This window comes from Anastrepha ludens, chromosome 2, assembly GCF_028408465.1.
Source record: "Anastrepha ludens isolate Willacy chromosome 2, idAnaLude1.1, whole genome shotgun sequence".
Classification (NCBI taxonomy): Eukaryota; Metazoa; Arthropoda; class Insecta; order Diptera; family Tephritidae; genus Anastrepha; species Anastrepha ludens.
In genome coordinates this window covers 51511801-51752274 of record NC_071498.1, presented here as the reverse complement: position 1 = coordinate 51752274, position 240474 = coordinate 51511801, and the positions used below count along the sequence as shown (strand labels likewise).

Below are 240474 nucleotides of genomic sequence, written 5' to 3'. Positions count from 1 at the left end.
ATCAACCGAATGTCTTTCCTTCTAAGTTTTAGTAGAAAGTTTGACAGTTTTCTGTTCGGACTCGTCACAAAACACTTTGCAGTTCTGCAGCGTTCTATACCGGACCATCGCTCTTTATGTAGATTGCCTACATAATCGTTGATCCAGTTCTTGATTCCTGCAGGACTGATTCCGATTATTGGCTCTGGCCCCTGTGAAGGCACCGCTGATCCACGGTTGGCCAATTCGTCGGCAATTTCGTTTCCTTGAACACCGGAGTGTCCTGGAACCCATATAAGTACAAGCCTGTTCTGTTTTGCGACAGAATTAAGCTTCTTCTTACATTCTTGAACAATCTTTGAGGTTTGCTTCACGTTCTCCAGGGCCTTCAATGCAGTCTGACTGTCACTGAAGACTCCAATCTGTTTCCCGCTCCATCTCCTCTCGATTATCCATTCGGCTACTTTTAGGATGGCAAAAACTTCTGTTTGGAAGACAGTTGCCATTCCCCCCATAGCGTAGTGATACTTATTACTATCGTTTATTACTATCCGGCTCCAGACCCTATTTCAGTCTTGGACCCATCGGTAAAGAAAATATCCGTCAAACCTCCCTGCATGCCTCCTGGATTGCTCCATTGCTCACGCAATGGAAATCTGACATCAAATTTCCTTCCGAATGAAACTGTGGGTATCAGGTCATCTTTAGGTGCCAAAAACAGTGGATACTGCTCCGGCAGCAACTTAAAGATTTCTCTGTGTCCCGAAGCTCCATCTTCGTGCACATACTTGCAAATATATTTGATTGATTTTACAGAATTGCAATATTCTACATTTATGTGAGCGTTGAACATTTTTGACAGTATCGGTGAGAACGGAACTATCCACCGGTTATCGATTTCAACGTCTTGATTTTGAAGTTTAATTACAGTTGATTTACCGTTGTCTTCAGTTGATCGTCGACGATACTGTGGATATCCATCATCTCCTGTAATTGTTTCAGCAATCATTTGTTTTGGAAAACGTTTCGAACATTTGCCATCAATCATACAGGGAGAATTTCGATTAATATCACCACAGGGACCGTGAATCAAATTTTTCGTGACAACTTCGAATAATCCTGGGTCGATGGTTTGATCTGGAATTTCGGCCGATATGACAGTATCAATCATATCAGGTGTTATTTTGTGTACCAACCAAATCAAGATATGTGCGTGAGGTAAGCCCCTTTTTTGCCACTCTATGGTATACATAAAGCACCGCACTTCTCCAAATACACGGAATTTGACAATCAGATCCATTAATTTTTTCAATTTTTGTTGAAATACACGGGCCGTTATGTCATGCCGATCTTTTGGCACCTGACCATCAAATAAACAATCAGACACATCGACCCACTTCGGATTGCATGTAAATGTGATGAATAGATCCGGTCGCCCATAATTTCGTACATATGTCATCGCATCTTGCGTATATTCATGCATATGACGTGGGCTACCAACATATGATGATGGTAAAATTGTTAAACGGCCGATATCATTCACATTTGTATCATTGATTATTGCGTCACGCAAATGTATGTATTCCTCTGATCTCAATCGGGCTTGATTGTGACGGATGAAATTGAATCTCTCACTTTCAATTTTTGCGTACATATCGACGATATATTGATGCGAAAGTTGATTGCATCGCAAAATAAAATTGTTTTCTTGAGGGCGAATCATCAATCGATACGAATAAAAATTCATCGCACTGACGGCTTTCGTTGATTTTTGACCTGTAATGCAAAAATTAATTAGCGTATGAAAATTATTTAAAAATCATATTTAAACAAAAATAAAATGTGTATGTACCAGTTGTTGGATTTATCATTGGTACGTTGATATGATAGCCATCGTCCCCTCTCCAAAACAAAATGGGGTATTGCAATGCATCATAACAGCGATGGAGTTCTGAAATACGTTGTAATTGCTCATTTCTACGATACAAAACAATATCTCGTGGCCGAAACTGTTCACCAACCACAACAATGGCTACTTCATCAATCGTTGGTACATTAAATCGTTTGGCGTGCTCCCCAATTGGTGTTTTATCGGCTTTTATTATGATTTTGTGGCCATCGGTGGGCATCAGATCGAGTGCCACTTTGAACAATTTCACCAATTCATTGTGTTGACGGAACATTGTTTGCAATTCATTCACGATTGATCTTTTCGTATTCGTCGAAATTGCACAGCGCTGATCTAATTCACGATTCTCATCACCAATAAAATATATTTGCAAAAATTGATGGTCACCATCTGGGAATGGTAGTAAAGAGCCAGCTCTGTGGTATATTTGACCTTGAATCTGTAAAGTTCGAGAAAAATATGTAGATAACGGATCTGAATATTTAAAAACATCGAACACATCAAACGAAGTAATAACCTTAAACGTCGGCATAAATCCATCTCTTATAATATTTGTAGCTCCAAAAGATGTCATTTGAAAGCATGAATTGTATTTTTTAATGTTTAAGAGGAAATGCTTCGACGTTGGTGAATTGCCAAAAACCAATGAATGCAAAGGTTCTGGCGGAAGTTCAAGCACCGGCAATTTGACTTTCCCACCAGCACAGCACATACCAGGCGTTTCGTTTCTGAATTTAATTGCTTTGCAATGTATACATTCTACATTCATTTGGCCAATGTATGCATGCATGCTGTAATCAATGGTGGCATCGTAATTGAAAGCCGCACGTTCCATTTGATGTATATCAAAAACGGACGTACGCCCACGACGGTTTCTTGGTGCTTCACTATTAACCGACTGATTTCTCCGTTTGTGTCGTTGTGTTTCCACTTCATTTCGTCGAACACGATCTTCTTCACTTTGTGATCTTCGATTTAATGCTGTAGCATTTGATTGAAGTGAGCGTCTGCCAATGTTTGCTCGTCTTGTACGTGGCATTCTTTCAGTACAATATATTACTAATTGAATGTAAAAGCAAAATATTGAAAATTATTTCAAGAAACAGTATATTACAGGCATTTCGTATGAGAGGAAACCATTACTCACATAAAATGTCAGGAACGGCTGCACCGATTTCAATCAAACTTCACACAAACCACCTCCTCAAAGGCAGAAAGGAACTCTGAAATTTTTGTGTTAATCGGTTCGGCGGTTCTTGAGTTATAAGATTACCAAGGAAATGTAACTTCTTTTTATATATATAGATTAATATGTTTTCACAGTCTGTAAGAAAAACTGTATTTCTTAGATTAATAATTGAGTAAATAAATTCCAAGGGAATTATTTAATTTATCGTGGTGTTGAAAGGTATTCCAAACGTGCGCGAGTTTGTCTGCTAAGTAATTTGACGCATTCAATGTAGATATTTTGGAGTGAGGGAGTTAAACGGGTGATTTTATATTCGGTGATATGAAAACCCAACATAGTGCGAGACTTCTATTCCCTCAAAAGAGGCTGAACGGATTTGGATGAAAATCGGCACGCGAATCGCTTGTACTTATATCATGCTTTTGCCTCTTTCCGATTTGACATATAAAATTGTACTACTATATAATTATCCAATACAATGAAGAACGGAATATTTTGCGCTTATTACCTAAAAAGGAAAATTAAACAATAATAAGAGCTAAGGCGTGAGCTGAAAGTATATTTAGATTTCAAAATATTGTAAATGGAAATCTTTTGATTCTTGGAATTAGAACAAAAAAAAAAAAAAAAATACAAACGTAGACCACAACCGCATTAGTGGTAATGGCGCTTACGTGTAATCATTCAGGAACAAATATTATTCTAAAAAAGTTTTAAATTAAGCATAAATTTTACAATCATTGTGCTGACTGCATACATACACACTTCTTACACAGCACATTCCAGTTCATTACGTAAATAACACATTTCATGCTAATTTTGTGTATCCGCCTTCCAAATAAACGCCCAACAAACAAATCCAGTAATTTTTTCACCTAAGCTTTATATAATAATCCACCCTCGATTTAAGTGCCACGCTAAATGCGCAACATTGGATAAACGGTTAATGAAGGGTGATTTGTTTTTGAGATGGAGAACCTTTGATTGACAACAATGTTTTTTTTTTCGAAGCCTCATTTGACAGCTATGGGTTGCTTTAAGATTTGTTTGGCTTGAAAATTCATCAATGCGTGAATATACTCACGCTGGAGCAACATTTGCAAATTGTTGAAGTTTATTTTGAAAAATGATCAACTCACGAGAGTAATTCACTTTCAGCCATTGCATTTCACCATTTCATTTAGAATATGTCACCCTTTGGTATCCTTTATAGGCTATTGGTATTACTGGCAGATTTGCTTGTGCAATTAATTAGTCAGCTTTCGATTACTTTCTTTGCTGATATGTAAAGTTGCACGCCTACGCCGCTGAACTAGGAACAATTGAGCACTTGGAAGCCTTATTATCAAAATATAGCCTAATTTAATCCTAAATTACGCCAAGAATGCCCTAGTCGCGTCTTCTTGGTTGGCGCGTTAACCGTTTACGCGATTTTGCCCGAGTTTAACAAAGTGTGCCAGCCGTTTCTTTCTCGTGCTTACCTGGGTCAGTTGGATACACCAAGTGAAGCCAAATCCTTCTCCACCTGATTTTTCCAACGTAGGGTAGGTCTTCCTCTTTCTCCGCTACCAACAGCTGGTACTGCACCGAATACTTTCAGAAACGGAGCGTTTGTGTTCACTTGGACGACATGACCCAGCCAACGAAGCCGCTGGATCTTCATTCGCAGCATTATGTCTATGTCACCGTAAAGCTCATGCAGCCAATGTTCTCACCATCACCAACGAGCAAAGGTCCAAAAATCTTCCGCAGAATCTTTCTCTCGAACACTACAAGCAACGCTTCATTGGATATTGCCGTCGCCCATTCTTCTACGCCATACGTAGGGACGGGCATAATAAGAGTCTTCTGGAGTGTTAGTTTTGTTCGTCGAGAGAAGATTTTACTACGCAATTGCCAACTAAGTCCAAAGCAGCACATGTTGGCAAAAGAGATTCTTCGTTCGATTTCAAGGCTGACATTGTTATCGGTGTCAATGCTGGTTTCTAAATAAACGAAGTATTTTGCAGTCTCGAAATCATGACATGGGTGCCGGTACGCGAGTGCGCCGACTGTTTGTTCGATGGTAGGAGGTACTTCGTTTTGTCCTGCAATTCAATTTTTGACTGCAATTCAGGCACTGGATTCGGCTAACTGGTGAAACGAAGTAGAAATAACCTTGCCACCTTGAGCGTAAACCATAAAATTACCTTAATCTGGATCCCGGGACATCGGAACATTGCAGAAAGCGAAGAAGCGGACGAGCTGACAAGAGGGAGATCTGCCATAAATAACATCCTTGCAGAATCGATATTCACACCACTGGATGTAATCAAGAATGCAATCTCCTCAAAATATCTACGAATCGTGGATTGTAAATGCAGGCATCAGGCAACCTGTAAAGTCAGCAAGACTTTGCGGTCCATCTACAACCACAAACAAGCATCCACATTGACAAATATGAAGCGAAGGATGCTTGCAGACTCACGGCAGTGATGACTCCTAATTCATAGGAGAGCAGGCAGCCCAAATGGGCATCCCTTACGATATATACTGTCACAGTTGTAATCAATCGGAGGAAAACTGAACTCTATTCCATTTCCTCTCTAAATACCCTATCTTATGGAAGGCGAGAATGTTAACCCTTGGTAAACCGCTTCGTGAAAACCTCGAAGAGCTGGCCGGCATAGAGGTAAATAACTTCGTAAATTTCTAAATCGCACAGACTGGATATAGTCGTGACGGAATAACCGTACAACCTGCTGATAGCGAGGATGGTGCAAAAGCACTTATTGAATTTTTGGTGAATCACAACCACAACCAACCAACCAATGTCCCCGAGATTTTCAGTAAACTCATAACTCAATAGTCACTTCAATAAGTGTTTAGCTCTATACAATTGTTGTACCCGGAATTCGACATTTGAAAAACGCCCGTAATAAATAAATCCAAAACTTTTTCTTTATTTTCATAAGTGCTACCGTTACAAGTTATTATTTATAATTTGACCTACCATTCAGTGTGTTGACATAGCTCTTAGTGGCTATATTCTGAGTGCTCTGCGATTTTTACAATGGAAAATTTGTTGTTAAAAGAATTTCTCTTAAATTTTGTGTTTCAAAAGAAATTTCGTGCACCAAATCATTGGATATGTTGAGCAAGGCCTACGGTAAATAGTGCATGTCAAAAACAAAGGCATGACATAGAATAAACCTAGCAAAGCCGAGAGATTACCTCAATCCTACCAATCATACCCTCAAAGTCTACCAAGACATCGATAAAATCAAAGAGATAATTCACGAAAATCTTGGTATGAGGCTTAGAGAAGAAGCTCAAGAGATCAGCATATCTGTTAAATCCATTCATAACATGATGACTAATATTTCGGTCTTGAAACGTACAATCTTGAAAACGCACAAAGCCATCATTGATTACAAAGAGCTCGACTAAGCACCGTACCTCCTGACACAACCCGGGAGTCTTTTTCGTGTTACCGAAGTTAAGCTTATCACTTTGGAGAAGTTCGGAGAAGGTATTTTAAACCAATTGAGGTCATAAACGAAAACTGTCAGAAGAAATTGAAGGCCATTGCTAAATTCCCCAACGAGCAATATATGAAGCATTAGGAGAAGTTCTGGCTCATTCGCATTGCATTAGATGGAGCTTACTTTAAAGGCGGATAAATAAATTTTGATTAATAAATTAATGTTTCGTGATTTGTTTAAAAATGTTGGGTCATTTTTACATAGAATGTATATATTTGACACCATTGCTCGCCAGTAAGAATTTTGTATTCCTTGTCTTATTATTAAATAAATCAATAAGAAACAAAAATTATTTGTCAAATAAAACCAATTTATGGATAAAAAAACACTTGACTGCCTTTTACGTTTATTGATTTTTCTGCGATTCTAAAAAAAATACCCTTTATATGCACCCTGCTTGTGTATACGCATGCAGAACTACTTTAGTGTGCTCCATCCACCTTTACAAACGAAATCTGCAAAGTCATGAAAATATTTGTGAATCCGTGCCTGTTGGTGGAGGATTGTCTCTCGCACAGCGCACTTGACCACAGACACAATTGAATGTTTGGAAGTATTAATGATAATTTCACTTTATCATTTTCATGGAGAAGAAATGTGTGAACCGCAAGTTTTTCGTACTCATAAATTTAATGGCTTTATTTGTTATTTGATTTATTACTTACCATTATTTTTGATGGCTTTGTAGAGGATTTTTTTTTTTCGTAGTTCTAAGTTTTTTTAATATAACAGTAGTTTTACTAGAATCATAAAATATTCATTACATGAAATTCATTTTAGGGAGGAACTTGATGTCAGTTTCTGTTTATGTGACAACGAGTGCCTTTCGCAAATACGATTATTGACCCCTTTCACAACCAAAAAATATCTTTTATGCCTCTGTAACTTACTTGTACATACTTGTACGCTTACATCTAAAGCATTATTCCACTTCTGAGGAGGATGTCTGTGAATTGAGTTGTCTACATAAACTGGTGTTCTTGATGCTTTTATTCAGTATAGCCTAACAAACGTTTATGCCAAGACTGACAACCGAACTAATTTTATAAAACTTTGGAATTTACAGATCACTTCGACCAGACCCCCTATTCACTTTTGTCCGCCATCGCCTATTTTGAAATTTTACGCTGATTTATTAAAGAGTTTTTCAACAAGAACTTGTTTTTACAATAGCTCAAAGTGTAATTTCACGAAAATTTTGATATTTGATGTTTGAATAATCTTTGGCAATTACTATTTTCGCGAATTGAATTTCACTAGAAATTTGCTTTAAAATAATAAAAATCTACTATGAAAATAGAAATATTACTCTCACTTATAGCATCTGTGTTGGACAGTGAAAAAATCCTCAAGAGTGGAAAGAAGGAATTATTGTGAAGCTGGCCAAGAAAGGTGGCTTGAAAGACTGTAACAACTGGAGGGGCATTTTTGTTCTCCTTGTTGTTGCAAAAATATTTGCGCCCATTATACTTGACCGGTTAAAAATCCTTCTTGAAGCATCGATAAGTTCTACCAAGCTGGATTTCGTAGTGGTTTCTAGAGTGCAGACCATATCAGCGCACTCCGACTGTAAGTTCACCTCCCACTCATGAATTTTCAATAAGCGTTGGATAGCATAAATAGAGAGTATATCTGGGCTGATTTGCGGAAGAGAGGAGTACCAGTTAAACTTGTAGACCATGCAAAGAAAACTACATCCACGCTTGTTGGAATACTTTCTAACATGTAAGGAATACTTTCACGTGCTGACTGGGGTTCGGCAGAGTTACATTTTGTCCCCAATCCTCTTATTGCTGATAATTGAAGATGTTCTTAATGCTTCTCTTGCTAACGAAAGCCATCGAGGAGGTATTCAGTGGCAGTTCGACCACATATACTTAGGCTCTTTACCATATGCCGACGATATTTGTCTGCTGTCGTATTGGATGTGCGATCCCAAATCAATGACTCAGCCAGTGTAGGAAAAAATGCAAACAACGGGACTTAAAATCAAAGTAGGAAATGCAAAAGCATTTAACCTGAACTGTCCTTAATCAGATGCTTTAACGGTGGGTACAGTACACAGGTTTTTGAAAATGTGGATAATTTTTTTCACTGAGGATGTGGATGGGGAAGTGGGATGTGTAATGATGGAGATGGAGGAAGTGAGACTGACATTGAAAGCAGAATTACCAAATTTAAAGCGTCGCTCGGCATTATTGTACCGTTTTGGCAAAATAATAACGTAACTACTCACACCAAACTGCGAATTTTCAAACTACGCCACAACTGCGTCCTGCTATACAGCTGTACAATGTGAAAGGTCACCACAATAATTACAAGGCGTCTCTATACGTTCATTAATCACCGCTTGTGCTGCATAATGCGAATTTTCAGTCCTCCAACTAAATCCAACTCCGAATTATTAAGGAAGTCTAATCAGTCTGATGTGGCGACTAAAACCGCAGAAGGAAATGGCAATATATTGGCCACACTCAAGCAAGTGCCGTTCCAAAATACACGACGAAATGTAGACAGACCACGAATCACCTGGCGCCGTTCAGCGGAGGCAAAAATGAGGTCGTTTAATAAGACTTGGAATGAACTTAAAGCCTTTGAGCAAAACCGCGTTCGATGGCGTAGAAGAGTTGTTGACGTGGATAGTAAGTAAGAGAAAGTTCTCACTGAAATGTAGTCTAGCGCTTCCGGTACACATAAGCGCTTTATAGTCTTAGTTAACTGCAATAAGAGCGGCGGATATCTAGCTGGAAAATGTCCCTTTATTAACAATCTAATTCAATTCACTTTAATAGGCAGGCCGCAATTAACTCATTACATTATAATTGTGAAAAGGAGCTTCTTGAATCCCCGCATACAGGATTATATCAGGGAAACGTAACCTAGGCAAAGTGATAAGAAACTCAGTAAATTCTGCCCATAACTCGGGCGTTCCTCTGTTTACACTCTGGATCTCATGGCCCACTTTAAAGCCGCATTGGAAAATTTTCTTTATTCCTCCTCTTTTTAGAAGATCTTTAAGTTCACTCACAGTGCTGAGACCTTTCAACTCAAATTGAAGAAATATCTGCCTAGAGTGGCAAGCCTTCGTCTAGATATAATAAATAAAGCAGGATAGTGTCACAGAAGGTGAAAAATCGTGTCTTCCCCTTCTTCGCCTATACAGCTTTTTCAGAAGTGATATGTATGCCTGCCTAGCTTCTGATCGAGATCACCTATTGGATAGTGCCCCATTATAACCGAAATCAGCCTTCTTATTTTGGCTAAGCAGAGATTCAGTGCGTTTTGCCTTGTGGCCAAAATTGAAGGTGATTTTGCGGATGGGTTCGCTACGGCATCTTTCGTTCGCTACTCTTAAAAATTTCTCAAAAATAAGTAGCTTATATGTTTGTAAGGGTATACTTCTATCTTTGCCTATGTATCCAAGTATTTGTATCGCAATGGCAAGGCACGCAATGACTCAGCTATCTTGTTAAACAGATATCAAAAATTCCATGGCTGCCTTGGCGGTTGTCAACTGTTTTATCTCTGTCTTCCTGTGAGTGAAAATGTGGATACCATCTCTAGGTATCGCATCACGCTTAACTAGTGCTTCAGCCTTAATTATTGACATCAGTTCAATCTGAAAGATCTGAAGAAACTGAAAGCTAAAGTAGATTCCAATTATTCATACACCGTCACCCATCTTATCTTCGAACTTTGAGTCATTTGAATAGATGTTATTATACATGGATGGGCTCGCCTTGCCTTACCACGTTTCGTTCTCATTCTTTCCTTGAGGGTATAGGATTGTGATAACTGGTAATTGGAAGAGGAACTGCACCTGTTCGGGAAGTTCCAAAATAACGAGTGGAATCTTACCGTGACTTTCCTAAAATACTAAGTCTTATGGCCTCAAATACCTTAGTGCCACATATATTTCTTTTGATGGTTCACACTTTTCTCAAAGTCATAGTAGAATTGGCCACACTTGAAAGTCATTGTAGAGAATCGGGCTAACTGCCGCGGTGTAAAGTCAGTGCCGAGCTCCTCTTCCTATTTGTGGCGTGCGTCTTGATGTTGTTCCACAAATAGAGGGAACTACAGTTTCAAGCCGACTTCGAACGGCAGATATTTTTATGAGGAGCTTTTTCATGGCAGAAATACATTCAGAGGTTTGCCATTGCCTGCCGGTGTATTATTTAGTTGGAAAAAATATTTTGTTGATGTTGTGTATATGACGAACTCATACGTACGGCTTGCGTCGACAACCCGAAAGTTAACACTCATTACGCATGCTGTTAGGGTATGCAAATTGCTAATTTATTATTAAGAGATTATTTTCAATATATGTAACAACAAATTTTCAGTTGTTTCTATTTCCAAAAGCGCCCGTTTTCCTTGGAACACATTTAGCATTTACAGCGGGTGTATGCACTGACCTTATCCTCCATGCACGTTAATGTATGTACATTACGAGCTTATCGTTGAACTCTTAATACATATTGCAACCCACACAGTTTCTTATAGAGCTATTGGCTTCGTCCTCCTGCTGTCGGCTGGGGAATTAAATGTTCCAGCATCTCCATTATCTTCACCACCGCCATCAATTATCACATTCGTACCCTATAGAGTCTGGCATTCGTATACCACCTTGATCAAAAAGTTCGCAGAATATATTCAGAAAATTCAAACTAAAAGTTTATTCATATAAAGTTATATTATCGCCTCAAAACTACTCTCCACCATGCCCTTGTGCCAGCGTTTGATCCAGCTCTGGAAACATTTCCGGTACTCTATTTTCCTTATAGCCATCAGAACCGTCTTCGTCTTCAAATTTTCCATTACTTCCTTTCGGCTGTTAAAACGCATTCCCGTAATGGCTTTCTGACTCAATCAAACAGAAAAAAATATCAGGGTGACAAATCAGCCGAGTTCGGTGGCTGCTGGGTGGTATTCGTTTCATTTTGGTCAAAAATTCATGGACAATGATGGCACTGTGCGACGGTACGTTATTAAGGTGCAAAATCCACGACTTGTTTTCACATAAATCCTTTCTTTTTTGGCGAATCGCTTGACGTTCACTGTTCGAACCTTTGGCAAAAATTTGTTGCGCAGAGTACCTTTGTAAGCCATAAAAATCGTGAGCATTGCTTTCTATTTTGACCAAAAACGGCGTGCTTTTTCTGGTCTTGGCCTATTTGGAGCTCTCCACTCACTCGCCTAATGTCTGGTTTGCATCTGGTACTCATAAACCGAAGTCTCGTTTCCAGTAATGATGCCTTTGATGATGATGCGCTGGAGTCAGAGTCAGCCTTGGAAATCATGTATTTGGCTATATCATGCGGTCTCTTTTCTGCATGAAATTCAGGTACTTTGACACTAACTTTGCAACAGCATGGCGCAAGCCCAAATCATTAACTACAATGTCCTGAACGGATCCATTAGCAGTGTTCAAATCCTCTGCCAGTTCTCTGATGGTTAATGGGCGGTTATTAATCAACTTTTATTTTTTATTGATTTTTTTAATAGTTTTCTATGTTGACGGCCTGCCACTACGTGAGTCATCCTCGATGGACGCACAATGTCTTCTGAAAAGTTCATACCACATTTAAACGCCTCTATTCTTTAGAATATCATTTGACATACAATTTCCAAACATTTCTAAGTTTTTTACACCATTGAATTCATTTTTAACGCAAAATCTAATAAAAATTCGTTGTTGTAAATTCAAATTCGTTTTGAAAACTTTAAAAAATCGAAAACACGTGCCAAAACAAAAAGAGATGTGAACAAAAAGAAAAGAAAAGAAAAGAAAAGAAAAGAAAAGAAAAGAAAAGAAAAGAAAAGAAAAGAAAAGAAAAGAAAAGAAAAGAAAAGAAAAGAAAAGAAAAGAAAAGAAAAGAAAAGAAAAGAAAAGAAAAGAAAAGAAAAGAAAAGAAAAGAAAAGAAAAGAAAAGAAAAGAAAAGAAAAGAAAAGAAAAGAAAAGAAAAGAAAAGAAAAGAAAAGAAAAGAAAAGAAAAGAAAAGAAAAGAAAAGAAAAGAAAAGAAAAGAAAAGAAAAGAAAAGAAAAGAAAAGAAAAGAAAAGAAAAGAAAAGAAAAGAAAAGAAAAACAGAATTCAAATCAGTTGACTTAGAGAGTCACCAGGTGGTTGATCCGGTAACTTTTTAATCAAGGTGATATTTGCCCATTATTGCACTTGCTAAATGTAGCTTCTTCTTTCTGGTATAATTTTCACGCCATTCATGAACACATTTGCGCATCTTCTTCGGCTCTGCTTTCAATTTTCACTTAAAATACTATCATTCATATTGAGTTCATGCTATTTTTGATTTTACTTTACCCCAAAAAGGGTCGTATAAGAAGCATTTACATATTCTTCTGGGCTTCTTTGCGTAATTTCCATTTAATGTGCTTTTGCATCGTCATCGCAGTTACAATACATTCACACGTCAATAGTTACGCATGCATATTTGATGATTCACTGTTTGGTTCAACCTTCAAGAAAATACATATGACTACCCGGGATGTCAATCTTGGGATGCCGGAACTATAATCTATTTAAGTCCCGAAAATTTTGGCATTAGTTGCAATTATCCCGGGATTTTCGGGGCTTGCAATTTCTTACGAAGCATATGAAATGGAGGTAGAAAAATCCTTTCGCATAGCCAAAAAAAGAAACAATGGCTTTTTACCAAATATGTGCAAGGTGAAGTCCAAAATAAACAAGACTGGCGTCATAGAAGTGTTTTTGATGGCGTCATCTTTTTAATGAGTTCATGCGTTAGAAGTTACATCTCTAGCTGACTTTCGATGAAAGCTTGGAGACATTCGGTTCAGTGGCAGCGAAGTTATTGCGTCTAAAGTGTCAGTATGTTTGTGTCATCGGTACAAAACTGAATTTCGCATAAAGAGCTAATATCAAATTTTGCTTTGTGATCGGTAAAACGTTTACCGAAACATTTGAATTGATGAACAAAGTTTACAGCGATGATTGTCTATCTCGTACCAGAGTTCATGAGTGGTTTACACGTTTCAGAGCTGGTTGTGAGGGCATAAATGACAATGAACAAAATCAGTAATTACCGAAAACTCCATCGAAATTGTTTTTAAATTTATCAAACATCAACCGAAATCATCATTGAAATTCATGGAATCGCAGCTGAATATCTTCAAAACATCGGTTTATCATTTGGGCTTACAAAAGGTCTGTGCACATTTCATTCCGCACAAGTTAACGGAGGAATAAAAATTGCTAAGAATTCAACATTTGAAAAACCTCATTAAAAAGGCGAGAAAAGACAAGAATTTCCTTTACAATATTGTAACTGGTGATGAAACGTGATTTTTCCAACAATAACCTGAGACCAAGCGTCAAAGTGCCGAATGGAAGGCCCCAGACGAGCCACCATCCAAAAAATCGCGTTTGGAGAAGTCAAAAGTCAAGTCGATGCTCATATGTTTTGACGATTCCAAGAGAAGTGTTCACAAGGAGTTCGTGCCAACGGGTCAAACCGTCAATGCAATTTCCTATCTTGGCATTTTGAAGCGGTTTTTGCATGGCATTCGTCGAATTTGCACTGAATAATGCGAAGGAGGCGCTTATTGCATGATAATGCACCATCTCATCGATCCACTCTTGTGACTGATTGTTGGACTAGAAATCGTATTTTAACTATCAATCACTCACCGTATTCGCCTGTTATGGCTCCCTGTGACTTCTACCTGTTCGAAAAATTGCATTTGTCCATGAAAGAAAATCGTTTTGCGACCGTAGAGGCCATCCAAAGGGCTTGTACCGGCATCCTAAAAGATATTACGGTCAATGACCTGAAACACTCTTTCGAAAAGCTTTTTCATCGCGCAAAACAGCGTATCGAACCAGAGGGGACTATTTGAATAAATAAACTCGTAGTTATCAGAACAAAGCTCCAGCCGTTTCTATTTAACCTCAGTCTTGTTTATTCTGGACTTCCCTTGTATATGTTTCAACGTTTTTATTTTTGTATTCTTTTCAATATAAAACGCAGTACATGCATACGTAGGTATGCGTATGTTGTAAAAAGTTGCACTGACTGGACTATTTATTTTAACAAAAATTAATATCTATATATTGAAGCCTATTACTTTTCGCTTATTCAGCCTAAATTTAGTAATTAAATTAATTTTTATTAATTATTATTTATTATGGTAGGAGGCTTTTTAAACAATATTGATGAAATTTGTTCGAGTTAAGTTGTTGAAAAATGTTGAATATTTAAATCTCAGAAGGAATTGTAACGGCGGGATCCCGAAATTCCCCGAATCATACAAATAGAAAAAATAGCATTCCTAATATCTACCTTTTGATTTTCCGCACTTATTTTGTTAAACCTAAAGAACATACCCAAAGGCTACTCAGTGTGCGTGTGTGTAGGCAAGAAAATGCCTTACTTACGGTTGCGTGTACCATATCGACAGCAAATCGAATTTACGCCAGGCACTTAACATTTTTACTACTACTCCCATTATTTAAGGCATTTCACTTTCACACATACATAGTACATAGGCATGTATGTATTGTAGGTATGTGTTAGTGTGTGGAAGTACTTACTTCTTCTCATTCTTTTGGTGGGCATTTAACCACTTTGGCACTCCAATTTGTAAACTTTGCTGTTAATGTGAATATTCATGCATATTAAATAGCAAAAGCACAGGAAATTGTGCCTTTTTAAGGTAAATACATTTTTTAAGTAGCTGTGAAATTTAGCGGCAATTTAACACCTCAACAATCAGCTCATAAGATGAATAAGAAATAATTGGCGATAACAAACAGACATTTTCAAAGAAGTATATCCGTTTAATTCGGAAGTTTAGTATTGGAAATTTAGATTGGCTTATGGCACATGTAGCCATGCTTGTAACATACATATATATATACATACACATATACATATGCATATAAATATATAAATATATATATATTATTGGCGCCTACACCCTTTGTTGAGTGTTGGGCTGTGCTCCTCCTTCCATTTGTGGCATGAGTCTTGATGCTTTTCTGCAAAGGGAAACACCAACAGTGTTATGCTGCCTCGGAACGGCAGATGGTTTTTTTAAGATGTAAATACATGGGTGTATAAGAGTAACACGTAAGTTGTAGTAAGAAAAAAACCCCCTTTATTTATTCACTTGATGCCTTCATGTAATTCGCCTTGTATTTATAAACGTACTGGGGTTACCCTAGATGGTGTGCGAAAGATAGAGTTTCATACTAAACTTTTCTCTCCTTATGATTGCTTGGCTGAGTAATTGACGCGTACCTACATCCTTTGTTGGATGCTTGATATAGTTTCCTTCCAATTTCTGGCATACATTTTAATGTATGATGGGTGTACTAAAAGATTTATCTGGCCTCAGAAGACCAAATTCATTTTTTTGAGTAGCTCTTTTAGGGCTTAAATCTAGTCGGAAGTTTGACAAGGGCGGCTTCTATGAGAAACAACTTTTTCTAGCATTTCATTTTTCATTCCCACTATACAAACCTCAAAAGATTGAATGCAATCAATTTTTAAAGAAAGTATTTCAAGCGTTATGTATTCAGAACTGAACAGAACTGTTTTCTTAGAATCTAGAATTCATCAATTATTGGGACAAATTAGAAAAGATGTATAATATTTTTCAGGAATCAAAAGCCAAGATCTTTCTTAGGAGTGCAAGATTTATTTATTATATTGGGAATGGGAATAAGTTTCCGTACATTTTTAGCCAAATTTACGAATTTTTTAAACAATGAAATGCGAAGTATGTGCCAATGGAAGCTAAGACCTTACTCCATCTTTCAAGCAGCATATTCCACTGACGAAGAATTCGAGTTCTTTTGACTTGATCCCTTCATTGACCCAGTTTGCGTTGCTCTCGTAAGAAGTGAACCGCTTTCCACTAAAGGCTCACTGCTTTCATCGGAACAGATAGTAATCCGAAGGCGCAATGTCTCGGAAATACGACGGATGGGGCAAGTTTTCCAATTCAGTTCCTCTAAATATTTCAACGAGTAGCCTGGCGTTGTCATGCAGCAAAATCAGTTTCTCATGTCCACCTTCCCATTCCGGCTGCTTTTCTTTGGGAGTGCGATTCAAACGCATTAACGGTCAGTAACGCTCGCCAGTGTTGCTTTCAGATGGTTTAGGGAGTTCATAATAGATGACACCCTTCCGATCCCACCAGATGCACAACATAACGTTTGAAACACCAATATATTTTTCGCTGCCGAGGGACCTGGTACACCTGATAGGCTCCAACATTTTCGACGCTTTGGGTTATCGTAATAGATCAACTTTTCATCGCGAGTGACAATGCGATGTAGAAAACCTCTTCTTTTCTGCCGTTCAAAAAGCATCTCACATGTCACCAAACGTCTTTCGATATCCCTCTCGTTCAATTGATGTGGTACCCAGTTACCTGCTTTCTGGACCATTCCCACCGCGTGCAAATATTTACCGACGGTTGATCTGTCAATATCCAACTCTTTAGATACATCATCGAGAGTTCGACATGCTTCTTAGCCCCTTTAACTGTTGTAGTTGACTATCTTCGAATTATTCGGTGTGCCATCGCGATCTTTATCACTCACGTCGAAGTTGATACTTTGGAAGTGTCGAAACCACTCTTTATAAGTTGTATTTGATAGATTACGTTAAATTTTGATCAATATCCGACATAGTTCAGCTGCACTTTTCTTTTAAAAGTAATAATGAAGCATGACTTCCCGCAGATGCTGGTTTTTCGGGAACGAACTAGAGCGAACACAAAAATAGTATCAGCAGCGACACCTCTTTTACGAGGGCGGAAACTTATTCCCATACCAAATATGTAAACTGTTTTGGGAGCCAACAAACTTTCTGTCTTGCTAATATAAATAAAATTTTCATTATATCCAAAAGCCACATGAGTTCAATCTGGTATGGCTTTTACAGTCTTTTTATTGTTTTTTAATTTATATACACATATAATATTTTAAGCAATCATTACTGCGGCCGCTGTACTGGATTGGATTTGATGCGTGACTACTATTTAGGAGTGCGTAGGTTCGAATCTCCTTGCATGAAAGAACAATATGATAGCAAACGTTTTTTTTTTTAATAGTAGCTGTCCCTCAGCAGACATTGGCAAACCGACGAGTGCATTTCTGCCATGAAAAATCTTCTCAAAAAAAATATCTGTAGGTCCTTCCATTTGTGAAACGACATTGAGACGCACACGACAAATAGGAAGAGGAACTAGCCAAACACCAAACAGAAATTTATATATACAATTGGTACGTATATATATATATATATATTGGTACGGAAAATAATAAAATAATAGAATAATAAAGTGTATCTTAAGGACAACCTAACCTAAGGATTTCTTAATGATATGTTAAAGAGATTTGTATTACAATGGAAAAATTCTTAAAACTAAATTACTATGATTCTTTGTAGATGGGCGGGTTCACACCTCGCCAAAGTTAAATGTAATAATACCTCGAATATTTTGTAACATAATAGCATATTTTTGAGGATAGAAACACTTGAAAGGAATTTTTTCGATTCACAAAAATTAAAAAATAATAAGAATTATAATTATAATAACCACCTATAAGTATATCCTGTTATTGTTGTAGCAGCATAAATATTTTTCATAAATATTTGGGTATAAGTCGAGGTCGGGCCGGTAACGTAGAACTGTCGTGGGAACGACTTTTAAGTCTCTCGCCATACCGGCAAGTGTGCTATGATTTTGCAAACACCAAAGAAAGAAAAAAAACGATTCTGCTTTTACAATAGTTTGCTGAATTCCGTACAAGCTAATTCCCATAGTTGATCTGCTCTTTATTGAAAACCCGAAATAGATGAGGACTAGAACTCTCCCGTTAAAGCGGCGTTTGAAATTTTATATACAATTTTCTGCCAATAACCACTTTTCTCAAAAGAAATACCTGAACTTTGCGGCACTACTAAATATCTACAGATTAGGAAATAAAAGAAATGCGTGTCTATTCTTATCGCAGATTAATGAATGCTCTCCATCTCCAAAAATTAGTTTTTTTTTAGTTTAGTTCCCTTTCCTTAACAAGTTGCTTAACATTGCTCTTAATTTCCCACGTCTCTGAAGCTAATTCGTAGGAAAGCAAGTACAAGTTTCTAAGTACAAGTTCGAAAGAACGTTTCCTATGTAGTCCAGTATGAAATAAATGAAAATGGAAATGAAATGAACAAAGATGAGCATTTTATTTTTCTTCAAAAGCATTTCTAAGTCGATTTCGGTAACATATCGTCATGTCCAATTGACAGCAGTTCAACCTAAGCCACTTCAATTGCTAAGCGTTTCTACTTTTCAAGACTTTTGATTTACTTTCATCCCATTTACAAGTTTAAGTACAATAGCTCAAAAAATTTATCATGCAGCAGAGAGCCAATGCAATATAAATGAATATGGAAGCGAACGAAGTAAAAGTATTACTGCTTTACAGTTGCTTAAGTTTTATTTTAATTAAAATTTTCTGCACAAAATTACAATTCCAATAGATAAAAATAGTTCGCTATAATAAGCAAAAAATAGGCAGTGCATTAAACAAAAAGAAAGCTATTTTTTGAACAATTTTTTCACATTTCGCCAATTTTTGGAAAGGTGAATCGATGTATAAAATCTTTTCGTAGGGGTAGTCAGAAATTTCAAAAAAAAAAAATTGGATTTCTTTTGCATTTCCTTAAAGTATAATATCTTAGAAATATTGTGTGAAAATTTTAAGAGAATCCGACAAATACTTTTCGAGTTATCCAACAATTAACAAGAGGCGCTCGGGCGCTCTGGAGCGTTCGAGAGCAAATACCTAGCAGCAGATAAGCGCACTAACGATAACACTCGAGAAGGTAGAATGCTACGTAGGCAACAGCAAATCGATATTTTGCAAGCTGCTAAGACGGCTGAAGAACTATTATATGGACCAGGAATAGATGACACAGTGAAGTAATTAAATAATTCGTATAACTCTACATAAACCGATAGCAAAACTTTAAATGCGTTTTTCTCAAAACTATGTTTTTAAACTGGTGATCAGTGTAACTTAAAAACCGCTTGGAAGATATCAATAAAATTTACACTGCTTTAAAAAAACATAAACAAAATCGTGGCTGATCGAAAGATTTTTTTTAAAAATTTCAATTTTTTTAGGCAATTAATTGTCGGTTGTTTTCTCGCAAATTTAAATAATATTTCCTGAGGCCGCGATATTGTTAATTTTGAGAAAAAAAATCTTCGATCAGGCACAGGATTAAGTATTAATAAAACTAATTTCTCTTGTCCGATTGATTTTAAATGAATCTGCAAAGACTTGTGATGATCACCGCAAGGGAATTCTAGATTAACGGGCTCCACACAATCAGCGACAACTTTGACAATTATTAATTTTTTCTTTGAAATTTTGCTATAGCCAAATCGAAATATGCTGTATTAATGATATGCTTTTATTTTTGTAAAATAAAGCAATTGACTAGCAAAAAAAAAAAATATTGAAAATCATCATTTTTTCGGGCCTCTGACTACTCCTAACCCCTTAAAGCCGCATTCGTCAGCACGAATAGGAGTCGCCTATATGTCGCGTTGTACGAATTTGTGCAAATAAACGTTGAGCAATAGCAGCAACTCTAAAAGGCCTCTCTGAGCCATTTAATATAAATTGGGGTTCCAAACAGGGTGATTACTGGAAAAGATCAGCGAACAGCAGAACTTAATCTCTCAGACACCATTTATTATAAGAGTGTACAATTGCTGGATAAAGAAGCAAAGCGAATAGGTCTGAACGAGTACCAGATGAAGTACCTCCTGTCATCAAACAAACGATGTCACTGCTTACAAATTAGATTTTGAAATATAAGATGGCTCAAAATTAATCATCTAATTTTGATTTTGAATTGCTTTTTTACCACATAAAAATATTAATTCGAGTGACTCACATCTTTATTTTGACCTTAAGGTGCTCCATTACTCTTCTGTTGACTAGTTCACAAGGATCAAATACGATTAACATCCGATGCCATATATACAAATTTTAAATATTTCGATAGAGTAATTAATTTTGCGCCACATTGTGGTAAGAGACTTTATTTATTTAGGAACCAGCATTAACACCGATTATAATGTCAGTCTTGAAATCCAACAGAGAAGCTTTCTTGCCAACAAATGCTTCTTTAGATTAAGAAGACAATTGAATAGTAAAGTCCGATTAAATTGAATATGTGAAGATAACAGAGCAACGTTACCAAAGCTTCTGATGAATGATGAGCTTTTATTGAAAAAGTAAATTATATATTGTAATATTTGTATATGTTTGATTTAAAAGATTAGAAATTTTTACACAAACTGGAAATTTTTTTTAGATTCATGCATGTATTTGTGAAGTTTTTGATTGTTTTGTTTTTTTTGCAGGCTTGAGTAGAATATGAAGTAAAGTGAAAAAATTATAAAAATAAATAAATAATAAATGAAAATAAGAGAGATTTGAGACTTATTCAATGCTGAAAATCTTAGTATGGAATAAAATTTGATGTTCAAAATAAAATATTTTCTGTACTTATTATGATTTTTATAAAAAAAAATGTGTCCATATAATATACTTTTTAGAAAAACAAAGTCGGTGTAGCGTAGTACATATAACAGAAGTGAAACTTTCAAGGCAGACAAAGAAAGAGGGAGACACTCGAGAGAGAATGAGAGAGAGAGAGAGAGAGAGAGAGAATATATATCAAAATAAATTCACAACATTTGTAAAGAATACAAAATTTACAAAAAACGGAAGGGTGTAGGTAAACGCCCAACACAAACCATGGCAACAACGCGCACTACTCTCAGCTTTTATCACCCGCACAAACGCAGCGATTCCAGGGCCGCAGCAAAGGGCACAAATTACCAATTACGCAAGGCAATACCAATAAATCCGACGCCGGAATGGATAGCACTTTATAGTACGCACAAGCACTAGCCAGGAAACGGAAATAAGCGCCAAAAAGTAGGCACCAAAACAAAACGCCAAAAAAATTAGGACCAAAAACCGCCCCAAACAGTAGGCACCAAGGAAATATAACGCCAAAAAGGAGGCACCAAAAATATATTTCCTACATTTTTGCTCCAACAAACAAGCGCCAAAAAGAAGGCTGTGTTATTTCTCATTAGAAATTGGCAACCACAAGGAAAAACTCAGGAAAGATAGCCTAAAGTGTATCTAAGATATTTATAAAGTATAGCTCTCTCTCTCCTTTTCCTCTACGTTATATCTTTTTTCTCTCTCGCGGAGCGAAAATGTCCAAAACGTTGCATGGCCTTGAAATTTTACTCTCCATTCTCGCTCGTCCATCGACGCCTAAGAAGTTTCACTTCAAAAATTATTTGAGAAAAATATCTAGTCTTTGCGAACATGCAAAATGATTTTGCATGCTATTAGTCCACAAAATTTAAATGACAAAAAAAAAATTGAAATTGTTTTATTTTAATTTATTTTAAAACTTGAAAGGCGTTTCATTAGAAGTTTAAATTTTTTGGATGGTTGAACACTCTCAGATGTCAGATACTCATATATAATACTCATATATAATATTTATATAAGGTCTTTGCCTTTCCGCGGAACGTAGCCTAAGAATCTAGAGATAAATCCAAAGAAATGCCATTTTCTCTTATTTTGAAGCCAGTAAACTTTATACGCTCAGCACGTGAACATAAGTTGGTTGTGCAATTTTTTCCATTTACTTTCAATCAATTCTTTGGTTTGGACATGGTTGACATGGTGGGACTTGAGTTGTAAAAAATTTTGTACGGAATACAGTTGGTTTTGTATGACCAGAAAGATTAAATTTTATCCCCTTCAAAATGAACCGTCTGAAGCAACAATTTGGGCTCGGTGCGATGGCGCGTTATCATCATGCAAAATCCAAGAATTTGTTGCCCACATTTTCGGACGTTTGCGACGTACACCATCTATCAAACGCTTCAAAAGGGATAAATAGTGACAGATGTGTGTCTTACAGTCCTACCAAAATGAGAAAAAAATATGGACCGGTTCCAACGTGCGTGGTTCGTTCAAATTAAACATTCCTGGTACTTTTTGATCAAAGGATATAATAAATACTCGGGGCTGTGATGTGTTTAGTACACAGTTTTCTAAAATAATCTTAACTTTATCCATTTGAATATTTTGCGATGCTATGTTTTTCTTGTATTAATTGGCTTTGTAGACAATTCGCGCAAGTCATCGATAAAACCTTCGTATGTTACCATAAACAATACCAACTCAGCAATTCCCGCGTGCCAATTACAGTAAATTGAACAGTTGCCAACAAAATGGAGACCCGATGTTTGCCCTCTTTTTTGTAGAATTTTTTTTTGCGGCAAAGTCTTTCGAACTACTCACTCAAATACCGAATATGCTTCCAATGTATGCAAATTTATTTGGTTTTCTTTTTGTATTTAATTCTACTGAATAAAATTGAATCTCTTGATTAATTCTTGTTAAATTTTCTGCTTTTATAACCTTGTTCAAAATCCACTTTATCAGTAACCCAAGTCTTGGATGATTTTTTTCACATCTGTCAAAAAACCATTTACAATATCAAAATCCAAATATTCGGATTTGTTACTGCTATTATCTTCGCTGAAATATCGTGAAGCTGTAGAAAATAATATGAGGATGTGTAGTCATTAAAAAATATTGCGCACATTTATCTTTCAATGGCACAGTTGATATACAGTAAGAACGCAATGGCTAAGAGAGACATCAGTTCAAAATTTTTGGGCTTCGTTTTTGCTCATTGAGAAGAAAGATCTCCTTCAAGTAATTTGTTATTATAATAATCCAAAAACCGAATCACAGTTGGCCACTTGTATTTTATTGTCTTGTGAATAACTTCTGTAACTATTGTACATTGTTTTTTCGTTTACATGTATCTTCAATTTTTTCTATGCTAATTTTTTATATGCTAGGAATATGAAATGAATGAAAACAAATTTTCCGCAAATCTGTTTCTTAATCCTAAGATAGAGTGATTCATTTCGCGCCACCTTGTACATTTCTTACATGTCTGGAAAATTTTCATACATGTGAAAACATTTAATTTCCATCGAAAATGAACCAAAAAAGTAGAAATAAAACTTTCTAACGCTTGTTGAACTCTGGACGAGAGAAATTATGATCGACCATTGTTTTTTAATCGAAAACAGTTATTTTGCGATATCTCCAAAGCTACAAGACACAAAGAAAAAACAAATTATGTGTAATATAGGCACTGGCTGATCTGATTTTAGGCAGAAAATTCAATAAATGTTTGAAAATCTGTACTATTTGCAACGGGTCCTATATAATTTCATATAAAGGATTTTCCTTAAAATAAAATTTCAAAAAGTTTAAAATGTTCAGATTTCATAATTTGATACCGAATTTGCTATGTTCCCGCTTTCCATTTGTGGATATTTTATTTTGTTGTTCATATGCACGAGCAAATATTTGAGTGACTGTGTAAACGAGTAAATTGCACCCTTTTGCGTTGCTTTCAACTAAACTCAACATCCTTTATGCTGTTGAACGATGAACTGTTGAACTTTGAACTATTTGTCTGTGTGAGAGGAAGCACACAGGGTTCAATTTAATGAGCTAAATAAAATGCTATCATACAATTGACGCTGCCGCACAAAGTGGAGTAGGAAAAATGTCAAGAACTAACACTACTAATGGAATTGCTGAATATCTCAAGCTGGCAGTTCAAAAGAAATACGAATAATAAGGAATTGTAAAATGATTTACAGATAGGTGGGTTGCCTTAAAGTACTGAAGTTTGTAGATATGTACATTTGTTGGTATGTATGTGAGTATGCAGTTATATGAAAAAGAGAAATCATGTTTGATGTGGGAGCATATTACGGGCAATTTTTGTAAATTTTATAATGGAAAGATTATATTACAGGGAAATAGAAAAACACAAAAAAACAACAAAAAAAAAACACCAGTCTAACGGTTAGACGCGATAGAAGTGAAACCTTCCGTAAAACAAACTGAGAGAGAATAAGACGAAAGCAGCATTAGGAGCAAGATAATTATAGGTTCATTATAATAGTGCTATAAAGTTCATATTTTATTTTCTTCATTTTATTATTATTCATCCGCAATGTTTTCAATTTCAACAAATGATACGAGTGGCTTATGATAGCTAAAATATGACACAAATGCTTTGGTTTCGATGTTGTCAACATGTCTTTGAAATACCGCGTCAATGGTTGTTTTTGATCGTGTTGTCGATTCAGTTCGATTGTTACACATTTTTAAATTGAATGTTGTATTGAGAACGTCAATTAAAGGAACCGCTGTGTCCAATGCAAAATTTACGTTAAAATCGCCACTTAAAATCATTGGAACTTTATTGTAATCTTTCTAAGTATCCGCGATACTTCTGGTGTATACTTTATTAAATTTTCGTGAATGAATTCCGTGATGCTATATTATTTATTGATTTTTTTTTCTGTCGATATTCACGACACTTTTCTGCATTATTTTTCGGCATAATTGCGGTAAATATTTAAAAATGAAAATATTTACGAATATAAAAATACACACGCGGTTGCTATTATGAGCGTCCCCAGCAAAACCTGCGTGACCGAAACTCTGACACAATTACATTTTTTTGAATGTTACAAACACATATGCACGCAGGTTTTGCTGAGGTGTGACCGAAACTCTAACACAATTACACATATGCACTCGTATTTGTTTGAAAATCGACTTTTTTTTTGGTTCTCCGTCACCTTTGCAAAATGTGTAAACAGTAAGCAAACTTTATTCATATATTTTTCCTCATTTTCGCATCAGTAAAATTAAACAAACGCCGTAGCCGAATGGGTTGGTGCGTGACTACTATTCAGAATTCACAGAGAGAACGTCAGTTCGAATCTCGGTGAAAACACCAAAATTAAGGAAAACTATTTTTCTAATAGCGCTCACCCCTCAGCAGGCAATGGCAAAACACCGAGTGTATTTCTGCCATGAAAAAAAGCTCCTCATAAACATATCATAAAATAAAAAAATAAAATAACTGTATAAAAAAATTTGTTTCTTGTGATTCGAACCAAGGATTTTGGAACGGAAGCTCACATTGCTAGCCGCTCGGCTATCGCGCCATGCTGTCGGCGCTGGCCTAAAAGTTATTTAGTTCGTCGCTACGTGTATATGTAATATTCGTAGCCAAGAGTGTCGCTTTTTTCGTTTCACTTTTTCTCAAATCACTCCCAACGATTCTAAAGAAGTTTTCACTTCAAAAAAAAAAAACAAAACATAAAAAAAAATGTTCCAATCAAAAACTGTTCATTCAATTTGTGTGTAGAAAGTACTTAAGAAAATTATTAAGATATTAAGGCATTTATTTGTGAGAGGTTTAAGGAGAAGTAAAGAATCCTTAAAGTTTCTTCGCTGAAAATGAAATTTATATATACAATCAACCTTCGAAACAAATGGGATTTTTTTTATAAAGTGTGTTATATATCACAATATTTTGCGAAAATGGAAAGGCAGAGTATGCAGCCATCTTATTTATTTTGCTTTATTTTATCTCGCAACATAAAATACAAAAAAGTACCCACTCATTTCATTGCAATGCAAAAAAAACAAAAACATAAAGAGAATTCACGCAGCTGAAATGATGCAGTGCAAAGTACCGCTATTCCCAGCGCAAGTTTCAATAAGCGAGTGGTGCATCAAGTGGTTAGTGCGCCAGGTGAAGAAAAATCCAGCAACAAGCGCTGCAAAGTTAACTGAAACGTCCAAAAAGCATTTAACTCAACTTCCTGTACAAAAACTTAGGAAAGCAAATTTAAATTTTAGAATAGTCCGGAAAAAAACCTTTAGTAAGTGTAAATCATAGAAGAAGGAGATTGCAGCTTGCGCGTGACCATCTAAATAGAGTCCCAGCATTTTGGAGGACGGTACTTTTTGAAGATGAGACAAAAAAAAACTTATTTGGACCAGATGGCCGACTTTTTGAATGGCTCGAGGCCAATACGTGACAATGTTTTGGTTTCCGCATCTTCATTATCATAAATTCCTGGAGTGCCAGTGTGGAATATAGGGTCACAACGTATTTCTTCCATTCGGGTCTGTTTTGCGCCAATCTCTTAACTTCCTGTCAGCCACGCTGCATGGCGCGGGGTTTTGAATCCAGCAGTCGTCTCCAGGTATTCGTTGGTCTTCCACGACTGCGGCTTTCTTGGGATGTGCTTGTGTCCGCTAACGTCGCATTCCACGTTTCACAACCACAAAGTAAATTTGACTTTACATTGGTGTTAAAAATTTACAGTTTTATACCTCGTGAAATGTGTGATGTGGTCCAAACTGTTTGCAGAGAGCCAAATGCCGCACAGCTTTCTTCATTCGGGTTTTGTTATAATCGCTCGAACCTACAGAAACCGATATAACGCTGCCTAAATAGCAGAGAGAGTGTAGATTTTCGAGGTCGATATCATCAATTGAGAAATTTCGCGTATTTTCTGTGTTTATGCGCAGGATTTTGGATTTCTGGACATTGATCTTCAGGTCGGCTTTCTCAGTTGCTTCTCGCACGGCTTGAAAATTCGCTGCCATGTCAAGATAGTTGTGGAACAGAAGGCAGATATCATCTGCCTAGTCAAGATCTGTTAGGCGCTTTTGCAGTCCCCAGGTAATACCACCTCCAGATGACGATACGTTTTTGATGACAATGTCTAAAACGGTGTTGAAGAGAAGTGGTGAGAGAAACATTCTTGTCGAACAACTACTAATTTTTTGATTTTGTTGCCCAGAACTTTCGCATGCATTATCCGACGGCTTGCGTTCGTGTAAAGTGTTTAGATGAATTGAATCAATTTCTATGGGAACCATTTGCACTCGAGGGCGTTACGAATAGGGCCATTATGTAAAGTATCGAACACTTTTTGGAAGTCTATAAAGACGAGACTGACTGTTTAACGATAACTCGGAAACTGTTGATGTGGTCGGTACATGATCGTTTCGCTCTGAAGCCCGCCAGTTCTTGCCTGAGTTCTGGTTGCAGCACCGCAAAAATCTTTTGTTTATGATTTGTGCAATTATTTTGTTAATTATACTGAGCAGGGTAATACCCTTCCAGTTCTTATATTCCGTCATTTTGCCTTTCTTAGGGATTTTCACGATCACGCGTTTCTTCAGTTCATCAGGCAAGTCGATGATGCCCAGTATTTCAAAATCAATGGATGTATTAAACTAGCACTGAACACGAGATCTGCTTTCAGCTACTCAGGCGAGATGTTGCCCAGGAGCAATGTTGTTTTAAAGCGACTTTACCGCTGTAAAAGCTTCGCAAATGCTTGGGATATCCATTGGAATGTCAGCTCTTTCCTCACGCGCTGTGCGCTGGCATGGTTTGGGGATGCATGTCAGCAAATGGAGTTGGAAATTTGACCTTTATCAGAGAAACAATGAACAAATATGTTTATTTGAAATTTCTGCCAGAAAATTTAGTTCAAAGCGCCAAAAAGTTGCAAATTGATGGTGACTTTCGCTGTTATCAAGACATGACCCTAAGCATAAGTCAAAAATAATACAAAGATGGTTAATATATAAATGTCGCCACTTTCTTGAAACTCCTGCACAATTACAGGATTTGAACGCCAGCGAAAATTTGTGGTCGAAAAAAAACCACATCCATATCAAATCAGATCTTAAAAAGTCGATATTTTTTAAAAGTGTAACCAAATTAGTCCAGAATACACATAAAAATTGGTTGCCTCAATGCCACGTAGACTCCAAGCTGTAGTTGATAATAAGGGATATCTAACAGAGTACAATATATCGTACAATTTTAAAAATTAGAAATTAATAATTGCTCTTTTTTAACTTTTTTCCCATTTTCGTGAATGAAATATGGAACACTTTACAAAAAATCGTATCTGCATCAAATAAGTTGCGAGTGACTGTAACTACAGCTTATCTAAATAGTTCCAACTGGTTTTGGGGTTAAACTTCATTTTATAAACAAGGCATCAAGAAGAATTTTTCAACGAATCCACACAATTTTTTATGAAAATAAGTTGCAAAATAACATAGCCTTTCTTTTCTTAAGAATTCGATTGCCCTAATTCCACATAAAATTGTGCGATAAATATGAGAATGCACATCATTTTACATTCTGTTGTATAGTTTTCGAAATATCACTAAACAATGGAAGTCCCATATGATGAAATTTGGGAATAACGAATTTTCTGTTTAGCGAATCATCAAAATTTTCCCACTGACGCTCACTGAACGCTAATGAGTTTTATTATTCGATATAACGAACGTAACGCAGACGTAAGCTGTGAATGTTCTATTACTATGGCATGGGACTGGTGAAGAAAAAAATGCTGACCACTTTCCGCTAGATATCTTTGGTGAGAAATATGTCACGCTCCGTGCATCGACGATGTGGTGGGGGATTCATAGAAGATGCTTTTTTAAGAGCTTAGGTACTTAAAATGATAAATGATAGAAAACAGAAATATTATTGGATTGGTTTTTTTTTTTTGTTTTATTGTGATCTGGTAGATAATTTCATGGTATTCATTTTTTGAATATGTTATCCGGCATATGTCTGCCGCTGCTATGAGTTACATGGTTCATTCGATCAGACTAATTTTTGACTGCTTCTTCCTATTATTCTGGCCATTTGGTGTCAATGGTGGCTTGAATATTGCAATAAATCGATTGTTAAACGCGGGTCATGGCAAGTTGCGCCGTCTTGTTGAAACCAAAAATTGTCGATGTTTAGCTAATTAATATTTGAAAATAGAAATTCAGTCAGCATGGCTTGATAGCGCTCGCTATACACTGTGACGGTAGCTCCTTCTCATTTCAAAAGAAGTAAGGACCAATCATGCGGCCTGTAAACTATGAACTTCAAAGTAAATTTCCACAATTTGAAAGCGTTGTTCTGGGGTTAAACGAGTAATGATGACTTGCCAAAACTATACTGAACAGAAAAACCATTCTCAGCGTTAGCAACCACAGTTGTCGATATCGATATTTTTGAAGCAGCTAAAAAACGCCCGATATATGAGGAATTAAAAGTGAGATTACGTTTAAAAAAACTTATTTGGCGGTTTTGTTTTTGGTCAAGCAAATTATGTATTACAGCATTCCAAAATGAAGGTAAGAAAAACGAAAACTCAATACATTCCTCAGTACCACCAAGACCAAAATGGACAGTCAGCACAGTTCAAGAAAAAAATGTTGCTCTTAAGACCCAATACAGTATCGAATTTTGTAGCAAAGTGAAGGTAACAATGCCTGGGCAGGTGGATCAATCGCGCAAAATATTACTTATTTGCAGCAAGACAGTCATAATCCAATTTTTTTTTTTGTTTGTTTTTGTTAAATCTGCAAGAATGACCACCAGATTTTCATTGAAGTCGCGCAAAACGTGCGCCCTATTAATAGTAACTCATTAAGGGGTTATACGCAGTTATGAAGCAAATAAAAGACGGGTTGTCAAGGATTTAACCTGAAGAAACTTCAGAATATTTTAATTTGAAAATTTTTGGCGGTTATAAAAGCATCCTTCAAGAACGTAACAAAATTTTTTATTTATGAAAATGTTGATTATAGAGCGCGCTGCAGGCGATTTCTGGAACCTCCTTTAAAAAAAGACGATTTACGGTGTACATCGTAACTCAGGATTGGATTATCTGAAATCAAAAAACCAAACAAATTTTATTAATATAATATATTAGATTATCTAGTAATTAATCGTTCGGCTAATCAAAATAGTGAATTTTCACAAAATGGCAGCTTTTAAAAGAAATGATTTCGATTTTTACGTTAAAATTTGGCCGTAAATTGATTATAAAATGGAAAATAAGTATCAGATTTACAAAAGGAACGATTAATTACTAGAAAATGTATCTTTAAAGATTGAGTTAAAACGGTTGACCGATCAAACAAGCCGTTTTCGAGATATCGTGTACACCGACTTGAAAAATGCCGTTTTGAAAAAAACACGTTTAACGTTTCAATACCGGTTGAACGTGCTTTAAAACGTGCCGAGGCATCTCTACATATTTAGGTATAACTCCGAAAGTATTGCTTAGATCTACTTCAAATTTCGTGCGTATACTTTTGAATATATGTACATTACAAAAATGCAATAAAAAAATCGATTGTTTTGAAAGTCATAACTGCGTATAACCCCTTAATGAAGTATTAGAAATAGAAATAAATATTTCTTTACATTCAGTTAGGGAGGTATAGCAAACTGAAAACATTCACGCCACTCTTACAAATGGGCGATGTAAATATGATAATCTTCGAGTCTGACCATCATTTGAGCTCTTATTCCATTACTTAGGATTTGAGGATTAGTCAGAAAACATTTCGGCACCATTTGCATAACTCCATTAGACAGCTCATTTAAATTTGGTTATACAAGTGAGAGGTGGCGAATATCGAAGGAGTGCCTCCTTTGAGGTGGAAAACCAAATTGAGACAAGCACAAAAGTAAAATAAACACTACCGCTCTCTAAAAAGCTCAAGCAAAACGTTAGGCGATTATCGAAACGATTTTGCACACAGCATTTGAAAGGCAAAGCCAATGAAATTCAAATATACTCCCAGCCATTACCACATGAAATTTAGCAAAATGGTACGCGTACAACCCACGTTCAAAGCAAGTATGTATGTATGTATGCATGCCATTGAAGTTAAGCGATTTCTTTGCGGCTTGAGTATAAATGAAAGTACGCACACACACATTGGTACGAGCATGTGTACAAGCGTTAAAACATCAGTAAGCGCATTAACTCCCCACCACAGATACCAATCACGTTAAAGTGACACGTGCATGAATATGCATTCAGAAAGGAAATAAGCAATCAAAGCAAAATAGAAAATCTTACACAGCTTTATCTTGATTACACTAGCTTACAAGCAAGAAAGTCCAATAACCAGATCATCAAATTCCGGTGTAAAATCGAACACTTAATTCAAAAATCCATTTAATTTTCTTTGGTCAGGCAGTTTTGGAAATAAAATAAAATATACTTTTTTATTTTTTTGATATTTGATAAAAGCTTAAAGAACAATAAATTTATTATATAAGCATTACCGCATAAACTTTTTTTGCACAGACGCTATTCAAGCCGCAAATAAACGTAGTTGTGGAGAGTTCGAATGGCCCTATCACAATCTCAGCGGTGTATAGCCCACCCAAGAATGCAATCAAAACAGAGGAGTATAGAAAATTCTTTAGAAAGCTTGGAAACAGGGTTCTAGCAGGAGGAAACTATAATGCTAAACACACTCATTGGGGATCCCGTCTCCTTACCTCAAAAGGTCGCCAACTATTGATAGTTATCACAAAATTGAACCTCATCACATCCTCATCAGGCTCTCCAACGTATTGGTCCACTGGCACAAATAAAATACCAGATCCCATCGACTTTTGTGCACCGAAATGTGTTCCAGCTAGTGGAATAACCCACAGCTTATGCTACGAACTATCCTCTGGTCACTCTCAAGAGCAATGAAGGCATTTTAAATGCTGCCGAGCATTTCAATAATTGTGTCCAACATGCAGCATGGAACTCAACACCTTGTTTCACCAAGCAACACCACACACAAATATCTCTTTTGAGATAAAAGGAAAACTGAAAGAAAAACGACAAGCAAGAAACACATGGCAAAGAAGCAGACACCCTGAGAGCAAAAAGAAACGCAACTCACTTACTCGAGAACTCAAAGAACACAACTCCCAGCTGCAGACTTATCTCAGCAAACTTGTTGCAACTTCTATCACTAAATACTCTCTATGGAAAGCAATAAAAAACTTAAAAAGGCCAACCCTAGCACAACCATCTAATAAAATGGAAACTAACTAATGGGCTAAAACAGATCTCGAGAAGGCAAACATATTTGCTCATCACTTAACGCAAGTGTTTGCCCCCACGAACGCGCTCCAAGTGCTGCTTAAAAGTACATGGTGCTCTAAAACACACACACCAGATGAAACGCACCCATAAAAAAATTCACGAAAAGTAAGGTTAAAGAAGTGATAAAAAAACTTAAAAAACGAAGGCTCCTGGATATGATCTCATAACAGGAGAAGTACTGAGACAACTCAACCACAAGAACGACTCACTTTCCTTACGTAAATATATACTTCTATTATATTATCTGGGTTTGTTCCACCTCAAAGGAAAGTAGCTCAAGTGAAAATTATTTTCAAACCATGAAAAAGCGCTGAACTAGTCAAATTATATCGGCCCATCAGCCTATTGCCTCTAAAGCAATGGAATCCATTTTCCTCAAAAGAATGATGCCTATAATTGAAGAACGAAATATACATAATTACAAATGACCAATTCAGTTTCATGAAAAAACACAGTACCATCGAACAGGTACACAGACTCGTACATAGTATTCACAAAGCATTTGAACAAATATAATTTTACACAGCGGCTTTTGACTGCATTTGGTATGATGGCTTACTCTATAATATAAAATACACTTTACCAATAAACTATTGCATATTTATTAAGTCCTACTACGAAAATCGATATTCCATTGTCAAATAAGGCATAGAACAGTCCAAACTATGTGAAAGTTCAGCTGATGTATCCCAAGGCAGTATTATGTACACCATCCTACACTAGCTATACACATACAATCTACTCACAAATGACTCCACCCCATGTGGCCTCCCATAAACTCCAGAAAGGACTTGATAAAATAACTCATGAGTTGAAAGAGTGTCTCATTAAACCAAACGAGACAAAATCTTTCCAAATCACTTTTACACTAAATCGAAAAGCTCAGTAATACAATAATAATCCAAACTAACGTGACAAAATATCTCGGCATGCATCTTGATAGCAAACTCACATGCGAAACCCATATTTTCACTAAACGGAAGGCTCTAGCAATAAGACTCAGAAGCCTATATTGGCTACTATATCAAAATTCTCATGTTTCTCTCGAAAGTAAGCTCTCACTTTACTCAGCTATCTGGAAACCGATATGGACATATGACATTCAACTTTGGGGCGCTGCAGCTACCTCCTACATCGAAATTTTTTAAAGATTCCAGACGAAAGCCCTGAGAATGATAAAATTTCCTTTATTAAATCACAAATGCTCAAATTTATCTTGATCTCAAAGTATCCACTATGACTGAAAAAATACGAAAATATGTCACATCACGCAACACTCGACTCCGATCGCACTCAAACCATCTTGTCAGAGAAATGATTTCAAATCCCATACCTTCACCAGACTCAAGAGAAAATCTACCAAAGGCCTCATATGATAATAAATAGGCTGATAAACTAGTCGCGCTGGCACGCTCTGTCGGCATTCGGGCGAATGCATACGGTATGGGGTGTTCTCAAATCTCCAATCGCACTAAACTATGAATAATCGGCGCATGTGTAAAGGCAATATTGTTGTACGGTCATGGCTGGTCTCTAACACCGTCACACAGAGGCTACAATCCTTCATCATCTGCAGAATATTCTGGCCAAACACCATCAGTAACGCTGTACTGTGGATATTAACGAACAAGGAACCCATTCTTAGGCAAATCAAATGCAGCAAGTGGTGATGGATAGGTCACAGACTGACAAAACCACCAGATAGCATAACGAGGATGGCTCTTGACTGGAACCCGCAAAGGAGCAGAGGTCGCGGTTGACCAAAACACACTTGGAGAAGGTCAATGCTGTGCGAACTAGCAGATGCCGACATCTCATGGGACGGTGCAAACAGAACAGCACAAAACCGTGTACGATGGAAGAGTCTTGTCGAGGCCCTATGCTCCCGAAAGGAGTGAACGAGGAAAAAAAATTGTAAATTGGGCAAATAAATTGGCCATCTCAAGAGGAGAGTTCGCTACTTTATTGTCCAGACGAACAGCACAGGTCTGGTTAGATTTTATGAAGTGCTAAAATACTTTCGGACATGACCCAATATTATTCTCAATACAAATAATATAGTTACGATAGAGAAGTTTATGTAGGCAAATACATTTTGTTTAAGTACTGATATATAATAGAGAAATTACAGATATTGGGTTTTATGAGTTTTTGGTAAAATTGATTTTGTAGATTTTTAATTTTTTTAAGCCAGATGTATAACATGGAAACTTAAAGCGCCCTTTTTCAACAAATGGAGTAAATGATTATTGTGCGATATCGAGGAAGGTTAGGTTAGGTTGAACTAGTTGACTTGCAGTCACGCATAGACTGGTTCGATCCATAGCGTTACCAGATGTAGTTCCTTAGGCATGTGTTTCGAAGTAGTCCACCCGCATGGTGAGACTTTAAGCAGAAATTTCCAACCCACTGCGGAGATATCTTCCAATCCCCCAGATATTTTAAGCGTGTTTCGAATAACGCAAGACGTTCGCAAAGGAGATGCTCTCCACTTTCCCTTGAGCCGTGTTTCCTCGCACAATCTCTTCGTGTTAGTGATAGTATACATCGAGTACGACTGTGATCGTCATGTTTGCACCTGATCTTAGCATTACTGCAAGTAGATAAGTTCTCCCATCTTGTCCGGAATTTTCTGATCATGTTTTCGATAATAAGATTCGATAATGAACTCCGAAGATAGAGAGACCCCATTTCTCGCTATATCGTCCACTATCCGTAGCTTATATATTAATTCGTTGCCAATCTTTCTACTGCTTCCCTGCTCTGCTTTAGTGGCTGCCTATCGATCTATGTAAAAGTGAACCCACCAGCTAGTCACAGTAGTATCACAAGTTAGGTTTTCCAACTTCAGTTTCCTTTCAGTAGCCTTTCCACCTTCAGTTTCCAGAAAACTTCAAGAAAAAAATAGATACATATTCTAGTCAGCGACCGCTTTAGCAAAATCATTAATCATTTGTAAGCCACTGTTATTAGTATTCATTGAGTGAAACTGTAGACAGCACAGTGTAATCCTAATATCTTTGGAATACTTAATCCAACTCACGCCCATCAAATCAGCAGCGGGCTTAGTCCCCTATAAATAACTTCTCCTTCGCCCCCTCTAAATACTTCCATCTTATTTCATTGCAACTCTTCTGCTTGTTGCGTTTGCTTGCGAGTTTACATTTCATCAGAAAACCTTCACGCACATATCTGTTTCAAGCAGATTACTTCACTTACCTCTCACATATTCTGAAAGAAAAGGATAAGTTTTCCTATTTCTCTTTCCTTATTAGTGTAATTTGTATTTTTTTTTTTTTTTGTGCACAGTTTGACCCGCACGAAAGTTAACTTTCGTGAATTATATGCGCGCAAAGCCACTACTAATGGAAATACCGAGAAAACTGAATACCACAGTCGGAAAAGTGAGTAAACACAAAATAAGTAGGAAATGATGTTCAAAAAAAGACAGTTTATGCGGAAGTAATCCATGTGCATGCATAAAAATTCTTACGTATAATATTTAAGTGTTGGCCGTTTCAGCTGTGTACTCATATGTGGTAATGATGGCAAAACCATATTATGAATTGAGCAAAAAATTCAAAAACTTAGCTTCCCGTGAAATTTGAATTTGCCCATATTTTCTATGCAAAGCAGTTAGAAAAGTGAAAAAAAATCTTTAATAGTTTTTCAAGTGTATAATAGTCTGCTGGGCACCTAAAATGATGTGGTGCTGAAGGAGGAACCACCGTGAGCTCTTAGAAGCGAGGTAATGGTAATATAGAGTTTGTGAGCGCATTTATTTGCATCGTCATAATGGCGCAGCTGTGGCAGAAACCGTTTACCAAATTCAAACAAATTCTAATAGAAGTTCTGATTACGCGGTCGAAAAGGGAAGATGAGAGTGGCACAAGTAAGCGAGTTGACTAGATCTTCGTTTACCAAAACTTACAAAAATTGTATGTGCTATCTATTTAAGTGTCCGGTTTATAAAAAAACAAAAATAAAGAAAAAATGATAAACAAATAGTTATCGTAAATAAAATTTAGTTTTGCAAAAAAAAAATAAAAAATTTCGTCTCCGCGAACCTTTGCTGCATGGATTGGTGCATGACTCCCATTTGTTAGTGTCCGGATTCGAAATTATGGGAATGAAGCACCAAATGATGAAATAATTTTTTTCTAAAAACAGTCGGTTGTACCAAAAAACAGCTCCTCATACAAAACCATCTGCCTTCAGATGCGGCATAAAACTGTACGTCCCTCAATGTATGGAGAAACTCCATAAAGGCGCACGCCACGAATAAAGCGTGGGGCTAAGCCAAATACTCGACAAATGGTGTATGTCATCGTACAGGTATATATTTCGTATGTATAATTTTATGTATAAGTATACGTATCGTATCCCTATAGCAATCCCTGCGGTTCGGCGTGCTCAAATAATTTTGGACTTCCAAAGAATTCCTTATCATAAACGTCAAAGTCCCCGCTTTTGAACCATTTAAGCCAATCTTCTTCAGTATTCAATCTTTGTTTTCAGTGTTGCGTGTACGCCATAAACAAATAAATGACGTGCCTTAGGTGTATTTCTTTTAAATAAAAAAGTAATAATATGTGGTACAAAATTAATCATCTAATTTTATTTTTGAACAACTTTTTTATTAAATAAGAAAACAGATTTTTAGTGATGGAAATTTATATATTGACCTTTAAACCCTTCTTTGCTTGTCTGTTTGCCGTTGTCTAGTTCCCCAGTGTTAAATGTCATCCATATATATCTTTCTTAATACGTAGTTGTGCAATAATATGTAAGTTCTACACTCCATCTTCTGATTGCCTGTACCAGAAGCTCTGCTTTAAGCTAGATTTTGCAATATGACGGCTTAGAGCTATCTTTATTACCCGACCCGCACACAACAAATAGGGGGGGGAGCTGAGCCAAACACCTAAACACCTAATATATTTGCATGATTACCATTCGGAATTCACAGAGAGAACGTTGGTTCGAATCTCGGTGAAACACCAAAATTAAGAAAAACATTTTTCTAATAGCGGTCGCCCCTCGGCAGGCAATGGCAGACCTCCTAGAGTATTTCCGTCTGGAAAAAGCTCCTCATAAAAGTATCTGCCGTTCGGAGTCAGCTTGAAACTGTAGTTCCCTCCATTTGTGGAACAACATCAAGACGCACACCACAAATAGGTGGAGGAGCTCGGCCAAATACCCAAAAAGGGTGTACGCGTCAATTATATTCATAAATATACTCATTCAGGGCTTACCTACATTAAGTTACTATATCCGGTGAGGTTTTGCAAAAACCAACTAACTTTATGGTTTTCTAAATTTCTCGTAAACTATATCAGATTATTGATGTTTTTTTTTTAATTTGCACAAAGTTTGAAACTTTGATTTATATTTTTTTATAGAGTGGAGGAAGCAAAGCTCCCGTTGCAAAACACCTCGAAGGGAAGAGTGGAGCACTACTTTTTGGGCTTTTGGCGTTACGTCAGAAAGCTTTCGGGTTAGTCTTAAAATCAGTATCAAATCCACGAATACAGTTTCGTTTTAAATGAAAAAATGATGATTTTAATAATTTTTCTTTCTAGTCAATTGCTTTATTTTACAAATTTTCCTTATTTTTTTTTACCTTATGTTCCGACTTGACTTGGCAAAATTTGAAAAAAAAAATTAATAGTTGTAAAAGTTATCGCTGTTTGTGTGGAGCCCGTTTCTCACCTTGCGGTGATTATCATAAGTCCTTGAAGATTCATCTAAAATCAATCGGACAAGAGAAATTAGTTTTATTAATAGATAATCTTGTGCCTGATTGAAGATTTTTTTTAAATTAACAATATGGCGGCTTCAGGAAATATTTTTCAGATTTTCGAAAAAAAAACCGAGAATTAATTGTTAAAAAAAAACGAAATTTTTGAAAAAAAAATCCTTCAATCAGGCACGAGTTTTTTATGTTTTTCAAAAGCAGTATACATTTTATTGAAATCTACCAAGCGGTTTTTAAGTTACAGTGATCACCAGTTCAAAAAACATAGTTTTGAGAAAAACGCATTTAAAGTTTTTGTCTTTGTTTGTTTCTGCCCGAGCACTTTTTGTTGAATAACTCGAAAAGTATTTGGCGGATAAGATAAACTTTAAGAAAATGCAAAAAAAAATAATTTACTTGAAAATTCTGACTACCCCTTACCCCTTAAGTGTTTACATTTCTTCTCTCTATAAGCTTGGGCTTGAGCTAGTTTAAATTAAAAAAAAAAAAAAATGTTATTTTTCAAACTCTTTAACTTTTTTAAATATTTTAGTATTACATGGAATTTAGTATACCATGGAATCTAACACAAAAGTAAAAGCAGGTACTAAAAACCAAAAACAAATACTTTAAATTGCTGTAAGTTTTTTTAAAGTGATATTCATAATTTTATGTACAAAGAAGCGCTGTTTTCCAGTACCTGCATTATTTGAAATATAGGTATAACAACTTATTATGCAGCTGCTGTATAATTATTCAGAATTGCTATTTAATTTGACAGCAAAAATGCTCAAAGCTATTTGAATTTGAAGTAAAAGATAAAATATGGGAATATGAGAAATAAATTGCTTAAGTTTTCGAGGAGCAATCTCATAGGTAAGCACAAATATTGTCGTAGGTAAGTATGCAGTACTAAGAAAAAATGTTCGCTTTACCTGCTATGCATAGCATACATACTGAAACTTTTCTAAGTGAAAATATGTGTGAGTAGGAGCTTAAGTAAATTTATGAAATTTGCAGTAAAACTTATAAGCAGTTATTTTGCGCGATTGTGTCGCTTAATCCACGGTTGGACAAATTTCATTACTTTTAGCTTCGTAAGACATTTGTTAATGTCATTCATTATATGTATTTTAGGTAAAGATACTCGTCAGCCGGCAGCCGGAGTCATATCAAATGAGTACGGTTGTTATACGATGATATTTGTTGAGTTTGTTTCCAGGAATTTGTTTACAGTGATAATCTTCTTTCATCACATAGCGTTGCAGCATGATGCAAAATCCACTAGCTTTTTTCACAAAAATTTGCTATCTTTCAAAGAATTTGCTCTCTCAAGCACCGCATAACGTCGAAATAATATTTTTCGCTTACCTTCTGACACTTTTCTTTCCCAATCCCTTTAAACGTGCTTTTTAAATTATCAATAATCGGAATTTTTTTGTTTTCTATCAAAGCAAGTTATTGAACCTGAATCTGTTCACGAATGGGTCAGAGTTTTGATTTAGTAGCCATTAAAGCAAGCAAAGTCTTAATATTTTGTACGAATTTGGTTTGATTGTCTTTTATATGCCACTTATTCAACCAGGTACCAACTTTGTCGGGGTTGTGCTGCAGGAAAGATGATGCGCTAGAGGCAAACACATTTTTGGCCAAGACTACTGTATCATCCGCATATGTAGCTTTGTGTGTGCCTTTTATCAAGGGTAGATCGGCAGTAAATAAAATGTAGAGGACCGGTGCCAGAACATTACCTTGAGGCACATCTGATTCAATACAAAGCTATTTGCGAAACATGTGATTTACCTTTTTATCTTCTTTGAATTGCCCCGTTAATCGTGTTCAGAATATGTAAGAAACTGGATTTCGCCAACCGTGCAATCATCACAATAGTACACTCATCTCCGAAAAGTGCCTTTGGTTTGATGGTGGCCTTTAAAAAATTCAACAAGCTTCTGAATATGAAAAACATCGATTTGAAACACTAAATATTTTCTATCGTAATTTATTATGAGTATAACAGCAGGCCATCAACGAAAATAATACTATGCGACAATTTTATGGCAACTCAACCTCCGTGAACTTTTTTAAGGGGGAAGTCTACTGTGACAAGGGAAAAAACAGGCTTATTTTCCGGATTTTATTTCTAACAAAATATTGTTCGTACATAAAATCTATTTAAACTCTTATCTTTATTATATATTTAAGTTTTTGAAAAAAAAATTTTAAGTCAAAATATTCAAAATGGCCGCTGTGGCACTTCTGCAAGCGCAGGTCCGCTTTTCTTAGGTGCCTAAACGGTGTACATGAAATCTTACGTTTCGGTTATCTAAAACAAAAAAACAAAATATTGTTATCATATACATAGTATTGACTCTCGTCTGACGTAGGATTATGTCGATAAAAAATTTTGGCGTTGAAAAAAAAATTCTTGAAATTTTTTTCTTTTTTTTTGCCTAAAATTGATGTTACTATTGTTTATAACAATTTAACAAATAACGATATCAAAAAAATCCTATGTCAGACGAGAGACACTATTACAGAGAATATATAATTAAATTTTTAAGCTGATTCATTTATCAGAACTCGAGATGTCGTGTACACCGTATACAAAAACTTAGTTTCGAGAAAAATGCGTTTAAAGTTTCAGTATAGCAGGTACGCGCTTTGGAGCGCTTCGGGAAAAGGTCGAAATTTCAACGAAGAAAAATTTAGCCAGCTGTAACACATATTGTACCTTATTTAAGAGGGTTCAAAGTATTTTTTAAGCTAATAAAAAAAAATCGATTTTTTGAAAAATTCACAGTAGACTTCCCCCTTAATATTTCCTGAAAGTCTACACATCCACTACTGAAACGTCTGAAGAATTTGGAAAAGTGAGCTCCAAACGTTTTTACGGCCTACTAATGCTTTCATGACCCGGCCTACATTTTTGTTCGCAATATTAACAGGGTAACATATATCGATTTGAAAGAAAAATTCACTATACGATTAGAAGAAAGTGCATACCGTATACGGTATAACCACAAGCTCAATGTTTTTTTCGCGGGAGGAAATGTAAAGCGGTTTACAAAGTCCCAAAGATTACGGTGTTATGGACACGTTTTATGAATGAGCAGCAAATAATGACCAAAAAAGTATTTGAAGATAAACGTTGCGTTTTCATTTTGAGTAACTTTCATGATCCCACAGATCTGGTTCATGTATGAAGAACAGAAAAAACTGCCCTCTGGCCTTGACTTGAATTTGACCAATTGAAGGGAAGCTATGCAATTGACCGCAAATCAAAAAAATGGTGGCACCGAATATTCTTTCATTTTCTAGATTGCACGGTGGTAGATGCTTTTATAATCTATAAAGAGTTACAAAAAGACCCTATCTCAGGATTAGAGGAGTTGTGCTTCAAGGAATTTAGGCGACATGTTTACCAAGATATTCTAGCATTTGCTTACATAAGTAATAAGAGAAAAATGTCGCGTTCTTTCAGCAACTCTGCTTCGCCTACCTGTGCTTCTATAAAGAAGCACAAACCTCTTTGCTATCGCGAAGGAAAAGAGTTTTAATTATCACCATGAACGTTTATAATACTAGTTTTGAATAAATAAAAAAAACTTCTAAGTTGTGTATACTTATTTCGCAGTGGTTACCTCAGCTAACCACCATAAAACTCACCCCCCCCCCCTGCTGATCTATTTAAAAAAAATTGTATCCAGGGCTTAACATGGGCCTGTAGGAAAGAGTTAAAAAAAAGAGGTGTGTGTGTCAGCTCCGACACGCGACTGGAGTTTACTCCTTAAGAACGATTACCGTGATATTTAAAAATATATATATTTAATATGCAAAAGGAGTAAATGAAGACCTTTCCTATATTACTGGAAAAATATAAATTTATTTATTCTATTCGCTCCGTACTTAAATCTTTTTCACTGGATATATCTGGTAGTGTGAATATAATTGGTTTATAATTGACGAAAGAAAGCTTCTCACAATCCTTCAATTTCTTCTCTATTTCACCGTTAAAGCTTTCAGACGTAGAGCCATCAATGTATTCAAACAAATGTCTAAGCGGTAGTTCATTGGCGTGTAATTGGCAGATGAACCGTTGTAAGGGTTTTTGAAGACAATCTCCTCCAAAGGTTCAGACGATATCACTGGTATTGTAGGTTCTCAACGAACGCACAAGCGCTAGATAGGAAACGGAAATAAGCACCAAAATGTGGGCAGTGCTATTTCTCACTGGAAATTAGGAACCACAAGGAAATATATATTTCCCACAAGTTTGCACCAACAAACCAGCGCCACAAGGTATGCAGTGCTTTTTCTCACTAGAATATAGAAAAAGGGCAACGCGTCACTTCCGTCAGCGTACACTTCCGGTGATTCACACGATTTTACTACCCATATTTTTCATAACATGGGCCTTATATATCATTTCTTAAGGAGTAAACTCCAAAAAATAGTAAAATTTATTAAAATATATGGATGAGCGAAATGAAAGGTTAATATATACAATATATAAATATACGGAAAATATTTTCTTAGTACATCTTAGATAATTAGATCTCACCTAAAAGGGTCGTTTTGTACTTTACTCTAAGAAACTTCTTGAATAAAAAAAAATAAGTTTGGAAAGCCGTTAGAGGACTAAAAGGTTCTGGAAAATTATTCTTCCGCAATTTTTATAAGCGACTTTCTCACACAAAACGATTATGTCACTGACAAAATACGGTTTTCAGTAGTTTCAGTTTTTGTAGTTCATTGTAAATTTATCTATTTGCTCTTAGAAGACTTCATATTTATTGCTTAACGGTAAAAACTCATTGGAATATAATTTCATATTGAGAAATAACTTCATAAAACTTAACGTAGTTTCAGCTTTATTGTATACATTTTTGTTTTTGTTCTTGTGTTGGTTTCTTTTTTTTTTTGTTTGTGAGGGCTTAAGTTCAATGTAGACTTTTGGATAGTATTCTTCGTATTCTGCCCAAAGTCTAACCAACGGTTAATCAAACAGGTAGCTCAAGTTATTCAAAATATACTTCATTACACGTGAGTGAAGAAAAAAGATTAAGAAACTACCTACTTCCCACTAAAAGGGTTATAAATATATCTATAAACAACCTTAGTACTGCAATTTTTATAGCCCAAACTTAATATCCAATAAGACTGTAAATTGAATAGTATTTTTATTTCATTTAATGGTTAGCAAACTTAAGACGGAAGGAAGTTTTTTGAAAACGGAAAGCAATATCATTAATAATCCTTTCAAAGGCCAGCAAGTGAGGCAAACTTCAAGCAACTTTTAGGACTTGACATGATAACAGCGCAACTCTGTAACTCGTTTCAAAGTTTGAACGCAAATACTTTACAGATAACTAAAATTTTGCGAAAAGGACACAAATAGCTAGAAGATATCGTTGTAAAATGTATTCAAATATTTATGTAATGGAAAAGCATAAAGAATAACTTCAACAAAGGATTTCGGAAATGAAATAGGGCAAACGAGAAGCACAAAACTTCAAAGGTCAGCAATCTTTTTACAGCTAACAGCAAGAAAATACATGTAACACATTAATAAATATATATTATTACAATATTTAGTTCTTCTCTTAAGCGAAATAATATGTGCATATGTGTATATGTATACATACATTTGTCTAAGTAATATTTGTGGTATTTCTTGCTTTGCTCAGCTTCACAAAATCGTCTTCTGCCAAAAGCACTCAAATAATCGAAAAAGCAATTTGACCACAAAATGTCTGCTGAAAAACGAATACAAATGACAGATAAAAGGAATTTGCCAACTATCCACAAGGGCTTAGCGGCAAAAGCTCTGATTTAAAATCTTCAGAATTTTCAGACTAGTATCCATAAAATATCGTAAAAATATTTGCCCCTACTAAATTGTGTTATGAGTAATTTAGGTTGCTTCTCTTATAACGCATCTTGCCAAAACTTCTATTATTCAACATACGCACTTCAAAGACAATAAATGACCAAAGCAGATACAATTTACTACGTGGGCGGCTAACCTTTACTTTAGTCAAGATGTCTGCCCCAAAGTTTTGATTTTGAAAGAGGTAAAGGGGCTGAACAAGTGCTTAAACACATTTTGCTATTTTAATATTTACTTTGTTTATTTCTGAGTTGTTAAAAACTTCTTCATAAATTCAAATGTGAAGAATAAAATTTTGTAAGCTCTTTTGTATTCATCCCTAACCAGTATTATTTCGAACACTTACGATTTCTTCTTATATGTGTACACCTCCTTGAAAAACATTAAATACATATACGTACTACAACAAAACCATATAAAGTTTCAAACTTTGCACAGAATTTTTAAAAATTTCAACTGTTAACGAGAATTTTCGTAACTTTTTTTTTGATGAATTTTAAAATATCAAGTGCAAGTTTCAAGTTAGTTTTTTGGAAATTTTTGTTGTTGATGCTATGTGCATGATATGATAGAAAATTCTCGGGATCCCTACAAAATGCTGTATATCAAAATTCTTTTCGTACGAAATACTGTAAATTAACGTAACAAAATCCTGCAGTGACAAAATTCTGTGTTGAAGTTCTAAGCAAAAATACGGTGGATTGCGTAGCCGGAGTTGGACTGATGAGGGTTATTTTTTTGAAGCGCAAACTGCAGAAAAAAAGTGCCCACTTTTTTTATAAAATTTGTTGAATTTCTTTTCATTTACTTACAGCATTTCGTCAATACAGAATTTTGTCAATACAAAATTTCGTCAATACAGCATTTCGGCAATACAGAATATTTTTTACATCATTTTGAAATACAGAATTTTGTACACAGCATTTTGTAAACAGAATATTATATCATACAGCATAACGTACCCAATCCAAAATAATCGTTAGCAAAAAAACAAAAAATTGTGAAGAATCAGTGCGATGTTTGAGCGACTTCAAAGCTACGTTACATTTCTTTATACTAAAATTAAATGAACTGGGAAACCCCTTACCAAAAAGTCTCCAAGGATTCTGAATAAAAAGTTGAAAATTGTGATGCTGATTTTCTTTTTTGGAAATTGTTAAATTTTTGTGAATTTCGTACAAAGTCTAGAGTCTCATTTACAAAGTTTTTGTTAAAGAACGAAATATGTTTTTATGTTTTTACTAAAAGTTAACGGAAAAATGTAGTAAGAAAAATATTGCAAATAAACAAATAAAGTGACCTAATTATGTGAGCACAAGTGCATGTTTTCTCGGATTTTTAATGTCTTGAATAACGCAAATTTATTATGAGTGATGGTAAAAGGACCAATATGGCATTACTTTTTAGTGAACTTTATTGAATATACAAGGTGAAGTCCAAAATAAACCAGAGTGGCGTAATACAAATGTTTTTGATGACCGAAAATCAGTAATCGCCCAAAGCTTCATCGAAATTGTTCGTAAATTAATGAAAAAATGAACCAAAATCATTGTTGAAATTCATGAAATAGGAGTGGAATATCTACAAAACATCGATTTATCGCAATTTAACTGATCATTTGGGCTTACAAAAGGTCTGTGCACGTTTCATTCCGCAAAATTAACTGAGGACCGAAAAGTGTTCAGAGTTCAGCATTCGAAAGACTTCATTAAAGAGGCGAGAAAAGGCGAAAACTTCCCCTACAACATTGTAACTGGTTATGAAACGTGGTGTTTCCAGCATGAAGCTGAAACTAAGCGTCAAAGTGCCAAATGGAAGCCCCCGATGAGCCACTACCCAAAAATTCGCGTTTGGAGAAGTCAAAAGTCAAGTCGATACTCATTTGTTTTTACGATCCCAGGGAATTGCCCACAAGGATTTCATGCAAATGGGCCAAACCTTTAGTGCAATTTTCTACCTAGACGTTTTGAAGCGTTTGTTGCATGGCATTCGTCGAACTCGCCCTGAATACCGCGAAGGAGGAAGCTGGCACTTATTGCATGATAATGCGCCAACTCACCGGTCCACTCTTGGGACTGATTTTTTGACTAGAAATCGTATTTTAGCCATCAATTACTCAACGTATTCACCTGATATGGCTTCCTGTGACTTCTACCTATTCAGAAAATTGCATTTGGGCATGAAAGGAAATCGTTTTGCGTCCATAGAGGCCATCCAGAAGGCTTGTACCGACATCCTGAAGGACATTCCGGCCAATGATCTGAAACAGTCTTTCAAAAAGCTTTTAGATCGCGCAAAATAGTGACGATTTTAAATAAATAAAATTGAATATATCGTTTCTGTTTTAGCTCAGTCTTGTTTAGTTTAGACTTCACCTTGTACAAATGAAGGATTATATGCAAAAAGATAAAAATATTTTGGATACGAACTTATATTTTTCGGAAAATGTGCTTATTTGTATGCTAGAATTAAAAGAGATAAACTGAGAAAACTATAATTTTGAGATTTATTGGAAAGTTCAAAATTTTGGTGTAAAATTTTTAAAAGATTTTAGTTTTTTTATTTTTGAAGAAAAAAAAAACATAATTATTAAACTGTTTTTTTTCTAATTGTTTGTTCAAAAATGTTGGAAAAAAATTTATTATTTTTTATTTAAAAGCATCAACCCTCAGTTTATTTTCTTATTTGGGTTTTCATAATAGCTGAACTAAGCTCAGTGATCCTTGAAAGTTTTCTAGTGGGATTCCACTATATATTGGAGTTATATTCAAATCGTACAGCGAATCAAGTGAAAATCAATGCAAAGTACTGCTATAGTGACGACATGCAAAATTAGCATACAGTTATGGCCCACCTACAACCTCAAACAAACTTCAATATTGATCAACATGAAACGACGGGACGCTTGGAGACTCACGGCAGACATAACTAGCTTTTGGTCTGCCGGGGAATAAGCTGCCAAAATGGGCACCGTTTACAACACATAGTGTCACAGAATGTTCACTCTGCACAAACCACAACTTTAGAGTCTCGAACAACAATTTGGCTTAGATATCAACAACCTAATATGGTTCTTGAACCTGACAGACTAGATATATTCATGCTGCACAAACAGTTAAACAAGTTGGTAGTCACCCGACTGCTTGAGTGAAGTGCTAGCATACGTTTATTATGTTAAACCCATTTACAAATTCGTATAAGCGTCGCTATGCACATTAGTTAGCAGGTACACGGTTTTTTTTTAATTTCAGTTTTTTTATTATTTTAAAAGTATCTACTAAATGTATGTAGTATAAAGTGCAATGCCGTGGCTATAAGAAAATATATTAAAAATAAATAAATATCTTCTCTAACCTCGTTCTGTTACTATGATATGAACGTCGAAGATGAGGCACACTCTGGTAGGCCAATGTTGAAAAATATTGTTAAAATCATGAAAATCGTCGAATTTGACAAGCTTATTCAGTTGCTTAAAAAGGCAGAATTAACCAGAAAACTATTCAAAGCTATTATTATACCGATGAGTATAAATATTTCCATATTAGCTTCATCGTCGAGAAAAGCGAGAAGTTTTTCCTTCAAATTATATTTATGTGAGAAAACGCGTAAATAATAGAAAAAAAAAATGAACAAAAGAAAAGTAATAAGTAATAAAAATAAATTTAATTAACGAACAATTTCTCTTTTACTAATTTAACATAATTGCGGCTTATTACATTTCTTTGTGATTGCCAGATGTAGTCGTAAACCTGCAGATGCAGACTTTTGCAAAAACACAGGAAGAAAAAGCACAAAAGTATAATAGGTATGTAATTTTAATGGGAAATAATAAATAGCTTTTCTTATTATTGATTCATAAATTTACCAGAAACCCAACAAAAAGAAAGAAAAAAATGATTGGCTTTTATGCTTTGAAAAAACGTGAGATTTCGCTACAATAATGAATAAGTCCATTTGTATACACATATGCATGCACATACATACGTATGTATATATAGCTAGCCTCACCTTCGTTTCACAGCACACAACTTTTCGGCCTTAGCAAATACACATGAGAAGAAAAAGTTAAATCGAAACTTTTATTCAATGCCACTTTAGCGAATAAAGTAATTTATTCACTATGTACAACGTGGCGTATGAGTGTTTTTTTACCACTTTCACCATTGCCATATGGCACATATGTAACTTACACAAGAATATATATAAATAAACAAATGTTTAGCGAACAATTGCCTGGCGTGTGAATGGAAAAATGGTTAAGAATAATGGGACGTAGAGAAGGAAAATTCCTAGTGGAAGTAAAGGCGTTGCGCGAGTGAAAGTAAAGCCGACAAGGAGATGTGTAGCAAGCAAATTTAAATGCTTAACCATGTGAAACCATGTAGAAAAAAACGTTTGATTCTTTCAGTTTTTCTTTTAACTCATGTTTAATGCACTCATATATAATGTACAGGGTGGCCCAGTTATGTATTTTGTTAGTTTATTTTACAATTTACAGCTCTTTTCCGCTTGAAATTTTGACTCTCAAACAGCATCATAAAAGTAAGTAAGTCTTCGAAATGAAATTAGTCGCTGTTCTGAACTTTTCTTCAATATTAGTTCTGCTCTTAAATCTAATATTGCACTCAATTGAAGTATCCACTGCTGTAAGAAAGTCAGTTGCTAGTGAACAGTTAATATTACACCAGTAGTTGCACGGCGCTTACCGAAGGTAATGTGGCATCAAGTGATCCAAGTAGATATTTGGGACATTGATGTCAACTGTTATGAAAATTGTTTTATTAGTAAACCTGGGTATCCATTAAGTAAAGTGCCAGTTTGAAGTTGCTGGAAAATACGGCTGATTTTTAATTTTTTTAATTCATTTTTATTTACATATTTTACATTTAAATTAATTTTTTATTTCATTTCCATATATGGCTGCTTACAAAGTAATGAAAAAGGTACGCAGAAAAGAGGCTGAAGAAAAATTTTGCTTATGAAGGTAAATAAAAACAATGTTACAAAAACAAATTGCATAGCTAAAAAACTCGTATCGTTATCGATATCGAGCAGAGATCGGTAAAAATAAAGGTGAGCATATATGTTTTTCACTGCGGAATATATTTTGTTATACTTCTAAAAAGCAAAGTGTTATTGGACCGCCCTTTCATATCACCACTTCACACATTTGCTTAGACTCTTTTGGTTTAAATATGCTTATGTATATATGTATGCTTAGCACAAATAATACTCATATATAGCTACATATATGGGACATCCATATTCAGAGCATGACACAATCTCCATTCAAACCATACTTTCCTGCATTCACCAAGTGCTGCAAGCATTTCGCTTCCTCCGCACGTAACACATTTTACCTTCAAACAAAAATTTTAATCCTTAAGTGCTATGGCTTATTCTAAATGCTTTAGAATGGGAATTGTGCTTGGCATTTATTTATGATTTAAGCTTTTTCCACATTTTTACATATTTCATATTAGTTGTGTGCCATAACATATACATATAAGCATTGCCATTATTATGCCAACTGTGGTGCATGCATACATTCAGATTATACTCGTATATTTCATATTCATTTCATTATTCAGAAACATTCATTTAAGTGTTTTTTTTTAATTAAGGCATTGTAATAGTTGCTTCGGACTTTACTATTCTGCATAGTATTGTGTTGATAGCTTTAACAATTTTGTAATAAATTTCCGCTACAAAAATTATAGGTATATTGGGCATACATATAAGGTGGCGCAAAATTAATCAGCCTGAATCCTCCGATAAGGAGGAGGATTTATAATCACATTTGACACTAGCAAATTTGACTCAATATACAATATGTACGTATATATATAAAATATTTTTTTTTATTTATTAAAAAAGTTATTTAAGAAACAAATTGGGTGATTAATTTTGCGCTACCTTATATTAATTTTGAATATTTTTTCCCCTCTAACATGCTGCTTTTATTAAGACATCACCTAGTGACCACAGACACCCATTTATAAACCCTGGACATATTTCCACAATTTTATCACTACAAGGCCTTAAACCCATTCGATAGTTTAGCGCTTCAAATCCGCTCTTCTAGCGAAACTGCGCCTGAACTGTTCAGCTTGTAGAAATGAAGGAATTTCCATCAAAATTTTAAACTTTTTAATCCGACTTTTTATAAAAAATGCATGTATAAAATTTATAATATATTGAATTTCGGCTTAATGCAGTGTCAGTTCGAAGTGGTTCAAAAAATGCGTTGATTTTTGAAAATTTTTTTGGCGCCGGGTTTTTTGCATTTTCTCAATATAAATTGATGAAAATTTATTTAATAACGCAATCCCACTTTTTACACGGTATTGGAATTAAATTATACTATTATATTTAATTGGGGATGCGAAATGAAGATTTTACTTAACAATCAAATTTTATTGTATGCGTATGTGTGCGCATCCAAGTGTTAATTTGCTCCTGTCTTCATGTGGTAGCCGTCAAAATCGCGCAAATACCTTGAGTAAACTTTTTGAAATTAAATTTTCCCCACATAAGTGCAAACACGCATACAGGCATGTGTATATGTTGGCATAATTTGTAGTGCACATGTAAAATCTAACCGCTTGAGTAGGAAAAATATCCGAAGCGGAAGCCACATTGATTAATCCGTTTACATTATGGGAAGTGTTTGCGTCGCATTCGATACATACATATGAGTACATATGTTCCTATAAATATGCGAGTGATGTATCCCAGCAGGAAAGGCATGAATTAGTGAAATATATTACTTGCGAACCACTTCGAAATCAGGTTCGCGTTGAGTTGGAAAGAAATTGACTCCCCAAGCATGATAAATTTAAATTATTGTGTCATATTTAATTTTCATAAAAATGGATCTACAAAAATCACGTTAATTGAATAATTTTTTTTAATAAACAACAGGCTTCCGATCCACAAGTGCTTATTATGTCGTGGAGTTGAACATTACAGTAAAACCCCTTAAAATAATGTATTTTGGTGTTTTCACGCCCACTTTTCCAAACAACCTGACGTGCAAGAGACTTTGGCCCACATTCCAATTAAATCCTGAATCCCACCCTATAATAGTCATGTAGCCAAATAAAAATAAAACAAACTAACAAAAGTAAAACGGAATGAACCCTTTGAGATCCAGTGATTACGAGTGAATTGCTAAGCTAAGCTTAGATGAGCTAAGCCCAGAAAAGTAACAACTTGTTACCCTTGGAGCAACATCCAATTAGTGGTTTTATATCAAAATCGGATCAGCCGTTTCTCAGGCTATCTCTGAAAGTTTTGGATCGGTGATTATTAACTTTATCATTTTTTTTTTTTCAAAATTCAAAATCTGTGACTCTAAAATTTTCAGAGTGTCAACTTGATAATCTGAGCTCCACTTTCCCATATCACAAAAACGAATAAGAAAACCTATAGACCTTAAAGTTAAAAATATATATAAATATTTGCCTCTACTAGTCTAATAGAAATTACGTTTATCTGAGTGATATATTTATGCTATACTACTTATGCTATAAGTATAGTGACAAATCCTAAAATTGAGGCATAATTCTTCTTCTTCTTTTTGATTGACACGATAATCGGTTAAGTGGTTTAGGCCGAGCTTCCTTCTCGTGCTAGCCGGCGCCAGTTGGAGCCAAATGTCTCTCCACCTGATCTTTTCAACGCAGAAGATTTTTATTCGCTGCGCTATGTTTATATCACCGTAAAGCTTATACAGCTCATTTTTCAATCTCCTAAAGGTCCAAAAATTTTGTAAATAATCTTTTTCTCAAACACTTCAAGGAATCCTACGTCAGATATTGTCAACGTTTTGGCTATTGCGCCATGCGATAGGATGGACATGGTGAGAGCCTTATAAAGTCTTAGCTTTGTTCGTCAAGAGAGGTTTTGAATACTCAATTGCGTGCTTAGTTCAAAGTAGCACTTGTTAGAAAGAGAGATTTTCCGTTGGATTTGAAGGCTGACATTGTTATCGGTGTTAATTTTAGTTTCTAGACAAATCAAGTCTCTCACAACCTCAAAAGGCACAATTCTGTTCTATTGAAAAGGAGCACAGACTGTACAGTTCTCTTTTGTCCAATTAAGTACTAGTTTCGAATTAACCAAAAAACGCTGCAACGTTTTACATTTCACATTTCGTGGAACAATGCAATGCAAAATTCAACGAATAGGGCAAGCGCGCTAGTAAGAGTCTTAAATTCACCAGAAATGGTCCAGTATTAGTGGAATTAGCGGCAGTGAATTGTGTGTATATATATGCTCATATTTACTACTATATATAAATGTATGCATACTTTTCCTTCCTCGAATTCAAATGTGTCCTCTGGTTACTACCACTACTGATATATCTCGCAATAGTTTTCTAACCAACTAATTAAGCATATGTATGTATGTGTGGGTGCATGTGAAAGTATTTGTATACATAGAGAGTGATATGTTGTAACAGGCTTCATAGATTTCACAGTTCAATGACAAAATGTGAAGTATACATAAACACACATGCGGTTTTGCGGCTCAGGTTCAGAAAGGGTAGCAAGAATTTTAATTAAATAATGTACAGCTAAGTTTCTTAGTTGTAAAAATATTGATTATATATTTAGTTAGATACTTAGATGGCTGCCTCTCTGCCAAACCACTTATGCAAAACCACCCATTATGATGGCATGTGAGCGAGCTCTAATTTTATTCCATTAACTTCCCATGTGGTGTAACTTTTAAGAAACGCCTGCATTTTCAAATATCTGCTGATGGCAAGTGTGCTAGGCATTCAAATGAATACTAACTAAGATAAAAGCGACGCGCTCTTGTCAGAGCTGGGTAGTAGCAGAGACTGATTTCAACCTTTTACGTCTCCTCTTCTCCTCTGAGATAAAAGTCGTTATAGGGAAGCTGCTACCTGCCTATTAAAAGTCGCCTGGGCATGTCTAGTAATGTCACTAACTAAGCATGAATTTAGGAACTGTGACGAGAGTATTTTATATCTTCTTTCATTGGACCTAGCTCAGTTCTGTTTAGTCTCTCAATACTTGAGTTCCCTGGCTGAATATCTTATTTTTCTATTCAATGAAAGCCGCTATAAGCTGGAACTTAAATTAAGGTATCGGAACTACTACGTTATGATGGAGCGCAGCATAGTTTCCTTCCGTACCAAGTCATTTGGAATGCAGTTCCCAGGGCCAATCCTGTGCACACTTATGAATACTATAAAGCGTTGCAAACTCAGTTTAGGTTAAGTTAGGTTAGTCCGGTTGCTTGTTTAACATAAGACAGTCGGTGGCCCTAAGGCCATAGTGATACTTGCATTTGTTTTCCTTCCCCTAACTTGCTTAAACCATTAGAGTTTTTTAAGATCTAATTATATTACCCAAATCCTCAAAGAAATAATCGCCAAGATATTTGGCACAGCTTCTTTGAAGTGCAGGGCATTCACAGAGGAGGTGTTGTACCCACTCAATTTCTTCGCAACTGCTGCAGAAATCATCGTGAGGTACACCCATTTTACTGGCTAGGGTGCCAATAGTACAGTAACCCGTTGTAACTCCTGTGAGGACGCTGGTAGTTGATCTGTTGAATCAAGCAGGCATTTTGTCCTTTTTTTATTTTTTTTTTATTTGCGTTATAAATTACAATCTGCTAATATTAACAATAAGTAATTGGTGTTAGGGTTTGGAATTAAAATGTCCCTTTCCTTTAGAAGAGAATATTATTGACTTTGGTAGCATTTAGTTACAATTTTACTAGCACAATATAGTTTTCTATAATTTTATTTATATTACAGTACGAGCAAGGTCTGTGGGTGTTTTGCGTTTAGTCTTCTTGGTTGAAGTTCCATTTCCGGTATCAGTCTCATTTCATAGTTTTTGTGCTCTAATAGTCACAAGATATGATTATTGCTGCTTCTTTTTACTGTTTCAGTGACAGTGTCTATGCCGAGGTCGCGGTAAATATCGTCATTCTTAGATTGACTTCTCTGTATGATTTGTTAGTTTGATTTACTGGCAGTCCCCCAAATTTCTAAACCATAGGTCTATGTCGGTCTGATTATTGATTTGTATATCATTTGTTTATTAGATAAAGTTAGGGTTGATTTTTTTCCTTGTAGTCGGAATTTGTTTTTCATCTCGTTTCTCTTGTTCGGTATGTGTTTTTCCATGTGAGTTTTGAGTCAATCGTTATGCCTAAAAATGTTTCTCTTCGCGTATATTACATGTTGCGTTTTGTCTTTATTGACCTCAATGCCCCATTTTTCCAACCATTGTGTTGTTGCTGATGACGTATTTTGCAATGTTTTTGTTGCTGCTTCTTCATTGTTGTTAACTGGCATTAAAACTGTGTCGTCTGCAAATATTGCTATCATTGATCCTCGAGTAGTTGGCGTTGGTATATCTGCTGTATATACTAAGTATCGGGCCCAGTACGCTTCCTTCAGGTACTCCAGCTGTCGCCGTCAATATTTCAGAGCACTCATCGTCGTATTTTATGAAGAAGTATCTATCATTCATGAAGCTTTCAAGGATATTAAATACAAAAGTTAAGTGGTAAATTGTTTTTTAGCTTACATAGAGGTCCTTTGTGCCATACTCTATCAAAAGATTTGCCCTTTTAAGATTCAGTTTTGGCCAGAGCGCTTTAGAGTCAGATACCACCTTCTACTGGTTTCCGTGATTATGCTCAGGTTAATCGCAGTATATAACTCGTTTAGAGGAATGCTTATGTCCTCTATCACTCTCTGAAGATCCAGCTCAGTGCTTTTTTTTGCAGACTCATTCGCTCTTTCATTTTCCTCCACCCCAAAGTGACCGGGAGCCCAAGCAAATTGAGCCAGAGCCACCTTTTGTATTCTTTGATAGAACTTAGCCTAGAAAGCACTACTTTAGTCCTGAATTTGTAGACTGAGATTCAGTGTAATCATTTTTGAGTAGACCACACTGCCAACCTTATCGTCTTGCTTTAAGTCATCATCACGGAGACCTTGAATTCAAGTCTTAGGGTTTTATCATACTTTCTTAGAAGACATTCCAGTTGGGGACCTATTTTAGTAGGCTCTAAAACTACGGATTTTTAATTCTGATTAAATTTGAAAGTTTGAAAAGCAGAAATGCGCTCGGAGGTTTGCCATTGCTTGCTTAGGAGAAACACCCATTAGAAAAAACTTCTTCTTTTATATGATATTTCCTGCCTATTGTTTCAAATCTACGCACTTATGAATGGTAGTCACGCACCAACTCATCTGGCTACTAGAACCTATGCTGTTTTACTTCCGGAACTTCACTAATCACCAACCTTGCTCAACGCAAAGCTCGAATGGCTGAACTGATGGCAACAACCTTGAAGAACATTTCTTTCAATAAAACTGGAACAAGTTTTAAACGAATGGGGGAAAAGTTTAAAGTTTTTATCAAAAGTCATCAAAAACACACTGAGTGTTATTAAGTAAATGGACTCCTTTTTTGTGTACTTCACGAAACGTTGTGTTTACACCTATATTGAGTAAATCAATGTTTTTTAGCTTGAATAAATTCAGGGGGAAATATTGTGAGAAAGCTTTATAGATATTTGTGTATTATAAACAGTTAAATTCATGCATTAAATTTTTTTTATTCAAATAATTTAAAGTATGAGCTTTAGCTGAAAACTTTTATTAATGGTGAAATGGTGAAATTACTTGAAAAAAGCAAAATCTAAGAGTAAAGGCGGGTGCAAAATGAAAAACCGTACTTAAAATGTGTTGCAGGAAATTTACTAAAATATGAAAATTGATTAATCTTTTGGTTACAAATTCCTTATAATTAATAGGTTAACAATATAAACCTTGTACTTGTGTTTAACTTAACACCCGATCACTAGTCAGAATCCTACCGAACTTGCTTCCATTTGTTCACATTTGACAATTGGATTAGTTGAACAGGTGCAGAAATGAATTACGTGAAGCGCAACAGTTGAAAGCAAAGGGGAATATAGATAGAACGCACGATGGAAAGAATACTGAGATGGCGCCTATCGTGATACCATTACTTTGCTTTCAGAAAATAATTTGACAATAAGTGACGTCGTATTAGCACCAGTATGGCCAGATTACCATTTTCGCTATTTGATTTAGGATTTTTTTTTTATTATTTAGTCTTGGAGTTTTAGTTTTTCTTCATGGCATTTTCCTAGCCTGTTCTAATTAAAACTGTTACATGTTTATAATTTTGTAAAATATACATTTTTTAAAAATTAGTTCATTAATTCACTCAGTTTTCTTTAGCTTTACTTTTTTTTAACATCTGGTCGTATTGCCCGCGATTGCAGTTGTTGTTGGTGCTCTTCTGCTTTCAGCAGTCAAATCTCTCTCTCGCTAATGCAGTGTTGCCTATCTTTGGATATAAAAACGCACTATAATGCCCATTTAAAGAAAATAAAACACATTGAATTACTTAAAGAACTGTATATGCATGACTAATTGTCTTTAAAATGTGCGTTTTTTTTAAATAAATTTGGTATATTGTAGTTATGTATAATTTAATTTATGAGTTTTTTGTTAAGAGAAGGATTTTTTGCTATATATGAAATAACTCTTTGAGGTTATGTAACAAGATAAGGTACGCTTTTTTTAACAATGTCGTTATGGTTTCTTCAGTATTTTCTGGTATTTTGTTGCTTATTTGTATTATGAATACGCCTCTTGATGTCCTTTGTCCCACTTAGGATTTATGACCGGAAGAAACGATTACACCTCTATGGTTTTAATTCCCATTCAGTAAATTCAAATGCTTTTTAAAATGTGTGAAAAGGTTTTAAACGTTAAGGTGAGTTGAGAGAAAAAAATTTAGTATTCTAGCAGAACCTAAAAAGGAGGAAAAAAAGTAAACTTTCACTTTCAAAATATCAAATTTTATAAGGACCAACAAATTTTCATTAACACTAAAATCTTCTCAGAGTGGCCTTTTTTAACATTCCTTTGTTTAATAATAAAGTTTTTTTTTTTTTAACTTGCAGTTTCGGTAGCTTTAAATTAATAAAAAGAAACAAACACCGAACTTAAAAAATTTCGCATATGGGGTATAAAAAAGCACTACATTTATCGCGAAGAGCAAATAGTTGGCAACACTACGCAGCTCAGCTAATGCGCAATCTTGTTTCTATCATTCTGGGATAGAACGAAATGGGATATATGTAAATAGAACGAAGGCGAACATAGGTAGAGCAAAGAACGACAGTGCTCTGCCGAAGCGGATAAAAGGCAGCGCAGCTCTAAGCCTTATAACTACCGCAGTTGAAAAAGCCAAACCATTTGAAATATGTAAATTACTCAGCTCTCGAGCCTAAAGAATACATTTTTCAGAGTTGAAACCCTACAAATTTTAATCTTATACACCTACAGATGACAATTAGCGAAAATAAATAAAACTCGGTCCACGCGGGAACTTAACCCTGATGATTTTAGAAAATTTTCATCACAAATCTCATTACAAGCACACAGTTTGCTAGCATTTTTACAACCACCGTAAGCAACTACATGAGTGATATAATGGATATAATTGTTATCTAACACGTACGCATACAAAAAAAGAGAAAATTGCAAAGATTATTTGTGTAAACTACTTCTCATTATTCGCACGAGGAATTTAGCAAGTGCTTAATGACATTGCTGGTATAGCAACTACCCCAAACGTGGTTTTTTCATGGTGTGTTTACATATACACACTTATGTATAGGTATATGTACTAGCACCTTGGGCTAATTGCTCACATAAATGCTTACCTTGCACTTCACATACATTTCAACGCTCAATTAGGACAACAGTTGCCACTTTTTCGTTACAAGTTTATGGCTTAAAACAAAAGTTCTGTTCGCTCATACAACTAAACTTCAAGTTCTCGAATAGATGTTGGTGTAGTATTAAGTGAATGTTGGAAAATAAGTAAAAAGAGCCTCTAAAATGTTAAAAAACTTACTTTTAAGGGCATCGAATGTCAAAGTGTCGATAAACAGTTACCAGCAAGGTGTAATTACGAAACTTTGTGCATCTTTGCAAACACACACACACACATACATTCAGTTGCAGAGCCCTGCTGGAAATTGAGTAGTGGACTAAAAGAACTGCTTCCTTTAGCGCACTTATGACAGCTTACTTTGAGTTTGTTTCAAATTAGAGTAAAAATCATGTAGAGCTCAGCCTAAGACAATAATTAGGCGTCAGACTCGTTAGAAAAGTAAGCAGAATGCAAGTATGTTTCGATTTTCGACGCGTCCAGAGCGAGCGTTGTCATTCACATCTTCTCGACCTTCTGCAAAAAGCTTGTAGCACTTGTACACATTTTTTTGACTCAGAGTACGTTCAGCGTAGTCACTGTTAACAGTTCAAGTGCTTTTGAGCACTTAATTCCATTTCTTACACCAAATTTGAGGCAACTTGTTTGATTTCTTTTTTCATTTTCATTTTTTTTTTTTCAATAGCGGAAATCGCCTAACACTCAAAACACTTGTCTTATTTATTCTTCTCACAAACAAACTAAACATTCTGTATTGCTAAACCGGTAACATATCTTCGAAACGAGTGAACCAACATAAAGAAAATAATAATCGACAGTCGAATGTACGTAGCCAGCGTACAGACTTCGTATAAATATGTAATATTCAAGAGCATCAATGTGTAATGGAAATATTGTCTCTTAGGCTGAGCGATGTCGATTTTTTTGTTTTGTTTGCTGTAGCATAGTGTTTTGTTTCGGTTTGTAATCTGCAATTCAACAGCTTGAATCAAATAATTCGTACGGTCACGTATACGCAGTGTCGCCATTTATGTATGTAAATACTTGTAGGTACAAGAGTACGTGACTGTACGAGCAAACGTGTTAGCGACAAACGTTTCAGAAAACTTTTGCCGCAAAGTTTGGGATGCTCATTAAGTTGTTGCATCCGTGTGTGTAAGTGTACTGCTATAGTTTTTGCTACATCCAAGTTGCCTGATTGCTTGTAAGTCATTTTAAAGGAAATTTCTTAGACGGAGTTAATATAAAACTTTTGCCATTCGCAGCATCTTCAGCTAGTTAGTACAGAGGTATGTTCAACAAATATGTAGAGAAAGGCGTAGACATTTTATTCCGTTATGGTGGGTAGAGAAAATTTAAATACTATTTTATGGAAAAATAGCTAAAGGTTAAATTGGAATACTTCAAAGATTATAGTAATAGTAGCAATGGTGCGTAGAAGACCCTGCTTATCTCTACCGCAGACGCCTTAAGCAAGTTCCCAGTTTGTGAGCTAATTGCCTTGGGAGCATTATTAGTTCATGTCATTAAGAATGCCAGACGGACCGGCAACAGCAAATGCTTGAACTCATAAGGATAATCGATATATCATTAAAAATGTTACCTCAAACATGCTCGAGTAGCCAAATGATTCCAAAGAAGGTGATGGTTGTTCATCACGTAATACAATTTTTCAAGTAATAAAAAACTTTCATTCAAGAGGAGAAAAACAAGAGAAAAGCGCTGTTATCTCTACTCTTTTTAAGTTGGATAAAGATGAGAAGTGAGTGGATTTTCGGTCAAGTGAGGATACGAGAGACTACCTCCTGTCATCAAATTAAGAATAACAAAAATTTTAACTATTTTGTGGCACTATTCAAACTTTTTTTGCACACCTTTTCTTAAGTTTTACCTAAATAAAATAATGCTGAATTTAAGCGTTTGTTTCTTTAACCGTCAACAGGCATTAGGCGAAGCAAACGAATATCTGATAAAGCGAAAAACAAAATATGAAGAGAAAATTTCAATAAAAGTGAATGTGTTGCAAAATTATGCAAAGCACCTAAAGCTTAAGCTGCAAAGTAGGGGTAGCCTAAAAAGTTCAGTAGCTATTTGCCGTATTTACTTTTATAAAGGGTTTAAGATGCAACTACCTCTCGTTTAATGAATGCAACGCAGTACATTTTGCTGATTCAACGAAAAAAATATATATATTATATATTGAAAACTGTATTCTTATTGTTGTTGTATTAGCAGCATAAGTATTCAACATGCGTGCACGGGGAATGCTGTTGGAGTGACAGTCCTTGGCCAGATATCAAACCGGGTCGCTCCGGTATCGCTCCGTGGGATTGTATTGATTTTTTCTTGGTCGGTGTATCTATGATATGAGAGATGTTTGCGATTACATGTGAGCGTTATTTTGATCCTTGCATATGATTGTCAAGTCATTTTATTAATGATTTCATCAAAATTGTGTCTATTTCTTGCTACCTCTGTTAGTTCGCCGATTGTTTTACGACCTGCCCATTTTTTGATGTTGTCCCTAAAGTAATTTTTTTCGTGTCAATTCTTCTTCGTCCTTGCATTTTTTCTTTTATCAGCAGTTGAAAAATATCTTATTTGTTGCCTTTTGTAATACGTCCGAGATAAGCAACTTTTCTTTCTTTTATCTCCATTAGCACATTCCTTGGTTTGCATACTATTTAGCAGTGTTCGTAAATTTCTATAGCATCATATTTTAAAAGCTTCTAACCGGTGTAAGCTTGCAGTCTTCAATGGCTATATAAAAATATCGACTACACGTAACATTTTAAAAATCGAGTCCTTAGTTTACCTGGTATGTCCTGGCGTGTCATTACTAATCATCCTGAAAGCTGCTCTAGTAGTTTCTATTCTATCGCTTACTTCATGATCATGGTCCCACACTTGGTCGTTCAGCCAAACTCCTAGGAATTGTAATTCTTTACTATTTTTATTCTTTTATTTCCTATAGGCAGCCTCGCCATTGAGTTTTTTCTACCGTTTTTATTTACAATAATAAATTAAAATAATGTACAATATAAATGAATTCTACTTTTGGTATCACTGAACTAAAGTTTGTAGTTTGTATAATAGAAGGGAAGAATTTTCGCTCTTGTGTTGATCGTTCGGATCTTAAATTTGATGGAAAATGTTTTTGATCTAAATAGCCAAAGGTTAGGTTGGCTGATATGTAAAAATATCTCACTTAGTCCTCTAGGGTCCATTGTGTTGTCTGGAGCCGAAGATATTATTTTGCATAATTCTTTATTATTGTTTATATTTAATCTTAAATTATTTACAAGTTTTCTTTCAAAAAATGTAAACAATTATTTAATTATATACAGTGAAACCTCGATATATTGAACTTCGTTTTAACAAAAAAATCAACTTCGCTTTCACGAAGTTTTTCATACAAAAATGCTCTATAGTTATAACGAAGAATTTCTGAGTCTGAAAGCCTCTATATAGCGAAGCAATTTTTCGAACACCTCTATACAACGAAAATAAAATAAGGCAAAACCAAATTTGTGGCAAGCCGTTAAAGTTCCGTTATCCCAAACCTCAGCATAACAAAGTGAAAACAAAGCAAAATAAGCAAAAGTCTCGTAATTATGTTACGTGTACACAAAAACTGGTGAAATTGTAGTCACTCGTGCCTTGACTTTTGCCAAAATGCGTTCATTAAAATGTAATTCAATTTCTATTCTCGAGAAAAAATTAATAATTGATGCCGTTGATCAAGCTGATATATCGAGGCAATTGCTAAAAAATTTAATACTCCACCGAGTACTCTAATTAGGGAGATTATTTGCAACACCAACGCATTAAAGATGAAAAGAATATGGGCTGCTAAATATGGAGACATTGAGCACTGTTTATTTAAACGGTTTTCCCAATGTCAGACTCCAAACATTCCTTTAGGAGGTTCATTAATTAAAGCCAACGCTGAAGAATTTGCTGTACGTATGGGGCACAAGGCATTTGAGGCTAGCAGTGGATGGCTTGAAAATTTTAAAAAGCGGTATGATATCGGATTTCGAAAAGTGAGTGGGTAAAGTGCCAGTGTAAGTGACCAAGTATGTTCTGACTGGAAAACGTTTATACCATGTCTGTCGGCAGAATATCAGCCCGACAATATTTTTAATGCACCAGATCGAACAATGGCACTTAAAACTGAGAAATGCGACGGCGGAAAACATAGCAAGGAAAGACTCTCAATTTTATTTACGGTAAATAAAGCGTGATTTTTTAAGAGCTATAGGTTCGGTTTGATGTCCAGTAATGTAAATTTGGTTCTAAATTTAATCACAATAGCTCGAATAGCCGCTTGAGTGGGTCGATTAAACTGACCATAAAATGGAAGAAGCGCGCGATAAACTTTCTTAACAGAACACGCATTTTTATAATAAAATTCAATGATTTACAAGCGTGGATGTGATTACAAGCAAATGAACGTACACAACTGGAGAGATACAGCCATGGATAGAAATAAAGTGTTGATGAAGCTATGGTCTACCACGGATTGTGAAGCTAAAAAGAAGAAAACAAGCGTTGTTCGTTTGTAAGACGATTCGTGGTTAAATTTTAGACCAAACTGAAGTTGTTTGACAGTGAAACAAAACACGAAACGTGCGTCAGCTGTTTAAACCAACTGCTTAAAAAGATAATAGCTAAAAAATCAATCGGTAGTTCTGGCACTGGGAATAGAAAATTGCTGGTAAACGGAAAATCGGCTAATCCAAAATGCTTTAAGAATATTAAAAGCTTACGAGTGGACTACTTTACGAAGAAAAAAGCTTGTATGACTACTGAAATATGGTTGGATTACTTAGAAAAATTTGACAACGAAATGACTAAGGCTTATCGCAAAGTGTTATTGCTCGTTGATAACTGCATGGCGCACAAAAACCCTACATCACTGAAATCTATTAAATTACATTTTCTGCCGCCAAACGCAACATCGAAAATACAACCTCTAGATCTGGGAATATTAAAAATTTCAAGCGATTCTATCGGAAAGAGGTGGTCAACATTTTAATCAGTGATATGGGAGAGGGCCGCAAGAGTAATATTAACGTTCTACAGACATCAGAATGGCCTATAAGGCATTGGAAAACGTTAAACAACCAATGATTGTCAACTGTTTTACGACATGTGGCTTTGTCGACAATCCAAATATTTTGACTACAAATGATTGTGTTCAAGACAGCGAAGAATGGCTTGTCGTTAAAAATTTTGCAATTTTTTGTCTGCCTAAAGAGTTTTTTGTTGCCGCTGTAGGGATATCAGCTGTATAAAGAAGGTAAAGAAGTGGCCCAAGGGCACTATCTTGCGTTTTTACATAAAATGGTCTTCCAGTTATATAGCTTTTAATTAATTTAAAATGCACGTCTTCGAGAGTTCTAACAAGCCGTTCAGCCTTTTGTCAGCAATATCCTTCAGGTATGAAAAGTATGTTGTTTCTAGGCACATCTATGGAGTCTTACAAAGTGCAGCGCAGTTCCAAAGTACCTCTAGCATTTCCTCCGCTGCATGTGTTACACGCATCGCTCTGGACGAATCCCATTTTGGCTGTCCCGTCAGTATTCCGACCAAGTTTTTGCTGTCTTTCATGTACAGTGATAAAATAAAGTTTGCAGTTTCCAAGTCCTTAGTATAATTTTAGCAGTTTTGTACGAGGTTTAGTGTTCCCATATCGACTGCGTTTCCAAAGTAAGTTCCTCATTTAGTTCCGTTTTGTGAAAGAAGAGTGATGGGTATACGTCTGAGGTGCTCAATATCGGCAAGCGAATACCTGTCTTAGTGAGCTCATGGACTCTTTCATTTCTTTCTATTCCTTTGTGTTCTGGTACCCATATGGGCATCAGCTTTTACTCCTTCTGCCATTTTGGACCCATCTGTAGAGAAATTGTATGAATGGTATATATATTCTAAGCCTTTCTGCCATCGATTTTGCTCTATAATGACGCTGGGATTTTGCCAAATTTAACTTGTGGAATTACATAGTCTGACCTGTCGTTTTAATCTAGAACGTTGCTCGTTGCCTCGTTTAGAATTGTCCTGACATTTTCAGTTTTAGAGCAGATATTTTGGAGTTTCTGACTATTTGTTTGATTGGGTGCCAGTTGCGAATTCTTTCTATTACCGCTGTTGGAGTTGTGCTCTTACACATACTCGTGTTATCTTTTGCACCCCCTCCACTATATTAGCGAATCATGGAGCCTTATTGGTATAATGGTCATATATATACACTGTGTGAGTCGAGGAGATAAGCCTCAAGTCTTACCGAGCATCTGCATGCGTATAAGGCATTAGGGACTTTCTTAGCTCTTTCTTCCACATTTAATTAATTTCCACGGCAGTTTGAGTATCCACAACAATGCCTAGGCATTTAGTCGATGGTTTTGGAAGTAAATCCAGAAAAGATGAACTCAGTACACTTTACAAGGAAGTACAAGATTCCTAACTGGTCACCTCCGAGGCTGGGAGGAGTTGAGTTGACACCAAATAGCCAAAAAGTGAAGTTTCATTTGGTGCTATAACCTCAGCTTCGGAACTACATTTGAGATAAGAGTCATTTTGAACGTTTGAAAATAAACTACAGACTCGTGACCAGCGACCCCAAATATCCTGGTGTAACAAATTTCAAGACTTTCCGATAAGATTTCGCATTATTTTGTTGATGAAATTGTAAAACTATGTTTACTTTTCTCAAATTTTCTACCAAACCTTTTAGACTACCCAATAAAGGAAGGTAAAAAAAATCGTGATTTCCAAATCGAATTACCAAAAATTTCTCGCGACGATAATTCGCAATTGTAAAGTTTTGTGGTCGATAAAAAAAAGTTCAAGCAAAGTCTGAAATTAAAATGAATCACATCCAAAGACAAAATGCGACAGCAAAAAGCAAAAAAAAACCCACTAAGTTGTGAACGAAAGTGTTTGGAATCTCTGCATCCTCAAACTTTTGCACAAGCCAATTTGAATGCAAAATTGAACAAAACCAAAAGTCTTTGCCAACTTGTTGTTGGCAACAATATGACACAAACACATACATACGTCGACTTCAACAAAGAAAATTGTGGAAAATTTGTTAAGTTGACTTTTTGTTGCGGCATATTTATTTAGCATTTATTGTGTTTGCTTGGGTTTTTTACTTGTTGATGTTGATGCTCTGGTTTTGTGTGATTTGCTGCTGTTGCAAGCAAATTATTATGCAAATACAATAGCGATTTGCTAGCTGTTTTTTTTTTCTTTTTCTTCGAAATTTGCATTTAAATAGCAAATAAAATATAAAATTTCACATGCGTTCAATATGTGTTTGCCATATTGTGTGCGTGTGTGCGTGTCTTCGCGAAATGTTTTGCTTACAATTTGTTTACTATTGCGAAATCTGACGCCAGTGGACTCACGTGATTGCCTCATGCTACTTAAAAACCATCGTTAACCAAAATAGCTTACGGCTCCTTTGTTTACCAAGAAGTACATTTTGGTGGTTTCTATTTTTTTTTTTTTTCAAAATAATAATGTGATTAAAAAGCAATCAGCAAAGTGTTCAGAAATATTGTGGTAAATATGAAAAGTGAGCGATTTTTATTAGGTTTTATGGGTATGTGGGACACGGTTGCTAGTCGCTGCCGCTAGAGTGAATATATGTACAGGTTGGTTGAAAAGTATTACTTTAACTTCAAATGCATGTATTTATTAACATATGTAAAGATTTAGGTTTTCAGAAAGCTACTACTTTTAAAGTTTTGGTTCCATCTAAAAACTATTTCTGGCCAGTGGCCACAATTTTATATTTTTCCCCGAAACTAGCAAAATATTGAACTCTTCCATTTTCTCTTTTTTATTTTTTTATCATCTAGTGATATTTACATTAGTAAACATTGCAGTATTTTAGGAAAATAATTTTTTGCTATAGAGAAATAAGTAATAATAAAAAAAAGTATATGAGTAAGAAGTTTACACCTGAATTTTATTTTCGAGACTGTCAAAGCTCCTTTTGCACATTCTTATGGTAAATCGTCATAGAATACTACGTTATACTTACCTTTTAGATACATGTGGTGTTCAGTAGATTTATGTGAAATACAGCGGGGAACATTTTTGTGGAAATTTTGATCCTCTAACTCCACAATAGGTAGGTTTTTCTGTATCTTTTGTGGAAAGGGCCCAAAAATACTCCTAACAAGTGGATTTAGCAGATTAAAATATAGGATAAAAATGTCTCTCGTCAAATTCTGCTATAAATCGCTTAATACCCCAAAGCGCAAAGCTCAATTGAAATGCCGGAAATAAGTCAAAACGGAAGATATGTTTGAGGTGTCATTTTGCGTTTGACGGAAGTAATCATCTGAAAGAGTCAACATTTCAAAAACTTTACAGATACTGGTTTTGCCGAGGATAGAAAAAGGCAGATGGCAGTCCAAAAACTCAACGCTCTGTTGAGAATATTGCTGCTGTAGCGCAAAGTGTTGCTGAACAACTTTCAGTTAGATATCTGGACGTTCTCAGCAATATGGCATTCATGAACCCATTTATTGACTCCATTTAATTCAAGCCATCATTTTTCATATATAATTGTTAAAATGCTCATTTTGATTATAAATAGCTAATCCTTAAAGAATCTAAATACATATAATATATATTATACATGTCTCGTTTTAAAACAACATCTAGGTGAGTCTTTTTATACGAGATCGCTTACATACGCAAGCCACCGTAAACACTTTCTGTTCTAATCTCCATTCACTACATCGTTTGACAACTCAGAAATATTATGTCTTATAGCTCGCCGTAGCCCAATGGCTTGCTACCATTCGGAATTCAGAGAGAACGTACGTTCAAATCTCAGTGAAATACCAAAATGAAGAAAACGTTTTTTCTAATAGCGGTCGCCCCTCGACAGGCAATGGCAAACCTCCGAGTGTATTTCTGCCATGAATATCCTCCTCATAAAAATATCTGTCGTTCGGAGTAGGCTTGAAACTGTAGGTCCCTCCATTTGTGGAAGAACATTAATACGCACACCACAAATTGGAGGAGGAGCTCGGTCTAATACCCAAAAGGGGTGGCCAATTATATATATGAAAGCGAAGGAAATCATGAAACTATTTTTCATATTCTAATAGCACTCGAGGAGCTGCTCTGCAAGTGACGTTGGCGAAAATAAGAAAATAAATCCTAATCAGATAAAGCTCAACAGACTGGTGAATGAACCACAGGAGGTACTGTTTTACAGTTTAATGCTTCGACCATTTCTGCAGCTCCTTATAACTAGGGTTCCTTAGCTGTTTCACAGTGTTTTACTTTCACGAACAAATATGACAACTCACAGCATGTGGACGTTATTTATTTGTTATTATTTAGTAGACAATGACTTCCAAAGGTGTCAAAGATGATGCAGAATAGTGCTGTCAAAGGTGTTTGGTCCGCTACGACTGCAAGATGGAATCTCCCGGATAGACCGCAGCTATGTAATGGCGAGGGCTGTAGAGAGCAAATGCATCCACAACGAATCACTGTTTGGTGCGATTTTTGGTCTGGCCCATTTGTTGTTTTCGAAAATGAGCGAGGAGCCGCGAATACAGTACATGGCGAGCGTTACCGTTACATGCTCAACGAGTTTTTGTTTCCAAAAATTGAAGAGGATGACTTGGATGACATTTGGTTTCAACTGCACGATGGAACTTGTCACACTGCCAAAGTTACTCTCGAGCTTTTGGCTACCGCTTTTGAAAACCGAATAAACGGCGGAAATTCCGATATCAATTGGCCGCCTCGAAGCTGTGATTTATGCCCGTTGGACTATTTTTTGTAGGGAGCCGTTAAGGACAAATGCTATGCGAACCATCCAGAGACGATTGATGCTTTAAAACACGAAATCGAAGTTGCCATTCATGAAATTGGAGCCCAAACAATCGAAAATGTGCTTAAAAATTGGGTTGATCGGATGGCCTACTGTAAAGCCAGTTGTGGCAGTCATTTGAACGATATTATTTTTCATTCATAAATGACAATGTTCAGTCTTCAAAATAAAAAAAAAAAGTTTGAAAAAATATTGATTAGTTTTTTTTTTTATAGCCGATTCAAAAAGCAAATTTTACATGGGCCCCCCTATATATGACATTATTGCAAAAAAAGAAAATTCCATAATTAAATAAGGGGAAACCAAAGCAAATTTTATCTGATTTTTGTATTTTAATACGGCCATGATATTTTTGGATCTGTTGCGTGACCTGTATATTTAATAATAATAATAATAATATTTGGCGCTTATATCCTTTCGGTCCTTGCGGACTCGGTAGTCTAGCATAAGCGCACTAGCCTACCATCCCTGAGGTTGTGGGTTTGAGTCCCACGTAAAGCACGGCCCTCGCACTTTCCAAATTTACCTAGCTTCCCTGTTTCTAAAAATAAAATAAATAAAAAACTTTCATTCCTCTACCCCAAAAACTTATCCATTCCTGGCTGCTAAAACAAGCGAAAACAAAGAAAAAAAGGCAGAGTTACACATTGCATCAGTGGCCCCAGGACGCAGGCAGCCGCGGTGATAGCGTAAACACACCACTTCAGCGAAGTCCTCAACCATCTGTGTGATCGTTCTGGTAGAAAAATGTGGCACACAGATGGCGCCCCAAAGGGTAAGAAGGCGTTGTTCCTAAGCAACGACAGGGACACTACTTAAGACTGGTAGCGGCAGGCTATTCACCTACACCGTCATAAATCAAATTAATTAACAAAACCAACGCAAGACAAGCTTTGTAGAGGCCCTATGCTTCCGAGAGGAGTGAACAAAAAAAAAAAAAATAAACAACAAAATGCTTTCTTTGGCATTTGGTCGAGAAAGAGCCTTTTCTATGTGGTGAGCGTCTGGAAATTAAAAAAACAACGAAGGGATCTACAATTTCAAGCCGCCTTCAAACGGTAAATGGTTTTTTATGGGGAGATTTTTCAAAGCAGAAATATCTTCAGAGGAATGTCATTGCCAGCCGAGGGAAGACCGCTATTAGGAAACTCCTTTTCTATCATTTGCTGTTTTCTTTTTATTTAAGGGGTATTAATGGGCTATTTTCTAAGGAGATATTAACTTTTTTTAATGCTGCATAATTTACATTTTGGTCTATATATTAAATTGTTACAATTAAAAATATAAATAAATATTGTTATGTTCGGTGTCAGCAATTTTATAAAATTTAAATTTTATTCATAGTGAAAAAACATTCATCTTAAGAGAAGCCCCTGTACAAACAGATACGTTTATACTAACATTTTTGTTTTTTAATTTCTTATTCCTATCTTGACTTTAGCTGTTGCTTCTGTCCACAGGGAATGCATTTTGTTTTAAAATCCTCTCTTAAGTTAGGTTGCTTAAGTGGACTTGGGATTTACAACTATTACCCTGCACTATTAGACTAAATGAGATGTTGGCTATTACTCAAAAAATAAAAAAATAGCTGAAAACGGACTAACTCGTGCTTGGTTATTATGCCCAATCGGAAAAGATATCAATCTATCAAATGGAATAATAACTAAACTCAAATTAGACAGAATACACTTATAATACTAGTTCAGAAACTTTATTCCAACAATTTTGAAGCGGCTTCAAATAAGCCATCCATGAAGATGAAATACCAATTTCATCTGTTTATATTTATAGGCCTAAAATATTAATTTTTTTGAGCTTCATTGATGCAATTCAGAGTGTTGGTGCATTTGAATGCAAGGAATGCAATGGCAGTCATAGCAAAACTTTTTCCTAACTCGATTTTAGCTGTTATTCTTTGTGGGCAGGGACATAAGTATGTACTACCATATATTTGAACACGTGTATCACAACGGCTTTATGATTATTAATAACTTTTAACTTTTCGAATTAAACACAAGCAATTGAATACAACTGACTGTAGTTGAAGCCAAACACCGACTATTCTAATTTTAAATTTTGTTATTTGTTTTAAATTTTGTGGTAGCATTCCGATTTGTATTAAGTTGGTTTAATTAAAACGTTAGTTTATAACAAAAATTGTGCAAGATAACTTTTTGAATAAATTTCCAAAAGAAAACATTTGTCATTTAAATACTCGTTTGCATGTAAGCTAATGAAAATAGTTTGGTTGAAGTTTTTTGCTGCCAATTTTGAGTAAAGCTTTGACCACACAGAAGCTGAAGGATGTTTTTAGCTTTTTGTTTTTGTCAAAAAAAGGATAAATTTACACAGATATTGTGTTATTTGGTTATCACATTTTGGGATTTCAAAAATTCCGATATTTTTGGAATCTTCTTATTATGTTTTTATAAAAAATTTACGAAAAAATGGGGCATGAAAAATACTGTAAAAGGATAAGGATAAGGAGTTGCTATCTGTGAACGCCATAAACTCAAAAATATGATGGAATAAAAAATATTATTTCCTCAAGTTTTGATGCGTTTTATTTATAAAAACGGTCTTATTGAATCAACCTGTGTTAGCAAATTTCGAAATAAGCAAATAGCAAAATCAAAATTTCCAAGCAAACAAAAAAATGCTACAGTAAATGTATCTTGCAACTCTAGACTATATTTCTCTGAGTGTAAGCGAACTGTTATTTTTCATATATTTTTCAATTACTGCATATTATATAATCATAAATCATAATATATTATCATATATTTTTCAATTACTGCATAACAATAAACTCACTTTTTGAGGATTATCTAATGGATAGGTTCAATATTAACCATTTCCTTTATGCCACTTTAAGTAAAGTTTGCGTGACTCCTTTTAAACTTTACCACGCAATAATAATGAAGTCTAACTCTCGTAAGTTTTCAGCAACAGCATTCTGTATTTTCAAGTATCTTCTTTCGAAATGTGGCAGCTAACTACTGTGAGAAAGTTCAATAGAGGCTGTGGGGCCTTTGTGGGAGTAGAAACCAAACTACCTGCAACAAGTTTAGAGGATGCATCTTAAACTGACTTGTTATACATTCCTAAATTGGGCTTATCTATTGTAATATCGGCCAATATACCGTAACTTCTCAGATTTGGATAGGTTCAACAAACGCTGTGGTAATTTTCTCACTATAATCGCTTTAGGCGCGCATGAGACAATGGTAGATTTTTGATGTCGATTCTGTACGTTTCAGAGCTAGTCAAGCCACCCTGCCGCCCAAAGAAACTTAGAATAGAAAAAAAAATAAAAGAAAATGGTGATTTATACTTCGATCTAAGGCTCTTTTGTGACCACTACTTATCATAATAACTCTGGCAAGCCCAGACCCAAAGTTATAACGAAGCTGGGTTGTGCTGCGCGTATGCACTTTTTTCTTATGGTGCCAGGCCGAGATCTTTACTACTTCTTCTCGCTATGGCATTTCATTCAAGCATCAAATGCTATGGTGTTTCTGGAAATAACTCACAGAATCAATGGCATCGTTGAACCATATAACGAGTCTGCAAATGGCTGTGGAGCCCGCAGTGACCAGTGTACTTAGCGTTGGTGGAAAGTGTAAGTTGCACTAAACCTACAGTAAAAAATTATTTTAAAAATTCTTAAATTTACGCAATTTTCCTAATACAATTTTACACCTAAATAGCAGTGAGCTACTGCGTATGACAATCGTTAAAAATGTAGCAGACGCACAATGACTTAATTTGGTATTTAGAATGGTTTCCGACAATCAAACTGAACAAAGTTGGGGAATATTTCTTCATTTTAACGAATGGGGCTAACATTTTTTAAACTTTTATATTTATTACCTGAGGTCAAAGGAAGCTAGTTCAAAAGAGTAATCAAAAACGAAAAGTGTAATAAGTACTGAAAAATCAAAATTACCGATACAACCCCTTACATTAACTCTAGAGTCTTTACTCTCTTCATTTGTGTTCACGCAAAATGCGAAATACCAAAGTGATACTCTCCATTTGCGTGACACAATTTATCTCAATTTTCACCTCTGTTTGTATGTGTTGAATTAATTTATTATATAATGTATTAATTTATTTATATTTCGATTTGTTTCACTGATGCACATTAAACGAATTTTCGTAGTTCGCTTTCCTCACCTCATCCATTTTCAGGGTTATTTGTAAATTCGCCTTCACATTTAGATGCTCCGTTTGCACCCAGTGGTCAATTTTATTTCAACGGCAGCAAAAAACAAATCGTGAAACGAAATAAAATAAGGAAAATTGCTTGGATGCTTGTCATGTCATGCATTACTCGAATATTTGACTTTGTTATTGTGCTTGTTTTTGTTTTGCCCAAATTTATTTATGCTATATCCAGAGAACAAGCAAAGCAAGGAAAATAAATATTTCAATTTCCGAGTTGAAATTGAAGCGATGCACAAATCCCTTTGTGGAAGGACGCAACCAATTGAGATACTCGCCAAAAAAAAAAATAACAAAAGGAAACCAGCAAAGGCCGGCCTGAGGGCAAACTGGCATATAGGTACATACCTATATACTTTATGGTACGCATTCGTAGATGTGATATATTTGTTGGCTGCCGAATCTGTTTTACACGAGCCAAGAAATGAAAATAATCAATTTGAATTTTCAGTTCTCTTATTTGTTTGTGTCTCACTTCTCTTAACCGAATTTGATTATCCATTTGATAAATGAGAAATTCCGACTCAGAAATTGGTGTGGCATGGCTTAAACGTATTGAAACTCAAGATATTATTATACTTATTGTAATTACTCAATATTGAAATTCTTTTCATTACTTTGATATTAATTACCGCTGAGTCTGAGGTGCGTGCACAGTATATTTCACTTTTATACCACCAAGTCATAAGTGAGCGAGTCAGTTCAAATATATTTTGAAGGTTAATTAGGCGTGACATTAAATGAGCCACGATAATGTGAATAAACATTTACAAATATGGAAGTGGTACATTAAAAAATGTTTGATGCCGGTGGAGCGTAAATTCAGAGATCAGTGAATCTCAAAAACTAAAAAAAAATGTATTAATTATATAACTGGATTAAATTGGATTGGAGTTAAGCAGGGCAAGAGATCATGGGTGCCCATTATATAAGTACACTGCGTTAAACGACTTTAGCACAGGAACTATTTGACAAATTTTGGGAATCTCTTACATAATATCTATAGTTTTCTATGAAAAATATTGTTCATTCTCATACAAAAATCGTATAAATCCAAATTTCATACTTTGTGTAAATTAAAAAAAAAATTACAAATTTCCATAAAAATTTCACAGGTTTTATTCGGAGTTTTTAGAAAAGCTTCAAGTATGCAGTTTTATGCCTCTTTGAGTTTTGATGTAACACAGTAGGGGAGGGGCCCAGTTGTGACGCGGGTTTTGAAAAAAATTAAAATTAAGAAGTTTAACATTTAAATATTAACCAAACGCAACTTTTTTCCAAAGAAAGTATGTTTATTTGAGTTCCTCAAAAAATTTTGGAACAAATTTATTCAGGATAACTTTTTTTTAGGCCGAAAAAAAAGTGGCCCAGTTGTGACGCACCTCAAGAAATTCACTGAAGATGAGAAAATATGAATGGAATGTCACCCCAATTGTTGTGATTTAATGATTTATTTATTATGAAGGCCTTCAATGGCAAAAATAATGAAAAATACAAAAGAAAATGGCCTTCAATGGCCATAAATGACAACGATTTTTATTCATCATCGTCATCGAAATATTCCTCGTCGTCGTCCACGTCACTTTCGCAGTATTTTCAAGTGAAATAACTTGCCTGCATGTTGGCGCACTTCAAATGAACTGGATGCTTGCATACATTGCAATTGATCGAGTTGGCAGCGGTCAATCTCTGCGGCAACAGCTTTAGGCAAATGATGCAAAAATCTGTTTCTTCATCAGATGGTGGTGATGTTGGTTTGACGCGCTTGGCCGCTCGTGATGGTGTTGCTCGCTTGGTGTTGCCCGGTGTTGCTCGCTTCGTTGTTGCCTTCTTCGGTGTTGGCTTCTGCGGTGTTGGCTTCTTCGCCCCTTTGGCTGCTTTTGCTGCTGCCTTTTCCTTCAAAACAGCGATCTTCAGGAGAGGTCAGTTCAGCACTTTGCATCGGCTTTCACGATGGCTTTCGTCCACGATTCGAAGGCTTTTTTGGAGCAGAGGCCTGAAGAGGACCAATCTCATCCAAAGCCGATGAACTGCTGGTCACCAATGACATTAGAGATAGGGATTGTGAGGTAGAGGTTTCGGATGTTAGCACCTCTTTTCCACGTCCTATATCCATGGTACTCGTATTGTTCAAAACGATACGCCGCTGGTCATCTTCGGTGATTCCAGCATCAAAAGCAACTTGTTCCTCATTTTGTGTCTGTGAAGATGTCGGGATTGAATGGAGCAATGCCCGTTGCAGCGAAGCCCGCCTTAATTATTTTTGGCGTTAGCGCCAAATCCAATGTAGCGCACCCAAGCTCAGCAATGTGTCGAATTTCCAAAACCTATTGAAAACAAACACGAACACTAGAACAACAATCATAACACAAATCATATTTTGTTTTCTTACCTTATTTGCAATGTTCTTTTGCCAAGCGGAACATTGTGACTTATAATAAGTCTTCACTTGGCCAAATACGGGCACATCCAGAGGCTGTAGACGGTGGCTGCAGTGCGGCGGGAAAGAGAAGATATGGACACCTTTTGCAGCTGCAATGTCGAGAGCTCGCACGGACATATGCGAAACGTGGTTGCCCATTAACAGCAGCACCGGATGATCCTTTGATGGTTTCACGAACATGATTGGCGGAGCTCAAACTGTCATTCTCATACCGCATGTCAAAAATATTTAGCTGCGTCACAACTGGGCCTGCGTCACAGCTGGGCCCCTCCCCTACAAGTTCCAAGTAGCTTAGAAATCGCTTTGGTTTTTGAAATTTTGCCTCGATAACATTGTTCATCATTTTCTTGACTGAGAGTCTGGTTTCGGTGCAAAGTCGTGGTGTATTTATCTTTCGAAGAAGAATGATGGGTACGCTAATTTTCATTGTAAGAACGTGCAGCGCCATGCCTGGCAACTCAAGCGAATTCAAGAATTCAGTTGGATAGTTGACAATCTCGTCTTGATTCTTCGCTGGACTTATATGTTGTCATTTTACTGGGTATTCCATGCTGAATGGCGAAGTTGATGGTATTGACGTCGATGTTTTTGGCTGCTAATATAGCACGCGTACTGAGACACTGATGGTTTTTGTAGTTGTGTGCAATGTTTGGGAAAATGTTTGCACCAATTCGTCGATGCTTTCTTTGATCTTACAGAAGTTTGCTGTCAGGGTGATACATTGTGCAGATTCATTAATTTTATTTTAATACGACTATCATATTCATCTTACCCATTAAAAATACATGGTCACACTGATTTTCATGAAAATCGGTTGAACGGGGCAGAAGTTCCTATTCTGCAGCGCCACCTGGTGGCGAATTACATCTATGAGTATATTCTACAAACCTTCTATGTAGAAATATATATATATATATATCAATTTTTATAGCTTTTTTTTATAATAATCGGTCTAGTAGTTTTTGAGCTCATCGATGACACACAGACAAACATTCATTTTTATACATAAAAAAAAAATAATTGGCGCGAACACTTCTGTTAGGTGTTTGGCCGAGCTCCTCCTCCTATTTGTGGTGTGCGTCTTGATGTTGTTCCACAAATGGAGGGACCTACAGTTTCAAGCCGACTCCGAACGGCAGATATTTTTATGAGGAGCTTTTTCATGGCAGAAATACACTCGGAGGTTTGCCATTGCCTGCCGAGGGGCGACCGCTATCAGAAAAATGTTTTTATTAATTTTTGCCTTCACCGAGATTCGAACCAACGACCTCTCTGTGAATTCCGAATGGTAATCACGCACCAACCCATTCGACTACGGCGGCCGCTGTCGTCTTTTATATATTATATAAGAAGATGCAATTTTTGTTTATACATATAACGAGTGCTCAAAAAAAAATTTTTTTTGTGTAATGCTAAAAACACTTCAAAAACTTCAGACATCAGATACCAGATCAATTACGCCCCCGGATTTGGTTTTAGCTCATTGGAAACCTTTAAGGGGTTATTGGTAGTCGCCCGAAAAAATGATGATTTTCAATAATTTTTTTGCTAGTAAATAAAGCAACTATTTTACAAAAGCAAAAACACAGCATTAATACATCATGTTTCAGTTTGACTTTTGCAAAATTTCAAAAAAAAAAATTAGCAATTGTAAAAGTAGTCGCTTTTTGTGTGGAGCCCGTCAGGAAGTCTCTTGCGGCGATCATCACAAGTCCTTGGAGATTCATATCAAATCAATCGGACAAGAGAAATTAGTTTTATTAATAGATAATCTTGTGTATTTTGTGCTTTTTTTCAAAATTAACAATATGGCGGCTTCAGAATATATTTTTCCGATTTTTGAGAAAAAAACCGACAATTAATTGTTAAAAAAAAATCGAAATTAAAAAAAATAAAATCTTCGATCAGTCACGACTTTTTTACGTTTTCCAAACCAGTATAAATTTTATTGATATCTACCAAGCGGTTTTTAAGATACAGTGATCATCACTGCAAAAAACACAGTTTTGAGAAAAACGCATTTACAGAGCGCCCAGCCGCCCTTTACTAATTATTAAATAAAGTATATAAAAAAGTATACTTTGACTTCTGGTAAATAATTTTCGAACTATTGAAATGGCTGATAATCTTAACCTTGCAAAACGAGAAGCAATTATGCAACTTACTGGTTCTCAGCCTTACTGTGGACTCACAAAAAGCTATATTAATGAATTTCTTAGGAAATGGGAGAAAAGGAAATTTGCTGCACACTTGCTAAATTGTGTCAGTCAGCGTCAAGCCATACAATCTCTAAGTCCCAACAAAGGAATATCTGACAAGCTACTCTCACTAAGACGAGTAGATCTGCGTCTTTCACAAGATATCTTACAGACCACTGTAGCCTGGGCAATCGCTTAAATAATATTGGCCTATCTGAGACCTATGTCTGCCGTTTTTGCGATATGTCCATTTCCAAGGCTCAAAACGTGTGCTTTGTGAATGTCCTGCAATAGGCAGTCAGAGACTTCACCACCTTGGTACTACCGAAGTATCTCCATGCAATCTTTGGAACAAACTGTGCTAAAATTTTTAAAAAGCCTAAAACTCTACGGTTACAAAAATAGGCCTTGCACAATAGATCAACTCTGGTCGCAGTGCATAATAGCCTCTAATAATAATAATACATATGTAGTCCATTCGATTAGTCCAATAAATCGATTGTTAAACACGCTGTATAGCAAATTTCGTCGCCTTGTTGGAACGAAGTATCGTCGATGTTTAACTGATTAACTTTTGGAAATAGGAATTCAATCAGCATGATTTGGCAGCGATCGCCACTCACCGTAACAACAGCTCTTTCCCATAACAACAGCTCTTTCCCCCTTCCTTTCCAAAAGTATAAGGGATGATGATGCCGTCAGTACACCAGGAATTTCGCACATACATAGATTTGATTTTTGTTTTTTCAAAGTAAATTTTAACACTTTGGTAGCGTTATTCCGGCATTAAATTCATGATGACTTGTCTTATTGGGCATAAACGTCAACACAGTTCACCATTCTAAGCTGTTATCAATGTCGATAGTTCTCATACAGCTAAGAAAATACCCAATAGAACTCTACCAGAACTTTTTTCGAAGTACTTAGGCACTTTTACCCATCGCCGTCGAATTTTTTGTTTAGTTTACATTTATTCTGCTTGTTTTAATGGACTATGAATAAGTTCGTGCGGTTTTACAACAGATGGCGTAACTTTATTATTATTCCATTGATCCACATTTCCAAACATTCATTGGAGAGCTACTGTCGTAAGGCACAAACGTCAGTATAAGTTTTTTATTTGAAGCGTAAACAACAATATTTTTACCACACTTGAAAATGTCGAATTTCGTGCCAAATAATGTGTTTTTGCGGGGAATTCTTCTTCATTATTTTAATATGAAGAAAAAAGCAGCCGAAAGTCATCGTATCTTGGTGGAAGTTTATGGTGAGCATGCTCTATCTGAGCGAACGTGCCAGAAGTGGTTTGCACGCTTTAAAAGTGGTGATTTTGGCTTGGAAGACGAAGAACGCGAGGGTGCGCCGCCAAAGTTCATGGATACCGAATTGGAGGAATTGCTCGATCAAGATCCGGCTCAAACGCAAGAAGAGGTTGCAAAAACTTTGGGAGTTGATCAATCAACCATTTCCAAACGTTTAAAAGCCATGGGAATGATCCGAAAGGTAGGCCATTGGGTGCCGTATGAATTGAAGCCAAGAGACGTTGAACGCCGTTTTATGGCATGCGAACAACTGCTTCAACGGCACAAAAGAAAGGGTTTTTTGCATCGAATTGTGACTGGCGATGAAAAGTGGGTCCATTACGACAATCCAAAACGTCGGGCAACGTATGGATACCCTGGCCATGCTTCAACATCGACGTCGGCGCAGAATATTCATGGCCTGAAGGTTATGCTGTGTATCTGGTGGGACCAGCTGGGTGTTGTGTATTATGAGCTACTGAAACCGAATGAAACGATTACGGGGGATGTCTACCGACGACAATTGATGCGTTTGAGCCGAGCACTGCGAGAAAAACGGCCGCAATACGTCGATAGACACGACAAAGTTATTTTGCAACATGACAATGCTCGGCCACATGTTGCACAAGTGGTCAAAACATACTTAGAAACGCTCAAATGGGATGTCCTACCCCACCCGCCGTATAGTCCAGACCTTGCGCCATCCGATTACTATCTCTTCCGATCGATGCAACATGGCCTGGCTGACCAGCACTTCCGTAATTACGATGAAGTCAAAAAATGGATCGATTCGTGGATTGCGGCAAAACCGACCGAATTTTTCACAAAGGGAATCCGTGAATTGCCAGAAAGATGGGAAAAAGTAGTAGTAAGCGATGGACAATATTTTGAATATTAAATTTGTAACCATTTTACGTCAATAAAGTTTCAAATTTCGAAAAAAACCGCACGAACTTATTCATATTTTATTTTCCATCTGCTTATAAAATATGTACGTCATAAAGGGTATATAAAATTGGAGTGCAAATAACCAAAAATAGCAGATACAACAATACAAGTGTAGGTACTCACTCAGTGAGATAACAAAGCCACTTCAGCCATACTCAGTCCAATACTCTTCACAGCTGTCAGCATTGCTGCAACTGATGTTTTACGATTGTTGTCACTGCTGCTCAACAGTACTATTGTTGACCGTTGTTAGATTGTTGCTCCCCCTCTTCTGTTATTATAGCTGTTGGAACTGCTGTTGTTGATTTTCTGTGACAAGCAGCCTGTATCATGTGAAAGTTGTTGACAGAACCGTAACATTTTTCAGAATAATTAAAAATAAACATTTTCCCTTTTCAAGTGTGAAATTGGCTGTTTCAGCATCAGAGAGCATATATCGGCAATAATAGCAGACAGCAGTCATGTTGTCAAAATGATGTTGTTTGAAATTTCACATCCCATACGCTCGGCACTCAATGACACTTTGAAAAGGAAATAGCCATTATATATGTATGCGTGTGGGTAAAAGTGTATTTTCGTGCATATTCTCTGTCTTCTATTTTTATCCTTGTGATGCAATTCTATGTTTTACTTGTATTATATATTTAAATCCTGTTATTTGTACAAATTTCTTAATATATTGACTGACGGCTTGGCAAATTGATTTTTTGTTTAACAAGAAAAGTTTACAATAAATTGTTGGTAAATCTTTCAATTTATTTTTCATTTTCTATTTATCTATTTGCAGAGTGAAGTCTTTGATGAAATTGATTTGTCCGATTTGTGTACTGCTGAATGTAGCATCAAAAACGTAAATCACAGTTTTCAGGTAAGTTTACTTAGCAATTTGCATATTTACATAATTTATTTAAGTTTACTTGCTCCTCGAATGCTATAAAGGTTAAAGGTGTGTTAACGTCTAAAAAGGTTAATTATACTGGTTGCGCATAACGCACTAAATCATTTATGCAATAAGCGGATAGTTAAAACTCTGAAAAACTGAACATTTAGTGATAATGAAACCCTTACTTTAACTACAACTAAAAAATTATTGGGATTTAGTGGTGCAAAATGCCCAATTCTGGTTCGGATTTTCAAATAGAGATATACAAATATTCTTCTTCTTCTTAGCGTCACAGTCGTTGGTGAACCAATGCTTCCTTCACCGCTTCTAGTCATCAATTTCGATTTACAGCTACTTCCCTCCAACATTGGACGCGCATTTTCCTAAGATCAGCTTCCACATCTTCTAGCCACCTTTTCCTCGGGCGTCCCATTTTTCTTTCTCCAATTGGGCGAATATCTCTTCTCGCTCCCTTGACATTCTAGCCACATGTCCCAGCCACCTAAGTTGTTGAGACTTAATAAATCTTATTATTGTTTCTTTCTTAACTATGTCTTCCAGTTCGGCATTGCGCCTGCACAGGTCGTATAAGTGCTTTACTTATTCTTAATTTTTGCTCATGCGATAATATTTTATGTAGATTGGAGCAATTTTAGATTAGGATTATATGTTTTGTTAGCTGTCCGTATTCTGTTATTGATTGCTACCGAAATGTCTTGGTTGGCTGATAAAGTAAAGCCCAAGTAGGTGAACTTATTTCCACATTGAAATGTGTATGCTCCACACTCCAAACAATTGGATACAATGTTTGATCTTGAGCGTATACATTTAGTTTTTTCTGCATTGAATATACAGGCCGACAGCATCTCAGACCCAGAAACCGGACAATATATTTCCGAAGGTTTATGATGGCTGAATCCAAATCTGGCCTCAGAATTGCTCTATCAGCTCTGGTTTCTAACCTAAAAGTGCAAAAATCACCTTTTTTGCCCATATTTGAGGTTATGTAGCCTTGCAGATGTTTTCTTTCACCAAAATTAAAGGATGGCATCTTTAAATACAAGCCTTCTTTTTCTCAAATGGCGTTGAGTTTGCTCAAATATCGTTTTTTTTCGCAGAGATATCGCATTTGAAATCTTCATGTTTATAAATTTACCTACACCATGTATCATGTCTATGTTATCTCAATCGATTTTCAGGTGTAGGAAATATATAATCTGGTTTCTGGGTCTGAATGTTGGTTAAATTTTGTCGGTCTGTGTTATCAGTCCAACTAGATGTATTCTTTCTTCCAGCTTTTTGCCATTATTTGTTTATCATCTGCATAGGCACACATTTGGAATGGCTTTCATTTGGGTTTATTTAGTACTGCATGTAGCACCAGGTTAAATATCAGCGTTGAGAGGGCATCTTCTTGTTTAACTCATGAGGCAATAGGGAGCAGTTCCGTACATTCTCCTTGCACTATAACTTTTGCTGTCGTATTTGAAAGGGTCATAATAACAAGTTCAATAAGCTTTGTTGGTATGCCAATAGACTGCAACAAGTATTTTATTTTACTTCGGTCTATGCTCTTAAATGCCTGCTATAAATCGATAGATAGACAATGAATATCAATATCGTATTCATATAGTTCTTCAAAGGTTTGCATGACTATGAATCCGTCGATCGGCGACCAGTTGGCTCTAAGGCGTGCTTGGTAAACTTCTAGTATTTCTTTTGCATATTGGCTTAGCCTTAAATATGTATAATATATTTGTGCAGTCCTTGTACTCTAAGTTGAGTAGCGATATACCTCTGTAGTTTCGACGATTTGCTTTATCGCCTTTTAATTTATCGAAATATAATGCTTGTCAACCATTTTGTAGATAAGGTGTGGGTTTCCCAATTTTTTGTTATTAGGTTGTGCAAATGTTTGGCCAACTCTATTCCACCATATTTTAGTAATTCAGCCGGTAACCCATCAGCGCCACTGCTTTTATAATTTTTTAATTTGTTTATGGCGGTTTTTATTTCTCAAAACTGGGCTTTTTTTAGATACATACAAATACTAATATTCAAATACAAATGCATCCTAAATCTCATAACAATAACACAAAGTTAAGCGATATTTACGTTATCAACGCTGAAGAGCAATTTTTAGAAATTACTGTTAAAAAGGTATAGAAAATCCACGGAATATTTAGCAATTTCAAACTTTCATTTGTGTTTAGCGCGTTAGGGAAAGTGAAGCAACCAAAGATTGAGTGAGTAGTACTGCAGCTTTTTTGGTTTATTTAACCTTCTAACCGGCAAAGTCTTAAAACAACTCCCGTGCGCCGGCTTAAAATACTTCGCTCAACTCTTTAACGCCATTCAGCGGACCAGTCATGTTCCAAAGCAATTTATAATTGCTGAAATTTTCCTAATCTCCAAGCTTATTAAGCCACTAGAAGCTATTACTTCTTACAGATCGATTAGTCTTTTCCCAGTTTTATGAAAAGTTTTTGAAAAAATTCTATTAACGCGACTTAAGCAAATAAGAAAAGCGAACATCAGTTTGGCTTTCGCTCAGAGCACGCAAAAAACAAAAAAAAAAAACAAGTTCACCGAGTCTATAACACCATACCAAAGCTTTAGAAGGAAACAAATTGTATTGCGGCTTTCCTCGCTGCTTCACAGGCATTCGATAAAGTTTGGCGTCCGGTTTACTGTATAAATTGAGAAAAAAAACACAATTGCCACACAGTTACTATGAGAGGTTACTCTCCTATCTCAATGGCAGGTAAATGAGGATCAAACTGGGAGACGAAGTCACGGACTTAACCCCGATCTCTGCAGGTGTTTCCCAAGGAAGTGTTCTTGGCCCCATATTATACACGATATTTACTGCTGATCTAACACTCTCAAGCATGGTTCAGACTACAATTTACGCTAATGATACCATCATTATGTCTACTAGTCACAACAGTATTTTGGCGAAACGTTTTCTACAACAAAACATAGATATAGAAAAATGGCGTATACTGGTAAACCCAATAAAGTCCACGCAAGTTCACACTGAAACGAAAAACATGTACTGCCGCCATCTTTTTCGATCAGCAGCTTCCACAAGCGGATAACGTGAAATATTTGGCTGTGCACCTGGGCAGGCGCTTAATATGGCAAAAATATGTTGGGTATGGCCTTTCCTAGCCAAAGTTACGAATTACTTACACAATAAAATGTGAAGTGTATGACATTGGAAGCTTCAACTTTATTCCATTTTTCAGGCATCAGCGGATTCCTCTGACGAAAAATTCGAGCTCTTCTGACTTGATCCGTTCATTAAGCCAGTTTGCGGTGCTCTTGTAAGAAGTGAACCGCTCTCCAATAAGGGCTGACTGCATTGATCGGAAAAGATGGTAATCCGAAAGTGCAATGGCTGGGGAATACGGCGGTGGGCAGCAAAATCAGCTAGAGCTCGATTCAAATGCATTAGCTGTAGTCGGTCACGATCATCAGTGATGGTTTCAGATGCTTTACGGAGTTCATAATAGATAATTCCCTTCTGATCCCATCAGATGCAGAACATAACCTTTAAAGCACGAAATTTGTATTCGCTGTCGATGGACCTGGTTCACCTGGTAGGCTCCAACATTTTCGACGCTTAATCATAAAAGATCCAGTTTTCATCGCCAGTGAAGATGCGATGTAGAAAACCTTTCCCTTTCTGCCGCTCAAGAAGCATCTCACACATCACCAAACGTCTCTCAATATCCCACTACAACAATTGATGTGGTACCTAGTTACCCAGTTACCTGCTTTCTGGAACATTACCATTGCGTGCAAACGTTTACCGACGGTTGATCTGTCAACATCCAACAATTTAGGCATATGATCATCCAATAATTGTTGCAGTTGAGTATTTTCGATTGTTTTCGGTGCCCCTTCGCGATTTTTATCAGTCACACTGAAATTACCACTATGGAAGTGTCGAAACCACTCTTTACTAGTTGTATTTGATGGAGCTTGATTACCCTGATTTGATCAATATAGGACACTTTTCAGCTGCACTTTTCTTTAAAAGGTAATACTGAAGCATGACTTCCCGCAAATGCTGTTTTTTCGAGACGAAGTTAAACATTTTTGACGTCAGATAAAAAAGGATCTTTACGCTTAAAACGAGTGTTAACTACTGCGATCAAAACCTCACATATACACCTTAAAATCACCGCTATATGACAAAAATAGTATCAGCAGCGACACCTCTTTTACGAGGGTGGAAACTTATTCCCATACCCATATAATGGCCAAATGCAAACAGTTTGGTCTTAAACTCACTTCTCTACAAGAGCTTATGAGCAAAAGCTCTGTGCTGTCTCTAGTTCTGTTCGAAGTCGTAATTAAACGCATTAGGACTTACGGCATCCAGCTATGGAGAGCGGCGGCGAAAACGAACATTGACATCATACAGATGTTCCAAGCAGAGACAGTGCAAATAATCACAGGAGACTCGATTTACTCTAGCAATGAGGTAATACGCAAAAAAACGATGATACCTTCAATACAGGATGAGATAAAAAGATTCACTGACAAATACAGCAGCCGTTTGTCGAGCCACCCCAAAACGTTTGCCAGAGCCATAATTCAGCATATCGCGCCTCAAACGTGGTACACCTCTTCAAACTATATGAAACTTATTGTATATATAGGGTTGTTCAATAGGTGCGCTTCAACTTTTTTCCAATAGGGAGGGCGAACGGCCCAATATTTTTTATTTTTCGCTTATCATTTGTAAACTTCATTAGTATACATTTCATCATGGAACGCTACACACTTGAGCAACGATTGCAAATCGTGCAAATTTTTTATGAAAATAATCGTTCTGTTGCTGCTACTTTAAGATCATTACGGCCATTTTACGGTCCATTTAACAAGCCGTCCCGTTTTGGGGTTATGTGAAGTCATTGGTCTACAGTAACAAGCCGGCGACGATTTGTGAGCTCAGAGCCAATATTGAACGCGAAATTGCTGGAATTTCGGCCGATTTATGCAAAATAGTGGTCGAAAATTGGGTTCAACGATTGGACTTCGTAAAATGTGCACGCGGTGGTCATGCAAAAGAAATCGAATTTCATACTTAAATGTATATGTTAAAACTCGATAATAAAAAAAAATTTGTTAAAAAAATCAAACCGTTTGTGTTTTATTCAAAAAAGTTAAAAAGTTGAAGCGCTTGTACTGAAAAACCCATAGCTTCTGCTCAAATATGAACGAGACTTTATTAATAAAACGGTCCGCGGATGACATATGGCATAAATACATTTTTTGTTTTTTGGTAGGACTGTTATAAGCTTACATGGCAAATTTTAGCTTGATATGTCACATAGTTTGTTTTCTGTGCTACTGTACATATGGAAGTAAAGAAGTTATAAAATGAAACTCAAAATGTAACGCTCTCACCTCTTGTTCATTAAGTTATTTCTATCAGGTCGTGGCAAATTCATTAGGGTTCGCCTTTTTCGCACTCTTCAAGCTCACTCCATTAGTCTAACTTTTGTAAATTGCTTAATGTTTAAATTTAAAATAGATTGCAATAAAAGAGAATATTTACGAGCTTATTGCCCAAAAGGATTGTTAGCGTACATCTGTGCCATCGATAGGCCTGTGGCAAGCGCAGTGTACGCTTTAAGGCTATCTTTTCATAATCTGTTAGAAAAATGCAACTAACCGCTCGCCAAATGAAATGATAAACAAAAACGCAACTTGCTTCATACATGATTGACTGGGCATGATTGAATTTTATCGGAGGTTGCTTATATTCATTGCCTCCATTAGGGATGGCTTTACACGACGTGCCTCAAATCTATCGCGTTTGCTGAGGAATTTTAGTAGTCCCATCAATGTTTGACGGCCCACTTTGCGTACGCGATTAAATAAGATAATATCTATTTCAGCTTTTGTTGTTGTATTGACACTCTCAGGCGTTAGATATGGCAGCTGTAACGAAGTGTTGGACGGCAGATGTAACGAAGAGGAGAGAATGATAATACAAAACTTAGAATGCATTTAAAGGGTGGTTAAATTTTAAGGTTAGGTGGTTATAATAATTATTTGTACTTCACGCGAGTGTAAGAGAAAATATAAAGAAGGTCGATTTCAAAGCATTTTATAGAATTCAATGTACGCAAAGAGAGACGACAGACCAACCTATGCAGCAAGCTTTGCAATAAACTATTTAGCAAATTTAGCTTAGCTAATAAAAAAAAGGCGGCCTCCGTAGTCGAATGGGTTGGTGCGTGACTACCATTCGGAGTTCACAGAGAGAACGTTGATTCGAATCTCGGTGAAACTCCAAAATTAAGAAAAACATTTTTCTAATAGCGGTCGCCCCTCGGCAGTCAATGGCAAACCTCCGAATGTATTTCTGCCATGAAAAAGCTCCTTATAAAAATATCTGCCGTTCGGAGACAGCTTGAAACTGTAGGTCCCTCCATTTGTGGAATAACATCAAGACGCACACCATAAATAGGCGGAGGAGCTCCGCCAAATACCCAAAAAGGGTGTCAGAAGTATTAGAGAGATATTCGCGAGAAACGACAAAGGCATTAATCCCGAAATTTCCTCGGCTTCCTCTTATGACTTGGGCTGCTTTGAGCTACCGTGGCGAGACCCCAATTCGTTTTTTTCGCATAAGACGAACGCTGGAAATTACGTAGTGGCCTTGGATAATGTTTTGTTAAATTTTCCTGAAGAATTTCATGATTAGTCTGGCTAATCGTGCAATGGAGTTTTTCGCGTCGAAAATATTCCAGCGGTAAAATAGCCCGCAATTAGTTTAGACCTAAATCCAATGTAGAACCTCTGGAGCATAATTAGAAAGCTAGTTTATAAAGGTGGATGGATGCCAGTTTAAAAGCCTTTTGCATCTTAGAAAAGGTATTCAATAGGAATGGGTAAAAATCTTCCGTAGTGTCCTTCAGTCACTCGTTAATTCGATGCCACGATGAGTATTATTAGCGGGGGCCATGCAGGCTTCTAACTATTATTTTATATTGTTTTCTGATTATTTAATTTAATATAAGGTTTGCCCCATATATCTATTTTCTTTTACTCGTAAGCCCATAAAAATTATTAAACTTTTGCGTATAGAACAACTTAACGGCTAACCTACTAGCTGAAGTAGGATTCACCACTATTAAAGGCCAGATATTTTACACCCGATGTCATCAAATAACAAAACTGTGCTGCAAAACGAGCTTGATCCTCTCCAAAGAGGCCAAACAGTTGAAATCCAGAAAACGCCCATTGCAAACAAAGTCTGGTATTAGCACAATACTGGAGCTAATAAACAAAATACAACTGGATATTATTACATTGCCTGCTTCAGCTATAAAAGAGCCCATTGGTTGTTTAACACTAATTCATTATTACGGATCTTACAAAGCACGCCTAAAATGACACAAATGTTTAAGAGTACGCATAGTTGTTTGCTGGAAGCAATTCAGCCGAAATTCGAAAGGGCTCAAGACGGCTCAAAATTTCATGCCAACGGAACCTTCGCTACCATTCAAAGACATGGCTTACTTCTACCTATGGCAAGCGCGTTTGATACGGAAGTGTAAACGATTTTAGCAGCCTTCCTATTTACAAAACTACAAAAACAAAAAAAAAACGGCACATTAGTGTATGTAATAGCATGTAATAGCAGAAACTTTACTAACACCAGTGAACTCATAGTGGCCATACAGCAAATGCTAATCGAGCTAGGCAGCAATGGGAAACTAATGTGACTACCAGGCCATGTGGACACAACTGGTAATGTATGTTCGTTGAAGCCACGAAATGAGACGCGAAATTTCCTCTTCACACTTTTATGCCTTTCTCCAGTAGAAAAGTACCAAAAGTCGCCTTCGGCTTCGCTATCAATAGAACAATGTCATATTGGCTAAACTGCAGTCATGCGTACAAAAACATCAACACTAACTGCTCGGGCGTAAAACTTCGTTCTTCGACCTCTGCTGTAATGAACGAATGATTCGTTAGACTCCGCTTAGGACAGTCTACCATCACACATGCACATCTGCTAAGCAATTCGCCCCAGCCATCATGTCGATTCTGCTGCTCAACCACACTTGTCCTTATAGAATGTCGCCACCTTACTCAATCTAGAAATAATTTTTTCCATAGCCAAAGTCCTAAAAAGCTGAAATACTAATTATAAGTCCTATTACATGTTTTACTTTTACGTTTGTTAACTGTCCTAATGCCGTAAGGTGAAAAGCTTATTTTATTAAAGAAAAACAAAATTCTGTTGTTCAGTGTCCCATACAGCTATTTCGCTTAGTGTACTCATATATACAATTCCACCGAAAAATTGTGCCTGGATAATTGAGAACAGTATTATATAGGCCATTTTTGATTAATTTTATTATATATGACGCTTTCGAGATATTCGATTTTAACGATTATGTAAAAAAAAAAATTGTTGTTGCTTGTACGCCCACTTTTTTTAAATGTTAGTTCGAGGGCTCGATTATTTGTTCTCTTTTCAATTAAGGGTTATGTTAATTAAGAAAAGTCGTCAATAAAATTTTAACTAAGCCCTGACAGCTAAAAATGACCAACATACTTGATAAATCCTTGAGTTTACGATTTTCCACTAAGTGTTTCTTGCTTCACTGTTCTGTTCACTTGCTCTTCAAAATATTTAAAAATGCATGCGTATTTCATATTATCTAGGTTGACCTTCCCGCTAGAACTACATAGTACACATCCATACACACACTTAAATATTAATGTAAAGCAATGGAAGCTTAGCAATGAATTCTCGCTCTCAAAGGACAACTTTCATTACAAGCGCAGATATATTGCGCTCTGTATAAATTGTGTTAGTTCCAGTTTATATGAAAATACTCGGAAACATGGAACTAAAAGCAATTTTTAATACTCTAAATTACAACTTTGAGTAATTTATTTATCATCTCTGTGATTTTGAGTTCCACGTATTACGTTGTTTCTGTCAATTAAAAACGCATTTTTCACGGAAAGATGTACAAAAACAAAACCACTCCTCTTGAAAAAAATGCCTCAAAAGCTACCGTTATTGTATTATAGTACAGCTGCGGTCATTGAAATTCATAGAAAATGTAACTATCATCCAAATGGTTAAAGGATGCAGTGATTCAAAAACTCAGCGCACTGGTTAACTGCTGTTACGAGCTCTGCTAAGTTTTAAGCATTTCACCCACAATAGAACAACTCGATCAGCTGATTAGTTTTTACATTACAGGTTAAGTTTGGGTCAGCTCTGTGCCTGTGTTTTGATGTTAAAAAGGTCATAAGAAAAATGTAATGCATTTGGTGCGCTCTTCTAGTAGTTTTAATCATTTTCAAATAACAGAGGAATTCGCTACGTTTATAACAAAATAAATGAGAAATAAAATTTATGAAAAATAAATGAAAAAGAAATTTTTTGTAATGCTACCATACAAAACTATATTAATTATACCTTTTCTGTTTGCATGATTCCGATACTAGCTGCGCCTTAGGTTAGATTAGATTAAATGACTGCCCTAATTTAAGGCACACTTAGGCAAATATTGAAAATTCGTCCATTGTGATGCCATACAGGGGAAAGAAGAAAGGAGAAGGGAAGGAAGAAGAAGCCTTGGGATTAGAGACGATGATGACCATGAGTTTTACGACGACGCCGACGGGAGCTGATTTGCGTTCGTAATTAGCCGCAACAAGCTACTGATGAACTTCACCAAATTTCTGATAAATATATCCTATCCGTTATATCCGCAGGCGTAGCGAAAAAATGATGTCGGATGTCTAAATCTTTGCCAGACGAGAGCAGGGCAGCTGAGAAGAAGGTGTTGAGATGATTCCACCTCGTCCTCAAGACAGCTTCTGCAGAACGGACTTGAGGCAATCCCAAATCTCACAGCATGAACACCTAACAGACAATGTCCGGTAAGGATACCCATCAAATTCGAGTGCTGGGACTTTGTTAGCCTTAGGAGTTCCCTCGAGCGTCCCCGATCTACCCGTGGCCAGAAGGATCTCGCGACCTTGCACGTTTGCGTTCGGTGAGTTGACTCGAGGCCCATCTTTCCAGGAGCAGACCACAGGCTGTTAACGGACCCCCAATCCTCTCATTTCGCGACGAAACCGTCTCCATAGTTCCCTGTCTAGCCAGCTCATCAGCCCAGCAGTTACCCTCTATGCCGCTGTGAACGGGAACTCAAATGAGCCTGATGTCGAAGTATTCGGATGCAGTCGAGAGATAAGCCCGACATTCCCCGACCAATCTCGAACGCTCAAACAACGATCCCAATGCTCTAATTGTCGCTTGGCTGCCGGTGTAAATATTTACTTCCTTAACGGTAATTACCGAGGTAAGCAACCAATCCACTGATTCCTTAATTCCGGATACCTCCGCTTGGAAAACACTATAGAGGCCCGGAAGCCTGAACTTAAATTTGATGGGAAGTTCCTTACAGAATACTCCCCCTCTGATTGCGGCGCATGCAATGTCTACGAGAGCCACATTCAGCACAGCTTTAAGCGCTAGAGTAGGAGTGGTACGGAGCGCCCCAAGTGATAGCTGCGCCTTAATTTATGCTACTAACGCTGTTAACATAACATTTTTTCTTAGGTTAATAAAGCTGACATAACTTCGTTATGAAAATTAGCTTAATAGGTTTGATATATCCACAATTGGGTTGCAGATTGGAATTAATTCCTAATTTTAAGCCCAAGGCCTCCATCCAAAGTTTTAAGAGTAGTTACGTACTTGTAGGATATTTACCTACCTCTTTCGTAGTTTCAAAATTAAAAAAATCCAATGTTTAAATAGGCCACAAGGGCTTGTCGAGGCCTTTGTGGCAGAGCATGGGGTTTAACCTCTACAATGATTCATTGGATATATACCATGAAGAGTAGACCGATCATCGCCTATGCCTCCCTTGTCTGGTGGCCGAAAGCCAAACAAGCCACTAAACAACTAAGTGTCAGTTTTCAAACACAAGCCTGCTTAGCAATAACTGGTGCCATGAACAGCTGTTCTACTGTTGCTATAGGTAGAAGCGTTAGCAGGGCTATCCCCATTGCATATTTTCCTTAAAAATGTGCACCCAGAATTGCATTAAAAATGCAAATCTTACGTGAGAAAGACCTCCCTGACTTTGGTCATAGAAGTATCATAACTGAGATACCGGATCAGATAATAATTCTTTCATTAACAGACAATATTGTTCCAAAACGTCCTTTTAACCAAAGGTTTGGACTCGTAATCTCTGACCGCAATGAATCGTAACTGGGAGAACCTTGGGTCGATCTCAGAAGTTTCTTAATGATTCACAGACTGTTCGAAAACAAATACTGTAGCCGGTGCAGGAATCTATGGTTCAAACACAAAAAACTCCGAACTAACGGGCAACTTCAATTTGTACGAGAATAAATCATATGAGACGCTGTAAGGGTGCGCACACAGCTATAGTATATAACTATACTCGGACAGTGAAGCTGCAATACAAGCACTAGCTTCAGCGGGGTCGGCAGCAGATTGTCATGGTCCAGAACCATATTCTGGTATCAACTGAGCTGAAGCTAAATGCAGAATAAATGGTTGCGGGAATACTTAAAGAATTACCCATTAGGAAGGCACACAAGAACTCCCTCAAGCCAAAAAGGAACTGCATAAAATGCGAAAATTAGACATAAGGAAAATAGTTGGTTTTCTGACTGGTCACTTTTACTTAAATAACAATTTTTCCAAAATTCACATAGATATGGGAGGAGAGAATCAAGGCTTGACTGGAGTGGGACTGGACACTCGAAGCTATTTAGTATAAGGTAATCGAAGAGGAAAAACATAAAAATTTAGTTCACTTATTAAATCTACATCCAAGCAAAAGTGTGATAGAATACAAGGTTGTGTCAAATCATGATCGTGGCGTTAATACAAAAACAAAAAAAATGAAAAGAAGAGTAAGAATAAGTGAAAGCAAAAAAAAAAAATTACTTTGGAGACTTTATTCTTTCCTCTTTTTTGCAGATACATCTGCATTGCGATAGAAGCCGTGTTTAGAACTAAAATAAAAATAAAAAAGATGTAAGTTAAAATAAATTCATGATATTTTAATGTCATCACCAACTAAAATAGTGTAATAGTAATAAGATACACAATGTTATGTAAATACCAAAAAATTTCCTTCGAAAACTCGAAATATATGAATATATAGAGGTGTATTCTTAAAAATGCTGATTATTTACCTCTGGGCTCCCAGACTGGTGTAGCGTCATCCAAGCTGAGATCTACCCTATAGATAAAACAGCAAAGATGATAAGACTAATGGACTTATCCCCGGCAAACCTTACGGTTTTTGTTCATAGTCCAGAAGCTGGCCTCAGCGCACATCACTTCAAGATGTGTTAAAGTACATATGCAAGAAATCACTCTTGCTCATCCAACAACACAACATTATACTTTCTTGGGACCTGGCCACTCTGAAGTTAAGGGAAATCAAAGAGCGAATGAGTGTGCAAAAAGGCTGCGAATTGGACCTTCAGCGAGTGGTCAAGTACTTCGATTGACTTGAGCGTAATCGTGGACACCAATGGAAAGTGGTATCCGACTACTAACTGCAGGTTCTCCAAAGCTCTATGACCAAAACTTATCTTTAAAGGCCAAAATGTCTGCTTGGATTAAACAGTTCAATTACCAGCGTCCTCACAGGTGTTATAACAGGTCACCGTACTATTGGCAACCTTGCCAGTAGAATGGGTGTACCTGACAATGATTTCTGCTGGAGCTGCGGAGATGAAGAAGAAATTGAGTGGGTACAACACCTCCTCTGTGAATGCCCTGCACTTCAAAAAAGCCGTGCCAAATATTTTGGCGATTATTTCTTTGAGGACTTGGGAAATTTGCATAATGTCTTACTGGAGGGACTAGTTACCTTCTTAAAAAGATCTAAGTCGTTTAAGAAACTTATTTGGGGGATGGAAATCCAATTCAGGTATCACAGTGGGTCTTAGGGTCATCGAGTGTCTTGTCTTATACAAGTAACCTGGCTGACCCAACCTAACCTTACCTCAAACTAACTATTTGATTAAATCATTTCACTAACAAAAAATATTATCAACCCATTCGTATTAGAAAAAAAAAAGTAATATAGCAAAAAATGTAATTTTCTCACTGTTCCTATTCATATGCCCACAACTGTATATTTTTTATTACAATTCCATTGCATAAAACTTAATTGGTTTTAGTCGTACACTCGTGAATATTTAACATCAGCACTCAACCAATCCATTGGCCAAGTAGTCAGCAAGCCAAGCGTACAAATAGCGTATAAAATACAGAAAAAAAAAACAAAATCAGTAAATAAAATGGTAAAAAATAAAGCAATGGTGTGCATATTAGCGGTGCCGAGGTGGGCGTCAGCCAGCGCTAATTCCTGGCAATCGACTTCAATCAAACAACAAAGAACGCCCACTACAAAAGAGGCAGGCACCCAGGCTACTATGTAGTAGTTTATTCTCAATAGTAGTTTACTAACTTACTCACGTACAGAAGTTAGTACAGCTGTAGATAAAATAAATATTATGGACGAGGAAAGGACGGCACGTAAAGTGAAAGTGGTAAAGTGAAAGCAAAAAAAAAAAAAAGTGAACAAAAAACGTACTACAGATGGGCGCATCGGGTTAAAAGTTGAATAATTGGTTGATTCAATTAGCGATTGATTGTGATGATGCACAGCGAGCTCTATTGAATTTTGAATTTTGTGAAAAATTGTGTAAAAAAACCGAACTGCATGCAACACTCAATTCGCTGCCAGCTAAAAGGGCTGCAACGTTTTCTCGCAAATGGCATAAGTCAACAATTACGGTCATTATTTGCGCATACATAATTGATGCGCTCGTGTGTCACGAAATGCACGAGTCAACTTAAACATACTTACTATGCATAGGTAATAGGACTATGAATAAGTTCGTGCGGTTTTTTTTCGAAATTTGAAACTTTATTGACGTAAAATGGTTACAAATTTAATATTCAAAATATTGTCCATCGCTTACTACTACTTTTTCCCATCTTTCTGGCAATTCACGGATTCCCTTTGTGAAAAATTCGGTCGGTTTTGCCGCAATCCACGAATCGATCCATTTTTTGACTTCATCGTAATTACGGAAGTGCTGGTCAGCCAGGCCATGTTGCATCGATCGGAAGAGATAGTAATCGGATGGCGCAAGGTCTGGACTATACGGCGGGTGGGGTAGGACATCCCATTTGAGCGTTTCTAAGTATGTTTTGACCACTTGTGCAACATGTGGCCGAGCATTGTCATGTTGCAAAATAACTTTGTCGTGTCTATCGGCGTATTGCGGCCGTTTTTCTCGCAGTGCTCGGCTCAAACGCATCAATTGTCGTCGGTAGACATCCCCCGTAATCGTTTCATTCGGTTTCAGTAGCTCATAATACACAACACCCAGCTGGTCCCACCAGATACACAGCATAACCTTCAGGCCATGAATATTCTGCGCCGACGTCGATGTTGAAGCATGGCCAGGGTATCCATACGTTGCCCGACGTTTTGGATTGTCGTAATGGACCCACTTTTCATCGCCAGTCACAATTCGATGCAAAAAACCCTTTCTTTTGTGCCGTTGAAGCAGTTGTTCGCATGCCATAAAACGGCGTTCAACGTCTCTTGGCTTCAATTCATACGGCACCCAATGGCCTACCTTTCGGATCATTCCCATGGCTTTTAAACGTTTGGAAATGGTTGATTGATCAACTCCCAAAGTTTTTGCAACCTCTTCTTGCGTTTGAGCCGGATCTTGATCGAGCAATTCCTCCAATTCGGTATCCATGAACTTTGGCGGCGCACCCTCGCGTTCTTCGTCTTCCAAGCCAAAATCACCACTTTTAAAGCGTGCAAACCACTTCTGGCACGTTCGCTCAGATAGAGCATGCTCACCATAAACTTCCACCAAGATACGATGACTTTCGGCTGCTTTTTTCTTCATATTAAAATAATGAAGAAGAATTCCCCGCAAAAACACATTATTTGGCACGAAATTCGACATTTTCAAGTGTGGTAAAAATATTGTTGTTTACGCTTCAAATAAAAAACTTATACTGACGTTTGTGCCTTACGACAGTAGCTCTCCAATGAATGTTTGGAAATGTGGATCGATGGAATAATAATCAAGTTACGCCATCTGTTGTAAAACCGCACGAACTTATAAATAGACCTATTATATGTGCAGGGATGTAAATTCATAAGTACATAAGTTATCCACTAACAAAATCCACCAGTGCCGAACTGATGTGTTGCTAGTACCTATATTTAAGACAGGAGAAAAAATTGGAGAATTTTATATGGCGAAATCTTTGGTAGTGTCCATTGTCCTCCGTTGTATACATTTTCGATAATTCAGAGCTAAATATGACAGATGCTGTTTGGGACCTCGAGTATCTATGCAAAAATGAACTATTTCCATCGTGGCTTAAATGTAATTTACACTTAATTAACAATAACAAATAAATAAATAATTATTAAATATTTTTTTAGTAACAAAAATTATTTATTTACTCTACCTGCTTACATGTAAATCCTAAGAAAAACTAATAAAATCTTAAATTCTGTTTAATGCGATGTTAACTCAAACTCTGCGATTAAGCACTATTGGGTAAGCGTCGCTTTTCGAAAGGCTGATAAATCCTTTCATCGCTAGGACATTTCTAATAGACTGGGATGATTTCGCATCTTTGCCATATATTTTGCTCCACTGCGCCTTTTTTAGCTATTCCAAAGCCTCTGTGCATAGAGTTTCTTTGCGCTTCCGTCAGTCCATGCTCTTAACATTTTGCATTGAGTTCTCCGTATTATGTCGTTACTATACACTCAAATTGGCTTTATAACTGTATTTTATAATCTAATCCCAACTCTTTGGATGATGAAAATAAATAAATTCGCCGTGCGTCTTGATGTTGTTCCACAAATGGAGGGGCCTAATCACCTGTTTTGCAAATAAGCAGGCAAACTTGGCCAGAATGAAACCATGAGCGCACAAAATCGCTACTGAATTAATTAGGAGACAGGTTATGAGAAACACGCTATAGTTAATTGTCTAATTAAAAGTGAAACAAACTGGGGATACCACATAATAACTTGTGTAAAGCTGTCAAGATGGTGAAGAAGAAGAAACCGTTGAAAAACTCCTGTATCCATGATTGGTTCAATACAGAAAGTGGCTTTCTATGCTCGGATTCACTTTTCTTGACATCACTGAAAAGATCTCACAAATAGAGTTGCCAAAATTAACAAAGTTCATTAAGTTTACACAGATTACTTCAGAGAAGACTCAGGAGTGACAAGTATGAGCTCCACTAGTATCACAATGCCCCTATTCAGGCCTCAGAGTGTCGTATGACAGCCACTCAACCTAACCTAAGCAAACCTAACTTGTGCAGTTTATAATTTAATCTCAACACCAATTTTTGGCTTAAAAGACAATATAAGCCAGCTGTCTTTAGTTTCAGTTAAACATCGAATTTAAATATTCACATTTCCATAAAACTTGTGTTGTATCAAAGCGCGGTAGCTCAAACTCAGATTGTAGTAAACATGTAAACATGATGTAAACATTTTTATAAGCCACCTTTGCCACTTTGCAATTCGGTTATGGAAAATTTCATGAAAAGGATATTGTCCGGTAAGCGTGGTCGTGGTGGTCATTTGTTTGATGTTATTTTCCACTATTAACGACATACCTTTCTCTTTATAATGAAATACAAATCCCATCATTTATATTGAAAAATAGCATTTTTCTTTAATATCAAAATAGCTTCTCTTATTGGAAAACCTTTTACGGTATATACCTATGAAATGAGACTTGCTGAGATGTCGCTAGGAGTATTTTTAAACCTTCCCAAATGTCTTGTTTTTTTCGTTTGCCATCTGTCAACACTACTCAGTTCATTGTTTGTTTCGTTTCATACAACAATGCATTTTTGTCGCTCTTAAAATTTCGAATTTCGTGCCTTCAAACTATGATTTGCGGACATCGTTGAGAACCGAAAAACCACTTGTGAAATGCTGCTCTCCCGGTTCTTTTTTGCGTCGAGCCGTTACGGGTGATGAAAAATGGGATACGATTGGGAACCGCTGGTGCATGCGGCTTACTCACCAGACTTTGCGCCTTCCGATTATCGTTTGTTTGCATTGATGAGCCAGGCTCGGAAAGCAGCGCTTCAATTCTCACGAAGAAGCTAAAAAATGGCTCGATGATTGGTTTGCGGTCAAAGACGGCAATTTTTTTTTGCGTGGCATACACAAATTGCCTGAGAGATGAGAAAAATGTGCCGCTAGCGATTGCTATTATTTTGAAGATTAAATTTGTAACCATTTTTTGTTAATAAACGTTTGAAGTTGAAAAAAGTCTCGTTTCATAGATATACCTTCTGCTCAAATATGAACGAGACGTTATCAATAAAACGGTCCGCGGATGACATATGGCAAAAATAAATTTTTTGTTTTTTGGTAGGACTGTTATAAGCTTACATGGCAAATTTCAGCGTGATAGTTTGTTTTCTGTGCTACTGTAAACAAGTCAAGCCCGAGTGTGTTCTTCGAATTCTCTTTTATGACTTCAATTGTCTCAAAATGATTTCCACGGAGCGGCAACTTGAGCTTGGGAAACAGGAAAAAGTCACATGGAGCCATATTAGGCGAATACGGTGCTTGCGGAACGATATTAACATTATTTTTGTTCAAATAATCGCGAACAAAACGTGATGTGTGAGCTGGTGCATTATCGTGATGCAAGAACCATGACTTGTTGTCCCACAATACCTTCCTTTTAAGACGAATGTTCTCGCGCAAACGCTTTAAAACGTCTAAATAATATTCAGCGTTAACCGATTTGCGATTTGTGCGATTTTCAAGCTTTTCACTTTTCCGATGTTTTCGTCGTTAACTGATGTTGCTGGACGATGTTCATGAGGCAAGTTTTCAACCGATGTACGGCCCTCTTTGAACGATTTGGAAAACACGTGCACGCGATAGAGCAGAGTCCCCATAGGTTGTCTGCAACATTTTTAAGGCGTCTGAAGCCGAAATTTTATTGGAATAACAAAATTTCAAACAAATTCTTTGTTCAACTTGAATTTCCATCGTTAAATTCGAAAAACACACTCGAGCTTGACTTGTTTACAGTAGCACAGAAAACAAACTATGTGACATATCACGCTGAAATTTGCCATATAAGCTTATAACAGTCCTACCATTCAACAGAAAATTTATTTTTGCCATACGTCATCCGCGGACCGTTTTATTGATAACGTCTCGTTCATATTTGAGCAGAAGGTATACACGTATATCGGTACCCACAATATAAGAAGCGAAATGCGATGATGTCCTTGCAGAAATCGTTCTTATTCGCTTCATTAGTTCTTATTTTCCCTGCTGGGTGTACACAGTTGTATGATATGTACATACGTAGATATATTGCATATGTACATATGTATGCAGATATATTGTACAATATATATATGTATGTATATTTGAATATGGTCTTATGCTCACATATACATTCATACTCGTATGTGTGCAAGTATTAAGTGCTAAGCACATCAATTGCGATCAATCAATCTTATTGTACAGCTCGATGCATTACGCTAATTCTAATAACACAGTGCAACAAATTTTAAATTGTTTTTCCTCACATATGAGAAAACTGATATATCTATGACACTATAGTTGAATATTATTTAGTAAATAAAGTAGTGTAATAAGAAGAAGCGGAAGTGTAGCAACATATCAACAACTCACCAACATATCAAGATATCTCCGATCTTTAAACTTTTCTGAACCCTGACCATCATTCCGCGCTCTATGTTTATTGATTGACAGATTGAAAAACACTTGATAGCAGACGATTTATTCTATCGTGCTCATGTATTATTCGTATCATTATTGGAACTATTGATTGTCCTTGCCTTTTGCGTAAAGTTCAATTAAATGTTCCTTATAAGAAACTTCGACTATATGAAACCTTGAAAATTGACAAGGTGAATGCTTCGATTTCTAGGGCATATGCAGATTTAAATATGTTTTTCAATTCTTCCGGTGCTGAATTTAAATGTCCGTATGTCATCTTAGTCAACCATCTTAGATGGTTGTTTTCTTAGTAATTACTAAACTAGTGTACATTAGCTTAACATAGTCTGCAGGAATGCATCCATTCGAAGATAAATAAAAATAAATATTTTTAATAGGGCTTCAAAATTTCAGCTTGGACCTTTGATGCGAAAAGTTATTAAAAGTGTTACGAGGGGTGCCTTTTATATTTCGGGATTAGAGAACAAAAACAAATTTTAATCATCGAAAATCACTTTATTGTTTTTTTAAATATTCTCCACACTTTTGCATGCGTTTGAACCAATTGTCGAAGCACTTTTGCCACTCTGAATGAGCTACCTCCAAAACATGCATTCTGAATGCCGCAACCGCTTCTTCAGGTGTCGAAAAACGTTGACCTCTCAGTTTGTTTTTTACGTACGGGAATAACAAGAAGTCATTCGGTGCCAAGTCAGGACTATACGGCGGATGACCCATTAATTCGATGTTTTGGGTGCTCAAAAATGCAGTTGTTTGAGCCGATGTTTGAGAGCTCGCATTGTCCTGGTGAAGAGTGATCCGTCTTTGGCGATTGGTTTTCCTAATTTCTTGGAAGACAACTGGCAAACAAATGGTTGTGTACTACTCAGAATTTACTGTTCTGCGTTGTTCTAGTGGTACGGTTGTGACATGTCCTGTTTTTCCGAAAAAACAGGCGACCATTTGCTTGGAAGTGCTTCGTGCGCGAACAACTTTTGTTGGATTTGGCTCATCTTGAAACACCCATACCGTCGACTGCTGTTTACTTTCGGGCTCATACGCGTAAATCCATGATTCATCACCAGTCACGATGCCATAGACGTGTTTCGAAGCCCCGCGATCGTATTTTTTGAGCATTTCCTTCGACCAATCGACACGAGCCTTTTTTGAGCGATTGACAAATCGTGTGGGATCCACCGCGAACAAATTTTTTTGACAGTCAAATGTTTATGCAATATTGAATGTATGCTGGTCCCACTAATGCCTAAGATTGTCTCAATCTCACGATAGGTCACATGATGATCTTGCAATATCAGTTCGCGCACAGCATCAATGGTTTTCGGAACAACAACTGATTTTGGAGGACCTTCACGAAATTCGTCTTGGAGTGAACTACGACCACGATTGAATTCACCATACTATCGATAAACACTGGTCCTTGATGGAGCTTCATCGCCAAAAAATGAATTAAGTTCATCCATGCAATGTTGCTGAGTTAATCCACGTCGAAAGTTGTTAAAAATAATCGCACGAAAATGTTCACGATTTAAGTCCATTTTTGGACAGAGATGAATCTTTTAAGTTACTGTAAACAACACAAATAGCGCTGGTATTTCAAAACGTTCTTAGTACGTAAAAGCCAAAAAATGTCAAACTTTGCGATGCAACTGTCAGTTGCCAGATTGCAACACCAGGGTTGCCAAATCCCGAAATATAAAAGGCACCCCTCGTATAAATGAAAGTGGATGAGTATAAAATCCAAGACGAATATGAGGAAAATTAAAAAAGAAAAAAAAAAACAACAATCGCTGCAGTAATTATACTTTCGAAAACATGTAGAAAATGTCATTTGAAATCGGTGTTCTTTAAAACCAATACATACTGTAATCTCATTTATTCAAAAAAAAAATTATGACTTTTAACTTTTAACTAAAACTTGGCAATTTTCTATGCTTCCAGATTTAATGCATATAATATAATAGTGATTCTATATGAAGTAATTCAAGTAAATTAATCGAACATTGTTCAGAAAGTTGATTTATTTTCAGGTTTGAATATAGGAGAAAAAATCGTTTGGAAAAAATTTACTTATTTCGAGATGTATTCGATTTTGAAAATTTTTGCCTAGAGCTTAGTATAGTTATAGTTGGTATCAAAACGGCACGTAAGTGCTACTTGAAGTGTACCTGGGGTACTCTTGGCATCTAACCTACTTACCTTAGTATAGTTATCATCGTTGGTTTTTTTTTTTAATTTATAAATATTTTTTTTGTTTTAACTATTTAGAGTGGAATATATGTAGTAGCTAAAAAATCTAATTTTTGATTTTTTGTTCAACATTTTGGGAGAAAAAATTTGCTTGCCGTATTTGAAATAAATGAAATCAAAATCCGCTTTCGAAACCTCTACTATCTGTTTGGAACTCAGTACAAATTATCAGTAAAAATTAAAGCCCTTAATTATTGTATAAACCGACAATTGCACCAATTTCAAAATAGGGATACAGATTTATTATTCTGCTTCTAAAAATAAAATTTAAAAATAATGCAACGAGTCCAATCTAAAATACTGAAGCTGCAATTAGTGGTGCCGTAAGCCCATAGCAGCAATCTTAACCATAGCCACTGCATTACAGCATGTGTCGATTAGTCATGTCGGAACCATGAAGAGCTGATATTAAAGTATAATTAATGACAACATTTTCATTTTGTCATAAAAGCACCGATTATTTTCCACTAAGTCATTTAATTTTTCTTCATTCATTTCTAATATTCAAATTTTTATTGCAAATAGCAAAACAAATGTAATGTATTTCACAGCTGCTGACGGTTACGGGGAAAAATCAAAATTTAAAAAAACAGCAAAAGATTTTTCTTAGTGTAAAATTTAACCTTGACAACGAGAATAAACTTTAAATTATTTGATTGATACATTACAAGATATCGATCACAACGGCCATCTACCGAGAAAATAATGGATATCTTATAATCGATATATAGCGGCAAACAAAATAGTTGATTAAAACGATACTCAAAATTAAAAACTTTCAACAAATTTAAAATATTTCTTATATTTTAGCTCCTTGCTACGCCATTCCCTTTGCATTTGAGCAGCGCCGAAAGAGCGCCAGGCCGATTTGGAGTGTGAACTGAAGCAGCGCCGAAACAGCGCCAGTGCTTTGAAGTCTTAAATCAAGCGAAGCTGCTACAGCAGTGTGGTCATAGCTCAATTCAGTTAGTCTCAGTTAGTCATGTAGTTTATAAATGTTTTTAAAGTGCCTGTAAAATGTGAACCTAATTTGGCTAAAATCACAAGAGACGGTAGCATTCTAAATAAATTACAAATTAAGCAGCTAAATGTCCTCTTTGAAATGCATATGAAATCAAATGGATAAATATAAAACCGAGTATATGCTTATACTTGTCAAAAATGGATTTCTAGAGTCATTTCAAATTTGGGAGTTTCCATTCATTTTTTACACGATAAAGCGCAAAATTTTTATCAAACTGGGAAAAAATATTTAAAAAAAAATTTTTTATTTTGCCACACAGTGGAATTTTTTCTTAATTATTGCTACTAACTTTAATGGATTAAAAAAAATTCTGAAAAATACTGGCGAAAAACGAAAAGCGCAGACTTCATCCAACTGAGCTCAAATACCGGATACAAATCGATTTCATTTATCCGAGGGGCTGTTGCACGGTGTAATAGTTTGCTATGATTTCGCAGGGGCAAATAGCTTCCCGCCCTATTCACTATACAGCAAATCAATCGCACTATTGGTGCTTGCTGCAAATTGCAGAGAATGCGAATTAAGATAGCTTGAAATCGCGTAAAATGAAGTAAATTGCATATGTCCCTGTGTTCCTGTGGTAATGAATGAGTAAATGCCATCAAGTGTGTCCGCATGGTCATAGGTGAGTCTAGGGGGACGCAACTTGGTTTTGTATTGAAAAGATTAATTGGGATAATTAAGGCAGTACATCAAGCATATCTCGCCTTTATCAGGCTACAAATAGGTAAAACTATATATTTACTTATATATTTTTTTTGGGCATAAACGACACTGATAAATTTTACTCCCATTTGTATAATTACTGTAGCAAGTTTATTTCTGTTTATAGGTATTTAGATGAAAAAAATTCAAATTTATATTTACTTACATATTTATATATTTAAAATATAGAATTTAATTTTTTTTTTTTACATTTCACTCTGACGCAACTCCAAAGGCTATTTTCAGCTCTGTACTTGCCGTTGTTTGACGAAGGGTGTGAACATTCGCGGTACTCAACGCGGAATAAATTTTTTATGTTCAAATATTCTTGTAAAATCTCTTTTATTTAATACTTTCCAATATGTAGATAATCTCCTATCTGCCACAATTCAATTCTTCTATGAGTGGGTACTAATTTTTGGGCCTCTTTAACAATTTCCTTGGATACTACCACCACTAGGCGATCCTCAGCTCAGCTCATCTGGCATGCCCCTCTTACTAGTGGAAATATTTATGTGGAAAAAAACATGTGTGGACATTTTTTTTTTGTGAAAGTGAAACTTCTCAAGAACTGATGACATTTCTGTCAATAGTTTTTTGACGTATTTCCTTTTTTAATAAGAAATTTATTCGCGGCGCGGTGCTCCAAAAGTTCCGAGAACTCGTAGGTTCCATCAAAACGTTTTTGTGGTTTGTTCGAGGAATAGCTGCTAATGAACTAACAATAAGTCCCACGAGTTAGTGTTATCAGTAATGAGATGATGAGTCATCGCTAATAACCTTTGGCGGTACTACATATTATCAACCGGCCCTCATCATACTCATTAATTAGAGTTGAGCTTTTCACGCATAATACTGTGGCTGCTGCTTTATTATTCATATAATTGGAAACTCACACACATGAATTCCACCTTGGTTCTATGAGAATTGTTCTAAATGCCGTTTAATATATTATCTGTTTCGGAGTAATAACTTTGACGTCACGCACAAACACACCCGGCTACAGCAGCCATTTGGCCGCTTGTTTCTAATAGTTGGTTTTTCTTTGGAATGTGCACACGCATGTGGGGATACACGTGTAAACATATACCGGGTGTTTTTTTAAAGTCCTTGAGAACTTAAATTGATAATAAGGCACAGAAATATTTGCGGCAACGAATTTTTTGTATTAAATCTGGTAGATAGATTCATATCATTAATTTTAGTGAATACGATATCTGGCATATGCCCGTAGCGCGACTACGAGCGGCAATCCAATATTTGACTACTTTTTCCAATAAATCTGAATAATAAATGAGTTCAATCAGCACAAACGGCGACGCAAACAATCATCATTTGACATCTGGCATTCTGGCACGAGCTGTATTTTATGGGTACATAAGCCAAGATCCTTACTTAAAATTGCCCACGTAGTCAAAAGGACAAAAACAAATGAGTTGAGAACGACGATGAAACGACATTCCGGCATCTTCTTCAACACTTCGCTCTATGAGCTTCGTGAATAGATACATTTTTTTCAAAGTAAATTTCCACAATATGGGAAACGTTGTTCTGGCGTTATACGATGCATGATGACTTGCCAAACTTTACTGCACAGAAATGCGAACAGAGTTTGCCATCATCAGCTGTTAAATCATATTTGTCGATATCGATAGTTCTTATGCAGCTAAAAAACAACACCTGATATATACGCAGAGTATGCACATACTGATTGTGAACTTGCCATTGAATCCCTGTGTTGTTTTATCAATCCAATTCTTGCTTTCATATCATCATATATTAATACATACAAATATTGACTTACGTGCGTTTCCACATGCGCACGCACTTGCAAATTGTCTTAAATAATTACGCTTAATAGAATTTGCGCTACGAAAGTTGAATACAATTCCAGCATTCATTCACAGCCGAATTACTTCATTCGATAATCAGTGGCATGCGTAGGAACAAAGTGACTGGTTTTCGTTTGAGATGTTAATTTAAACTTATAGAATTTTGTAACTATGAATGTGATAAGAATGCGGTGATGAACTCGAAAGATGATTTTTGGATTAATTTATTGGAAAATTTTATATTAAAAATTGTATATGAAGATAAGGCGCTCAACTAGGTTTTTTTATCTATTTGTAAATACTTATAGATGGCCTTACAATACTTGCATGCACTGAAAAAATGCACTAAAAATAAATGCAATGGGCGTTTGACTCACAATACTTCTACAGATGTAGCTAAAACATGAATTTCATCATCACTGAATATTTCGTAATATTTAATTTTTTTTTTCAATATCACTTTTCATGTTCCTTTTGATAATGGGTTTATCATTGTAACTAATACTAAATGGACAGTGGTACTGCAATTTAGTGGCCGTACAAAAATGCCGAACACTGATTGAGCAACTTTTATCACGACATAAAGTTCTACTTGGCCAATGGTAAATTTTCACAATAAAACAAACTTAGTTAAAATTTCTTCATTCAAGGAAAAACTAACCGCTGACATTACGCTTTGTTCTGTCATGCCAATGACAATAGTTAAAGCAAGCATTTTATGGGTCGAAGTGAATTATTTCGGGAATGCAAATAAAAAGTACAAGCGGCGACTCTTTTTGGAAGAACTAGGATTGTAGTTCGTAAATCTAGAGGTAGGTGGGTGAAATGGTTGAAGCGTCAGTCTGGCACTCCTCAAGTAGCACAAAAGCGCCGTTTTGATACCATTATGAGACCTCCAACAGGCAGATATCTACAGCCAACCAGAGCTGTTGATAGAATGGAGAAGATTAATGGAATTTAAGTTGGCGCACTGCCCCAGGCTATTGCAGAAAGGTGATCTTAATCATCTAGCTGCCAAACCGAGACATTTACAGAGAAAGTGCTCAATAGCTTCCTTCTCTGAAAGGTTCCCACAGCTTCTGCAATTTGGGTTAAATGGTATCCCTAGATTTTCCGCGTGTGTCCCGATCGTCCAGTGACCGATAAACACAGTTACGAGTTTAGAAATTGAATGGCGAGGAGTTCAAAAGACTTTCTGAGTCCTCCATATATTGTACTGGGGCCAAAGGGTTTTCAAAATAGCACAAGAAGAAATGGAACTCCATCTTTTCTGCGCTTTTCCGAGAAATAATTCGTGCAGTGTTCCTTTAACAGCTGCCAGAGGGCTGCCGATGTCTGGGTAGGAGGCCTCTGAGACCCATTCAGTCCCGTTCCTGGCAACCCCATCAGCAACTTCATTTCCCTCTATGTTCCTATGTCCTGGATCCCAGATTAGAGAAATGCTACCTGCACACCCAAGAGGTCATTCAAATGTTTCGGTAAACGTTTTACCGATTTTAACACAAAATTATTAGATATTAGCTCTTTGTTCGAAACTCATTGTTGTACCGATGACACAAACATACTGACACTTTAGATGCAATAACTTCGCTTCCACTGAATCGAATGTCTCCAAGCTTTCATCGGAAGTCAGCTAGGGATGTAACTTCCAATGCACTAATTCATTAAAAAAATGGCGCCATCGAAAACATTGCACATTTGTCTATGCCGATAAACGTTAATTTTAATTTCGAATCAAATAAAATTAGGTTCCTTTGATTTTACCGGACTACATTTTTCAATTCTGCTTTTGTAACGTCTAATCATTCTTTGTTTAAAGTATCTTGCGGCATCGCTAGTGGGTTACCACATTTTTTTTTCAATATTTGTTTTCACCCTGAGTATATTAGGCCATAAAGAAATGAATATATTTTTGCACTAAGCAAACAAAGGTATTTTTAGGTAGCTCTATTGCAGTGCTGTCTAGATATGTTTACTAGTTAATTCGTCTATTCGCCACTTGGTAATGCTTAGCCAAAGAAGAGGCCTGTTATTTGTTATTTGGAAACTATTTTAGGTAAGGTAAAAAAGATGTTGACAAACCGTTAGTGTACAGCTTTTTACATATTGTATCTCATATTATTGAACTCGCATATAACGTAGGTTGGTAGGTTGGATGGCAAGAGTACCCAGGTACACTACAAGTAGCACTTACGTGCCGTTTTGATACCATAATGTGGCCCACTATCCGCGAAAAACCATCTACAGCCATCCAGTGCTCTTGATATAGTGGAGCCATCCCCAAAGGGCACGCTAAGGAATCTCAAGCACCTAGCCGCTCGAGCCGGACATTTGCAGAGAAAGTGCTCAACAGTCTCTTTCTCTGCAGGATCCCTACAGCTTCTGCAATAGGGATTGTACACATATAAAGTGAAAAGTTATAAAAACTTGCAAGAATTTGAATTTTTGAATTTCACATCCCAGAACTCCCGGCAGAAGAGAAATCGGGAGTTAAACGAAGCATTTGTTGGAAAGCCCAGGATATTTGCTATTATTAGAGATAAATATGAACTTCATAAAGTCTACACCAATAAAATTATAGGGTGTTAGGAAGAAAGTACCTAAAAATACAAAAGCATTTCACCCTTCCGCTCCCATCCGATATTTTGTTCCTATTGCCACCCCTCATCATCCCACGTACACGGTCCAACGAAAAGATTTATGTTTGTAATTCTTCGGAATTTCTACTGGGGTCTGAGAAAGTTTTTTTACAAGTATTAGCGGTGGGTAATGTGTCTATTATCTGACAGCAGTTTTTACATGTACTGCGGATAACGGCATATAGGAAGTTTTTTACTAGAAGACAAACTCTGACCTACAGATGCAAATTGCTGTGAATTAACTCTGGTGCTCTGGTGCTTTGCTGTAATCTTAAGCCGAATTCGACGAAGAACCTATAACATGGCTAACCCTCTCACGTGCGTAAAAATGTGTATGTGTGTGAGTGTGTGTGGTTGCTAACAAGACTATGTTTTACATGTGTTGAAAGTGAAAAGCTGCTTGAACCATATGAAAAGAGCTTAACCCTGGTTGCAAACAAAAACTTTTCCATTCTGCAGGCGGATTTATTCTTTACACACGTGAATAAAGATTAATACTTTTAGAGACTTATTGCATTCATTTGTATACAGAATTATATAAATTAGGGTGGGTCAGGTATATTTCGTTTTATATTTTACAAATGATGATAATTTTAGTGAGAAGTTTTAAAGAAACTAGTGGTCGGAAACTAACTTTTCACGATTATGCCAAGTAATAAAATCAAAAGAGATATGCATTTTTTTGCTATGCTATTCGATTCGCCGTATTGCGAAAACTAATAAAATAACAATAATTTAATGGGAAAATTTTTGCTCCAGAGTTGAATTTTTTTTGTTTCATTTCTTCTTTAATTTAAACAATTTTTATTTTATTTTTATTTTAATAAAGTAAGTATTTATGTGCACATATCTTAGGATGCTTGACTGATTATTATAACTACTATTTTAATTGTTGGAAAAAATGATGATATATTCCTGCCTTATTTAATACATACTTTATTTTTTACATTAAGCTTTGGCGAATTAAACAAAAATTTTATTTTGGTGAACTAATTTTTTTTAATCACTAGTTCTCAAAAAAAAAACTACGTTAAACAACTTAACACCTTAAAACTGCAAATTTTCCTTTTTTCTTTCATAAACTATGTTTTTACAATGTAGATCTTAAGACGTCTCTTAAGAAATTCAATTCAATTCGAGGTGGCGCAAAATTAATCATCTTAGGAAAGTTCATAATTTTTACAAATGGCCCCATACGTCTATCATAATCGACACTTGTGAACTAGAGAACTGCAGTATACATACGAATATAGCGTGTAAAGGTCAGCATAAAGATTTCCATCATCAGATGCTTTCCATTCCAATTCAAGCGGGCTATTCGGGTCATGTTCTTCGATTTCGATGTAACTCAAATATGTTGCTCTCTGGTCAAAATAATGAGACACGTATTTTTTTGTTCGCCCGAAATTTTTTTTTTTTCAAGATTTATCGGCAATTTTGTTCTTCGGTTCAAAATCGATTTTTTGTCATTATATAATATAGGGTTTTTCAGTAAGAGCGCTTCAATTTTCGAACTTTTTTGAATAAAACACAAACGGTTTGACTTTTTTAACTAACATTTTTTTATTATTATCGAGTTTGAACATATACATTTAAGTATAAAATTCGATTTCTTTTGCATGACCACCGCGTGCACGTTCTACGAAGTCCAATCGTTGAACCCAATTTTCGACCACTATTTTGCATAAATCGGCCGAAGTTCCAGCAATTCGCGTTCAATATTGGCTCTGAACTCACAAATCGTCGCCGGCTTGTTACTGTAGACCAATGACTTCACATAACCCCAAAACGGGACGGCTTGTTAAATGGGCCGTAAAATGGCCGTAATGCTCTTAAAGTAGCAGCAACAGAACGATTATTTTCATAAAAAATTTGCACGATTTGCAATCGTTGCTCAAGTGTGTAGCGTTCCATGATGAAATGAATACTAATGAAGTTTACAAATGACAAGCGATAAATAAAAAATATTGCGTCGTTCGCCCTCCCTATCGGAAAAAAGTTGAATCGCACCTATTGAGTAACCCTATATAAGAATTTTTTTTTTAAATGCTCACAACTTAGTCAAAAATGAACCGATTTTAATGATTCTGGGTTCAAGATAATCGTCATTACTTACACGAACGATTTCATGTAATTAGAAACAATTGCAAACAAGTGGTTGAAAGTTTTTTATTTTGCAAAATACGTTTTTTACGTTTACGTTTCCTTGTAGTAGGTTTCTTGTAATAAGTCTGCGTCTTTTGCGAATCTAAGTAAAGAAAAAGATTTAAAAAGCCTGAAAAAATGGAAACGAAAAAAAATGTATAAAAAAAGTTTTTATAAAACTTATTAGTTATTCAAAATTTTTATTATAAAACAAATGTTTTTTGTAATTAAAGTAAAAGTTGAAAAAAATTAAAAACCAAAAATTGTTTTATTACAATGAAAGTTTAACCACAAAAACAGTTTACGGCTTAAAATTTATATCTATAAAAAAAATTTATAAAAAAAAGTTATGAAAAATGTTTATTATAAAAAAATTTTAAATTTAAATTTTATTATAAAACAGATTTTTATTGTAATTAAAATAACAGCTTAAAAATTAAAAAAATGTTTACTGTTTAAATTTTTTTTATTGATTTTCATAGCTTCAGATTAATCTACGTATTTAGCTAAAAGCTAAAACAAAAAATGTTATATAAAAAAGGTTTTGCTGTTCAAATTCTGTTTTACTGGTTAACATTTTTTTATAACTTTTAACCAAACTAATAGCTTAAACTCAAGATTGAAAAAGTTTAAAAAATTTAAAAAAAATACTTTAGATGTTTATTTTAATTAAAAAACAAAACAAAAACGATTTTTAAACAGCAAAACAAAATTTAAGCACTAAATTTTTTTTAATGATTTTCATAGCTTGAGATTAAATTATTTATTTAGTTAAAAGTTAGTTACATTTGTAACCATTCTTTGTAAATAAACGTTTGAAAAAAGTCTCATTTCATAGGTATATCAAGGTAATAATAATTATACTATAATAAGAATAGTATTAAACATTTAATTTAATAATAATAAAATTTTATTTAATTTTTTTGAAGTACAAGTAGTTTACCTTTCTTGTCGTTATTTCTCACTTTTCTAAAAATTAGTTTCAGGTTTCTTCAAGCTATTGCAAAAAACCGCTGCGAAACAATTTGACCCACCCTAATATACATGTATGTATATACACATATACAAATATCTGGTTATGAATAAAGGTGCCCTGTGACACTTTGCCACAATCAAAAGTTACAAGCACTTACAAAGGGTTTGAAAGGGCAAGTATTTCTTTTGTTTGCCTCAAATTTATGTGTAAGAAACTTTAAGAAATTGTGATTTATGTATGCGCAAACTTTTTGCTTTGGAAAGCTTATAAAAAGTTATTATTATATTAAGCATTTTTTTATATTTTATTTACTTGGCAATAGTATGGGGTGTTTTGGTAAAGGGATTTCCTTTAGAGTTGCTTTTTACTTTCGTTTTGTTAAAGTTGGCGTTGGAATAGAAAGTTTAACAGTAAAAGCTAATTCGTATGTTCTGAAGGGTGTGGTCTTTCCGAAGAAGTTAAATATCTAGGAGTGATCTTGGATAAGAAGCTGACTTTGGAGACACACGTTTCACTGAAGGTGAATCGCGCATTGAGGATTTGGTAAACCCTGCAGCAGAGCCTTTGGTAAAACCTGGGGTCTGAAACCTGCTGTGGTCCTATAGATATACACAGCACTTATCACTTCTGTGGTCTGGTGGCGACAGGGCATGGTTAAGTCCACAATCCGGGAACTATACAGGCTGCAAAGAAGTGTATGTTTATGCATCACGGGTGCCATGAGTACAATCTCTGGTGATGCCCTAAATGCTATGCTTGATTTGCTCCCCCTGGATCTTAAGATACAACAGAAAGCAATAAAAGCAATGTGTAGAGTCCATAAATATGGTTTCTGGGACGGAGACGGAACTTCGGGACACAAAGAAATCTTTAAGTTGCTATCTGAGCAGTATCCATTGTTTTTGGCACCTAAAGACGACCTGATACCCACAGTTTCATTTGGAAGGAAATTTGATGTCAGATTTCAATTGCGTGAGAAATGGAGCAATCCAGAATGCATGAAGCGAAGTTTGACGGATATTTTCTTTACCGATGGGTTCAAGAAAGAAATAGGGTCTGGAGCCGGATGGTACATAAACGATAGTAATAAGTATCACTATGCTATGGGGGAAATGGCAACTGTTTTCCAAACAGAAGTTTTTGCCATCCTGAAAGTAGCCGAATGGATAATCGAGAGGAGATGGAGCGGGAAACAGATTGGAGTCTTCAGTGACAGTCAGGCTGCACTGAAAGCCCGCGAAGCAAACCTCAGAGATTATTGAAGAATGTAAGAAGAAACTTACTTCTGTCGCAAAACAAAACAGGCTTGTACTTATCTGGGTTCCAGGACACTCCGGTGTTCAAGGAAACGAAATTACCGCTGAATTGGCCATCCGTGGATCAGCAGTTCCCCACAAGGGACAGAGCCAATAATCGGAATCAGTTCCGCAGAAATCATGAATTGGATCAGCGCTTATGTAGGCAATCTACATAAAGAGCGATGGTGCGGTCTAGAACACTGCAGAACTACAAAGTGTTTTATGACAAGTCCGAGCAGAAAACTGTCAAACTTTCTACTAAAACTTGGAAGGAAAGACGTTTGGTTGATGGTCGGTATCATTACAGGACACAACCCATCGGGTTTCAATTTTTATGTATGTATTAATCACATTGAAATAGAGAATAATGAAATTAGTTAAAATTGAAATTTTTTTTTTAGGCTAAAATTATTAAGTTATACAAAAATGTTAATATATTATTACGCGATAAAAATCAAGAATTTTTTTGTCCATCAAAAATTGCAAATGCATATGAGTAATACTGCATACTTATTAGTTTTTCATTGACCCATAAATTTAATATTTTAAATGTATAAACAGAGACATCCATTGCGTATACTTTTCTTCGTGGGAGGATAATTCAAGGGCACAAAAGAATTTGTGTACTTGTTGGTGGTCTCCGCTTAAGAGAATAGTGTAAAATATGTTAATAATATGTTATGGGAGGAGTTAACGTACTATAGGAGAGTTGTTTGTTCAAGAGAAAACAGTTTTTTTTATTTATTAAGGACTTGTTGTATATACTGAAAAAGTGTCCGCTTATGCGGCGTCCGTTAGGAGAGAGTACACTGTATATTACATTGTATAAGTCCCCATTAGACTTACTTGGGTTCTTGGTTCCAGTGGCATAGCGGAAAATTACTTGGCGAGTGGAATCATCCCAGCACCTTCTCTTCAGCTGTCCTCCCTCTCTCAGTTATAAACTATTTATTGGAGATGGAACGAGTCTGCACTGATTTCTGATGCTTTGAAGTTATAGGATATGTGACCAAAACAGTTTGCAAAGAAGTTGGTGATGTCTGAGGTACAAGGGGCAAAAGCTTCATTATATGCCATGGATTTGAAGATGCGATTCAACTTGCTCTTGGAGTTAAAAAATTTCCAAGCAGACTTTGAGTTACACTTTACGTTGGTCTTCATTAAGTTATGATATTTTGTATGTAGAAAATGAGAAAGTCCTTCAAACCACCTCGCGAAAATTTAGTTCTTTGAAACTTTAAGAACTTGTAAATTTGATGCAAGAAATATTTTGAAGCCAATATATGTATTTATATGTACTATATTATGCATAAGTATGTATATTACATATCATGTAGATAGGCAATCTGAACGACCACTCTGGCGCCTTTTTGATACCATTATGGCACCTCCAACTGACAAATATCTACAGCCAAGCAGAGTTTTGGTTGTAATGAAGAAGATTAATAGAATTGAGGTTGGAGCACTGCGTCAAGCTGCCCAAGAAAAAAGCACCCAGTGACTTTAATCGTCTAGCTGCCAGACCCGAACACTTCTGTCTAATGGGGATTAAATGATAAACCTAGCCTTTCTCGGTGTACGCCGATTGTTCAATAACCGATAAACACAGCTACGAATTTGAAAATTGAATGACGTGGAGTACCCAGAACTATTTGCGTCCTCCCTCTTTTTTACTGTGGCCAAGAGATTTTCGAAATAGCACAGTCGCAATGGAGCTCTATCTTTTCTGCGTTTGCATGAAAAAAAAGTTGTACGGGAAATTACTTCAACAACAAACCCCCTTTGACTATCCTATGACCGGCTAGAAGAGCTCTCAAACCAATTCAATCGACCCCTTCCACGCAAGCACTTCAGCAATTTAATTTCCTTCTATGTTCCTATGTCCTGGAACCCAGATCAAAGAAATGCTACCTACATACCCAAGAGATTTCATCTCCTCCTTACAGGAGTTAAACAATTTTTATCTATACCCTGGCGTCATAAGAGCCTTGATCGCGGCTTGAATATAGGAAAAAATCCTAATATTTCCCTCCCTTCCATGTTCCGCAAGCTTTTTGCATGCTTGCAGGATCGCAAAAGCTTCTGCCTCAAAAACAAAAGCAGTATTTGGGAATTTTAAGAAAATAGATAAATTGGCCAAATTAGAACAAGCTCCTGCTTCGGCTCCCGATTCCATCTTGGAACTGTCAGTGAAGACAGAGGTATCAGCGAGGTATGAAGTTCAGAGAAATGCGGTGTTATCTGCTAAAATTTCTACCATGTTCCTTTAGAGATTGCCTCCAGAGGCCAACCTTCTTTAGCCTGTTTGCACTTAGGGCAGTTATGGAAATAACGAGAAAGTCGAGAGGAAGTAAGTGCAAAGCGGCATTAAGGACAACACTATGGCCATGCCAATACAACCAGTCTTTTGCACCCTCCCCAGTTAACAAATAAATACATAAATAAATATTTATCTTTGTTATTACGATAATTAAAAGTAAGCCTAGCAATATTATTTTCAATCGCTTCTTTATGTATGTCTCGCTGCTTAATTGTTTATGAAAATATTTAACCTTCTAAACTAATCGCTGCCATTTTTGATGATAGCATATCCAACATATTTCAGATTTTGTAAAAATTTTGAATAAAATGGTTTAATGCTTTTCATTGCGACCCATTTGTTTTTTTTAGTTGAGAACAGTGGACTAGGCTAGGGCATCCACGTGAAACGATATATATATATAAGGGCGGGTCGATTTAAAAATCGCTCATTGCTCTGTGAAAATCGTATTCTAGGGATCAAAATAAGAAACTTTGCCGAAGAAACCATACCTCTAAAAGAAATTCTGATGTCCCCAATTTGGGTCGAATAAAAAATCACACTTTGACCCATTTAGAGTGCTCCAATCGAGTCCAAAAGTATGACCGATCCCCACTAACTTTGGACAGCCGATCCACCCATGCCAGTGGCACACCCTCTGGAGCTTTCCTGGGGGGTTCCCCATACAATCATTTCAAAATATCACCATTTTGGGCCTTTACATGAGAAAAGAAACTAAAAAGTTCAACCCAAATTGGGGGATATCAGAATTCATTTTAGAGGTATGGTTCCTTCGGCTAAGTTTCTTATTTTAATCCCTAGAATAAATAATTGGCGCGAACACCCTTTTTGGGTGTTTGGCCGAGCTCCTCTTCCTATGTGTGGTGTGCGCCTTGATATTGTTCCACAAATAGAGGGACCTACAGTTTCAAGCCGACTCCGAACGGCAATAGTTTTATGAGGAGCTTTTTAATGGCAGAAATACACTCGGAGGTTTGCCATTACCTGTCGAGGGGCGACCGCTATTAGAAAAATGTTTTTCTTAATTTTGGTGTTTCACCGAGATTCGAACCTACGTTCTCTCTGTGAATTCCGAATGGTTCGGCTACGGCGTGAAACTATGTGAAAAATTAAAGCGCGTCGAGTATGTCTGGAAAAATGATTTGTTTTGTTTTAATAATAAAAATATCAATTGAGAATCAGTTGCTCGTGTGCCAACTGTGTTTCGTAGAAATGATTCTACAGCCTGCTGGGCCATGATAAATGTATATTTTTGTAGAAGTTTTAATTATTTCTTCGGAATAGAAAAAGTAACGACAAAAATATATTTTTTGAAATTTTTTATAAGAATTAAGTTTAGCTATTTGTGAATAATATTTTATTAAACTCTAATGCATTCACTACAATTCGCTTTACCAAAATTTTCCTCTAGAATCAATAAGTTTCGAGATAAGAGTTTCTTAAACAAAGATGACTCAAAAGTTTGCTAGGCAATAACCTGAAAATAAAAAAAATTTAAATTTTCCCAAACCATTTGGCACGCTTCAAACACACCCCAAATAAAACAAAATTACTAAGTAGCAACACAATCAGAAATTCAACCGTTCACGGAAAAGTAGAACGCACTTATTACGAGTTTTATTATTATTGCTATTATTTTTTATTTTTCGCATTGTAATTGAATAAGCCCCATTACGTTTAAATATTAGCTACATAAGTGCTAAAAATTTACTAATGCTTCAATTTTAGCCAATACGGTATGCCGGTGCCTTTTCTTTGCTTTTAAAAATTCATGCTTCAAGTAGAAACAAATATCATTAAAATGAAAACAAAAGATCATTATTTTTAAAATTGCATTTGCAAGTCATTATTTGATTCCATTGTTTATGCTCACAATGGGGTCCTTTCAATTCCCAATGTGAAGCTCTTATGATCCTTTCTGTTGCGTTACATTCGCCTAACATTTGTTTTTATTTATTTTTTGTTTTTCTGAATGGAATATTCAGTGGGAATTGTTCGTATTATGACAAATGCCTAATTTAATAACTCATACCCAATTTTGTAGCTTTATTTTTGCTTCATCTTTTATGCATACAGTACAGTATACAGGGTGTTAAAAAGAATGTCAAGGATAGGCTGGTATTTTTTATTAACTAATAGCAGCAGTTGTTCAACCCTATTCACAGGACTTCCATAGACTCATGTTGTCAAATACTCCTAAAAAAAGAAAGAAAAAGTCGAGAGGGCTTAAATAAGGCAATTTCGCAGGCCACAATACAAGGTGGCGGAAAATTAATCATCGTATTGGAAGTTTTATAATTTTTACATTTGACATCGTATGTGAATCATATTTAACACAGCTGTCTAGTCCAGCTGTAGTATACAAACAAACAAGCATGGGAGCCCGTAATAGTCAAAATAAAGATTTCCATCACTCAAAGTAATATTTTTTTTATTAAGTAAAAAATGTATTCAAAAACAAAATTGGATGATTAATTTTGCGCCACCTTGTACAGGTCCGGCCGTTCTTACACATCATCTGGGAAATGTTTGATGTAAATACTCTTAAACAGCAATTGAAAAATGAGCTGCAGTACGGTCATGCTGGAACAACGTTCATGGCCGATGGGCTAAAGGTAGCAGTCTAAAAGATCAACCATTAGATTGTTTCATTTTCATTTGGTTGAATTTCAAATTATATTTCGCTTGGCGAATAAAAGACTCGAATAGCGCTACATTTTGGTTTTTTGGTTGGTATAACTGCTACCCTCTATGGTTCTTGAGAGTCTCCCTGTACAAAGTTTGGCACGATTAATTTTCTTCGAATGCTACATTTACAAAACATCAGCACACTATGGCAAGAAAATACAGTTAAAAAAGAAGCAATAAAAGTAGGCAAGCAACAAAGCAGCTAAACAAATTATAGTTAATTATTTTTTTATTTATTTATTAAGACTTTTCCGCTTCTTTTGGTTCAAACTCTTACCTGCTCAAATATTTAGCATTTTCGTAACACCCTGTGTATGTACACAAAGTTACCTACATACACAAACACACACACATAAAGTTGAACGGCATAAAATCGGCTTTGTTCATATTGGTAATACAAAAACTTTAATTCCCCCGGAGCACTATTATATTTATCATCCAAAATGGCTTCAAATGTGCCTGCTTTACATTGAGGCATTATTAAATTCATAAAAAATTTCATTGCTTACTACATCCATACTATGTGAGTACAATAAATTTTGAGGACCCTTATGTAGGTATATGGATAATATTAGTGTATGCTAGTCTCCGAAACGGTTGGAACGAATTTGACAAAGCTTTCCCTCATAGGTAAAAAAATCATATGAGCAGATTATAGGCTATCTTTTTTTTTGTTCTGAAAATATTACTCTACAGGTGGCCTTGGCATCGACATACTTCTATATCTCGAAATCCAGTTCATTATCCAATTCGGCTTATAATCATAAATTCTTCTTCGATCATGCACAACCTCGCACCATCTGTTTCTATCTAAGGTTACCTCCTTTCATCGCCTCAAGGTCAACAGCCACCTCTTCGAGCCATCTCTTTCTGTGGCGTCCTCTTTTTCGCCCGCCAACAGGGCGTAATTAAACTGCCTTTCGAGTTGTTCTCTCCTTGGACATTTTAAAAATGTGTCCAAGCCATCCTATCCTTTCAGCTTTTATAAATCTTATCACGTTTCGTTTTTGCCTATGATTTTGCCTCATGATTATATCTAATTCGATAGGTACCGTCTCACAGTCTTACATCCCATATATTGCGCGCTATATTTTTCTTTCAAACACCATTAGCTGATTAATGTCAGTAGTTTTAGCGCCCATAGTTTGCCACCATAGGTAGGCACGAAGCGGATCAAGGTTTTGTATACCCTTAACATTTGATCGGGAGACAATAATTTAGACTTAAGGAGCATGAAATTAGAAAAGTAAGACTTATTTGCTGCTAAAACTCTATCATTTATTGTTGATAACGTATCCTTATTGACTTTTATTTGCTTGTTGTGAACAAGTAAAGAGGTACTTTTCTAGAAAAAGCTTCGCTATATGGCGCTCAAATCAAACATTTTTCAAATCCTTATCTGTGATTCATTTTATTTTAAATTCAGAATAAACGTTACCTACATGAAAAGTACATATCAGTTTTAAAAATTGAGACACCAAGAGACGCTGAGGCCTAGTTTGGAGTTAATCGCAACTGGAGCTTAAAAATGTGGGATGAGTTCGGCATAGCGAAAAAAAAGTAGAGGCGATTAATAAATCGTTCGAAAGTGTTCCATAAAATCATCACACCTAGGGTCGTGTTACCTCACATCTACATGTTCAAGTAAATGTGCCCTAATATCTGTAAAATTTCTGTTTAGACTTTGTCATGTTTTTTTCACGTGGACACTTTGTTGTTTTGACATTTCATTTTCAAAGTGGCATCAAGCAAATCGGATCGCTGTTTTTGTGCTTGGAAATTTGACGGTAAAATGAAAAGTAGGTAGTCAAACTAGGAAATGACAGCTGATGTTAAGACCGAGATGGCAAAAATTCGGAAATACGGGTATCTTTCAGCAGCGAAGATCGCAGTCTCCACTTAAGGTCTTTTTTTCACAGAGCTTTTTTTTAACATAATGAAAATGTGGAAGTGTGGTTACGATTCTTTTTCGCTGGCCCGATATTATCAGTTGTAGCAGGCGAAACAAGAGCGGTTGAGGAAAGTGCCCGTTCGAAGAGCTCACAATTATGATGAAACTGCTCGTGCTGCAAAATAGCAGACTCGAGTAAGTATGTTTTGAGTATGGAAATGTTATGAGCATATTGCGAAATGCTTAAATGAGAGAGCGCACTTGACTTCGAAAGGAAAAAAATCCGTGGTTATAGGCGCGGTAGAGGTCCAAATTTGACAAATGTGCATCCAAAGGACCCTACGAGAAGGTGCAAGTTGCTTGCAAGTGAACTTGGAGTTTGCCAAAAAAAATTTATTTGAAAACGTTAATCCCCAAGAGTACTTAACGATTTTTCATGGAGTTCTTATAGGTTTTATAAGTGTATGAGTTCGGGTGCATCACTCTTTATGAAAAACAAAAAAACAAGACAAATCAGTTGACTTAGGGCGTCACACGGCGGTTGTTTAGGGAACTTATTGATCAAGTTGGTATGTGTATGAGGTCGGGTGCATGTTCTATACAAAAAAGTGTTTTTCCGCTGGAATTATAAAGTTAAGATTAAGTTCTAAGGTTTTCCCCCAAATATTTCGCAAAAATATTAAGATTTACTTGAGCAGGACCAATTTGAAAGTACCTCTAAATATCCCATTATTTTTACCCTGTTGATAAAAATATACAAACATACTTAACGAAAATTGGAGCGTATGTACAGAGAAAATTCAGATGACTACCAGTGGGGTTTTCACCAGGGTAGATCCACAACAGACTCATGTTTGACACTAATGCAAATACTAGAGAAAAACAGAGAATTCGATCTGAATTTGCATTGCCTTTTCATTGATTTCAAGCAAGCTTTCGACAGCATTAATAGAAACCGTCTGAACGATATAATATTTAAACAAGTATACCGCTAAAAATTATAAAACTAATTCAGATAACGCTATCAAACACCAACGCGTGGGTTATGGTAAATGTAGATGTTACCAACGAATTCAGCATTTCATCAGGTGTAAAACAAGGCGACTCACTATCAACGGCAACTTTTAATCTATTACTATGAGTTAGTATGCAAACTAAAATATGGCAATTCGGTTTTTCACTACAGCTCGCAAGCTTTAGCTTATGCCAATGCCGTTGGTTGCGCAAAATGAACAAGAACTTAAGAAAATATATATGAGCGATTAAAAAATTTAGTTTTAGAAGTGGGTCTATGTCATGGCAATATCACAGAGGAATCGAAATATATGCACTTCACAAAGAAACCGAGCGATGATCCACACATTGAAATCGATGGTGAATGCATCCATAGGGTTGACAAATTTAAATACTTAGGTCTGTTCATCAGCAGTAATTCCGACACTTCCCTGGCAATAAAAGTATTCAAGTCTCGATTGCTATCAAAAGCTCAAAAGATATATATATGTCGACGCTAAATTCCTAGCTCCATTTGTAGATGCATCATTTTCGATACCCTTCGCCATTCTTTTTAAATTGTATTTCAACATGAGAGTAACAGCTTAGTGAACAACTGTGCGACCAGTCAATCTCAAGTTTTTTCAATCAATGATACAAAACATATGAAGCCACCAAAGCTTCTCGTGAATCTTTTTCTAGAATATTCGCAAGACAAAGCTTCGTTTTCATCCTTGTCTCTTTCTTACCTTTTCAAAACTTATTGCTGACATCATAACGCACAGTAGCACACTCAGTAAAAGAAAATGCTTTTATCTCGCTCTTACACTATAAGGGGTATAAAAGAATGTGATGATAGATTACTTCGTTCGTAGAAAAATTTATTTAACCCAGTATTTTGTGTATACAGTAGTTCGTCATATAACATAAGATGCATATACTTTACTATTCACAGTAGTTTCACAAAAATGCATATACAGGATTATTATAACAACTTTTACAAAATTATTTGCTTTCACCGACATATACATATATTATATGATATGTATATATATATGTATATATATATGGTCCATACACCCTTTTTTGGGTATTTGGCCGAGCTCCTCCTCCTATTTGTGGTGTGCGTCTTGATGTTGTTCCAGTAATAGAGGGACCTACAGTTTCAAGCCGACTCCGAACGGCAATAGTTTTATGAGGAGCTTTTTAATGGCAGAAATACACTCGGAGGTTTGCCATTACCTGTCGAGGGGCGACCGCTATTAGAAAAAACGTTTTCTTTATTTTCGTCTTTCACCTAGATTCGAACCTAAGTTCTCTCTGTGAATTCCGAATGGTAGTCACGCTGTCAAAAGATAATGGGCTTGTACGATCATACTAACAAACAGCAGCAAGGTATAGCTACGTAAAACATCAGACATCGACCAAATAGTGAGAATTGAAAGAAAGATACTGCGAAAAGTTAATAGACCCTCTCGCCGAGATGACGGAACCTATCGGATAAGATCGAAACTTGATGCATTTATTCAAAATGGACACGAAATACGGTTTATAAAAATTCAATGAATCAGTTGGATGGGGCACACGTACAGAATGCCTAATTGGAGAGCTGCTAGTGTAGCGTTCCATAGGCAAGTGGTTGAACGGAGGGGTCGAGGGAAACCAAAAAACGCTGCATTGATGGTGTCACAGCCGATCGCAGTGGAGAACCGTCGTGGAAGCAGTGGTTTAAACAAGACTGTAGTGCTATTGATGATGATAAAAATGATAAATATTGTATGCCGAACCTTTATGCTTAAACTCTTTCATCATCTGAGATATTTTTAAAAACATTTTTTTTTCGATTCTACGAGGCATTTTCGAAAGGATACACCTCAGGAAAATCTTAAAATTTACGCGTGATGGAAGTTTTCAAATAATATATAATACGTTTTATAAATAATTCCCCTGAAGAACCTTAACTCTTCTTTTTGTCGGCAATTATCCTTTATTTTTAAACTATACTTCCATTGGTTCATATCAACACACAAACTATCTTAATTTTACTTCCTGCTCAGCCTTAGCTTGTGTCTGGTATCTACTATGTGAACAAAATATTCTAAAATTAAAACTTCGTTTCCTGAAATGGTTTCAATTATAAAAAATGTTGTACAGAATGAATTTTTTATTTATTCCATGAGTCTGCAAAAATTGAAGAAATGTTCGCATTTACAATGTGAGAGATAAACTTTTTGCGTTGCTTCCATTTTCGTTAGAAGCAGGGCAAACTTTTTGTATAAAAAGCAATTTCGAGCAATTCAACAACAAATAATTTTAATCGTGGAAGCGCACGCAGAATATGACTTGTATCTTTCATACAATACCAAGTTAATATATTCTAATATTTCTAGTTTGAAATTGATACGACTTGCTGAAAATATGTGCATGTGTGCATATTCATATTAATTTATATGATTAGGTTTTATGCAAAGCGAAATATTTTACTTCCGCTGGGATTTGGATCAGTTGTTTAACACAGCAAAAAAAAAAATTAAGTATAAAGTCGAAAGTGGAGCAATCGCACAACCAAACGATTAAGCTAAGAAAATCGGTTTGCCAAACTTTGCTCCTAAGTTTTTCATTCAATCTAAAAATTACGTTTTGATTTATGCCAACTTCAAATGAATTGCGAGCTGAATTTTAGGAATAACATTTTTCCAAGCAGACATCCACTCGTAGGTTTGCTATTACTTGCAACGGGATGGGGTGGCCTTTAGAATGTTAGCTAACCCAACACTCCACGCGTGAAGCCAAAAAGTTGTTGTAGAAATTCCAGAGCAGCGAGGCGTTCCCATGGGAAACGCTTAATCAGCAAAAAACAGGTTACGTTGGAAGCACACGAGCTTAGCCTTTCGACTTAGTTGTAGAATTAAGATAATTTCTAAAGTCAGTTGTAAAAGTTTCAGCAACGAATAAAGACCCGCCTTATTAGGAACCATTTTTTTTTTTTTTGTTACGGGGGTTAACTTTTGTATGTGAAATGTATAGTAAGCGTCAAAATAAAGCGTACAATACATATTGGCAAGATTTGACTAACTGTTTATTAATTCAAATTTTTCTTTTTTTAATTATCTTTTTTATAAAAACATAGTTAATACTAGAGGAACCATATAGCTTTCTAGTCAGAATTTAGAAAAAATGCTGCATATGCAATTTTACAGCCCATAAATAAAAAAAAAAATAAAAAAAATCATTCATTCGTTATTTGGAGAAAAAACTGCGAAAGACTGAGCGAAAAAAATGTAAAAAATCAACGCGAATTTCGAATAACTTTAAACTTGCACTTTCTTGTACTTAATTGGGTCTTCTGGTCTCGAGGCCCTGAAATGAAGGGTTTTTTTGGGGATTGATTGTGACAAATCCTGTGAATATTTAAAAAAAAATTTTTTTTTATTTTAAAGGTACATGTCTTGGCTTTTAAAAAATGGTTTTGACTTTGAAAAAAATTAACACCCGCGACCTTGAAATGGCGCTGAAGACGTCCACCTCCAAACGAAACAGGTCTCCATTTTGGTCACGGTTTTTCCACCTGGGTAATCAGAAAGCAAAAATTAGATATGCGTTGTCTTCAGAGTTGCCCTGGTTAAGTTTTCCCGTGACAGAAACCCCTTAAGGGGTTACATGGGTTTCGTCGGGTAAAAACAGGCCCATTTTCAATATTTTTTTTTCTATGTAAAAAATTATTTATTTAATTCAAACTTTTTTCTGTCTTATAGATACATATAATATTTGAAGAATAATTTTTGAAATGAAAAAAAAAAACATTAAAACTATTCCATTGTCACGTCATTTCCGGGGACCCCTCGAAAAAAAGGTGCGTCCGCGTTGTCAGCATAAGTCCTGGCAGGATCATCTAAAATGAAATGGACCATAAAACTGCGTACTCCGAATTTCTCTAAATACTCCAACTAAAAAATTGTGCAGAAAGTTTGCCGAAGTGTCATGAATTTTGTACAAAGTTTGAAACTTCGCATTTAATGGTTTCAATTGTAGCATCAACTGTGATCTTATTAAATATTAAAAAAAATTAATTAATACATTAAACTTGTCAATATGTGGGGTACACATTATTTTGATGCTGGCTGTTTTTATGTATACAGCGATGGTCAGTATTTAGCACTCGAAGCACGACACGGTTCTCTCTATAGTTTTTCTGTTTAGCAAAATAATTCATTTCTAACATTTTTTTTCTGGAAAAGTTATGTATTATATACAGAACAAGTACCGCTATAATCGGTGTTTCATATATTGCTCTATAACTCATTATAAAACTCATTTACAAAGAAGTAGCACCAATTAGAGTTGGACTCGAATTTGGCACAGATAAGAAAATTTATTTTCACATTACGCAAAAGAATTCTTCATTACCGGATTCCAATTCCTTTGAGAACCCTTCATGTAAAACTTAGCAGCGCGTTAAAGGAATTAAATTTAGTAAAATAAAGAAAATACCTTTAACGCAATACTCCAGGAGAGATGTGCAGCCCTTGAGAAGTGCTTGTCATGGCGATGTAATGGTGCCACAAACATATTGCCAAAATAAATTTCTATATAAGGAATGTAGGAATATATCAGATACGGGTCAAAGTAGTGCATGTTCCCTTCTTAGTAAACCCCCTTTCAAGGAAAATGCTAGTAATCAATTAGTGCGCTAAGGAAAAGAATTATAAAGACAGTGTTGTCATGGCCTAGAGTGCACTATTTGATTGTTCAGTTATCTTTACTTAATTTTCTTTATGTTTTTGATAAAAGTATGGTTGATACTACAACAATAACTGTACAGCGCAAAGTTTCAAACTCATAAAAATGTTAACATTTTATTCAGAGTTTTTAGAAAAATTTGGAGTACGCAATTCTATAGAACATTAAATTTGGTGCTGCCAAATAAACCGAGGACATAATGTTGTTTTTATTTTGAAAAACTCATGTCTGCCACCACCGATGAAATGTGACATCGTTTAAATGTTCCGACTTTGTACGCAGACACGAATTCCTAAGGCATAATTTTCCATGACTTCGCTAAATTTAAGCATTGCTCTGACCTATGTTGACTTTGAGAGCATCGGGCAATTTCGGCTGATTAGGTATCTATACTATTAATTTAATATACGCCAAATAACAATAAAGTATTATTTTACAAAAGAGGAGCGCTAGCCGCCAGGGCTTTCTGCTTACTGCTTCAATAAGATTAGTTTTTGACTAGAAAAGTTAAGCTATGAGACAATTAAGTTTCTGGTAAAAGATTAGTAAGCACTATCGCCACATGAATTAATAAAGAAATTAAGTAATGTGTAAAGAGATAGGTTTAAATCAATTTTCTTAGATCCGCTTTGATTAAGTAATCAGTTATTTTTACAATGTTTTCCTGGGAAGGAGTCTTAAGTAATACCGAAGATGTGTGACTGTTAATGTTGACAGGGCGCAGTATGGGCAGGGAGGTGGCCTCTCACCATTTAAAATGAGCGAGTGTGTACTGATTGTGTGTACAATGCAAAGCCGGAGCAAGGCAGTGATGTTCATGGTATGGTATATGGCTGGATAGTTAGGTTGCACTGTTTGCAGGTGTTGCCGTAGTTTTTTCTGCTTGAAAATCATATATGCCCTTCCTCACCATACAATCAAAGTTATGCAACGGTTCCATTGCTGCAGCCTTAGCTTTTTGGTCGGCAAGCCCTTGACTGTATTTTGATACTCGATTGTCCATATACTTGAAATAAGGGATTATATGTTTGTTATGCTCATGATAGCAGACATTGTGAATTCGCTATCCGAACGAATGAGTGGTTTTTCATTAGTTTTTGAAGCAACTGTTGTGGCATTGTATAATACTACAGCTTTTGCTGTGTACACGGAACAGTAGTAAGGTAGTTGACCCTTCGTTATTGTTTCGCTATCAGCATGCAGTACTACAAACGTGGTGTGGCTCTGAGTTTTTGAACCATCAGTGTAGAAATGGGAAATGCCATTCAGGTCTAAAAGGTGCGGAGTACGTTTCAAACTTACGCTGGTATAATGAAGTGGTGTTGGATTTAGGAAATGATGCTATACCAAAAAGCACTAAGTACTTCCCAAAATGTTAAAGCGGTTAGCTAATTGGGGGCCTTAATTGGGGCCGTGAGGATATTTCCAGTTTATTAGCATATTCCAGTGCTCTCAGTATAGTGGACCTGAGATTGGGAACTTTACTTGCAGCAAAAAGTGATAAGGTGGCGTCTTGTAGAATTTTATTGTTGCAATAGAAATGTTGTGGGATGAGCCTCATTCCGGCTTATTCTGTCCTCTCCGGAATGTTGGGTAGCCCTGCTTAGGCCAATATGTAAGTTATCGGAGATGTTGGAAACACTCAAATGCTTGTTGGAAAAATTAGCTTTAGATTACTTTTGGCGTAGTGCAGTAGCATATTGGCAAACCATAGTCGAGTTTCGGCAAGATGAGAGCCCTAGTAATATTTATCAAACTTGTGGTATTTATATCTATACAACTTACCAATCTATACTAAATCGTGCGATATGGCTGGAATATTTACGTTATCTATGCGAAAGATAATCATTCCTACAATGCGTGCGTGCTAAATATCCCTAGCGGCGCTGGTTATGTAGCTCGTAACTGAAAAAAATTAGTTACCATCAATCGCTGATGGTGCTGCTCTTACCAACCTCGTTTTCGAAGAAAAGCGAGCCAAAGACTTTGCCAATTCTAAAACCAATCAATAACTTTTTGTGTATGCAATTCCAGCAGTTGAGCTTCGTTTGGGTTAGAGTAATCCCAGTTAGGACTGTATTGCTTGTTCTCGCTTAAGGTTATTTTTCGGCCAAAATTTGGGTCCTCTTCAAGTATTACGAAGAGAAGACTGTTAGTAAACGGTGTTACCTGTGAACATCAACTCAGAACTCTTGGCTACAGTTTCAACTTCTGAAGCCAATTCAATTTTCCAAGAATCTTTTAATATTTCTTCAAAAATTTAGGTGCGAAAACGTTTTTAAGAACCTGAAAATTCTAGTATGTGCCGTCTCTTAGGAAAAAATCGAAGTGCTTTAATAATACGCATGAATGTACATACATTTATGACCTCAAAATGACTTCTTTGTATTACTACTATCCAACTCAACTCAACTTTAGCTACGCGTAACGTGTTGGCTTCTATTAGGCTGGTAGAAAAAAAATATTCTTTATTTGCTATATCACGCAAAATGTTATAAGTATATAAGCTTAACATTTCTACCTTTAACTGTAAGTATGTCAGGAAAACACATTCCTCCTATCATTTCAAATGTAAGTGGATTCTGTCGATTTTGCAAACAAGCAACAACAAAATGTTAAAAAAAACCACTCACCCTTTTCTGTTTGAGTTGCCCATGAGCTGACTTGCGTGATTTATTTGCTATGCAGACACTTCCCAAAACAAATATCAACTTTCTTTTTCCAAAATTGCTTATAAAATATAAAATGAAATATTAAAACTGGGGAAAATATGCTTTTTAGCGAAAATGAAAACATTAACATTAAATTAAGTCACTCATACGCCCCGTGGCCCAGTGCACAGGGTGTATACAAAAATACGCAAGAACATGAATTGCCTCTTTTATGCGCTTAAAGCGTGAAATTATAATATGAATACAAATAAAGGCGAGTTTTTTCCATAACGTAGGAAGCAGTAAAAAAATTAACAATAATAAAAAGCAAGATGTTAAAAAAAACTCCCCTCAATATGAATGTGCACACATTTAATTGCAAGCATTCGTTAAATGGAAACAAATTTAAACATCGCAAAAAAACAAAAAAAAAAAAATATAAGCACAAAATCTGGTTCATACTTCAAAATTGTACCTTTTCATACCAAATTTAATGGGCTATAAGGCTTAACACGAAAATTGTTTTTAGAAATTGTATTTAAAACCCCTGGAATTGTTGTAAAGAGCTTGTGGAATTTTTCTTATATTTATTTAAAGTTTGAAGCTTAGGTGTATATATTTTTTCTTAAGCAATGATTTATATTTTTCTGAAAAGGGTGCGCCATCTTTTATGTCGGTATGAAAACGCTCAATAACTTTGTCATTTAATAACCGATCGACTTCAACATATATGTTTTCGATACATCAATTCAATTCAGTACAATTTCAACCATGGATCGCTTTACATCGAAACAACGCGAAATCGACGCTATAAAACCCGAAATGCTTGACAAGGAGATGACAAACGCAGAAAAAGGATCGCAGTTTGTGATTGCTAATAAATGTGGCTCTTGATTGATATTGTATTAAAAAAAATAGTTTTGAGAAATTGTAAATAACCAAACCAAATAAAAATACCTCACTTATACAAATCAGTTGCTTTTTTCAAAGCTATTCAATGTTTTCATACCGACACACAAGATGGCGCACGCTGTATGCTTCTAATGTTCATACAAATTGACCGATTTTAAGAAATTTATATCACAGAATGAGTCCTTAAATGGAGGCCGAAATTTCGGGATACCGAATAATAATAAAAAAGACAAAGACAAAGTCGGTTTACTGACGATAGTTTAACGTGACAACGTCATAAGAAAAAAATGATGGAATGGTTGCATTTTTCAAAAGAAAATTTTAATTTTATTTGTTTGATATTATTAGATATTTTGTATGGATATAGAGAAGGAGGTAAATGGAATCTCAATGGAATAGGTCAAGTTACATTTACGCAAACGTGGAAAATGACGAAACATTTATCAAATTCATGAAAAATATGTTCAATTTCGATTGTGCATCAGACGTTAATAAGTCAACAACACGAAGATGCAACATCATCGATTTGCCTTTTTCAAGACACATTACACTCGAAACACTCCCTTTCATTTCCTACTTTTCCTATCATCTCCTATTCTCAACAGAGAAATGGTTCATCACCATGCACACAGGAAGAAGGCATACGCGAATACAAATATGTGAATTTATATACAAATGCGCATATGCATACATATACATACATATATATGCTCACTCAAGTAGGAGAGAGCCAGATGTCGAGCGTTGTCGAGCTGCTTGTAGAATTTCTAAAATTTATTAAATTTGGTGGAAGCTCAATTAGCTGAGACTAAATATTTATTCACTGATGGAAGTGAGCTTATATTCGACAAAAACGAATAGCAACTACAGTACTACTACTTCTATTAAAGGGGTTTTCAATAAAAGGTGTTATTTTGAATAGCCCGCTATTTCGGTAGATGTCACCGAAGCTGTAATTTTTTGATATTTGACAAGTAGAAACTACGCCATTAATAAAAATGGAACGATAACTTGACTGAAGAGGCCCATTTTCACATCGTTGGCTTCGGCAACAATCAAAATTGTCGGATCTGGCGCTCAGAAAATCCTAGAGTTATTGTTGAAAAGCCTCTCCATCCTCAACGTGTGACTGTTTGGTGCGGTTTATGGTACGGCAGAGTCATTGGACCTTACTTTTTTAAAAATGAAGCTGGAGCAACAGTTACGGTAAATGGATTGCGCTATCGAGAGATGATTAACGATTTTTTATGGCCGGAGTTGGATGGTATTGATCTGGGCAACGTTTATTTGCAACAAGGCGGCTCCGCGTGCCACACAAGCAACGAAACCAGTGATGTTTTACGGGAAAAGTTTCCAGGCCGTGTTATCTCTCGAAGAGGTTATCGCAATTGGCCACCGAGATCTTTTGATTTACACCTTGTGACTTTTTTCTTTGGGGCCACGTGAAAGAGAAGGTCTACGCAAATAGCCCAGGGTCGAGGCCTCAAAGATGGAATTCGTGAGGCTATTGAGTACATAGGGCAGCCACTTTGCAATTCGGTTATGGAAAATTTCATGAAAAGGATATTCTCCTATAAGCGTGGTCGTGGTGGTCATTTGCCCGATGTTATTTTCCACTATTAACGGCATATCTTCCTCTTTATAATGAAATAAACATCCGATCATTTATTTCAAAAAATATCATTTTTCATTGAATATCAAAATAACACCTCTTATTGGAAAATCTTTTACTATACACTCTATTAAATAGTAATATTAAACAAATGCAGTTCTAAATAATTATTTTTCAATTGCAATTGTAGCTAAGATATAACAAAAACAAATGGAATGGTCTTTTTGAAGGCAGAGCGCGAATGATATTAAATGTCTGTTGTGCAAACAAGTCCAATAATTTGAAATAGCGGCATAATTAAAGGAAACCTTTATATTCCTATCTTACTAGAAAATATCGATGTTAAACGAAAATATTGCTATCCGCAACATAATATTTTTTGGTTTTTATTTATGCCCATTTATTATGTAATGCATACCGAAAAAAACACTAGCCACAATCGGCCAATTTGTTTTTTGTATCGTTTACCTTAAATATACACAAAAAAAGGCAATCTCTGATCATATTTACCACCTGACTAAGCCCAAGTTTAGTTACCATGCAAAAATGATACTTTGTAAAGCTTAAAAAATAATGAGGAAAGGACAGCTGCTGCTACCTTTAGCATCGGTGCAGTGAATTGTGAAAATAATTTAGCGCCGCTAAAAATGGCAACGCCACATTAACTTTAGCGCTTTTCCATTGATGGTAGCAGTCAGCCGTTAACTGCTGCCAACATCATCTATTAAGAGACCTTTGTTGTTTCATTTTGCAAAAACAAAACAAAAGAAAAAAAATCAAATTAAGTAACCTATGTCAGAAAAAATCCTGCACTAAATGGAGGGCTACTGCAAGTTTGCCCATTAATTAAGGCAACGGTCGGATTCGACGGCAGGAAAATTTTATGCTCATTAAACCATTTTCTGAAGTAAAGAAGAAGGTAACGAAAAGACAGTAAAATAATACAATAGGTTTCCCCATCAAAGCGTGCATAAATGTTGATCTCAATGGATAACCAACAAATGGAAGGCCTTTAAGTGGAAAATAGAAAATATTGTATTTAAATCTTAAAATTCTCAGAAAACATTTTGTATGTAGTTAAGGGCCAAATGGTTCATTTAAACAATAACTTTCAGAGATTTTATTTGTGTATATGCAAAGGAAGAATAGTTAGTTTATACAGAGTGTTCCTTGTCCGACTACAAAGACATAAATATTGCATTCTGCAGACGCCCTAGAAATGGCAGCCATTAATTTTATCTTATCACACGATGAACCTGTGTTCAAAATGTTTTTGTTTTTTATCAGACTCTCGAGCAAACAAAGCGAGAAAAAAATTATAAATATAAAAATGCTCTAATATTTATATAGAGAACTTTAGCATTAACCAACAACTATTTTAGAACTTATTAACAGTCAGTTATATATTTTTGAGTACAGCACCGAATTTAAATTTTAAGCTCACTATTTTAGGAGCAAAAGTGGTACTCTGCAAAGTACCTGAATGCTTGCAGTTTTCATCCATAAATAAATTATTTATCATTGTGGTTTCGTCGATTTCGTTCAGGTATTATTGGTCTTACATACGTCCGCAGCACCAAAAATGCGTTAAAAGGAAAACTGTTTTTAGAAAGGTATTGAAGGGAAGAAGAAAAATTGTATGCCTTGTTTATTGGTACTTAAACTTTGTAAAAAAATTTATTTTAATTTTTCTTTATAAAATTTAGTATATAAAAAAAATTACGTAACCCAAAGTACAATGAAAAAAGCGTTGCTCCACGGTCTGCATCATTTCTCCTTGAAATGTTGGTGGATCAGTAAAATTAAAAAAAAATCTTTTAAAACAAAGTTGTAGTTAAAGTCTGTCGAGCCGGATTTTTTAATGTCGAAAAATTTTGCAATTTACGTAATTTTAAAGGAAAGTATGCGTTTTACGTCATAAATGTCACACTTTAATTAGGTTTATAAATTTTTATTCACAAAAAAAATTGCATAAAAAATATTAAAAACTGTGTGAGATATTATTCAGACTGTGCCGGAAAAAGTATATTAGTTTCTAAAAAAACGAGTTTAAACTTTCAAGTGCATTTCGCTCGAGGTCAAACTCGCGCATAAAACTCTCGTCGGGCAGTTAGATTTTCTACTATAACTTTGTATCAATGGGGAATTTTTCCAATCAACTTGCATAGAAATACGGCTAAAACTATAAAGAATTCTTATTATAAAAAAATCGTTTTTTTGAAAATTCGGGACGCGTATGTAACTCCTTAAAGATGCACCTCGCACAGGCAGGTCCGTCGTCGATAATGTCGATTAAATCACAGAAATATGGTAAGGTTAGGTTGACCTGGCTGGCTGAAAACCATCCCACAGACCTACTGTTTTTTAGGGGTACCAGATGGAGCTTGACCCTTACGTTTTCGTGTAGTAGGTTTCTTGTATAAGCCTGCCTCTTTTGCGAATCTGAGTAAGCTCTGAAGCTCTAACCACGAGAGACATTCTAGCCTCTCATATTGTAGAGCTCCTAAACTTTTCATTAGAGTTTCCCTCTCTTATAGTTCATTGCAAAATCTGCAGCTATCATTGTCTGCAATTCCCATCTTGTAAGCGTGTGTCGCTAACAAATTGTGGCCTGTCAGTATACCTACGATAATTCTGCTTTCTTTCCTAGACAGGGCTAGTACGAATCTGGCGTATTTATCCGAATTTTCATGTCCTCACCGATGGCATTGCATACCGTATTTAAAGGTTTCAGTATGTTGTTTTCTTGTTCGATTTGGTATGAAAACAGCGCTTTTGGCAATCTCATCTAGAATTTCGTTTCCTTTAGTGCCTTTATGTCCGGGTACTTCATAGATGTGTTACCGTCTGTCTGCGGCTAGTTTCTGTATGGCTTTCCTGACCCTAAGAACGGTTTTCGATGAAATTTCATATGAGTTTATTGCCTTTATTGTCGCTTGACTATCAACGTATATATGTATTTATGTTGGAGTTGCTTGACGTCTTTGCTAGTGCTATTTTTGCAGCCTTTCCAACCGCAAAGACTTCTACTTGAAAAATACTGCAATGGTAAGGGAGCTTAATTGGCCGCCTGATATCCAGCTCAGCGCAATAAACCCCTGCACCTGCTTCGTCCATCATTTTCGAGTCGTCAGTAAATATATTAAGCGTATTGGGACTAGGTTTCATACCTCTATTCTACCCCTCTTTTTCTATTCTTGCATTTCGGTGTTATATAGTCCGTATTGGTCCGATAACTAATATCTATTGAGCTATGTCCGAATATTTTACAGGTAAATTTCCCCATTGCGTTAATTCTTGCGGCAGATCTAGCTGCTGGACCTTCTGCCGCAATGTCAATCGGTGGTTGGTTGAGTATTCTTTCAAGTGCTCGCGTAGGAGTAGTTTTAGTTACCCCAGTCGTGCAAAATGCACCAAGATGCTGAATACTTTCCATAGCTGTTTAGTGTGTAGTTTTTGTCAATGCAGTCCACCACACTAGAACATCATAGCACCTTAGCATTCCTTTACATGCATATAGTATGTCACTGGTCTTTTGTTGTTGTTGTTGTTGAAGTGGTTGAGTATTTCCACTGAAATAATCTTAATTAGTGACCAGCACCGTTTTATTACCACCGTCCTCATATAATGATGTTTGTTTTTGTTTTTTTTTTGTGTTGTTCTAAGTCAAATCCATTTAGTGAGGTCGAAGTATAGCAGCAACTTCTTTATCTCGATGCCCGAGATCTCATTAATTTGCTGGAAGAAAGGCTTACCAAAGGAGCGGAGTCGTGCCCTAGCGAGCCCTGGACATTCACATAAGTAGTGGAAAAGACTTTCCTTCGCTCCTTCTACTTGACAGCTTCTAAAGATAGGATTGAAAGGTAAGTTGAGTCTAGCTGCATGATCCACTACTTTCCAATGGCCTGTAAGGGTTGCAGGGATGCGTGAGATGTTTGGCAGAGAGCATCCGAACAGATCATTTGTCCTTTGGATTTTGTATAACATCCATGTGTTTTTTGTTGTAATACATGTAGTTAGCAGCTTCCATCTTCTTTCGTCTAAAGCATGATAGTGTGAAGCAATGGATGCCTTTATTGTGTTCAGTGGGGTGGAGACTGCCACCGCCTCTGTTAAGTCTAGTGTCGAACCTTTTCTTGCTACCTCATCCGCTATCTCATTACCGTTCCATAGCATGGCTGGGAATATCCCGTCTTGGCCGACTGTTTTGGATGGTTCAAAGTTTTTCATCGGCCACAGTATTCTATCTTGGGATATGATGTGATTGATTGTATTGGATGACGGGTTGGGCGTTGAAACACTGCTACTATTGTTCTCAATATATTCTGTGTTACCTGGGAAGTGTGTATTTATAAGGTATTCTAGTGTGTCGGCCGAGGATTTTGACCATTCTCCGTTATCTTTCTTCAAGAAAGAAGGGCAGGAGTGTTCTTTGGATAAAAGCTTACCTAGTCTGGCCGTATCTTTGGCTGATTCGATGGAACTACAAAACTCTCTCCAGGCCTCTGTCCGAGCCTCTTTGCTTGCTTTCTTGTATACCCTAAGGCAATCTTTGTAGGGTTTGAAGTACTTGTGTTTGAAGATTTCCCTTGTCATCTTCCTTAGTTGACATAAATCTTCATTCCACCAGGTAGGATAGGTTGTTTTGCCATATGTGGCAGGACATGAAGCTTCAAGCCCTTTCGTCAACGAAGCTTCGGAAGGTCCTAATTTCTCATCTAAGTCTTCACTTGACGTTATGGTTTTATTTATGTGTTGAAGTTTAGACTGGGTTACTCTACGGAATATGTGCCAGTGTGTTCTTCTAGGGTTTCTATATGGGATCGGTTTCTCAGGCTTAAGATTGATATCGAAGAGAATCCAACTGTGGTCCGAAAAGGATTTCTTGGTCTTCACTGGTATTTTGCTTCCTCTCCCATATATTGTGCTTCCATGATATTTTACTATCTAAAAAAACGTTTTAAACAATTTGTGCAAAAATTTTACGCAAAAATAATGGATTTATTTTTCCCCAGACTAATATTGGAGTTCTTTAGTATTTCGTTGGTATATTCAGATTTTTTTTATATAAAACCAATCATTTTCCGAACGCACTATTATATATGTATTGCACATTTAAAAACTCAATATATGCTTTATTATTTCCAAAAAGAATTGATCCGTTTACCCACAAATGGCACCTGAAATGCACCCTTGTAAGGAATATAGCAAAAAAAAAAATGGTTATAGCTAATGATTATAAGTACGCATTCTTTGCTGTGCTCTTTTGATTACTTACGCTTGCAAGACTTTCCATTAAAATAAATCAAAAACACTCGAGTAAGAAAAAGCTAAGCTCTCCCACTCCCATAGCGCGTAAGTACATGAACGCAAGTACTATACGGAAATATATTAGCTAAAAGCTATTCTGGTAACTTTTATACGCACCTCTGATTAGATTTCTATTTTGTTTAATAATGTGACTTTTTAATGCATTCATCGTGTTTACGCTGATTATTTCCAGTGGCTTGAATTTATGAATTCACGGCCTTTTGCATTTTATTTTCATAGCAATTTGCAAAATATATCATACTTATATGGTTGTACATTAGAGTGCATCCCTCTACAAAAAAATTACTTCGGCACTGTTTCTCCATCGGAATTATAGAACTCATTATTATACTATATGTAACTTATGCCGTGCGTGAGCTGCACTGATTTGAAAGTAGCTCAAAAAATCGAGTTTTTTATAAATAGGATTTTTTTTCTCAAAAAAATGCCCTGAAATTACAGAGAAGTTTAAGCTTCAAAGCTTTGAATAAAAATGTTTAAAAATTTGATCTGTACTACTTAAATATTGACTGTTTTCGAAGATAAGTTTAAGAAAATCTTGAATAACTCTTGACGGATTCAGACTCTTAAGTAGCAGTGGAAAAATATTTTGGATATTTGCTTATCAAAAAGCCTAAAGTTATTTTACAGTGTCTGAACTTATTAATGCCATTGTGACATAAACGAACTCAGTAGGAAATGAAAATGAACTCAGTAGGAAATGAAAATGAACTCAGTAGGAAATAAAATATAAATAATTTTGAAGCTATGAAAGTGGAAAAATAGCAGAGAAGAGAAACGGAAAGTGAGGGGCATGCGAGATGTGTTCCAGAAATAAGGTGAATTCAGATTTTTCTTAAAAAATATTTATTTATTCATCAATTCCAGATATAATACACTTGTGTCAGTGTTTTCCCAATCCTCGAAGCAGTTGTAATAAGCATATTTGGTATCTCCTTCAGCTCTCTCCTCAATCGTGGCAAAGCGCCGTCCTTTCGTGGGTCTCTTCTATCTAGGGAACAGGAAAAATTCGCAGGGGGCCAAATCTGTTGAACACGATGGCCGAGGCATAATAATGGTGTTGTTTTTGGCCAAATAGTCTCTCATAAGCAAAAATTAGTGAGCAGGTGCATCAGCATAACGCAAAATCCATGAACTTTTGAAATGAAACTTCTTAGGCGTCGATGGACGAGCGAGAATGGGGAGTAAACTTTCAAGGCCATGCAACGTTTTGGGCATTTTCGTTCTGCGATAGAGAAAGAAGATATAACGTAGAGGAAAAGGAGAGAGAGAGCTAAATACGTCTTATATCTTAGATACACTTTAGGCTAATTTTCCTTAGTTTTTCGTTGTGGTTGCTAATTTTTTAGTGAGAAATAGCACTGCCTACTTTTTGGCGCTTCTTTGTTCGTGCAAACTTGTAGGAAATATATTTTTGGTACCTACTTTTTGGCGTTATATTTCTTTGGTGCCTACTGTTTGGGGCGTTTTTTGTCCCAATTTTTTTGGCGTTTTTTTTTTCTTTGTTGCCTACTTTTTGACGCTTATTTCCGTTTCCTGGCTAGCGCTTCTGCGTACTATAAAGTGCTATCTACTCCGGCATCGGATTTATTGCTATTGCATTGCGGTAATTTGTGCCGTTGCTGCGGTCCTGAAATCGCTGCGTTTGTGCGAGTAATAAACGCTCGGAGTAGTGCATGTTGTTCACACGGTTTGTGTCCGGCGTTTACCTACACCGATCGACCCTTCTCCGTTTTTTGTAAATTTTGACTATTTGTATTCTCTGCAAATATTTTGAATTTATTTAAATATATATTCTTTCTCCCTCTCTCTCTCTAATTCTCTCTAGGGTCTCTCCCTCTTTCTTTGTCTGCCTTGAAAGTTTCACTTCTGTTATGTGTACTACGCTTCACGCACTTTTTCCCACTATTCCGGGTTTTTTTTGTATTGCTTAACGCAAACGGCGCATAACCTCAAGGTAATACCGCTTATTTACCGTACGACCTTGTGGTAAGAACTCCTGGTGCACTAAGCCATGGTAATCGAGGAAAACAGTGATGCTCATGCGACGTTGTTTTGGTCAAAATTCACCAGTTTTGGAACGAACTTCGCCACACACACATCTCATGCCTAAAACTACCGAAAAGATTGCATGGCATGAGGCAACCGATATGCCGACATGCCGAGCAACTTCTTTAATTGCGATTCGACGATTCTCCATAACAATTTTCTTCACTTTCTCATGATTTTCATCGGTTGTTGATGTGCAGAGTACTCCCACCGTAAGTCACTGCCAACATTTTAAGTATTTTTGAGCACTTGATTCAATTTTTTACACAAAATTTGACGCAACTTCTTTGATCCATTTTTTTCGATAGCAGAAAATCGCCGAGCACGCAAAACACTTGACTTATTTAGTCTTCTTACAAACACACTAAGCATTCTATATTGCTAAAACCATGAACATATCTTCGACCAACATAAAAAAAAAATAATTGTCGAAAGTCGAATGTATCTACGTACCCCGCAAAATTTGAAAATTCCTTTATTTTTTTGAACACACCTCGTATGCGTTCTAGGTCACTCTATCAAATATTGGGAGTGCTCTATAGCACTTTATGTGGTCTATAGGACTTATCAAATCGGTGAAGATAGAACGTTAATGCAATTTTACTAAAATATATTTAATTATCAACAGCAATTACCATTGCTACTATTCAAGTGAGTTTGCTTTATTGTACCTGTGTCAGATGCTCCAACTCTGCAATTTCTTCGTGTGCTACTATTGCGATTATACATATACAATTGGCGCGTATACACTTTTTGGGTGTTTGGCCGAGCTCCTCCTCCTATTTGTGGTGTGCGTTTTGATTTGCGATTTGCATTGCTTAATAATTTTATTTACTTTTCCCCCACTCTTTAAAATAATTTGCACTAAGTAAAACCTTTTAAAGCTTTCAAAAATGCAGAATATTTCAGATTGCGAATCTTTTTGAAATAAATAAAATGATAATCATAATCCAAAAAGCAAAATTTTCAGGAAAACGGCTTCACATATGCCCCTATCATCTAATGAGATACCGTTAATAACATAGACATCGCCGTGAGATTTCCGCAGCAGAAAAGCATCAAAGAGTTTGTTATCATTTCTTCAAACTTACCAAATAAAAAAGAAATATTAGCGTACATAAAATTTACTATTGCTTCATGGATGCACTGCAAATTCACTCTATGAACTCTCGCATACTAAAAATACAATTTCGTTTGTTGAAACTTGCGCCGAAACAGCTGTAACATTTAAGCTGCGGCGTGAATTCTTTGAATGTTTTTTTTTTTTGTTTTTCTGCATTACAAGAAAATGAGTGGACTTTGGATTTGTAGTTGATGTTGTGAAATAAAATAAACCAAAATAAATAAAAAATAAACCAAAATAAATCAGTTTTTCCATTTTCGTAAAATACTGTGAGATATCGACCACTTTACAAAAAACTCGTATCCATATCAATTAAGGTGTGGGGGACAGTATGCCTGTTAAGTGCAAAGTTATGTGCTGCTAATTCACTTCCACACTGTAAATTGTAAGGACTAAATATTTCGTGTACACAAGCATACATACATATATGCCGATGCCTAGATTCATAAGCTTTTGCTCACTTAAACATATAAAGGGTGGTCAATTTAGAGGTATCAGAATTTAAACTGAAATAAAGCAACAAAATTTCCAACTGATTGGGCAATCTTTATTATTTTTGTGTAGAATTACAAATTCAGGTTAGCAAAAATTAGGTCCATTCTGAGAGTGGCGGGTGAAAATAGAGGCGAAATTAGAAGACCCGTATCGCGCCGTTTTTTTATGTTAGTTCGAATTTTTTTTTTATCGGCCTTCGAAGTTCGAAATCGGAGCAAAATTGTTTATATGGTTTTTTGGCTATAACTCGTCGACTAATTGATATTTTTTCAATCTGTAAAAGCCAAATTATTGCTAGAGACCTGTGCAACAATTACAATTTTTGAAAAAATTGATTTCGAAAATTTTTGTGGTACTTATGAAACAATATACTGAAAATCGGCATTTGACTGCAAACTTCGAAGGCCGATTAAAAAAAAATTCGAACTAACATAAAAAAACGGCGCGATACGGGTCTTCTAATTTCGCCTCTATTTTCACCCGCCACTCTCAGAATGGACCTAATTTTTGCTAACCTGAATTTGTTGCAGAATAATTATTCTACGTCGTAATTCGGTCATCCGTAAACACCAATTTTGAATGACTCGCTGGACGGCTTCGGCCGGTATTTCGTGAATAACTTTAGTAACCTTGGCTTCCAGTGACTCAATCGAAGCTGGTTTATTCACATAACATTAGGCTTTACAAGCCCCCACAAATAAAAGCCCAAATGAGCTCACATGATCTTGGTGTCCAGTCCACTCCCTCGAGAAGAGAAATAAATTGCACGCTGAAACGACAACGTAGTAAATCCATTGTTTCACGGATTGTAAGGCAAGTAGCGCTGTCTTGTTGGAACAAAATGTTGTGGATATCACGGGCTTTAATTGCCGGCATCCGGCATCGAAAAATCGTTTATCATGGCGCGACAGAGGTCGCCATTCACTGTTACATTGGCGCCAGCCTCGACTTTGAAGAAGATGGACTGGTGATTCCTCCAGCCCATAGGCCGCACCAAACGGTTACTTTCAATGGATGTAATAGCTGTTCTTGATTGTCCTTGGGTTGCTTTTAGCCGTTAAGCAAAAATGGGCCTCATCGCCGAACACCAACAGTTGACCTAAGCGCGCGATGAACAGAGATTGCTTTTCAGACAGCTTCGATTTTCGTAATAATATTGTACGATTTGTAAATGGTATTGAGGCGTAAGTCTGATAAAATGTCAATGAATACTGAATAAAATGATCTATTTATTTTGATAGTAGTCACGCGTGGCCTGTCAAAAAAAAAAGCTATTGCAAAAGTATTGTACCTCCAATCTGATCACCCTCTACATGTGCATATGAATGCGTGTGAAGGCATATGCTTGAGGGACGGCAAAATATGTATTGAAAAGTTGACGCCAATTTATTTCCCATATGAGTACTAAAAGCTTTTAACTGATTTAAAAGTAATAAATACAGGCAGGCTATACAGTTTATTGAACTCTCTAATATATGTAGTGTTTTCCCTAAACATGATAGATGCCCCCTGTTTATAGCGAATAAGTGTTTAGGGACTGGTTTGAACATTACATCAAAATCAAATCAAAGCTGTACAATTTCGGATGTTTGAAGATTTCGTGAAGTTGACTTTCTGTTAAACGACTAATAGATTCTTTTGTTATAGAATATATATTAAAAATATATTTCATATATAACAATATAGAAATTATTACACAACTACTCATCCAATTTTGTTTTTGAATATTTTTTTTTACTTAATAAAAAACATTTTGAACTATGGAAATCTTAATTTTGACCTTTACACGGTCTATTACTTCTCTGTTTGTATAGTGCAGCTATCTCAAGGGAGGTTAAATTTCAACGGCCGATGTTGAATGTGAACCACACCTAAACGTCAACGACACCGTTGCATTTCTTTCATTGGGGTTATTTGAAAGAAAAGGTGTACGTCGATAAGCCAGAAACAATTCAAGAGCTCAAGGATGAGATAATTCGGCACATTAACGGCATAGAACCTCAATTATGCCTCAGCGTCATCGAAAACTTTGACCATAGGATGGACGTGTGCCGCCGCGGTGGCCATTTGGCGGATATTTCGTTCCATACGTAATTGAACTATACCAATATTATCATAGTAAAGAGAAATGACAATAATTTTCTAAAAAAATTGTGTTTTATTCAAAATCAACACCAGCCCTTGAAACTTAAACACCCTTTAGTTTTATGATTTGCAGAAATTATTTATCGGAAGATTTATAAGGTGATTCAGTATACAATTTGTGGCAGGATTGAATTTTTCTTATTCTATTCAACCTATTATATGTATATGTAATACGCAATATTTTCGCAGGGCGCATCAATGAAACATGCCCATTTTGTGGTTATATGAACACATGTTTTAAACTGGATTAGTATGGGGAATGTCATTCTGAAATGACCGATAACATCTCGAAATCTCAAACTGCTAGAGAATTTCTCGGCGATTGTAGAAAAGCGAATACACAGTAAAGACATTAATGGCAACAAGAACAAATTGTTTGAGGCACTAAAATATGTTTGAAGCAACATTTTGAACAGCATCATCGAAAATCTTATTGATTCATCGGGCATTCAGGCCAGCTTACTGTGTTCAGCGATGGGTTCCATTTTTGGCAATGGCTGCATCAATAAGCAAAATTGCCGTATTTGGGCTGAAGAGCAACCCAAAGGAATTCAAAAACAGCCATTCTATTCATTGAAAAACAATCGTTTGATGTGGTTTATAGGCTGGAGGAATCAGCATTCAAAGAAGAAGTTGGCGCCAATGTAACAGTGAATGGCAAAATCTATAGCGCCATGATAAACGACTTTTTGATGCCGGATGTCGGAAATTGAAGCCCGTGTTCTCCGCAATATTTGGTTCCAACAAGACAACACTACTTGCCGTACAATACGCGAAGCAATGGATTTACTACGTTATCGTTTCGATGAGCAATTTGTCTCTCGTTTCGGGCCAGTGGATTGACCACCAAGATCGTGTGATATCACACCTGTGCACAGCTGTGGACTTTTATTTGTGGGGGTACGTAAAGTTCGAATACTTTGTGGATAAACCAGCTTCGATTGTGGCATTGAAAGCCAACATTACTAAAGTTATTCACGAGATACCGACCGAAGTCCTCCAGCGGGTCATTCAAAATTGCCGAATTACGGCGCAGTTGCAGCCAATTTTTCAACGAAATTATCTTTAAAAAAATTTTTCATCAACGGTTCTACACAAAAATAATAAAGATTGCATAATAAATTTGAATTTTCGTTGTTATATTTCAATTGAAAATCCGTTACTTCTAAATTGGTCTGTAAAGGATGACCAATATTTTTAGTAGAGAATTTGTTTAAAAATTAATATATATATAATGAAAGCTGAACTTATTCCCTCAATGGAGTTTTTAAGTTTTTTTTTTAGTTTTAAGAAAAATAATTTTTAGTTGGCGCCAATATTCTGCTTAATCCACTTAGCTCAAGGTTTTTTGAAGATTTTTCCATAGGATGTAAGTTTGTAAATTCTCTACTCCCCATTGGAGTTGAACTCTTGCAATTGCTTGAGGTGAGCTAAACTAATTTGAATTTAAGGAATTATTATTAGAAAGATATCAATTAAAGCCGCTTCAAGTTACTCTTTTTACGCCTATCTCATAGCAAAACCAATTAAACTAAGTGCGCAAGAAAATTACTAAATGTGAAATATAGTAAAAACGGGCAACAATGGCAAAACACTACGAAAATTAATAGGATTTTTCCACTTTTCAGCTAATAAGCAGGAAGGCGCAAACACATACACACACATGTAGATACCAATTTCATATTTTTCGCATTTCGCAAAAGCAATAAAAATACAAACAATGAACTTAAAATTTATAAGGTGATATGTGAAATATTTACTGTTACGCTCGTAACCATAACAAAACCGTAATAATCATAAAACTGCCATTAGCGGCAAAACCACATTTGTAATGAAGTACAAAGTGATGTGTGCTAGCGTGAAATGCGCAAGGTAACGAAAGCTACGCACACGCATAGGATTTTAGTATTACGTGCGTGGGGCAAAACAGTCTGTAGCCTGTGGCGGCGAAGAGCAAAAACCAAAAACAAAACAAAAGTTAATAAGCAAAGTTTTCACGGTTAGCTTCGCCAACGTTGCAGCATCTATAGATTTTCTGGTTATCACGCTTTTTTTGTGCTTGTTTGAAGGATGAGCAGCTAAAAAGCTAACATTTTCCTCCAGCCGTGCAGTTTAGAATACGCGTGAATATCGTTTTGTTTGTTTTTTTTTGAGGAAAATTTCTATTTTTTTATCATTAAATTTAGGTAAATGCAAATGCTAATTTAAATTCATCGCTTAAGTTATAGGATTGCAGTGAAGAATGTTGAAATATGCTAGTCGCCTCTTGTAAGTGTGAGCTGGTTTTACTGCTTGATTTTTTAAATAGTAGATAGCGGAATTTGTAATAAAATATGCTCAAGTTTTATTGCTGTGTTATTATGTATATTTTGATATTTATTTCTTATTTTTAAGCACATGGCTGGAGCGGTTGGTTGGTTACACCCTATTTTGAGTATGAAGAATCGAACTGCATCACTGATTATTTAAGTTTTCGGGACATCATTAACTATTTATTTAATTTCTAATTTTTTTATATTGACTCCAAATTATTCATAGTTTTCGGATCACAAGTCGCCAAACTTGTTATTTTTAATCTTATTCCTGCTCAAAAATTTTGCTGAAGCACCTGATGTTGCTTCTAATGTCAAAATACCAAGCCAATAAATATTGTTGACCCTTTGTGACGTTCTTGGTACAGCTGTACCAATTCGGGTTTTGAAAATGAATTTTTCATATTATTTATGCATCTACAGAGTTGGAACTTCATGAATGTCTCATGTATGTAAAGTCTGATTAAATTTCAAGGGCCGATGTTGAATGTGAACCACACCTAATTTCGCCAATATTTTGTTTCATACGTAATTGAACCTTACCAATATTATCATAATAAAGAGAAATGACAATAATTTCTTAAAAAAATTGTATTTTATTCAAAATCAACACCGGCCCTTGAAACTTAACCATTCTTTATTTAAGAATGAAATGCCGTTGCTGCCACCGGCCCATTGCCAGCAGTCGTTGAGCTGCTATTTGTACTGGTGTGAGCCGATACATTTCACCTGTCAAGAGGTCCAGAAGTATCTTTCTAACTATTACCAGATTGCATCAGACACCGTTCTATACGCGCAGGCTACACGCAGCGCGTCTCACCTGTATGGCTGGGTGACTTCCCGTAGATTATACTTTCTTTTCAGCTTAAGGGTCGTTCGCCTTCCAGCACTTATTAGAACGGCTTCGGTTTTGTGACCAACTAATTCTAACTTAGCCTCGTTAAGTCATCATTGCACTTTTCTTTGAAGTGGTCAAGTTTTCTGTCGGCGTATAGAATGAAATGATGAAACTTGTTTGCCTTCATTGTCATCCTTGGTATAATTGTACCACAATCGCATTTGTAAACACCTCCCTAAAACACCTCTATTTGTAAAGTATTTTTAATTTTTTGGAATTAAGCTCAAATGCTGTAAAATAACTCATTGTTGCGTATTTGATTAATAAATAAATAAATAAAGTAGGGAAAATGTATGAGCAGTGGTTTCGTATCATCTTTCTTCCTTTGTTTTCAGTAATTTTTTTGGTATTTTACTAAAGTTATTAGCTATCTTTCATTTAATCTAAATTCAGCTCTTTTTTCGATTAGATATCGTGAGTGAAACAGGAGTTTGGTTTAGCTGTGCTAGCCTGCTTTTTAGTGTTTTGTGTATTTCTAGGAATCTATGTAAGTATTTTATTAATAGGACTATGAATAAGTTCGTGCGGTTTTACAACAGATGGCGTAACTTGATTATTATTCCATCGATCCACATTTCCAAACATTCATTGGAGAGCTACTGTCGTAAGGCACAAACGTCAGTATAAGTTTTTTATTTGAAGCGTAAACAACAATATTTTTACCACACTTGAAAATGTCGAATTTCGTGCCAAATAATGTGTTTTTGCGGGGAATTCTTCTTCATTATTTTAATATGAAGAAAAAAGCAGCCGAAAGTCATCGTATCTTGGTGGAAGTTTATGGTGAGCATGCTCTATCTGAGCGAACGTGCCAGAAGTGGTTTGCACGCTTTAAAAGTGGTGATTTTGGCTTGGAAGACGAAGAACGCGAGGGTGCGCCGCCAAAGTTCATGGATACCGAATTGGAGGAATTGCTCGATCAAGATCCGGCTCAAACGCAAGAAGAGGTTGCAAAAACTTTGGGAGTTGATCAATCAACCATTTCCAAACGTTTAAAAGCCATGGGAATGATCCGAAAGGTAGGCCATTGGGTGCCGTATGAATTGAAGCCAAGAGACGTTGAACGCCGTTTTATGGCATGCGAACAACTGCTTCAACGGCACAAAAGAAAGGGTTTTTTGCATCGAATTGTGACTGGCGATGAAAAGTGGGTCCATTACGACAATCCAAAACGTCGGGCAACGTATGGATACCCTGGCCATGCTTCAACATCGACGTCGGCGCAGAATATTCATGGCCTGAAGGTTATGCTGTGTATCTGGTGGGACCAGCTGGGTGTTGTGTATTATGAGCTACTGAAACCGAATGAAACGATTACGGGGGATGTCTACCGACGACAATTGATGCGTTTGAGCCGAGCACTGCGAGAAAAACGACCGCAATACGCCGATAGACACGACAAAGTTATTTTGCAACATGACAATGCTCGGCCACATGTTGCACAAGTGGTCAAAACATACTTAGAAACGCTCAAATGGGATGTCCTACCCCACCCGCCGTATAGTCCAGACCTTGCGCCATCCGATTACTATCTCTTCCGATCGATGCAACATGGCCTGGCTGACCAGCACTTCCGTAATTACGATGAAGTCAAAAAATGGATCGATTCGTGGATTGCGGCAAAACCGACCGAATTTTTCACAAAGGGAATCCGTGAATTGCCAGAAAGATGGGAAAAAGTAGTAGTAAGCGATGGACAATATTTTGAATATTAAATTTGTAACCATTTTACGTCGATAAAGTTTCAAATTTCGAAAAAAAAGTTTTTTGTCCGCAGCAGGCTTCGGATATTTGCAAAAATTTTTCTTTATTCTTAATTTATGTGCTAAGATAGGTTCACAACAAAATAAAGTGGTCAACATGATAACATCACGAATATTATGAATGAGTGAACGAGTACAACAAAGATGGTTTCGTGGAACCACTTCAATTAGATTCAGTTGAAGGTTCTGATTGCGTCTAAAATGAGGAAGAAGTGGAAATTCGGAGTATGGCACAGACGCAGACGTTGAATAAGTTGAAGGGGAAGACATTCAATTTTAAATCATACAACCTGAATATTAAGCATTTTTTAAAGCTGATTTCTTCGGAGAAAAAATGGTGCAAGACGCCACCAGCTGCAACGAAAATGCGGGCACATAACATAGTTCATCACCATAGAGACCCATCAGAACATCTAAATAACGCTTCTCGCATATAAATCTTCAAGCAGATAATTACTGAAGAAGTGGACGACATCATGGACTGAGAGACAAATAGAAAAGAAAAGAGGTTTTCAGAACCATGAATCAAACGAAACCTCTCGCGCTGCTGCAGAAGTGGACAATTGTTACAGTCACCCCAGTCTGATCACCCCAGGTGCCACAAATCCAACTACCAGCACGCCGCTAAGCTATGGAGAACGGATTAGTTTCCGATATTTGCAGCTCCCATGACACGTCACAGATTTTATTATCATTCATTTTATTATAAATCATTTTATTCGATTCGACATCAGTGCTACACGTTCTCGGAGAGAATCAACGGACAAAGCTGTTGCGATAAGTAATATTTTCAACCTGCTCAATTTTATTTTTAGTCGACTTTTTAAAACCAACAATATTGTGGCTGTAGATAAACAATTGTATCTATACAGAGGTTCCACACTCTCTACACAGTATATTACATATCTCTGAAGAGACGATTTGCGTTATCCCCGAAAAACTCCCCATAGATATAAATGCGGGAAAAATTAGTCATCTCTATGGCAAACAGGGAACGAGCCCATCAAAGGAGAACAAATTTACAGAACGTCCTCAGTCCATAGAAGAATGGCAACGTAGATGGTATCTATCAGACAAAAGGCGCTGAACGCACAGACTTATACCGGGAGTTGCACCATGGGTGATCAAGAAACACGGCGACAATGATTTTTACTAACACAGTTTATCAGCGGACACGGATGCTGTCGGTCGTATCTCCACAGTTTGAAGCTGGCAGACAACCTCTTCTGCCCACACTGCTCCTACACGATCGAAGATGCAGAGCATGTTATCTTCCAATGTGACCGTTTTCAAGACGAGCATGGAACACTGAAGGTGCTAGTTGGACTCCCGTTGCAGGTAAACAACCTGATGCCAGCCATGTGAGACACAGATGGAGACATATGAAGGCGAGCCTATAGCAGGAAGCTGGCTATAAATATGGTGGACCCCGACGTGGGTGAATAGAACTGGTCCACTTTATGGACGCTGTTTTGGGCTCTCCCGAAGAAATGCAGAAAACAGTCCCGGGAAGAGAACCTCTTCAAGAAAGGAGGAGGAATTATTTTAGTAACCATACTCAACGCAATAGGCGGCGGTCGCTGTCAGTGCGAAGGCATTTTGAACCCTACCTCACCCACCAGAAACAGATAAATGTAGGAGAGAATGTTGTGAAACGATTTAAATGTTATTACAATGCAGATAGAAGATTTGTGGGCTTACGCAAAAATAAGACAAAAATATTTCACTTTTATAATAACAAAAAATAATAGTAATAAAATCTCTTGAAGCAAAACCACACATAACAACAATACAAGAGCCCTGGGCCTTTAGAAGCCGCCTCTGTGGCGTTAGCGCGTTGAAAGGGGCCACGGTATTATATGAAAGGCGTTCGAGTAGACCTAGGACCGGTCTTAGAGTATCATCCCATCTCTGCCAAGACCTGTTAGCTGCTGTGTTATAAGGGTAGAAGCGGATGGCTGAGGTTTGTGATTGTATCTGCTTATTTTCGTTACGATGCCCTGGAAGCGCCACCACCTGGGAGGGCCACAAGTTTCGTGAGGTTCTGTGAGCGAAGCAATCTGGGCCTTGTTCTCTTCTGCGATGCTTATGGCCAGCATACAATCTGGCGCAGCTGCAGCAAAATGCAATGAGCGTTGCTATCGGCTGTTCGAGTTTATCGCTTCATCTTGCCTAAACATACACAACAAGGGCAGACAGCCTGCGTTTGTTACTGCTAGAAGGCAGGAGGTGATTGATCTCACCTTATCAATTATAGACCATACTTTTGGTATAAAATACATAGTGGTACAACTGTACCAATGATGTAAGTAAAGAGGTTGTGACGTAGGATGTCACAGAAGGGTTAAAGCGGAAATTCACCAAGCAGGTGACTTTTTTGAGTAAATCGACAAATCTTCGCTTTTTAAGTACCAGCATTGCACTGAATGGGAACTGTACCAAAGAATAAAAGTGATTTTCAAAAAAAATTATCTCTTTCAAAATAAAATTTTTGAATCTTTGAGAAGGTATATAGAACCTCAACTTTTTGCCATTCCACCTCATTATTTGCTCATTATTTCGGTCACCAGCCCTTTTGCGCTGTTTCTGCGCAACATTTTTTATTATTTTCACATTTTAAATTCCCTAATATGTATTTCGCAAAAATTAATTTACTTTACCGCGAGTGAAATTCACGCACAAAACGAGCTGGTTTAAATTGACTCACCTTTCATTAGCGAAAATGGTCATGAGGCCGCCGTAAACCCACGCTTTGTTACGAAAATAAATGAGTTGCATAAAAAATTCAAAGCGACGTCAAAGTAATATGCAAAACAAGGGCTTAGTCGATATTACCAAAAGCGATGCGTACACAAAGGTAGGCCAAAAAATATTAACAATAACGAAAACAGAGCACGAAATTTAATTCCCCCTACTCGTATTGCAAAAATGAGTGGGAAAGACAACCGAAGCCAATAAATAATATACCAGATAGCAAAGACAAGTTAAGTTTAAATGAGTGCATCTTTATTTTTGCGAAAGTATGGGTTGGTGAGTGACTACCATTCGGAATTAACTCGGCAAAACACCCAAAACGGGTTTGCGCGCCAATATATATATATATATCTATATGTATATACATATGTATGTGTGTATGTACAGGGCTTGATTGAAAAGTAATGAGCCTTCCCGCGCGGAGCGTCTGCCAAGCGATCAACCGAATCGGCTGGTGGGGGAAAATGATCGTTGGACCTGCCCCTTCTACTAGAAACCGGTCCCAGTTCGCTGGCAGTCAACATCGCTCCGCGCGTGAAATCTGTTTTAAAAGTGTGTTAGGATTTTGCAGTGGCGAAAATGCAGCGATCGTTCAAGCAACGTTACTCGATCAATCTTTTTCGACTCTCGAGGCATCGTCCACAAGGAGTTTGTACCTCCAGGAAGCACTGTAAACGCGGCATTTTATAAAGAAGTGCTCCTTCGGCTAAAAAACCGCGTCGCCCGGGTTCGGCCCGACCTCGTCAACAATTGGACCCTTCATCACGACAATGCGCCGGCGCACACCGCCTTCCTCTGCACCTCTGTATTGGCCAAGATGCGGGTTCCGGTGCTTCCCCACCCTCCCTTCAGGCCAGACCAGTCCTCTCCGGGGACTCGACTCCATCGAAGTGATCCAAAAAACGGTGACAGCCGAATTGAACGCGATTCCGGCGGATGAGCTTAAAAAATATTTCCTGCAGTGTTTCCTATTTTGAAGAATATTAATTGTTTGAGCCAAAAGGTTTATTAAAACTGCTTAAAACAATAAGGCTCATTACTTTTCAATCAAACCCTGTATCTATGTATGTTTGTAAGTTCGTGTGTATGTGTGTATGTGTGATTTGCGCACAACAAATAAGGGTTTGAGCAATGCAAGAGTAACAAGTGGAATTAATCTCATAAGAAATAAGAAAAATTAGCGCCCTTATAAGGAGAGTTGGAGCTAAAATTTTGATAGCTTAATTACGCGCATACATACATATGTCTATATAGATATCCACTCAGGTAGATACTTACTGAATTGAAGCACTTAGCTATATAAATATTAATTAAAGCTGACTAATGCAATACATTAACTTGACATGCAATTAAAGCAGTTTAATAAATTAAATTCCACTAAAATGAAAATTGCAATCACAGCTGCAGTAGTAAATGGGAAATTAAATTATTTTGACATGAGAATATACTTACCGCATAACTCACAATAGCCAAGCTTCGAATTGTTTACTTGCATTTACTTTTTTTTTCAATTTGTAAAAAATACCCGTGTATGGAGATACAATAGCTGCCTACATCTCCAGAGCCCATTTAAAGGTCATACGCCTATCTCTACAACTTATGAAATAAAGTTCCAAAATTTTGTTGATAAAGAAATTGAACACCCGGGCATCTATTCTTCTGACATAGATTATGCCTTGAACCTTGGAGGTATTTGTCTTTCTCCTGAGGATATTAGTAATGCTTTACTTAAACTGAAATCTTCCTACCAAACTGATGTTGACGGAGTTTCAGTAGTTTTGTTAAAAAAATTGTGCAGCCTTGGTACAATATATCCCTTGAAAATTATGTTCAACAAAGCTTTATCGTCGGGGAGTTTCACAGACGCATGGAAGCGCTCTTCCATTACACCCTTCTTCAAGAGTGGCAATAAAAATGACGTTAGAAATTATAGGCCTATTTCAAAGTTATCTACTTTTTTCCAAAAATTTTTAGCACGCGGTCAGTGCAAAACTGAACTTTGCGGTTAAATCTTTAGCCAACAGAACTACAGTAACTAATCTGGCTGCTTTTGGTGCATATTGCATTGATTATTTCTCGGCTGGTTTCCAGGTCGACTGACATTTCGAAAGTCTTCGACAAAGTTTCTCATAGAGTCTTAATTAAAAAATGTGCTTGCTTTGGCTTTCGTTCTGCTCTTCTACAATGGATAAATTCTTATTTGAGCAATTGGCGTTGTGATCTAACATTTGATATACTCCCTTTCCTGCCACCTCTGATGTTCCGCAAGGAAGTATTTTGGGACCGCTCTTATTTGTGTTATTTATTAATGACATCAAAAGTTCTTTCTCATTTGCTAAACTTTTGCTTTATGCTGATGACCTTAGGATCTTCTCAGCGATCAAGACTCAATAGGATGCCATTAAAATTCGAGCCGATATGGATAGACGTTACTTGTGGTGCCAGTATTCACGCCCTTCGCTGAGCTTATGTGTGCTCTCAAATATCTTACTCGAAAACATCTAACATTGTGTGCACTAAGTACAGTATCTTTCACTGCATTAGACAGGCTAGAGGCTATCTCTCGGTCTCGTTCCTGCTTGGCTGCAGGGAAGTTAGTGCGTTGGCAAAAGTCACTAGACTAGTGCGGAAAGGGACGCCGCAGGATGATGTCCTATTTTGGCTAGTTGCTATTGACGAAGTTCTAAAAATATTAAATAAGTGTGGGGTTAAGATAGTAGCACACGTTGATGACTTGGTCTCAATGGTATAGGGACCGTTTCACTCAGTCATTACTGAGACTTTGGAAAGGTCACTGACTGTACTCAGTCGCTTCCCATTTTCTGTCCCCCATTTGATTTATAACAAATTACAAATTATTTATCAAGAATTCCGAAATATTTGAGACTTAAAAAAATATCGGGATCCCGGAATCCCTAATAAAAATGATGGTTTCCCAGTGAAATGGCTCTACGATATGCACTTATGAGTGGATAATGACAGCAAGGTCCCGCGCGATCCCATTATTCATGTTCTGGAGGACACCTGGTGCGACTAGCTCGATCAACTTTACAAACGAGGGTAGGTAGCAACCGGATAACGATTTCAATATCGACACAAGCCGCAATAAAAAAAGAAGAAGGCAGCATATAAAATCCCACTTTGCTGCCAAGGTATCGAAAGCTTCTCAAGGTCTCAAGAAAGTAACAGCGTCACTCCATTGCTTGGAAATTTCAATTACAATACATTTCCTAATAGTGCGCTTGATAACCAGAGAGAAAAGCGAAGCTAATTAAACCTCCTTTAAATTAACTTTTGTGCAAAACTTTCCTTCGGCAGAAATAAAAAAATAGCCTGAAAGCCAATAATCCATTCAATTAGCTGCAAACGAAAGTTACAATGACTAAATTTGAGGCAAAAAAACAAACAACCAACATTGATGAAAACTCAAAAGTGTATAGCTGCTGGGGCCGTGCCATTGGAATTTGTTTAAGGTCAAACGTGGCGTATGAGTGATGTGGAATGGCGTGAAGCGATGCGGGTTGCATGGGTATAAATGAAATCGAGAAAAACAAAAATATTTTCTGCACATTCGCAGTTAATTAAAACTTAATAAATACAACAAGAGTTACACAATTTGAATCGATAGAGTGAGGAAGCATATTTTGCTATTTTATCTCAAATATATGTATGTAGGTATGCATGTTTGTATGTGAAAAAATATTATAAAATAAAGTCGTTTCCCATTTTCATGCCTGGCATGCACCACAATTAGTTGCATGAGCGACAAACGTGTGAAAAAGCAGCGCCTTGATGACGATGCAGTGTGAAAGTGCATACAGTGGAAATAAACAGATTAAATAAAATGAATAACTTACAACAACGAGCGTGCGAAAAAATACAAAAGATGGCGCGTGGAAAATGTGTTGGTTGCATATGTATTTTAAATTGAATTTTACAGTATTTCAACGCTGATTGTTCCTTTACAATTTTCCTCTTTTTTTAAGTTTTTATTGCTGCCGATGGTGGCTGCTGCACGACTTTCGTTCATTGGAGGCATGCAACTGTATGCCGCATGCTGACGGCTTTTGTTTGTTGGCAGGATGACAGCTTTGGCAAAGTATGAGAAGAAATTGCATTGATGCAAGAAGTAGCGAAAAACCAATGAGTAAAAAATCATACTATTGTGGATGTGCAAGTCGCAGAGTGGAAAATATTTTGTTATACGCGTGCATGTCTTTACTTATACATACTTATGAAAATACAGGGTCTTAGGCAGGCGATTTGTTAAAATTGGAGAGGTAGTAAGGAGAGGCTAATGTATTGCAATCAGGATTTTTATATTTTTTATTTTATATGTGGCTAGTTTCTGATGTATTTTTATGCGCTAAATACATTTCGGTAGTCCAAAAGTGACCACCACGGCGAGGTTTTGAGAAAAACGTGTTCTTTGAGTGTTTTTACCCCAGTGCATATGACTGGTTTTATCTTTATTCGCACATTCTTAGCTTCGATGTGCCTTCATCAAATCAGTTAGTGGTCCAGATGGGCTCAAAAGCAAGTGACAGAGCCACTTTTTGCGATTTAAATGTTTTTTTATATGAATGGTGGGCAATTCCATTAGTATTAAACAAAAGTAATTGCCTTGCATTTTTGCTCGTTTCTACTGGCGGCAAGTAGTTTGCTAAGTAGTGGGCATCTCGGGAGAGAAAGTATTACGGTGCCGCCAGCGAATGTAGAGGTCGTCGTTCGAACATTTATAGACATATCCGAAATACACAATATATACAGGATTGGGCCGAGAGCAGTATTTTTCCCACTGCTGTCGCAAGAAGTCCTCCTTTGAAATAGTATTCATATAAATTATAGCACAGCTTGATAATCCAGTAATAATTTTAGGTTTTATTTTTAATTTTTGGCTCCTAGTCTGGAGTCTTTTTTGGATTTAGGTGACCTTAATAGTATTGTGCTCTTCAATTTATACTCGGAATATATATTTGAAGAAGCTTTGGCATCATTTAACTTAGGAATAAAAGTCAACGGCGAAATAATATAATAAATAACATACGATTTGCCGATGACAGGACAATATTGGCTGACCTGCAATGTCTACTTAAAGAAGTCGGCGGGAAAAGTCTGCGATACGACCTAAGTAGATATTATTACCCAAAAAATCAAATTCATGGTGGTTTCAATAAACTGTCAACAAATCACCAATTTAAACTCTTATTTATATGACAATCCGATCCAAAGAGTATTCCGATTTAAATACCGAGGATATTGGCTTAGCGAAACGTGGACATATAAAAGAGTAATTGGCTGTCGGATTGTAGCAGCGAGGAAAGCTTTCTTCAATTGCAGGAAAGTTCTTTCCAATAAAAGCTTGAACATGAAATTGTTTCTGCGGTACCTTAATTGTTACGTTTGGTATGTTTTGTTGTACGGTGTGGAAGGACATAAAAATATCGTGGACAGACAAAGTTAGTAACAAAGAAGTTTTAATAAAACTTAGAACGGATAGAGAGCTATTATTAATGATAAAGCGCCGCAAAACTGCATATAACCAAAATATTATTCGTGGCTCTAAATATGAGTTATTACAATTGATTGTGCAAGGTAAAATCGAAGGCAAACGAGAAATTCGAAAGAAGCAGAGTGTACAGGTTTAAGGACCATTGGGCAGTTGGTTGAAGCAGCCCGAAGCAGAGACAGTTACCATAATATTATATCTAATGCTTTCAAGCTTTGTTAAATGTAAAAAAGAAGAAAGAATTATTTATCACATTTGTATTAAAGTTAATGAGCAATTTATTACTGAGATCGCTTACATTCGGTATTAAGAATTTGCAAATAAAGAAGAGGAATAGTATTGTATTTGCTATTTCGATTGGCCGAAATCCTGCTACTCAATTTATTTGAAATTCGGCGCCGGTGGAAGCGTACATGATTTTAATATTTTTCCTCTACATAAACGTTTTTTATTGCCAAACCTTCAGTGCAAAACATTTTAAATTTTATCTTAATGCGAAAGCAAAAATGCGAGTGTTGCCTTTATATTTTCTGCTCAATAATAAAAGCACAGTACAATAATAACGCAAATAGCTTTATTAATTTCCACAATATTCTACTTGGAAACCAATACATATCTGCATTTGCTTGAAACAACTTTTCAAAACACTTTTGACAATCAGAAGTGCATACTTCCAAAACGAGCTATCTAAAAGCTTCAACAGCTTCTTGAAGCGTTGAAAAACGTTGACCTCGCATTTTATGTTTGATGTTCGGCAGCAGCAATAAATCGTTAGGAGCTAAATAAGAACTGTTAGGCGGATGACTAATTAATTCGATCTTTAGAGTGCTCAAAAACTCTCTTATGTGAGATGATATGGGACAGCTAGCATTGCCTTGGTTAAGGATGATTCTTCTTTGGTGGTTGGGTTTCCTTAATTTTCCGAAAACTTTAGCAAACAAATGGTTGCGCACCACTCAAAATTGACTACTTCAAGTTTCTCTAGTGGTACAGTTGCAAAATAACCAGATTATTAGAAAGAAGTGACGGCTATTTACGTCGAGTTGCGAACAACTTTTATTGGATTAACTCGATTTAGAACAGCCCTACTATAGTTTGCTGTTTTGTGTCCAGCTCATATTCATAGGTCTAAGATTCTTATTTATTAATTTATATGAAAAGAATCAAGTTCAAAATAGTTAAACTTAAAACTTTTTTAAATTCTTTTTCGTCATCTGTTACGCATTTTGATCTATCGTGGCTAAATTGTTTTAACATTTCTTTACACCAACCGATAAGGGTGCTTTTTTATGCAATTCTCAAATTATGCGGCATCCAATGAGAAAACTTTTCTCGGCAATCAAATCTTCATGAAATATTAAATGTAGCATACATTCTAATATACTAATGCTCAAAGATGTTTCTATCTCGCCTTATGTCACATGACGATCGCGCGTTATCAATTGAGGCACATCATTTATTTTTTCTGGCACAGATTTTGGGTGGGCTTCACGAAATTCATCCTACCAAGATTAACGGCTATGTTGGGACTCGTTGAACCATTCTTCCACAGGGGCTAAGCGTGGCGCTTCAATGCCAAAAGTCAAAGTAAATTGATCAATACACTTTTGTCTTGATAATTCACATCGAAAATAGTAACAAAACATCACACGCAAATTTTAACGAATTAATTCTAACTTTTGGGAGAGATGAAATTTTCAAATCACTTAAAAAAGAACAAATGTATCAGAGTATCGGAAATATGATATGCTAAAAAATTAATACTTCTGTTGTATGCCATGGGAATATGGACCATAAAATTGTCAGATATGAACAGACTGGAAGCATTTGATATGTGGCATCTTTGGAGATTACTTAAATATACCCTGGGTCGACAATATTTTTAATAAAGAAGTGCGAGAAGAGTTCACGGTGGCAGGCAACTACTCCGGTAAACCAAGCGTAGAGAAACATCGTATCTGCGTCATATTCTGAAAAATCTGAAATATGAATAGCTACAACTCATATGAAAACTCTAACCGATTTAAAGGGATAACTTGTAGATGGATTGGCCAACTGCGGATCAGCGGTTTCACAACAGGGACCAGAGCCAATAAACGGAATCAGTTCCATATGAATTAAAGAAAAGACGTTCGGTTGATGGTCGGTATTATTAAAGAACCCAACCTATGGGATGAGCTTTTTTTTTTGTTTTTTTGAATCCATTTATTTATTGCACTATTTTTTGTAACATTTAGCAACACTTGTACTTTAAACTAGGACTTTACACTAGACATTCATAGGAAGCACCCAGTGGTACATCCATCAGAATAAATGCTTTGTTGACTTCCTCTTCAGCCAGTTAAGTGATATGGGATTGAGAGTTATTTTTGCAATTAAAGGGTTTGGGTGCGATTGGAGTCTTATATTGTGTGGCAAGCTTTTTTACTTCTTCAACTATTTTGAGAAATGTGAGATCACGATGGATTTGGCCATTTGTGATATAATATGGTGCATTTTTAATCATTCTCAGGGTATTTGACTGGAATCTTTTGAGGATCCGTTTTGCCTGTTGTGCTTGAAAGCACTGTGCATATTTTCCGTGAGTATTTGTTGAGTTCTTTTGACTTGACCCATTCATTGAGCCAGTTTGCGATGCTCTCGTAAGAAGTGAGCCACTCTGTAATAAGGTCACCCCTGATCGGAACAGATCACCATTGCTCGGAACAGATGGTAATTCGAAGGTGGGTGGTGCAGGATTTCCTAATTCAGTCCCTCTAAATATTTCTGGACCGATTTAGCAGAAAGCGTGTCGAAGCAGCAGAATCAGTTTGGCACGTCTACCGTCCCATTCCGGCCACTTTTCTTTGAGAGCTCGATTCAAACGCATTAGCTGCAGTCCGTAGCGATCGCCAGTGATGATTTCAGATGGTTTAAGGAGTTCATAATAGAGGGCAGCCTTTCGATCCCACCAGATGCACAACATAATCTTTGAAGCAAGAATTTTGTTTTTCGCTGTTGATGGACCTGGTACACCTGACAGCCTCCAACATTTTCGACACTTTGGAATATCGTAATATCAGATCAGTCCACAAGTTCGTGCGTATTTTACCCATAATTTCACTGTTGTACGATTTTTGCATACAAAAAAGTATTCGCGGAATATAACGGAACTATTTATATTTTCTTTGATATATTGTGCATTCAACAAGTGATTTTAAATGCGGATAGAAACACGAAATAAATCTCATAACGTGGCTGTTCCGTTTGAACTATTTTCCCTACCATTCTTATCTTGTTACCCTATAGTATCATAATAAGTCAACGTTGACTCCACAATTCCTTTCGAAATTTTCCATTCGCTGCATGTGAAATCACTTCTCATCAAATTAATTCGCACAAGATACTACCGTGGGTAAAAAGTATGGTGAATTTATTTGTCAAACTTCGCGGGATTAAAATTTCGCTATAGTTATTTTTTTCATGAGTTGGCAACACTGTTAATAACATCTGGGCCAACTTTCATGTGAATGTCATTATCAGTAATATATTTACGCTTGTGTTTACCAAACGACCAAGAGTGCATTTTTCGATTTTTACAATGTCTGATTTGATTGAGCAGAGAAGTGCCATCTAATTTTGTTTGCGGAATGAAATTTCGGCTGCGGAAACGTTTAGCATGTTGCAGAAGGCATTTGGTGATTCGACCATGTCGCAGAAAAATGTTTATAAGTGGAACAAAGACTTCAAAGAGGGTCGAGAACGTGTTGATGTTGATGACTTGGAGCGCTCCGGACGGCCATCGACGTCAACAGATGACCAACACGTCAATAAAGTGAAGGAGTTAGTGCTCAAAAATCGTCGGTTGACTATTACAGGCCTTACTGATATGATCGGAATCTGTGAAACCATTTTGAAAGACCATTTGGGCCTACGAAAAGTCAAATCTCGTTTGGTACCGAAAACTCTCAATTTCTTGGAAAAAAGTCGTCGCGTTGATGTGTGTGAAACAATGCTTTCAGACTATCAGGACAAGCTCAAATACATCATTACGGGAGATGAGACTTGGATTTATGCTTACGACCCTGAAACAACCGCCAGACCGAAAAGAGCACGTCAAAGTCGTTCAAAAATAAAGGTCATGATGACAGTTTTTTTCGATTTTCATGGTGTGGTGCACTATGAATTCCTTCCACCTGGCCAAACTGTTAATAACGAATATTATTTGAGCGTTATGCGTCATTTACGTGAAGCAATTCGTCTAAAAAGACCAGAATTATGGGCCAACAACTATTGGTTTTTGCATCACGATAATGCACCGTCTCACACTCCACTCGTTCTTCATGACCATTTTGCCAAAAATTCCACGCATATCGTTCCGCAACTACCGTGTTCGCCTGATTTGGCTCCGTGTGACTTCTGGCTATTCGCAAAACTCAAAAGACCACTCCGGGGAAAGCGTTTCGAGTCGATTAAGGAGATAAAAGCTGAATCGAAGAAGGTGCTGATGGCTATACCGTAAATGGACTAATTGGCATGTTTCGGGGATTGGAAAAATCGTTGGCATAAGTGTATTTCATCGAGAGGATTATTTTGAAGGGGATGAATCATTTTACAACCAAATTCACCTTACTTTTTGCCCACAGTAGTATATTTGAGTATACTAAATGAGTGAATTGTATGTATGTTTAATAAAAGATTTTTAGTAAATGTGTCTAACATTGAAAAGAGTCCCTTCCACTTTGTCAGTTGTTTTTTTTTTCTTTTGCATGCTGGCAATCTAAGTTTTAACATCACTTCACTTTCAGGGAAAAAATCCAGATAATAGATTTTCTACAATAACTGCCTACCACCCTATTTATGTATGTATGCCCGTATGCAAGTTGACTTTGATACCAACTGCCTCAAATTGTTCAGCAAACTTCGTTGACGACAAACAGTCGAAATCAGCAAAGTATTTTTGTGCTGACAGCTCGTGGAAAAGAAAGAAACTTTTAGCTACGGAAATTGCAATGGAGTCATGTCGCCTTGTGGAAATTGCCAAGTTGAAAAAAAAACTTGTACATGTGTGTGTAACGGCAAAGTATGTACGTAAATATATAACAAACAATTGTGTGCTCATGCTCGTGATAAGATTATGCGCTTTGATGATGCTCGCTTCAGAATTATCTTACAAAACAATGATGTGCTGCTTAAGGCATTTGACGCACTCACACATCAACGTACATATACCTACTGAGTATAGGTAAATTAAGTTGGCTCATTCTTCAAGCAGAAAGAAAAATATACTACCTTTTCAAGCACGTAACAAAATTCGGTATATTTTACGACTGTCATGAAAATATATTGGTTTAGCGTGGCATTAATCATGAGCTGCTCCTTGTTAAAAATACCTCTTAACTTTTTTTCATGAAAACGCAGATGCCATAATATTGTATAAGTATATTAACTATTTGAGAAAAGGGCCCTCTACGGGTAAGCCATGACACCTAAAAGTTAATTTGAAAATTCACAGAAGACATGGGATTTATCTCTCTTCTTTTGAGGAATATTATTACTATTAAGAGCGGATTTAACACTGTGCAATGAGAGATCTATTGTGCCTCTTAATATTATATAATAATAATTTTTTTATCTGTAGTGTACCCAATGGCCAACACATCGCCGTAAAATATTTTTTTTTGCCCTACTTTTTGCCTCAGGTTGGGAATCAGTTGAAAGCCAAATTCATTTAGTAAATTTATCGCCTTGCGGACAAATTTCAGAATATCTGTCACAGTAGCATTCTTTATTTCATTCGGATCCACTTTATCTCAATGAAAGATGTGCAGTCTTGTCTTTACCATGGCAAGATATGCTCTGTCGTTTCATCATCCTCCAGACAGAGTCTACACTCTGTTCCATACCCAATACGAATTTTTGAAAGATGGTAATTTAAATGATAGTGACCAATCAGAAAACCAACAATTGTAGGTGAAAGTTCTTATGAGCCTTTTGATTTGCAGGAGTTCTTATGTGACTTCGCAATGGGTAATTCTTTCCCCAACTGTATACCCTGAATTTCGCTTCTGCCCCGTTGATACCAGAGTGCATCAGCAATTTCATTACCTTTCTCTTTATATTGACCTGGAACCCAGCAAAGTATATATTCGTTTATTGCACTAAGTTTGTTTAGATTCATGAAGAAATCGTGCACTAGTTTCGATTCTACAGAATTAGCCTTTTCATGGATTCAGAGTATTTCTCTGACCTCAACTTCATCAATAAATTGTATCCCTATTTTTGTCCTACTTTATTAATATTTATTCACTCCTCTGCAGAAATATATTTTCTCAGGTGTTAGTGCTGGCCATCATGCCAATGTTTGGCAGTTTCATCTTCGTACTTGCCTCAATGCCTCGAGCTCAATATCAACGTCCCTGGTTCCCTCATTTTCGTAAGGTAGCAAAGACACGTCTATAGTGAATTTGCTTTCGATTACTTTTTCAGCTATTTTTGATGCTATATATCTTGTTTTTGTGATCCCAGTATCGCCGTCAGTTTGATTGTTTCCTTAGCAGATCTTTCCGCTGCTTCGGCGGTGCTTTTACCCCCGTTATCACTTTAGCCATAGCTTCTCTATTATTGCGTTCTTTGTGTAAGTGGACAAAAATCATGCCGAATCTGTACTTCAACATACAGTTGCTCTCCTTGTTAGCTTTTATTAACTAGTCGTTAATGGTTTCCCAGTTTTCAGTTTCTTGCTACTGATTACCCGCCACGGGTGTGTGCACAGACGCCTGCTCTGGATGCCGATGTTTTCCAAAAGTTTCTATGTTTCAATGCTAGCTGCTTGTGGCAAGTGCACAGTCAATATATTACTCCTCACATGTACCCAACTCTGGACCTTCCCAACCGGACTGTTTACTCACCGTTTCGCGCAACCAGTTGGCCGCTTCCTCGGTTGCAAAATCGACTAGTATTGAGACTGGCCGAAAGTATACACTTTCGGATTTAAGTTCGGAACAGCATTCCTTATGCATCTCCTCAACAGAAAGATAGTCAATTCTTCACCTTCCATTAGAATATTTTTGCGGGGAAAGATTTAGGCAAAAGGGCCAGTCTTAAGATTTTAACGATGATTGCGTAACTAGCACCAGATTTTCTGGAGCTTAACTTAGTTTTGTGAGCGGCTTTTGGTCTAGAATTTATTGCATTCGAAGCTTTAGGTACTTTAACTTTACTTATTTGTTTGGCACAATTCCCTCCAGTTTGATTGATTTCAGCAGCGTCGCATTTCTTTGACTCTGACGTACATTTGACGCGGCCCATCGTCTTCTGCTTCACGTCCTCTGACGTTGAGCCTTCTTTTAAATAGCGTAAATAGCATTTGGTGCATCAGCCCAACCAGGCCAGTAATTTCCGTCCGCCCTGAAGCTGGGAGATTGTACAGAAGCCTGTCGCTGTCCAAGACCGCAAGCTTGACTTTGGAATATAACTTTGGATGTTGGACTCCAACAGCTGTCTTACACTTTCTTTCGTAAGGGTTCATTCGCAGTTTGCGTCAGCGCTGATACAAATTTAGCTTAAATCAGTAGGTCCTTCTATTTGTGGAACAACATCAAGACGCACGCCATAAATAGAAGGATGAGCTCAGCCAAGTGTAAGCCCCAATTATTTATTTATTTACTTTCAATTTCCAATTTAAGTCTAGAAAATTTTATATTCTCATCCTCACTCTCTGAAAAATAAACCATTTCGCCAACTACACCGACTGCCAAATGCACGATCAAAATAGCAGCAACCTAATTGAGGTATACTTGCAGGTGTATGCACGTAGGCATAGGGATATGGGTTTATGATTGCAAAAGCGGCAAAAGCTTTACCTTTGACACGAAATTACGCGTCGGCTGCAGCAAACAATTGGCTAACCACGAACTGCTTGCTGAACTGCTAGCATCTATAACGGTAACAAATGACAGCGAGCAGTGAACAAGCATAGGCGTTGACCTTCGAACACTATTAAGTAACCTAAACCGCTTGCCTGTCAAAGTGCAACCACATGCAGGTACAATTTCTAGATAAACTTGGGGTTATACTCGTGCAGTGCAGCTTAGGTGACGGTGTGCAAGAGCGTGGCTTTTGCGTGTCATGTTCATATTGTTGCATGCAGCTTGACGCAAGCAATATCACCTATTATGCTTTATTGATGGCATAACGTGCTCTGCCAACAGCTTCCATAGGCAGTGCCCCAGAGCTAGCCTGATGATGGGTGATGCAAGAATGACGTTGGCTCTGAATGACGTTGACGAAGATGTGAGTGGAATGGGGAAAATGGAGAGCATTTTATTCAATGTAACCGGAAATACTCGCAAGCAAAATGTCACAGACAGGCAGTTAATTTTATTTCCTTATTTTCGCTTATTTTCTGCTGCACTTTAGGGTCAAGATAAGGTGAGTTAACTTGACATGGATTGAGTTTATTTTTACTTGCAACAAAGTGTAACTTCAATAAAAATGAAAGCACATACTATAACAGTACTGCATGGAGGCATGTAAATACATATGCACATACATGTGTGTGTATGCGGTATACCCAGCTGGCATTTTTTAATGTTTTCGAATAAAATCACCCATATTCGACTCTTTCAGTGAATTAAGATTATCAAATAGTGATTATCTGTTTTTGAAAGAAAATAATACTCGATATATGACTGGTCCTGAATAATTGCTTTTTCTTTTTTTTGGTGGGTGAGGTAGGGTGCAAAATGCCTTCGCACTTACAGCGACCGTCGTCTACTGCGTCGTGTAGTGTTTCCATTAAAATGATCCCTCCTCTCCTTCTGGGGAGACACCCTTCCCGGAACTGCTTTGAATATTACTTCGGGAGGTCCCAGAACGGCATTTATAAAGGACCAATTCTATTCACCCACGTCTAGGTCCACCATACTTGTAGCCAGCTTTAATGCTGCAGTCTCTTTTCGTGTCTCTATCTGTGCGGCTCCGCTTTGTTGCACTGTGTCGAGATCAATCTTTTTTTCCGTAGTACGTTCTCGATGCATTTCTTTAACGCGTTCAAGCTGCTTAATATCCACGTCTTTATCAAAATTTCCAGTTACACAAGGTGAGGGAAAGATGGGAAAGATTTATAATTTTTTTAAATGGCATCGTTCGTCAATCGTTTTTGACACTTGTAAACTATACAGCTCCAGCTGCATACAAAGAGACAAACCATTGAGCGCGTAGAGGTCAAAATAAATATTTCCATCACTACTTTTTTGTTTAGTAAAAAAGTTATTCAAAAACAAAAGTATATGATTAATTTTGCGTCACTTTGTATTTCTTGTCCTTTTTACGATTATCTAACAAAGTCATTTCAACAATTTTTTTTACTTTATATTTCGTATAGCTTCGTAGTAATTTTTGTGTATTTATTGTATTATAGTAATTTTCGTACATCATTTGCTGATATCTTCAACTAAATATTTAATCGTTTGGAGGTAATAAAGAGTGAACTCTACTGACTAAACGGACCTGATGCTATTTAAGCAGTTTACAGCTTTAAACCGACTCTGAACGACAGATATTCTTTTTACGTGGTGCTTTTTAATGGCAGAAATGCACTCGGAGGTTTGCCATTGCCTGCCGAGGCTAAGTTTTTGTTAATTTTGGTATTTTATGGAGACTCTAACCTACGTTCCCCGAATTGTTGGTTGGTTGGTTAGAGTGGTGATTCATCCAGAATCCAACTAGCGCTTCCGCACCATTTTGTTGCCACATCCTCGTTACCAAATTGTTTAACAGTTATTTGCAGCAGGACTATATCCAGTCTGTGCGGTTTAGGAACCTTATTAGGTTGTTGACGTCTAAGCCAGACAGCTGCTCGAGACTCTCGAACAGCGGTTTGCCCAGGGTTGACATTCTGTCCTTCCATAGGGCAGGGCATTCACAGAGAAAATGGAATATTGTTTCTTTTTTCTCCGGTTGTTTACAACTATGACAGTATGTGTTGTGAGGGATGCCCATTTTGGCGGCTTGTTCTCCGATAGACCAGAAGCCAGTTATGACTGCCGTTAGATTCCAGGCGTCCCGTCGTTTCATGCTTATTAATGTCGACGATTGCTTGAGGTTGTAGGTGGGCCATAACGTTCTGCTGATTTTGCATTTCGTCTGGTCTCTCCATCTACAATCTGCAATTCGAAGGTATTTTAGGGAAATTGCATTCTTGACCGCACCTAGTGGGGTGAGTACTGGTACTGCAAGAGCGCTATTCATGGCAGATCCCCCTCTTGCCAGTTCATCAGCTTTTTCGTTACCTTCTATGTTCCGGTGTCCCGGGACCCAAATTAAGGTTACTCTATGGTTTTCACTCAAGTTGGTGAGGCTATTCCTACTTTGCTCCACCACTTTAGAGGTTGTTATAGTCGCATCCAGCGCCTGGATTGCAGCTTGGCTATCCGAAAGAATAGCGATATTGCCCTTGAAAGAGAAATCTGCGATTAGTAACCTACAGGCTTCCCCAATTGCTAGTACTTCCGCTTGGAAGACGCTACTGGTATTAGGGAGTCGCACAGATTTTCCAATTCCGACACCACAATCCATTTTGCTGCCATCTGTATAGACTGTGGTATCGAAGGTGTTTAGAGAGAATCCCTTATTCCATTCTTTTTTAGATGGAAATAGTGTGGCAAAATTCCTATTGAACGTTACCATCGGGACGATGTAGTCAGTTCTCACCGAGGTTAACTGAGTTTGTCGCAATAATAGACTAGCGTGACCATAAGTTTTTTCTTTCCAGCGACCCGCTACATTTAACCTAAATGCACTCATGGTTGCCGTCTTCTTTATATGTAGGTCTATTGGAATAACGTGTGTCAGTGCATTGAGAGCCTCTCTAGGACATGATCTGATTGCACCGACCGTTATTGCACAGGCTGATCTTTGTATTCTGCCGAGTAATTTGGTATTGTACTCTCTCTCCAGAGCTTTCCACCAAACTACCGAGCCATACGTTAAAATTGGTCGTATAACCGCCTTATACAGCCATAATGTATGCTTAGGTTGAAGACCCCATCTTCTTCCAAGCATACGTTTGCAGGCATATAAAGCAATTTCTGCTTTCCTTACCCGTTCTTCGGCGTTTAACTTCCAGCTAAGTTTGGAGTCCAGAATTACTCCTAAGTACTTTGCACTGGTTGATAGTGACAGAGTTTCTCCGTTGATGTTTGGTAGGGTGAAAGTTGGTACCTTGTATCTGGTGGTGAAAAGCATAAGTTCTGTTTTACGCGGGCTTAAACTTAGCCCACATCCTGTGGCCCAAGAGTTAAGCTCGCCTAACGCCCTTTGGATGATCCCACTGATCGTATTTGAACACAGTCCTGACACCATTAGCACCACATCATCAGCGTACGCCACCACTTTTACCCCACCTCCGTTAAGTTTTATTAAGATTTTGCTGATCACACATAGCCAAAGAAGTGGAGATAATACTCCCCCTTGTGGAGTGCCCCCGTGGACCTTCTTGGTTATGTTGATATTGCCCATATTAGCTTTGATGATCCTGGTCTCTAGCATGGAGATGACCCAGTTACTAACGCAACTGTCCACCTCCAGGTCTATCAACGCCCGTTGGATGGCATCTGTGCTAACATTGTTAAAGGCGCCTTCTATATCCAAGAATGCCGCCATGGTATAATGTTTGCTCTCTAGAGAGCCCTCTATAGTTCGGTTTACCTCGTGAAGCGCTGTCTCCGTAGATTTGCCTTTAAGGTATGCGTGTTGTGCAGTTGATATACCAGAGCTCTCCAAAGAGCTTCTGAGGTGCATATCCAAAAGTAATTGTACTCACGCGCGAACCCATTCGGCTACGGCGGTCGCCGGTGCTATTTCCAGAAAATATAAACCTCCACACTTTATACTTCCCAAATTAAATAACCACGTTCTGACGCGGAAATTAGGTATCTTGGAGTGCTACTTGACTCCAAAGTACATTGGAAGCGGGTAAAGAAGGCCTGTATAGTTTTGTGCTCCAGCAAATCTATGTTTGGAAAAAAATGGGGACTCAAGCCAGAGGTAGTGCCGTGGATGTACAACGTAGTGGTTTTGCCAATTTTAAGGTATGAATGGCTGGGTTGGTGGAAAGTTCTTCAAATGGGCTTTAAAATCATTGTCAGTGCTGCCCTGAATGTCGTTTTGCACTAACTCCCCATCGATTTTTACGTCATTTCCATCGCTGCTCAAAGTGCAATCAGGACGTTGGCCTCTGGAGGGCAGATCTCTTTATCAGCAAACTTAATTTTTTTTTAATTGGCACAAAGTTTAAAACTTTGATTTATATGGCTGTTGTATTAGAAAAAACTTTCATCCCAATCCGAAGCACTACAGGTAAGTTTGTTCTCCGGGAATTTTGTTACTCCCTAGAAAAAAACTCCCCAACTATGAGTTCCCCTGAAAAAAAAATGTTGAAATCAAAAATTTAGGAGGAACTTGTTTAAAAATCTCTAAATTTCTGTGAAGTCTTAGACAGGCTATGTTCTTCAATTCTGACCTCAAACTGTAGTCCCCAGACAGCTAATCTTCTGGGGCTATGAACCCTGGAAAATTCGTTTTTAGTCACTGCTTGATGGTTTTTGATTTATGGGCTGGAGCGGAATCTTCCTGGAAGATCCAACCCTCTCCATTGAAGAGAGAACTGCTCAACTGCTTCACAAAGCCTTCTAAGACATCCTCCTTATACACTTTTGCCCCGCTCTTAACCCCTTTTTCGCAGAAATGAAGAGATGTAACGCCTTTACAAGACACCATTACGGAGGCTGGATGGTGGCCACGTTGAACATTTGGTTATAGCATAGATTTGGTCATTTTACTTATAAAAAACTTCTTCAGCAGTGAAAATTTTCTTATCTGTGGAAAAAATATTTTCATGTCCGTTGACCGCGTGCCACCGAAGAAGCTGTTTGCATCTGTTGAGCCTAATTTTCTTCAAGCGCGTTGTACGAAAGACAACCAGTTGAGCGATGGAAGGCTTTCATGTGGAGATCATCTGTAATTAGTCTTGAAATGGATCTGGTCGATAAATTTGTTTCCCTGGATATGATTTGCTGGCCGAGCTTCTCTTCTTCTTCCTATTTGTGGTATAATATTCAACTCCACTATTGGAGTGAGCTACAGTTTCGAGCCGATTCCGAATGGCAGATGGTTTTTATGAGAAGTTTCCGCATGGCAGAAATGCACTCGGAAGTTTGCCATTGCTGCCGAGGGGCGACTCCTATTAAAAAAAACTGTTTCTATCATTTAGTGTTTCATACACGGAGAATCGAACCTGTGCGCTTACGAATGGTAATCACGCACCAACCTATTCGGTTATGGCTTAACAGATTAACTTAAATAAAATTTGTATTCAGATATGAAAAAAGGGAAACAATCAAAATCGCACTCCTGCTGCTGCTATCTGCTGTCTAATGGGCCTTACTTTTTCCTAAAAATGGGTTTCTTTTTATATTTGTTTTATACTTTGAGCAATGTGTACCTTCACTACTCACTTACCTTCTGCTCAAATATGAACGAGACGTTATCAATAAAACGGTCCGCGGATGACATATGGCAAAAATAATTTTTTTGGTTTTTGGTAGGACTGTTATAAGCTTACATGGCAAATTTCAGCGTGATATGTCACATAGTATGTTTTCTGTGCTATTGTAAACAAGTCAAGCTCGAGTGTGTTCTTCGAATTTAACGATGGAAATTCAAGTTGAACAAAGAATTTGTTTGAAATTTTGTTATTCCAACAAAATTTCGGCTTCAGACGCCTTAAAAATGTTGCACACAACCTATGGGGACTCTGCTCTATCGCGTGCACGTGTTTTCCAGTGGTACAAATCGTTCAAAGAGGGCCGTACATCAACCCAAAAAACCACGCCAAAGTCGCTCAAAAATTAAGGTTATGCTGACTGTTTTTTTCGATTACGAAGGAGTGGTGCACTCGGAGTTCTTCCGCAAGGCCGATCGGTTAACGCTGAATATTATTTAGACGTTTTAAAGCCTTTGCGCGAGAACATTCGTCTTAAAAGGAAGGAATTGTGGGACAACAAGTCATGGTTCTTGCATCACGATAATGCACCAGTTCACATATCACGTCTTGTTCGCGATTATTTGAACAAAAATAATGTTAATATCGTTTCGCAAGCACCGTATTCGCCTGATATGACTCCATGTGACTTTTTCCTGTTTCCCAAGCTCAAGTTGCCGCTCCGTGGAAAACATTTTGAGACAATTGAAGACATAAAAGAGAATTCGAAGAACACACTCGAGCTTGACTTGTTTACAGTAGCACAGAAAACAAACTATGTGACATATCACGCTGAAATTTGCCATGTAAGCTTATAACAGTCCTACCAAAAACAAAAAATTTATTTTTGCCATATGTCATCCGCGGACCGTTTTATTGATAACGTCTCGTTCATATTTGAGCAGAAGGTATAACACTTAAAACAAAGACAAACTTTCATTACATGAAACCCTTAACGATAAATACCAGCAGTGGGTAAACGAGGAGTAGTCAAAAATTACTCAATAAGTTGACCGTCATCAATTCATTCGAATGCTGGTTGTGAAGTGTACTGCTGTCCAGAGCAATATAACCGAAGCAGTTTGTAAAGTATTTCAACTGAATGAAGCACTCACGTCGACATACAAACATACAAGTGCATATTACGTGCGCATATTCTCTGCTGCCTGGCTGTGGGTTAAGTTTTGTATGACATAAAAGCCTTCACTCTCCGCGTTTTGTGGCTTAAAGTGTCGACTCCTGCACTCACATTGATGGATTTCTTTTTGTTCGTTTTCAGTTAGTTGTTTTCGTTATTTTTGCTTTTATTGGTTTAAAATTACAAAAGTTTAGTGACTTCATGTAGTTGGCGGACATGTTTTAGTTGGTTGGACATAATGCCTGTACATGCTAACATCTTGACTTTGTGACGTAGCAGAACTTTTCCTTGAAACTATGTTGACAACAATTGCTGATTTTTCGATATGCACTGCTGTTGCTGTCGATGGCTTTCTTTATTGCAGTCAATTATTTCACATTTCTTGTACAACCTTGTGATTGACATCGATCAAGTTAAATTATGGAGAGAAAATTTCTTAAATTTTCTTCTTCTTCTTCTTTATTTGCCAATTCGATTCCGAATATAGGCAATCATACAATTTATACAATTTATATTACAATTAAATATCGAATTACAAAAATATTTTACGTTTAATATAAATTTGTTATAATTTCATGATAAAGGTCTCGATTTCTCGCTGTCTCCAATAAAGTTCCTACATTGCCGATTCCAGTCCAATGTCTTATATTTCTCAGCCAGCAGAGTTGTTTTCTGCCTATGCCTCGTTTGCTTTCTATTTTTCCTTGCAGGATTAGTTGAAGTACATAATATTTGTCGTTTCTCATAATATGACCCAAATACGCAGCTTTTCTTCTTTTTATGGTGGTTAGTAATTGTCGATCATGCTGAATTCTACGCAGCACTTCAGCATTTGTTACTTTATCTGTCCAGGGTATTCTTAGAATTCTTCTATTCGATCTGATAATGCATCGCAGCCAACCGAAAACTTTGATACTAGTCAAATCTTACAAAATATTTTGTCAAAGCTATTAAATATGGAAGAAGCTATTATAAATATTGATGAACGATTAAAACAACAAGAATATAATAATGGAAGGAGTATCCAAAAGAAGAAGCAAACATATTGAATACCTTCAAAGTAATGCTATGGAATGCAAACGGTCTTTCTAAACATGAACATGAGTTACAAATTGTTTTAGACGAAAACAACATAGATGTCTGCTTAATAGCAGAAACATATTTCACAAAACAGTCGTTTATAGAATTTAAAGGTTACAACTTGTATCACACAATACATCCATCAAATTCAGCAAGAGGAGGCAGTGCCATAATCATCAAAGAAACGTTAAAGTACAGTGAAGAACCAAAATATCAAACGGAAAAAATTCAGGCACCACTAATGAAAATTTATACAAAGAAGTACAGCATAACGCTTGCAAGTCTATATAGTCCACCAAAACATGTTGGAGATCGCTTTATTATAGGTGGCGACTTCAACGCAAAGCACACGCATTGGGGATCCAGATTGACAACAACGAAAGGAAAGGAGTTACTATGTGCAATAAACCAGTATAATTGCGAAACTTTTTCATCAGGGAGTCCAACATACTGGCCTTCAGATCAAAACAAAGTTCCAGACTTAAGGGGTTATATACCTTGTGTTTTTCAAAAAAATCAAAATAAATTTTATTTCTTTATCGTAAAGTACAATCCCTTGAGAACATTTTCCAAAAATTTCATAGAGATCTGAACAATAGATCGAAAGTTACAGCGTTTTAAATTGTGCGTCGTCACGTCCTGAGCGTACGGCCTCATGCGGCGCTTGAAACTTTAAACGCGATTATCTCAAAAACGTGTTTTTCCAAAAATGCTTTTGCGGTGGACGCGATTGCAAAAAAAGTATTCAACCGATTTTTATAATTTTTTTTTTAAATTGTTCGTAATTGATGTCGCCTCTTAGTGAACGATCAACTTTTTATGTATAAATTTTTATTTTGCAGATATGAATTTTTTAATGCCAATTTTAGGACTATAGAAGTGGAGTTTTTTAAAAACATGTTCCTATTTTCACAAAAATCAAAATATTTAATATATTGATCGTTCACTAAGAAGATATAACCCTATACTAATGAAATCTTTTCGATTTTTTGATTTCAGTTGACTTGGTGGACTTGAATCGCGTCCACCGCAAGCCTCTTCCAAAAAAAGGGTCTTGGGGGAAAACGCCATAACTCCGCCATTTTTAAATATTTTTACACAAACAAAGCCTTTTTTTTTTCTTTAAACATTGTAATATCCAATAATAAAAACTTTTATACAATAAAATTATTGCTACATATCTTTAAAAAAAACCCAACTTTCGCTAATTTCACCGGACCACAAGGTATATAACCCCTTAATAGACATTTTCATAGTAAAAAATATCAGTTGCAACTATCTACAAGTAGAAGAAAGCGCTGATTTAAACTCTGATCACTCACCAATTGTATTCACTTTAAGCGAATACTTGATATCAAAAATAAACAAACCAACACTCGTGAACCATAAAACCGACTGGCAAAGTTTTAAGTTAATTCTAAAGGAAAATATAAATCTGAATGCTTCCGTAAAATCGAGAAAGAAATTAGACGAAGAAATCTAAAAATATATCAAAATTATCCAACAAGCGGCCTGGCAATGCACACCGGAAATAAAAAGAAGACTTAAAGGAAATAGTTATCCGAAGGAGATTTTAATGCTAATAAAAAATAAACGTAGATTGAGAAGAAAATGGCAACAAACCAGAGCACCGCAAGACAAAACCAAACTCAATAAACTCTCTACACAACTAAAAGAAGAAATAAAACAACTTAAAAATGACTCCATTAGAGATGCTCTAGAAAATTTAACGAGCCATAAACGTACGTTCTATTCACTTTGGAAGGCAACTAAAACCTTGGAAGGGCCTATTATGCATTCCCCACCCATAAAAAATTATGATGGCAGCTGGGTCAAATCTAACGAACAAAAAGCTGAGAGATTTGCCGAATATCTTCAAAACGTTTTTCATTTTTCATCCTAACGAAGGAGATGAGTTAGAAAATATACCTCATCCTATTCGACAAAAAATCGATAAAATCCCCTTGACTTCTTTTAAAGAGGTAAAGGACACTATTAAAAATAAAATAGATAGCAAAAAAAGCACCCGGTTATGACCTTATAACAGGGAAAATATTAAAAGAATTGCCCAATAATACTATTGTCAAATTGACACATTTGATTAATGCTGCATTTCGTTTAGAATATGTACCGCAACAATGGAAAATAGCGGAAGTTATTATGCTTCCAAAACCAGGAAAGCCACCACACGATGTGACATCATACCGCCCAATATCGTTGTTACCAATTTTATCTAAGCTTTTAGAAAAAATCTTGTTAAAAAGATTAAAACCATTGTGAGATGCAAAATGCCTTGTACCAAACCATCAATTTGGTTTTCGAAATGAGCACTCAACGATTGATCAAGTGCACTGCATTACTCATGTCATTGAAAAATCACTGAAAGAAAAACAAATCTGTTCTGCGGTATTCCTGGATGTATCGCAAGCTTTTGATAAAGTATGGCATGAGGGACTAATCCATAAACTTCAAGCAGTTCTACCAATCCAGTACTCAAGCATTTTAAAATCTTACTTAACGAGCAGATTCTTTAGAATAAAGCAAGCAGATGTATATTTAGAACTGAAAGATATTAATGCAGGTGTCCCGCAAGGCAGTGTACTCGGATCAGTTTTATATCTCTTGTATACTAACGATATACCCACATGCAGCAATACAACAACTGCAACATTTGCCGATGATACTGCAGTATTAGCAACTGATGAAAAACACTTAGAAGCAATTCAGAAGTTACAAGCATCAGTAAATGCAATTCAAAATTGTACCAAAAAATGGCGTGTCAAGTTAAACGAAACCAAGTCTGTGCATGTTGACTTCACTCATAGAAATATAAATTATAAACCAATATTTATCAATAATACGGCAATACCGCATGCAAATACGGCAAAATATCTAGGAATGACCTTAGATGCTGAGCTGAGATGGCAAGCACATGTCAAGAAAAAACACGAGGAGTTAATTGTTAAATACAAGAAAATGTATTGGCTGTTAGGCCGACATTCTAAACTCTCTATTTATAACAAAATACTTTTATACAACCAAATACTGAAACCAGTGTGGTGATATGGCATACAGCTCTGGGGCTGCACCAGTGAAAGCAACAAAAACATCATTCAACGATTCCAAAATAAAGTATTACGCGACATCGTTAGAGCGCCGTGGTACATTCGTAATTGCAATCTACATAAGGATCTTAATATAGACACCAATACGGATATCATAAAAAAATTCGCAAATAAACATAAAGAGAGACTTCAGTAGCACATCAATGATGAAGCAGCCAAACTAGTTGTAACTGATGACCTCACGAGAAGATTAAAAAGGACGAAACCACATGATCTCTTTTCATAAAATTTTGTCTTTACTTGAGATGTTTTAATTTAATTAATATAAATATATGTAAAATGAATTGCTTATTAGTTTTGTTAACTAGATTGCAATAGTAATAAAATAAAAAAAATAAAAAAAATATTTCAAATGCTTCTATTTTATTCATTTCAGTGGTTTTAATGGTCCATATCTCCATAGCATACAGAAGTACAGACAGCGCGTAACATTAAACGAATTGAATTTTTAATTTAACATTGAAGTCATGATTATTAAGAACCTTTTTGTACTTATGGAATGCAGCCCTATAAATTTCAATTCGAGCTTTGTCATTAATTGTTAAGCTTGTGTCAACATAGGTGTTTTTTCTGCTGACAATCATATATTTAGTTTTATTAATATTAATTTTTAAACCAAAGTATTTACTGCAACACGTAACAACATTGACTAGCTCGTTTCCACGACAGTCGGTTCTACGTTACCGAAACAACCCGGATTTATATCCCGTCAAGATCTGTCACTCCAGCAGCATTCCCCGTATGTAAGTATGGGGAATGTTTATGCTGTTACAACAACAACAACATTGACTAGCTTCTGTAGTCCACTTAGACTGTCTGATAAGAGAGTTGTGTCGTCAGCGTATCTGATGTTGTTAATGTTTGTCCCATTTACTTTAATGCCAGTTTCTAAACTTTTGAGTGCTTCTTGAAAGATTCTTTCGGAGTAGATGTTAAATAGTAATGGTGAGAGAATACATCCTTGTCTAACCCCTCTTAGTACAGGTACAGCGTCTGTAGAGTCGTTGTTTAAGTTAACTTCTGCAGTTTGCTGCCAATAAAGATTGCGTTTACATTGAATTTCTTTTGTATCGATATCCATGTTTTGTAGAATCTCAATGAGCTTATCGTGCTGAACAGTGTCAAACGCTTTTTCATAATCTATGAAACACATAAACACATATTTTTGGACGTCTCTGCAATTTTCAACTACAATAATACTTGAATACAAAATAGCGCTTCACGTGTGCCCATGCCTTCTTTAAATCCGAATTGTGTTTCTCCCATTGCTGATTCGCACTTCTTGCAAATTCTTTTACGAATAATTTTCAAAAAAATTGTTAATGAATGACTCATCAAGCTTATAAGTCTGTGATCGCAACATTTCTTTGCACATTTCTTCTTTGGTAGCGCAATAAAAGTAGATCTAAGCCAGTCTTGGTCGCAAATATTGTTGAAAATTATTTCGAGGATTTCTATATTTTCGTAATTTATTAATTTCAGGATTTCAGAAGGAAGCTCGTCTGGACCTGTTGCCTTATTATCCTTGGATCTTTTTAGGGCATTTTTTATTTCGTCTTTTGTTATAACAGGTCCCGATAAATTTTCAATAGGTGCTGACTGATACGCAAATCTTTTAGTATCCGAGAAAAGGGAATAAATGTATTCTTGCCACACTTTTTTCTTCTCAAGTATTCAAATTTATCTTTTATTCAGAAAGTGCTCGGAATTTATCATTATAACGAAATGGGTTGAATTATTCCTTACTCACTTCAAATTAGTGGAAGGTTTCTTAGGCTACGGCTCGTTCTAAGCAATATATAAATTCGAAAATAGATCGTCTGATGGGAAGAGTGGGCTGCGGCTGATTGATAACATTTTTAAGGAGAACCGGAGATCTAGAAATTTCAAAAAATCGATTTTTTTGTTTTTTCGATATTTAAAATGCATAGTAGGTCAGTCCATAAGTTCGTCCGTATTTTACCCATACAAAAAATTATTCGCGGAATATAACGGAACTATTTATATTTTCTTTGATATATTGTGCATTCAACAAGTGATTTTAATCGCGGATAGAAGCACGTGTTGTTAAAACATAAAACGGAATCTTCGAACGCGTATAAGAGGCATATTTTGTATTATTTTTACAAAAGTGGTAAAAATGCAACAACTGCTGCTGCAGAAATAAACACTGTTCACGGAGAGGATACCGATAACTCCGACGATTTGCTCGAACTCCTGGAAGCTGAGCCAAACTTGGTAGTCGATATGATAGCTCAGAGGTTAAATTCATCGCATGGAACAATTCGCAGGCACCTGGTTCAGTTGGGAAAGGTTTCAAAGCTGGGAAAATGGGTTCCGCATAGACTTTCCATCGCCAACCTTCAGCAGAGAGTGAATGTGTTTTCTTGTGTTCTCAGCTGCTGCAACGGCTTCAAAATGAAAGTTTTTTGAACCGTATCATTACTGGTGATGAAAAATGGGTCCGTTACAATAATCCTGTTCGCAAACGCCAATGGTTAGATAAAGATGAAACACCAGAACCGACCGCTAGTGACGGCTTTCACCCCAAGAAGATTCTCCTGTCTATTTGGTGGGATATGTTTATTATGAACTTCTGCAACCAAACCAGACGATAACTGCCGATTATTATTCCCATCAGCTATCAAACCTGAATGAGGCACTTCCAAAAATCAACCGTCTTTAGTGAATAGACACAAAGTATTGTTTCACCACGACAACGCAAGACCCCATACCGTAAGGCAAACTTTAGGCAAGCTGAACGAGCTCGGATGGGAGCTAATGCCGCATCCACCATACTCTCCGGATAACGCACCTTGTGATTATCACCTTTTCCGTGGACTTCAATCTCATATGAGTAACAAGAACTGCTCCTCAAAAGAAGCTATAAAAAAGGGTTATCGAAGCGTATTTTGGCTCCAAGGACAAAAAATTTTTTGAGCAGGGAATTAAAAATTTGCCTAAACGTTGGGAAGACATTGTAAATAATGAAGGAAAATATATTACTGATTTATAAATACTTTAAACCTCTTTTTTATTAATTTTAAAACCACCTTTAAAAAACGCACGAACTTATGGACTGACCTGATATATATGTATTTTGTATGTTGAGATTTACATGAAGACTTAAAGTATTTATTTTTTTTTTAGAAAAATATTTGAATATAATTTTGTTATTTAGTTTTATAAACTAAAAAAATAAAAAACATTTTATTTATGGAGGTTGAATTAGTTTTAAAGGTTTTTTTCGAAGATTTGGGGCTTTATTGTGAAAAAACGGTACAAAACATTTTATTCGAAGTATTGGCCATCGCTGGCTACAACTTTCGCCCATCTTTCGGGCAATTTCCGGATGCCGTTTCTCCAAAATTCTGGCCGCTGCTTGGCTATCCATGACTCAACCCATATTTTGGTAGCCTCGTACGAGGAGAACCGCTGGTCCGCCAAATCGAGACTCATATGCCGGAACAAATGATAATCGGAGGGAGCTATGTCTGGACTATACGGCGGGTGGGGTAACACTTCCCAGCCAAGCGTTCCAAGGTATTTTTTGACAGGTTGAGCAACATGCGGCCGAGCGTTGTCTTGTTGCAAAATAACCTTGTCGTGCCTTTTTACCGTTTCCGGCCGTTTTTCTTTAAATGCCCGGCTTAAACGCATCAATTGCAGTCGGTAACGATCCCCTGTGATTGTTTCGCCCGGTTGGAGCAGCTCAAAATAGTCGACGCCGACCTGATCCCAGGCTTTGTCATGAATATATATTCAGTATTGCCAACGCGATAAAGTGATAAATAGCGCCATCTGTGTGTCACCTTTAAAACTAATTCAACCTCCCATATATTATTCCTTTTAATTATAATTTTTAATATTCCTTGCATATAAAATTATTTGCCTGAGGTACATAAATAAAACACTTGATGACGTAAAATGTACGGCACGCGCCTGGTCCAGGAACATTGCACAGCGCGCCCGCCGAATGCTTAATCTGATTTTAAGCGCTTAAGCATTTCAAGCGCATTCAAATACAATTCATAGAAGCATTAAAATGTACAAAAATTTATATTTATTCAATCCCTTTTTGTTTGTATACGCATAGCATAAGCACTATTTGTACGCTGAAGTTATTAAGCAACTGAACTGAAGGTTTTTTTTAATGAAAAACTAAACAAAAAACAAAAAAAAAACATAAATAAATACGATTAGATTCTCTTAAAAATGTAATACTTTACTTTACTAATAAAAACTAGAATTCAATTCAAGTTATTATTCCCATAAATAACCAGATGCTTTGCAAGATTTTCCAAGTTAAAGCTTGTCGATTGTCTTCAAATAAAATTTTAAACACTCAGATATTTACAGATTGTTTTACATATCTTATAAAAAATAATTAATGCATCTGTCTTAAAAGTTGTAGATTATTTGAAAGTATTAAACATAAAACTCAAGCTTTGAAGAAAGTTTGTTTGTTTTATTCTTTCCGTAGGAAACAATTTAATTATTACAAGAGAAAATAAGATAAAATTGCTGCCATTGAAATCTAACAGCCTTGAGGTTTACCGACCTCACAAGAAGATGTAATTAATGCGTGCTGCCGAAGCTGAACTAATAAGAAGTGAAAGGTCAGTCAGCCTTCAGTTGCGTTAGCCTTAATTATGAGTACAGGAAAACGAGCATACCATACAAACTTAACTTACTTGCACCCTTCTCATTTACTCAGTAAACTGTTTATTTCTTCGCGGCGATATGCTGCAAAGTATAGAGATTTTCAGTAAGAGCGCTTCAACTTTTGAACTTTTTTGAATAAAACACAAACGGTTTGACTTTTTTAACTATTTTTTTTTTTTATTATCGAGTTTGAACATATACATTTAAGTATGAAATTCGATTTATTTTGCATGACCACCGCGTGCACGTTTTACGAAGTCCAATCGTTGAACCCAATTTTCGACCACTCTTTTGCATAAATCGGCCGAAATTCCAGCAATTTCGCGTTCAATATTGGCTCTGAGCTCACAAATCGTCGCCGGCTTGTTACTGTAGACCAATGACTTCACATAACCCCAAAACGGGACGGCTTGTTAAATGGACCGTAAAATGGCCGTAATGCTCTTAAAGTAGCAGCAACAGAACGATTATTTTCATAAAAAATTTGCACGATTTGCAATCGTTGCTCAAGTGTGTAGCGTTCCATGATGAAATGTATACTAACGAAGTTTACAAATGACAAGCGAAAAATAAAAAATATTGCGTCGTTCGCCCTCCCTATCGGAAAAAGTTGAAGCGCACCTATTGAACAACCCTATATATACGAGTATGTATGTATATAGCGAAGTACCTTTACTGAACCAGAAGAGCTCGTAATATTCGTAAAAATAACAGCTCAAAGTAATTGGTATCGCTATACCACTTTTTTCTTAATGAATGTGTGAGTATACTAAGCACTTTTTAGTATCTCAGCAGAGACGGAGAGAGATGTAAATCCTGGCATGATATTTTATGTATTAGCTATACATACGCCTTGATAAATTCACGGTCAAAATCATAATAAGTATGAGATTCACTGCAGAGTGGTTCATCGGTTATATTGAGATTTCCTAAAAAAATAACCACAGTTTATTTGAAAAGTTATGATGTTTGTAGGGTCATAATGACACATATGACATAAAATTTGGGTATGGAATACAACACTGAATAGCACGTCGAAACTTGCGAAACTTTTTCTGCCAGAAGGATCGGTTGAGGACTTCGCTAAATTTCGTGTGTCTGCGCTATTACCGCGGTTGCCCGCTTCCACTGATGGTTGTGCCACTGATGCCATGTGTAACTGTGTCTTTTTTTTTCTTTGTTTTTGCTTGTTTTAGCAGCCACAATGCAAGGATGGAAAGAATAAGTTTTTGGGGTTGAGGAATGGTTTTTGGTTTTTAGAAACAGGGAAAGTAAGAAAATTTGACAAAGTTCTAGGACCGTGTTTTACGTGGGATTCGAACCCACAACCTCTGGGGGCATATGTTTTTCTTTTTAAAATGTGACAAGCAAAAAATACAGTAACATTAACTCGCATGACCCCGGTCGAAAATTCACAACAGATAACACAGGCTGGGATGAATACCACCTTACGAATAATATTTGGAGCTCCTTGGCTCTTTAGTCCATTACGCGAAACTTTTTCATGGAAAAAACTTAAAAAAAAAAAAAAAATCAACGGAAATTCTTAGCAACATCAAACTTGCACTTTTTTATACTAAAATTTATCGAAAAATTCCGAATAAAATTTTGAAATTTTGATAACAATTTGTCCATTTTTATAAATCTTGTTTCAAAACTTTGTTACTTGGATTATTATGGTCGTGGTTGTAGAATGAAACATATTTTTTATAAAAAAAAGCAAATAAATATAATAAAAAACAAAATTGGGATGATACCACCAAAAGAGGTTTTAAAAACTCATAATTCTTCTCAAGGATGCTTACGGGCTTTCGTACAGGGCATTGCAGACTGCGCATGATTGGGATATTGTCCACTGTTTCTTGTCGTTTCTGTGACCAATCCCAGGAGACTTCCATTCACCTTCTGCTTGAATGCAGCGCTACACCGAAGAGAAGGTTGAGACATTTCGACCATTTGCAGCCAGACAAAAGGCACATACGCTCAGTCCAACCCAGCTCTATCTTAAATTTAATAAGGGAACTGGGTCTGGATGAGGTACCGTGATGAGTAGAGGGCACAACAGACCATGAGTTTGAAGTGTAAATCTCCAATAAATCTAAATCTAAATTTAATAATATAATGTCAAGTTATGGGCTCTACAAGTGGCACAAAGTTAATCATACAATTTTGTTTTTGAAATATTAAATAAAAAAAAAATATTTTGGAGATAGAAATTTTTATTTTAACATTTAGGCGCTCTATTTCTTGTTTGTCTACGGCCAAAAATTACAAAAATTAGAAATTTTTTTACGTCACCTTGTATTAATAATTATAAAAATTAAAATTAAGAACTACATATATTTCATAGTTAATCAAACAAATTTATGCATCCAAATATGCTACTTTATCAAAATACTGACTTCATTTTAAAAAAAAGGTTTTTTGCTGTCACCTTAATTACTGCTTATTCATTATATTCTACTTATTTATTTCCCTCTTTCACTCTCACCCTTTAGGTAATCACCGCCACACGTTCACTAGTGCTTTGTGCCGAGTCCCGCCGCGAAATGGAAGACTGGCTTACCTCGCTGAAATCTGCCTCTATACCGGCACGTGCACGCGGCGATAGTTTTTTCATCGAGCAACATGATTTGTTCTTCAATCATCATCACTGGTATGCCACATCACATGCGCGCCCCACCTATTGCAATGTGTGCCGCGATGCGTTATCCGGCGTCACCTCGCACGGGCTGTCTTGCGAAGTATGCAAATGTAAAGTGCACAAGCGTTGCGCCGCCAAAGCGATTGCCAATTGTAAATGGACCACATTGGCCACCGTTGGCAAGGATATTATTGAAGATCGGGACGGTAGCATTATTATGCCACATCAATGGATGGAGGGTAATTTGCCAGTGTCATCAACATGTGCCGTTTGCAAGAAGACTTGCGGCTCTGTTTTACGTCTGCAGGATTGGCGTTGCTTGTGGTGTCGCGAGACAGTACACGTGGCTTGTCGTCCACAGATTGCAGTCGCATGCCCGCTAGGACCAGCCAAATTGTCGGTGGTGCCGCCAACTTGTGTGCACTCTATAGGCAATGATGACTCCTGGGATGTGGAAAGTCCGAAGGGGAATTTTTCGCCGCTTTTAGTATTCGTCAATTCGAAATCAGGTGACAATCAAGGCGTCAAATTTTTACGACGCTTTAAGCACCTATTGAATCCAGCACAAGTGTTCGATCTCATATCGACCGGTCCCAGTTTGGGTTTGCGTCTCTTCAGACATTTTGAAATGTTTCGGATACTAGTTTGCTCCGGTGATGGTTCCGTGGGATGGGTGCTCAGCGAGATCGATCGCTTCAATATGCATGTGAGTATACTCATGTGGATTTATATATAAGAATATCTACGCAAGTAAACTATTGTTTAGCTATATTTTAGATTTGAGTTAACGGCTTTTTTTCGAAAATCTTCGACAGTTTAATTAATATCTAGCGACTCTAACTCTTAACTTACATACCGATCCTTGGCCGTTATAAATTGCTTCTCAAGCTATGCTCTGCTGAGAAATTAAGATACTTTTTTTGTCGTTTTCCTTTATTATTTTTCTGGGAAATAAGTCCAATTAAGTTTCTGCGAGCCTGGAAATTCGTCTCGAATAAGCAAGTAAATATTGCATAATTTAATTTCTGTATTTCGAAAACGTTTTACGGAACAACAGTTAGCATGGCATACATCTTCGCAGCTTAATAATTTATATGACTGGAGAACATGAGCTTCGAAAGTCGAAAAATGCTCCTAAGTATTTGACCTCACACAGACTTCAATTTGGAATCTCAAATACGACAGGTTGTCGTTAAGTTATTATGTAAACTATTTACAAAAAACTACTTAAAAGCATTGCACAAATTTGAAGTAAGATGGTTTTTATCTCACCAGCAATGCCCTCTGCCAGGGTAGGCAAATTTGATCTACAGCGGTCGCCATGACAGAGTAAATCTTAAGGTCATCATTATAAAAAACGAACTTCGAAATCAGAAGTACGGCATGGAATCCTCAACAGGCTAAATTACTAAGCAAAATTTAAATAAATAGACCAATTCTGTACTATGCTATTATAATATAGTGGAATGCCTTTGAGAATGGTGTCAGCATCAAAAGAATTGACAAGGTTCAATTTTTAGCTTCTGTTCTTATAACCGGTGCGATGCCGCACCATCTAAAGCATTATATGCGACACTGAACTTCCTTCCGATAGATCTACAGACAAGATATATCGCGCGCAGTACGGCAATTAGGCTGAGCGGTCTAAGTAAGTGGTCAAATAAGAGCCACGGTCACTATAAATTCCTGGCTGGTATTTTTCAGCTTCCCTTATTGGTGAACTACGCACTCCGGGCTACACTTGCCATTACAATTTTCACGATCCTGCTACCCTTAAAGGAAGAATGACAACGAGACGATGTGAGACAGAGCGAGTCAATTCATGTATCAACAGATGGCTCAAAGCTCGAGGGTCGGGTGGAAAGAGGTGCATATTTCGAACCTCTGGGGATCTCTTTTAGTTTTCGACTCCCAGACTAATGTAGTGTATTTCAAGTTGAACTGATGGCAACAATGAAAGCCACGACACTGGTACAGTATGATACGGTATCTGGAAATGATATCACAAAGCAGTCTACAACCTCCAAGGTATCCATGAAATGTCACATATCTCTTAACGAGATGGCTGAGTCATTTCACCTAAAGGTAACATGGGTTCCTCGCCATTGCGGCATTGAGAGTAACTGCAGAGCAGATGAATTAGCTAGACTTGGCACCAAATTGACCACTGAGTACATTACAATGACATAGGCATACCTTTACAAACATGTAAGCTACTTACCCTTAAGGAATTCGTAAGATCAGCGAACGAAAAATGACGTAATGAAACCACCTGCAGAATCGCCCGAAAATTGTGGCCTACTCTCAATGCTAAACGCAAAGAATCTCTACTAGGGCAAAAGAAGCACAGTTTTAGCCCACTTAATTTCAGTCAAAACGGAACACTCCCCAAAGGATGGGTGTGCAAACGCAAGAATTCTGCAGAAGTTGTATAGATGAGAAGGAGGAAGAGACAATCTCGCGCCTTCTATGCCTGCTCAGTGCCTCAGAGGTCAGGGATATTCCAAAATTTTTGAGAAGCACACCCTGGTTTTAGGAGAGATAGGGACAAATTCCCCACGTGGCATCACAATGGGGCCTGGGTGTGAGCCATAGGACACCTAACCTAACATATTTCGAATGCTGCCAACTCTCTTTCAAAAGAATATAATTAGACCGCGTCCACACAGAGACACTTCAGTTCCTTCAATTTCGTGAATTCTCTTTTGGTGTTGACGATCGTTTTCACTCACCTTCAATCCAATTTTCAGTCTACAGTCAACAACAACATTGAGAAGAACGACAAGAATTAAAGAAGAAAGAAAAATACGAATTCCTCAATAAAATTTAGCCAACTTATTCTTATAATCCCATATAACTTTCGGGTTATTATTGACATTCAGAGTAACTGCGTCTTCTTCTTAATTGTCGCTATAACCGCTTACGCGATTTTTTCCGAGTTTAACAACAGTCGTTTCTTTCTCGCGCTAACCGGCGCCAGTGGGGAACATCAAGTGAAGCCAAGTCCAGAGGAGGCCTTCCTTTTCTTTTGTTACCAACAGCTGGTATCGCATCGAATACTTTCGGAGCCGGAGCGTATTCTTGATACTATTTTCAAAACTCCGACTATCTTTCTCTGTTTTCCTATACTCGGCTAAATGGCTTTCATTGATTTTAAAATATTCTGGGCTTTTAGAAACTTTTTGCGAAGTTTAAAAGCTTATAAAATTCTAGCTTTAACACTAATGGCACGTGGTTGACGCAAGTAGAAGTAATCAGCGAGCAGTACTTGGAAAGTTTTACTCAATCTATGTGCTAATTTCTTACATTCAATCACCTTTTTTACAATTTCGCTATTACTATTCTCTTGTTTTTCTCTTCTCTTCAGAAACAATGCCAAGTCGCAGTTCTGCCACTCGGTACTGGCAATGATCTGGCTCGCGTACTAGGTTGGGGCTCTTCGTGCGATGATGACGCACATCTGCCACAAATACTGGAGCGTTATGAGTCTGCTAGCACGAAAATGCTCGACCGTTGGAGCATTATGGTCTTCGAAAAGGCTATCGCTGTACAACCAAAAACACCGAAAATGTCATTATCGAGTGCACAAGAAGCACTGCTCACGGGCATGGTTACAGCGGCTAATTTAAATTTACGTTCCATCGTCGAAACAGAAGACGCCCAGACGCTCGTAACTGCCACGAAAACACTTTGCGAGACGCTCGACGAACTAATGTTACAGATCTGTGAGAGTCGCAAGGACGACGAACAATTGGCGATAAAATGTGAGATATTGCGCGAGAAGTTGGGCATGTTGCTGGATGCTTTGCGCGAAGAGGAGACTGGTGTGCATGCGGGTGATGACTTGTTAGCGACAATCAGTAGTATAATTGCCAAAAGCGCGTCCAACTCACCAACTGCCTCGCCTACGCCCTCGCCATCGTCTTCACTGCTGTAAGTTGGGTTAAATTTCATGAAATTGAGTGCCTATAAATATTTATGTGATACGAACTGTATGATTAATTCTATACATTTTTCAGTAATCCAAACATATCAATCGAGAAAAACGAAAAAGAACAATTCAATACAAATGAGCGACGCAATAGCCGCTCGCTGCGTTCTACTGAACGTGAATCGCTGCAGTGTCGCGCTAACAGCGTCAAACGCGCCATGTACAATGTAATCGAACATTCTGAACCCGGGCGACCCAAGCGTTATCAACGTAAGCTCTCGATTACGCCCTTCGAGGCATTGAAAATACCAACCAATGCTTCAGGCGAATCGACACCATGTTCCTCACCGCTACCCATCATACCGCCAATCAATATAATTTCGCCCACCATGGAAACGTTACGTCTCACATGCATATCCCCACTGCCCGATACACGACGTGACTCAGTCGATGAGAATTTTTTTAACTCAATTAGCCTACCAGTACCACGCCAATTTGCGGATAGTCGTCGCAGTTCAGGTGTGCCCGAAGTTATACAAGAAATCGAGGAGAATGGACAGAATGGTCATAGCGAGATTGTCTATCGTGTCGGTAGGTTGTCGCTTAGTGGCGGTGCCAACATCGATGACTATGGCAATCGTTTGCCTATAGTAGGTAATGGCAGCGATGCTAGTTCGCCGACTGAACGCAAAATCGACTTTCTCAGTGTACCAATATTGACAAGCGAACAGATTATTGATCCACTTTCGGACTATCGTCCAATTGAGGTATTTGAACGCAACTATTACATGAGCCGTGAGTTGGATATGGAAAAGAAACGAAAGCAAAGTTTAAATATTGAGGAAGAGCATGCCAACGAATGTGGAAAAGATGAACAAGCAGTAACTGAAAAAACTAAGGAGCTGCGTTTCAGTGATGTGGCTTGCCAACTGCAGGTACCCAACGTAGTCATATCCCCTAAAGCCCCAAATGTATACTCAAGCGAATGCATAACAATCATTGACACAGATATGCCCACTGTACGTACCGCACGGCTCATGCTTCATGTGCTGGCCGCGTGTGATCTAATTACTTTATTAATTGCGTACAACTTCTCTTTAATTCATACAGGAGCAGTCATCATCGGATGAGTTGCCAGGTGGCGAGGCGAGCGATGTACTATCGGCTATTGGCGATGAGGAATGTAGTGTAGCGTCGGAGATATTCGATAAACAACTTGAAACTCCAGAGCCAGGGCAGCCCCTGCAATTGGGAGACATTATACAGGTGAGATAAGGCTAAGACGTAAGTATTTTTAGGAGTTTTTGGATAGAGTTAGTAGGAGTTAATAGAATGCGCGGAGTATGCGAAGCCAACAGAGGCAGCTACAAGAATGGAATCTTGTTCCATAAACAATGCGAATGGTTGCTCTTTTCACTAAACTAATAAAATATCGATTTTTTTAAAAGAAACCGCTATGTGGGTCTCCCTGTATAGTGAACTATAAAAATACTTATGGAAAAGTCAGAATTTCCTGCCTCGTGTATGTACACTTATTGCACTAGGGCATTGATGCAGTATCCACAAAATAGCTAAGTATCCATTCGCCTGTTTGTGCAGCGGATAGCTCGATCAAAAAAACACTGATCAAATTTCATACAAACCTCAATACTCTTCAGACAATTAGTACTGAAAATGAGTGAACAAAAACACATTTCTGCAAAAATTTGTTTTCTATAATTATTGTACGCCAGGTTAGGTTAGGTTGAAGCGGTTGTCTAGTGGGACACACTCAGGCTCATAGCCCATTGTAATGCCGCGTGGGGGAGCTTTCCCTATTTCTCCTAAACCCATTGTGCGCTTTTCAAAAATTTTAGAAGATCTCCTATTTCTGTGGAACTGAGATCTTCCAATTCGTTAAAAAATTGTTTGCCTAGAATAGCAAATCTCCGTCAGGATAGAGCAGGACAATGGCACAGAAGGTGCAGGATTGTCTCCTCCTCTTCCTCATTAAGACAACTTCTACAGAAGTCGTGTGCTTGCACACCCATCCTTTGGGCGTGCCTACCTATTAGGCGTGCCTACCTATTAGGCAATGTCCCGTTATGACTGAAATCAGTGTGCTAAGATTGTGTTTATTTTGGCTTAGCAAAGATTCTGTGCGTTTAGCACTAAGAGTCGGCCACAGTTGATAGGCGATTTTGCAGGTGGCTTCATTGCGCCATCTTGCGTTTGCTTTCCTTACGATTTCTTCAAGGATAAGTAGCTTACATGTTTGTAAGGGAATGCCTATGTCATTGTCTATGCACTCATCGGTCAACTTGGTGCCGAGTCTCGCTAGTTCATCGGCTTTACAGTTACCCTCAATGTCGCGATGGCCAGGAACCCATATTATCCTTAGGCGAAATGACTCAGCCATCTCGTTAAGAGATGTGCGGCATTCCATGGCTACCTTGGAGGTTGTCGACTGTTTTGTGAGGGATTTTATCGCCGCCTGGCTGTCAGTGAAAATGTAGATGTCATTTCCGGATATCGCATCACACTGTACCAGTGTCGCGGCTTTCGTTATTGACCAGGGAACGAGAATAATAATTAAAAGCTACCAAATGTTGTAAAACAGTTTCGATTATACAGGCGAACATATTTATTTTTATGGCTTATATAGGGCCCGCCATCTATCGTTACGGATTTGAACTAGGTATTATTTGAAGAATGGTAACACTTAGCTGTCATCTGATTTGACAGAAAATTAGTTTTATTCTTCCGATGAACGAAAATGGTTGTGTATACGCTCAAAGAGCGCTGGGAAATATTGCGACATTACTTTGAAAATCATGGTAATGTTGCAGAATGTGTACGAAAATTACGTACGGCAATGGGAAGAAGAAAAGCACCGAATGAAGCGTATGTGCGTTACTTTGCGAAAAAAGTAAGAGAAACTGGGCTGCTTATTGACAAACCAACGCGTGACCGACCAAAAACCGTGCGTACACCCGAAAATATTGCTGTTGTGGCCGAGAGTGTTCGTGAATCACCAGGAGCATCAGTTCACCGTCGTTCTCAACAATTGGACATTTCGGAGACATCATTGAGACCGATCGTATGGGATGGTGCATGGCTAGCCGAGGCAGCCGGAAGGATTGTACTTCAAAATAAAAAAAACAGTTCGGAAAAATATTGAGTAGTTTCTTTTTTATAGCAGTTTTAATTCCGTTAAGTTATATGGCGGACCCTATATTATGATTGACTAAAAACTCACTGAATTCAAGAGCCTTAAAGCAAGTTCCGCGATCTCAGAGTATTCTTACTGGTCTACTATAATACTGAAAATATTTTTTAAGGAATCAATGGCGTCCCTTGTACTGGTGGAGTTGACGGGTTACAGCTTGACACATTGTAACCCGTAGGTGACATATTTAGTAAATGCATCGAATAGTACCAGCAACTATTTCCTTTTAGATTTCAGTGAAGGCAACGGACGGAAATGGTCTATGCGGATTGTGTCAAGGGGCAAAATTTGGGTTTAGTACACTATAAAGACTCTTAAGCGATTCGGGCGAGGGAGACCGTTCCTTACAAACTTTTCTATTTTGAGTTTCTTATCATGAAACCAATAATGCATCCTCAATTGATTATAGGTTTTGTTTATCCCTAAAAGAGCAATTTTTCCGTGAATATATCCTATAACATTATCTTCAATTTCACATGGAACATAAAAGTAGAGCTGACCTTTCATATCTTTCCTATAAACTATCCCATCTTTAAGGTCAAAAAGTCTTCATGACTCCCTTTCTAATTTTTCATGCCACGGTAGGCAAGAAGCATCGATAGGTTGCACAAAAATGTCGACAAAAACTGCAAGCTGGGTTGTATTTGTTGATGATTATAGGTGCAAAATCCGTTGGAATTGAAATCCTACCTGCTCCTTTTCAAAAGTTATTCATATTTTTATATTTCAGGTTCGGACAATTTGGAATAAATATCAAAAGTATAATCTCGTTTGAATTTGTATTATGCAAGAGAATTTTTTTTTTTTTTTTTTTTTTCGAACTCCATTTATTCCATACAATCTGTCATAACAATAACAATAAGTACTATTTTTACCTACAATTTAAATAAGAATAGCTTAGAGTAAGAATTCCCAGTGGAATTCGTTACTTAATAATGAGCAACATATAACATATACATATATTATACAATTTTACAACTTTTGCATTTACGTATATTACGGTTTAAATCTTTGCATTAAATCGTTAGGCTGACATTTTTTTAATCTTGAGGAGTAGCTTATCTTGGAAAGGTTATTTGCTCGATTATTCGGATGAGTGGCAAGTCGGTTGTTGTATCTCTGGCTGAGGTTGTTTATTTCTTCGAAAACTGTCGTAACTTTTAGGTCACGGTGCAATATCTCGTTTCGTACAAACCATGGCGCATTGGCACACATGCGGAGCACCTTTGACTGAAATCTTTGCATAATTTCTAGATTTGATTTTGCAGCTGAGCCCCATAATTGAACTCCGTACGTCCATATCGGTTTCAGAATAGCTTTGTAGATAAGCACCTTATTGTCTAGTGTAAGTGCTGAATTGTAGCCGATTAACCAGTGTAGTGATCGCAATTTCAGTCCAAGTTGCTTTCGCTTTAAAAATATATGCGATCGCCAAGTAAGACGCCGGTCTAATAGAATACCTATTTTTTTTTTTTTTTTATTTATTTATTAAAAGAGTAACAATTATAAATAACTATTCCACTTAAAGAGCTAAAGCACTGGCTACTATGGCCTTCGGCTATTAGTATAATAAAAAATGACAGCGTGTCTTATAGCCTTAACTTACATCTAGATACATAATCACAAATCTTATTTAAATTGCATACCGTTGTCTGTTTGAGGAGTTCCGATGGTTTGATGCTTGAGAAAAAGGTTGTTCTGATATTTTGTAGGGAAGGACAAGCATCTATCAGGTGAAGTGTAGTAAATTCATTGGAGCCACAAAAAGGGCATGTAGGCTTCGGTGAACCGCTGAGCAGGTGGGCATGTGTCATGAGTGTGTGACCGATTCTCAGTCGAGTAAAGGTTTTTGTTTGGTGACATAATGCAGATGGAGGGTAGGTATTTTTTTCCCCAAAGGGGTTAAAGTTTTTATAAGGATGCTGATAAGTTTTCCATTTAGTTGCTGCGTTATCTGCGGCAAGTTCTTTCGCTAGTATCTTTATGTCATTGCAAGTGATATAGTTAAATGTGTGTAGAGGTTCCTTATTCGCCTCTTTCGCTCTCTTGTCAGCTTTTTCGTTACCATTTATCCCAGAGTGCCCAGGAATCCACATAATTTTGATTGCACCTGTGTGTATTGAAATTATATTGCGGATTTTTGTTATCATCGGGGTGTCATTTGTGGGGTTTAAGATAGCTTCGATTGCGGATTTGCTATCGGTGCAAATTAAGTGCTTGCTACATTTCTGGGAGGCAAAGATTACTGCTTCAAGTAACGCAGCTAAATATTTGGCATTATCTGTTAGTGGTATTGGAACGCTGTTAAGAGATACGGCAGGACATGAGCCATTTCGAAGAGTGAATGTTATCTGCGTCGATTTGCTTTCGTTAGCTTTTATGCGCCATTTTTTCATCCAGCCGCTAACACTGTTAAGGTTTTCTTGTAGGTAATCAGAAGCAATTGAGGGAAGGGTACTCCTGGCCATGACGACTGTATCATCTGCATACGTGGCTGTATATGTGTTCTTTGATAGTGGAAGATCTGCCGTGAACAAAGTGTACAAGACGGGGCCTAGAACACTTCCTTGTGGTACACCTGCTCTGATTGCGTGAAGGTTAGTGGTTTCGTTGTTTACTTTGACAAGAAAATGTCTATTTTGCAAATACGATTTTATGAGCATATAACAGTTGTGCGGTAAGCCCTGCTTACGCTTGTATAGCAGGCCTTCATGCCAGACTTTATCGAAGGCTTGCGTTATATCTAAAAATGCCGCTGTACAGAATTGCCGCCTCTCAAGTGCTTGTCTAGCGAAATCATACACACAATTAACTTGCTCTATGGTGGAGTGATACTTACGAAAACCAAATTGGTGGGCTGGAATGAGATTTCTTTGCGCAATTATTGGATTTATCCTTTTTAAAAGCAGCTTTTCGAAGAGCTTGGAGGCAACAGGCAATAGACTTATTGGCCTGTAATTGGATACCACGCTCGGGGTCTTCCCTGGCTTTTGTATAAGGATGATTTCAGCAACTTTCCATTGAGTTGGGAAATACTCTTGTTTTATCATCGCGTTAAATATAATGGTGAGGAATTTGTATCCACATTTGGGCAGTTCTTTTAAAACCTTACTAGTTATTAGATCGTAACCTGGCGCCTTTTTGGTTTTGAGAGTTTTGGTTGCTGCGTATCTAACTTCTTTCCAGGTAAATCGCACAGTCGGAAAATCCATTTGAAACGGAGCTGAGAGAAATTCGTTAACTTCTGAGTCTACCTCCACACTTTGACTCGGAAATGGTTGGAAAACATTTGATAGGTGTTTGGCAAACTCTATTGCTTTTTGTTTATCAGTTTTTGCCCAATCTCCACTACACGTTTTTATCGCTGCGTTGTGAGGCGTTGGTTGTGAGATCTTTTTCGTTGCCTTCCAGAGTGAGTAGTCAGTAGCTTCCGTAGGTGACAAGTTGGATAAGTATTCATGCAGTTCTGAGTTTTTTGCGTCTCTTATAGTGTTTTTTAATTGTTTTGTGAGCTTATTTAGCTTTTTTTTGTCGTTCCTGTTTCTGGTGCTTTGTCATATGCGCCGAAGCTTGCGTTTTTCTGATATTAAAATTTTGACGTGATCGTTAATGTGCGCTTCAGCGTGAGTGTGCTTAATTTCCGGCGTAGCGGTCCAAGCAGCTCTTTGAATGCAGTTGTTGAAAATCTCAACGGCCGTGTCCAGATCAGAGTTGGATTTTAGTGGAATATTTAGGCACAGTGTATCCTCGACTAGTTCTTTAAAGTATTCCCAGTTTGTCATTTTATTGTGTAGCTTTGGTGTCATTTCCTTTTTTTGAAAACAAGAGTTTATTGTTAACAGCAAAGGTGAGTGGTCTGATGAGAGATCTAGACATGTGTCTATGGAGACCTGATTTTTAGATACACCTTTGCATATGCAAAAATCTATAAGATCTGGTGTTTTATTTGGGTCACTAGGCCAGTAAGTGGGTTGTCCTGTTGAGACGTGGAATAATTTATTGACCTGCATTGCTTTGAGGAGTTCGCGCCCTCTTGGAGTTATTAAGCGTGAGCCCCATTGCGGATGTTTCGCATTGTAGTCGCCACCTGCTATAAATCTAGGTCCCAACGATTTGAAATACCTTTGGTATTCAACGCTTTTTACTGATTGATTTGGAGTGCAGTACACAGAAGCAATCACAAGAGAGCTCTTTCCATCTGTGACTGTTATAGCAGTCGACTGTAGATTGTAATTTTTAGTGTTTCCATGAACCATATGCGCGATATTATTTTTGATTAAGATGGTTGTGCCTCCTCTTGCTGTACCAGCAGGATGATTTGTGTGGTATAAATCATATTTTGGAATTTTTACGTAACATTTGTCTGTCAAGTGTGTTTCAGATATTAACATTATGTCAATATTTTTATCTGCTAGAAATACTTCCACTTCATAGCGGTGTTGGATGAGCCCATTGGCATTCCAAATTGCAAGCAGCAGCGGCCTATTCATTTTGGAACATTCGGAAGCATGGCTGTAAGCAGATTGAGTACAGTACCCATCTGTTCGACTAGAGTTCTGACCATTCTTTTCAGTTCTTCTATTTCATTATTAGTTTCTTTCTGAACAGTACCTTTTTCAGTAGTTGGTTGTGGTTTTTCTTGTGCTCCATTATTGATTTTCAGAGCTTCCGCGTAGGACAGCGTGTTTTTTGTTATTGCGGGTTGCGAGATTTCGGAGTTAGGCACAACATTTGGCAGGTCTTTTTTTCGCAGCGTTGGGTACGTTCTTCGTTGCAGGTCTTTGTAAATAGTGCAACCCTTGTAATTAGCGGGATGGTTACCATCACATAGCACGCATTTAACTTCCTTTGAAATACCCCTTTTTGGACAGTCAATGGTTAAGTGATTACCAACGCATTTAACGCATCTTGGACTACGATTGCAAAAGTGCTTTGTATGCCCGTAGCGTTGACATCTTGTGCATTGTGGAATTTCGCGCCGTTTTCTTGGTGCTTCAAATTTAATTTTTGTATAAAGCAGATTATCGCATGCATATAACTCTTTATTTTTGTTGCCTACTTTGAGGCTAATGTAGAACATTGGAAGCGGTTTTTTTGTTTTCCATTGACGCATATTGCAAATATTTACCACTTGGTGGCCGAGGTTTTCTATTGCTTCACGAATGTCGTCTGTGGGTGTCGATGAATGCATACCTTTAAGGACTATATTAAAGTTACGTTCTTGTTTTAATTTATATGTATGGAACTCAGTTTTCTTTTCCGCTAGGGCCGCAGTTATTGCAGTGTATTGCTTTGCTGACTGCGGTTGGATTTTAACCTCGCTTCCTCCAGTAACTTTTAATACGAAGCCATCTACGGCAACATTTAAGAGTAGGTCTTGAAGTGGCTGGATGTTGCTCACTCCAGATACAAATATCGGTGGGGGCCTAGGTTCCTTGCGCGTTGGAGGTGGGGGGGTACGATTGATTTCCTCTTGGTCGAGTACTGCGAATCGATTTGAGTTGCTTGCAGATGGCGTTGCTAGCCAGTAGTTATCAAGCTTTGATTGTTTTGTTTTATTAGGTGTATATTTACCTGGACTAGATCTCCCGCGCTTTGCAGGCGTAGCACCTTTATTCATGTTTTTCAAGTTATTTGTGATGCCTTTCGGAGAGGTCGATTTATCTTTGGTTGTTGGTGACTCACACTGAGAGCTCCAAGATTTTTTTGTCTGCATGTTTGATCGCTTGTTTGCGCAAACTTTTGTTTGATTGGCGACTGAGCTGCGTACATGCCTTTATAAGTTTAATGTAGTGTGTAAAGTAAATTTACGTTTTACAACACTGTATTCGAATGTCAGCTGCTTTTCAGCAACGTGAAACAGCTGTAGTGTTAAATTTGTTTGTGAGTTCACTTTCTCTTTTAGTTTTTTGAGTGTTTTTTGTTATAATAAAACGAACAAAAAAGTTTATTATTTCAATCAAAATTTGACAAATTTGCCTTCACAGCGCTATGGAGATAGCTGGTTTTTGCGACCCGATAGCAGCTACGAGAGCTGCTATTTTTTGTGGCGTTTTTCGCCTTTTTTTCTATTTTTTTTATGTTTTTTCAGTTTTTTTGTTTTTTTAGATTTTTTTATATTTTTATTTTCAGATATTAAGATGTGTTACTATTTCTGTATATATTATTTAGAATTTGTAAACTTAAGTTTGTAATTTTAAACATGCTGTGATGAAAATGTAACGACAGCTTTCTTTAAGCGACTTATAAAAGATGGTTCATCTAGCAAATTTATTTTAAATCTATTCCAATATTTATTGAACTCGCTATGAACTGACTCTCCAGCCTGCTCGGACCATAAACCTAAGCCATCATTATTCGAGAGTATGATTGCTTCCTCCAAATGCTCCAGGATAATATGAATTTTTAGTGTTTGAGAAATTTCAGTACTTTTTAAGGCTTCACGGAGTTCTTTTAAATTTTTGTTAAAGTCAGTAAGATCAACTTTTTTGGCAGCAAAGCACTTTTCAACAATTTTATTCACAGCAATATAAGGCTGTAAACGAAATGGTCCTGCAAGCTCGTAAATTTCAGCATCCTGCAATTTATCGGCCTCTTTAAGTAATTTTCGACATTGATTGCCTTAAAACATATCTCCTTGATAGCTCTTATGAGATATACCTAATTTATTCGGCCACAATAACGCTCTATATTTTCCAATTTCCTCAATTTTAACTATACCGTCCCAGAAAAGATGGTTGGCAAACCCTTGTAATAGGTGTAGTTCAGGAGGAATGCACATCTGAAGTACGTACAAGTTATCATCTTCAGTAGTGCCGTATTCAATGAATAAAGGGTGATTTACTGTACTGCGACATTCTTTAGACTTTTGTTTGTCATTACCCAAGCCGTTACATAACTCAGTAGAAGTTCTCGGTTTAGTTGCTTTTGCCTCATTTTTAGAAAGTATATCTTTTTGTTGCGAAGTATCATCAAAACACTTGTTTACGTCAATATTTGTAGAGACTTGTTTTTTATGACTCGTAACTCGTGCTGTTAGACAGATGTAACAATTACAACCCATCGTTCTTGTTTCTTTTGGTAATTTAAGATCCTCGTAATTGGGCATAGTTGGACAAGGTCTTTTGAAAATATCATTTCCATATTCATTTATAGTTAGTCGGCAAGAGCTACATAAACTTTTTGGGAATTTACTATGAAAAATATTAAATTTACCATTAATGTGCTTTTTTATAACTTCAATATGTTTTTCAGATAGCAAGAAATGATGGGAAGGTTTATTTTGGAAAATAATTTTTTTCCCACAAAGAGCGCATACTTTTGTACGATTTTCTTCATGATCGCATTTATAAAGCGGATGCTGACTATTCACCCGACTATTCAGCTGACTATTCATTATTAATTAATCTTCTCATATAAGAATTTCTAAAACTAGAAAATACATTTGCCAGAAAACACTAATATTAATAGTTTAAACTGTACTTTTTTATTGCGGGAAGCACTCGACTACCCTCTGCCACCTAGCGGCATTTATCGTAACTATTATATATAATATAGCTACATAATATTGATATACGTATTATATACCATGTATTGAGTATACAACACTTTTACATATCTATTTAGAAAATAACTTTTGATATTTATTCCAAATTGTCCCAACCTGAAATATAAAAATATGAATAACTTTTGAAAAGGAGCAGGTAGGATTTCAATTCCAACGGATTTTGCACCTATAATCATCAACAAATACAACCCAGCTTGCAGTTTTTGTCGACATTTTTGTGCAACCTGTCAATGCTTCCTGCCTACCGTGATGCACTTTCAGTATATCTGAGTCGCGATTCTGAGTCCCCTGCAATAGAAATTCAAGATCACATGATGATACATGATTTTCATAATTTTGAATTTCCAAGACACACCTTGAAATACGAGGATTGAATGTTAATGTTAGCGAGTTTTAATCTATAACAATCTTAAACAGAATCCTTTCCAAGTTTACCCTAAATCGGGGCAAAGCATAAATAATGAGCGATGTTTCCAATTCAAAACTATGATATTTGCTTTCGGCTGTCGTTGTTGGGTTTTAAAAAGAGAAAACTGGATGAAACTTTCTGTCAGCTTGATGTTGAAGTATTACCGCACCGAAACCCTAAGCACTTGAATCACAACGCAGTTCGGTATGCAGTCAAAACTGGTGATTTTATCAAATTTCACTTTTTTTTGAGAACTGAGAAATGAATTTTCTGAAATAAGCACACAGTCCAATAAAATAGTGCAATTACTTTAATATTTTTGAAATAGGATATCTTCTAATAGCCTCCTTATGTTGGTCACTAGGTGCGATTCCATTATGATCCACTTCATACCCCAAATATTCAATATTTTTAAGATCAAATTTACACTTAGACAGTTTAAGCTGAAGCTCCTTCTTAGCGATTTTCTGAAGAACAAGTTTCTATAACAACAAATGTTCGTCTAATTCAACAGTAACTATTAGTACTATCGTCCATATACATTATCAGTAGATCTTTGTTAATAAAATACTTCGAAATAAACGTAATGTAACTGATGGAGCATTCTTAAGCCTAATTGGCATCATACTGGCCGAACGCTGAAAAAATGGGCTTCATTTTAGATCAAAAATATAAAGACTCAAAAATATAAAGACTCAAAAAAAAGTTATAATTATACTTAATTATTATAATTTTATGAAGAATATAAAACAGAAAAAAAAAATTTTTTCAAATCTCCCTAACTAGACTTTTTCAGTTAAAGTCAAATATCTCCGTAAGTTTTTCTCTGACTTCATTGAAATTTTGACAGAGCATTTAAAAAGTTGTATGCTTTAGAAGGTAGTAAAAACAGAAATTCAAAAAAATAACACTCAAAAAATTAGTTTTATTTTTGATCAAAAGGATATAAATCGAATTTGATATGTTCTGAAAATGGCTACGATCCCAGATGTTCTCATATCAACCCGCTTTGAGTTTGAGTAGTTAAACATAAACTTAGCATCAGTTGAATGAATCTTTAGATTGTTACAATGATACCATTTCCCCTTCATATACAGAATCTTGATGCCAGCTCCTTCACACATATCGACTCGCCAGAGACGAGCGACGAAACAGAGGCCGTGCCTGGCGAATCACTCATGGATGATATCAGTTCGGTGCTAGGCCATGATATAACGTGCGCACTGCAGGACAACACCATTACCGATGACACGACAACACTTTGTTCGGACACCAATCCAGCACCAGCCAAGTCGATACGCAAGAAATCGCTCAGTATGGGCGGACAACGAAGCAACCGGCGAAACTCATCGCCACCCCGCTATGCACAATTGGCGCGTATGGATAGCGATGAGAATCCACAACAGTTCGGTTTTGAAAATATCGTTTTCGAAATAGACAATCGTTGTGATGATCAAAAGATGCGTGAGCCACCAAGATACTGCAGCCTGGCGCAGTTTGTGGAGGGCAATGATATAGCGCGCCAGAGCTTCAAGGTGAGTTGTGCATCAAATTTAGCGCCAGTCTGTATTGTATGTATGTATGTATAGTAAATATGCATATGTAATATAGTTACTTACTATGTATGTGCGTGTTATGTTATTATGCAATGCTTTTAGAAAGTTAGGTGCATTTGCACTTGTACGTTGTTGATGGTGTTGACGGTGTATGTGTATAAATGCTAAACCACAACTTTGTTGCCTCTTTTTGTTGTTGTTTTTTTTTTTTTGTTTGGTTTTAATTTTCTTTAATCGCCGCCTTTTCCTACATTTCGCCTACCAAATCATACCCAAAACTCGTACGGCATCGATCTATTTCGGATTAATTAATTGAAAATTCAAAAATAAATATGCGCACAAATCAATTGATTCCTTGGGCTGCCCGCGGACGACATTCTTGCCCCCACAAAAGCGTCCCAAAAAGCGCACCTCCCTCCGCAAACCCAAATCCTCTATACTTGTATCACAACAACAACAACTATCCATTGATGCCTCCACAACAACGACCGCGACATTAACGACGACAACCACAACATCAACAACAACAACCACCACCACCACCACCACCACTGCATACTCGAGGGGCCAACAGTTCGAAGATGAACTTACCACAGAAATGGCTATAAAGATTGAGATATGCGATATTGAGACCTTTGCACTAGCGGAAAGTGAAACGACAACAACAACGATAGTAGATTCTAGTGGTTACCTACAAACTATGTCATCGCCATATTCCCACCATCAACAACTGCAGGCAACACCCACAATGACCAACACTTTGAACACCCAACCAACAATAACAACAATGACAACAACGACAACAACACTTGGCTCAGCATTGAGCTCATCACCGAAAAAATCTGGACACGGACAAGATGTAAAGCGCATTACTTTTGATGAGTCGTGTAAGAAAGAATCCTTTGATGATGTAAATCCAAACTATCCGCAGATAAGTGTAGTTGTGCGCCCGCCAACACCATTACGTGGAGATGCAATCAAGCCAGTGAATGCAGCATCGGCGGCCAGTCTTTTATCAGCCCGCATGCTGCCGATGGAGTTGAGGCGACATTCGAGTCATGCAACAACCAGCCTAACGGTGCGCGAACATGCAGAAAAGGATCGACGACATTCGGGCTACAATCCAAATTTATTAAGCTTAGATCCAGAACATACAAAATTCTTAAGCTCCTCACCGGCCGCCAGTCGACGCATCAGCTGTGGCAGTCTCTTCAAGGTAAGTACCCCTCAAAAGTATCATAATGAGCTGAGCTATACATACATATGCAGTTATGCTTATACGAAGCTATGTTAATAATGTATTGAGGGAGAGTGAGAACAGGACAAAAGAAGGAAAAGATATGTGCCGAAGGTCAGTGCGGTAGATAGCGAGTTTTATATACATACAAACATTTGTTATGAAGAGAAAGATAAAAAGATATATTAAATAAATTTAAATTTGCTATGTTAGGGTTCGCTTAGGTTTACACACATTTTTACCAATGATTTTTCCTAATTTATATTTCTTGAAAATTGTCAATTGGCAAATTGCCAAAAAAAAACAACCAACGAAAAAATACAAATTTAGCAAAACCAATTGGTACGTATTTCAAAATTTCTTATACTCGTTCAATACTAACTACATATATGCAAATTATCAGCTGTACTTTTCTATCAATAAATTGCTTAATACAAACATACACTGCCGCCATACGAAACAACACCAATGTACGCTACACCACACAGTTTATATTAGTTTATTAATACCAACACATACACACATCTACTTATCAGTACGTTTTAGTAGTACACTCGTGCACTCACAATACCAAGAAGATTAAACTGATCCACACAGCCACCAGAAATACACACAAGGAAGTTAAAATCACACACTGTAATCTTACATAGGAGCGATTCTATGGCAAGTGATTCAAGTACAATATTTTCGACATTGTCATACATTTTGCTGAATATTGGTTATTTTTAGGCTTGAATATAATAAGAAGTGAACAAAACACATTTTAGAAAACCATTTTGGAAAAATGTTAGTAAATGTGAGATTAAATCAATGTTGAAAATTTGGGTGTAATGTTTTTTAAAGTGAAATATCTTCGGTTCTTTTTAACATTTTAAGAATTTTTCCTTTTTTAGGATAACAAACACTTTATAAAAAACTCATTTTTTGTCTTAGATTCTTTAGAAAAAAAAAATGTTTTTGATAAAAATGTTTTGAAGAAAAAATATTTTTTTCAACAAAAATGTTTGGAAGAAACATAATTATTTTTTTTTTTTTTTTTTTTCAAAACTACTTCTCAATTTGTTTTCAGCATTTATGAAAAAACATGAACAGTTATAAAAAAATTTTGAAGAAAATCTGTAGAGTTTTTTAATGTGAAATATCTTCGGTTCTTTTTAACATTTTTAGAATTTTCTCTTTTCTAGAATTTATGGATAACAAACCCTTTTTAAAAAAAATATTTTTTGTGTTAGATTCTTTAGAAAAAAATTATTTTTTTGTTAAAAAGGTTTGGAAATTTTTTTAAAATTATAACGGGTGATCAATCATGAGGTGCTTTTTTCAATAGTTAAAAAAAAACAAAAATGTAAATTATGTTCAAAACCTTTATTTATCATTTGAAAGGACATTCTTTGACATTTACTTTTTGAATATGACTTCATTCAAATGTTGGCCGCAACTACGATTAAGGTGGTCCATTCTGAAGGTCCAATTTTCAATCACTCGTTCGAGCATTTCGACTGGTATGTCGTGAATAACACGCGTAATGTTGGCTTCCAGAGCTTCAATCGTAGCTGGTTTATCAGCATAGACCTTGGACTTCACGAATCCCCAAAGAAAAAAGTCCAAAGGTGTGATATCACAAGATCTTGGTGGCCAACTCACAGGTCCTAAACGTGAAATCAGCTGCTCTCCGAAATGACTTCTCAATAAAGTCATTGTTTCACGAGCTGTATGGCAAGTGGCTCCGTCTTGTTAAAACCAAATGTCGTAGTGATCATTAGATTCAACTTCAGGTAGCAAAAAGTCCGATATCATGGTACGGTAGCGAGCACCATTCACAGTTACGTTGCGGCCATCATCATTTTTGAAAAAATATGGACCGATGATTCCACCAGCCCATAAACCACACCAGACCGTTGTTTTCTCTGGGTGTAAAGGTAGCTCTTGAACCTGTTCTGGTTGCTCTTCATCCCAAATACGGCAATTTTGCTTATTGACGTAACCATTGAGCCAGAAATGCGCCTCATCGCTGAACAAAATTTTGCTCGAAAACAGCGGATCTTCTTCAATCTTTTCAAGAGCCCAATCAGCAAAACGGTGACGTGCAGGAAGGTCATTTGGCTTTAGTTCTTGTACGAGCTGTATTTTGTATGCTTTTAAATGAATATCCTTCCGTAAAATTGACCAAGTTTTTCCATACGACAGTCCAAGTTGCTGAGAACGGTGCCGAATCGATTCATCGCGGTTTTCACGTACACTCTCTGCTACTGCCGCTATATTCTCAATGCTTCTTGCTGGACGTGGTCTATTCGGTCGAGAATTATCCACCAATGAATATTCGGATTCAAATTTGTTGATGGTATGTCGAATAGTGTTTAAGGCAGGCCGATTATGTTGACCATAAAGCGGTCTAAGCGCACGAAAAACATTTGTCACAGAACGCTGATTTTCATAATACAGTTGAACAATTTGTAGACGTTGTTGCGGTGTGAGTCTTTCCATGATGAAATGCCAAACGCTGTTCAACAAATCCACGATGACAGTTTGCCACAACTCGCGCGCGATCTGTAAAAAAAACGCAATTGAAAAAAACTCCTCTTAATTGATCACCCGTTATATTTGGAAGAAAAATAGTTTTTTTTATTTTGTTTTTTCAAAACCACCCCCTTAAACATATTTTGAGCATTTATGAAAAAACATGAACATCTATGAGCATGAACATTATTTTTGTCTAAAATTTTCTAAATTTTGAGTAAAACATAGCAAAATTTTCTAACTAAAATTTTTTTCCAAAAAAATGTTTTTAAATCTGGAGGAGAATCTTTTTCAAACGTTCCAAGCAAACATATTATTGTCTAAAATTTTTAGCAAAAAGAGGATATTGTCCAAAATGGTCTAAATTTTGAATAAAACATAACTAAATTTTCTAACTAAAATTTTTTTCCAAATAAAAGTTTTTAAATCTGGAGGGGAAGTTTTTCAAAAATTCCAAAAAACGTATTATTGTCTAAAATTTGGAACAAAAAAAACAGTTTTCCAACTAAAATATGAAAAAAAAACATTTATATAAAAAAAAATATTTTTCAAAAAACAAAAAAAATATTTTTTGATTAAATGTGTGGAAAAGAAAATATTTGTTTGATAAAAATATATTGAAAGAAAAGTAGTTGTTTTTTAAAAGTTTCAAAACCACCCCCTCGATTTGGACACTTGTATAAAAAAACAACATTTATGGAACAAAATGAAAATCTATGAAAAAAAAATAGAAGAAAATCTGGAGGAGATTGTTTTTCATAAGTTCCAATGTCTAAAAGTGTCTAAATTTTAAGTAAAACATAACAAATTTCTCCAACTAAAGTTTTTTTCCTAAAAAAGAACTGTTCGAATTATCCCAAAATATTAAAAAAAAATTATTAAAGTTAAAAAAGTCCTAAGTCTACAAACAAGCCAAAACAAAAAGATTTTAAATGTACATCTTATCCTGAAAAATTAAAAAAAAAATTCTAAGCTTTAAAAAGAATCGAATCCTACAAATATGAAACTTTCAAAGATTACTGCGCATAGTCTCAACGATTTATGAAAAATGTCTGGAGTGGGTTTTTTCACAAGTTACGAGAAACAAAGAAAATATTATTATTATAATTATTAAGGGGCGTTTTTCCAAAAAAAAATCAACTAAAATTGTTTTACAAAAAATTTTTTCGAAGTATATTTCATCCCAAAAAAAAATTAAGACAAAAAATTTTAAATGCTAAAATGAACCGAAGCTTACAAATAAGCAAAAATTTTGTATAATGACCAAAAATCCTTGGATCACTTGACAAGGAATCGCTCAGAGTAACACAGTACCCGTACACACACTCTTCTTCACTTCTTGCATACATACATTCATACATACATAGATGCATACATGCACTCATACATACATATTAATTAAATACATATGCATCTGACTTCGCTATGGTTGTGGTTATAGAAAAAGAATTCGAAGAATTACCTTTCCAAGCGCACTTATGGATTACTGGGTTTGCGTTTCTTTGTGGTCGCGGAGCCGGATATACGTTTGGCCACATTGGCTCTCATAAGACCACTAATACCATTGGTAAGCATTCCGTGTCGTCTTCCTTGCTAGTTAATCCCTGCGAGTCAATAAATTTCATGCCCCTCATTGAAAAAGTGGTTTTAACCCCTCTTAACGATTCCCCTAATGTTAGCCTTCTGTACCAATTTTCCGAAACTATAAGCCGATCCAAAAAGATTTCTGAACTTGAAATAGTAAGTGTTTGCATATAAAGCTTGGCTACTAAATAACTAGACAAACTCTGATATAAAAGAAAAGTACTTGCACTAAATGCCAGCCTTCTCTTTCGTATGCAGAAGATTTCATGTAATACAAAACAAAACAACTTTACCATAGTGTGGGGAAAGGCGATAAACATTAAAGATTTCAGATTTATCAATATTTGCATAGAATAACAGAAATCTTTCAGCTTGAAAAAATCTTGATCAATTGTTACTATTTAGTAATTTTGTCAAGCGCAAAATAGTGCTGACAATCTCGGCTCACTTTAGATTTTTGGTGTTGTTTTTGATTTTTTCTAATTTTCTTTTTCGCCGGAAAATTGCACATTATTTGTCTAGAGGTTTCCAGCCAAGTACAGCATCCCTGTCTTACCCCGTCTGTTTTATTTCTCTTCACCGGATCTTAAGCCGTGTGACTTTTATCTGTTTTCTAAAGTGAAGTCTTCATTTGCGTCCAGTGATGCTGTGCTGTGGAAGGAAAAACAACAAAGAGCTGACAGAAAAAGGTCTCTAAACTGCTTCCAACAACGGAAGATCCTCATAAAGAAGTGTAAAAGGATTCCGTTTTAAAGTTGGTAATATACATATAAATTTGTACAAAATCAAAAGAAATATTTCGTAGAGTCAGTCTGGTTATTTAATAGCTACACCTCGTATAGGTACCTCCTCACATGTGTGTTATTAAAGTGATCATCAAACTCCCTTTATGCATAACTGTAAAATATTTATCAGAAGGCATCACTCTCCACAAAAAAAATTTACTATTTTTCCAACGAAATTATAAAATTTATTTTATTTTACGAACTTCGCCAAAATATTTTGCGAAAATATTAAGAGTTTTAATAATATTAAGGAGTTAAACAGAAATAAAGGTGCTTCTATTTCATAATTTTCATTCCATTAATACAAATTTTAAACGTTTGTATGCAGAGTTTTAAGCTTAAACTCTTTCATCATCTGATGTGAAATATATTTCTTAGAACTAATTTAATTTATAAAAAACTCGATTTTTGAAGGTATTTCCTAATCGGTTCGGCTCGTGTTAATATTAAGATTTTTCTGAAATATTTTAATGGACGTCACCCTAACATTTGTCATTGTTTTCCATCATAAGTATGCCTACTATAGTACGGCAGCTGAGTACCTTCTCTACAATATTTTTCAGCAAAAAAAAAAAGGCACGTTGTTTTTAGACCCTAGAAACCGGATCAGAACTAAATATGATATTAGTATGATGTCAATGATGTTGTGCTGCGCATTCGCACCCTCTCTGTCCGTATGTCAATATTTTTCTTAGAGATATTGTTGGATGGTTACGAAAAGTTTATCAAGCAGAACTAACAAAAATTCTATTAAAAGATGTATTGCCTTAGACTTTCTTTGCAGAAACATAGGGTGATTTTGATAAGGCGGCGTTTGACAGTATGTGCAGATATGGTTTCAAAGCAGGAAATATACGATATGATTGTCGGGAGAGTTCATTCAAGGCATGAATTCAACGCAGCGCAGAGCTTTATTTGGGACTAGGTGGATTTAGAGTTATCTTTAGGTCACTCTGTTTTATCCGTTTCTCTGTGCCCAATAATTTATTCCTTTATTTTTCCAATTAGTAGGATTTGTATCTTCACCCAAGCTTATTAAAATGATATTCTCTGCAGACCCATTTTTCTCAGCTGTTCGTAGGAAAGTGCGACTAAGACTGAGTATAATTGACGCTTGATGCAGCGAGAATGGGCTATCCCCAAAATTACGAGCTAGGTTAGGAAGAATGTGTTGAGGGGAAATAAGTAAGTAAGTTAGGTGTTCGCAGTGACGATTAAGTTGCATTTTCCGCTTGAACAGAATTGCAGTGGACAAGGGGTACGGGTTTACGGGTATCCGCTGTCAAAATTAGAACACATTTAATAGCATTAAATTGCACAGAATTGCGGCCGGAACAGATTTCTTGTCGTCGGTTATTTTTAAGGCGGCAAAATAGTTAGATTCATTTCTAATTTCTCTGACAGGTTGAAGACTCAGGGTGCTTTTCTGATTACTCGATGACAATTTATTTGTTTACAAGCAACAGCAGGCAAATAACAACCAAATAATATTTATTCGATTTGCACAGGAAACCCGCAAACCACCAATAATTTAGAAATAAGCTGTTTTTTTTTAAACAATGACCTTCAACGAGTTGCTTCACAAATATTGCAAAACCGAAGCATTTAATTTTATTGTAACCACAAAATGTCGGCTTAAAATCGGTTCGTCGCAAAAGTGGTTTCCGTCCCCATCGCAGTTGTGTTAGACCGACCGAGTTTTCCGACTGAAGTGGATCAGCTGATCACCACCTAATTCTGTTCCAAGCCTTAATAAATATAGGTCAGGGCTTCACTAGATTTCGATGAGGATTTTTTCGGTATGGGCTATGACTGGGGCTTTGTTGGCACCCAATATAGATATAGATATAGATATAGATATAGATATAGATATAGATATAATGGACTATGAATAAGTTCGTGCGGTTTTACAACAGATGGCGTAACTTGATTATTATTCCATCGATCCACATTTCCAAACATTCATTGGAGAGCTACTGTCGTAAGGCACAAACGTCAGTATAAGTTTTTTATTTGAAGCGTAAACAACAATATTTTTACCACACTTGAAAATGTCGAATTTCGTGCCAAATAATGTGTTTTTGCGGGGAATTCTTCTTCATTATTTTAATATGAAGAAAAAAGCAGCCGAAAGTCATCGTATCTTGGTGGAAGTTTATGGTGAGCATGCTCTATCTGAGCGAACGTGCCAGAAGTGGTTTGCACGCTTTAAAAGTGGTGATTTTGGCTTGGAAGACGAAGAACGCGAGGGTGCGCCGCCAAAGTTCATGGATACCGAATTGGAGGAATTGCTCGATCAAGATCCGGCTCAAACGCAAGAAGAGGTTGCAAAAACTTTGGGAGTTGATCAATCAACCATTTCCAAACGTTTAAAAGCCATGGGAATGATCCGAAAGGTAGGCCATTGGGTGCCGTATGAATTGAAGCCAAGAGACGTTGAACGCCGTTTTATGGCATGCGAACAACTGCTTCAACGGCACAAAAGAAAGGGTTTTTTGCATCGAATTGTGACTGGCGATGAAAAGTGGGTCCATTACGACAATCCAATACGTCGGGCAACGTATGGATACCCTGGCCATGCTTCAACATCGACGTCGGCGCAGAATATTCATGGCCTGAAGGTTATGCTGTGTATCTGGTGGGACCAGCTGGGTGTTGTGTATTATGAGCTACTGAAACCGAATGAAACGATTACGGGGGATGTCTACCGACGACAATTGATGCGTTTGAGCCGAGCACTGCGAGAAAAACGGCCGCAATACGCCGATAGACACGACAAAGTTATTTTGCAACATGACAATGCTCGGCCACATGTTGCACAAGTGGTCAAAACATACTTAGAAACGCTCAAATGGGATGTCCTACCCCACCCGCCGTATAGTCCAGACCTTGCGCCATCCGATTACTATCTCTTCCGATCGATGCAACATGGCCTGGCTGACCAGCACTTCCGTAATTACGATGAAGTCAAAAAATGGATCGATTCGTGGATTGCGGCAAAACCGACCGAATTTTTCACAAAGGGAATCCGTGAATTGCCAGAAAGATGGGAAAAAGTAGTAGTAAGCGATGGACAATATTTTGAATATTAAATTTGTAACCATTTTACGTCAATAAAGTTTCAAATTTCGAAAAAAAACCGCACGAACTTATTCATAGTCCTATTAGATATAGATATAGATATAGATATAGATATAGATATAGATATAGATATAGATATAGATATAGATATAGATATAGATATAGATATAGATATAGATATAGATATAGATATAGATATAGATATAGATATAGATATAGATATAGATATAGATATAGATATAGATATAGATATAGATATAGATATAGATATAGATATAGATATAGATATAGATATAGATATAGATATAGATATAGATATAGATATAGATATAGATATAGATATAGATATAGATATAGATACAGATATAGATATAGATATAGATATAGATATAGATATAGATATAGATATAGATATAGATATAGATATAGATATAGATATAGATATAGATATAGATATAGATATAGATATAGATATAGATATAGATATAGATATAGATATAGATATAGATATAGATATAGATATAGATATAGATATAGATATAGATATAGATATAGATATAGATATAGATATAGATATAGATATAGATATAGATATAGATATAGATATAGATATAGATATAGATATAGATATAGATATAGATATAGATATAGATATAGATATAGATATAGATATAGATATAGATATAGATATAGATATAGATATAGATATAGATATAGATATAGATATAGATATAGATATAGATATAGATATAGATATAGATATAGATATAGATATAGATATAGATATAGATATAGGTATAGCCCTTCCTGACAAGAAATCTCTGGTGGCTGCATATGGCCTACCTTAGTTACTGCTCTCCCTTCTCCACCTGGTTCTTGTGATAACTTGTGGGTTAGGCGACTGGTAACTTTTCAACACCTCAACACTTGAATGAGAGCGGTTTAAATAACCGTCACATTTGTTCTTCCTGGCTTGAAGAGTATGGAAGATTTTCGTATATTTCGTAATAAACTTCAAAACCTCCATCTATATTTTATTGTATGCTACAAATTCTGTAGATCGTATATTTATCATTGGAATATTTGAAAGTTCTTAAGACGAGTTTAGTTTGATCAATTTGTATTTAGATGTGTTCTACAAATGGTAGGTTTTTATGTCGCAGATGACTTTTTTTCATTCTTCATGCATTGTTAACTGGTTCTCCATGTATTGGTCCTTAAGTATGAAAAATTAAATGATCGGTCAACGCATGAAATTGTGAAAATTCCCTTAACCATGGTGCACAATACTACCAGCGAACTTTTCTAAATCAGCTTCTGAGATCCAATTAGCATTAAGACATCAAAAAATAGCGGCTGAGGTTTAAATACTAGAAATAAATTTCGCTTAGAGAATACGCCATTTTTGAATAAAAAAATAGCCCAGAGAGTGGGATAAATTTGGAAGCTTGAAACAATTCAAAGAATTGACTTCTTCAATTGGTTTACCCTTGTTAGAATTTTATTTTTTGAATTAAAAAAAAAAATTCTATTCAAGTTGTGGAATCGACTAATTTGGCTTACTTTGTACTGCAAGCTGTCCGACTCGTATATGTACGTAATGGAGCATGTAAATGGTCAGTAGTGAACAATTCTTAGACGGTGACTTTCTTTATGCCATCTTTGACATTTGTCTAGTAGGCAGATGTACAAGTTGACACGACGGAACAAAACTTTAAAATTATTACAACTTATTATAAAAATGGTCGAACTTTAAGAACAACATATCGCAAAATTTGTAATTTTTATGATGGAAAGAATCGTATGAAGAGGTCAACATTTCAAAAGTTGGTGAAAAATTTCAAGAAACTGGTTCTGTGGAGGATAGAAAAAGGACTTGCAGACCAAAGACTGGACGTTGTGTTAAGAATAGGCATTCATGAATTGACTATTTGAAGGATTTTACCTGTAGACGTACTCATGGTGGAAATTTAAATGAAAATTTTCACATCGTTAAGAGCCGTATTTTCATTTAAAAAGTGTAACTTAAAAAAATCGTAATTTTTAAAAAATTTATGAAACAAATTTTACGCTTATTTTGGAGGGCCTTTTACATTGTACATAGGAGTATAATAGGCGCATACAACCTTTGCTACTTGTCTACAATGGTGCCGTGGATCATTTAGTTGATGTGATATTCACTTAACTTAAGTGTGTCGAGTGTACCAGCTGATGCCACCTTGTATGAAGAAAATGTATCCTCATAAAAAGTCGATGGTGCTTTAGAATATTTCGCTACTCTTATCCAGTTTATTCAGGGCAGCAGCTGCTTTTATTTGCAAAGCACAAACCTTAAGAAGAACTCTATAGTTGAAAGGAGTATCCGGACGTATATTTTGCACATCTTGTATTCTTCATTTAGCCAACGCCTTTGAGCCTATATATACAGAAATATTTATTAAAAAAGAGTTTTCCTAATTTTCAAATAAATTTAAATTCATTAAAAACGTGAGCGTCAAATTGTTTCGTGAAACTCTACACATATCCAGCAGGTGCATGGCTGGCGCATAGTAATGTAAAAATATAGCCTCTGCCTTCCCCTATTACAGTTACTGTGATTCGAATGTTTTCTATTGTAATATAAAATAAATATAAAAATACGAACTACAAATTGATTTCGCCACCCGAAATCTCGTAGAATATCTGCGAGTACCCGTAATTCTTTGCCGTCTGTGTATGTAATTAATGGTCCAACACAAAGTCAACTCTCATCTTTCTTACTATCTCATTTTCCATATCATTCATTGTACATACATATTGTACTTTTGTTTGAAGAACATTTAAATTTTTAGGTGCTTTGTATATTCTTTTCCGTAACCTAAATTCTCACCCTAAATACTCTGTATATTTGACTTTCCAATTGTTTTCGGCTGTGCTTCTTCTTGCTGTTCTTGTCTCGTCTACGCTCATCATACATCATTTGTGCTCTTTGACTCACTTTCTTGCCTTCTGCTGCTTCTTTACTTTGTATATGTAACGCCAAAGTATTTAATTATGCTTTATAGTAACTACAGTTGATCTAAGATTTCTGTAAAAAAAAAAGAAAACAGCAGTAACAAACTAAACACCATTTCTCCACTTTCCACTTCTCCACTCATACTCTCCCTTATGTTATAATGAACATGTTACACTCACTGTACTCTAAAACACTTTCCTCCTTTACTTACTATAGTAGTTAGTGCAATACTATCTGATACTTTCCACACTACTTAGCGGATTTTAGTTTAAGTACTGCTATTGCGATAACAAACAAAATCGTATCTTTCCAGCCCAATGAAGCGCTACCAAATCTACAAACATTAAAAGGCTCCAAGTCTAGCCTCTTTATGGGCTCTGCATTATTCGGTTTTGATCATTTCGGTGCTGGCAGTATTGGTGGCTTAGGTGGTGACAAAGAACGCGACGAGAAGGGTAACAAAGATAAGGAGCGCATGGCTGGCGAAGAAGGTGCTAAGAAAATGCCGATTATAAATCCACTTGTACGACTGCCAAATTGGCCAAGTGAGTACATTTAATATATAATATATAGTACAAAAAATGTCACTTAATTTCAATTTTTTTTTATTCTGTTTCTTTAGCTCTAGCGAACGGCACTGGTTTTATCTCCAAGTGCCTATTAGCCAATGCAGATACACTTTGTGCTGCCGTAAGTCCACTTATGGACCCCGATGAAACCTTGCTGGCAGGGTATCATGAGAAATGTGTAATGAACAACTACTTCGGCATTGGTATTGATGCGAAAATCTCACTCGATTTTCATAATAAACGTGAAGAGCATCCAGAGAAGTGTCGTTCGCGTGCCAAAAATTATATGTGGTATGGCGTTTTGGGTTCCAAACAACTGCTACAGAAGACCTGTAAGAACTTGGAGCAGCGTGTGCAATTGGAGTGTGATGGTCAGCGTATTCCATTGCCCTCACTACAGGGTATAGTCATCTTGAACATACCAAGGTGAGTGTTGTAGCGATATTTTCAGAATCATTGCCAGGGAATGAAAAGATACCGTTTCAGTGTAAAAATTCTAGATCAATGCATACTCGGCCCAAATTTTTATATGAACTAATTAAGTTTTGAAATATTTGGCTGAGTGGTTATTAACAAAGCGGTTTAAATACATATCTGAGCGAAATACTAAGTTAATCAAAAAGTTCTCGGAAAATATTTAGAAAAATCGCAATACAAGTTTAGTCCTCAAAAGCGATTTTATTGCCTTCAAAGTACTCCCCATTACCCCATCACTGATTAATGCACAAACTCTCCCAAATTCATCCAGCGCAAAGTATTTATTTAGAAGTAATTTCGGACCTCAAACTTGGCTGGAAATTGAACACTGAAGAACGGGAAAGAAAAGCAGAAATTGCTCTGTATGCCAGCAATCGTATGCTTGGAAGAAGATAAGTTCGCCAATCTAAATTTACTTTATGGCAGTATAAGGCGGTTATAGGCCCACTTTTATCATACGGATCGATTGTTTGGTTGGTGTAAATCTCTTAGAAGAGATTACAATATCAAACTACTTAGCAGAATACCAAGATCAGCCAAATGCACAGGTGCATCTACAAGGTCGCACAAAAGTAACCTAGCGATGTTTTTTGGCTGTAATTTAAAAAAAAAATGAAAAACTTTGATTCTTCTTGTGGATTATTTTTATTGGGTCTTTTAATTTTTTTTACATCAAGTCGAGAATATGATGTCAAATAAAAGGCCGCCGCCACAGTTGATTGCCATTTGAGCCCTTTTTAAGGCATTTTCCATCACTTTGACCAAAACTTCCGGCGATAGGTCCTCACATTCTTGACGGATATTGTCTTTAAGAGCTGCAAGAGTCTGAGGCTTGTTGACATAAACCCGCGATTTCAAAAAGCCCCACAAAAAGAAGTCTGGAGCGGTCAAATCAGGCGATCTTGCTGGCCAGTGCAAATCGCGAAAACGGGAGATTAGGCGCACGGGAAATGCATCCTTCAGCATATCGGTTGTGGCACGTGCAGTGTGTGCCGTTGCATCGTCATGTTGGAACCACATGTTTTCCAATCCCAATTCATCAAGTTGCGGCAAAAAGAACTCGTTGATCATTGCTCTGTAGCGCTCACCATTCACAGTAACCGTTTGGCCCGCGACGTCTTCGAAGAAAAAAGGTAGCACAAAATACAGTGAGTTTGAGCGGGTGTAATGGCTCTTCGTGGGTTACACGCGGATTTTCAGTGCCCCAGAAGCGTAAATTTTGCTTATTTTTGTACCCGCAAAGATAGAAATAGGCCTCATCACTCATGATTATTTTTGATGAAAAATCATCTTCCTCCTGGTGGTGATTAAGGATGGCTTGAGCGTATGTTAGACATCTTCAAATTTTGTACCAAAATTCGCTGTAAAGACCGTCGACTGATACCCATTTGCGTGGCACGTCGTCTGTTTTTTTTGCATTATGGCAGCTTACAAAGTCTGGTCAAAACATGATTACGTCGCTATTGTGATATTAATCGACGAATTTCTTCAATTTTGGCAAGCATTGACCGATATAAATGTCAGCATTGGCTTTGTTTTTGCGAATCAATGGTTCTGAAGCCTCCATCGAAGAAATGGCCACCCACACGAGCACCTTCAGCTCAAATTTTAATTTGCTGGCATACTGAAACTCGTTTGGTGTTGTTACGATATTGTCAGTGTAAAAACCGTCGTTGCCACTCAATTCATTTTTTTTTTTTTTTTTTTGTAAGTATTTTATTTGCAATCTATCTTAATATAATGATATTCAGCAAATTAGGTCTTATAATCTAATAGCAGCGGTAGTATTTGCACAAATGCAATACTACTTATAAGATTATAAGATTGTTCTAATATTTGATCTTAAATGTATTAAATTTCAATTGTACTAATGAGTTGCTTATCTTCATATAGGAACTTATGTATTTTGTTTTTTATTTAGTGTTGAATAAATAATTTAATTCAGCAAAATTAGAGAAATGGCAAGTCTAAGATATGATTACGCTTCAGTCGTATTGTTTCATTACTTGAGTCTAATAAGCATATAGCATTCGTATTTACATGGTTTGACAGCCGTGCAAGATATCTGTTAGAAAAGTTTGGAATTTCACTCTTTACAAATGGGATATCTAAGTCCTTGTGTATTGCTTCATTTGTGACAAACCAAGGGGCGTTAACAAGTGCACGCAAAGTTTTTGATTGGTAGCGTTGCAGGATTTCTATATTCGATTTGCTAGCAGTTCCCCAAAGCTGTATACCGTAGGTCCATACAGGCTTTAAAATAGCTTTATATAGTCTTATTTTGTTTTCAAAACTAAGCTGAGATTTACGACCAAGCAGCCAGTGCATTCGCTTGGTTTTATTTTTAAGCTGCTCTTGTTTGGCCTTAATATGGGATTTCCAAGTAAGGCGTCGATCTAAATGCATTCCTAAATATGTCACCTTGGTATTCATTGGTATTACAGCATTATTTAAAAATATTCTAGGGCAGTTATCTTTTCTTAACGTAAAGGTAACATGGGTAGACTTGTCGGAGTTAATTTTGATCCTCCATTTATCAAGCCAAATTTCTAATATATTTAATTGATTTTGCAGCAAAGAGGATGCTGTTGCAGGTGAATCGCTAGAAGCTATGAAGGCTGTATCATCAGCGTAAGTAGCCACTTCCACTTCTTCTGTTATTGGCATGTCGGAAGTAAATATTGTGAATAGAACCGGGCCCAACACACTACCCTGGGGCACACCAGCGCTAATATTATATATTTCTGAAGACGCATCTCGGTGTCTAACATAAAAGTGCCTTTCACTCAGATAGGATTTAAGGATCAAATAGAAATGTGGTGGCAGGAGTTTTTTAATTTTGTATAGAAGTCCCACATGCCATACTCTGTCGAATGCCTGTTGAACATCTAAAAAAGCTGCAGAACAGTATTGCTTCCTTTCTAGTGCATCCCTAATTACATTTACAACCCTGTGGCATTGTTCTGGTGTGCCATGTTCATGAAGAGAAAATGTGAAGTACGATTCATCATCCGCGGCAGAAATTGGTATTTTTTTTAAGTTGTATCGCTGTATATTTTGGTGCTCGCTTACGCTTACGATAAATTACATTGTTTTTCTTCAAAATCTTATGAACTTTTAAATGTCAAACTTTTAAATGCCAAATTTTCGTGCTAATTTGTGTGTTGATTAACCTTGTTTCTGGCACTTCAACAGTCTTTTCGTTCGGCACTTACTTTTGGTGGGCGACCCGGTATAACCTTATTTTCCGGTTCTTTTTCATTCCGGCCATCTTTCAAAACACGAAAAATAGTCGCACGGGAGATTGGTTTATCTTCTAACACCTTCAGAATTTCACTTGTACTGAGTCGTCCAAAAAGATTGGCGACATATTTACGTAAATCCAGCTTGTACGGCATTTGGAAAATTTCGCGTAATATGAATTTGACAGTTAAGCACACTTGGGTATGACAAGTGCATGGAGCTACATCTGTGTGTTTCTTTATGCACTCAAATAGCAGGTGGCGCTAAAGTAACCCTCTATCAGAAAATGCTATAAATTTTGCGATTGGCCCCTAATATCAGTTCTGTTTTGACATTTGTGTAGTAAACACATGCGAAATAGACGTTATTAAACAATGCTACGCTACACTGCTCCAGAACGCAGAATATTGCTGACTATTTATTTGACCAATAATCGGTCGGTGACTTTGGCACAACGTGAATTTCGTCGCAGATTTCCTCGCCGTCCAATGCCTACTGGCGAAACACTGCGACGTTTAGCCGCTCGCCTCGAAGAGACTGGCACAACACGAGATGCTGCCAGGCGTGGCAGACCCCTGAGTAGCCGTTCTGCAGAGAATATTGCTGCTGTAGCCGAGGATGTCATGGAAGCGCCGTCGACATCGACCAAACGACGTGCCACGCAAATGGATATCAGTCGACGGTCTTTACAGCGAATTTTGGTACAAGATTTGAAGATGTTTCCGTACAAAGTCCAGACGGTGCATCAGCTGTTAGCTGCTGACCGCCAATCGCGTCTAACATACGCTCAAACCATCCTTAATCAGCACCAAGAGGAAGATGATTTTTCATCAAAAATAATCATGAGTGATGAGGCCATTTTTCATCTTAGCGGGTACAAAAATAAGCAAAATTTACGCTTCTGGGGCACTGAAAATCCGCGTGTAACCCACAAAGAGCCATTACACCCGCTCAAAGTCATTGTATGGTGTGATGTTTTCGCTGGAGGAGTCATCGGACCTTTTTTCTTCGAAGACGTCACGGGCCAAACGGTTACTGTGAATGGTGAGCGCTACAGAGCAATGATCAACGAGTTATTTTTGCCGCAACTTGATGAATTGGGATTGGAAAACATGTGGTTCCAACATGACGGTGCAAGGGCACACACTGCACGTGCCACAACCGATATGCTGAAGGATGCATTTCCCGGGCGCCTAATCTCTCGTTTTGGCGATTTGCACTGGCCAACAAGATCGCCTGATTTGATGGATCCAGACTTCTTTTTGTGGGGCTTTTTGAAGTCGCGGGTTTATGTCAACAAGCCTCAGACTCTTGCAGCTCTTAAAGACAATATCCGTCAAGAATGTGAGGACCTATTGCCGGAAGTTTTGGCCAAAGTGATGGAAAATGCCATAAAAAGGGCTCAAATGGCATTCAACTGTGGCGGCGGCCATTTACATGACATCATATTCTCGGCTTGATGTAACAAAAATTAAAAGACCAAATAAAAACAATCCGCAAGAAGAATCAAAGTTTTTTGTTTTTTTTTTAAATTACAGCCAAAAAACATCGCAAGGTTACTTTTGCGCCACCTGTTATATATCTGAAGTTAGTCTCAATGCTTAGTGGACATTTGTTATTTCCTTTTTTTCGGCAAAAAAAAATATTCAAGCAAATAAAAAACTTGCTACAATTTTTTGAAATTTTATTATATGAGCGACTCCATGTCAAGTGACTAAAATATTTCAAACATGATATCCAATTTTTCTAAAAGTTGGTTTATGTGTAGACTCGAGTGTAATAGGGAGTAAACTGAAACAGTTTTAAGACATATTTTATAATTTTGAGGTTTATTAAGCGTTGTATACTTTTGAATGGAGCTTTTTGAAGTGAAATATTTTGCACCACTTGACTTGGAGTGATTCATATGCCATATGCAGGTCAAGTACTTTCAGTTGCAGTTGAAAACATTACACACGCAAAATAGCTGTTACAATACGCTTTCAATGTTCATATAAAAATATGTACATACTCTTTAATCCACATTCCACTCAGCTTCATGGGTGGCACAAATTTCTGGGGATCCAGCAAGAAAGACGACATATTTCTACCGCCCTGCTTCGATGATCGCATACTCGAAGTGGTCGCCGTCTTTGGCTCAGTGCAAATGGCTGCATCGCGTCTCATTAACCTGCAACATCATCGTATTGCGCAATGTCAGAGCGTACAAATAAATATACTGGGTGATGAAGAGGTACCCATACAGGTGGATGGCGAAGCTTGGCTCCAGCCACCGGGCATGATACGTATTTTGCATAAGAATCGCGTGCAAATGTTATGCCGCAATCGTCATTTGGAGGTCTCACTGAAATCTTGGCAAGAGAAACAACGTCAACACAGCATATCAATACAACGCGACCAATCGTCAACAGCTTCGGAGCATGCAACATCAACCGATGAAGTGCTGTCGGAGCGTGAGTGTTACGTGCTCTTGAATTTCATTGAAGCCGTCAGCTCGCTTGTGAAATGGGTAAAATTCTTAATTATTTCGCATCCATCTTTGCAACATGATCTTTACGCTGTTGCATGCCGTGCATCGGATGCGCTCGAGTCGATACATCCACAAGGTAAACTACTTGAAGGACCCACTCTGCGCACCAAACTTGTGGAGGTTATCGATTCCTCACGGCAGTTATATGATGATGCATGCAATTTGTTGCGTGATCGTGGACATAGCCTGATACTGCGCGAGGATCTCGAAACGAAATTGAGTGCAGCGCTTGCAAATATGGAAATGGAGCTGAAGAAGTGTTCGGTGCAGAAATACATCGATGGAAAGTTGCGGGCCTACTTCAATGCCTTGGCGCCAAATGAAGAGGTAAGTGAGGTTTAAAAGCATACTGAGTTATACTACGACGCTTATTACGAAAAAAAGTGATAATAAAACTTTTTATTTTGTATACTCAAATGAATCTGATATATATGTATTATTATTGCAACGAAAAAAACTGTTTAAAAACCTTAACGTAATACTCTCTCTCCCGTCTATTTCATCTGCTTAGGGTGATGGCCGCCGCAAATCGCGTCCGTTCTGGGTGCGTTTACGTTCCGGATCCACAGTTGGCCAGACCCAACTTAGGCCACAACTCACAAATACACGTGAAGCAGTCAGCAATTGGAGTGTCAACGAAGTGGTCACATGGCTTGAGACGATGCAGCTATCCGAATATGTGGATAGCTTCCTAAAGAACGATATACGCGGCAAGGAACTACTTACGCTCGGCAGAAGAGATCTCAAAGATTTGGGCGTGGTTAAAGTAGGTCATGTAAAGCGTATATTGCAAGCCATTAAAGATATGAGCGAAAATTAAAGATAAGGATGGAGACAGGAAGAGGTATGTGCGTAAATTCAAGTTAAATACTGATTTAATAGGTTCAATTATCATTATTATTTTCTTTGATCTCGGTGATTCAAAGGAAGTATTGAGAATAAGTTCCTAACCACATTCTCTTGAAAGCCTTGAAGGACCTTTTCATAAAAAACATCTCTGCTGGAAGGCATCATAAACTTGTAGAACCCACCATTTCCTTAGACACAAGGGTATTTGTAAGTTTATGAAGCTCAATAGGTGTGCGACATCGAAAGTACTATCCGATGCAGATCACGAAGCTAAGCGCTACTTGAATGATACTATGAATTAAGTCCTGAAGCAGGCCTGAATAGATACTAATTTAATGAATTTTGATACCAAAGTAAAGAGTTTTATCACCAAAAGGAAGACCATCTGGATTTCTTTAAAGCATACAAAAAGTATTGTTGGGATGCAGATGCAATAATTCTCACACTGTATTCAGATATGCACCTTAATTGAGCCAATTACGTTGTCCCTCTGACAGAGCACCTACCGTAAACTTGTCAGTTATTAATATCAGATATTCCTTGAGTGTTTGGAGCAATTCATAGTGGATAATTTCCAAACACATAGTAAAATATTTGACTATTTGACTATGATCTTTTTCCGCTATTGTTAATATATCTGATTTCATCGCAACTATGTATTATCTGCTCCAAAAATGGGTCGACTTCGTTAAGTTTTCGCAAAGCATCGGCAGTCAGTCAATCTGGTTGTTTTGCGTTGATTCGTGAGGCACCCACACACTAAATTTTTTCCTAGGATCAGCAATTTATTCCAAATGATTTTCTGTTCTCAGTTTCCGAGCAATAAGTTACTTGTAGCAAATGAACTGCTCAAGAAATTTTAAGGAGGGGCACCAAAACTAGTGACATATGCAGATGACATAGCTAAAGTAGTTACGCGAAAGTACATGGATACGATCAGTAATCTGATGAATAAGACACTTAAAACGGTACACCAATGAACATCTCGCGCAGGGCTAGGGTTAAACGCGGAAAAAACGGGCATGGTACTTTTTACCAGGAAGTACAAAGTCCAGTCGTGGAACCTCCCAAAACTAAGCAACAACGATCTACTTCTCAAAGATCATGCGAGGTACCTCGGAGTAATACTAGACAGCAAATTGCAGCGCAATGTTAAGGAAAGGGTGAAAAAGGTCAGTAATGCGCTGTACACATGTAAAAGAATACTGGGTGTTACTTGGGGTCTATCACCCTCTCTGATGCAATGGTGCTACACGGCAGTAGTTAGACCGATATTGCTGTATGGGGCCTCAGTACGGTGGATTGCGGCAAGAAAACTGACATACTTAATGCCAATGGAGAGGATTCAGCGACTCGCTGCTCTGTGCATAACAGGAGCGATGAAAACCGCTCCAACGGTGGCAACGAAATCCGCGAGTTCCATTATAAGCGAGAATCGAGATATTTTGGGCATTTCAAATTTTTCTGAAATTTGGTGTATTTGTAGGCTGGAGTAATGAAACAGCAGCAACAATCAAAGGTGATGTAAGGTCTAATTTTTACCCTTGCTTCTTGCCCCTTGCCGCAAGAGGGTAATGCGCTACTTGATAAATTCCTGATGCCCTCTTGAAAAAGCTACTTATTATTTCCTCGCAAATTCTGAAGACAAGGTAATCAAAAGCATAGAAATGAAAACTGGCCCATATTACGGAATGGCTTGTTAAGCTGGATAAATTAAAATCTAACGTCAGTCAAATTATTTCTGAACGTCACATTAAAAAGCCGGAAGACCCAGCCAAAACCATTCATTGGGCTTGAGGCGGTATAGCACAGGCAATATCCAAAATGAATACGGGGATTAAAATAGAACTTATGAAAATGGGAAATACATATTTTTTTGTGGAAAACTTACAATAAAATAAAATATACAATAATAAAATACACTTATAGATAGGCACAGATTTTACGAAACGTACCAAAAGTTGCAGTAATTATTAAAGCAGATGCCAATCACATTCCGTGTCTAACTATGTTTTATGTGACAATCCATGAGAAAGGCAATTAAATACTATTCAAAACATAACGTAAAATTATTTTATGGTTTACATCGACCTTCTGTCAATTTTTTACTACCTTTTCAGAAAAGTGATAAACTTATGCCCCTCTTTCCTTGACTTTCAAATTGCATCAATGGATTAAATAGCATCCGAAATCAATTCTCAAACTTTGCACAACCTTCTATTATTGAAACATGGACTTGAGTATGATAAGAAGTAAACTGAGAATTATTTACAAATATTTGTTAATTTTTAAATATCTTCTGTTTTTTTTTTAATTTTCTATTCTTTTATATTTTTCATAAAATTAGGGTTTTCTATCAAAATTGTTTGGGAAATAATTAATAAAATTGGTTTTTCATGCAATGTTGGAAATTGTGGTATATAGTTTTTAAAGTGAAATACTTGCTATTCCTCTTAACATTTAAATATTAGGTGCGCAACTAAGTTTTCGCTGTTTTTTTTTTAATGAAAGTACAACTTTATTCTGAAAAAATTGTTATAATAGGACTATGAATAAGTTCGTGCGGTTTTTTTTCGAAATTTGAAACTTTATTGACGTAAAATGGTTACAAATTTAATATTCAAAATATTGTCCATCGCTTACTACTACTTTTTCCCATCTTTCTGGCAATTCACGGATTCCCTTTGTGAAAAATTCGGTCGGTTTTGCCGCAATCCACGAATCGATCCATTTTTTGACTTCATCGTAATTACGGAAGTGCTGGTCAGCCAGGCCATGTTGCATCGATCGGAAGAGATAGTAATCGGATGGCGCAAGGTCTGGACTATACGGCGGGTGGGGTAGGACATCCCATTTGAGCGTTTCTAAGTATGTTTTGACCACTTGTGCAACATGTGGCCGAGCATTGTCATGTTGCAAAATAACTTTGTCGTGTCTATCGGCGTATTGCGGCCGTTTTTCTCGCAGTGCTCGGCTCAAACGCATCAATTGTCGTCGGTAGACATCCCCCGTAATCGTTTCATTCGGTTTCAGTAGCTCATAATACACAACACCCAGCTGGTCCCACCAGATACACAGCATAACCTTCAGGCCATGAATATTCTGCGCCGACGTCGATGTTGAAGCATGGCCAGGGTATCCATACGTTGCCCGACGTTTTGGATTGTCGTAATGGACCCACTTTTCATCGCCAGTCACAATTCGATGCAAAAAACCCTTTCTTTTGTGCCGTTGAAGCAGTTGTTCGCATGCCATAAAACGGCGTTCAACGTCTCTTGGCTTCAATTCATACGGCACCCAATGGCCTACCTTTCGGATCATTCCCATGGCTTTTAAACGTTTGGAAATGGTTGATTGATCAACTCCCAAAGTTTTTGCAACCTCTTCTTGCGTTTGAGCCGGATCTTCATCGAGCAATTCCTCCAATTCGGTATCCATGAACTTTGGCGGCGCACCCTCGCGTTCTTCGTCTTCCAAGCCAAAATCACCACTTTTAAAGCGTGCAAACCACTTCTGGCACGTTCGCTCAGATAGAGCATGCTCACCATAAACTTCCACCAAGATACGATGACTTTCGGCTGCTTTTTTCTTCATATTAAAATAATGAAGAAGAATTCCCCGCAAAAACACATTATTTGGCACGAAATTCGACATTTTCAAGTGTGGTAAAAATATTGTTGTTTACGCTTCAAATAAAAAACTTATACTGACGTTTGTGCCTTACGAAAGTAGCTCTCCAATGAATGTTTGGAAATGTGGATCGATGGAATAATAATCAAGTTACGCCATCTGTTGTAAAACCGCACGAACTTATTCATAGTCCTATTAAGTGAATCATTGAAAGTATTGCTGGTAGATCTCGTATACCGTCGCGGTAAAACTGTTTATCTTTTGATGCTATCCACGGATCAAGCCATTTTTTGATGTCTTCATATAAATGGAACTGCTGGTCAGCTAGACCATGTGCCATCGATCGGAACAGGTGATAATCGGACGGCGCAATATCTGGAGAATATGGCGAGTGTTTCAGTGTTTCCAGGTAGGTTTTAATGGGTTTGGCAACGTGAGACCGAGCGTTGTCATGCTGTTGAATCACTTTTCCATGCCTCTCCGCGTATACGGCCGCTTCTAGCGCAGTGCTCGGCTCATTCGCATCCATTGAAGTCGATATCGAGCCCCAGTGATGGTTTCGCTTAGTTTTAACAGTTCATAATAAATAACACCAACTTGGCCCCACCAAATATATAGCATAAACTTCGCTGCGTGAATATTCGGCCGAGGCGATGACGTAGAAGCATAACCGGGCAGTCCCCATGACTTTCTTTTCTTTGGATTGCTGTAATTAATCCATTTTTCATCACCCGTCACGATGCGATGAAGAAAACCCTTCCTTTTTTGCCACTGGAGTAGTTGTTCACAGGCGAAAAAACGACGTTCAACATACCTTGGTTTTATATTAACTCATAAGGAACCCAAGTCCCCTGTTTCGGAATCATTCCCAAAGCATACAATCGCTTGCAAATGGATTGGCAGGTATCTCCTTATACTGAGGCAAGCTCTTCTTGCATTTGACACGGATCCTCATTGAGCAATGCCTTCAATTCAGCGTCTTCGAAGGTTTTTGGCCTTCCTTCACGCGGACGGTCGTCAACATTAAAATCACCATCTTCGAAGCGACGGAATCAATCTCAGACGTTGTTTCACTTAAAGCAGCATCTCCATAAACTTTGTGAAGCTGTCAACTCTCAATGCGCTTCAGACGCTGTTTTTTTCGAATGAAATAGGAAAATCAACACTTCCCGCAAATGACAATTATTCGGCACAAAATCAGACATTTTCACAAAACCAAAAGTATGTGATACCAAAACACGATCACTAATGTGTCGAAGCAGTTTGTTTACCATATGTCTAAGCTTGACTTATGACGTTTAGGTTATGATAGAATCGACAAGCACACAATGCTGGCGGCAGCTTTGACAAACAGCGGGAACTTAGTTGCACGCGTAATAATTTTTTTGGACAATGTATACCTCTTGGAAAAATGGGGCGGCTGTTAATAAAAACGAAAACGAAAAAATTAGGAATTCGAACCGAAAAAAAATTAATGATTTTCTGAAATTTGGAAAAAAAATTAAATTTTTTCCACAAAAACAGTTTTTAAAAAGTACATATTATTGTAGAATATAAAAAAAACACGTCAATATTACAAAAAACAAAGATATTTCACTTCCAAAGAAAATTTTCACCCCTGACAAAAAACAAATTTTCAAAAACTTGTGTCTAAAAAATTTAATTTGAAAAAATTTTGAAAAAATTTAATTTTTGTTGAAAAAACTAAATTTTTTGAAGTGAACTTCTTAGGCGTCGATGGACGAGCGAGAATGGAGAGCAAAATTTCAAAGTCATGCAACGTTTTGGGCATTTTCGTTACGCGAGAGAGAAAAAAGGTGTAACGTAGAGGAAAAGGAGAGAGAGAGAGAAATACGCCTAATATCTTAGATACACTTTAGGCTAATTTTCCTGACTTTTTCCTTGTGGTTGCTAATTTCTAGTGAGAAATAACACTGCCTACTTTTTGGCGCTTGTTTTAGGTGCCTTATTTCCGTTTCCTAGTTAGTGCTTGTGCGTACTATAAAGTGCTATCCATTCCGGCATCGGCTATATTGGTATTGCTTAGCTGTTATTTGTGCCGCTGCTGCGCTCCTGGAATCGCTGCGTTTGTGCGGGTGATAAACGCTCGGAGTAGTGCGCGTTGTTGCCACGGTTTGTGTCTGGCGTTTACCTACACCTGATTCTAATTTTTAATCCAAATTTTGTCTATTTGTATTCTCTGCAAATGTTGTCAATTTATTTAGATGTATATTCTTTCTCTCTCTCACTCTCTCTCGGATCTCTCTCTCTCACTCGCATTCTCTCTCGGGTCTTTCCCTCTTTCTTTGTCTGCCTTGAAAGTTTTACTTTTGTTATGTATACTACGCTACACGCACTTTTTTTCAAAATATTGGGTATGAAAATAAGTCTTCGTCCTTACCAAAGAATAATACATACAGGCAGCATACGGATTCCTCTGACGAAAAATCGAGTTCTTTTGACTTCACCCAGTTGAGCCAGTTTGCGGTGCTCTCGTAAGAAGTAAGCCACTCTGTAATAAGGGTTGGCTGCATTGATCGGAACAGATGGTGATTCGAAGGTGCAATGTCCGGGAAATACGGCGGGTAGGGCAAGATTTCCCAATTCAGTCCCTCTAAATATTTCTGGACCGATTTAGCAACGTGTGGCCTGGCGTTGTCATGCAGCAAAATCTGTTTGTCATGTCTACCGTCCCATTCCGGCCGATTTTCTTTGATTCTTTCTTCGATTCAAACGCATTAGCTGCAGTCAGTAACGATCGCCTGTGATGGTTTTAGGTGGTTTAAGGAGTTCATAATAGATGACACCTTTTTGATCCCACCAGATGCACAACATAACCCTTGAAACATCAATATTTTCGACGCTTTGGGTTATCGTAATAGATCCATTTTTCAAGGCCAGTGACGATGCGGTGTAGACGTCACCAAACGTTTCTCAATATCCCTCTCTTACAATTGATGTGGCACCCACCTACCTGCTTCCTGGAACATTTTCATAGGATACAAATGTTTATCGACGGTTGATCTGTGCACAACCATCTCTTTAGAGATATCACCAAAGATTCGACATGCGACTTCATTTAATAATTGTTGCAGTTGAGTATCTTCGAATTTTGTCGTTGCCACTTCGCGATCTTTATCACTCACGTCGAAATTGTCACTTTGGAGGCGTCAAAACCACCCTTTACAAGTTGTACTTGATGGAGATGGTGATTTCCGTAAATATTGATCACGACAACACACGTTTCGGCTGCACTTTTCTTTAGAAGGTAATAATGAAGCATGACTTCCTGTAAATGCTGTTTTTTCGGGACGAACTTAGACATACATATTTGAGGTCATATAAAAAGGGAACAACTACTGCGATCGAGACCTCACATATACACCTTCCAATCACAGGTATATTACTAGAGCGAACATAAATATATTAAAGGGTGAGCGATATGAAGTGTTACCTATTCAAAACTCCATAACCTTTTGTGTGAAATTAGTTTTTGTTGGTTCCAAAGACAAAATTGTTCAAAAATGATTACAATTTTAACACATATTCACTTTAGCTCGATATGACCACCTTTTGCCTGGACTATAGCCTTCAAACGGTCAAAAAATGAGTTGCATGCTGCACGAATGTGATCTTGAGGTATTTGGGACATTCTCGTATAATCGCTTTTTTCAGCGCATCCATACTGGCATATTTTTTAGTCCTCACCTTGCTCTCCAAAATGGGCCAGATGGAATAGTCCATCGGATTTGTGTCTGGCGAATTCGAAATCCATTGTGTGGACGAAATGAAGTGTGGAACATGATTTTTTAACCATTCTTGGTTCACACGAGTTTTATGAAACAGTGCTGAGTCCTATTGGAACGTCCACGGTCTACGACCGAAATGTTTGCGTGTCCACTGCTCTAAAGCAGCTTCTAAAACATTTTCCCGATAATATTCACTTTGACACCAGGCTCGATAAAAACGATTGGAGAGCGTCCATCAGCGATCACTGCGGCCCAAACCATTACTTGCGATGGGAAATTGCTTCGAGTGGCCATACGTAGGCTCAAATTCTCGTATGAGCGTTCGGTCAAGTAAACATGATCGTCTTCAGTGTTTATGAACTGCTCAATTGGAAAATTTTTTTCATCAGAAAACACAATGTTAGGAAATTCGCCACGTTCGTGCAACCGCAAAAACTCCTTTGCTCTTTCGCAACGAACTTTTTTTTGCTGGGGTGAAAGATCGTGTACTTTTTGGAACTTGTAAGCCTTGACCTTGAGCTCATTTTTCAATATGCGTCGAATGCTGTCTTGCGATATTTTCAGTTCTTTGGGCATTTTTCTTCCACTTCGTCGTGGATTTCGTTCAAGCCGAGCCTTCACTTTCCGAACCATTTCTGGCGTTGTTGCGGTTTTTTTTTGGTCCACCTCCATAGCGTTTTGCAATGCTACCAGTATCATTGTAATGTGTTATAGTGCGATACACAAACATTTTATCCACTTTGAGATGACTGAGCTCACGAACAATGGCTGGTTGTGATTTTCCAGCCAAATATAACGCAATCATACTATTACGTTTGAATTCTATCACAGAAAAAAAGAATTCAACAAAACTGAGACGCAAATGCTTTTGATTGCTTATAAACAATATATTGAACTGTCATTAGAACAATTTTGACGTTGATTTCATGAGCTGTTTTACAGATACAAGCAGTGTGAAGTAGGTAACACTTCATATCGTTCACCCTGTAGTATCACAGCGACGCCTCTTTTACACCTCTTATTCCCACGCACAATAAATAATTAAATATATCCTAAGAAATTATTATTAAATAAAATAAAATATTCTCTTCCAAAATGTTCTATGTTTTAAAATTACTTTTTTTAATTTTTTCAGTTTATTTCTTAATTTTTTGTATTCATGTTTGACATGGAATCCCCCAAAAGTTAAATTACGCAAATTGAAGAAAATAAATCGTAAGGGTATGGTTATTCCTGAAACCCATGGTGCATAGGTTCAAAAATATTAAAACAAGTGCACGTTCAGCCTTTGGATTTGAATAACATACTATACATATATTTCTAACGTAATAGAGTATTTGGGAGACCAGATGTGGTTTTCGGATGTCAATATCCTAGTCCAGTTCTTTTTTTAAATCTCGCAATGTTACAGGGTAAAAAAAAACTAAATAACTGATATTTTTCCCTCTTCTACTTCTTTTAGGGTGGCCGTAAACAATTGAATGAAAATGAAACGAAATGAATCACTTGCAAAGAGTCAGCGAAGTGGCCACAAGCCAGGAAACACAGCAGCTGTGAAAATATGTTGATAACTTCCTAAGGTGTGATGTATGAGGTTGAGCCTCCCAGAAGTCACTCTCTCACAAAAAACGAAGAGAGTAGTAAAAGTGGCGCATGCAAAGCGTACTTTATTTTGCATGCAATCAAAACTATGTGTGTGATTTCAAGATCTGGACTTTCAGTATGATTGTAAAGTAGACAGAAAAAAACATTAAAAACATGTGCACGAATAAGTTTACGCTTTGTAGTAGGTAGTAAATGCTGATAGAAATATGTTCGATTGGCAATCTAACGAACTTAGAGATTACAGAGAAGAGTTCGCAAATGCAATAGATACGTATGTAAATGCAAGTTTGAATAACTAACGAAAAAATCAAGCAAAAAATGCATAAAACAATCATAAATTTAGTTAAGATAAGTTAAAATTATCTGCAGTACGCGCATACTAAAATGTGGACAAAAAAAAACAAAAAACACAAAAAAGAAAACAATTTAAGTGAACTTTTTTGATTTATTTAAAGGAGCCCGATTCCATATGCGATTAGGTATATACACGCAAAGCAAACACACAAACATACTTAGTTAAACAAATCTAAAATTTTTAGCCCTACTTACTCTGAAAACCGAACAAAGAAAACCTAGCTTAAGTGAGAGTAAACGAAGAACTAAAGTAATAAATTTGTATTCAATAAATTAACAAAACCTTAATTTAAAGCTCTAAAAGTCAGACGCTAAATTCTTAAAAAAGAAAAGTTTCATTTGTTTAAAAGAAGTCACTAATTTTAATATTTATGCATAAAAAATTATTTTACACCTACAAGTATATGCAGTAATGAATAATACACTTTTCAAAAAAAAAGAAGAAAAAAATATTATTATTAATAAATACATTTTTGCATTACTTAATTGTATTTATTATATTGTAAGTAATATTAAAAACGAATTTAAATGTAGTTACAACATATAATTTCTATTTTATTATTATTTTTTTTTTTGATGTAAGGATCTCAGTAATTTTTTAGGTATTTAAAAGGGTATTAAAAGTGAAACTTCATTAAACAAATACCAGAAAAGAAAGTAACCAAATATTTCTTTATGCTTTTGAGATTTAAGCAAAACACATTATAACTTCGATATTTATCAAAGAAGACACTCTTCGAGCAAAATAAAATGATTCTAAATTTATAAGCAATTTAAAGTTTAACTATCGTAAAAAATTATCATGAATATCGATATTATTCTACGCATTAGCACACTCAACTATACATTTAATAAACGTTTAAGTCAAATTTAGAAATTAAAACTATGAAAAAACATTTTTTCATAAACCTATTATAATAAAAAAAAAATTATTTTAAAACCTCTGAATGACTTGAAAACTAGTAAATAAGGGCGAAAGTTAAGTTTCCATACTCATAAATAGGCATTAATGGCAATCAGTTTGTCACTGAATGACTTTGTAGTTGTAGAAAAACAAAAAAATTTCTTTTAATCAAGATTTTTGTTTTTTAAATTACACTATTATATAAATATTTTCTTCAAAAGTGGCATCTCATTAAAAAGATTCACTAAATACGAAAATTGGTTTCATTCATTTTTCCAAAGAAGATTTTTCACAATGTAGGCAAAAAATCAGTTTTCTATGCCTTTTTTGCAGTTATTGCCAAAAAAAAATCCAGAAAAGCTGATAAAACTAACATCTAATGGATATTGTTCGAAATCTCGTTTTCCTGTTCGTATTCGAAACTCGTTCCGCCGCTTCGCGTTCATATATTCTTTAAGCGCTTTCGCTCCGCCACTTCTCTGCTTGCTATCTACGAGCATGCGCTCTGCTCACTTCATGTAAGATTTGCAGATGAAAGCAAAAACAAAGTTATCGAGTAAGATTCATCGCTAACGAGTATGGTATTTGTGGTTCATAAAACTGGAATAACTCATTGTTTTTTGCAATGCTACCAACTCTCTTTCAAGAGACTGTTAAACTATCAGACTGCGTTCATGCAGAGAGACTTTGCTTTAATTGTGCGAAATCTCCTTTGGTGTTCTCACACAGCAACTCCGGTGCTTGCCCTTGTTTCGTTTTTGGTTTGCAGGCAACAACACCATTGAGAACAAAGAGGACATGAGCACTTGCTAACGCGTGGCGAATCGAAGAGACCTTTTGTGTCCATCGGAATAGTAATTTTTGCGCTTCAGACGTTTAAATACCAAAAATAAGCACTTTTTCAAGCTTTACCGAAAATTTTTCCATTTTATTTCTTCTTAATTAATTAATATAAGGAAATTAATTCGATAAACAGTTTTTAGTTTAAGATTACAATTTGTTTTTTAATTTAAGATTAAAATTTGTTTAATTTAAGATCAAAATTTTAATTTTTTACATTATTATATTTATTTATTTTTAATTTTTTTTTTTTATTTTTTTTTTATTATTTTTTGTTATTATGAAAATATGATGCCTAAGCCCGTTCAAATCGGATAGAATATGTAATATGTAAAAGTTACGATAAATTAAATAAATACAGTCAATAGTCACTCTCAACATACAGAGAATCGATAAAAGATACAAAATCAGCAAAGAGGCGGTGTATAACTTTCGAACGATATCCATAAAAAACTAGTTTTGCTCGCTTTTCTGGAGTTTTTTTTTTTTGCAATAACTGCAAAAAGACATTGAAACAGATTTTTGCCTATGTCCTTAAAGCGCTTTTTTGGAAATATATATGGGACATATTTTCGTGTTCAGCGACTGCAAATCAATCTAAAAAAGTTTGTTTACGAAGTACTTTTTTCATATAAACTAATTTTATTTAAAATTTAGTACTTAGAATTTAGTACAAAAACTCTAGATCTTTTGTATTTAGTTATTAATGTTTGTATGACTGCTTAAATGCTTCTACATTTCGTAGCTTGTTTTAATTTCATAAATTAGGGTGATTCACAATTAAATGCAAACAGCCTGGCAATTAACATGGCAGGATAACAGCAAAATCTGTATGCGCCAAATGTTAATGTCATGCCAACATTGTGAATTGCTCTAATTTGTTAATAATGATGGATAGCATTTGAAAAAATTTTGAACAATTCAAAAATTACATAATTTGTATACTAATTAAATTCAATGCCTCTGCTAAGTATGTACTTTTTTCTTTAAATTATAAATATGTTAGGAGCAATTATTGTATGTAAGGAGAAGATCTTACTAAGAACGCATCATAAATGTGCTATGGTATAAAGTATGCGAAATGAAATGTCAACTGACTGCGCTGACCAAATCAGACGACGTATATTCTGGCAAAATAAGAGTTTATCATTCTTATGACCATTACACTGCTTTACAAAAACCAACATTTTTTCTGTCCTATGAACCAAATATACTTTTTCGGAAAGGGGAGAAAAAAATAAAATCACATGTGTATCGGCGATTGATTTTCATGTACACGTCAGAGTTTTTTTTTATGTATAAAATATAGAACTCGTAATCCGAATGTATGAAAAACTTTGGATCAATTTTTAACCCTTTTTCCGTGATCCAATCGGGGTTTTATATCTCTATTGTAATGCGGAGTGAAATACCTTTCTTTTGATACCCACATCGGCATATCTCATGCAATTTTTTTTTTTAATTTCGAACAGGCCTGTGAAACATTGTCAGTAGCAACACCTAGGTGAAAAGTCTAGAAATGTGATACACTATCTGTGTGCCCAATTTTATTCAAATCCGTTAAGCTAATCCTGAGATCGTGTAGCTATAGAATTGCTCGTTTAAAGTTATAAAATACAAAACAAAAATTGTAACGTGTACATGAAAATCGCCGATACACATGTATTTTTATTTTTTATCCCCTTTCCGAAAAAGTATATTTGCTCCATAGGACAGAATGTGTGTAACGCAGTGTTATTAATGAATTTTTTAGAAAAAAAGGTATTTTTCGATGAACACATCATCTACACCTTTTTTAACATAACAATTTTAACATAACATTTTCAACATACATTTTTTAACAGAAGCCCGCTTATGTTACGCTCACCAGCTAAAACTTTGTTGCGTCTTGATTTCGGCAAACCCGGTTATTTTAGCAGGAAATTTGATACTTGGAAGCCTGGAGTATATTAATTGGCTTGAAGTGTAGAGTAACACTTATCGCCCGTCACACAACTGAAAAGAGAACGTGAAGCAAGCAAATTTTGAGAGAGAGCACATCGGATGCAGTTAAAAAGTACTGAGTGCTTTTCAGGAACTGAGAGTACTATTTTCTGTGCTCACCTAACATGTCACATGTCTGTAGTATACTTTTTAATACGGCCCGATTTCCTTGATCGATCTAAAATTTCATTTTTTCATCTAGCATATATGTACTTTGCTGCTTGGTAGAGCAGAATTTCATCCACGCTCAAGTTTTCTTTCACTCCTCCTTCCACTCTTGCAAGTCTTACTTATTTAATAAATACATATTCTTTGTAGTCGATCTGAGGAGGAAAAGTAAAATTCCTCATATTTTGTTGTGAGTGAATTATTTTCACAAAATGCCAAACAGTTTTTAACACTGCAGCTCTCTCCGTGAAATATTTGTGCTTCACATATTGAAATAGTATCCTACTAATTGGGTAATACTCTTACTCTTGTTTTAATTTGTTTTGTTGGTGTTTTTTCTCAGAGCATCACCTGACGCAAAAAATTTACCATGTTCATAACATCACCTGATAGTCCACGTATATTCTTGCCTTTGATTAAGAGTAAGTTAATCAAGAATAAGCAGTATTTTCTTAAGGATTCAACCATAAAAATTTATAAATCATACATTCAATGAATCCTCTAATTTGTGCAAATTAAATAAAATCAAAGTTTTCTGAAAAATTTGTAGTATTTCGAATTTTGGTAAGGTAAAATGCAAGTTCGAAATGGCTTAGAAATCGTGTTGATTTTTCACAATTTTCTCGCTGACTGAGTTGAGTGTTTTCTTCCACATAAAAAAATATCAAGCATTCGTTGTGCAATAGTTATTAAACGCACAGCACCTATATACTTACTGCGTTTCTGATCTACTCGTGGAGCATAAGTGATGTAAACACACAGGATGTGTATAATTTCCAGTTATGCGAACTCTTAGGAAGAGAATTGGAACGACGAAGATAATAATTATTTAGAAGTAAGGTCACACTAGTGGAGGAAGACGACTAATACACAAATAAATAAGTTATCAAAGTTATCCATCATTATTTCTACAAAACACTCAGTATTATGTTCTTATTTTAAATTCCAATTGCTTTAGTATATTATGTGCTGATTAGCTAGAAATGCTATAATATTTGGTAGTCTGAAAATTTTGGTCATCACTTGTTTGTGCCGTAATAAAAGTAATGCTCAGCAACTGGGAATTTCTCCAAATCGGCGCCACATTTTAGTTTTCTCTTATGAAAATCTTTAAAATGCTGAATAATCTGCTAAAAACTTTGAGGTGTTTTCGATCAAAAGCAGTGCCCAAAAAAGAGTATGAGCAAGATATGGAGTTTTGAAAATTTCGATACTAGAGCTAAGCCAAGCGCCAGTCGACATAGCGCTCAATAAGTTAGTAAATTAGTGGAAAAATTTGAGGAAAAATATTCGTAGAATTGGAAAAAAAGAAAAATAATCAACGTCAAATACTTTTCAAAGTGAAAAATTGAACGTACGGATTTTTTATCTCACAAAACTCAACTGAAATGGAACGAAATTGAATTGTGTTCAAACCAAATGATAACTGGATGAAACTGTTGAGAAATGCAAGACTTATAATAATGATTTACAAAAAATCAAAGCACGAATGAAGCCACGAGCCAAAGCTTTTCAAATACCTTACAAAGGCGAGAAAATGGAAGCAAAAGCTGTGTAACTTTTTGTGTGATTGGAATAAAAAAGTATCTTAAGAGTAGCTACCGAACATTCGAAGATTCAATTTGCCACCTGGTTCGACTCTTACAAACTAATCCACCGAAAGTTTAGCTACATACATTTACATATAATTTCCAATGAGCCTTAACTGCAGCTTACGCTCAACTACAATTAAAATTTCACTCTTTTATATGACCAAATTCATTTGTAATTGTAAGCAAACATATAAACTCTCTCCCACGCTGAAGTGAAAATGTTGATTTAACAGTAATAGAATAATAGCAGCATTCCAAATTCAAAAATAAATTTAAATAGCTATTTTTATGCCTAACCGGGCAAAAAAAGTGAGAATTTTGATCACAGAATCACTTTTTCTCTTGTTTTTAGCATAAATATAATATGTATATGTCTGGTAGATATATATGAATATACACATACATACATACATACTTATTATACCTATAGTATACGACTACAATACACTTTCCGTTTCTTAACATAAAAATGTGAACAGCTCTGTTAACCATCTGTTGTCAGCAAACCACAAATGTAAACGAGCTGTTTGAGTTCACTCGAAAGGCTTACTATTTCTGAAACTTGACAGAGATGACCAAACATCCAAACACGCTTCAAAAGATGTGCGCACTAATTATAGGTATACAAAATGTTCCACATTCAGCAATGGATACAATTCAATCTATTGAAGTGTATAGATTGCTACAGAAAGAACGGCGTATTATATCAAGACAAGGCTAACAAAAACAAAAACATCATATAACTACCGCTTAGATGAAAGCAAGAGAGCAGGACTGGAATATTTTGATGAATTTACAGTTCATTATTTGTTTCGGGCTGTACAAATCCTTCTTAATTCTGCGAAGTTAAGACCAATAGCGGCCTGCAAAAGGCACTTGAACCAGTTTTTCGTACAGAAAACACAGCAGTTTCACAACATGATGAACAGATTTTTAAAGGTCTACTACGTAGCAGGCCATTATTCGGCTCTGCGCGAATTTGACAGATATGCTGATGTCACTTGGGATGTGTTTCACAAAATGCAGCTTGTGGGTATCCCAAGTGAAGTGGAATCCAAAGTTCCCCTAAATTTTTTTTTTTTCACCATTTCTATCAAGCAAACCTAGTAATCTATCATCCTTAGTTTCACAATGATGGAATTCAATACAAGCTTGCAAATAAATTTGAATTTGTGTTTCTCGTTGGAAACCAAAAAGTTCCACATTGATGGTATTATGGCGCTCCTCGATAAGTGGCAAAATTTTAGCAGTTATTTTTCATTAAAAGAATTGCATTAGCAAATCAAATTTGTGACCAACATTTTTGGACTGCTCAATAAAAAAGATATAACTTTATTGTTATTTATTAAGAAAAAAATATTTTAGCTGCATATAGAACCACTTACATAAGCACAAGTACGCAATTGGGTGTGCCATGTGGATTTTTGCTAGTCCTACTGTAAAGTGTGTATTGCTACTAGTAGAATTGTCAACTAGCAAACAGTGTATACATACATATACGAGTATATGTATGTGAGTATGATATAAGTAAATAAATATAAGAAAATAATTTTTTTTAAGCAAATATGCAGACACATTTTTGAAAATTTTCCTCGTACGTCTCCTATTGGGGAGAATTTTAAAAATGCCTTAAGAGTAACTATAAATGGAAAAAAAAAGTTATATAAATGAATTGACGCCATATTAACATTAAGAAAAAATGAATTAATTGAATATAAATATAATTGAAACAAAACCTCCTGAGTATGTCTTATTTTTCGCTTTGCTAAAAATAATGAGCCCAGATGTACTCAAGATGTTTAAAAAAGTAGCACCTGAAAAAAAATGTTTTTTTCTTTTAATGATAAGGGATTTAATTTATTCATCTGATTTAAGACTCTTTATTTATGTAAATCAACAAAGGTATGCTTAAGTTGGCGTTAATAATTAGGAATAAAAAGGTGTTTATGCATCCCTTTTACAGTTATATGATAATATTTATATATTTTCCTGTAGTTCCTAGGTGGAACAAAGGACCTCGTATATAGATGAGTACTCTGCTTATAAACTCTTTATATAAAACGAAAATATTTCATATAATAAACTTTTTTTTTACCACGAAACTTCTTAATGCCTTTTTTATTACTTTTACATTAGCACCTAATAATAGATAATGTAATTTAATTAATTAAAATAAATATTAAAGTAATGTGCTGTTTAAGATAAAATAAAAAAACAACGTGAATATTCAAAAAACGATTTACGCTTAAAACAAGGACGTGAAAAATTTTATTGAAAAATTTTTTAGGCATTTAACTTTTCTTGAAAACAAAAGCCTCTAACAAATCCAAATCCATGAAAATGTCGAAAAAAAAAATTAAACCAAAATAGTATAAAATGAACTTAATGATATTGTTTCACATTTAAAGTGTACAACTAGCAAAGTTATAAATAAACCTACAACAAAATTTTAACGGAAGTTTAAAATTCAAAGTATTTATAATTAAAAATTTAAACAAACCCCTTAAAAATTTACAAAACGAAATTAAATGTAATAAATGTTTTTTAATTCATTAAATGTTAGTTATAAAACCCAAAAAAGAAAAACCACATAAATCTAAGCCCTTAAATTTAACAAAAAAAATTAAGTAATCTTGTGAAAAATGCTAAACATTTACGCTTAAAAGGGTAATAATAAATATGTAAACGTAAAAGATGGTAATTTACACTTTTCCAAAAGTTAAACAATCAAAACAAAAAAAAAACAAAACTAAAATACGAATAAACCTCCTGTCAGGCATTGGAAGCGCAGGTCGTTTTCACTGGCTTGACGAATAATATATGCAAATTATTAATCAATTCCTTTCTCAAGGCAATGCGATACGAGATTTTTAGGTAAATATGTACATACATATATTAAATAAGTAATTTAAGTTAACACATTTGCACTGTTCACTCATAAATAATAACAAAAAATTAATTTTTAAATGTAAGCAAGTTTTTTTTTAGTTTGATTATATTTCAATATAATAAAAATTTTCGCAAAGAAGGGATATGAATTATCTGTCTGTAGTTAAATGTACTAATTTTTAACTACTTTACTAGCAGTTTTCCTTGCAGCGCAACTAGTTCGTATTCCAAGCAGAAACTGGTATCAAAAATTCCGTAATGTCCTACAAAATGTGGATCATGAGCAGCAAACCATTTAAAGAAAGAATCAAGAAACTGCATTAGTATTACACTAAGTTAATCAACTACTTCATAATACACAGAAAAATCAGATGATTGACTGCATCACCATTTATATTCGTCTAATGCCCACTGCGTGCATCCTTGCAGCCTGAAACGTGCTTATTCATAGGAAATAATTTTTGTTTTGCATACACCTCTAAGACCACTTGGCAACTGGTACACATTTAGACCCTCTCGAATTACTTACAGTATAATTTGTTCCATCATATACCAGCGCATAAACAGGAATGCATACACCTACGTCCACCTAATGGTATATAAATACATACCAGCAACAGCAGTGATTGAACAAATCAATATTTTCTAAAGAGTGCAGTATAAAAAAAATATTTCATTGATATTTTTACTCAATGCTCATCGGCTAGCTTTGTGCACAATACGAGAAAGAGATGGAAAGAGTCTGCTAACCTATTTGAAAGGGAGTACACATGACTTAGTAGAGAGAGGGCGAAAGTTTCAGAGAGAAAGAGAGCACACATGGCTTAGGGAGCAAGCGAAAGTTTCTGAGAGAAAGAGGAAAAGCTCAACAGCAGTTTTTGTGCAGCCAAATTTTCTATGCAAGTTTTGTCGGAAAAGTTGACCGAAGCTGCAGCTCTCTTCTCCTCAATTTCTTTGTGACACGAGATTCATAATTAAACTCTTGATTTTTTCAACCTTGTTGTTTAATAGTCACTCTTTCAAGATATACCCTATGATCAGAAAGTACCGGGAATGTTCAATATAAACGAACCGCGCACGTGGCAACTGGTCCATATTTTTTTATGTTGGTAGGACTGTAAGACCCACATCTGTCACTTTTTAGCGCCCTAGGATCATTAGTGTCTGCCTGGCCGGCCGAAAATGTGGAGGAACAATTCTTGGATTTTGCATGATGATAACGCGCCATCGTACCGAGCCCAAATTGTGCTGGATTATTTGACCAAATACCAAGCAAATACCATCGTGTAAGCACCGTATTCACCTGATATGGCCCCGTACGTCTTCTTTTTGTTTCCCAAGTTGGAGTTACCACTTCGTGGAAGGAGATTTCAGTCGATAGAGGAGATCAAAGAGAATGCGCCATCCCTTCGTCGGACTACCAGGGTACACGGAGGACTGGGTTAACGTTGGCACATGTGTGTTGCTTCAGACGGGTCATATTTTGAAGGATTTGCCTGAAAATTTGCCTGAAATTTAACTCAGTTTTGTTTTATTTAAACATTCCTGGTACTTTCAGATCCTAGTTTAGGTAATTGGGCTTAAGCTAAGTTTTTGAACAAACACGATGTTGCCAAGTCCTTGCTAATATAATGTAATAAAAGGCGTCTTCGATTCGTCAGTTCTCTGCTCGGTATATTAGGGCTCTGCTCACTTGACGAACAATTTGCACGTGAAAGCAACAACACAGTTAGCGAGCCTCTAGCGCCTCTAGCGAATATGATTTTAACTCATAAATTTCACCATATTCAATGTTGCTAACCCTCTTAGCCGTCTCTCTTAACGCAGTCTTAGAACTAATTTAGGCGATGACTTTTCACCCTGTCTTTTTCACATTTTCTTTTAAAGAAGTCTTCGAAAATCGTCGTGCTTTTACACGATGAATTTTTGCTTGCGGATTTTCTTGTTTGTGTTTTGACGTTTAAGCGAGCAATTTTCTTTTGTCATTCTTTTGTTGAAGCGCGAGCCCGAAGTGCATTTGAATAATGTCAATAAAATCTCACGTTTTTGCTGACCGGCGAGCACGCCTCCTCGGTTGACTTATCTACGCTTTTTGCCACAAAGTTCGACAAGCATGACTATGCACACAGAGTGAAAAGTCAACGTGTAAATTGGCTCTTACAAATACTCATTAAGTAATACTCATATTCTCTCTCTCCCTCTCTCTCTCGCTTTCTTCATTCTACATATACCTGCTCATTCCCTGAGCTACTTAACTAGAGCCGCACTTTTACGGTACTAGTGGATTTCGCTGGAAGAAAATTCGATCGTAGGATCGCATAAAAAAGTAGGTATCATTTTAAAGAAAGATTCAAGTTGGCAAAAAAAACGGTAAACTAACAATAAAACTACCTAAGAGCAAAAAATAATAATATTGAATTTTGAAAGAAAATTGTTTTTTTTTTTCAAAACTGTAAAGAAATTTTACCAAAAAAAATTGTTTCCAAATTTGTTTTTCCAATTTTCTTTATTCAATTTGCTACCGCAAAGTACAGCAAACATTTTACGGAGAACATTTATTTTTCTCTTAGACTACCAATTATTTTATTTACAATCCAAAGACATCATACTTCAAAAACAAAAAAAATCAAATATTTAATGCCCCCTCTCTCTTTTGCACAATTTATGCTACTGCATAGTAGAACATCTTCTAAAAATTTCATCAAAATCGGCGTAATGAAGGTTTTAGGCGGCTACCCTTGGCTGATGCATATATTTCAGCGCACTATCTCACTTATTATAGCATTTTCACTTAAGTGGAAAAGATAAATATATGTTCTAAACGAATGACAGAATACGAGATTACGCAAAAACCAAAACGCAAACCAAAAAAATCTGAATTAACAGAAACTCTACAACTATGTCAGTTCAATAGCTTATACTGAGAACCGAGTGGTAGTACCACTATGTGCGCATCCTTCTCTATTCTCTCAACCATGTATCCTAAATATAAGCAACCACTCTTCTTCGGAGAAAGTATTTTTTTAGAATTTAACTATCAACATTAAACGTTCTCTCCACTTGTTCTTATTGCAAAACAAAACTTCTTATTAAATAACAAAACAAAAACAAAGGTAGGTACGAATAAATATAATATAATTTGTTTTCTATTTAAAGTCTTACAAAAAACTTCATTTAAATAGCAACTAAGAATAAAAGAAACCAAAATTCGTTTATAAAATAAAACCTTAGATAATCATCGTAGACAAACCATAAAAGACTATACCTACACTCTTACTCGCAATATACCGGAGAGGAGTAATGAGAAATGTAAAGAAAACGCTATACGCTTACTATATATTTAAATATTGTAAATGTATTTGAACTGTCAGTTATAGTAGATTTACAAATGAATTGATACAGTCTGGTTAATATTAAATAGAGTAGTCTTAATGATAAATGCGCTATGGGAATATCGTAATGAATGCATATTCGCACATTACACATACACACCCACACATACATACTCTCTCTCACAGAAATACGTGTAATTAGTTATGTGAGCGTTAGTTGGAAAGTTTCTTAATACAAAAAGCGCTCAAATGTAACAGTAATTAATTTAAGCTTAAACTATAAGCGAACTCTGTCTATCAACCTCCCAAATGGAAACGCTTCTAATAAAATACGTACAAAAATACGTATATTATTATGTAAACACATCCATATGTGTTGTTGCATTCATATTTATATACTTAGCATAAGTGATAATTTTGTAAATGTAATTATATTTCCTTCACAAAATGCAAAATTAGTAAATATTTATATTAAAAACAAAAAAAACAATTATTTAAAATTTTTAAAAATTTGATACTTGCTTGAAGGTTTTTTTGTTTAACAAAAAAAAAACTAAAAACATTATCAGAAGCGTGTCGTTAAGTCCCTAAATGTATGCTGCTTCCCGTTAATCAACCACTATCCTAGTAATACAAGCAATAATTCTTAGTTATTACCTATACAAATTAAGTCTCGCACTCAGAGGGTGGCACAAATGCTGGTACTATTTTTTTGAAAAATATTTTATTTTGGTGGCGGTAAATTTTTCCTACTCAAAATTTTAACTTTCGTTACTATCAAGGAATGAAATGAAAAATCTTACGCTCGATAAATACTCAGAAATATTCGAAAATCGTTTGTTGACGGAAGCTTTGAACGCGGCGCATTTCCATTTCAGCACTATTCTAATAAAGAAAATGTTCTTACCTGTTGATCGCAAAACCTGCTCCTCAGTTATGGCATTGGTCATTCACAGTGAGGCAGTTTTGTATACATAGATGTCAGAGGCACGGCATCATTGGCACCATAATTGGTTTTTTTCCTAATGATTTTAAATTAAATTAAAGATCTCAACTTTGATGATTTTTAATTTCTGCGGTATATCCGCTACATTTGTCATTTACAACACCTCAATTAATCGAATTTCGGTAGTTATGTTATAAGCCGTTTTGACGCTGTCAATTGACATCTTCGAAGTTGCGATTTGACGCTGCTTCAGTTCTTTTCAAGGCATCGTCCTATAAAATGGTTATTATGCTGATAATTCACAAACGTTCTATACTTCTAAATAAATCCTGCGTAATCCATTCATGATAAGCGCCAGAAACTGTCAGCAAGGTTTTGAAAAATATGCCAGCCAAACTAACCGTTTGTTTTCACATTTTATGCAAAAGTGTCATAATCCAAAAAAAAAAACATTTTTTTAAATAAGTGCCAAGAAATGACTAGAAGCTCTTATTTTATACTGTGTAAAAAATTCATGCCGACATCAATTAGCAATACCTCATTAAATTCATAGGATTTATGCCCTAACTTTTATTTAGGCTGACAGAGTAAATTTTAATCTTTCTGGCCGTTTTTCTTGACATTAAAATTTTTTTTTTTGCATTACGACAGTCCTGCAGCATATGATCAACATGCTTATATAATGGGAATATATATATATATTTTTTTAAATAAAATATAATATTTAAAAATATATAATATCACAGCACATTGCATTTTCTTCATTTTATTTAATTTTTAAAAATATTCTTGCATTTTGACCACCCTGTGCTTACAACACTCATAGTACAACTGCAGAAAAATTGAATTGATGCTAATTTAAGCCTTATTAAATGTCTAAACAACAACAGCACAGTTTCACTGATTGTAAAATACCGAAATTTGTTGAAAGCAATTGTAAATTGAGAGCTGCAAACATATTTAAATGGTACAGCAACAAATAGACCATCTCCAATTACTACCCGGATATGTTATTGAACAATAAATAGAGATCTTAAATAAAGTTTCTTCCTCACTAAAGAAATCAATGAAGTTTTATTTATATGTAGAATAGTAAACAGGAAAAAAGGTAAGACGTTTATGGTAAAACATTGGTTATACGTCACGAAGCATCAAATGGCTTCTTCATAGCACTAGGCAAAATGCTACTCTTGTGTTTTCACTTCTATTTTACCAAAGCTGCTTTGCCTTCCCATATGCAGTTGCAAACCTTATGAATCGGGGATGTTGAAACTTTAATGCAAACGCACTCAGTTCGATATTTGATCCTAAATATCGACATAGGGGAAGTTGGGGAATTGTAGGTGACAATTTTATTTTGCGCGCAAATGTTGTTAAATTTGTGGATACAATAGTGTACATCACAATCTGACTTTTGAAACGGCTATTGAAAAAAAAACAGTCTTTTGAAAAATCAGAAAGCCCAACAGCAAAATGTTGCATTTGAAAATTAAAAAAATTATGAAAATTGTGGCTCTGCTTCAAAGTTTAAAAAAAAATGTGCAAAAATATTTATTAAAGATACAAATTATCAGATAAAATTAAGACATAAGACTGCGATGCAATTTCTGTATAAGATAACTTCCACCCAAGAGTGACAGAAACAACAATGTGCCCATCAGATAGTGCGCGACGTCGCATTGGTGCAGTTGTATGAGAGAGATGTGAAAATGCAAAGAAGAAAGCAAGAAGAAACTACACAAACAACATACGAATAAATTGCACAAGTGCGACATCACACACGCAGCGATTCTATAAAATTCGCTGAGAGCAAACTAGCGGCGCCATCTGCTTATTCTCTCCCTAATGACTTCAACCCGAAGGATGATAGATACCAGGTTAGCTGTTATTGTAGCAGAATGGAAGTGTAGGGTATATCACTATCGTCTTCATCTGGCTCATCTAAATGTAGGAAACATGCTGTTTTGACAGGTTGGGTCCAGAGTGAGATGGGTGTTAGATGAGTAAGTT

The 240474-nt window shown here is 36.4% G+C and overlaps 2 protein-coding genes across 3 annotated transcripts; one reads left to right on the top strand and one right to left on the bottom strand.

The window, feature by feature from the left end:
- Positions 1-2240: 2240 nt before the first annotated feature.
- LOC128857618 (uncharacterized) lies at positions 2241-2723 on the bottom strand (the record flags this gene model as incomplete). The annotated part of the gene is made up of 2 exons (XM_054093370.1): positions 2406-2723; positions 2241-2327 (listed from the first exon to the last, which is right to left on the bottom strand). Coding segments are annotated over exons 1-2 (405 nt in total), but the record flags the coding sequence as incomplete, so codon positions are not given.
- A 77012-nt stretch (positions 2724-79735) lies between these two features.
- LOC128870963 (diacylglycerol kinase eta-like) lies at positions 79736-227686 on the top strand. 2 transcript variants are annotated; one of them, XM_054113293.1, is made up of 12 exons: positions 79736-79812; positions 179789-180640; positions 183302-183867; positions 183954-184884; positions 184976-185131; positions 196147-196584; positions 197000-197821; positions 209118-209349; positions 209427-209799; positions 215128-215950; positions 216135-216467; positions 225314-227686. In XM_054113293.1, the coding sequence occupies exons 2-11, from the start codon at positions 179840-179842 to the stop codon at positions 216441-216443; spliced, it is 5451 nt and encodes a 1816-aa protein (XP_053969268.1). In that variant the 5' UTR covers positions 79736-79812; positions 179789-179839; the 3' UTR covers positions 216444-216467; positions 225314-227686. The 2 variants fall into 2 exon arrangements, with proteins under 2 accessions (XP_053969268.1, XP_053969269.1); XM_054113294.1 differs by having other exon boundaries at positions 183954-184800; positions 225314-227685.
- Positions 227687-240474: the final 12788 nt, after the last annotated feature.

Coding starts and splice junctions, on each gene's coding strand:
- LOC128870963 (XM_054113293.1), top strand. CDS start 179,840: ATGGAAGACTGGCTTACCTCGCTGAAATCTGCCTCTATACCGGCACGT. Junction 209,350..209,426: donor ACGACTGCCAAATTGGCCAA/GTGAGTACATTT, acceptor CTGTTTCTTTAG/CTCTAGCGAACGGCACTGGT. Junction 215,951..216,134: donor CCTTGGCGCCAAATGAAGAG/GTAAGTGAGGTT, acceptor TCATCTGCTTAG/GGTGATGGCCGCCGCAAATC.